The sequence below is a fragment of the Hyla sarda genome, chromosome 3, assembly GCF_029499605.1.
Source record: "Hyla sarda isolate aHylSar1 chromosome 3, aHylSar1.hap1, whole genome shotgun sequence".
Lineage (NCBI taxonomy): Eukaryota > Metazoa > Chordata > Amphibia > Anura > Hylidae > Hyla > Hyla sarda.
In genome coordinates, this window is record NC_079191.1 from 332,633,467 (window position 1) to 332,921,824 (window position 288,358).

At 43.6% G+C, this 288,358-nt stretch overlaps 3 protein-coding genes and 1 long non-coding RNA gene across 5 annotated transcripts; 1 reads left to right on the plus strand and 3 right to left on the minus strand.

The window, feature by feature from the left end:
- Window positions 1-11,345: 11,345 nt before the first annotated feature.
- Window positions 11,346-134,693, plus strand: SHPRH (SNF2 histone linker PHD RING helicase). The gene is made up of 30 exons (XM_056567320.1): window positions 11,346-11,527; window positions 20,159-20,783; window positions 28,160-28,289; window positions 32,069-32,287; window positions 36,117-36,195; window positions 40,941-41,091; window positions 42,028-42,109; window positions 42,825-43,087; window positions 43,353-43,973; window positions 46,073-46,324; window positions 57,596-57,674; window positions 58,309-58,472; window positions 59,412-59,668; window positions 61,429-61,550; window positions 75,262-75,350; window positions 85,306-85,398; window positions 89,781-89,888; window positions 91,732-91,874; window positions 92,007-92,180; window positions 93,463-93,525; window positions 96,428-96,653; window positions 97,122-97,265; window positions 97,390-97,491; window positions 99,682-99,753; window positions 111,661-111,849; window positions 115,835-115,927; window positions 121,328-121,414; window positions 125,041-125,219; window positions 125,689-125,769; window positions 132,968-134,693. Exons 2-30 carry the CDS (start codon window positions 20,178-20,180, stop codon window positions 133,059-133,061), a joined length of 4,962 nt encoding a protein of 1,653 aa, XP_056423295.1. The 5' UTR covers window positions 11,346-11,527; window positions 20,159-20,177; the 3' UTR covers window positions 133,062-134,693.
- On the minus strand, window positions 28,438-37,273 carry LOC130362583 (uncharacterized). The gene is made up of 3 exons (XR_008891479.1): window positions 37,154-37,273; window positions 32,063-32,106; window positions 28,438-28,468 (listed from the first exon to the last, which is right to left on the minus strand). It is a non-coding gene; the product is annotated as an uncharacterized LOC130362583 (long non-coding RNA).
- A 32,146-nt stretch (window positions 134,694-166,839) lies between the features above and the next one.
- LOC130360798 (sulfotransferase 6B1-like) lies at window positions 166,840-189,298 on the minus strand. The gene is made up of 7 exons (XM_056563362.1): window positions 189,079-189,298; window positions 185,182-185,291; window positions 178,061-178,150; window positions 174,158-174,284; window positions 172,393-172,487; window positions 169,864-170,020; window positions 166,840-167,389 (listed from the first exon to the last, which is right to left on the minus strand). The coding sequence occupies exons 1-7, from the start codon at window positions 189,272-189,274 to the stop codon at window positions 167,259-167,261; spliced, it is 906 nt and encodes a 301-aa protein (XP_056419337.1). The 5' UTR covers window positions 189,275-189,298; the 3' UTR covers window positions 166,840-167,258.
- A 14,005-nt stretch (window positions 189,299-203,303) lies between these two features.
- Window positions 203,304-253,425, minus strand: LOC130360799 (sulfotransferase 6B1-like). 2 transcript variants are annotated; one of them, XM_056563363.1, is made up of 7 exons: window positions 253,218-253,425; window positions 224,169-224,278; window positions 216,737-216,826; window positions 209,622-209,748; window positions 207,035-207,129; window positions 204,220-204,376; window positions 203,304-203,482 (listed from the first exon to the last, which is right to left on the minus strand). In XM_056563363.1, the coding sequence occupies exons 1-7, from the start codon at window positions 253,414-253,416 to the stop codon at window positions 203,352-203,354; spliced, it is 909 nt and encodes a 302-aa protein (XP_056419338.1). In that variant the 5' UTR covers window positions 253,417-253,425; the 3' UTR covers window positions 203,304-203,351. The 2 variants fall into 2 exon arrangements, with proteins under 2 accessions (XP_056419338.1, XP_056419339.1); XM_056563364.1 differs by lacking the exon at window positions 216,737-216,826.
- Between the last annotated feature and the right edge of the window lie 34,933 nt (window positions 253,426-288,358).

Here is a 288,358-nt window from a genome sequence, read left to right on the forward strand (position 1 = left end):
CATGTCACACAGTCAGAGGCTATATGCACAGCAGAGGTGAGTTATCATGTTAGGGTCCCATCCGATATGAGGCCACCTCCGCGTGGTGGATGGGGGGGACACATTTTGATCAAAAAGTGCGCTAAGAGCCTCCATTTTTTGACCTAGAGTGCTGTTGCAACTTTCTTGTTTGTACATTTTGTATTTGCCACAGCAGCGGGCACCTGTGTATTAGGTTGTTGTGCTGGCTATTTTTCCTTTTGTTTTTACTTTGTAAGTTGGGGTGTGTGGCACCCTCTTTAGCCGTGCACCCCCCCCCCCCCCCCCTCTCAGACTGGAGGTGGTTTAGTCAATGGTTGATCCAACATGTCACACAGTCAGAGGCTATATGCACAGCAGAGGTGAGTTATCATGTTAGGGTCCCATCCGATATGAGGCCACCTCCGCGTGGTGGATGGGGGGACACATTTTGATCAAAAAGTGAACCTGTGAATTAGGTTGTTGTGCTGGCTATTTTAGATTTGTAAAGTACTTATCAGCTGCTTTATGCTCCAGAGGAAGTTCTTTTCAAATTTCTTTTCTGTCTGACCACAGTGCTCTCTGCTGACACCTCTGTCTGTCTCAGGAACGGTCCAGAGAAGGAGAGGTTTGCTATGGGGATTTGCTCCTGCTCTGGACAGTTCCTGAGATAGATAGAGGTGTCAGCAGAGAGCACTGTTGTCACGATGCCGGCTGGCAGGTAGTGGATCCTCTGTGCCAGAGAGGGATTGGCGTGGACCGTGCTAGTGGACCGGTTCTAAGCCACTACTGGTTTTCACCAGAGCCCGCCGCAAAGCGGGATGGTCTTGCTGCGGCGGTAGTGACCAGGTCGTATCCACTAGCAACGGCTTACCTCTCTGGCTGCTGAAGATGCTGAAGATAGGCGCGGTACAAGGGAGTAGGCAGAAGCAAGGTCGGACGTAGCAGAAGGTCGGGGGCAGGCGGCAAGGATCGTAGTCAGGGGCAACGGCAGGAGGTCAGGAACACGGACTAGGAACAGACAAGGGAACGCTTTCACTAGGCACTAAGGCAACAAGATCCGGCAAGGGAGTGAAGGGGAAGTGAGGAGATATAGGGAAGTGCACAGGTGTAAACACTAATTGGAACCACTGCGCCAATCAGCGGCGCAGTGGCCCTTTAAATCACAGAGACCCGGCGCGCGCGCGCCCTAGGGAGCGGGGCCGCGCGCGCCGGGACAGAACAGACGGAGAGCGAGTCAGGTACGGGGACCGGGGTGCGCATCGCGAGCGGGCGCTACCCGCATCGCGAATCGCACCCCGGCTGAAGGCGGGACCGCAGCGCACCCGGTCAGTGGATCTGACCGGGGCGCTGCAACAACGAAGATGAGGCGAGCGCTCCGGGGAGGAACGGGGACCCGGAGCGCTCGGCGTAACAACTGTGTTCAGATAGAAAATAAATTTTAAAAGAAAAAAACTTCCTGTGGAGCATCCAGCAGCTGATAAGTACCGGAATGATTAAGATTTTTAAATAGAAGTAATTTACAAATCTGTTTAACTTTCTGGCACCAGTTGATTTAAAAAAAAAAAATAATAGTTTTTCACAGGAGTACCCCTTTAAGTACTCTTCTTGTCCTGTGAGAGGAGAGAGTGAGGGCAGAGGTTCATGCATGGCATGTGATGGCAAACTCCATCGCTACATAGTTGAACGCCCCATCTTCTCTAATGGATGGAATTGCAGTGAGCAGCTTACCAGAGGGGTATAAATGGATTTAAAAAAATGGTCTGAAAAGGCTGATAATACCTCAGACATAATTCTTCAGTAATACAATGTTTTTTTGTTTTTCTCTGACAGGTACTCTTTCATGCCAGTTTCCCTGGTCTTCTCAGGAGATTAGGAAGTTCCAATATCCCTGGTGGTTTAGGATAGTGAAGGTGTTAATGGTAACATCTTTAGGTCCAGAGTAGCTAGGGTCCACACTAACACCTCTATTGGTTTAGGGTAATTGCAAGTTTAGGAAGCTGAACACTGATGTCGTTCAGCCTCCTGTTCCTTCACAATATAACTGCACAGTTCTCTCCATGATGGGCAGAAGACTTAGTGAGCGCTGTGTCTGATAATGCAGGGCAAAGCAAAAAGGGGTTATTTATCAAAACTTGTGCAGAGGGAAAATGGACCAGTTGCCCATAGCAACCATAGCAGGGATGAGGAAGTAAAAACACACTGGAGCAAAATCCCAATATGGGCTGAAAGGGTAACAGATAAAAAATAGCAAACAAGAAAGGAGAAGGAATATTTAATTTTTTCATGTTCTCTCTTATTCTGCTTGAATCAATGTCATTTTGTGTTTCTTAGATTGTGTTCACACTAACGTCAGTTTAAAGCCCCTATTGGAAGTTCCGTAAGAATAGTACAGTTTCACAACTTTATCCATGACCTGTTTGGTGAGCTCCTTGGTCTTCATGCTGCTGTTTGTGCATCTCTAACAAACTCTTGGGTCTTTGCAGAACATGTGTATTTGTTCTTAGATTAAATAGCAGACTGGTGGATCCCATTTACTAATTGTGACATGTGAAGGCCATTGCTCCCACTAGATCTTTGTTAGGGGTTTCACAGTAAAGGTGGGGGGGGGGGGGTAAATAAATTTGCACTTGACACTTTTCAAATTTCAAGTTGTAAATAATTTAAAAATCCATGTAATATTTCCCCCAACTTCCAAATAATGGACTATTTTGTGTTGGTCCATTACATAAAATTGCAAAGAAATAAATTTGAATCTGTGGTTATACCATGACAACATTTAGAAAAGTTTAAAGGAGTACTGCAGCCGAAGACAACTTAGCCTTTATCCGCAGGATCTCGCGTATAGGGGCCCAGAACTGCTGCGGCCGACACGCCCTCTCCATGTATCTCTATGAGAGAGAGGCGGAGATTCAGCGTTCCTGCATCCTCGTCTCTTCCATAGAGCTGAATGGAGGGTGTGTGTCTGTCGACCTCTTTTAACGAGGTCGATGACACAAGTGTTAGTCGTGCAGAGGCGCAGAAGATCCGGGTCCCCAAACTGGAGATCGTGTGGGGTTCCAGCAGTCGGACACGCCCCGATCAGACACTTATCCCCTATCAGCAGGATAGGGGATAAGTTGTCTTCGGCTACAGTACTCCTTTAAGGCTAAGTTTACACTGCAGAATCTCCGGACAGAATTTCCGCTGGAGATCTCACGAACGGCGCTTGGACCACACGGACAGAATTGCCATAGAAGGCTATGCAATTCTAAGCTGATCTTTTGGCAGATCAGTTCAGCAATGCATTGCTTTCTATGGGGAAGTCAATGAAGGTCACACAGTCCTAGTGCCACCCGTGGGATCTCCCGTGGAAATTCCATTCGGAGATTCTGCAGTGTGAACTCGGCTTAAGAGGATGAATACTTGCATCTGACAAGCAGTCCCGGATAGGTTCACAAAGCTGAAACTAGAAAAGTTGTGACTTACAGACATACTGGGGAGATTGTTGAAAAATTAAAGCTATGCTATCAATGGATTTTATAAGCAACTGAGACAATCTTTCTTTTAGCAGCATCTTTCTATCAGCAGCCAGAGACCCGTCGGTAATGGCAGACATCAGTGAATGTGCTGATGTTCACCATTAACCCTTTAAAGAGTACCTGTCACCAAACGAAACTTTTAATATATTGTTCCTTATATAATTATGAGACACTTTGATATTTACTTGGTTACAATTCTCAACCTTTATGTTTTTAATGTGATTGAAAAAACGGCCACTAGGTGGCTCTGTTCTGTTCCCTGCATAAGTCAAACAGTTAGTTTAGGGCATGGTGAGGCACAGCTCTCGCAGGCTTCAGTGATGTTGCGCCTGCTGGGGAATGCCCACTTTCTCCTGCCAGGAGCTCACACGATGTGAGAAAGGGGAAAGCTATGAAACAGAGCTTTTTAAAGCTCGGAAATGTTTTATTAGGGTAGGAGGAGTGTTACAAGTCATCATTAGGGAATATAATCTGAGTTCGTTTAGAAAATTTGGTTTGATGACAGGTACTCTTTATGGATTCTGTTTTTTTTTTCCTTAATTTTTCACTTTTGTTCTTTCCATCTCACCTTCTAAAAATCATTACACTTTCATTTGCGCTACCGCTAATAAGATCAATCATTTCACCACAAACTCCACAGCAAAAAATATATATATATTTGTGAGACACAACTGAAAAAAACAACAACTCCAGTTTGTAAATTTTGGGGGCTTCCGCTTCGATGCAGTGCCCTTTTCGGTAAAAATGACATGTTCTCTTTATTCTGTAGGTCCATGTGGTTACATCAATACCTAAACTATATTTTACGTTAATGCCATTGTTTGTGCGGTTTAATCATCATTTTATTATTATAGTTTGAGCATTTATGCACACGGCAATACACATGTTTATCTTTGTTTACATTTTTTTTTTTTATAGGAAAAGGGGGATGATTCAAACTTTTATTAGAGAAGGGGTTGAATCACAACTTTTATTTTTTTAAATTTTTTACACAATTTTTTAGTCCCCATAGGGCAGTGATGGCGAATCTTTTTGAGCCCGAGTGCCCAAACCGTAATGCACGCCAACTTTTTCCCCTCAAAGTGCCAGCACAGCAATATAATCAGAATACTGAGGTTTAAGTTTAGAAAAAACTACTCATACAGTTGCCATAACTAATTATCATCTTTTGTTGTGTGTGTTTGAGGGGTGCTGTGTGTGTGAGGTGCTGTGTGTGTCTGAAGGGTGCTGTGTGTCTAAAGGTGCTGTGTGTGGGGGGGTGCGGTGTGTGTGTGTTTGAGGGGTGCTGTGTGTGGGGGTGATGTGTGTGTGTTTGAGGGATGCTGTGTGTTTGTCTGTGGGGTACTGTGTGTGTTTGAGGCGTGCTGTGTGTGTGGGGTGCTATGGGTGCTGTGTGGGGATCTGCTGTGTTTATGTGGGTGTGTGGGGGATGGGGTGTTGTGTGGGGTAGGTGCTGTGTGTGTGGGGGTAGAGGTGCTGTGTGTGTGTGTGGGGGGGGGGGGGTTAGGTGTGCTGCAGATTATTTATTTTTAATACATTTAGAAATGCTCATTTATTTATTTTTAACAGTTACCCCCCCCCCCTCTCTTCTTTTTACCTTTGGAGAAGGAGGGGGGAGGACACAGTCAGCCCTGGCGGTCCGGTGGTAAGTATGGTTTCTTCCACACTTTTCAGATCCCTCCTCCTGCCTTTCCGGTAGTAAGCAGAGTATGCTATGTTTCCGATTCCATTTCCAGTCTTCTGGGTAGCATAGCGGAAGTCCGGCGTCGCCGAAGCACATCTAAAGGCATCCATGGCGAACTATGGGCGCGTGGCAACAGAGGGGGCTCGGCGTGCCACCTGTGGCACGCCTGCTATAGGTTCCCCATCACTGCCATAGGGGATAATTACATGAAATCATTAGATTGCATACACTGAACAATGCTATGCCATAGCATAGCATTGGTCAGTCTTATCAATGCTCCATTGCTCCAGCCTGCCATGGCTGACTGAGCATTGGAGAACCGATTGGACGGCAAGGAGGCAGGTAAGGGCCCTCCTGACCGCCACTCAGCTGATCAGGACACCGCGGTCAGTGATGTCCAGCATTAGCCATGGGTGCAGTCGGTGATGTCCAGCATTAGCCAGGAGAGCGGACGCAGGGCGTACATGTACTCCCTGCATCCTTAAGAGGTTAACCCCTTAGATGCTGTGATTAATACAGATCATGGCATCTGTGGCACTTGTAATGGCTGATCGAATCGTCTGCAGCACAGGGTCGAATCGCTCTGCGGAGATCAAATCAGCCAAGATTGTGGATGGAGGTCTCCTCACCTGCCTCCACTGCTCTCCTGGGGTCTTCTTCTCTGGTTGATCAGAGAAGTTCATCGTTGATTATACTGCCTATGCATAGCACTGAACAGTATTAGGTATCTAATGAAAATGTATAAAATGTATAATATAATGTAAATAAACCGTACTGTGAACGGCGTAGATGTAAAAAAAAAAAGTCCCAAATTTTGGTCACATCACATGAAAAAAAAAAATGTATATATATATATATATATATATATATATATATATATATATATATAATCAAATAGTCACATACAGTGGTCCCTTAAGCTGCTGGGAGCTGTAAATCACTATGTAGATGACAGGAGCTTCTTCAGGGTCCTGTACAGTACACAGTGTCCGAAAGTAAGTAAGTAAGTAACATGGAGCCGCCCTGACCTGGTGTCCAAAGGAGAAGCTAACCCTGGCACAGGTAAATAGTACAGAACATGTAATACTTTAGGGGGTGCTACCAGACAGCCGGCCAGTGCATGTACTTCAGTAATACAAAGGTTTTACTAGTAAAATGCTCATTCTGATTGGTCAGTTCTTCCAGCCATTGAAAAGTTTCACAGATCTGGACTGTCCGTACATTGTATGTTGAGTCTGGTTTCAAGTTACAATGGTCCAGAAAAGATCATTGTATGTTGAAACTATTGTATGTTGAGGCCATTGTAAGTTAAGGGATCACTGTATATGCAAAAGGGGTACCAAAACAAACTACAGATCACGGCACAAAAAAATAGCCCTCATACATTCCCGTATACTGAAAAATGAAAAAGTGGTCAAAATAGAGTGATTTTAAACGTACTTACTGTATTTATCGGCGTATAACACGCAGTTTTTAGGCTAAATTTTTTGCCTAAAGTCTATGAGCGTGTTATACGCCGATAAGCCGCTGCAGTTCAATGATTTAAAGCGGGTGCTTTAAATCAACGAACTGCAGCGGCTTTGCAGGTGCAGAGACAGCCAGCGCTGCCGGCTTCTCTACCCCTGCCTGCCCTGGGGTCTAGAGCCTTGCTGCCGGCCCTTCTCTCCCCCTGGCTATCGGCGCTGCTGCCTGTTCTCTCCCCCTGACTATCGGTGCCGGCGCCCCATTGTCGGCGCCGATAGCCAGGGGGAGAGAAGCGGCGCCGGCAATGGGGCAGCGTCGCCGACAGACAGGGGGAGAGAAGGGGCAGCGGCACCCATTGCTGGCGCCACTGCCCCGTTGCCTCCCCCCATCCCCGGTTGCATAATTACCTGTTGCCGGGGTCGGGTCTGCGCTGCTTCAGGCCTCCGGTGTGCGTCCCCTGCGTCGTTGCTATGCGCTGCACGGCGCGGCGCATGACGTCAGTGCGCCGCGCCGTGCAGTGCATAGCAACGACGCAGGGAATGCACACCAGAGGCCTGAAGCAGCGCGGACAAGACCCCGGCAACAGGTAATTATGCAACCGGGGATGGGGGGAGGCAACGGGGCAGCGGCGCCGGCAATGGGTGCCGCTGCCCCCTCTCTCCCCCTGGCTGTCGGCGCCGCTGCTCATTCTCTCCCCCTGACTATCGGTGCCGGTGCCCCATTGTCGGCAGCGATAGCCAGGGGGAGAGAAGCGGCGCCGGCAATGGGGCAGCGCGCCGACAGACAGGGGGAGAGAAGGGGCAGCGGCACCCATTGCCGGCACCGCTGCCCCGTTGCCTCCCCCCATCCCCGGTTGCATAATTACCTGTTGCCGGGGTCGGGTCTGCGCTGCTTCAGGCCTCCGGTGTGCATCCCCTGCGTCGTTGCTATGCGCTGCACGGCGCGGCGCATGACGTCAGTGCGCCGCGCCGTGCAGTGCATAGCAACGACGCAGGGGACGCACACCAGAGGCCTGAAGCAGCGTGGACCCGACCCCGGCAACAGGTAATTATGCAACCGGGGATGGGGGGAGGCAACGGGGCAGCGGTGCCGGCAATGGGTGCCGCTGCCCCTTCTCTCCCCCTGTCTGTCGGCGCGCTGCCCCATTGCCGGCGCCGCTTCTCTCCCCCTGGCTATCGCCGCCGACAATGGGGCGCCGGCACCAATAGTCAGGGGGAGAGAACGGGCAGCGGCGCAGATAGCCAGCGGGAGAGAAGCGGCGGCAGCAGGGCTCTAGACCCCAGGAAAGGCAGGGGGAGAGAAGCGGGCAGCGACGGCCTCTCTCCCCCTGCCTTTCCTGGGGGTGTATCGGGGTATACACGCGCACACACACGCACCCTCATTTTACCATGGATATTTTGGTAAAAAACTTTTTTTTACCCAAATATCCTCGGTAAAATGAGGGTGCGTGTTATAGGCCGGTGCGTGGTATACCCCGATAAATACGGTACTTTGTGAAAAAAGTTTTTTTTAAAGCAGTACAGTAATAAAAATGTATGTAACCATGGGTATCAAGTTAATCATATTGACCAACAGAATACAGAAAACATGTATTTTTTATCGGAAAATGTACAGCATGAAAATGAAACCCTACGAAATGTGCAAAATGTTGGTTTTCTTTAAAATTTTTTGGGGTTTGCCATACATTTTATGGTCAAATGAATGATGTCATTACAAAATGCACAAAATGCAAAGGCAACAGCACCAGTCTGGAGGCTTCGATCAGTGAAAATAGAGCTGAAGTTTAAAAAGGCTCACATGGAGCCGAAATGTCGCTTCTTGTAACCAATAAACTTCAGCTCTATTTTTAATGACCGGAGCCTCCAGACTGGTGCTGTGGCCTTTGCATTTTCTATGGTTGTTTGCTGGATTGGCAGTCCAGGTTACCACAGGCATATTGGATGGGTCCAGTGCTGTTCTCCCCCTACCTCTCATTACAAAGTGCAATTGGTCACACACAAAAACAAGCCCTTATATGGGTCTGTGAAGGGATAACCAAAACGGTTATGGCTCTTATAAGGCGAGGAGGAAAAAAACGAAAACTAAAAAAATAAAAAAGGGCTGTGTCCTTAACCCTTTAAGGACATAGCGTTTTTCCGTTTTTGCACTTTCTTTTTTTCCTCCTTACTTTTTAAAAATCATAACCCTTTCAATTTTCCATCTAAAAATCCATGCTATGGATTATTTTTTGTGCCACTAATTCTACTTTGCAGTGACATTAGTCATTTTAACCAAAAATGTAACGGCAAAACGAAAACAAAAATCAGTGTGCAACAAATTGAAGAGAAAAATCCATTTTGTAACTTTTGGGGGCTTCTGTTTCTACGCAGTGCATTATTCTGTAAAAATGACACCCTATCTTTATTCTGTAGGTCCATACGATTAAAATGATACCCTACTTATATAGGTTTGATTTTGTCGTACATCTGGAAAAAATCATAACTACATGCAGGAAAATGTATATGTTTAAAATTGTCATCTTCTGACCCCTATAACTTTTTATCGGTACCATTTTTGTTTAGATTTTTTTTATGGGAAAAGGGGGTGATTCTGACTTTTATTAGGGAAGGGGTTAAATCAAATTTATTAACACTTTATTTTCAAATTTTTTTGCAATGTTATAGCCCCCAAAGGGGGCTATAACATTGCACACACTGATTTCCTACACTGATCACTGCCAGGTTATAGCCTGGCACTGATCAGTGTTATCGCCGCTCGACTGCTCCTGTCTGGAACTCAGGCACAGAGCAGTCATTCGGCGATCGGACAGCGAGGAGGCAGGTAGGGATCTTCCTGCTGTCCTGCATGCTGTTCGGGACGCCGAGATTTCACTGTGGCAATCTCGATCAGCACCACTGAGCTAACCGGCAATGTTTACTTTGATTGCCACATCTGAAGGGTTAATACCTGGCATCTGTGATGTCTGGTATTAGCCGTGGGTCCTGGCTGTTGATGGCCGCTGGGACCAATGTGATATGACACGGGGTCAGCGCGTGACCCCGCGTTATATGGCGGGAGCATATGCATAGACACAGCGATGAAAGTTGATTGCCGCGTCTAAAATGCAAAAAAATGGTTCCCGGCAGCTCGGTCGGGTTGATCGGTATCACCGCGGTTTTACCGATCAGCTGAGGACACACGAGGAGGGTCCCTAGCTTTCTCCTCAGCATCCGATTGGCAATTGATTGCTCCATGCCTGAGATCCAGGCTGGAGCAATCGATCGCCGATAACACTGATCAATGCTATGCTATGGCATATATATATAATGGCAAAATATATATAAACATATGTGGTACCGCCATGTGCATAAATGTCCGAACTATTAGAATATACGGTTAGCTAAACCGCACGGTCGATGGTGTACAAGCAAAAAAAAAAACAAAGTCCAAAATTGTGTATTTTTGGTCACTTCATATACCATAAAAATATTAATAAAAATATTAATAAAAAGGGATCAAAAAGTACCATCAAAACAAAAATGGTACCGATAAAAACTACCGACAATGGCACAAAAAATGAGCCCTCATACTGCCCCGAATGCGGAAAAATTAAAACGTTATAGAGGTCAGAAAAGGACAATTTTAAACATACTAATTTTGGTGCATGTAGTTATAATTTTTTTTAAAGTAGTAAAATAAATAAAACCTACAAAATCTGGGTATCCCTGCAACCGTATGGACCTACAGATTAAAGATAAGGTGTCATTTTTACCGAACAGTGCACTGCGTAGAAACGGAAGCCCTAAAAAGTAGCAAAATGGCGTATTTTTTTATTTCACCCCACAATTTTTTTTTTGTTTCACTGCAGATTATGTTATAAAATAAGTAATGTCAATACAAAGTACAATTGGTGACACAAAAAAAACAAGCCCTTATATGGGTCTGTAGGTGCAGAATTGAACTGAATCTAATGATTTTTAGAAGATGAGGAGGAAAAAAACGAAAGTGCAAAAACTAAAATGGTATTGAGTCCTTAAAGGGGTACTCCCCTGCAAAACATTTTTTTTAATCAACTGGTGACAGAAAGTTATACCGATTTGTAAATAACTTCTATTAAAAAAATCTTAATCCTTCCTTTACTTATCAGCTGTTGTATGCTCCACATGAAGTTCTTTTCTTTTTGAATTTCCTTTCTGTCTGACCACAGGGCTCGCTGCTGACACCTCTGCCCATTTTAGGAACCGTCCAGAACAGGATAGGTTTGCTATGGGGATTTGCTCCTACTCTGGTCAGTTCCTAAAATGGACAGAGGTGTCAACACCGAGCACTGTGGTCAGACAGAAAGGAAATTCAAAAAGAAAAGAACTTCCTGTAGAGCATACAGCAGCTGATAAGTAAAGGAAGGATTAAGATTTGTAACGAAAGTAATTTACAAATATGTTTAACTTTCTCGCACCAGTTGATTAAAAAAATTAAAATTAAATAAAAAAAAAGATGTTTTCCAGGGGTGAACTTCTTTACGGTGAAAATGGGCTGTAATCTTACATAACGTCAGCACTATTTACTACTTTCCTGCACCACAACAAAAGCCAGTCACATGGCTAGTCACATGCGCATGACGTCAGACACACAGCCCGCCTATCACGAGGCTTCTTTCACAGACGTCAGGCACGTCAGTCAGAGCCGCAGTGTTATTGCCTGTTGTACATGCAGAGCGCTGATTGGGCAGCACGTTAGGGGCGGGGCTGAGCGTCCTCGCTGCTTCCGGTTTGTAGTGATGTATAGCGTGGACATGGACGAGCGGTGCGGCTGCAGCTGATGGTTACACAATGGCTGTGTGGTACTGGGGAGCGTGCGCACTGTAGGCTTCTAGTTTATCCGGGTAAGTTCTCTCCTATTTATAAGGTGTCTGTGGACTGCAGCCCTATATGGCGCTGCATTCTAAGATGCCCATACATCTGTGTTTCCCAACCAGTGTGCCTTCAGCTGTTGCAAAACCACAACTCACAGCATGCCCAGACAGCCGAAGGCTGTCTGGGCATGCTGTGAGTTGTAGTTTTGCAACAGCTGAAGGCACACTGGTTATGAAACTCTGCCATACAGTATAACTTCACTGAGTGACTTTTCAGACTGACCTGCATTGTTTATATGCGATGACAATCTGTCAAAATGCCAACATATACCGATGTGTACCTGCGCCGGCTCTGTGGAGTTCAGTGGAAGGAATGTAATCTAAGGGTATGTTCACACAGCGCGGTTCCCCTCCAATTTTGGCTAAAACTACAAAGGGGCGACAATTCCTAAATTTATTGCAGGATAATTTTATGGGCCAGTTTGTGGAGGACCCAACAAGAAGTGATGCCTTGTTGGATCTGATCATTTCCAACAACGCAGAGCTGGTTGGTAATGTAACTGTGCGGGAAAACCTTGGTAATAGCGACCACAATATAGTTACTTTTGACTTAAAATGTAGAAAACAAAGACAGGCGGGGAAGGCAAAAACATATAACTTTAAAAAGGCAAATTTCCCTGGGCTGAGGGCTGCACTACAGGACATAGACTGGGGGGAGGTGTTCTCAAATACTGATACAGAAGGTAAATGGGACATCTTTAAATTAACTCTAAATAACTATACAGCTAAATATATACCAAAGGGGAACAAATATAAACGATTGAAACTAAATCCTACATGGCTGACACATGATGTTAAAAGAGCTATAAACAGCAAAAAAATAGCCTTCAAAAAATACAAATCTGATGGGTCAGCGATAACATTTAAACAGTACAAGGAGCTTAATAAAATCTGTAAAAATGTAATAAAAACAGCAAAAATTCAAAATGAGAGACAGGTGGCCAAAGAAAGCAAAACTAATCCTAAATATTTTTTTAGATATATAAATGCAAAAAAACCAAGGACAGAGCATGTGGGACCCCTTAATAATGATAATGGGGAGGTTGTCACAGGCGATCAAGAGAAGGCGGAGCTACTGAATGGGTTCTTTAGTTCTGTATACACTATGGAAGAAGGAGCTGACATTGGCCAGGTCAGTGCTGGTAACACATCATGTAATGTACTGAACTGGCTCAATGTAGAGATGGTACAAGGTAAGTTAAGTGATATAAATGTAAGCAAATCCCCAGGACCGGATGGACTACACCCAAGAGTTCTTAGAGAGGTAAGTTCAGTAATATCTGTACCCCTGTTCATGATATTTAGAGATTCTCTGGTGTCTGGTATTGTGCCAAGGGACTGGCGCAAGGCGAATGTGGTGCCAATCTTCAAAAAGGGCTCTAGGTCTTCCCCAGGAAACTATAGACCGGTAAGTTTAACGTGCATTGTGGGTAAATTGTTTGAAGGACTTATAAGGGATTACATACAGGAATACATAGGGGATAATTGTATTATAAGTGATAGCCAGCATGGGTTTACTAAGGATAGAAGTTGTCAAACCAATCTAATTTGCTTTTATGAAGAGGTGAGTAGAAGCCTTGACAGAGGAATGGCTGTGGATATAGTGTTTCTGGATTTTGCTAAAGCATTTGATACTGTCCCTCATAGACGTCTGACAGGTAAGTTAAGGTCTTTGGGTTTGGAAATTTTAGTTTGTAACTGGATTGAACACTGGCTCATGGATCGTACCCAGAGAGTGGTGGTCAATGATTCGTACTCTGATTGGTCCCCGGTTATTAGTGGTGTACCCCAAGGTTCAGTACTGGGACCGCTGTTGTTTAATTTATTTATCAATGATATAGAGGATGGTATTAACAGCTCTGTTTCTATCTTTGCAGATGACACCAAGCTTTGTAGCACAGTACAGTCTATAGAGGATGTGCATAAGTTACAAGATGACTTGGATAGACTAAGTGTCTGGGCATCCACTTGGCAAATGAGGTTCAATGTGGATAAATGTAAAGTTATGCATCTGGGTACTAATAACCTGCATGCATCGTATGTCTTAGGGGGGATTAAACTGGCAGAGTCACTGGTAGAGAAGGATCTGGGTGTACTTGTAGATCACAGACTACAGAATAGCATGCAATGTCAGGCTGCTGCTTCCAAAGCCGGCAGGATATTGTCATGTATCAAAAGAGGCATGGACTCAAGGGACAGGGACATAATACTCCCCCTTTATAAAGCATTGGTACGGCCTCACCTGGAATATGCTGTTCAGTTTTGGTCACCTGTCCATAAAAGGGACACTGCGGAGTTGGAAAGGGTGCAGAGACGCGCGACTAAACTAATATGGGGCATGGAACATCTTAGCTATGAGGAGCGATTAAAGGAGTTACAATTGTTTAGTCTTGAGAAGAGACGTTTAAGGGGGGATATGATAAACGTATATAAGTATATTAATGGCCCATACAAAAAATATAGAGAAAAACTGTTCCAGGTTAAACCCCCCCAAAGGACGAGGGGGCACTCCCTCCGTCTGGAGAAAAAAAAGTTTAGTCTCAAGGGGCGACACGCCTTCTTTACCATGAGGACTGTGAATTTATGGAACGGTCTACCTCAGGAACTGGTCACAGCAGGAACAATTAACAGCTTTAAAACAGGATTAGATACATTCCTGGAACAAAATAAGATTAATGCTTATGAAGAAATATAAAATCTCATCCCTTCCCCAATGTCGCGCCACACCCCTACCCCTTGGTTCCCTGGTTGAACTTGATGGACATGTGTCTTTTTTCGACCGTACTGGCTATGTAACTATGTAACTATGCTATGAATTGCGGAATTTGCAGAAAATTTTGATGGAATTTCTGTGTTGTCTAAGCACAGAATTCCACCGAAATTCAAGCCCCATTGACTTCAGTGGGATTCGGCCGCTAAATATAAGACTGGTCTTGTATTTTTGCAGAAAGCGGACTTTCCACATGACTAGAGAATCCGATTTTAAATCAATGGGCAGTATATTTTGGCTGAATTTCCATTGGAATTCTAACGTGAAATTCCACTTGAGTATTCCGCCCTGTAAACATACCCTCCATAAGGGGAGAATTATCGAAACCTGTGGAGGCAGGTGGTGCAGTTGCTCATAGCAACCAGTCAGTTTGCTTCTTACATTTTTATTTAAAAGCCTCTTTTAAAGGAAAGCGGTCATCCTGTTCATCCACACTAAACCCAATACACTGTTTCAGGGTTGTGGAGTCGGAGTCGGCAAACAATGCTCCGACTCCGACTAAATTTAGATTGGTATAATAACAATATAAAAATAAAAAAAATTACCAATTCTCAAACAGTTATAATTAATGACTTCTCTACTGTAAGAATAAAGACCAATGCAGGCAGTGCCTCACGTAACCGAAAAACGAACACATTAAGTGACCGTGAAGAAGCATGCTTTTCATGTGCTGTACTATATGGCACGCAACGCACAATTAGGAGCGGCAATATTTATACTTTCCATAGTGTTGTGTCCTGCTGTTACAGGGAACCCATGGATAACCTAGCCTCTCACTGATAAGGGGTTAAGTAAATGTTTTTTGCAGGACTAGAGACACTTGTATAAGTGAAGGGAATGGAGGGTCAATAGTTCAAGACTGAAACTGTAAACCATTGGAAAAACTGCTGCCATTCAGCTAAGGCTATAAAAACTTGTAAACTTGATTGTTAGCTTAAAGGGGTACTTTGCCCCTAGACATCTTATCCCCTATCCAAAGGATAGGGGATAAGATGTCAGATCGCTGGGGTCCCGCTGCTGGGAACCCCCGGGATCTCCTCTGCGGCACCGCACTATCATTACTGCATGGAGAGAGTTCGTTCTGCACGTAATGACGGGCAATACAGGCGCCGGAGAATCGTTATGTCATGGCTCCGCCCCTCGTGATGTCACGGCCTGCCCCCTCAATACAAGTCTATGGGAGGGGGTGTGGCGGTCGTCATGCCCCCTGCCATAGACTTGCATTAAGGGGGTGGGTCATGATGTCACGCTTCTCTGTCCCCTGTATCACCCGTCATTACGCATAGAGCGAACGCGCTCTGTGTAGTAATCAAAGCGAGGTGCCGCAGCGGTGATCCCGGGGGTTCCCAGCAGCGGGACCCCGGCGATCTGACATCTTATCCCCTATCCTTTGGATAGGGGATAAGATGTCTAGGGGCGGAGTACCCCTTTAAACATGACTATGGGATTCTACTAGGGAAATCATCTTTTATAATAAATGCCCCTTCCTAGATCCTCCCACTGCCCTATCTTCAGCACCAGATCAGCACACAAACTGTTCAATACAGTAGACTGTTGGCTTCCCAGCCAGTAGTCCTGTGGTAATGACATGTATGTTGCCTTTCTTTCCTTCAAAGGAATGTATAAAATACATTCGCATATTGATACAGAGCAGTCGGAAGTACAAAAAAAGAACATTTATCTACCGACTCCACAGCCCTGCATCGGTTTATGGTGCCGGTGAACAGTAGAACGTTACGGGGTCTCTAACTAATATACATACCTGCAGTCCGGCACCCGGTCCCTCTGAAGATCGTCTTTTCCATGCTGAATTGCGTGCTGGAGGCGGGCCTGCTGGCTGTTTTTGAATATTCATGGGAAATGGTCATGTGAGCGCTCACGTGACCAGTGCCTATGCACATTCAAATCCAGCCAGCAGGCCCGCCTCCAGCACGCAATTCAGCACTGGAAGAAGCCGATCTTCAGAGGGACCGGGCGCCGGACTGCAGGTATGTATATCCGTCAGAAACCCTGCACTATAAACTGGTGTATTGGGTTTACTGTGGGTGAATGGGTGACTGTTTTTCCTTTAAAAATGAAAGAAGCAATCTGGTTGCTATAGGCAATTGCACCACTCTTCCTCTACACAGATATTGATGATTCTCCAGTATAGTTACTATGCTTGGCCTATACATGAATTGGTCTGCGGACAGTGGTCAGTTTTAAGGGATTTAATGCATTATTTGCCCAGCGCTGCACGGAAATGCTCTGTACTTCTCTATCCCCCTGCCTAACACAAAACCAATTAGTGAAATGTTTCCCAACCAGGGTGCCTCAAGCTTATGGAAAACAACAACTCCCTGCATGCCCGATCAGCTGGAGGCACCCAGGTTGGGAAACAATGCATTAGCGGGTTAAGCGGGGAGAGAGAATCCAGAGCGTTTCTCCCTGTTCCGTTGCATGCAATGATGCTTGACAGTCTTTGCAACCCCCTCACCCCACTAGTTTCCAGGAACGTCTCTGTTCTCCTGCACCAAGCATAGACCAGAGAAGAGGGGACACCAGATCACTGCATGGAATAAGGGTGAATATGTATTTTTGAGCATTATGGGGAGATTTATCAAACCTATGCAGAGCCCAAAGTTGCCCATAGCAATCAGATTCTTTTTCTTTCTCAGAGGCCTTTAAAAAAATAAATAAATTATTGGTTGAAATGGACAACTGGTCAACTTATCTTCTGCACAGGGTTCAATAAATCTTTCCCCAGCTATCATGCCTTTGGCTCTCATATCATGAATCTAGAAGCCAACAAAAAAAGTTAGGAGCCAGGATGGCGCACACATCTTGATATCTCTGTGTCATAATCATTAGTGTCCGTCCCCTCCTCCATCCCTCCCCTGCCACAGCCAATCAGCAGACTTGGTGGTCATGCTCAGTACAGAGCGTAACTGCCGAGTCTGCCGATTGTCTGTGGTGGTCATCTGATGTCCGCTCCTCATGCATATAGCTGGGGCCAGAGGCAGAATGAGGGATCAGCGCAGGAATGGCGGCGGAGGTAGGTGAAACAGTATTTTTTTATTTTTTTTTTAACAGATGGCTATCCTATATTGGAAAGAGCTGACAAAAACCTATGCGCCACAAAGAAATTCTTACCCACCATAGCGACCTGGCGCCTTGGATTTGTCAAGCCTTAATTTTGAGGAAAAAAATGTTGCTGAAGAAATGCTTCAAACTGGGGCTAGACTTCCGAGTGTTGTGTGAGGCATGCTGACTGCAAAAGATAACAGGAAGGGTGGAGCAGTTGTCCATAGCAACCAATCAGAAAAAAAAATAATTAAAGGCAGGGAGGGGGTTAGGGATAGATGAGTAATAGGCAGGGACAGAAAAAAGAAAAAAAGTGATGGAGGGAGCTACCCTTTAACGACGCAGGACGTAAATGTACGTCCTGGTGATGTGGTACTTGACGCACCGGGACGTACATTTACATCCTGAGCATAACCGCGGGCATCGGAGCGATGCCGGCATCATGCGCGGCAGGTCCCAGCTGTGGATCGCAGCCAGGGACCCGCCGGTAATGGCAGACACCCGCGATCCCGCGGATGTCCGCCATTAACCCCTCAGATGCCATGATCAATACAGATCACGGCATCTGCAGCATCGCGGTCACTTAACAGGATGATCGGATCGCCCGCAGCGCTGCCTCGGCGATCCGATCATCCTGCACGGCAGACGGAGGTCCCCTCACTTGGCTCCGCTGCCTTCCGGGAGTCTTCTGCTCTGATCTGCCTTCCCGCAGACCAGAGCAGAAGATGACCGATAATGCTGATCAGTGCTGTGTCCTATACATAGCACTGAGCAGTATTAGCAATCAAATGGTTGTTATAAATAGTGCCCTATGGGGACTAGAAGAGTGTAAAAATAAAAGTAAAAAAAAAAATGTGAAAAACCCCCTCCCCCAATAAAAACGTAAATTGTCCCATTTTCCCTATTTTACCCCCAAAAAGTGTTTACATTTTTTTTTATTTTATATACATATTTGGTATCGCCACGTGCGTAAATATCCGAACTAATAAAATGTAAATGATCCCGTACGGTGAAGGGCGTGAACGTAAAAAAAAGTCCAAAATAGCAGCTTTTTTATAACATTTTATTCAAGAAAAAATTAATAAAAAATGTAATAAGTTTTGTATAAGCAAATATGGTATTAAAAAATACAGATCACGGCGCAAAAAAATGAGCCCTCATACCGCCGCTTATACGGAAAAATGAAAACGTTATAGGCCTTCATAATAGGGGGATTTTAAACGTACTAATTTGGTTAAAAAGTTTGAAATTTTTTTTTTTCTTGCGCAACAGTAATAGAAAAGTGTATAATCATGGGTATCATTTTAATCGTATTGACCCAGAGAATAAAAAAAACTTGTATTTTTTTACCATAAATTGTACGGCGTGAAAACAAAACCTTCCAAAATTTGCTAAATTGCGGTTTTCTTTTTAATTTTCCCACACAAATAGTATTTTTTGGGTTGCGCCATACATTTTATGGTGAAGTGAGTGATGGCATTACAACAGACAACTGGTCGCGCAAAAAACAAGCCCTCATACTAGTCTGTTGATGAAAATATAAAAGAGTTATGATTTTTTGAAGTGGAGGACAAAAAAACGTAAAAATTAAATTGTCTTAGTCCTTAAGGGGTTAAAGAAGCCTTCCCAGCTGAAATTATTGAAGGTGTATACTCTAGTTAGGCCAATAATCACTGATCAGCACTTTCTACACAGTAGATGGGACTGGAAGCAGTGTGCCACTCTTTCTGTAGCAGTGGTGCAGCGTTACTGCTGCTAAGCTACCATTTACTTTCATGCCCAGTGCAAAAGGTCATCGGTCATTTCAGCCCGGAAAACCAACTTGAGCCTGCATTCACACCTCGTTTTTTTACATACGGGTGCCGGATCCGGCTGGGGGAGAGGAAATCGGGCGCTCCCATACCCCAGTCGGATCAGCCCGTGACTCCATTTACTTTTAATGAGCCGACCGGAGTCAAACAGTGACTGGTCGGCTAAGTTTTGACCCGTATCCGGTTTTGGACCAACCTAAAATTTTAGTATACTACGGTTTTAGGTCTTGTCAGGAAACCGCATACGGGTCAAAACTGAGCCGACCGGAGTCACCGTTTGACTCCGGTCGGCTCATTAAAGTAAATGGAGTCACGGGCTGATCCGGCTGGGGTAGGGGAATGCCTGTTTTTCCCCTCCCCCAGTCGGATCCAGCACCCGTATGTGTAAAAAAAAAAAAAAAATAATAATAAATAAAAAAAAAAAGTGTGCATGCAGCCTTACTCTGCACAAAAATAAATGTTTTCAAATCAACAGGTGCCAGTTGGTTAAACAGATATGTAAATTTAACTTAAAAATGTTTATCCTTTCTGTACTTATCAGCTGCTGTATGCTCCAAAAGGAAGTTGTGTCGTTCTTCCTAATCTGACCACAGTGCACTTTCCTGCCACCTTTGGTTCTGTTAGGACCTGTCCACAGCAGGAGACATTTGCTTCTAATCTGTACAGTTCCAGACAGACAGAGGTGACAACAGAGAGAGAGCGAGCACTGTGGTCAGACTGGAAAGAACTACACAACTTCCTCTGGAGCATACAGCAACTGATAAGTACAGAAAGGGTTAAGATTTTAAATAGAAGTAATTTACAAATCTGTATAACTTTCTGTCACTATTTGATTTAAAAACTTTTTTTTCGCTCTGGAGTACCCCTTTCTTCTTGGGTCAGATATGGTTGTTAACAATGAATTTATCTTTATAAATTCTGTTGTGCCTATGTAACATTATTTGCTTCTCTTTGTAGTTCCAAGTGTAAACACAAGATGGCAGGTCGCAGGAAACGTGCGCCTCCAGTCAAACTGGATGATGGAGCAAAGAAACAACTGTCTTGGAACATGCATGAAGACAGGAGGAATGACGTAACACTAGAGGAGGATGGGGGACCTGCTGCACTAGGCACATCTTTTTCTTTAATAAATGATAGTACTGAGACATTGTTATCCACATGTGAGACAGAAGGCCCAAGTACACAACCACAAAAAGAAGAGAGTAAAGACATCAAGGCCCCATTTTCTGTTGATCTTAATCTGATAGTTTTGCCTGGTCCTCATGATGATGGCTTCTGGAGAGCTTTGCTCGGTATATTCAGTCTTCATGTTTCATCTGGAAAATATAGTGCTGCAGATTTTCATGAGTGTAGTTTTACATTGACTAGTTCTTCTTCCTTACCCGCTCAGCTTTTGCTTTGTGTGCGTGAATCAGATGTAGATGATGAAGGGTCTAACCAAGACTCCAGCAAAATGTGTGCAGAACAATTTCTTGAAGTTGAAACTTCACTTGATGGTCACATGATGGGAGACCTGATGTGGTTGCAGAAGAAGAAGCTTATTGCACTTCATCAAAGGACAACCCAACATAATGAGCTTGAGGTAATCGAATATTTGGTTGTCTTAGAGCAGCCAAGTTATGTTGCAAGCTGGTTCCTCCAGAAATACAATACTGTAGGTATTAGATTAGATGAGGCTTTCAACTACATTGTGCGCAGAAATTAAAGGCTGGTATGGTGCCAACAATAAAAAAAAAAAGAGAGAAAAAAAGTTGGGTGAAACCAAACCTCAATGATTGCTCCTTTACACCATCCACAGAGGAGGTGATCCTGCTCTTCTTTCAACACAAAAATTGCCCATAGATAGGGGAAGGGTCCTACAATATTACCCTTATTGTCCCCTATCCACTTAAACATAACTTTTATTGTTTGCTAAAATTACGTAATATGGATACAAAAAAGTTTAAAATTGCAGCACCAGTGTTTATATAGAACCAATGAATCCAGTGGAAGGAGCTCTAGACAAATAGAACCCAAAGAATATAGTCATAAGGCACAAAATGGATTTGAATATATGCAAACCCTAAGAGATTGCGATGCAGATATGCCTAGATACTTCTAGATGTACAGTTATTGATCAACTACTTAATGGTTATGAATGCATCCTAATGTGCACTTATGAATATGCACTAGTGCTTAATTGCCAAATAGTCCACACTGATAGAGTTTGCCAAACGTCCATGTATAGTTATAAATGTACACTAGTGTCCACAGATGTGACTATCGGTGCTATTAGAATGTCAGTTTGTATCATCTTATAGAGATTAAGTAGTGTATATAACCAGTAATGCTCGTGCATCTGCCGAATGCACGGCCACTGTATCTCCACTAAAAATTGAAATAAACACTGGGCTGCTAACTAAAACCTTAAAGGCCGTTACTTCCTACATGTTTCGCCACTGCAATGGATTTATCAAGGAAGAATATTAGCAGCCTGCTCTTCTTTGTCTCTATCACACCTTCAGAAGCAACACATGGACTGGAGTAAAATAAATAAATGTTTACACTAAATAAATCCGCTTTAGGATTAAACATGTCAGTTGTTGAGGTGGATTTTGCCATTTAAGTCAATGGAACTTTTAAAATCTACATAAAAAATGACATCAAAAACATACAATTTTTTTTTCTTACCTAAAAATAAATTGCTTTAAACTATGTAAACATACCTTTTACAATATCTTTTACCCAATCTCTCTCACTTTCTTGATAACTTCACTTTCTCTTTCCTCTCCATAGTCTTTTATAAGCATGTAATCTTATCCATCTCAGGACTGATTTTAACATGTGACTGAGTTTGGTGGTTTGGGGAAGAAAAGCAGCCTGTTAAGTGGAGAAAGGTATTTTGCTCTGATAAGATTAGTAACCATATACAAATAAAAACTATGGCTGATGGAGTGCTAGGCAAAAGAAGAAAAATCTCTTCTTTACAGAAAGGCAACAGCCACTCGCATCCATTCTGATGACCTGTGATTCAGGCAGTGTGGAAGTGATGACAGGTTCTCTCTTTAAAATGTATAGATTTCCTGTTTTAAAGGAGTTATCCAGTATGAAAATAAAAAAAAATTATTTAAAATAAAAAAAAAACATCCCCTAGCTGCAGGATACAGCGTTCCTGTATCTCCAGCTCTCCCATAGAGATGACACTTGTGGATATGTAATACAATTTTTTTTTAACCCCTTAAGGACCGGGGTTTTTTCCGTTTTTGCACTTTCGTTTTTTGCCCCTTGCCTTTAAAAAAATCTTCACTCTTTCAATTTTGCACCTAAAAATCCATATGATTGCTTATTTTTTGCGCCACGATTTCTACTTTGTAATGACGTCAGTCATTTTGCCCAAAAATCTACGGTGAAACGGAAAAAAAAATCATTGTGAGACAAAATTGAAGAGAAAAACGCCGTTTTGTAACTTTTGGGGGCTTCCGTTTCTACGTAGTACATTTTTTCGGTAAAAATGACACCTGATATTTATTCTGTAGGTCCATACGATTAAAATGATACCCTACTTATATAGGTTTGATTTTGTCGGACTGCTGGAAAAAATCATAACTCAGGGATGTGGAATTCCTATCGCCCGACGCCCGGGACTAGCAGTTTTGGGCACCGGGCAGGTGAATTTGTCCGGCCCTTAGCCCGGGCTAGCAGGGCCGGACCTGACAAGTGCGGTGGCGATCTGCAGTCTGTATGGAGCGGGCTCCCTACTCCTGCCTGCTCCATACTCTGTAGCCTGTGTCCTCCGAAGCAGAGCAGGGGAGATGAGAAGCTGTGTATTTGTCTTCTCTCCCCTGCTCTGCAAACGTGCGGGGGGAGATGAGGGGGCGTGGCTTCTTGCTCCCCGTGCAGACCTGCGTCCTCTGCCTTGGCTGTCCGGGCATGCTGGGAGTTGTAGTTTTGCAACATATGGAGGGCCACAGTTTGAAGACCGCTGCATTAACCCCTTCCATGTTAAAGTTCAAATCACCCCCTTTTCCTATATAAAAACATGTAAACATAACAAAAATAAACATATTTGATATCGCTTCGTGCGTAATTGTACAATCTATTAAAATATAACATTATGTATCCCGTACGGTAAATGTAAAAAAATACCAAACCACAGATTTGCAATTTTTATAATATCCCAGAAAAAAAAGTTAAAAAGCGATTAAAAAGTCAGATCAATACCAAAATGGTACCGATACAAAAAACAGATTATAGCGTAAATACAGCCTGGTATGCGGAAAAAAAAATAAAGCTACAGGGGTTAAAAAATGGCAATTAAAAAAATTAGAGAGAGTTCAGAATTAGTAAAACATGACGTAAACGATACAAATCTGGTATCGCTGTAATCAGGCGCCTAAAGTATGAAACTAACATGTTACCTCAACCACAAGGTAAATGGCGCAGAAAAGAAAAACACCAAATCTGCTAAATTATCTTTTACTATTTCAATTTCACTTCCCTTTAATATATACCGTATTTATCGGCGTATAACACGCACTTTTTAGGCTAAAATTTTTAGCCTAAAGTCTATGTGCGTGTTATACGCCGATACACCCCCAGGAAAGGCAGAGGGAGAGAGGCCGTCGCTGCCCGCTTCTCTCCCCCTGCCTTTCCTGGGGTCTAGAGCGCTGCTGCCGGCCCTTCTCTCCCCCTGGCTATCGGCGCCGCTGCCCGTTCTGTCCCCCTGACTATCTGTGCCGGCGCCCCATTGCCGGCGCCGATAGCCAGGGGGAGAGAAAGGGCAGTGGCACCCATTGCCGGCGCCGCTGCCCCGTTGCCTCCCCCCATCCCCGGTGGCATAATTACCTGGGTCGGGTCCGCACTGCTGCAGGCCTCCGGCGTGCGTCCCTGGCGTCGTTGCTATGCGCGGCGCCGCACCGTGCAGGGGGAGAGAAGGGCCAGGGGGAGAGAAGGTCCGGCAGCAGGGCTCTAGACCCCAGGAAAGGCAGGGGGAGAGAAGCGGGCAGCGACGGCCTCTCTCCCCCTGCCTTTCCTGGGGGTGTATCGAGGGTATACACGTGCACACACGCACCCTCATTTTACCATGGATATTTGGGTAAAAAACTTTTTTTACCCAAATATCCTTGGTAAAATGAGGGTGCATGTTATAGGCCGGTGCGTGGTATACCCCGATAAATACGGTGTATATATATAATTTTTTTTTTTTTTTTGGTTCAGAGAATATGTTATTGAAAAATTTAAAGGTGTCATTATAGTAGGCAGTTGTGGCTATTATAGGGTAAGGAGGAAAAAATTAGAGCGTAAAAGCGAATATTGGCCGGGACAAGTGGATCGTCATGAGGGACAAGTAGATTTTGCTCCATTTTAGTCCCGTGGACAAGTAGTTTTTTATAAAATTTCCACACCCCTGTAACTTCATGCAGGAAAATTAATACGTTTAAAATTGTCATCTTCTGACACCTATAACTTTTTTATTTTTCCGTGTATGGGGCGGTATGAGGGCTCATTTTTTGCGCCGTGATCTGAAGTTTTTAACGGTACCATTTTTGCATTGATAGGACTTATTAATCAATATATAAAAAGTGACCAAAAATGCACTATTTTGGACTTTGGAATTTTTTTGCGCGTACGCCATTGACCGTGCGGTTTAATTAACGATATATTTTTATACTGTGGTTTTTCATTTAATTTTTATTTTTTTATGGGAAAAGGGGGGGGGGGTGATTCAAACTTTTATTAGGGAAGGGGTTAAATGATCTTTATTCCCTTTTTTTTTTTTTTTTTTTTTTTTTTTTTTTTTGCAGTGTTATAGCTCCCATAGGTATAACCTTACATACACTGATCTTTTACATTGATCACTGGTTTCTCATAGGAAACCAGTGATCGATGATTCTGCCGCTTGACTGCTCATGCCTGGATCTCAGGCACTGAGCAGTCATTCAGTGATCGGACAGCGAGGAGGCAGGTAGGGACCCTCCGGCTGTCCTGTAAGCTGTTTGGGATGCCGCGATTTCGCCGCGGCTATCCCCAACAGCCCACTGAGCTAACCGGCACTTTTTACTTTCACTTTTAGCTGCGTGGCTCAACTTTGAGCGCGCAGCTAAAGGGTTAGCTTTGAGCGCGCGGCACCGCGATCAGTGCCGCACGCTATTAGCGGCGGGTCCCGGCTTCACTATGACGCCGGGCCCGCCGTGATATGATGCGGAGTCATCGTGGGACCCCGCGTTATATCACGGGAGCGGGACCAAGGACGTACTCATACGTCCTTGGTCCTTTAAGAGGTTAATATATAATGGATTACTCCTTTAAAGAGGACATGTGTCCTACCAAAAAAATGAGATACTTCCATTAAATAGCCCTGATGACATATGTGTCCTGATTACAAATCTTTCTACAGTTTCTTAATATGCACTTCCATTCCTGAAATATGATGGTTTATCGTTCGACAATTCAGGGAGTCACCAGGTGTGAGCTTAACGGGGTATTCCGGGCAAAAACATCTTATCCCCTATCAAAAGGATAGGGGATAAGATGTCTGATCGCGCGGGCCTGCCGCTGGGACCCCCCGCGTTCTTCCTGCAGCAGCCCGCATTCTATGCGTAGCTGCGTCTGCATTTTTGGAAACCGCCGGGCTTCCGAGACGGGGAAGTGACATCACGCGACGCCCCCTCCATTAATTTCCATGGGAGGGGGCGTAAGGGCCACAATGCCCCCTCCAATAGACATGAATGGAGGGGGCTTGGAGTGACGTCATGTCCCCGTCTCGGAAGCCTGGCGGGTTCCGAAACTGCAGACAGCTACGCATAGAATGCGGGCTGCTGCAGGGAGATCACAGGGGGGTCCCAGCGGCAGCCCCCCCGCGATCAGACATCTTATCTCCTATTCTTTCGATAGGGGATAAGATGTTTTTGCCCAGAATACCCCTTTAATTTAAAAAATGTGGAGTTAATATCCGGTAATGACACACAATCACTCCATGCTCTACGTGCCATTCAGACGTGCTGGTAGAAAACACAGTACAAGCACATATATCAAGCTTTGTAATATATGTTATCAGAGGACGATTCTTTTTTTCTCCCCTTATCAGTCTCCCCCAACAGCTCATCATTCACTCTGAAAAAAAACTCAAGCCTGTTTTACCTTCACAAAATGGACCAGCTCACTGGGAGATGTTACATTCTGCCCATTCAAGTCTATTAAGAAGGGAAAGGGAGTAGATGGGGAAGTGGCTGGAGAGAGCCAGAAACAAATAGACTACCAAGGGACCAATCAAGTTAATTGTGTTAGGGCATGGTCACACGGGCAGGATCTACTGTGAGTTATTTGCTGTGAGTTTGAAACACAGCTGATTTTTTGCAGCCGATTACATTGTATTCAATGTATTCTGCTACAAATTTTCCTGCACAGTGCCTTTGTCTCAGTGGGGAAACTTGGAGTAGATCCCGCCTGTGTGAACAAGACCTTAGATCTCTCTCCAGCTGTTAATTTACATCTTAAACTGTTAAAGAGGTACTCCGGTGAAAAACTTTTTTTTTAAATCAACTGGGGCCAGAAAGTTAAACAGATTTGTAAATTACTTTTTAAAAAAAATCTTAATCCTTCCTGTACTTATTAGCTGCTGAATACTACAGCGGAAATTCTTTTCTTTTTGAAACACAGAACTGTCTGCTGACATCACGAGCACAGTGCTCTCTGCTGACCTCTCTGTCCATTTTATGAACTGTCCAGAACAGCATATGTTTGCTATGGGGATTTCCTTTTACCCTGGACAGTTCCTAAAAATGGACAGAGATGTCAGCAGAGAGCACTGTGTTTCAAACGGAAAAGAATTTCCACAGTAGTATTCAGCAGCTAATAAGTAAGATTTTTTTAATAGAAGTAATTTGAATATCTGTAACTTTCTGGCACCAGTTGATTTAAAAAAAAAAAAAAAAGGTTTTCACCAGAGTACCCTTTTAAGGACTCCAGTATAATGTCCTCCATGCTGCTGCTGCTTTAAAGGGGTACTCCGGTGCTTACACATCTTATCCCCTATCCAAAGGATAGGGGATAAGATGCCTGATCGCGGGAGTCTAGCAGCTGGGGACGCCTGTGATCATGCACACGGCACCCCGTTTGTAGTCAGTCCCCGGAGCGTGTTTGCTCCGGGACTGATTACGGTCGACTGTAGGGCCGGCGGCGTGTGACGTCACGGGAGGGGGCTATCATGCCCCCTCCCGTAGGCTTGCATTGAGGGGCGGAGCGTGACGTCACACGCCGCTGGCCCTGCGGTCGACCGTAATCTGTCCCGGAGCGAACATGCTCCGGGTCTGATTACAAACGGGGTGCCGCGTGCATGATCACGAGCGTCCCCAGCTGTGGGACTCCCACGATCAGGCATCTTATCCCCTATCCTTTGGATAGGGGATAAGATGTGTAAGCACTGGAGTACCCCTTTAAACATATAAGGAGCAAAATCCTGTCTTCTGTGTGTGCAGTGTATAGCAGATGACCTAGAGGCTCAGTGACCTCTGAAAATTAGAGAAATGGCCAAGAATAGTGCTGCTTCTCATGGCCAAAAAAGGCAGCTTATCCTTACCTGAAATAACAGATATGAATTCAGTACAGTTTTGTTGTAGCATTTTTTTTTCTGTGCAGTTTCCTACACAACTATGTTAAAATAGTGGTGAACATTAATAACTACATTCACTTTTATAAAATCTTCCTTGTGTTATTTCTACATGATACCTACACTACTAAAATACCCTCAGCTCTTTGCACTCCTTTTTTAGTAGCTTTGTCTGGTTGTCCCCAGATAAACCTCTTTTTTATATTACTAGTTTTGCTATTTTTTTTCCCACTTGTGTCTAATACTTTAGCTATTGTCTAAAGCTGCTCAGTCATGCTTTCTGTAAAAAAAAAATAATAAAAAAAAAAAAGTCTCTGTTCTATTTTTTTTGTAGAGGTATCTACTTTTTTTTTATCTACTTTTTTTTATAGGTTGGGATCTATTTGTTAGAAGCCTGTTTATCCAAACCAGAATTTCTCAGTGAAGGACACAGAAGAATGAAGAAATCTTGTCTTATTTTTCAAAAGCTGATGGAAAAGTTCTATAACTTCACAATACCAGGTATTATACATATTATAATAATTAAAAAAATTGCAATGATTACAAACATGAAATAGTGAATGCTTTAATGTCAAGAAAATGTCACCGCTTCAATGCAAATATTTTTATTCCTTATTTACTAACCATTATGGAGCATCTTTTCTAAGAGCGCTGTACTGCATCGTTCCTCCTTATTCCTGCTGAAAATATATGAAATTGATGTCTGTTACCATGATTCATGTCAAAAGGTTGTGTCCCTAGACAGCTTATTAATATTGACAGAGATTTGACCGTGTCTGGGCTAGATAATGCCCAGATGTCAATTTATTCATGATTTTCTTGGAGGAATAATAGAGGAACAACACAATTCTGAGTTTCAAGAAGACATGCTCTGGAATTGTTATACTATGGCTGATGCATGTATTAAAAAGAAATATGACATGTCAGTAAAAAGTACAGGGGTACTTTAAAGTAATGTCTAATAAAGTCAAACCCTATTTATTAAGGCTGGCCCATGGATTAACTGTTCTTTATTAGGAAAGATACCAGCAATACTGAATTGCTGCCCAAAAAATGGTCTGCATGGAAAACAGTCACTTAAAGGGGTTATCCAGCATAAGGTGATTTTAGTATGTACCTGACAGACAGTAATGGACATGCTTAGGAAGAATCTGCGCTTGTCTTGGGCTAAATGGCTATGCTGTGAGATTACCAGAACACTGTGGCTAGCTTTCTGTGAACTTGTATTTCCTGTTTTCAGTTTTCTTGTTTGCCTACAAATCTCATGATACTATTTTCCTCCTTCCCACACATCAGCTACCCCACCCATTGAAACATAAATGAGCTGCAGACCTGTGGTTTTCAATCAGGGTGCCTACAGCTGTTGCATTAGTTGCAGATTGCTCTCTCCACACATTGAAGCAGACAGGCTCCCTGTCATCAGCTGACTAGTGAGTCAGGTCTCGACCGCATTGCAAGCTGGGAAAAATCTGAGACAGCAGTCATTTTGTATGCTGTTAAAAATAAATATTGGGGGGAAAATCACATAAGAATTGTGAGAAAACCGTCACACACAGGTAAAGACACTATATTATGAACTACACTAACTTTACAGCCCCTGTAGCATAGTCAAATAAAAAAAATTCCCGGAATACCCCTTTAACGTAGAAAAATCATATTTTAGCCTTCAGGCTAGGGTTACGTGTATCATATACACTGCGTATTTGACACTGCAGGAAATTCACCGGTTGTCAGTCACGCTAACTCACTTGGCCCAGGGAACTATGCTGTTTACGTAATTCTGGAAGTTACATAAAATGTAGCTGGGCCTTTTTACACCTTTTCTAACAAGAATTTGCCAATGGAAAACTCCATTGAATTGCTGCCCAAAAATGGTCTGCATGGAAAACAGTCACTTAACGTAGAAAAATCATATTTTAGCCTTCATGCTAGGGTTACGTGTAGCATATACACTGCGTATTTGACACTGCAGGAAATTCACCTGGTGTCAGTCACGCTAACTCAGTTGGCCCAGGGAACTATGCTGTTTACGTAATTCTGGAAGTTACATAAAATGTAGCTCAAGGGGGCTATAACATTTTATACCATTTTTCTCAGTTGGGCCTTTTTACACCTTTCTAACAAGAATTTGCCAATGGGAAACTCCAGTGTATGCCTGTAATAGATTCCACTTTATAGGTTTACAGTGGCATCTGTTGCTCATAGGTTTGCATGTAAAAAAAAAACATAAAAAACCCTATGCGTTACAGGCTTGACATTTATAACTTTATCTTTATTGTTTGCAAAGATACACTGCTCAAAAAAATTAAGGGAACACTAAGATAACACATCCTAGATCTGAATGAATGAACTGTTCATTTGAAACACTTTCGTCTTTACATAGTTGAATGTGCTGACAACGAAATCACTAAAAATGTATCATTGGAAATCAAATTTATCAACCCATGGAGGTCTGAATATGGAGTCACACTCAAAATCAAAGTAAAAAAAACACACTACAGGCTGATCCAACTTTGATTTAATGTCCTTTTAAAACAAGTAAAAAATGAGGCTCTGTAGTGTGTGTGTGTGGCTTCCACGTGCCCGTATGACCTCCTTACAACATCTGGGCATGCTCCTGATGAGGTGGCGGATGGTCTCCTGAGGGATATCCTCCCAGACCTGGATTGAAGCATCTGCCAACTCCTGGACAGTCTGTGGTGCAACATGGCGTCGGTGGATGGAGCGAGACATGATGTCCCAGATGTGCTCAGTCGGATTCAGGTCTGGGGAACAGGAGGGCCAGTCTATAGCATCAATGCCTTCCTCTTGCAGAAGCTGCTGACACACTCCAGCCACATGAGGTCTAGCATTGTCTTGCATTAGGAGGAACCCAGGGCCAACCGCACCAGCATATGGTCTCACAAGGGGTCTGAGGATCTCATCTCTGTACCTAATAGAAGTCAAACTACTTCCGGCAAGCACATGGAGGGCTGTGCAGCCACCAAAGAAAAGCCCACCACACCATTACTGACCCACCACCAAACCGGCCATGCTGGAGGATGTTGCAGGCAGCAGAACATTCTCCATGGCATCTCCAGACTCTGTCACATGCTCAGTGTGAACCTGTTTTCATCTGTGAAGAGCTCAGGGCGCCAGTGGCGAATTTGCCAATCTTAGTGTTCTTTGGCAAATGCCAAACCTCCTGCATGGTGTTGGGCTATAAGCACAACCCCCACCTGTGGATGTCTGGCACACATCCCTCCCTCATGGAGTCTGTTTCTGACCGTTTGAGTGGACACATGCACATTTATGGCCTGCTGGAGGTCATTTTGCAGGGCTCCTTGCACAAAGGCAGAGGTAGCAGTCCTGCTGCTGGGTTGTTGCCCTCCTACAACCTCCTCCACTTCTCCTGATGTACTGGCCTGTCTCCTGGTAGCGCCTCCATGCTCTGGACACTAAACTTACAGACACAGCAAACCTTCTTGCCACAGCTCGCGTTGATGTGCCATCTTGCATGAGCTGCACTACCTGAGCCACTTGTGTGGGTTAGACACCCGTTTCATGCTACCACTAGAGTGAAAGCACTGCCAGCATTCAAAAGTCACCAAAACATCAGCCAGGAAGCATAGGAACTGAGAAATGGTCTGTGGTCACCACCTGCAGAACCATGCCTTTTATTGAGGGTGTCTTGCTAATGGCCTATAATTTCCACCCGTTGTCTGTTCCATTTGCACAACAGCATGTGAAATTGTCAATCAGTGTTGCTTCCTGAGTGGACAGTGTGATTTCACAGAAGTGTAATTGACTTTGTTACATTGTGTTGTTCAAGGGTTCCCTTTTATGTTTTTGAGCAGTGTATTTAGCAAAAAGACATCTTTACAGTGTTGACCCCCCCCCCCCCCCCCTCCCCGGTCCCATCTTATTGTCTATGACTCTCTTCCTTGCAGTTCAGCCTCCTGTATGCTTCTGATCAGTTACCATCTTGCATTTTTGATTTTACTCTGTGCTCTACCACTCCCATCATGCCTTAGCATCGTGTGGGCAGCCAGAGCCCGCTCTATCTCTGCTTGTTGGGAGGACAGTGTGATCCCCTCTTTATTTTCCTTAATAAGCTAAGCAATCATAAATACAGGACATACTGGTGCTTGTATGACTGGCACATAGATCTCAATAGACTAAAATATGGAAATCTGTAATTGAGCACAATGGAAGTTTTGGTTTTGCTTTTATGTTTGTTTGTTTTTAAATAACTTTTTTTTATTGCCTTAGTATTTAAAGTGTGTGTTACCTACTTGCAGATATATCGGATGATGATGAGGAAGAGTCAGACCAAGATCTGGAGAGACAAAATATTGAAGAACTTTATGAGTATGTCAGACAGACTCATCAACAAGAAGAAAAAGTTCTGCAAGAAGATGTGCAGCATCCAGCCCTAATACCCGTCCTAAGACCATACCAGAATGAAGCCGTCAATTGGATGCTGCAGAGAGAGAACTTCAACAATGTGCCTTCTAGTGGTAGATACTTTTGCCATATTCTGCAAAGCATCCTTCTGTTTGATACTTTGTACATTTTCTCTTTATAATTTATTTTACGTAAATTTTTTTCCCAATCTACCCCGTAAAGATGGGTCATGTGCAGGGAAAGATAAAGTCTTCCCTTTATCTCACTTACAGAAACATAAAGACCTCTGAAAAGGCTCCCAATGTAAAACAGTGTTATCTGTCACCCATAGACAGACTGGGATCTGTTTATTGGATACATTGTGAGCTTATCAATGCATGTCTACTGAGCAGTGGTCCCTCAAGTTACAATATTAATGACCAGTAGGACCATTGTATGTTGAGACCATAACTCTATGGAAACCTGGTAAATGGTTTTGAAGCCCCAACATGTCCTCCATAAATAGTGAGGAATAAGGAAAAATAAGTAGCTAACTAATACATATAAAGCAAGCCCTTACATATAAATGTAAGAAAAATCTGCTAGAAGATATAAATCACAGGCTATGTATAGGTCAGGAGCTTCTTCAGGGTCCTGTACAGTACACGCAGTGTCCCAAAAAAGTTAAATGGCGCTGCCCCCACCTGGTGTCCAAAGGAGCAGCTAACCCTGGCATGGGTAAAGAGTAGTACATAACATGTGGTACCTCCCTGTATTGTAGGAAGGTGACAGTCAGTCAGTGCATGCACTTCAGTAATACAGTACCTGGTGATTTATCTATGATATGCCCATACTGATTGGTCTCTTCTTCCAGCGGTTTTTCAAATCTGGACTTTTTGTACCATTGTATGTTAAGTATGGTTTAAAGTTACAATGGTGCAGAAAAGACTATTGAATTTTGAAAATATTTGTAACCTGAAGCCTTTGTAGCTTATAGGTGACAGATGCCACTTTTGGACATCTGTTTAATGCATCCAACACCCATAGGCTCAGGGATGTGGAATTCCTATCACCCGATGCCCGGGACATGCAGTTCCGGGCGCCGGGCAGGTGAATTTTTCAGGCCCTTAGTCCTGCTTTGCCCAGAGAGTTGTATGGAGTAGGCTCAGGATCGTGCCTGCTCTGTACTCTGCAGCCCCCAGCTGTTCCCAGTAGCTGGGGGGCTGCCGCTAATAGCCAGCATGCGGTGATCGCCGTGGCTGGCTATTAACCCTTTAGATTGCCGTTGACAGCGGTGTCTAAAGGGACATGTGAATGCTCCCTGGTGGACTAGTGGGGTGGATCGCCATCCCCTAGGGGGGTGATCCACTCGAGAGGTAGCCGGAGGGCTGACTTGTTCCCTGGTGTCCTGTGGCTCTGTCATTGATAGAGCTTGGCTGAACTCTATTGATCTATAGAAGCAATCTAATGATTCCTTCTAAAAGTCCCCTAAGGGTAATAAAGTGTAAAAAAAAATAAAAAAAATTTTTTTTTTATAAAAGTACAAAAGACACACATTAACCCCTTCCATATTAAAAGTTCAAATCACCCCCTTTTCCTATATAAAAACATGTAAACATAATAAAAATAAACATTTTGGTATTGATGCGTGCGTAATTGTATGAACTATTAAAATATAAGTTTATGTATCCCGTACAGTAAATGATGTAAATGTAAAAAAAAAAAAAACACAGAATTGCAATTTTTATTATATCCCAGAAAAAAATGTAAAGACAATTAAAAAGTTAGATCAATACCAAAATGGTACCGATATAAAAAACAGATTATGGCGCAAAAATGAGCCCTCATACAGCCTTGCATGCAAAGAAAAAAAAAAGCTACAGGGGTCAGAAAATGGCAATTAAAAAAATTTTCTAAAAAGCTTAGAATTTTTTTAAAATTAGTAAAACATGACAAACTATACAAATCTGGTATTGCTGTAATCACGCCGGCCTAAAGTATCAAAATAGCATGTTAGCTCGACCTCATTTTTTCTTTGTTTCGGAGCATATGTTATGGAACAATTAAAAGGTATTATTATAGTAGTTAGTTATGGCTATTATAGGCCGAGGAGGAAAAACTAGAGTGTAAAAGCGAAAATTGGCCGGGACAAGTGGATCATCATGAGGAACAAGTAGATTTTGCTACATTTTAGTCCCATGGACAAGTAGTTTTTATTAAATTTCCACACCCCTAAGGCTGTAAGGATATCCATTATTCAGGTCATGAGAAAGCATTTAACAGCTCATATATAATCAACATATTCCATAAAGTATGAAGATGTATTAGTCACTTTTATGGGTTTGCTGTAGGGACTATTAAACCTGCTTCAATAAAGAGGACTTCTAATGATAACCAACCTGTTTCTGGACCTACCTTTTCATGCTACATCTATGGGCCTGACATTTGGCTGTCATGTGCATCCAAAGGGTCCTATGTATGACCCAGGAGATTGAGTTGCCTATTTGGAGTTTAAAGGGGTTATCCACCATAAGGTAATTTTTAGTACGTACCTGGCAGACAGTAATGGACATGCTTAGGAAGGATCTGCGCTTGTCTTGGCTAAATGGCTATGTCATGAGATTACCATAACACTGGCTAGCTTTTTGTGAACTGGGATTTCCTGTTTGAGTTTTCTTCTTTGCCTACAAATCTAATAATTCCATTTTCCTCCCTCCCACACATCAGCCACCCCACCCAATGAAACATAAATGAGCTGCATCCATTTAAAAGACCTGTGGTTTTCAATCAGGGTGCCTACAGCTGTTGCATTAGTTGCAGATTGATCTCTCTCCCACCAAGCGATCCCTCCACCCATTGAAGCAGACAGGCTCCCTGTCATCAGCTGACTAGTGAGTCAGGTCTCTGCCGCATTGCAACCTGGGAAAAATCTGAGACAACAGTCATTTTGTATGCTGTTAAAAATAAATATTGGGGGGAAAATCACATAAGAATTGTGAGAAAACCGTCACACACAGGTACAGACCCTTTATTATGAACTACACTAACTTTACAGCCCCTGTAGCATAGTCAAATAAAAAAAATAAAAAATCCTGGAATACCCCTTTAATACCATACAGTGGCGTCCATCACTTTTAGGCTAATATACATATTTTTTGGATCCCCTCTATGGATATACCATAGTCTACTGTGCTATTCTATACATCATTGCTATGCTGTGGTCTACCGACCAGACAGAGGCCAAAGAGACACCCTTTTTCCTGTATGACTGGCACATATGCTAATATACTAAAACACAGAAATCTATAATTAAAGGAAATCTGTCATCAGTGTCACCTTCACTAACCTGTAGTGCAGGTGACACTGATAACGATACTTATCTGGTCTCATTGCATGCTCCGGATCTTTGGCTATCCTCTTCGTCATCTTCCACTCTGGATCCGACTTGGAGCATGAATGGAGCTTCGTGGGGTCACCGCTGCTGTTTGCTAGCAGAGGGACCCAGCAGAGAAGCCAATTCAGGCCCGGAGCGGAAGATATCGATGAGGATAGCCGAAGATCTAGAGCACGGAATCGGTACAGATAAGTATTGGTGGCATCAGTGGTTAGTGCAGGTGAAACTGATGACAGATTTACTTAAATCCCATGGGAGAGTGTGGTTGGAGTTTTGTCTTGTGGCCTCTTAAGTATTGGAGCCCTATGGAGACGTTTTGCAAATACGTCAGGACTTGTATGTCTGAAAAGATCCTGAGGAAAAATGCAGTGTAAAGCTATTCGTATAATTGTAAATTACCTCTATTCAGTAGATGTATGCGGGATGACATTAGAAATCAGTGCAAGGACAAGAATGTCCAATGAGTTATGCCATTTACAACAAGAATTGTATTTCTCTATTAATGAGTGCCTTTTTATTTGCATTTTAGTGCATTATGTGAATCACCAATTTATTTTCTCTTTGTGTAGAAAGTGCACTGCATCCATTATGGAGAGAAGTCACAACAATAGATGCTAGAAAAATCTTCTTTAACCCCTTTTCTGGAAGGTAAAACTACTGTTATGTACTCTTAATGTCAAAAATTATTTAGATTAGCTTTTGTGAAATGACCTACATGTCCAGTATACCTTTGGATAGGGTATGGAAAGCCAATAATAATTTTAATATATATTTTAGCAGACACTGTTGACAGCAGAATCTGGAAACCGACTTATTTGCAGCAGTGGCAAATATACCTGTACAATGGTCCCTCAAGTTACAATATTAATTTGTTCTAGGACAACCATTGTATGTTGAGACCATAACTATGGAAATAATTGTTTTTAAAGAAAAATAAGTAGATAACTAATATAGATAAAGCAAGTCCTTACATATAAATGCTGCTGGGAGCTGTAAATCATTGTCTATGTAGAGGACAGGAGCTTCTTCAGGGCTCTGTACTGTACACGCAATGTCCTAAAACAGTAAAATGGAGCCTTCTCATCTGGTGTCCAAAGGAGCAGCTAACTGTGGCATAGGTAAAGAGTAGTACAGAACATGTAATACCTCCCTGTACTGTAGGGAGGTGCTACCAGACAGCCAGTCAGTGCATGCACTTCAGTAATATATGTGGTTTTACCAGTGAGTGCCCATTCTGATTGGTCAGTTCCAGCCATTGACACGTTTCGCAGATCTGGACTGTCCGTTGCGTTGTATGTTGAGTCTGGTTTCAAGTTACAATGATCTTTTCTGGACCATTGTATGTTGAAACTATTGTATGTTGAGGCCATTGTAAGTTGAGGAATCACTGTACTGTATATAGTTTCTGCTATTATAATGGCCTACTAAAAGAGCAAAGTGTTTGGGTGGTTAGTATAACTTATTATTAGTTCACTTTGCAAAGTTGAGCAAGGCTGGATTGACACTATGTTAACCTTTTTATAGCTGCAGTGACTTTTCGTTTGTGCATTTTTTTCCCTCTTTGCCTTCTTATATTCATAAGTTGTATAATTTTCCACCTACTCACCCATATGGGGGCTTGTTTTTTTCGCCGTCAATTGTACTTTTTTAATGACGTCATTTATTTTACCACAAATTGGCGAATTTCTATGCAGTGCACTTCTCAATGAAAATGACCTATTATGTTTATTTTGAAGGTCAATGGGGGAGATTTATCAAAACCTGTGGACAGGCAAAGTTGCCCAGTTGCCCATAGCAACCAATCAGCTCACTTCTTTCATTCTTAACAAGGCCTGTGAAAAATGAAAGAAGTAATCTGATTGGTTGCTATGGGCAACTGGGCAACTTTTCCTGTCCACAGGTTTTGATAAATCTCCCCCAATATGATTACGATACCCAATTTATATAGTAAAACAATTGTATGCTTAAAATTATCCTTTTCTGACCCCTAAAACACTTTTATTTTGTGGGGGGCTGTATGAGGTCTCATTTTTTGTGCCTTGATCTGTAGTTTTTATTGGTATTGCTATCATTTTTGGTTTGATGGAACTTTGTAATCACTTTTTTTTTTTTCTGGTATATGAAGTGATCAAAAATCACCAGTTCTGTATTGTATTTCATATATTTTATTTTAAGTTTACCCAATTTACCATGCAGTCTCATTATTTTAACCCCTTAACGACCACGGCCGTAAATGTACGTCCTGGTTTGGCGGGACTTCCCACACCAGGACGTACATATATGTCATGTGTGTGACCGCGAGCATCGGAACGGTGCTCGCGTCATACACAGCAGGTTCCGGCTGCTAGTAGCAGCCAGGGACCTGCCCGTAATGGCTGACATCCGCGATCACGCGGATGTCTGCCATTAACCCCTCAGATGCCATGATCAATACAGATCGCGGCATCTGCGGCAGTGCGGTACTTTGAATGGCTGTCTCCCGGGGTCTTCTGCTCTGGTCTGCAATCAAGCAGACCAGAGCAGAAGATGACCGATAATACTGATCAGTGCTGTGTCCTATACATAGCACTGAACAGGATTAGCAATCAAAGGATTGCTATAGATAGTCCCCTATGGGGACATAAAAAGTGTAAAATAAAAGTTGAAAAATGTACCATTTTACCCCCAAAAAGCGTTTATTTTTTATTTTTATATAAACATATTTGGTATCGCCACGTGTGTAAATGTCCGTACTATCAAAATATAATGTTAATTATCCCATACAGTGAATGGCGTAAACGTAAAACATTAAAGTCCAAAAATGAAGCTTTTTTTTTGTCACATTTTATAAAAAAAAAAAAATTTATAACAAATTATCTAAAAGTTTTATATATGCAAATGTGGTATCAATAAAAAGTACAGATGACGGTGCAAAAAATTAGCCCTCATACTGCCCTATATACGGAAAAATGAAAAAGTTATAGGTGGTCAAAATAGGGTGATTTTAGATTACTGATTTTATACAAAAAGTTTTAGATTTTTTTTAAGCGGTACAAAAATATAAAAGTATCTAGCCATGGGTATCATTTTAATCGTATTGACCCACAGAATAAAGAACACATGTAATTTTTACCGTAAAATGTATAGTGTGAAAACAAAACCCTCCAAAATGCGCAAAATTGTGGTTTTCATTAAAATTTCCTCCCTAAATTTTTTTTTGGGGGTTCGCCGTACATTTTATGGTAAAATGAGAGGTTTCATTACAGAGTACAATTGATCACGCAAAAAACAAGCCCTTATATGGGTCTGTAGATGGAAATATAAAGGAGTTATGGATTTTAGAAGGCGAGGAGGAAAAAACGAAAACACAAAAATAAAATTGGCCTGGTCCTTAAGGGGTTAATAGTTATTGGCGCTCCACTTATACAGGCTTCTGAGACTGCCTGCATACTTGTGTATGCCTTGTGCTTACCTATTTTAGCTGATGTGGCATTCTTAACTTTTCAGTCATACTGATTTATATTTCCCCAATAAAATCATTTTGTAATGCTGTTGTTTACATTTCCCATGAAGCCTCTGCTTTGCAGAGAGAGGTGGTAACACTGCAGTTTCCCCACCTGTTGACCTATCACCTGGCTACATACCAGCAGCCTGAACTGCTGAGGATCATAAGTGGGCTGGGATCAGTTCACATCATGTGTAACTTTGATGCATTTCCATGTGTTCATTTGAGAAATATTGCAATGAAGATCAAGTGATTTGACCTAAAATCACACTTAAGGTGTTTTATGAAGTTTTTAAGTTCTCAAGCTGTGATAACATGTTGATTTTCTACTGCATTTTTCCACACATATTTAAAACATTTGGCTTTATTTTATGTTGTGAACACGGCCTCAGTGGAAGTCTATTACTATACATCCTGATCCCACAGAGATGGCAGCAGCATACAGATAGAGCTAAAAGGGGCACAGATTGCTTCCTAAAACACACAAAGCCATGTAATTTTCTGGTGGTCTGAATGGTGGTCACATGACCCAGGTATAGACGTATAACATGTATGGGACATATCCATCAGCGTTTGCTGGATAGAATAGTATGAGACATATCCATCAGCATTTGCTGGATAGAATAGTGCAGAGCACAGTGGTATTCCATCCAGCTGGATCCTGTAAAATATACCATGCAGCAAAACTTTTTTTTTGCCTTACTTTTTTACAGTATGATAGCTGAACTGTTGACAATGATAATGGTTTCCAATGGCAACACAGTGTAGTTCTTACCAGCTTTAATCCAGTATTAGTGCAGGATAAGTAATATAATGTAATGCAATGTATGTTCCTAAAGGGATATTCCAGTATACAAACCTTAAAGGGGTAGTCCAGTGGTGAAAAACGTATCCCCTATCCTAAGGATGGGGATAAGTTTGAGATCGCGGGGGGTCCGACCGCTGGGGCCCCCTGCGATCTCTCTGTACGGGGCCCCGGCTCTCGGCCCAGATAGCGGGTGTCGACCCCCGCACGAAGCGGCGGCCGACACGCCCCCTCAATACATCTCAATGGCAGAGCCGGAGATTGCCGAAGGCAGCGTTTCGGCTCTGCCATAGAGTTGTATTGAGGGGGCGTGTCGGCCGCCGCCTCGTGCGGAGGTCAACACGCCCCCTTCCCGCTGGCTGTTGGGGCTCCGTACAGGAGATCGCGGGGGGCCCCAGCGGTCGGACCCCCCGCGATCTGCAACTTATCCCATATCCTTAGGATAGGGGATAAGTTGCTCACCACTGAGTCACCACTGGATATCTCGTTTAAGGGTAAGTTCACACGCACGCAGATTTGATGCGCAGGATTTGATGCACAGGATTTTCTGCTGCAGATTACAATATAAACTCAGTGACTGAGCATAGATTCTAATCGTCAGTTAAAAATCCTGCGCATCAAATCTGCGCAGGATCCTGTATGTGTGAACGTACCCTAAAGGGGTACTCCTGTGGAAAACTATTTTGTTTTCTAAATCGACTGGTTCCAATAGGTTAAACAGATTTGTAAATCCCTTCAAGATAAAAATCTGAATCCTTTCAGTACTTACCAGCTGCTTTATGCTTTAGAGAAACTTGTATAGTTCTTTTCTGTCTGACCACAATGCTCTCTGCTGACACCTCTGTCCATGTCAGGAACTGTCCAGAGCAGGAACAAATCCTTTTTCCGTCTCTTTTTCTGTGTTTTCATGAATGCATTGCAAAGATATCTATATCTGAATTAGTTGCCCTGCATAAAGTAAACCAATATTGTACTGTAATTTTCCCTCCAACACATCCTGCTGTAACACAACACAATAATATTTTATTGTAGAAAGATAAGAGTTTTCCAGAAAGCAATTACTCATGCAGAGTCTGCTCTTTGTGCTTTTCTTTTCTCCTCCAGTATAATCCGTGAACGTCCCGCTGCTGCCCATGAGCGGCCTGGAGGTATTCTTGCAGATGAAATGGGTCTGGGGAAGACAGTGGAAGTTTTGAGCTTGATCCTTTGTCATCCTAGAAAAGATTTTAAAGCGGACTTGCTGACGTTACCTGAGGTAATACGCATTCCGGGTCTCACAGATGACAGCCAGTTCAAATGGAAGCCACAAGCTCTTGGTGTTTTGGGATTAGTGATAAATTGTGATTTGCAACAACCAAAGACACCATTATTTGAGGCTTTAGGACCTTACTGTGGTGTCCGTTTTCATGTTTTCTTTTCACAATTTGGTAAAAAATATATTCTTGGACAGACTTTTTTAGTTTTCTTTTAAATTTTTTTTCCCTGTATTTTATACAGAAATTGTTTTTAATGTTTATTAGTGGTTCACTCCCTACCACTTTTGTTTTTACACAGGGCAGGAAATATTTTCACATAGACCTGGTTATTTACTTCATAACATTATCTAGTGACAACTATCTTATCCCCATCCACTGAATAGGTGTTAAGTATCTGATCGCTAGTGCCCTGGCCGCTGGGACCCTCCCGCCACAAACTCTAGAATGGGACCCCGGCTCCTAGAGAGGACCCCTGCTTTTTAGAGATTGTGCTATATATGGCCCACGCTCTATTCACGTTCTATGGGAGCGCCAGAGATGTCTGAGTGCTTTACTTGGGTTGTCCAGGCATGCTGGGAGTTGTAGTTTTGCAGCAGCTGGAGCAATCCTGGTTGGGAAACGGTGCTACAGACTAGTATAAGAAAAGACACTTTCTTCTGACTTTTTTGCCATTTGTTGCACTGCAGAATAAAAATTTATGGAAAAAGATCTGGAGTTATGTTGCATGATTTCACTACAGTATACTGAACACACCTGCAGAACATGGTAATACATCAAATGATGTTGACCTATTTGAATGCAGAACGTATTGTATAAATCAGATGTTCCCACTTTCCATAGTAATATTATATAATCAGGTTTTATGAATATTACTAAAAGTTTTTATTTTTGGCGAACATACTTAATGAATTAAACTAAAATTAGTTTTATTCTAGGGGAAAACCGTAAACTATTTCATCCCACCACCACCCACGGAAAAGAAAGACAGCGTAGTGGACAACAGGAAGACGTATCCCAGTAAGTGTTTTACCTATTTCTGTATTAAAGAGTGAATATCATTAGAAGTAATGTTCTGTTGCGCTGTGCAGCAGACTGCTCTAAGCAGCTCCCCTGCCACTTCACCTGTCTTTCCCCTCCTCCTGAAGGCAGCATGAGGCTTTAGGACTCTTTCCGTTTCTTTAGCAACCCTTCATTAGAACTGTTGGCTAAATTGTCAAGGTCTTGCATCAGATCTGCGCCTTGAATTTGAAGCATTTTATATTATTTTATTTTTATTTATTTGTTTTTATTTGAAATGCTAAAATGGGAATCCTTAAGTATGCAATTCTAAGTTGTATTCTTCCCTAAAGTGGTACTTCAAGCTATTTTTTTTTTTCGTGTAAAAGAATAGGCCAGGGAAAAGTTTATAGAACAGTCAAATATAGTCTCATACAAGTTCTGTAAGCTTACTGCGATGGTATGGGCACTTACTATGATGTATTGTAGCTTGAATGAAGACGCTTTCATCACACCATGCACTCTGCTAGCAGAGGTAATTTTGGCATGTGACCTGTACCATTTGCGTTAGTACAGGGGGCCTGGCTTTCATACTAGGTTGCCTACGCGTCATATTCCCACCCAGTCCTCAGCTTTCGTGATGCTTTGTTGCATTGCTAAAAGTGCTTGCAGCTACATCTTGTGTACCTCCTACCCAAAAGACAAATCCTGAATTGTTTTTATTTTCACTTTACAGGTGTACGGGTCATGGTTTTAGCCGCAATTAAGGAAATGAGTACGGGCAAAGGTGTGTCCACAATCGGCATCCTTAAATATGTGAGCTCCATCTATAGATACAATATGCAGAGCAACCATCGACTGCTCAAAAAGACCTTGGTTAAGCTGCTTTCCAAAAAGATAGTGGAACAGGTTAAAGGTCGGGGACTCCAAGGATCCTTTAAACTGGGGGTGAATTATAAAGAACAGATGACTCGAGATAAACCTTCAGTCCAAAAATTGGTAAGCTGTCATGGACTTGTATTTATGCTTTTGTGATGACTTCTATTTGAAAGGTTACAAGACATTTTCTTGATGTGAAGCACCTTTGCCGCTTTTTTGAATGCAGAAAGCTCAACATATATTTATGTTCTGACACACACTTGTCATAAGATGATGCCTTAATATATGTGTTTTTATCTCTTATATTCGTTAATCCCCTGATAGGACAAGAAGAAAGTGTTTACCACAAAATATTTCTCATCATACATTCTACGTTTTTTTGCAGAACACACGATCTTCCAACAGGCTGCAAAGTAGTAGGAATAAACTCAGGGAAAACGGTGAAGTCCCTTCTAAGACCGATGCTGATCTAAATGTCTTGTCAAAGGATCATGACTACTGTGCACTGAACAAAACAAGTACTCCAGAAAAACCGCTACAAGGTTGTACTACAGATAGTGGAACTCCAAAGCGATTGGACACCTTGCATCCTGTGACAGATGAGCAGTCTACCACTGCTAGCAACAGCTCTTGTGTTGAATCTACTGATTTAGTAACAAATCAAGATGACATGGAACTCATCTATCAGGAAATGGACTGCCATGACAGTCCTGTCTTCCCTATTAATACCTCTGATTACCGTTTTGAATGTATTTGTGGTAGTCTCAGGTGTCCTGACCTCAAGGACCGAGTACAATGCATGCAGTGCCATCTGTGGCAACACGCGGAGTGTGTAAACTATAAAAGGGAAAGCATCAACACCACACCTTTCTATTGTCCACACTGTCTAGTTGCAATGGACCCTGTTCCAACAGGAGCAACATTGATCATTTCTCCCAGTTCCATCTGTCATCAATGGGTTGATGAAATTAACCGCCATGTTCAATCGTCCTCCCTTCATGTCATGGTAAGGATGCTGGCCCAGGTTTATCAATCTATCGGAGTTAAAAATGTGTCTGATCACCTATCACAACTCATGTTTCATTTTACCAGAGCAATTTAAGAGATGGAAGATGATCTGTGATTGGTGTCTATCAGTCTAAGACAAAAATCAGACACAGATTGATAAATATGTGCCATTATTTGTTTGATCGTGTAAAATAGTAATAAGGGAGCCAAGCACATAGCCATCCATTATACCTGTTATGACAGCAATAAATCAACATATTTACTACATTGACTATGGGGAGGGTGAGAAAAGTAGAAAAGAGCACAGAAATGTCTATGAATAGTTGTATGTTAAGACTTGTTTACATGTGGTGATCTTTGTAGCTGGTGTAGAGAAGTTTCCTTCTCCCTGAATAAGGAGCATTGTTGCTTCTTGCAGCCCGTAGTCAACTTTAAAACTTGAAAAAGAATTACAGTCAAGATGAAAGAGTTTACATCAGGTTCAGAGACAGTGTCACTTGGCCATCCTGTAAGCACACAGGAGGCAGAATTGTACAGTTTATACACACAGTTGGATGGGGAACTTGGAGAAAAAAGAGCCATATTGTGGAGGAGAGGTGAGGGGTCTTATGTGAACGTGTTTGGGAGGTAAGGGGTATGCTGTGGACATAGACGACAGATGAGTGATATGATGTGGATGTGCTGGAGAGGTGAGGGGTATGAAGTTGACATGGATGAGTTATGAGTGGTGTGCTGTAGACATGGAGGACAGGTGATTGGTCTTATGTGGAAGAGAGGTGATGGGTATGATGTGAACATGTTGGGGAGGTAAGGGGTATGCTGTGGACATAGACGACAGATGAGTGATATGATGTGGATGTGCTGGAGAGGTGAGGGGTATGAAGTTGACATGGATGAGTTATGAGTGGTGTACTGTAGACATGGAGGACAGGTGAGTGGTATTATGTGGAAGAGAGGTGATGGGTATGATGTGAACATGTTGGGGAGGTAAGGGGTATGCTGTGGACATAGACGACAGATGAGTGATATGATGTGGATGTGCTGGAGAGGTGAGGGGTATGGTGTGGAGGAGAGGTAAGGGGTATGAAGGAAGTGTGAAGGAGAAGAGAAGGTTATACTGTGGATATGGAGTAGAGGCTGTAACCCTTAGCTATGTAACTGCCTACATTTCTGTGTTGCCTCTATCATTAGATCACTTCATCCATTTATGGTGGTAGAGCAGTGTTGATGTCTGTATAACCTTCTATACTGCAGAAGTGACATAGAAAAGAGTTCTGCACATTTGCTGAATGATAACACGAAGCAATACAGAAAAGAATCCCGCACTCGTTTTCACCATTCTCTCTCCTCCACAGCAGCATGATTTTCTGGATAACCAAAATTGTTGGATAATTGCTTGCTGGTTGGGAAGAGAATACTGAATGAAACTGTTCCCAGCTCATTAATAGTGATCACCATGGTGCTGCTCAGCTTATAGCCGCATGTAGAGATGAGCGAACTTACAGTAAATTCGATTCGTCACAAACTTCTCGGCTCGGCAGTGGATGACTTATCCTGCACAAATTAGTTCAGCTTTCAGGTGGTCCCGTGGGCTGGAAAAGGTGGATACAGTCCTAGGAGACTCTTTCCTAGGACTGTATCCACCTTTTCCAGCCACCAAAGCACCTGAAAACTGAACTAATTTATGCAGGATAAATCATCAACAGCCGAGAAGTTTGTGACGAATCGAATTTACTGTAAGTTCGCTCATCCCTAGCCGCATGGTGTTTGATTCAGAAATGTTGCTGATTTTTGCGCTTTAGAAAACCCTTTTTCCATTGACAGCAAACTGCCCAAAAAAAAAGAATAAACTTGTTACTACTTTGCGGTTATGCACTGAACCTTCCATTATAATCAGTGGAAGCTTTAGGACTTCCATCCCCCTCCAAGCTGCCCATGGCTCACACCTGCACACAGGCACTGCCTTTGCCCTTGTGCTCATCCCCTAAGGTTATAGTCCTGGCGATGGAACTAGTGCAGATTGCATCCACTAGTTATGTAGTTCATAGCATTTATTGATATTTTGCATAATCTGATAAAAACTTTGCTTACTTTTAGGTATATCAAGGTGTTAAGAAACATGGCTTCCTACAACCTCAGATGTTAGCAGAGCAAAATGTAGTCATAACCACATACGATGTTTTGAGAACAGAGTTAAATTATGTGGACATTCCTCACAGCAATAGCAAAGATGGACGCCGATTTCGGAACCAAAAGCGCTACATGGCAATACCAAGCCCACTTGTTGCTGTGGAGTGGTGGCGGATTTGTTTAGATGAAGCACAAATGGTGGAATGCACAACAGCAAAGGTAAATTGTCTATGCAGCAATGTGACAAGGTGGAAATAGATACAGTGAATATTGAAAGTGAAAAAGATTAAAATGAGTTGTCACATAAGGATATCCTTGTCCATATGACCTTTTAGGAGCCTGTAATGCCTCTGTAAGCCAAAACAGAGCTCTGGCGGATCTGGTCTGTTCTGGCATTACATAGATGGCCATTTATTTAGATGCATGTGTTTAAAAAAAGGCTGTCCAGAAAAAGTTTCCCTCTATGGATACGTATTGTTGTGGATTCAAGAATCCTAGCCAATCACTGGCTGAGACAGGATGACCCCAACACCCCGTCTCTGCTGACGTTCACTTCCTGGTGCTGGGGTAGGCAGAAGATGTTTCTGTTCAACCAATCATTGGCCGTTGCAGTGTCCCGCAGTGATTGGCTGAGCGACATTGCGACATGTTGACCACAGCATAGAAAAGAGAATTGGGGTGGAGACTGGGAGCTGCGATTACTTAGGCTGTGGGGGAGGTAATTATAGGGTTCTTTTCTTTTTAATTCTATTCAGACAGCCTGGGCACATTTCTGTAAATTAATTTTTTTTAACATTGTCACGCACCTATTAATTCTAAAAGGTCAGCGCAAGACATTCCTGGCAGGCCTTGTGCTGTTACACTCTCCACCCTAATGTATAGCGGTACACATAGTGAGTTCACAGCAAGTTTTACACCGCAGATTTAGCTGCTGAATTGCAACAAATTTATGGGTTGACACTTTGAACTTTTGACAAGTCATAGGTACATATCATAAGCTTCTATTAGTCAGGTTTTCAATGCTGAGATCCCCACCAATCAGGAGAATGAGCTGGGATAAGGGTACTTTACTCTCAGCGATCTTTGTCTTGTTGTTCCATAATAACGAGCATCCCCGCTTGTTCTCCTGATCAATAGGGTTCTCAGCACTGAAACCCTGATCAGAAAAACTTTTGACATGTAGTTGTAGACTGTGGGTAGGACCAGGACTTGCCATATTAAACAGAAGCAAATCCAATTCTCTTCTGCATTTCAAAACCGCATGTGCTGGCCGCTGACGCTAGTGTAGCAGCAAGAAGTGACCTATATTTGCTAAAATCTTCTGATCACATGCTGCATTTATCTTGTCATCAATTTTTACAAGATATAGCATAGATAATTATGAATATAGTGGGTCTTTGTTTGAATGAAGAGCATAAAATTTAACACGTAGAAAGATTTGACAAATGAAATTGCAGCATAAAGTTAAAATGATTCTGTCTGCAGTTTTTAGCAGCAAATACAGCTGACACCCTTGGATAGCTGTTAAGGTGTAAAGGAAAACTGTACCTTTCCTGGAGCAAATAGTTCTTAGTTGCATAGTTCATAAGATTGAAAAAAGAGCAGAGTCCATCAAGTTCAACCTATATCCTTACTGTGTTTATCCAGAGGAAGGCAAAAATCCCTTATAAGGTTAACACCAGTTGCTCTGTACCAGGGGAAGGGGGGGGGGATTCATTATTTTTGATCTCCAAAATGTCAGAATAAATCCTTGGATCAACGTTCTGTCCCTATAAATGTAGTCCCCTAGACGATCTTGGGATAGGTCTATGTACTGCCCCCTAATATATGTATCCATAGTTATTAGGCCCCTTTAGTTTTCTTTTTTTTCCAAGCTTAATATCCTTGGTTTTTAAAATCTTTCTGGGTATTTCCCAAACTTGTAAAATCACCTTTTTATTTCTCAGACTGGGCTGAGCTGCTCAAGTGCCACAGCCTGGCATGTTTACTTGCTTCCCCTTATTTCCCAGCCCCGACTTAATTGTAAGATGAACCCTTTACATAAATGAAGAGGGGTCAGATAAGGGCAGGCAAGGAGGTGACACTTGACTGACAAATGAAAAGGAATATTTGGGAAACACCATCACCTCCAGAGAAAAAACACAATCACCTCCAGAGAAAAAGGAACAGTTTACTTTCTCGGTCACTCTTCATTGGGGGACACTGATACTGATGGGTATATGCTCTTGCCACTAGGAGGCACTGACAGTAGGAAAAAAAAGTCAGCTCCTCCCTGGCACCTGCCCACTGGAAGTGAGGTAATCAGTTTTAGCTAGTGTCAGAAGGAGGCAAGACACATGTCTGGGAGCTCTCCCAGACCTGGTCTATTATTTTATTATTTTCTGTTTAAGTATGTCTAGTTAGGTTCTTTTTTCCTTTTATTTTTCTAGGTTGGGTGACAGGAGCATGGCGCAACCTGATCTCCCACATGCGACAAAGGGGCACGGAACATAAGAGTATGGGTCGTTAACCCCTTATCGCCAAAGGCCGGACCCCTCATGGCCACTGGCGCCATCCTGGAAGGGACAGTCCGGTGGACCTGCTGCCCCCTCACCCTACTTCGGGTCCCACATGGATTGCTGCCGTTCACACAGCCCTGGCCACGTTTTCCTCACTATCGGCCGAAGACTCTATGCTGCTGCCCCAGTTTGTCTTCTGGGGCAGCGGGTCTCCGGTCCCACACGGCTGTCCGCTTCCCCAGTGGGGGCGTAGCCAGACCGCTTACTACTTTTATTGTGCAGCCAGGTGCAGTGTCCTTGCTGCATTTTTTATTAGGCTGACCGAAGACCTACAGCTGCAGGCAGCGAGTCTTCGGTCCCACGCGCCTGACTGCTACCTCAGTGTGGGCATACCAGCCCGCTTACTTCTATCTGCTGTGGCCAGGCGCAGTGTCCTGGCCATGTTCTTTATTAGGCTCACCTTTGACCTACAGCTGCAGGCAGTGGGTCTCCAGTCCCACGTGGCCTACTGCTTCCTCAGTGGGGGCACAACACCAGCCCGCTTACTGCGCGACTGGGCGCTTCCCCGGTTGGGGAGAAACCGGCCACGTCATTCAGCCAGTTCCCCATCCCTGTTCCTGTAACGACCACAGATCATGCGGCCGGGTGACTGAGGGGGCGGCTGTATCTTGCTACAAGTGGCTTCCCCCTGCTCCTTACAGTATGAGGCCGTCTCCGGGGGTGTTCCTCCAGCATGCCCTCCCTTCTCGGCGGGCTGCGCTACCTGTCAAAGTTGGAAAAAAAAATCACTGCTGTTCACTCAGACCATTTGGTGATGTTTGACGCCTTCTTGTGGCCATAAATTGTATTGCAAGCTTGATTTTTCATTGCTTCTTGTGAGTTCCCCTTGTGGCAACCAATCACTATTACAACCTTGGTCTGTCACATATGTTTTATCAGCTTAATATCTGCAAGGTCGCTTTTCTAGGGATGGTATCGGGGGTCTCTTTATTTCATTCAGTCACCCTGTTCGGTGGCCTGCTAGAGACTAATTACATTGTCAGTTGCGGTATGCCTCTGGCGTATATCTTTTCTGCAAGGTTCTCACTCTGTCAGGAAACGTATGCGCACCTACGTGGTGGGTTTTTGCCAAGGATTTCTGTCGGGGATATATTCAGTGACTGTTCTCCCCTACCATGCCATGCCATACCCGTCATGCCCACTGCCGAATTCCAGTCCTTCCCTACAGAGACAAGACACTGGTCGGGTGCCCTTGCAAGATTTTATTTATTTTTTTGCACTCCTTGCGGACGCTAAGGACGTCAGGTCTGCCGGTCAACAATCAAGGGGGTGTTCTGGCATGTCATACAATATGATTCCCTCCTCCACAGGTTGCCGCATCCGTGGTTAGTGCTCCAGCTCCTCACGTTCAGTGTGAGGTCTACGTGGAAGTGTCCATGTTGGCATGGATTGGTCCTGATGTCGATATACCGGACAGTAGTCTCGCCTGTCACTCATCTCTCAGCTGCCGCCTCCACGGATGGCACTCTGGTACCCCAATGCTTTTACAAGGTGTCCGACAGAGTGACCCGTTGTCTACTATGGACTCATATCAGTAAGCCAGACAGTGTTCTGTTTTGGTTTCATCCACCGCCTGTCACTCATCACACAGCTGATGTATCTGCGGCTGGAATTCCGGTACCCAGCTGCTGTGCGAGGTGTCCGAAGGAGTGACCCGTTGTATACTATGGACCCATACCAGTAAGCCAGGCAGTGGTCTCCTCCGCCACCTCTCACTCATCACACAGCTGATGTATCTGCGGCCGGAGTTCCTGTACCCCACTACTGTGCGAGGTGTGCGAAGAAGTGTTCCAGCATGTCCTATGGACCCTAGATGGGGTAACGGGGATACCTTCCATGGCTCCTCAGCCTCCCCCGATCTCCCTAGGTGGCTGGGATACTAACCATGGCTCCTAGGCCTCCCCTCCCTCCCACATGCGACAGTGGGGCATAGTGATCGCCTATCTGGCTGTCCCCTCTTAGCCAGTGGTTGGAAGTGTACTTGTTCAGCCAGACTGTTGTCTGCATGGTCTCCATCACTGTCTGCCCACCAACTCAGGGCTGCCGTGGGCATGGTCATGTTTATAGTACCTCACCGCTGGTGTAAGGACTCTGGATGAGGGTCCCTGCAGGCACTCGGGACTGAAGCCAGTCAGCCAGACTTTCGTCTGCAGGGTCTCTCCAGGTCTCCCGTTCGGTCACACTCCAATACCCCACTTTCTGTGGGGGGTTCGATGGAGTGACCCTGAGCATTCAGGACTCCTATACCAGTCAGCCAGACGGTTGTCTGCACGATCTACTACACGGTCTACTACTACGTCAAGTCAACTACCATACACTTCTCACACCGTGGACGGACGTTCAGGTAACCCACTACCAAGGTGTAGTTACGAGTGTGTTTCCCCATGTTGCTCCATGGGCCTATACAATGCACCATATACTGGTTCGCAGGGTTCCCTCCTTTACCAAGTCCCTCTCTACATGCCTGCCACTCTCGGCTGAAGGTTGGTAACCCACTTTCTGTGTGTGGTTCTGAATGCGGGACCTGGTGTGGCCATGGTCCCTTTGCCAGATAGCCAGACTGTGTCTGTATGGTTTTCTAATCAACCAAGTCACCTCCCCCATTCCTGATGCTCCTGTGGCTACAGTCCAGTGAATCATTTTTCAGGGGAAGTTCCAAAGAGAGTGTCTCGGTGGTTTCATTGGATCTTTTCTACCTGCCTATCAGACTGTATCTGCATGTTTCCTTTCCCACATCCTTTGCCTCTTGTGTCTGCAACAGCAGTCCTGGTGTGTGGCACTATTAGGAGATGGGGTGTGTGCATTGCCTGCAGGTTCCATTGACTTTCACTGAAACAGCAGCACTCTCTATTCCCCTTTCTAAGGGTGTAACGTTTGTCTTCCAGGGGCATGGTTGTGACACACCTTTGGGTGCTGAGCCTATCTTCCATGCTGCCGGACTTTTGGATGTCTGCGGTTCCTTGCGCGTCTGCAGTCTTGGTACCCCACTTCTATCGTGTGGTAGCCATATCGGTGTCCCTACATATACTAGGCCTTCCCTTTTTTATTTTTTTTGTTGGGTTGTGCCTCTGGTCTTCCTGTGATCACAGGTCTATGGCGGTTGAGCTCCTCTGTTCTGGCATGATGGGGCAACGCAGTCGGTTCAGCACCCACGATGTATCCAGGTGTCTGTCCTGCGTTCGCGGGGTGGTTCAGGCGCAGGCACGGTTGCCTTAGAAAATGACCAGGATGGCTCTGTTGTTGCCCTTCTGGTCCAGGGTTTCACCACATTGGGGTGTTCCTCTCAATGCTTTGGTTGCTGTGTGTGTGTGTGCTTCTTACTTCCATTCGTAGTCACATCTCTGTTTCTTTTGCCCAGCATCAGTGTCCAGATTTCCGATCTCTCTGGGTACACGAATTAGCTCCTCCATTCCGCGATATGTTGTTGCAGGGTTTCTGGGGGCTACGTTCACCCAGTACTTTACCCCCTGCCTTCGGGCGGCATTTCCCTGCTCCTATATTGCCTGGCTCACTTTGACCATCCCCTTTCCTCAGGGGGTACGGGGATCAGGGAGCTTGGCATGGTCTGTGCTTGAGTTTCATTGTGACCACCCCTTGTTTTCCCTTCCTCTATATAGGTGGGATACCTAGCTGGTCCCTGTTTTTTTTGCTGAGAGCAAGAGCAAAGTTACAAAATTGTTTTTTTTTTTTTTCCCCTTCAATTTTGTTGCACAATGATTTTTTTGGGGGGGTTTCGCCGTAGATTTTTTTGTAAAATGAATGTCATTAAGCCATCATATGGATTTTAAGGTGCAAAATTCAAAGGGTTATGATTTCTTAAATGAAAGGAGGAAAAAAGGAAAGTGCAAAAAAACAGAAAAACGCTCTGTCCTTAAATGGGCACTGTCAGATACAAAAACTTTTGATATGTTGTAAACCAATAGGTTTTGCAATTGCTTTTATTAGAGAATTTTCAGTATTTCATACTGAAAAAGCCAGTCAAACAACTGCCCCCCTTGCTTGCTTGGACACATACTAGTCCTGCTGTGTCCATGCATCATCACCGATGTCATGGACCCACTTCCTTGATTTGACAGCTGTGAGTGCAGGGTTGACAGCTGGAAGAAAAATCCGCCCACTGTCAGCTTGTGTCCTGCTACTGTCAGTGAGGACAAGCTGGGAGTTGTAGTTTTGCTAATGCTAGGGGGAAGTGAGCAGACAGCATACTAAGGGAGGGGGCGGAGACCTGCACAGTGAGGCCACGCCCCCTCCCTTTGAGAGGAATTCTGACTAGTGAGCTAAATTAAAAGTGTAATAAAAAAAAAAAATTAAGGTGATAGACACATAAAAATTAAATGTACATGGTCAGGATTGGGTACCGAGAAAAAAAAAAGTTTTTTTGTTGGATCTGGCGGGTACACATTAAAGGGTTAAAGATATGTGACCTGCAAAACATTTTCCCGATGGCTTTTAAATTTGGATTTTGGTGGTTAAAATAATGTAAATTCGATTTTTTTATTTAACCCCCTTGAGGACGCGGCTCATTTTCACCTTAAGGACGCATCCCTTTTTTGCAAAAATCTGACCACTGTCACTTTAAGCATTAATAACTCTGGGGTGCTTTTACTTTTCATTCTGATTCCAAGATTGTTTGTTTGTTTTTTCGTAACATATTCTACTTTATGTTAGTGGTAAATTTTCAGCGATACTTGCATAATTTCTTGGTTAAAAATCCCAAAATTTGATGAAAAATTTGGAAATTTAGCATTTTTTTTTTTTTTACTTTGAAACTCTCTGCTTGTAAGGAAAATATCATCCCAAATAAATTATATATTGATTGACTTGTTTTTACTTTTGGAAGACATCAAAGGACTTCACAGTTCAGCAGCAATTTTCCAAGTTTTCACAAAACTTTCAAAATCAGAATTTTTCAGGGACCAGTTCAGTTTTGAAGTGGATTTGAGGGGCCTTCGTATTAGAAATACCCCAAAAATGACCCCTTTATAAAAACTGCACCCCTCAAAAGTATTCAAAATAACATTCAGTAAGTGTGTTAACCTTCAGAAAGTGAAGGAGAAAATTCAAAATCTTCATTTTTTACACTCGCATGTTCTTGTAGACCCAGTTTGTGAATTTTTACAAGGGGTAAAAGGAGAGAAATCACCCCAAAATTTGTAACCCAATTTCTCTCGGGTAAGGAAATATCTCATGTGTATGTCAAGTGCTCTGTGGGTGCACTAGAGGGCTCAGAAGGGAAGGAGCGACAGTGGGATTTTGGAGAGTGAGTTTTTCTGAACTGCTTTTTGGGAGGCATGTCACATTTAGGAAGCACCTATGGTGCTAGAACAGCAAAAGAAACACATAGCACACAATTTTGGAAACTAAACCCCTCAAGGAACGTAACAAGGGGTGTAGTGAACCTTAACACCCCACACTTTTCGTTAAAGTTGGATGTGTAAATGAATCTTAATTTTTTTTCACTAAAATGCAGTTTTTCCCCAAATTTTACATTTTTACAAGGGGTGATAAGAGAAAATGTCCCCCAAAAATTTTAACCCCATCTCTTCTGAGTATGGAAATACCCCATGTGTGGACGTCAAGTGCACTGCGGGTGCACTACAATGCTCAGAAGAGAAGGAGTCACATTTGGCTTTTGGAAAGCAAGTTTTGCTGAAATGGTTTTTGGAAGCCCCTATGGTGCCAGAACAGCAAAAAAATAAATAAACAAACTAGGGATGTCCCGATACCAGTATCGGTATCGGGACCGATACCGGACATTTGCACGAGTACTTGTACTCGTGCAAATGTTACCGATACTACTGCCGATACCTGCAGTTATAGCGGCGGCGGTGTGGCAGCTGTCCTGTGTTCAGGGAAGCAGCTCCGGCAGCCGCGTGTGTCGGCAGTGGGGAGGACAGCAGCTTCAGTGCACAGCATTACCGAGCCCCAGCTGATCAGCGAGGGGGCGGAATGTCCGTGCAACGTCGGCGGCGCACAAGTCCCTGCGGCTGCCTATCACTGGGAGGAAGCTAAAGTCACTTCCTCCCAGTTCTCTAGCGCGTCCGCGCAGGAAGGAGCAGATCAGGTGGGTCTGCTTGAAATGAATGTCCATATGTATATAAAAAGGGGAGTGTTATAATAGGAGGGATATGAGAAATGGATAAGGGGGAAATGGGCATATAAGGGGGGAATGGACTAATGAGGGGGGAAATGGGCATATAAGGGGGGGGGAATGGGCATATGAGGGGGTAAATGAGCATATGAGGGGGGAATGGGCTCATGAAGATAATGGCTATATTAATTTCACATAGCCATTCCTTTTATTTAATATGCATATTCCCCCTTTATATGCCCATTCCATCCTCATTTAATAGGTGTTATTTATTTCATTGCTTTAATTGATATCGGTAATTGGTATCGGTGAGTACTTATAAAAAAGTATCGGTACTCGTACTCTGTCTTAAAAAAAATGGTATCGGGACATCCCTAAAACAAACCACATGGCATACTATTTTGGAAACTACACCCCTCAAGGAACATAACAAGGGGTACAGTGAGCAATAACATCCCACAGGTGTTTGACGACTTTTCCTTAAAGTCGGATGTGTAAATGAAATTTTTTTTTTCATTAAAATGCTGGTTTTACCCCAAATTTTACATTTTTACAAGGGGTAATAGGAGAAAATGCCCCCCAGAATTTGTAACCCCATTTCTTTTGAGTATGGAAATACCCCATGTGTGGATGTAAAGTGCTCTGCTGGTGCATTACAATGCTCAGAAGAGAAGGAGTGCCATTGAGCTTTTGGAGAGAGAGTTTGGTTGGAATGGAAGTTGGGGGCCATGTGCATTTACAAAGCCCACCGTTGTGCCAGAACAGTGGACCCCCCCCCCCCCCACATGTGACCCCATTATGCCCCATTTTGGAAACTACACCCCTCACAGAATTGAATAAGGGGTGCAGTGAGCATTTACAACCTACTGGCGTTTGACAGATTTCATTTTCACGGACCACTGTTCCAAAAATCTGTCAGAGACCTGTGGGGCGTAAATGCTCACTGTTCACCTAATTACATTACTTTAGGGGAGTACTTTCCAAAATGGGGTCGCATGTGGGCGGGTCCATTGTTCTGGCACTATGGGGGCTTTGTAAACACACGTGGCCTTCAATTCCGGAAAAATTTTCTCTTCAAAAGCCCAGCATTTTAGTAAAAAAAATTTTTTTTTTTTTTCGTTTTATGTCAGAACTGCTGTAAAATCAGCCACCCCTGTGTAAATCACCAATTTAGGCCTCAAATGTACATGGTGTGCTCTCACTCCTGAGCCTTGTGCGCCTGCAGAGCATTTTACGCTCACATATGGGGTATTTCCGTACTCAGGAGAAATGTTACAAATTTTGGGGGTATTTCTTTCCTTTTACCTCTTAATAATTAATAAAAAGTATGGGGCTACACCAGCATGTTAGTGTAAAAAAATTAAAAATTTTACACTGACAGGCTGGTGTAGACCCCAACTTTTCCTTTTCATAAGGGGTAAAAGGAGAAAAAGACCCCCAAATTTGTAACGTAATTGCTCCAGAGTACGGAAATACTCCATATTTGGCCCTAAACTATTTCCTTGAAATACGTCAGGGCTCCGAACTGAGAGAGCGCCGTGCACATTTGAGGACTAAACTAGGGATTGCATAGGGGTGGACATAAGGGTAGTCTATGCCAGTAATTCCCAAACAGGGTGCCTCCAGCTGTTGCTAAACTCCTAGCATGCCTGGACAGTCAGAGGCTGTCCGGAAATGCTGGGAGTTGTTGTTTTGCAACAGCTGGAGGGTCCGTTTTGGAAACACTGCCGTACGATACCTTTTTATTTTTATTGGGGGGGGGGGGGGACGACAATGTAAAGGGGTGTATATGTAGTGCTTTACCCTTTATTTTGTGTTAGTGCAGTGTTTTTTGGGTACATTCGCAAACTGCTGTGTGGGCATACTGGGAGTTGAAGTTTTGCAAGATCTAGAGGGCCACAGTTTAGAGACCACTGCACAGTGATCTCCAAAGTGTACCCCTCTAAATCTTGCAAAACTACAAATCCCAGCATGCCCAAACGGCTGTCTGGGCATGCTGGGAGTTGAAGTTTTGCATGCAACATCTGGAGGGCTACAGTTTAGAGACCACTGTATAGTCGTCTCCAAACTGTAGCCCTCCAGATGTTGCTAGGCAACTACTCACCGGCTACCATAGACTGTGCCAGGGAGCCGCACGTCATCGCCGCCGATCCAGGTAAGGGACCTCCATCACACTACAGTCACACTACAGTTCACCCGTTCTGCCCGGATTACCGAACTTTAACCCCTCCGCCCCCAATCTGCTATTGATCGGTTGTTTCTGACCGACCAATAGGACGGGTGGCACCCCTGCCACCTCAATCCTATCCCTTCAGGGGGACCAGGGGGGGTCTTGGACACCCCTGATCCCCCTTTATTTTCCAGGTCACCGGAGACCCGTATGACCTAGAAATGTCTGCATTGACTGGCAATCGCCGACATGTGCCGGGATCCCTGCTGAATGATTTCAGCAGGCATCCTGGTCCGGTCCCCGACCGGCTAGCGGCGGGACCTTAATTCTCACGGGTGTACCCATATGCCCTATGTCCTTAAGGACTCAGGATGCAGGGCGTATGCATGATAGTGTAATTTATCTCCTGCACCAGTGCTCTGGTCCACCCTGCTGCCTATGTTTTCTCCTGTTGACATTGCAATAGGTTCGGAACCTCCTCAGGAAAGGTTGGACAGCACATCAATAGGGTAACTAAACAGAGGGACTGGATTGGGCAAGAAAACTCATGGAGGAAGTGAATGTATTACATTATTTTGCAGCCTAGTAAACAACAATTTGTCTTTTAATTAAACAGTAATACTCATTTAATAGACTGTGCTTTTCTGTGTCTTTTTTTTTTTCATTTACAGGCCGCTGAAATGGCTCTGCGGTTAACAGGGGTGAATCGGTGGTGTGTGAGTGGAACCCCAGTACAGAGGGGCTTGGAAGGTACCTTTGCTATTCTCAGTCTAAATATATTCGATACTCTGGTCAAAGCAGCATTCTTAAAATCAAATTCATAGAACATACATAAAACCATTAAAGAAGCACAGGCTATAGGCTATTGTTACACGGAATCTCTCATTCTTATCAAGATGCAGCAAGTGATAGATCGGCCACATAAAGCTTCATCCCGTGTCCTTATGAGGGATTTCTCCCTGTCAGCTTTTACACTCAGAAGAGGGGTGTCAGGCTACATCTCATAGGACACTAGAAAACCTGAACACAGAAGTGACAGACAGTGTGATTGGGAGTTGTATATCTTTGCAGCTAAACATTCTGTGGACCTACTATATCATAGATTTCTGGTCCCATAGATAATTCAGAAATGAGCACTTCAGTGGCACTCTTCATGGGGGTACATACAGATGGGAAGCTTAGCTGCCAGGAAGGATTTGATGGGTTTGAAGGATTGCTTTATTATACTTCTTGACACCATACACAGGTTATTTATCTCACTGGACAACCTCTTTATTATGGTGACTTAAAATCAGCCCACATTTTTCTCTAAAATGTGGCTGGAAATAAAATCTAAAGTCTTAAGTCAAATGCATGTACTTATCCATTGTGTTTTGCTATGCAGATTTATTTGGACTAGTGCTCTTCCTTGGAGTGGACCCATACTGGGTAAAACACTGGTGGGACCAGCTTCTCTACAGACCATATTGCAGGAGGAATCCTCTTCCGCTATATTGTCTTATTGCCAAAATTATGTGGAGATCTGCCAAAAAAGACGTAATCGATCAGGTAAATTTTGGTTGCCTTATTACAACATGACCTCAATATTACATCACATAACAAGTAAAAAGAAATATATATGATTTATTTTTTATCTAAGTGTTTTCCGAGCGCGGCCCTCAAGTGCCCCCAACAGGTGATGTTTTCAGGATTTCCTTAGACTTTCACAGCTAATATAATTATTGTCAGTGAATCAGATATCGCTACAATTATATCACTTGTGAAATACTAAGGAACTCCTAAAAACATGACTTATTGGGGGGGACTTGAGGACCGTGCTTGGGAAACACTGGTCTGATGTCCTTTTTGACCTTCAATCTGTCTGTCTTAAAGGATTACTCTGCTCCCCAGCGTCCAGAACATTGAGTTCCTGAACGCTGTGTGCGGGCTTCAGTGTTAACGTCGGCCCCCTCGTGACGTCACGGCCTGCCCCCTCAATGAAAGTCTATGGGAAGGGGGTACGACGGCAGTCGCGCCCCCTTCCCATAGACTTTCATTGGGGGCGGGCGTGAACACAGAAGCCCGCACACAGCGTTCGGGAACTCCATGTTCCGGACGCTGGGGAGCGGAGTAAAGCTTTAATCCTCCAATGCTGTGTGCACTGGAAGTCTGTTTCTGAACTCATTTCAATGAGATTGACATTGGGCATTTTATAGGGAACCATAGAGAAGCTGACTTCTGGTCTACAGAGCAGACCTTGTGTGATTCAGAGGTTCTATTGCTATCTGTGTTTTGACCATTCTATTGCTTATGTAATCCTACTTACAAACTGGTCAAGGAGGGGGAGTCAGGACAAAAAAAATTGTAGGTTTCTTTTTTGAATTTTTAAATGTTTAAAACATTTTTTTTTTCTTATGTCTACAGTTTTCACCAACTTAATGTGAAAAAGTAGTATGTTCATAGATAGTAGGATAAAGTGTGGTTTTAAATTGATTTGTTTGTTTGCAGATTCAAATCCCAGAACAGACAGAAGATGTTCATTGGCTTCACTTCTCACCAGTGGAGAGACACTTCTATCATAGGCAGCATGAAGTTTGCTGTCAAGATGCTCTAGCAAAGCTTCGAAAGATCTCAGATTGGTCTCTCAAACTTAGTAGCTTAGACAGACGGACTGTATCTTCCATCCTATATCCCCTGCTAAGACTAAGACAGGCTTGTTGTCACCCGCAGGCTGTACGCGGGGAATTCTTACCATTGCAGAAGAGGTAAAATAAATACCCCTACTCTTTTTAACCAACATGAAGGTCTGAAACTTGAAGGCCTTTTAAACTAAATGGCTTACTGATATGTGGTGTTTCTCCTCCTACTCTACCTTTCTGCTATTCACTGCAGTTTGTTGCCGTAGAGCCACTTTACACATTAGAGAGAGGTTGTCCGAACTGGCCTACTACCTATTGTGTATGGGGGCCTCAGAGTGGAGAAGAAATGTTAGACTTCAAATGCCTAACCCATTGTTTTTTCTCTGAGAGATAAGCAGTCAACTCTTCCTTCATCACTTTGTAGTTACTGGCCATCTAGTGTGTATTTGAGTTTAACTGTCCTAATAATATGCTGCCCCTAAATTGCTTATTCAGATATTCAAATATTCAGATGACAGATCCACTTTGAAGGGAACGTGTCATCAGATTTTTCCATATATAACTGTTGGAAACAGGTTATATAGGGAATATCCCTGTGTCTTCAGGGCCATCAGGGGAAATGAAGAAAATAAGTTTTAAAGGGGTACTCCAGTGGAATTTTTTTTAAAGTCAACTGGTACCAGAAAATTAAACAAATTTGTAAATTACTTCTATTTAAAAATCTTAATCCTTCCAGTACTTATCAGCTGCTGTATGCTCCACAGGAAGTATTTTTTTTTCTTTTTTGAATTTCTTTTCTGTCTTACCACAGTGCTCTCTGCTGATACTTCTGTCCATGTCAGGAACTGTCCAGAGCAGGATAGGTTTGCTATGGGGATTTGCTGCTGCTCTGGACAGTTCCTGACAAGGACAGAGGTTTCTGCAGAGAGCACTGTGGACAGACAGAAAGGAAATTCAAAAAGAAAATCACTTCCTGTTGAGCATACAGGAGTTGATAAGTCCTGGAAGGATTAAGATTTTTAAATAGAAGTGTTTACAAATCTGTTTAACTTTCTGGCACCAGTTGATTAAAAAAAAAATCTGTTCTGTGCCGTATGTATATTGGGTCGAAGTAGTCCCAGGGAAGTTCTTCTTCCAGAGGTAGTCCATGTGCTCCAGACTGTATTCCAGCCTACGCAGTATGATTGACAGACTGGGCACCTCAGACGTCACCGGTCTGCTCCCTCTGAGATAGTGCTGCTTCTGGGCATGGCATTGATTTTGCATAGGGACTACTTGGACCTGATTAGCATACGTGCACGTCAACCTTAAAACGTATTTCCTTCATGATTGTTGCTGGCCTTGAAGACAAGAGGACGTGGTGAGCAAGCTGATTTTACCACACACACCTGTTACCGTCAATTCTATAGGGTCAAATGTGATGACAGGTTCCCTTTAATGTGAAATCAATACAAAAAAATTTAAGGATTTGTAGATCTCTTTATTAATACCTGTAGAGTAAGACCCCCTCCTACATTTCAAGCAGTATTAGCATTTCATAATTATAAAGCAATTTTGTGATCAGTTTGGGTCCAATTTTGGGGGCCCTCACCAATCCAAAAAATTCTGAATCACTCATCCTGTCTTTTCCCACTGATCCTGACAGTAAAGGGCCCTTTCACTGTTTGTCCTGCAGAACAGCATTCTGCCAATTTACTGCAGAAGAAGTTCAAGTGAATAGGGCTGGGTGTCCAGGAGCATTGCTGTTGAGGACAAAACAGTGACTGGTCCGGTGAGGTAAGGCCCCCACTGACCCTAGTGATATGCCAGTATTTTATTAGATAGAAATACTGCAGCACTTTTTACATTTAAGTTTCTCTTTTTTGAATATTCTATTTTCCTTACAGCACAATGACAATGGAAGAACTGCTGACTTCTCTTCAGAAAAAATGTCGGACTGAGTGTGAAGAGGCTCATCGCCAGCTTGTCTGTGCTTTCAATGGTTTGGCTGGAATCCACATCATTAAAGGTGATATATTGGAAAAAAACTTGTACAGAGCAATTTTCTTGTTGAGGACATATGGGATAAACAACGCCTGTAACGTGCATATACATTTTTAGAAATGTATAATGTGCAGCTTCAATAGAATATTTGGTAGAGATAGGGAAAAAAAAAAGTAAACAAGGCTCTATGTAAGTAGATATATCTACTTTGTAAGTTCATCTTGGGTATTCACCTTAGATCTTATGTCAACCTTCAAGAGTCACCTAAGGCAGTGTTTCCCAACCCAGTCCTCAAGGCACACCAACATTCCAGGTTTTTTCAGTTACTCCATTGGAATAGAACAGGGAAAAATTAAAATCCTGGACTGTTGGTGTGCCTTGAGGACTGGGTTGGGAAACACTGACCTAAGGCATACTATCATACTAGCCTTCCAAAACCAGTATGAGTGTACATAAGTTTTTAGGCTTCATTGAATGAACAAAGTTTAGTTTAGCAACATCTCCAGAGAGTACACCTTTTTAGATGTATTTATTCTTTATTCCTAAGACATTGTGGCTGTATAATGCAGCCATTGTTAAGCATGTTACATATTTTTATCTATTGTCCACTGGTAATTGTGTGATATTGGGATCCAGAGGTATATGGCTGGGATATGTTTGTTTTCATATTTATTCTATACAGCAATTTTTATAAAGTCACATGTGTATAGCAGGGTTTCTAAAATGCATTCAGGAATGCAAATATTTTATAATTTTTTTTTTCATGAAAATATAGCAGTGGGCACCTTGATTAGTAACTGCAACTAAATAAACTGTTCTAAACTAACTCAGGCTATGGTCCCTAACTACTCCTAACACTCCTCCCACCCTTAAAACAAAATTTCAGACCTTTAAAAAGCTCTGTATCATACCTTTTTTCTTGCTCCTATAGTGCAATCTCCCAGCAGGAGAAAGTGGGCGTTTCCCAGCAGGCATGACGTCACTGAAGCCTGCTGGGGGACCACTTACATCGTTGCACTGCTGTGATGAATAGAAGACCTCAAGCTCTGTGCAGCAGCTTTCAGTCTGTGTATCTTTCAGTGAGGCTCTGTGCAGCTTTCAGTCGGTGCAGCTGCTTTCAGTGAGGGCTCTGTGCAGCTGTCAATCAAGCTTAGTGCAGAGAAACACTTCTTGAGTTTGGACTCCTGCCATTACAAGCAGGAGACAAAAATCTGAGATTTTGGCCAGACGGAATGTGTTCAGGCCAAGAAGGGAGACCTCTGGTGGCCAGAAGTATACATCAGAAAAACTAACATAAAATGTTTTTTTAATGGAAGCCAATTACAAAAGTTACCTATTTGGCATCAAATATTAAAAAATCTTGTTTAATGACAGTGCCCATTTAAGTATTAAATCCTACAAATGTTCTGCACTAAAGGAGGTCATACACAGGAGCTGCTAGCAAATTCTTGTTCAACTGACTGCGATCTTTTTTTCTTTTTTTATTCGTTTTATTAAAAGGAAACAACCATCGGCAGTGCAAGCAATACAGTGACATAAGTATCTGTATACATAGCAATACAAAACAATATTAGAGTAGTGGGTGATACAAATAACTATGATACAAGAATAATCACAGTGGTAGGCTAGCAGAAGCCAATATCAATATGGATATAACATACAGAGAAAAGCAACAAAATGGGAAAGAAAGAGGGGGGGGGGGCGTGGTTTGGCCACCGTACAGTATGGCCGCGTGAACAGATAGCTCCTGCACAAGCACCACTAAAAGCCCTGTTTAATCTGCCACCAGTGACTAGGCTTCTCCGTTAGCCTGGGCAACGATCATGGTCCTCTGCCCGCTGGCTCAAACAAAGATTGTGCCGCTGCGCGCGCTTACCTGGCCTCTCCTACTCCAAGGTCCTCAGGGAGAGCGGGATCACAGGTCATGAATGATACACCACAGCAGCTAGCTACCGGACTGGGATGCCCGAAACTAAACCACCGGCTGTCCTTTTGAAGTGCCTAAGCATTGGAACTCCCCTGATGAACTGCACCCATCGCTGCCTGGTGAGTTCACCCCCACCACGGGCTGCTGCCATATTCCTGAGGCTCTGCAGGCCTCAGAGTCAGCAAGATCTCCCTCTGACTGTTCTCCCCAGGTCAGCCCCCTTAAGCAGCATCCAAGACTCCATGCCCCAGGGGACAGGGATGATGCAGCAGACCTAAATGACACCCTTTCAGTGCTGGACTCAGACTTTTTTAACACCTACCCGACCTCCGATACTGTGGTGTCCACTAGTATGCTTAAAGATATGCTGCTAATGTTTTGCAGCACTTTACAGAAGGACTTCTGCCAACTAATGCTGCCCTTGAAGTCGTCTGTCCATATACTAGAGCAAAAAATGTCCTTTACAGAGTCCAGGATGGCGACCTTTGCCGACACCCAATATGCTAGCTGATGCACATGACAAATTAGAAGAGAAGGTGGCGACCCTTCAAGCTAAGCTCACTGGCTCTGAAGACAGAAATTGCTTCAATAATGTGAAGTTTTGGGGGATTCCTGGGATTCGGTGACAGGCTCCCAACTTTTGCACTAGGTGAAAGATCTAACCCAGTCACTGCTGCCTGACTTGGAGCCATATGACTATAGCATAGATTAGGCTCACAGGGTCCCAAAGCCTTGTTCCCTATCTGATGACCTGCCCAGAGATGTCCTAGCAAGATTCACCTTTTTTCAGACTAAGGACAAATTTCTGTAGTAACACAAAACCTACTTGGGGAATAAATCCCCTCAGGATGAACCCGGACTAGAAATCCCCCATAAAATATAGCTTTTATTTATGCTCATTAAAATAGCGTCCAAACTAGTATATTGCACATTTATTGCATCTGAATGGCAGTGGTGTTTAAAATTATCAGCACTGTATCCAGTTAATTCCTATAGTATCATGAAAATGTCTGTCATGCAGACTGTTAGTTTGTCATTACTATCTAGTGTACCCCGGTGCCGTGCTGCAGCTTGGGCACTCGGTGTACTAACTAGGAAAGGTCTCTGGTACAGTCTGTTGTTAAAACATTAATCCTCTCTTCTAAACGTTTTCGCCATTCTGAATGTGCCTCATTTCTTTGAGAAAGCCATTCAGAATGGCGAAAACGTTTAGAAGAGAGGATTAATGTTTTAACAACAGACTGTACCAGAGACCTTTCCTAGTTAGTACACCGAGTGCCCAAGCTGCAGCACGGCACCGGGGTACACTAGACAGTAATGACAAACTAACAGTCTGCATGACAGACATTTTCATGATACTATAGGAATTAACTGGATACAGTGCTGATAATTTTAAACACCACTGCCATTTAGATGCAATAAATGTGCAATATACTAGTTTGGACGCTATTTTAATGAGCATAAATAAAAGCTATATTTTATGGGGGATTTCTAGCCCGGGTTCATCCTGAGGGGATTTATTCCCCAAGTAGGTTTTGTGTTACTTAAATTGGCCCAGAAACCCCTAGGGGACTTATCTTGGGGCATAAATTTCTGTAGTAATCCAGAAAGCATACAGCACTTCCAGCCCCCTATGAAGAGGTTAAAATGTATACAGACTTGTCAGCAGCCACTCTTCAGGCCAGAAGAAACTTTGGGTCCCTCACTGGATTACTACGAGATCTGGAAATGCCATACTGCCGGGAATTCCCGACTAAGATTTTTGTTGTGAGCAAGGGAAAGCCTCATGCTTTCTCATCTGTGGAATAGGGCATTGATGTTCTCCATTCTTGGGGACTCCTTGAAGATGAGGCTCCAGATAGACTCCACCCTCCCAGACATGAGGGCACTGCAGACCGACCTCGAGACTCCAGACCTCCATATGATTGATGTCCAGGATACCAGTTGGTGCTTTGCAGTATAACCTGTTTACCTTGTTTATGTCTTCTTCACCCCATGCTTACATGAGTGGTTGGCTCCTTGACTTTCCTGAGTCTGCCACCAAGTTGCTCTTCCCTAACCTTTTTCTTTTCTCCACTATATTGTTCTTATTGATTTTTTATTTTTGTGTATTTGTTGTCTGAGCATTGTGACATCCCTGTCTGGTGCCCTTAGGCATCAGTCAGGTTTTTAACTTCCTGGGTACAGTACTTACCATATCGCTGCCCATGTCAATACCCATGATATCTAATATCATGGGTATTGACATACTGTCGCTTAACGTCAATGGTCTCAACAGCCCCTACAAGACAGTTTCAGTGGAGTGAGTTGGAAAAGCGTAAGGCTACCTTAGCCTGCATACAGGAAACCCACCTGTCCTCCTCAAATACCCCCCAATTGCGCCACAGAAAATATCTGCATATTTTCCACTCTACCTACAAAACAAGGAAACATGGAGTCCTGATCGCAGTGAGCAATGATGTCGCCTTTCAAGTCAACAAACAAATTTTAGACCCTTCTAGCAGATATATCATCTTGATCTGCTCGATTGATGGGATTGACTACACTGTAGTGAATCTATATGCTCCTAATGTCCGTCAAAGTAGATTTATTAAGAAAGTCTTCAAATTAATTGACCTGCATAGGAAAGGCGAGAACATTTTCTGCGGAGACTTTAACTCTGTTGCCAATCCACTTCTTGATTTATCGTATCAGTCAGCCAGGAGACCGTTCTCTCTCAATGATTTACTATGTGACCATTACCTCTATGACATCTGGCGACTGCAAAATGCTACTGAGAGGGACTATTCCTCGCTGTCACATCTGTCGCGTGCTCAGTGCAAACCTGCTTTCATCTGTGAAGAGCACAGGGCGCCAGTGGTGAATTTGCCATTCTTGGTGTTCTCTGGCAAATGCCAAACGTGCTGCACAGTGTTGGGCTGTAAGCACAACCCCCACCTGTGGATGTCGGGCCCTCATACCACACTCATGATTCTGACCGTTTTAGTGGACACATGCACATTTGTGGCCTGCTGGAGGTCATTTTGCAGGGCTCTGGCAGTGCTCCTCCTGCTTCTCCTTGCACAAAGGCGGAGGTAGCGGTCCTGCTGCTGGGTTGTTGCCCTCCTACGGCCTCCTCCACGTCTCCTGATGTACTGGCCTGTCTCCTGGTAGTGCCACCATGCTCTGGACACTACGCTGACAGACACAGCAAACCTTCGGGAAGCCCAAATTCTGTCTGGAGCATGAGAGATTTTTTACTACATTGTTTGTATATGATTACTTCAAAGTCAGCATGCCACCATACATCCAGAACTTTGCATCCACAGGGCCCAAGAGGTGTGTAAGGGTCAGGTTATGCAACAGAGGAAGGTCAGTGGGAGTATCGCCATAGGAGTACACCTGCTTAGTAGCTCTCCAGACCTGTAGGGCCAGCTTATGGAGAGGGAGAAGAACTCCATCTCTGGGGGAGAACCCTCTAGCAAGGTACACAACGAAGAAACAATAATGAAGCAGGCTGAAGTCTGTTTTGCTCCTGGCACTGGATCCGGCAGCACCCAATGTCTAATGTACTGAAGCTGTCCTGTCAAATAATACAAGTGTATATTGGCAGGATAAATCGCCACGATTGGGTCAGGCGCTGCTCCAGGCATCCAAACAGCGGGGTGGCTTGGCTGCTTCTAACATGTACGATTACTTTTTAGCATCTCAATTGGTGTATGCTGCCTGGTGGATCGACCTGGATCTGGTGAATGCATCTCTACTGCCCTTGCGGGAGCTCTCATGGGTTTGTTTGAAACCTTCACTAATATCCTATACAGATACACTTCTAATTCTAGGTTGTTGGCCCCTATTAAAACTGTGAGGTGTGGTCGGTGATCTCCAGAATCTTTCCGTTGCAGGTAATGTCTCCTAGAGCACCTCTGTGGGGGAACCCTCATTTTGAGCACCTGCAGGAGTTGGAGGCTGCCGGTTTCTGGAGTGATCATGGAGTCAAATTCGCCATGCATTTGTTTGGGGAATTTCCTTCTTTACCCTCTTTCTCAGAGTTACGAGACCACGTTAATCTCCCTCGAGGTGCTCAGTTTCGGTACTTCCAGCTGAGACATATGGTAGTGGCACAGTTTGGCTCTCTTGATGTGACCCCAGCTTTCTCGGATGTGGAGCTACTTCTGGGTACCCCTGACCTTTCCAATCCTCTGACTCAGGCATATGCATTGCTTCAATCTGTGGGCCCTGATCGGTTTGAGTTGGCTTTTGTAAAGTGGGTGGCTGATATTCCTGATCTGTCAGAGGACCAGTGGAGATAAGTTACTAAAGCCTATAACCCTACAGTGATCAGTGCTCCAGTCAAGCTGTTCTGTATTGGGGTTTCTTCTTCCGATTCTTGTTTTAGGTGTCACCTGGAGGTGGGCTCTCTTATACACGCTATGTGGAGTTGCCCTTGAGGTGATGCAATTCTTGACAGATCACTTAGTTTCCCTTTGTGTTTTCCCCTGTTGTATGTCTGTTAGGTGTTATTAATGATCTAGCCTTGGGCTCCCATAGGCTTCCATAGGCTCCCATAAGGTTCTGATTGTGGCTTGGAGGGATACACTCTCCTCCTCCCATCGAGCGGTGGTTCAATCTGGTTAATAAATATACACAACGATGTATAGGACTCTTTATATTAGTCGTAAATGCCACAAAAAATATGATAAAGTCTGTATGCCCTGGTTACTGATAGGTGAATCAGTGGGGCCCCCACAATGAGTGAGTGATCCTGGGTAGTGTGCTTGTTTCTTCCTAAGTCTGTGAGGTGGGGGGTTGCTCCGGGAGTATATGTGTGTGTGTCCGATTTGTTTGTGTGTATGTCCTTTGTCTTGATGGTCGTTCGGGCGCAAATCTCCTTTACTTTTTATTCCTGAGCTGCTTCAGCATGTACAGAAGCTTGTTCAAGGATGTATAAGCACTTGAATAATATAATGAGTCTGATTAGGTAAATGCGGCCAACTACCGCTAGGGACAAAGATCCCCAGATTCTGAATTTCTCACGAGCATAAGAGAGGAGTGGCAAGACATTGGAGTCCAGATCCTGTAACAATTTTATCAATAAAGATACCTAAGTACTTAAACAAGGACACCATTGGGATACCGCACATGACATGGGGCCAAGGCCCACCTAAGAGAGGCATAATGGCAGACCAAAGTTATGCATTAGCTGCATGACACAAGGGAGAGTAGACATAGGCTTGGACATGAAAAATACCATGTAATCTGCGTAAAGGCCTATCCTTTCCTCCCCTACCCCTGCAGACATTCCAAGGTATCGTGAGCTGACTGTGATATTCTAGGAATCGTTTATTAACATGCCACTGATGGTCGGATATGTGTGGCGCGAGGTACGCGATGCCCCACCGCCATGCCCACCCCCTGTATGTCAGTGCTGGGACCACTGTGTGATTGACACACAGGTCCCAGCACATGCGCCCTTCAGCTAATTTAACATGCGCGCTGCTGCATGTCATCTAGCAAGCGCTCGCTACTGCTGCCGTCTTCCTCCGCACTAATGACACGCAGTGGCGCGCACGTTAGATTAGCTGAAGGGTGCATGTGCTGGGACCTGTGTGTCAATCACACAGCAGTCCCAGCGCTGAGATACAGGGGGCTGTGTGCAGGTTATTGCACCCAGATTTCATAACAGTTGCGCTTTCAAGGCAACAATTTAGTGCCACATATAGGGTATTTCCGTACTTGGGAGAAATTGCCTAACAAATTTTGGGGGTCTTTTTCTCCTTTTACCCCTTATGAAAAGGTAAAGTTGGGGTCTACACTTACATGTTATTGTAAAAAAAAAAATTTTTTTTACATTAACATGCTGGTGTTGTCCCATACTTTTCATTTTCACGAGAGGTAAAAGGAAAAAAAAGACCCCCAAAATTTGTAACACCGTTTCTCCTGAGTACGAAAATACCCCATTTGTGGACGTAAAATGCTCTGCGGGTACACAACAGGGCTCAGGAGTTGAGAGCGCACTATGTACCGTATTTATCGGGGTATACCACGCACCGGCCTATAACACGCACCCTCATTTTAAAGTTTTTTTTACCCAAATATCCATGGTAAAATGAGGGTGCGTGTGTGCGCGTGTATACCCCGATACGCCCCCAGGAAAGGCAGGGGGAGAGAGGCCGTCGCTGCCCGCTTCTCTCCCCCTGCCTTTCCTGGGGTCTAGAGCCCTGCTGCCGGCCCTTCTCTCCCCCTGGCTATCCTGGGGGTGTATCGGGGTATACACGCGCACACACGCACCCTCATTTTACCATGGATATTTGGGTAAAAAAAACTTTAAAATGAGGGTGCGTGTTATAGGCCGGTGCGTGGTATACCCCGATAAATACGGTACATAGTGCGCTCTCAACTCCTGAGCCCTGTTGTGTACCCGCAGAGCATTTTACGTCCACAAATGGGGTATTTTCGTACTCAGGAGAAACAGTGTTACAAATTTTGGGGGTCTTTTTTTTTCCTTTTACCTCTCGTGAAAATGAAAAGCAATGGGTGCCGCTGTCCCCTTCTCTTCCCCTGGCTGTCGTTGCTATGCGCTGCACGGCGCGGCGCATGACGTCAGTGCGCCGCGCCGTGCATAGCAACGACGCAGGGGACGCACGCCGGAGGCCTGCAGCAGCGCGGACCCGACCCCGGCAACAGGTAATTATGCCACCGGGGATGGGGGGAGGCAACGGGGCAGCGGCTCCGGCAATGGGTGCCGCTGCCCGTTCTCTCCCCCTGGCTGTCCGCGCAGCTTCTCTCCCCCTGGCTATCGGCGCCGGCAATTGGGCGCCGGTACCGATAGTCAGGGGTACAGAACGGGCAGCGGCGCCGATAGCCAGGGGGAGAGAAGGGCCGGCAGCAGGGCTCTAGACCCCAGGAAAGGCAGGGGGAGAGAAGCGGGCAGCAACAGCCTCTCTCCCCCTGCCTTTCCTGGGGGTGTATCGGCGTATAACACGCACATAGACTTTAGGCTAAAAATTTTAGCCTAAAAAGTGCGTGTTATACGCCGATAAATACGGTAAATTTGAGGCCTAAATTGGTGATTTGCACAGGGGTGGCTGATTTTACAGCGGTTCTGACGTAAACGCCAAAAAATAAATACCCACATTTATTTTTGTTAAAGTTGGATGGGAAAATGAAGAAAAAAAATATTTTTTTTCACTAAAATGCTGGTATTACCCTAAATTTTTAATTTTCACAAGGGAAAATAGGGGGGGGAAACATAAGTAAGAACATACCCCATATGTGGATGTAATGTGCTCTGCTGGTGAACTACAATGCTCAGAAGAGAAGGAGCACCATTGGGCTTTTGGAGAGAGAATTTGTCCGGAATTGAAGGCCATGTGTGTTTACAAAGCCACCATAGTGCCATAAAATTTTGGAAACTACATCCCTCATGGAACGTAATAAGGGGTGCAGTGAGCATTTACACCCCACAGGTTTAGGAACAGTGGTCTGTGAAAATGAAAAATTTTATTTTTCATTGGCACAGCCTACTGTTCCAAAGATCTGTCAAACGCAAGTGGGGTGTAAATGCTCACTGCACCCCTTATTAAATTCTGTGAAGGGTGTAGTTTCCAAAATGGGGTCACGTGGGGGGGTCCACTGTTCTGGCACCATGGGAGCTTTGTAAATGCACATGTGCCCCTGACTTCCATTCCAAACAAATTCTCTCTCCAAAAGCTCAGTGGCGCTGCTTCTCTTCTGAGCATTGTAGTTCACCTGCAGAGCACTTTACATCCACACATGGGGTATTTCCATACTCAGAAGAGATGGGGTTACAAATTTTGGGGGGCATTTTCTCCTATTACTCCTTGTAAAATCTGACTTTAACGAAAGGTCGTCAAACACCTGTGGGGTGTTAAGGCTCACTGTACCCCTTATTACGTTCCTTGAGAGGTGTAGTTTTCAAAGTAGTATGCCATGTGTTTTTTTTTTTTTTTTTTGCCTGTTCTGGCACCATAGGGGCTTCATATGACATGACCCTCAAAAACCATTTCAGCAAAATTCACTCTCCAAAATCCCTTTGTCATTCCTTCCTTTCTGAGCATTCTAGTGCACCCGCAGAGCACTTTACATCTACATATGAGGTATTTCCTTACTCGAGAGAAATTGGGTTACAAATTTTGAGGGGGATTCCTCTCCTTTTTACCTCTTGTAAAAATTCAAGAATTACAAGGACTTGCGAGTGTAAAAAATGAAGATTTTGAATTTTCTCCTTTACTTTGCTGCTCTTCCTGTGAAAGACCTAAAGGGTTAACAAACTTTCTGAATGTCATTTTGAATGCTTTGAGGGGTGCAGTTTCTATAATGGGATCATTTATGGGGTCTTTCTCACAGAAAAGTCCCTCAAATCCCATTCAAACTTAAAGGGTACCTCTCATCAAAAAAAACTTTTGATATATTATAGATTAATGTATGCAGAATAACTTCACAATTGCATGCTATTTAATTTTCCACTTTGAAGAAATGACCACTAGGGGTCTCCCTACCAGTCCTGGCAACAAGCATTTCAGACTCATGCTGGAGTCCTAAACACTACAAGCTGCCAGTCTGCTTTGTTCACAAAGGAGAACACTCAGAGCTGCCAGCTTGCTTTGTTCACAGCCTGTTTGGCTGTGAACAAAGCAGGCTGACAGCTCTGAGTGTTTAGGACTCCAGCATGAGTCAGAAATGCTTGCTGACAGGACTGATCGGGAAAAATACAATAGAAAGAAGCATATTTTTCATTAACATGCTATTGGAAAGTTATTCAACATTCATTAATCTAAAATATATCAAAAGTTTATTTGATGAGAGGTACCCTTTAACTGGTCCCTGAAAAATTCAGATTTTGAAAATTACTGCTATACTTTGAAGCCCTCTTTTATTTTTTATTTTTTTTAATTTATATAGCACCTACAGATTCTGCAGCGCTTACAATTATGGGGTACAAACAAAGACAAGTATCAGACATATTACACAATAACTATTCAAACAAGAGGTGTGGGGATATGTTGAGGCCAATTAAAGACTGTTATAGGCCTGTCTGAAGGGATGTGTTTTTAGGCCACATTTGAAACTATGGATGTTGTTGTTGAGTCTGAGGGATTGAGGGATAGCATTCCAGAGAACCGGTGCAGCACGAGTGAAGTCTTGGAGACGGGAGGGAGAAGTTTGGATTATAGAAGATGTTAGTGTGAGATCATTAGCAGATCGGAGAGAACGTGTAGGATGGTAGACAGAGATGAGAGAGGAGATGTAGGGAGGTGCAGCATTGTGGAGAGCTTTGTGTGTGAGACTGAGGATTTTGTACTGTATTCTGGACTGAATTGGTAACAAGGGTAGTGACTGGCACAGGGAGGAGGCGTCTCTGTAGCGGCTGGAGAGGAAGATTAGTCTGGCTGCGGCATTAAGGATGGACTGGAGAGGAGAGAGTTTGGAGAAAGGAAGGCCTATTAGTAAAGAGTTACAGTAGTCGAGGCGGGAGGTAATTAAAGCAATAAGGAGAGTTTTAGCAGTTTCAGTAGTGAGAAACGGGCAGATTCTGGAAATGTTTTTGAGATGCAGGTGACAAGAATGTGAAAGAGACTGAATATGGGGAGTGAAAGACAGATCAGAGTCAAGTATAACTCCAAGACAGCGAGCCTGCTGCCCGGGAGTTATGGTAGTCCCACATACCGAGATGGAAATGTCAGGGTTAGATACAGTATCAGTTGATGGGGAAAAAACAAGAAGTTCTGTTTTAGAAAGATTTAGTTTCAGATATAAAGAGGACATGATGTCTGAGACAGCAGAGAGACAGTCACTGGTATTCTGTAGGAGTGCAGGGGTGATGTTGGAGGAAGAGTTATAGAGTTGGGTGTCATCAGCATAGAGGTGGTACTGGAAACCAAATCTACTGATTGTTATTCCAAATGGGGATGTGTAGAGTGGAAAAGAGTAGAGGACCCAGGACCGATCCCTGGGCAACCCCGACAGCAAGGGGAAGAGGAGAAGAAGTAGAGCCAGAAAACGAGACGCTAAAGAAGCGGCCAGAGAGATAGGAGGAAAACCAGGCGAGAACAGAGTCCTTGAGACCGATGGAGCAGAGACTATTGAGGAGGAGTTGGTGATTCACAGTGTCAAAAGCCGCAGACAGGTCCAAGAGAATCAGTAAAGAGAAATTGCCATTTGATTTGGCCGTCAGAAGATCGTTAGTGACTTTGGGTAGGGCCGTTTCTGTGGAGTGAAGGGAGCGGAAATCAGACTGTAAGGGGTCAAGGAGAGCGTTCTCGGAGAGATCTCGGATAAGGCGGTAGTAGACCAAGCATTCAAGGAGTTTGGAGATAAAAGGGAGATTTGAGACGGGTCGATAGTTGGCTGCACAGGATGGGGCCAGAGATGGTTTTTTCAATAGTGGGGTTATGATAGAGTGTTTGAAGGAGGAGGGAAAGACCCCAGAAGAGAGGGAGAGGTTAAAGATTTTAGTTAGGTGACAGCTGATAGCAGGAGAGAGAGACTGGATGAGGTGTAAAGGCATGGGGTCACTAGAGCAGGTAGTGGGGCGCGCGGAGGAGAGGAGCCTGGAAACCTCATCCTCCGTTACAGGCTTAAAAACTGAGAGTGATGAAGAGGAGATGTGGCTGGGAATTGGATCAGAACTTTTAGGGGACTGGGAGAGGATTTCATCACTAATGTCATCGATTTTAGTTTTGAAGTATTTGGCCAGGTCTTCAGCACAGAGATCAGTGATTGGGGTCTGTACTTTAGGCCGAAGGAGAGGGTTGAACTTTTTTAAAATGGCGTTTTGGGTTGTTGGACAGAGAGGAGATGAGGGAGGTAAAATATGTTTGTTTGGCGCGATGAAGAGCGAAGTAATAGGATTTAAGCATGAATTTATAGTGCAGATAGTCTGAAGAAGTCTTAGTTTTCCTCCACAGATGTTCAGCACATCTAGAGCATCGCCTGAGAAAGCAGGTTGTTAGCGTGTGCCAGGCGTGTGCTAATATCTTCCAAAAATAAAAACATGTCAACTTTATGATGCCAACATAAAGTAGACATATTGGGCCTCATTTACTAAGAGTATCGGGTTTTTACTAGTGAGAAAAGTAGTTTCAGACTTGCAGGATTCCTCTCTATTTACTATTGGGAACAGTCGGGAACATTTTCTGACCAGCTTTTTCTAGGTGGAAATTTCCAGCCATTTATCCACAGGATTTTCTGTGAATTCAATAGCAAATCGGTCGGGTTGTAAACCACGCCTCTTTTCGGGCTGACCACGTGCGACAGACCACGCCGCTTTTTTCGGCTTTTCACAGTGCAATGTCGGGTTTGTCGGATTTTCCAGGCACACACTGGTGCAGACATGTCTCAGACACTCTGTGCCAAAATAACCAGACAAAAAGTGGTCGGTTTCAGCTTAGGAAATGAGGCCCATTGTATTTGTGAATCTATATATAGTTTATTTGGAATGTCCATTTTCCTTACAAGCAGAAAGTTTCTAAGTTCGAAAAATGCTACATTTTCTAAATTTTCATAACATTTTGGGATTTTTCACCAAGAAAGGATGCAAGTGACAACGAAAATTTACCAGTATGTTAAAGTAGAATATCTCCCGAAAAAACATTCTCTGAATCAGAATAAAAGGTAAAAGCATCCCAGAGTTATTAATGCAGTGAGAGTGGCCAGAATTTCACCTTAAGGTGAAAATGGGCTGAGTCCCTAAGGGGTTAAAGAAGGATTCAGTCAGAAAACATCTAGAATAGTACTATAATCATGCAGGACCATTTTGTGCCAGGAACTAATAACTGAAGTAAAATATGCTATATTAATTCTTTTGCAGGTGAGTACCCTATGGCTGCCGAATTGTATAGGGAAGTTTTAAGGTCATCAGAAGAACACAAAGAAAAACTAAAGACTGACTCTTTACAAGTAAGTATGCCAAAAATTGTATAAACTGGAAAGTGATATATTTCAAAATAAACTTGTTGTATTGCCAGGTTGGTCCCCTTTGCCCCTTTCAATTAATAGATGGGGTACTAGCTTTCTTGTTGTATCTAAAATTTTAACTCTAAACATTCTGAAAGCTCATTTTGCAGTTTCTTTATTGTGATATAATCAATATACTATCCCATTCTGTTGTAACTTTTTTGCAAGATGCATTGTTGCCTAATGAATCATATTATTTAATATCTGAACAAAGACATCAAGGTCACAAAGTTAGGTTGTCCAACCTCATGGCATTTGCGGCAGTGGCTGAAAGCATGTAAATCACTGCTTCCAAATTTCGGCTCATCCTTGAGTGTCTTGGTAGTTGTTGGAACCTGTATTTTCAGTGATATATTTAAAATCTGTTCTTAGCTTTCCATTAGTGATTTCAGTATTTTTGATGTCAACAACAGGGCAATCTTTTTGTCAAATGTGGCAAACTGCAACAGAAACATGACAGACCCATTTATAAGTCAGTAGGCTTTGTCCTTTTTAAAACTGATTTAGCTTAGCAGTCATGGTTTCATTTGTGACTACATATTGTTAACTTTTGCATTGTCCACAGGGCGTATTTTAAGAGTAAATTAGAAGTAAGACATCCATTTCTTTCCTCTAGATGTGAGTCCTTCCTCTGAGGCCCCCACCTAACTTTAGATGGGGGGGCTGGCGAAGGTGGTCGTGATGCAAAAGCAGCCGAGTCAATTATTTTATGTAAATTGTGTAACTCCCATTAAAGGGGTAGAGGATAAGTGCCTGAGTGCTGGGACCCCACACTATCTTCTGAATGGGACCCCGGCTTGAGTGGAACACGTGCTGCAGATGGTACTCATTCATTTCTATGGGAGTGCGAAAGAGACCTGAGAGCTGGGTATCTTTGGGGCTCCCATAGAAATTAATGGAGTGCATGCAGTCTGCAGCATGTGCTGCTCTCTGAGACACCAGGTTCCCCTTCAGGAAGTTGTGAGTGGGTCAGTGTCCCAGAAATCGGACCCCCCATGACCAGACACTCATCCTCTGTCCTGTGGATAGGGGATACATTGTCTTTCACTAGACGACCCCTTTTAACTTTAATGGGAGTTTCAGAAACTGCATATCCCTGTGAGCTATTCTGTTTACATAACTGCACGTTTTGGGAACAGCGTAGCCTGTGGAGCAGTGTCATTCATTCAACTCCCATTTAAGGTAATGGGAGTTGCGTAAACTGCATAAGACAGCCAGCTTGTCTTTTTTCAGATTCCTAAACCTCTCCAGTGGCCACAAAGGGCTCATAGGGTGCCAGGAAGCCTTATTTAACTGAGATGGTAACACCCCTTTAACTTTTATTATTGTGAATAGAATCCTTAATAAGACACCAAACAAACCATTGCAGGTGTAGGTAATGGCAGAGACCTATTTTATATCACTGTTACACTCTACCACCTTAACACCAGCGGGACACCCACCATAATAAGGGCAATCTATCAACCAATGCATTTTCCTGGTACTATCCCACATGTTATCAGGGAGTAATAACATACAGTAAACGGGTAACCTATAACAATTAAAAAGCAATAAAACAGTAAGGTTAACAGTCCCAAAATGTATTGGGTCATACTCCGGCTGCTGCTACAGGGTCCAGGGTACACAATACAAACACCCAATCTATGTCCTATACTTGATGACTGCACCAAACAGTGCATTACAGTGGGAAATTGTTTCTCTAAATAAATGGAGCACACTCTATGGGCTCCTAAACATTGCCAAGTGCTGAGCTTTACAATGTTCTGATGCCAATATGGGGTACAAATCTGTTTGCATGAACGTTCAAGGTCCCACAGGTTGGACCCCCACCAATCAGCCTGTTAGACCTTATCCCAGTGTTTCCCAACCAGGGTGCCTCCAGCTGTGGCCAAACTACAACTCCCAGCAGCCAAAGGCTGTCCGGACCTGCTGGGCGTTGTAGTTTGGCCACAGCTGGAGGCACCCTGGTTGGGAAACACTGCCCTATCCTGTGGACAGGGATAACTACTCGAAATAGGAATACTCCATACCCCAAGTCATTAAGTACAAACATTAGTGTATCAGCTTTAATACTAAGGAACATGTATAGTATATAGTATCTAGCCATGTTTTTCCTCTTGCATGCTTTTGCATCTCAGAGTTATAGTGGCTATATATATATATATATATATATATATATATATATATATATATATAACAAAAACAAGACAACTTTCTTCTAGAAACAGTGCCACACTTGTCCTCAGTTTGTGTGTGGTATTGCACCTTTGTTCTGTTGAAATAAATAGAGTAGAGTTGTAACACCACACACAACCCGAGGACAGGTCTTGCACTGTTTTTGGCAGAAAGCAGCTATGTTTTTCTAATTCTGATTAACCCTTTGAAAGTCATCTGTCTTGTTTTCTTTCCATTAATAGCACAACATTTTGACACCTTATTTGAGGCTCCAGATGAAATTTTAACAACACCTCTTCTCATTATTTTTGCTTTAAGTCATATCTTGAAGTGTTATGATTTAAGTGAAAATGTTCTTGTTAAATAATTAAATATGAGCCATCTGACGCTGTATAACATTGCTGACTTTAATTAAATTTTTTATTTTAGTTGCATTTCTCGCTTTATTTTGCACTTTAAAAATATATCTCAAAATAGGTTTTGTCAAAATTAAAGGCTGAAGCATATATTATCTATGCATTGGATAATGCTAGATTAGTGAGGGTCCCCCTGGATTACCAAAAAGGGATATGCTGGACCCCCATTCCACCCAGCTACAAAACCACAGCTTGGAGAAGTGACACTTTATTCAAAATCTATGGCTCTGATGCAAACAGCATATCACAGCACTCGGTTATTTCAGTCAGGGCCAATAGTTTTAATGGAGTAGTAGGGGGCATACTCCACTGCTACTTCATTTAATGTCCTACCTTCGCATAGCTATGGGAAATAAGGAATCAGCATCCCCTGTTCTGCCAGTTAGTGGGTGTCTCAGCAGTCAGACCACCATTGATCTAGCATTTATCATCTATGTTAAGGTAAGGGTTAAATGCTTCAACCCAGAATACTCTTTTAGGGTATGGTCACGCATAGCGCATCCACAGTGTACATCGCGTTTGCTCCCCCTGCTACCTGAGCTAGGATGAGAACATCTACGATGTCTGTGAGTACACTGCGCATGCGCGCTGCAACTCGCAGATCCCGGTGTGTCTGCTTGTAGCGGCTGCTGGCTGCTACGAGCCTGAAAAGCAGGAGGCACATACGCTGCAGATGTGCTACATGTGAACATATCATAAAGGAGAAGTTTAAGAAGAGCTCACACTTTCTTCAAAGTCATATCCTTGTTGTAGAGGAAAAATATTTTAAAGGTTGATCAGCTATACAAGGCTGAAGATGGGTTAAGCCCTTAACCCCTTAAGGACTCAGCCCATTTGGACCTTAAGGACTCAGACAATTTTATTTTTACGCTTTCGTTTTTTCCTCCCCTTCAAAAAATCATAACTCTTATATTTTCATCCACAGACTAGTATGAGGGCTTGTTTTTTGCGCGACCAGTTGTCCGTTGTAATGCCATCACTCACTTTACCATAAAATGTATGGCGCAACCAAAAAAAAATACTATTTGTGTCGGGAAATTAAAAAGAAAACCGCAATTTTGCAAATTTTGGAAGGTTTTGTTTTCACGCCGTACAATTGGTGTAAAAATGACATGTGTTTTTTATTCTCTGGGTCAATACGATTAAAATGATACCCATGATTATACACTTTTCTATTACTGTTGCGCTTAAAAAAATCGCAAACTTTTTAACCAAATTAGTACTTTTAAAATCCCCCTATTTTGAAGACCTATAACTTTTTCATTTTTCCGTATAAGCGGTGGTATGAGGGCTAATTTTTTGCGCCGTGATCTGTACTTTTTATTAATACCATATTTCCTTATACAAAACTTTTATTAATTTTTTTATAAAAAAAATTTGGAATAAAATGTTATAAAAAAGCAGCTATTTTTGATTATTTTTTTTTTTTTTTTTTACGTTCACGCCGTTCACCGTACGGGATCATTTACACTTTTTGATAGTAAAATAGGGAAAATGGGACAATTTACGTTTTTATTGGGGGAGGGGGTTTTTCACATTTTTTTTTACTTTTTATTTTTACACTCTTTTATAGTGACAATAGGGGACTATTTATAGCAATCACTCGATTGCTAATCCTGTTCAGTGCTATGTATAGGACATAGCACTGAACAGGCTTATCGGTCATCTTCTGCTCTGGTCTGCGGGAAGGCAGATCAGAGCAGAAGACTCCCGGAAGACAGCGGAGGCAGGTGAGGGGACCTCCGTCTGCCATGCAGGATGATCGGATCGCCGCGGCAGCGCTGCGGGCGATCCAATCATCCTGTTAAGTAATCGCGATGCTGCAGATGCCGTGATCTGTATTGATTACGGCATCTGAGGGGTTAATGGCAGACATCCGCGGGATCGCGGGTGTCCGCCATTACCGGCGGGTCCCTGGCTGCGATCCACAGCCGGGACCTGCCGTGCATGATGCAGGCATCGCTCTGCTGCCCGCGGTTATGCTCAGGACGTAAATGTACGTCCTGGTGCGTTAAGTACCACATCACCAGGACGTACATTTACGTCCTGCGTCATTAAGGGGTTAAAGGGGTACTCTGCCCCTAGACCTTTTATCCCTGATCCAAAGGATAGGGAATTAGATGTCTCCATTGCAGGTGTCCGCAGCTGGGACTCCCCTCGCGATTTCCCTACAGCACCCAGCATTAGTTTATAATGCTGGCTGCGGTGCTGGAGGCTCGTGATGGCACTGCCGTGCCTGTGTGACGTCATGCCACGCCCCCTCTATGGGAGGGGCGTGGTAGCTGTCACTCCCCCCTCCGATAGACTTGCATTGAGAGGGGTGAGTGAAATCACGAGGGGTGTGTGGCCGCGATGTCACGAGCCTCGGCGACGCATCCCTAGAGATCCGCTCAGTGAACTGCATGACTGGGGTACCACAGCGGAGATCGTGGGGGTCCCAGCGGTTAGGGGATAAGATGTCTAGGGGCGGAGTACCCCTTTAAGGACCAAGCCCACTTTGGCCTTGAAGGAGTAACATTTTCAAATCAACTGGCGGCAGAAAGTTAAACAGATTTGTAAATTACTTAATCCAAGGAGAATGAAGACAAATCGGCACTCACCATTCTTCTCTTTAAAATTCCTTCTTTATTGCAAAATACTGACAACATATAGGTGGGAGAGGGATGAATGTGGGGGGTACACAAACAGGTGACAGATTCTGTTTCACTCGGCTAGCAAGCTTCCTCCGGAGGAGAATCTGTCGCCTGTTTGTGTACCCCCCCACGTTCATCCCTCTCCCACCTATATGTTGTGAGTATTTTGCAACAAAGAAGGAATTTTGAAGAGAAGAATGGTGAGTGCCGATTTGTCTTCATTCTCCTTGGATTAAGAAGTTTGGATTTCTTGTTGTTCCTAGCGAATCAGAGCACAGCCATATCTCTACATTTTTCTCATATATGACATACCATACCCCTAGTCCCAACAAGTGTACCCTAGCAGTGCCGGACATTGTCGCCTTTCTGTTGTGTGAGATTTGTAAATTACATCTAATAAAAAATCTTAACCCTTCCAATACTTATGAGCCGCTGTATGCACCACAGGAAGTTGTGTAGTTCTTTCCAGTCTGACCACAGTGCTCTCTGCTGACACCTCTGTCCATGTCAGGAACTGTTCGGAGCAGGAGAGGTTTTCTATGGGTATTTGCTCCTACTCTGGTTAGAACCTGATACAGACAGAGGTGTCAGCAGAGAGCACTGTGGTCAGGCAGAAAAGAACAACTCAACTTCCAGCTGATGAGTACTGAAAGGATTAAGATTTTTTAACAGAAATAAATTAACAAATCCTTTTTAACTTTCCCGAGCCAGTTCATATGAAAAAAAAAAAATGTTTTCCACCGAAGGATCGGCCAATTTTCGATTTTGAACATTGTTTTTTTTTTTTCCTCCCCCCCTTCTAAAAATCATACCGCTTTCAATTTTGCACCTACAGTCCAATATAAGGGCTTGTTTTTTGCTTCACCAATTGTACTTTGTAAGTGCATCAATAATTTCATAGCAAAATCTGCAAAACAAAAAAAAAATTTGTGGGGGGAAATTTAAAAAAAAACCACACCATTTTGTAACTTTTGGGGGCTTCCGTTTTCGGTAGGGGTTGGGGGGGGGGGGGGGTGTTCCCAGCGGTTGGACCCCCCCCCGCAATCTATAACTTATCCCCTAACTCCTTTAAAAAATATTATAGCTACATGCACCAAAATTGGTATGCTTAAAATGTCCTCTTCTGACCCCTATAACTTTTTTTTATTTTTCCATAGTTAGTAAATAAATATGTACATAAGTAACAGTTGCCCAGAACTTTATGGGTCGTAATATATTCAAAGGATGCCTTGATTTACCTTTCAAAGCACAGTGTGCTTGAAAGGGGAACTATGGTACATAAGTTGTTATCCCCTATCCACAGGATAAGGGAAAAGTGTCTGATCACGTGGGGGGGGGGGGGGGTCCGACCGCATGAAACAGTGGCCAACACGCCCATCCATGTATCTCTAAGGGAAAGCCGAACACTGGCTCACTGTCCTTTACATATACTATTCATCACCTGGTGGTGTTTTTAGCAAATATATTAAGTCCAGATCAAGGAGATAACTCCCGGTATATGCTGTTGTAGAGATGGACAGTTTTGTTATTGCCACCAGCCCAGCAGGAGGTGGAGGGATGTGACCACTGGATCCTGTTGTAGAGGAAGATAAACTCAGCAGATGCAGAGTGTTGTGTGTGTGTGTGTGTGGCACGGCATGCGGCAACAACATCATATGCAGATTAGCTTGCTTTGTCCAGTGTTATTTATTCCTTCTATTTTGATGTGACAGCTTCTTACAGAAAGGATTTTTCTGTGAAACAGTATGTTTGGCTCATAAAGCTATCGCACTTCCCTAGGGGGACCAAATCCCCCATCATTTTCCCAGTGGAAAGCACTGAGAAGCTCTGTACTCCCATTATTATTAAGCATAAAGTCATTACAATTTACAATAAAGTAGAGACCTTCACATTATCTCTACACATTTATTACAATCTATGTTTGTGTAAATGTATAGTGTGCAATACACATAATAGCAAGACTACTGAATATATAAGCGGTGGTTTATCCTGACTGGCATTTTATATGCTGGTCTAAAGGAAAAGTGCACTGGAGCAAGATGTACTGAATTTATTAAGAGGTGCCAGCAAAAATACATTTATTACATCTTTGCTGTTCTTTTGCCACACTTTAAAATCTACTCCAGCTACAAGCTGAGTAGATTTTTACCACACCAATGAGCCAACCGGAGTCGACTCCGGTCGGCTAATTTTTTCCCCGTATACGGTTCTCTAACCGGACCTAAAACCTGGTAGACCAAGGTCTTAGGTCCGGGAGAAAACCGTATACGGGGCAAAAATGAGCCGACCAGAGTCAGCGTTTGACTCCGGTTGGCTCATTGAAATGCATTACATAGGGGCTGGATACGGCTGGGATACGGGAGCGCCCGTTTTTTGCTCCCCCCAGCCGTATATGGTCCCGTATTGCTTAAAATGGAGTGTGAACCCAGCCTAACCAGTTTACTAAATTCTCTGATGTTCTGAAATAGAATGTGCCCTCAAAAATTCTATAGCTTATATGAGGGTAGAAAAAAGGAAGGTAAGCAGATACGGCGCTCTGTAGTGCTAGATTTTTAAGGAAGACTATATATGTTTCATATCATTTGCGGTGCTCACTTCGGTTGACCATGCACAGTGAGCCCGATCTCATTTAATGAAGAAGAAGCAATGTCAGGGTTACCCTGTTCAGGAATCCTGATGTAAAAAAAATGACTTGTAGCTTTTAGCAATTCCAGAATTGTTCATCAAAAACCTCCAGAAAAGTTAAAGGGGTATTCCAGGCCAAAACTTTTTTTTATATATCAACTGGCTCCGTAAAGTTAAACAGATTTGTAAATTACTTCTATTAAAAAATCTTAATCCATCCAATAGTTATTAGCTTCTGGAGTTGAGTTGTTGTTTTCTGTCGAACTGCTCTCTGATGACTCACGTCCCGGGAGCTGTGCAGTTCCTATGAGGATATTCTCCCATCATGCACAGCTCCCGGGACATGACATCATCATTGAGCAGTTAGACAGAAAACTTCAGAAGCTAGTAACTATTGGAAGGATTAAGATTTTTTAATAGAAGTAATTTACAAATCTGTTTAACTTTCCGGAGCCAGTTGATATATATATAAAAAAAGGTTTTGCCTGGAATACCCCTTTAATCAAATGCAGAAGTTTGTGCAAATAAACTTAGGTTTTTATTTCAGGTACAACATGCAATACAGGACAACACGTTTTGAAAGGAGCTGCCCTTTCTTCATCGGGTTCGGGTACCTGAACTGAAGGTAACCGGACCTGATGAAGAAAGGGCAGCTCCTTAGGTTTTTATTGTAGGTACAGAATGCAATACAGGACAACGTGATTCTAAGTTTATTTGCACCAACTTCTGCCTTTGATTAACTTTTCTGGAGGTTAAGCGCTACAAGTTTTTTTTTTTGCATCGGGATTCCTGAACAGGGTAACCCTGACATTGCTGCTTTTTCTCAAAAATTCTATAAAATATGAAGAACTTGTGCTCTAACAAATTCATGAGGCAGTCCTACATCCACTTTACTTACTTTACAGTCTTGTTATTATGTGTATTGCACACTATCTGTGACACGTTACATTTACATTTAGACAAACAAATGGACATTGTAATAAATGTGTGGAGATATTGTGAAGGTCTCTAGTTTATTGCAAATTGTAATGTCTGTATGCTTAATAATAATACTAACAATAACAACCATCTATATCTTTATATATAATTTTTTTTTTTTTTTATAAAAAAAAGGACTACCAGTACTGCTTTCTTTCCCCTTAAAGGTGTACTCCGCCCCTAGACATCTTATCCCCTATCCAAAGGATAGAGGATAAGATGTCTGATCACGGGGGTCTCGCCGCTGGGGACCTCCTCGATCTCTCCTGCAGCACCCCGCTTCTCAGCTGCACAGAGGAAAGATCACTCTGTGGCTGATGACTGGTGATGCAGGGGACGGAGAATCGTGATGTCAAGGCTCCACCCCCTCGTGATGTCACGCCCTGACCCCTCAATAAAAGTCTATGGGAGGGGGCGTGTCAGCCACCACGCACCCTCCCATAGAATAGTATTGAGGGGGCGAAGCTGTGACATCACGATTCTCCGTTCCCCAGCATCACCAGTCATCAGCCACAGAGCGATCTTCGCTCTGTGCAGCTGAGAAACGGGGTGCTGCAGGAGACTCCCACAATCAGACATCTTATCCCCTATCCCTATCCTTTGAACTGCAAGGAATTCTTGCAGTTTTTTCCAGTTTGACACAGTGATCCATGCTGCCACTTTTTTGTCTGGGTTGAGAACTGTCTAGAGCACAAGCAGCCAGACACTTGCAGCAAGCCTGTCCTACTCGGGACAGTTCCTGACACTCATAGAGGTGGCAACAGGGAGCAATGTGTGAGTAACTACACAACTTCCTCTGGACTGGAGCATAAAACAGCAGATACGTACTGGAAGGATTATTTTTTTTTTTTTTTTAAATAGATATAATTTGCAAATCTGTCTGACTTTCTGGCACCACTTGATTTGAGAACATATATTTTTTTCTGCAGTACTTCTTTAACCCTATTCTCTTGAATGTGTCTTAGGAGCAGTTCAGACATGGTCACACAGTTGGGTACTACAGTAAAAAACTATTTCATACAAGTATGAAGAATAGTTAATATTATCCAATGTCTGTTTTCTTTTATCTAGAGACTACACTCCACACACAACCTGCTTGAGTTACTCTCTGCAAAGCATCCTGGGATCCCACCAACCTTGCGCGATGACAAGCTGGAAGAAGAGGTCTTATTTTTTTATAATTATTTTATATTATAATTCCAAAGAATATACTTTCTGTTCTCTTTATTTTAATACCAATTCTGATGAGTTGGTTTTATGTAGTCTTTATAATGAAGAAACCATTTATATATTTTTAGTAGTGCTTAGTTTCCTAATGCAATGAGGTTCCAACACCAGCTAGATAAAACCACACAATTCATAAAAAAGAAAAGGCTCTTTGATCACCTTGACGTGTCACTATTTTACGCTTTCACTGTGAAAGGATCCGATACATTTTGTAAAGGAACCTGTCACCGCACTTATGCTGCTCTGAGGTCAACACATGGTTGTGACAGACTCAATGATTTCAGCAGCATATCTGAATATGCTCTTATTTTGTTAAAGGTTATGTTCACGTTGCCGCTTGTAATCAGTTAGTTATATTATTAAGTGTATTTTTCTTTTAATTTCTTGGGCACAATATAAAAATCTCAGCATCACATTCATGAAGCCATTTGTAACATTGAGAAAGAGGCTGTTTTAGGCCTCCAAAACGCGTCTGTCTGTGTTTGGCATCCCAATAAATTGAACTTCTTACATCACGAATTGTGATTTACTGGACGGACTGCGCCAAGACCCTTTGGACTTTGCATTTTACCATCACATTCTTGGCATTGGCATCAGGTTTTATACAGACAAATATGCTGACTACACACAGTGCATTTTATTTGTGGACTTTCTTTATGAAATGCAGCATATATGGTTGTTGCAGTGCATTGTGTGGTTAGAATTGTGAAGGTGAAGGCTCCTTATGCTGCTAATTGAAAGCATTCTACCTGTTACTCTGCATAGGTAGAATACTGACAGTCGTTGAGGTGAGTCCACATCTCAGGAATAATGCACTAAACCCCAGGGCCTAAGCCCAGGGTAAAGAAACCCCTATTGCTTACCCCTAAAAAGTAACTTTTTTATTGAGTACTAATAAAATGTCCTAAAAATAACGCATTTATAACATTAAGGTCAAGAGAATAGTCTCCACTATTTCTCCAAAAATAGCCCTGCAGTGGCTAATTATATAGAGGGTAACACACTGGTACCACTTAACCCCTTAAGGACGCAGGACGTAAATGTACGTCCTGGTGAGGTGGTACTTAACGCACCAGGACGTACATTTACGTCCTAAGCATAACCGCGGGCATCGGAGCGATGCCCGTGTCATGCGCGGCTGATCCCGGCTGCTGATCGCAGCCAGGGACCCGCCGGCAATGGCCGACGCCCGCGATCTCGCGGGCGTCCGCCATTAACCCCTCAGGTGCCGGGATCAATACAGATCCCGGCATCTGCGGGAGTTCGCGATTTAAATGAACGATCGGATCGCCCGCAGCGCTGCTGCGGGGATCCGATCATTCATAGCGCCGCACGGAGGTCCCCTCACCTTCCTCCGTGCGGCTCCCGGCGTCTCCTGCTCTGGTCTGTGATCGAGCAGACCAGAGCAGGAGATGACCGATAATACTGATCTGTTCTATGTCCTATACATAGAACAGATCAGTATTAGCAATCATGGTATTGCTATGAATAGTCCCCTATGGGGACTATTCAAGTGTAAAAAAAAATGTAAAAAAATGTAAAAGTAAAAGTAAAAAAAAAGTGAAAAATCCCCTCCCCCAATAAAAAAGTAAAACGTCCGTTTTTTCCTATTTTACCCCCAAAAAGCGTAAAAAACATTTTTTATAGACATATTTGGTATCGCCGCGTGCGTAAATGTCCGAACTATTAAAATAAAATGTTAATGATCCCGTACGGTGAACGGCGTGAACGAAAAAAAATAAAAAAAGTCCAAAATTCCTACTTTTTTAATACATTTTATTAAAAAAAAATTATAAAAAGTGTATTAAAAGTTTTTTATATGCAAATGTGGTATCAAAAAAAAGTACAGAGCATGGCGCAAAAAATGAGCCCCCATACCGCCACTTATACGGAAAAATAAAAAAGTTAGAGGTCATCAAAATAAAGGGATTATAAACGTACTAATTTGGTTAAAAAGTTTGTGATTTTTTTTAAGCGCAACAATAATATAAAAGTAAGTAATAATGGGTATCATTTTAATCGTATTGACCCTAAGAATAAAGAACACACGTCATTTTTACCATAAATTATACGGCGTGAAAACAAAACCTTCCAAAATTAGCAAAATTGCGTTTTTCATTTTAATTTCCCCACAAAAATAGTGTTTTTTGGTTGCGCCATACATTTTATGATATAATGAGTGATGTCATTACAAAGGACAACTGGTCACGCAAAAAACAAGCCCTCATACTAGTCTGTGGATGAAAATATAAAAGAGTTATGATTTTTAGAAGGCGAGGAGGAAAAAATGAAAACGTAAAAATTAAATTGTCTGAGTCCTTAAGGCCAAAATGGGCTGAGTCCTTAAGGGGTTAAAGGGGTATTCCAGGCCAAAACTTTTTTTTATATATCAACTGGCTCTGGAAAGTTGAACAGATTTGTAAATTACTTCTATTAAAAAAATCTTAATCCTTCCAATAGTTATTAGCTTCTGAAGTTGAGTTGTTGTTTTCTGTCTAACTGCTCTCTGATGACTCACGTCTCGGGAGCTGTGCAGTTCCTATGGGGATATTCTCCCATCATGCACAGCTCCCGGGACGTGACGTCATCATTGAGCAGTTAGACAGAAAACTTCAGAAGCTAATAACTATTGGAAGGATTAAGATTTTTTAATAGAAGTAATTTACAAATCTGTTTAACTTTCCGGAGCCAGTTGAGATATATATAAAAAGGGTTTTGCTTGGAATACCCCTTTAAAAACAAAACACTATTGCCGCCTCTACATGTTTCGCCATTGCCGCCATTCCCTCTTGAGAAAGCCGCGGGAGCGGCGAAACATGTAGAGGCGGCAATAGTGTTTTGTTTTTAAGTGGTACCAGTGTGTTACCCTCTATATAATTAGCCACTGCAGTGCTATTTTTGGAGAAATAGTGGAGACTATTCTCTTGACCTTAATGTTTAAAACTGATACCAGGTGTACCTAGTATTTATAAGCGTTATTTTTGGGACATTTTATTAGTACTCAATAAAAGTTACTTTTTAGGGGTAAGCAATAGGGGTTTCTTTACCCCGGTCTTAGGCCCTGGGGTTAAGTGCATTATTGGTTATTGACCTCTTACTACCCCAAGGGTAGTTTTGTTTAATCACATCTCAGGAATAGATTGGTTTCCTGCCTCACATTAAGCTGAGGGTTTAAAGGGAATGTGTCATTAGAAAATGACACATTGATTAAACCAATATTTTATGTTAAACTAATTTTTTTTAACAATCTTTTTGTTCATTTTTACTATCTGGGTTTTAAAACAATCAGGTAATTTAGCACTTTCTATTCTGGCAGCCAGACCTAATAATAAATTGGCACTTCCTGGTCCATAGAGTAAACTTTTCAGCGGTGTTCACAGACACCAGTATATAAAGGATAGAATCCACCATTCACAATGGTTGGTCACAAATCCCCACTTCCACGTTCCTTCACAATGACCCCTCCACAGGTCTCAATACATGCCTAGAACTCCTTCCAATAGAAGTCAATTAGTTTTTTCCAGTCTATTGTTTCATATGTCCATGTTGCTGCAATAAAGCACATTTCTAAATGCTGTTGACTGAGCAGAAGTTTTGGAAATGTCTTCATGATAGTGTATAAAATATAAAATTTTACAATCGGAATATAGAAACAGCTTAAAAAAAGAAAATGTTTATTTGGCTTTAATCTATAAAAAAAAAAAAAAAAAAAAAAAAATATCTAATTGCTATATAACCGTTTAACAAAACAGCATATTCACCAATAATAGACACTGGGGAGAATTTATCATTTGTTTACACTGTTTTATTTTTTTGCTAGAAACGCTAATTTTTCTGCAATGTATTTCGACTAGTTCAAGAAAAAAATCTGGAATGTTGTGTAGCCAGGGATTTATCACCTGACGTTTTAATTTTAGCACATTTTTGACCAACACCTAATATACAAATATACACCAGCCCAGACATGACTTAGCTCTTTGGTGTGTGTAGAAAAGACCCAGATTTTTGCGCAATGGGATAAAAATTTACAATATTTTGCGCAATGAATAAACCATAGAAAGTGGTGTACGGACGTGAAATTTCAGGAAATGTGTCCATGCACAAAATTTGTTTGTGACCATTTAATATCTATCTGGCATATGTACACATTAGTTTCCACAGAAAATAAAGATGTATAAAAATTGTTCACCTACACCAACAATGATACATTTCCCCCACAATGCTGACATTAGGAAATATCACATGTCCCCTGTATTCAAACAATAAGCAAAGTTCACACTTCCATGGCATTTATTAATATTTTTTTTTTTTTCTTGTAGATAAAAGAACTTAAAGAACATTACATGATCAAATCGAATGCAGAGGTGTCTGAGGCTCACCAAAACCTGCAACCAGTCCTGCAAAATTTACGTGAACTGCAAAGAAAGGTACTTTTTATTAAATACAGGACATAGCGGCCAAAACAAGTAAGGCTGGGTTCACACCACGTTTTGTTAAATACGGCTCCCGTATACGGTTGGGAGGAGGGGGACGGGGCTTAATCGCGGCGCCCACACTCAGCTGTATTCGGGAACCGTATTTAATGTATGTCTATGAGCCGACCGGAGTGAACCGCAGCCTCCGGTCGGCTTCGTTTTCGGCCGTATGCGGCTTCCCGACCGCAGGCAAAAACGTGGTCGACCACGTTTTTGCCTGCGGTCGGGAAACCGCATACGGCCGAAAACGAAGCCGACTGGAGGCTGCGGTTCACTCCGGTCGGCTCATAGACATACATTAAATACGGTTCCCGAATACGGCTGAGTGCGGGCGCCGCGATTAAGCCCCGCCCCCCCTCCTCCCAACCGTATACGGGAGCCGTATTTAACAAAACGTGGTGTGAACCCAGCCTAACTTATACTGTTTCCTGACCATCTTTGGTAATTTTTTTTGACTGACAACTATTTATCAAAAAATGTTCTATGTTATTTAGCCAGTAGTTTGCCATAGCCTGATATTTATGGTATGGTCATCGGTTTTGTTTGTTTTGTTTTTTTTTGCTTTTAGAACTTTAGTCAGGTTATCTATTATTTGGACAGATATGAAGATCAAGAGCTTGACTCATTAGCTTAGATAATGTGTCTCTACTTCCCTCCTCTGCTTACCTAACTACTTCTCCTTTTGATACATTTCCATTATCTTTTCTTGCTCTTTTTATTTCCACTCCTCTTTCAAGCATGCTCTGGTTACTCTGGATGTCTAGGGGTACTCCACCCCTAGACATCTTATCCCCTATCCAAAGGATAGGGGATAAGATGTCTGATCACAGGGGTCCCGTTGCTGGGGACCTTTGCGATCTTGGCTGCGCCACCACAGACATCCGATGCACGGAGCAAACTTTGCTCCTTGCTGGATGACTGTCGATGCAGGGCGGAGGCTCGTGACGTCACTGTCACGCCCCTGCTTGTGACATCACGGTCACGTTGTGACATCATGAGTGGGACTCAGTCGTGACATCACGAGCCTCCGGCGCTGCACCCGACGCTCTAGAGCGTCTGGTGCAGTGCCGGAGGCTCGTGCTGTCACGGCCGCGCCCCGCTCGTGACTTCACTATGTGGCCGTGATGTCAGCAGGGAGGGAGATCACGGGGGGTCCCTAGCGGCTGGACCCTCGCGATCAGACATCTTATCCCCCTATCCTTTTGGATAGGGAATAAGATGTCTAGGGGCAGAGTACCCCTTTAAATCTTCTACACATAGGGAGACAATTATCATTAAAGTGTACCCTACTCTTTTTTTAACAGTCTTTTTTCCTTCTAACTTTTTGCTTAGCAGCGTGTAATTTATCATCTGTGTCTACCTTAGATAATGAATTCCCCGCGGCTGTGGGGTTTGTTTGTTTTGCGCAGGGTAGAGAGGTTTTGTACGTGTGCTTTTGGTATGCGTACTTTTGCGCCTAGAATTCGGGGTTAGCGCAATATTTTGCAACTTATTACAAATGTTGCATATGATAAATAAGGGTGCAGAGCTGTCTAAATCAGAAAACGGTGTACTGCTACGCAAAACGCTAGGAAACTTCTATTCAAATAGTCGCATATAAGTCGCTAAATTTACATAACTGCAACATTCAAGCACCAAAGATAGACGGAAAAAACGTCTATATTGAATGATAAATGTCCCCCATAGTCCTGTACTTTTTGACAAAGCTTATTATGCGGAAGAGTTACTTCTTACCCACTATCCTTTTACCTGCTTTTTCATAGGATAATCCTAATAAACCGTGATTCCTTTGCAGGTTAACTTCTCCTCTCCTTGGTGGATTGATGTGATTCAGCATGCTATCCAGACTGCCAGTGATGAGGATCTTGTTCAACGTGTGCAAAATGAAATCACTGTTAACTATAAACAGCAAGGGAACACGTTATCAATGGCAGATAAGTAAGTAACCTGCTCCTGTATGAAGATTTCTTTATATTTCATAAATGATCTGCTTTCTTATCCGGCTAGAAATCTCTAACTTTTTCTCCAAACTATCCATATTGTACTTAATAAGATGTTATTGCACCATAGATTCCGAGACTGCAGAGGGCTTCAGTACATTGTTACTTCTCAAATGGAAGAAGTGAGAAAGTGTCAGAAGCAAGTCAGAGAGGCAGTGAAGAACCTGGAGGGTCCCCCGTCTCAAGAGGTTATCCAGACTGCATCAGTTTGCCACCTTAGAGTTGGCCGGCTGCCACTCCATATGTATGTACTGGGTATTGTATACAGTACATGTACCACTATTGCGTTGTCTTGTCTTTTACATTTAAGTGGTACTAGAGGACTTCATAAAACTGAGGTTTTTCTAATATCCCTTGTTTATTAGTTTATTTATTATCTTATAGCCTAAAGTACAGCATGTATTGCAACCCAGAGCTGTATTCATATGGCAGGTTCGGACAACTTTTGTCTAAAGATCTGCAGAACTATAAATGCAGCTCTGAAATGAGTTGTCTAAATATGCCATTACATAAATATGCCCAGGCTGCCTAATAAAAGAAAAAATGTTTGTACCTTCTCATTCCCACGCCACCCACATTATCACAGCACCCAGTGTCCTCTGTGCTCCACTTCCTGGTGCTGTGATTGGCACCATACCTTGCCACTCAGCCAAACACCATCTGAGGCAGGACACTGCTGGCAATGAGGGGAATTATCAAACAATTTTTCCATCTAAATTTGTCGCAGGAAAAGTCGTAGGCTGGTTCAGTGCGACTTTTCCGGCTACTTTTGATTTAGGCTGCTTAATTTTTATGACCACGAAATGATCAGATTTGAATCACTTTGTGCAATGGTCACAAATTTATTATGTGCACGGATCAGATATAGAAGAAATCACAAGACATGTCAACCCTGCCCTATATCACTCCATGCGACAATTGTATTAAGGGCCGTGAGACGTGTAATAAAATCATCGCATGGCCCGCCACTGCTGTGCGAAATTTAACCAGAGCCGTTCAGTGGGGATTCATCAACGTCCATGCACCATTTGATAAATTTATGTCCATGCACCATTTGATAAATTTGGCACACGGATGGCACTTTCCCACCAAATGTTTTTGCTCTAAAGTGAGCAAAAAGAAAGTTCACATTTGATAAATGCCCCTCAATGTCTCGTGCTGACCCCAGCATCAGGAAGTGGAGCGCAGTGGAGACCAGGCGCTGTGAAAGCAGAAGTTTTGTAGATGTATTTGCAAGGTTAGATGACATTGTACGTAGTTTTTGTGTGTGTTTTAAGTTAGGCAGTTGTAGTTTCTTTTTGTTACACTTTAGGTAAAAAAAGACAAACCACATGATCATCCATTGTTCTTACACCACTTATATGTTGTACTATTAGATCAGTGTTACTGTTAGTGTGTGCCAATGTTGGTGACCCACTTCTAGACCAGATTTATTCTTGGCTCACCTGTCCTATGTCTGTTGTCTGCAGATTGATACAAGTACTGTACTTCTAACAGCGGGCCTCTGATGTTTCCTCTCTTCACAGCTGTGTCTTTTGTAAAGCTGATGAATTATTCACGGAGTATGAGTCAAAACTCTTCTTTCATACGTAAGTAGCTACCTCACTACAAAGATTGTTGTCTTGTGGCCATCAGACAAGACTGTTGAGTAGCTTAGTAAAGCAAATGAGTTTAGTTGTTTATAGTTATAATATTCTTTTATCGTTTTGTTATGATGCAGCTGCAAGTGCAAGTATATGATTCATATGTTAATAATACGGCATCATTTAACAACACAAAGGAAGCTTTTAAAAGCTTTTTCTTGCAACATGAGAACTTCCTCTCTTTTTTTTACTGTTTCTGGTGAAAAACAGGTCAAGTATGTGAGGAACCAAAAGTTCATGGTTGAGCCAAATTTCCCTTTGCGCCAGTTCTGTATGTCAATCCTGACTTTGTAAATAATGTTTTATTAAATGTTATAAATTTCACTGAGACAAGCTGACATACGTTCTCTGTAGATAGTCTAGTGGTGTCCAATGTAATTGTCATAATTCCTTTAAAGAACAATTGATTGATTTGATCTTTATTATTGACGTGCATTTAGTTGTGGTGCTTGTGAAGTAGAGATGTTTTTTTTTTTAATCAAAATATCAAAAACTTTTACATCAATTCCCAACATCTATAGTTTAACACTTGATCTAAAAACACACTGACAGCCCGATCACATTCCTTAATCGGTCTCCCCTTCATTCAGCAGTATCTTCATTCATTCATATGAGCCTTGTACATACCTAGGTACTGGTTTGTCCATGCAGCATGTATGTGTACTGCCCTGTTTGATATAAGAAGGTGGCACCAGAGTACAAATCAAGTTATTATGCCTTTTTGTTTTCCTGTTTTCTTATAGATATGTAAGCTTTAATTTATCATGTCCCTAGCCACTTTTTCTGATGCTTATTTTCTGGGACACTGCTATCAAGCTGTGCAATGTGAAACATTTACCTAAGTACCACTAGCAAATTTCAAGCCAAAATATTTGAACTTCATTCCCTCACGTTCCAAACTGCTTACATTGTTGTTAGGGCAATAAGACACATTGATGCACAGTGATTAGAATCCAGCTCACCAACAGGGTCGTGCATGCATGGAAGACATGTGGACTACACGTATGGATGGGAATGGAGCAATGATGAAATCCAGCACCGCAGTCACGGATAAGAATGCTGTTTATTAAACCATCAGAACAGGCACTGTTCATAGATCACATGGACCAGAGAGTGACGCATTTCAGCGGACTTAGCCGCCTTAGTCGTAAGACACATGGTACCTTTTTATATATCTGTTTGTGCTTCCATAACCTAGACAAATACTTTTACTCTGTGGTGCCATTCTCCTAAAGTGCTGAGGGCTGGAATGACTCCTTGTTCCCCCTCCCATCCCTTTCCCTGATTGACTTTCAGGGCCCAGCTTCTACTGCCGAGCTCTCTTTCCAAATCCTGTTCCTGCTCTGTGCATACAAATTGTATGCAGGTGTGAGATTTGTCAGATACAGGACTTGGCTTCTAGCTGACTGTCAATCAGAGATGGGAGAGAAGGGACAGAAATGGGAATGGGAGTTACAACCCTCAGCACGTCAGGAGCTTGGGAATATCTTTTTTGTCACTTGGCACCAGAGAATAACATTTTATGGAAGCAAAGACAGATATATGAAAGGTACCCGGTGTCTTCTTGCCCTAACAGCTATATAAGGCTGCTTTCACACTATAAAGTTCTTCCGTTTAAAGATCGTTATGAAATTCCGTTATAAAGTCTTTTATAACGGATCCTTAAACTTCCGTTAATAAATCCCATTAAAGTCTATGGGATTTTTTAATCTTTCGTTTGTACCTTTTTTGTTCCGTTAAACTAACGTCCGTTAGTTATAACGGAAGAATAGAACGGACATGCAGTATTTTTTTTCCATTTATAATTAACGGATCATTGAACGTCCGTTAATTATTAACATTGAAGCCTATGGCGTAACGGACGCTACAAAATACACCCGTTATTGTCCGTTAATTTAGCGTCCGTTAGTGCTACTGAGCATGCTCAGTAGAGACTTCACACTCCTGAAGTCACATGGGAAAGTTGAGTAGTGCTCACACCCGCTGTCACACCCCTCTACTTCCTGGTCAGACAGCAGGAGGCAGCAGTAGGAGTCTGTTCTGGGTATCCGTATTCATCCGCCGCATCCGCCTGATAGCACTTCAACAGCGCTCTATTAACAGCCCAAGAACCAGAGCAGTGCACCCTCCTGCACCCCCCCCCCCCTTCCAGGAGGCAGAGTAGTGCACCCTCCTGCACCCCCCCTTCAGGAGGCAGAGTAGTGCACCCTTTACCCCCCCCCCCCCTCCAGGAGGCAGAGTAGTGCACCCTTTACCCCCCCCCCCCCTCCAGGAGGCAGAGTAGTGCACCCTCCTGCACCCCACCCCCCCTCCAGGAGGCAGAGTAGTGCACCTTCCTGCACCCCCCTCCAGGAGGCAGAGTAGTGCACCCTCCTGCACCCCCGCTCCCCCCCCCCTCCAGGAGGCAGAGTGGTGCACCCTCCTGCATTCCCCCCCCCCCCCCTCCTGCAACCGATAGTACTCTCCCTCTCAATGCTGAAATGCAGACTGCGGCAGGATCGCATTGAAGCAAAATCTGCAGCAAAAATATGCATGTGTGAAGGTACCCACGTACGCAGATTTGATGCTCAGGATTTTCTGCTGCAGATTTCAATGTAAACACACAGCTTCTAATTGGCAGTTAGAAATGATGCGCATCAAATCTGCGCAGGATCCTGTATGTGTGAGCGTACCCTAAATGGGTTTTCCCATTTATACAACTTATCCACACGGTTGCCCAATTCATTCTCTATGGAGCCGCAGCCCTTTTAAGTGTGCCATGAACTTCCAGTCTACTTTAGATGCTTATTAAGTCTCATTATTGACCAATTCTAGCCTATGAGTTACTTACATCTCTTTCAACTCTCAGAGTGAAAGGACAAACTGCTATTTTTGAAGAAATGATTGAAGAAGAAAATGGGTTGGTGGATGATCGTCTGCCTAAAACTAGCCGAGGCCTGTGGGCAGCCAGTGAGTTGGAACGCTCTTTGAAAGCAGTACTGTCATTTGCTAGAAGTCACCGCATGGACCCCTGGCTTCTTGAAGAAGGCACGTGCTTTATGGAGCTATTTGAGGCATGGAAAAAAGAATATAAGGTGAGTTTCCTACAATCCTTTAGCTGTTTTAACAACAAACCTTGAAAAAGAGGTAGACCTATGACTTAAGGAATTTCCCAGTCTCATGCAAGGATGGCATTTTGCTAGGAACCTGACAACTCCAATTACATGAATAGAGATGAGCACCTGTTCTGTGGGTGGCCAGGAAATACTGTGCAGAGAGAGACTGCGTAGGGCTGCAGCACTAAATTGGTGCTGTGACCCCTATGTTCTGTGCATCAGTGGGGGGTTTAGAAGTCTGATCAGGGGCACAACCAGAGATTCCCCCTTCATTAGCAATATGAATCATTCAAATGTTTTAGTTTATTTGCATAAATTGACTTAACCCATGAGTGCTTCTTCTTAACCTATTATAATAAAAATTTTATTTTTATTGGGTTTATTAGTTGCTTTAACCAACCTGACCTTTTTATATTGTTTTTTTTTTCCCTCAAATTGTATCTTTAGTTACTTCATGAATACTGGATGGTCCTACGTAATCATGTGTCTGCTATAGATGAGCTGTCAATGGCAACTCAGCGTCTCAGAGTCAGACTTCCTGATGAACCCAAGCCTAACCCTCCTGTTCTTCACATCATTGAACCACACGAGGTTTGTCCCCACATGCGGAACAGTAGATTCCAAGAAGATCAGTGTATCTCTCATTCTATCTGCCTGAGGATGTATCATTTTTTCTTCAAGGTGCTTTAAAGGTTTTATCATTTTGTCTCTGCAGGTTGAGCAGAATCGCGTCAAGCTGCTTAATGACAAAGCTGTTGGCAAGTCACAGTTACAGAAAAAACTGGGTCAGCTCCTTTACCTTACAAATTTAGAGAAGGTATTTTTGACTAGCGCAACTACCTAGCATATTCAAGCAAGAATTATGTAAAAGCATAATAATACAGTATCCTTAATGACATGACATTAATGACACAAGAAGTTATCTCTAAATTGAAATGTGTCCCCTATTTACAGGATAAGAAAGATAAGTAACGGACTGACTGCTAAGGGTTCGACTGCTGAGACCCCTCCAATTACATAAAGAAAAGACAATTGTCCCCAAACTAATTAAGGGGATATTCAATGAAAAAACATGTTTTTTCATATCAACTGGCCCTAAAAATTTAAAAAGATTTGTAAATTACTTCTATTAAAACATCTCAATCCTACTGGTACATATCAGCTGCTGAAGTCGAGTTGTTGTTTTCTGTTTGACAACAGTGCTCTCTGCTGACACCTCTGTCTGTCTCAGGAACTGTCCAGAGTAGCAGCAAATCCCCATAGCAACCCTCTCCTGCTCTGGACAGTTCTTGAGACAGATAGAGGTGTCAGCAGAGAGCACTGTTGTCAGACAGAAAAAGAACAACTCAACTTTAGCAGCTGATAGGTACTGGAAGGATTAAGATTTTTTAATAGAAGTAATTTACAAATCTGTTTAACTTTCTGGCACCAGTTGATTTAAAAAAAAAAAAAAAGTTTTCCACGGGAGTACCCCTTTAAAGTTATCCACTACCTACAGGTCAGGGAATAAGTAACTGATAACGGGCATCTTTAACTGCTGACATCTGCTTTGTTTGGAAGGCTCATAGCCTGTGAGTGGAGCAGTGGCTTGGCATGTGTACTTCTGCCTTAAAGGGGTATTCCATGAAAAAACTTTTTTTTTCATGGAATACCCCTTTAAGGCAGAAGTACACATGCCCAGCTCCATTCACAGGCTATGAGCCTTCCAAACAAAGCAGATGTCAGCAGTTAAAGATGCCCGTTATCAGTTACTTATTCCCTGACCTGTAGGTAGTGGATAACTTTAAAGGGGTACTCCCGTGGAAAACTTTTTTTTTTTTTTTTTTTAAATCAACTGGTGCCAGAAAGTTAAACAGATTTGTAAATTACTTCTATTAAAAAATCTTAATCCTTCCAGTGCTTTTTAGGGACTATATACTACAGAAGAAATGCTTTTCTTTTTGGATTTCTCTGATGTCATGACCACAGTGCTCTCTGCTGACCTCTGCTGTCCATTGTAGGAACTATCCAGAGCAGGAGAAAATCCCCATAGCAAACATATGCTGCTCTGGACAGTTCCTAAAATGGACAGCAGAGGTCAGCAGAGAGCACTGTGGTCGTGACATCAGAGAAATCCAAAAAGAAAAGCATTTCCTTTGTAGTATACAGCCCATAAAATGTATTGGAAGGATTAAGCTTTTTTAATAGAAGTAATTTACAAATCTGTTTAACTTTTTGACACCAGTTGATTTAAAAATTAGGGATTACCCTTTTAAGGTAAATCTGGTCATGGACTTATTAGACTCCAATAATAAGCACCACTTCACTTTGCGTTTATGGAAACTTTATTGTGTTGAATGTGTTTATTTATATACTTGACCTGTAGCCCAAGTTTCTACTCTTTTCCAAGCATAACATATAGCCAAAGAAAATAGAGCCATTTATCATGTGTATATAGAATAAAGTTTATTATTGTAAACAGTCCATTAAAAGTACAAAGCATAAAGAGGAGGAGAATTACCACCTGGGGGGGGGGGGGGGGCAGCTAAGGTGACATCCCTTGTCTTATGTAAAAACATTTACGCTACTCAGAAGTGACCACAAAAACATAAGCAGCATTTTACACGTTATAATGCATCCTAAGGTGCTAACATACATACACAAACAACACATCCAAAGAGCATACTTGGTGTCATTTGGTTGCAGGACACTGAGGTGGCATCACCTTAATGCTGTGTTTTGACACAAACCTTTGTCGATGGGTGTTATCCTCCCAGTAGGATATGATATAAATACCCAAATTAATCAGTAGGAATCACATAAAAAATGCATTCAAATCGCCTGTGGAGCAGTGTATAGTGCCCAAGCTCGTTGCACTTCCACAACTTAGGGGTAGATTCAAACCCACAAGCCTTTTGCAAACATTCCTGCAGTTTTTCCTGTATACAAAAGAGCCAAGCCAGCAACATTATTATAACCTTCTGTTGGAGACATTAAAAACAAGCTGAAGTATTTGTTTCTATTCTAGTCTCAGGATAACACCAGTGGAGGAGTGAATCCAGAGCCTTGTCCAATATGTGCAAGAAATCTGGGGAAGCAGGTAACTTCTGACATGGTTTGCTTCTTTTATCTTTACAAGTGGGGCGTGAAATTATATCAAATATGTATTCTTATATGTTATGCTAATCTTATCATTGTACTTCTTTTTATTGTTCATATTAATTACTTTGTGTTGTGTTGAGTTAGAATTTGAATAATTATTTAACCCTTTAATGACTGTGGATGTTTTTTTTTACGGCGGCTCAGCAGTCATTGCATATAGAGCGGGGTCAGCTGTATATTACAGCCAACACCTTCCCACAACTGCCACATCGGACCTTGGTCCCATCCTGGCAGTTTAGCCTTCTGCATGCAGCGAGCAGATGGCAGTTAATGCAAGCAGAAACTGAACTGACAGGTGCCGCATCGGTCAGGGGCCTGAGTGCAGCCCTCCGTGTCTGCCATAGTAAATCTGCTAATAAAGTCTGCCTCAGGCTGGTTCTAGTAGCAGAGAACAGATTAAAGTGATACTGTTTTGGATGCGTTCCAAGTGACTGCTCTAGGTTGATGTACTGCTCCAAATTAGATAAGATACGTGCAGCTAGAGAAAAAACTCACGCTGACACATGTTAGGTCAAAATGGTTCTTTCTGAGTTATTGTATAGTGTACACACAAGATATATCCTTCAGTATGGCGGAGCACATTGTATAAGCATTCTAATTGGTTAGCAGACTACTTCACATAAGCATTTTCATCATATTTTTCTGCGCAAAGCATGATGGGCACACAGGGCATAATACAGGATGTAACCTCCATTTTAGAAGAATGATCTTCATTTTACATCTGTTAACCATAACCGTCCCCCCTTGGAGATCAATATTCATTCCCTATTCCTAACAAATCATCCAGTATACCCTTCGTAATCCTCTTCTCCTGTGGTGGCAACGGCACATTCCTTATGTATGTTCCCCTGGTCACAGGGTTTTGGTATACCAAGGGATTTATCTGTCCCTACCTATTGTGTGAGGAACTGTAAGTAGGGTCTGACTGTCCATTCAACTCTGGATAGCCGGTCTCATGTGCCTCGGTGTCATCATACATCAGCATGATGGGAGCTGGTGTGATGAAGAGTCTCTCACATAGTTTCTGTGCACATGGAATAATACAACAAGTGAACAAGGCAACTACAAATCTTACAATCAATATCCCAATGCCTAATTGCATAAGCCATTGTTTCCAACCTTTAGCCCAACCAAACCACTCATCCCAAGGGTCTGTTATCCCAGAATATATTTTTAATTCTGCTGATAAGTTCTCTAACCCCTTGATGGCAGCAGTGACTTTCACATTTGGCCCTGTGTTATCAGGGATGTATGTACAGCAGGAGTCTCCAAACATTTTACATACTTCTCCCATCTCCGCAAGCAACATGTCTTGCGCCATTCTGTTCTGGAAAGTCATTATGCTAGTGGGTGCTAGTTGTTCAGCAAGACCCTTCAGACCATCCCTGGTATAGTTTACAAAAATTTGTTGTTTATAGTACAGGTAGTTAATCCAATCTACATTCTTGTTGGCTGTTATAATGGGGAAAAAATAGACTCAAACCCTGCTCTGGTCTCTTGCTTTGAATTCATCTGCCCCCCCCCCCCCTGGAACTCCTATAGCATCTATGTACACGTGAATCAAAAAAGAACCACCAGGGGCTGCTGACCTTTTGGATCGAGCATTTATGATGGATTGACAGGGTCTTTGGGAGAGATTATATGAAAAAGGCATGACAGCATTAGTTAGGGCACATTGTCCTGTCCAGCTAGACTCCAGCTTGATTCTTAACTTGAAATCCCCACAGACAAAATAGACATCTCCAATATATTGTGTATGGTTAACAAGCAGGTCAGTGTAATTACCCCCTGTTAAGTTCTTAGCACTGGGGGGAATGACCCTGAATTTCCCGTGTTAGTGACGCAAGTGTAGATCCCCAGATAAACTGTTATGCTCTTGTCTGGAATCCATGCCTTAGTCACTATAGGATACTTTTGCTTCCAGTGTTCACAGTCTGAATTATTGGTAGTTTGGTTCTTGTACAAGGATAAGAAGCAAGCAATTTCCTTCCCAGGAATTTCTAGGGGTACGGTCCCTAGATGCAGTCGGGCAGAGGCACAGGCTATGCAGTCAGTCTTGTTTTGGGACAGAGGAGTGTATTTGACATATTTCCACCATAAATTATGATCTACATTCCCGGTTTCTACTGTCATAATCTCTTCCAAAGTGTAAGGTTGTCTGTGAACTATGCCGTGAATACCAGTGTCTACTTGGGGTTGATTTGTCAGGGATGGTGCAGATGTGGGCTTAGTATTAATGTCCTTCAACTCAATCTATGAGAGGGGATATGTAGGTCCACCCCTAGGATAATGGCCAAATACATATACTCCCAGGTCACCCTTTTGTGGATTTTCAAGGATCCATGGGCCTACAGGCGACCCTCTGTCTATCTTTGCCAAATCAGCCCTTCAACCCAGAGTCATGTCCCTTGTTAGTGGTGAGGGTCATCCTTACTTTCAGGCTCTTTCCTTGCGAGTCCTTCTTTCCCATAGCCTCTCTAGGCTTGTATCCCTAATCAGCTCCTGTGTTCCATGCTGCCAGGGACCAAGACTCACACCATTTATGGCGTGAGTTAGTGACACACATTATATGTAGCAGCACACTTAGGACAGGTCATGACCTGACAAACTTCAAAATCCCAAGTGGCTCTGGTGGAGGGGGGGGGGGGGGGGAGGATATTTACCCAGAACACATAGGGTTGGGACTGTACTATGGCTACCAGCTGTAACCCCAGTAACCACACAAATAACATGGTGAATTTATTGTCCTGGAACCAGGCTACTCTTGAACATCTTGCAATGAGATGCGTGGATCCTGGTGGGCTTCCCTTTTAGCTTGACTGAGGTGGGCGTGGTTAACAGAACCTGGTACGGACCATCATATCTGGTTTCAAGAGTGTTCCTGATGTGTTTCTTTGTCAAGACCCAGTCGCCAGGCTTGAGGGAATGTGAGCCTTCGATGAGATCAGGATCTGGAAGGGAAGCAAAATCTCAACTATGTATGTTAGGCAGTGGTTTGTTCATTTCAGCAACATATTTGGCCATTGACTCATATTTCAACTGCAATTGTTGTGGATAATAGACCCCTAGTCTAGGACTGGACCCAAACAATATCTCATATGGAGTTAACTTGTGTGGGGACTTTGGGGTGTGCCTTACACTAAACAGGGCTATTGGTAAACTCTGCACCCAATTCATGCCTGTCTCTCTTGTCATTTTAAGCAGTTTTGATTTTAGAATTCCATTTAGTCTTTCCACCTTGCCACTGATCTGAGGTCTGTAGGGTGTATGGGAGGCTAAGCGAGACCCTGATATTTTCCATACTTCTTCGGTAAGATTGACTGTAAATGCTGGCCCTTGATCGTGTTCAATGACCTCTGGTACCCCATATTTGCAGATCACTTCTTGAAATAACTTTTTGGCGGTAGTTGTTGCTGTTTGATTTTTGACCGGGTATGCTTCTGACCAGCTGGAGAACAAGTCAACTACAACCAGGACATATTGCATTCCTTGGCAGATGGGCATCTGGATGTGGTCAATTTGTATCCTTTGGAAGGGGTACAATGGTTTGGATAGGCACTTGGTGGGAGTTGGCTCAGTCCTTTCTGGGTTGCATTCTGCACAGATGAGACAGGCTTGACAGTACTTGACCAGAACTGGTGTGATTCCACAATTTGCATATCAGATCCTTCATGATGGTTTTGGAGTATTGAGTGGGTCCATGAGCCAGGGCTGCAATTAGTGCTGGGCGGTATACCGGTTCATACCGAATACCGGTATGTTTTTTCTGTAAGATATGAATTTTTCCTATACCGCAATAACGGTCGGGCCCCTCCCCCCCCCCCCTCCCCCCTTCGAATGAATGAATTATCAGCTGCTGCGCTGTCCCCCACATCAGGGAACTACCCGCAGGCGCTGCTCTCATCATCCTCCTGTGAGATGCCGGTTCTTCAAATGAATGAGTTGCGGGCCGCGGTGCTGAAAATGATTAAAGGTCATCTGTACTGATTAATTTTTACATATTTCTGTGCCCTGGCTGCAGAAATAAACAAAATAAACTTGACTCACCTTCCTATGTTAATAAAAATAAATTACTCCCTTTCCTATGTTCCTCCCCGTTGCTCCGGTATCGGCCTCACGATCCTCCGCTGTTATCCTCATGCTGCTTCCTGGGGACAGGAAGGTCACAGAGTCGTCAGCGTATCACCGCCTGCAGCGATGTCCCTCCTCGGCCGGTGATAGGCTGAGTGCACTGTTATGTAAGGAGCTGGCCGGCTATACCAGTGCAACAGGGGAATGTAGGAAGGTGAGTCAAAGTTTATTTTGTTTATTTTTGCAGCCCGGGCACAGGAATATGTGAAAATTCATCAGTACAGATGTCCTTTAATAATTTCCAGAGCCGCGGCCCGCAACTTATTCATTTAAAGCGCCGGCGGCTCACAGGAGGGACGGGGAGAGCAGAGCATATGATTAGTTCCCCGATGTGGGGGATAGCGCAGCGCTGCGGCTGATAATTCATTGTGGTGGGGGGGGGGAATAGAGTTGCAGAGCAGCACCCGCGGGTCACATATGATTAGTTCCCCAGCATGGGGGGGGGGGGGGGAGAATACCGTGGAACCACCATTACTTCTTCTGCAATAGGTCCCATGAGACTTTCTGTGGATTCTCTTGTTGGTTTCCCATCAAGCAGCCATCAGTCTCTTCCTTTCCTTTCCCTCCCACTTCTTTCTCTCCCACTGCTGCCTTTGCTGCTTGATCCGCCAGTGCATTTCCTCTCGCCTCAGTGGTGTTTGCTGTAGTTTGGGCCTTGACCTTGATCACCACCACCCGTTTTGGCGGTACTACCGCTGACATTAATTCCGCTACCGTTTGCGCATGTTTTATAGGAGTTCCAGCCACAGTGACGTAATCCCTGGCCTTCCAAATGACTCGAAAATCATGAACCAATCCGAAGGCATACATTGAGTCTGTGTTTATGTTGGCGGTAGCATCCTGCGCCATTTTGCAAGCTTTTGTCAAAGCCTGTAATTCAGCTTCTTGGGCAGACTGATCTGGCCGTAACTGTTCCATGTTTAACACTTGGTGCTCAGACGTTACTGCAAAGCCAGAATGATACCTGCCCTTGTCATCAGCAAACCGGGAGCCATCCACGAACAGCTCTTGGTCTGGGTTGTCAAAGGGTGTATCTTGCATGGTAGGAGGTGGTCCGACTTCAGCGTCCATCAATGTGAGGCAGTTATGTGGTTCCCCACCATAAAGGGATTCTGTGGAAGCCCAAAGGTCTTGTTTTTGAAGTTTTTCTTCTGCTGTGAGGTCAATTTTGTCTTCTCTGTTCTCCTACTCATACTTCTCCTCCCCCCCCCCCCCCCCCCTTGGGAGAGGAAGAAGTGCAGCGGAGTTGAGAATGTGACATCGTTGAATGTTGATGTTTTCTGGGAGCAGTAAGCTGCACTGGAGCCGTAGGTGACAGGCAGCAGTGAGGTGCCATGGTTGAGTCTGTTGGAGAATGGCTTAGATGTCATGAGGTGCCAGAACTGTAAGAGGGAATCCAAGCACTATGTCAGAGGTTGCACCCTAGCAGGAACTAGCTGCGTGTACAGCTCTAACACAGGAGGGGGCCGCTCGGGCTACAGGTTCCAGACGTTTGGAGTTGTATCCCAAAGGCTGAGGACCCCAGTGACATGGCCTTGTCTTTCCATGACATAGAGCCTGAAGGGGAGGGCATAATTTGGAATACCCAGTGCAGGTGCAGAGGAGATGGAGGCCTTGAGTGAGTGGAAGGAGCGAACAGCATCTGCAGTAAGGAAGAAGGGTGTTCGAGGATACCTGGGAGTGCAGTCATACAGGGGTTGCATGAGTAGTGAGGCATCCTGTATCCATGGGCAACAATAAGAAACGAGGCCCAAGTCAGTTTGAAGCTGGTGTGGAGTGTCTGGTACCTGGAAATCCGAGATGGCCTCACGCCTTTGGTCCGTAATGTGTTTGGCTCCTTAGCTGATGCAGTGGCCTAGGAAAACCACTTTAGGACGACAAAGTTGGGTTTTCTGCTGCGGTACCCTGCAACCCGGAATCCGCCAGGAAAGTCAAGAGTTAAGTGGTGGTGTCGAGACAGACTGCCTGGTCAGGAGCACAAAGTAACAGGTCATCCACATATTGTAGGACCTCCACTTCTCGTTTTGGGCTTGCCAAGGTTGGAGTACAGAGGCCATTGCCTTGCTGAAGGATGAAGGGCTATTTTGGTCCCTTGTGTGACTGCATTGCCAGGGACGTAGACCATCAACAAATTAGCGGGCTAATAACTTCATGTAAGTAGGTTTGTGTAATGAGAATCCATGTCTTTATAATACTGTTGAAGTCTATGAGCAAATTTCTCGACTGTCTCTGCCTTTTCTTGACTCACATTCTGTAAGGACGTGGTTTGTTCAGCCAAGCGCTTCCTAGCCCAGTCCCCCAGTTCTCTGACAAATTCACCACCTGATTCAATGGTCCTGGTGTCATATCCTCCATAAAGTTCAGTGACTTGATCTAGGATTATGTCAGAGTAGTTTCCGACGTTAGCCTGTACCTTACTTTTCATATCAGACCAGGTGCATCCATTTGTCTGATAGGCTTGAGATACTTTACGATATAAATGCATGGGGTGTGTTTCAGGGTCAGGCAGGGAGCTCACTATGGTGAACAACTGTGATTGGGTAAAAGACACATACTGAGGGGGACCAGTGGTATGCCCTGTTGGAGCTGGGGTGGAGGTGAAATTGGAATTAGCTAACTTATCCATTTCTTGTTTCCGGTTCCACATTTACTGATTAATGTCAGCCTCTAGATTGGTGATGTTTTCTGCCAAGATGCTAGTTGGGACATATTGTGCTCCAGTTGTTTCTGTTTGGGATACTTGGGGACTCCCCAGGGCATCCTGATGTGGCAGTATTGGTGCTACATGGGCACACCTGGGTATTGACGGAGCTACAGACACTGGGGTTGGTAAGGTAAAAGTTCCGTCAGGATTTATTACAGGGTAGAGAGAGGTCGGATTGATGGAGGGGGTTGGCCCAAGGGATATTAAAGGACCAGCCTGGGGCATTGGCTGCAGTAAAGATGGCGTCGCAGCAGGGACAGGGGCGGGACTGTTTACAGTGTAGTAGTGTGGGCGTGAAGCTCTACAGAAAAAACAGGTGTCTCGGAAGGATGGGCTCTGTTGGTCACAAAAATTACGTACCCACCCCTCCTCTTTCTTTCTGGCGCCATTATAGGGCGGTAGCTGCCCATGCCCCGAATCTATCTTATGGAAATAATGTTTACATTTTTCATCATAAATTTGCTGAACTCTGCCACATCACTAAATTGAGTGTTCCTCCCTTAGTTATTTCAAAACCCTTTCACATGTCTTTTTCCATGCTTGTTTGCCACATACTGCGCGGAAGTGCAATATCCCTTTGGCTCATTTAACTTATTGCCCATTATTCGTACTGGTTGGAGACTTCTCTCTCAGCTCCCTGTGTGTATTTTAACTGATTTTGCCTTGAGACAGACACCTTTGGCTGTCTCTCTAGCTCTTGTCTTCTCCCCCCTTCTGTCCTTTAAATCAGACACCTGGCTGACTTCAATACAGGAATATAAGAAGTGCCTCACACCACGGAAGTTTAAATAGTAAGAGTAAGATTTACTGACAAAATTCACAGAACATCAACCTGCTCACAGACTGGGGTTCTTATATTCACCCCTCGAAGGTGCCCTCTGTGACCGTGCCTCCCACACCAGATATCAGGAGAGAGGGAGGAAGGCGCCTCATGTGCGGGGTCAGTAGATCTTGTTGGTGGGGGTAGGGGACGGTAATTCCCAAGCCGCTTACCAAAGTTGGTTGTGCGCCCACACACAACAAGGTAAAGTGCAGAAGAAGTAAAGAAGAAGGTCCACTGCAGCCCTCCTGGGTGAGAGTAAAATCAAAACCGAAAGACCAGGGAGTCAGGAGTTTGTCTGGCGCAGAGAGGAACCATCAGGCAGCCAAATAAAATCAATGGATTTATTACGCGTTTCGCTGCGCATGCGCAGCTTCATCAGGCAAATGTATTTATTTATTTTTCGGGGGGGTTGGGTGTTTGCTGCACATTTTATAATATAATGAAGGGTGGCTTTAGAAAGTACAATTGGTCTTGCAAATACAAGCCCTCTTTTGGCTCTATATGTGGAAAGATAAGTTATGGCTCTTAGAGATTTTTGCCATGTTTGTAACTTCTCATCTTCTGGCAGGGAAAGGAGTTAAACAAGGTATGGAATGAATAAGTATACAAAGCAGTTTGGCACTGCGAGGATGTTTGGGGGCGGCTGGTGGAGATGGGTGTATTCTGCTGATGCGGGCGTGTGGTGGTGCTCTGGTTAACACAGCAATACAATCTTCTTAACCAAGTAAAGGTATAGAAAAAACCCGCGACTCACCAGATTCACATCTTCCGACTTCTTTATTTAGAGAAATACTCCCGTGAATTTATAGGGAGGGGACAGAGGGGATACCAACAGGCGACAAGCCAGCTGGATGAAGCACTGTTCAGTGCGAAACAGAGCTTGTTGCCTCTTGGTATCCCCCCCTGTAAATGTCCCCTCCCTATGAATTCATGTGAGTATTTCTCTAAATAAAGAAGTCGGAAGATGTGAATCTGGTGAGTTGCCGTTTTTTTCTATACCTTTTCTTGGTTAACCCCTTAAGGACACAGGACGTAAATGTACGTCCTGGTGAGGTGGTACTTAACGCACCAGGACGTACATTTACGTCCTGTGCATAACCGCGGGCATCGGAGCGATGCCCGTGTCATGCGCGGCTGATCCCGGCTGCTGTTCGCGATCTCGTGGGCGTCCGCCATTAACCCCTCAGGTGCCGGGATCAATACAGATCCCGGCATCTGTGGCAGTGCGCGATTTGAATAAATGATCGGATCGCCCGCAGCGCTGCTGCGGGGATCCGATCATTCATAACGCCGCACGGAGGTCCCCTCTCCTTCCTCCGTCCGGCTCCCGGCGTCTCCTGCTCTGGTCTGTGATCGAGCAGACCAGAGCAGAAGATCGCCGATAACACTGATCTGTTCTATGTCCTATACATAGAACAGATCAGTATTAGCAATCATGGTATTGCTATGAATAGTCCCCTATGGGGACTATTCAAGTGTAAGAAAAAATTTAAAAGTAAAAGTAAAAAAAAAGTGAAAAATCCCCTCCCCCAATAAAAAAGTAAAACGTCCGTTTTTTCCTATTTTACCCCCAAAAAGCGTAAAAAACATTTTTTATAGACATTTTTGGTATCGCTGCGTGCGTAAATGTCCGAACTATTAAAATAAAATGTTAATGATCCCGTACAGTGAACGGCGTGAACGAAAAAAAAAAAAAAAGTCCAAAATTCCTACTTTTTTTTAATACATTTTATTTAAAAAAAAATGATAAAAAATGTATTAAAAGTTTTTTTATATGCAAATGTGGTATCAAAAAAAAATACAGATCATGGCGCAAAAAATGAGCCCCCATACCGCCGCTAATACGGAAAAATAAAAGTTAGAGGTCATCAAAATAAAGGGATTATAAACGTACTAATTTGGTTAAAAAGTTTGTGATTTTTTTTTAAGCGCAACAGTAATATAAAAGTAGGTAATAATGGGTATCATTTTAATCGTATTGACCCTCAGAATAAAGAACACACATCATTTTTACCATAAATTGTACGGCGTGAAAACGAAACCTTCCAAAATTAGCAAAATTGCATTTTTCGTTTTAATTTCCCCACAAAAATAGTGTTTTTTGGTTGCGCCATACATTTTATGATATAATGAGTGATGTCATTACAAAGGACAACTGGTCGCGCAAAAAACAAGCCCTCATACTAGTCTGTGGATGAAAATATAAAAGAGTTATGATTTTTAGAAGGCGAGGAGGAAAAAATGAAAACGTAAAATTAAATTGTCTGAGTCCTTAAGGCCAAAATGGGCTGAGTCCTTAAGGGGTTAAGAACAAGGTATGGAATGTACTTCAAACATGCATGTGAACCTGTGCTAACAGTTGGTGTAATCACTTAATATATAAGCAAGTTAACCAATTATTTAAGCCATATCTTTTATCAGAATGATGCTGTTTATGAGCAGGAGGCATTCTGATAATAAAGGGGATGGTTTAAAAGGGCAACAATCGGATTCATTTCCACACCTGCTGCTTTATTAGATTTGCTACTTCTCCTCAAAGGGAACCTGTCATCACTGTCATGCTGCATGAACCATCAGACCCTGGGGTGGCCCCTAATGGCTTTCACTGGTCTCAATTGAGAGAGATCTCTTTATACCCAAACTATGAGATCTGTCAATAAAGGCTGGTGGAGTGGGGAGAAGCTGCCGTGGACAAACCTGGTTGAGACAGCTAGAAAGTGATGAAATGTTCACTCAAACAGAGCAATTTTAGTAATTGATGTTTATTTTTTGGAATCCTTTACAATGTAAATCATAACTAAACTTTTTTTTGCCATTACTGTATAAGCAGAATCAGGTTCTATTCCCATTACATTTGACCCCTACATTTAGCCTGTATAACTTGTAGATAGCTGGTGCATTGTTAACTTGTCCATTGTCAGACAGAAACCAAAAGAGTGTCTTTTCAGTATCCATTTGGCAAACATACATCAATATACTAAATACCGTATTTTTCACCGTATAAGACGCACTTTTTCTTCCCCAAAACTGGGGGGAAAATGTCAGTGCGAATACACCCCTATCACGGCGGTCCCTGCGGCCATCAACGGCCGGGACCCGCGGCTAATACAGGACATCACCGATCGCGGTGATGCCTTGTATTAACCCTTCAGACGCGGCGATCAAAGCTGACCGCCGCGTCTGAAGGGAAAGTGACACTAACCTGGCTTTTCAGTCGGGCTGTTCGGGACCGCCGCGATTTTACCGCGGCGGTCCCGAACAGCCCGACTGAATAGCCGGGTTAGTGCTTACAGGACACCGGGAGGGACCTTACTTGCCTCCTCGGTGTTTTCTCCGTTCAGGGATCCCCTGTATGGCCAGCGCTCTCCTTTCTCGTCGTCGCGTACGTGCGTCGGCGTGCGTAACGACGTGATGGCGGCGACGGAGAGCAAGGATACCCGGCCGACAGCAGAGACGTTCCGGAGAGACAGCGATGGAGCGACATCCAGGGCAGCGGTGACGGGTCCGGAGCGGCGGGGACGCGTGAGTATTACCTCCTATGCAGTGGTCTTCAATCTGCGGACCTCCAGATGTTGCAAAACTACAACTCCCAGTATGCCACGGACAGCCAACGGCTGTCCGGGCATGCTGGGAGTTGTAGTTTTGCAACATCTGGAGGTCTGCAGGTTGAAGACCACTATTGGGTTCAAAATCTTTATTTTTTTAGATTTTGCACCTATAAATTGGGTGCGTCTTATACGCCGGTGCGTCCTATAGGACGAAAAATACGGTACTTCTCTAAATCCTTAAAAAAAAAATGAGTCCATTAAACAAATAACATATTCTCCTAGGTGAAGGATGCCAACATCTAACATCCAGTACAGGTATCTATATTCTATTCTTAAGAAGTAGAAAATATTTAAGTTTAAGCAGCTACGAACTTGGCTAGAAAAAGTGCATGTCCATAGGATCTGCCCCAATCTCCAACTTTAACTAGGAAAAATAAAAGGTCAGCAGCACTTAAAAATAATGACAAAACATATTTGTTTTATCCACCCATATGTTCACATGAAAGTTTCCTTCTATCCCATTTATACTATTTCTGCATTCTGTTTTTATTGTTAGCTAAATGTAAGATTAGGAAGTCTGCAATGGCAAAAATGTACAAAGATTATAGAAAGAACCTTCTCTGTTCTCTGTTTTTCTAGTGGGCAGTCCTGACTTGCGGCCATTGCTTCTGCAATGAATGTGTAGCAATTATCATCGACCAGTATAGTGTTGGGACCAGAAGAAGTGCTATTAAATGTGCCATATGTAGACAGACCACATCGCACAAAGAGATCTCATATGTTTTCACAAGTGAGGCTGCCAGTGAAGAGAAGGACATCCCAGTAAAGGTAATATAAGTAAGGTCTTTCATGGGATTATTCTGTAATATTTTTTTTGCCGTGGATCAATTCATATTTTCCATTAGTAGGGAGAATGTGGAGTATGCATGATATAAATAACTTTTGTAGATTACATTTACTTAGTCCACACTACACTCTATCCTGTAGTTCAGTATTTGTCCACCCAGGGTGCCTCCAGCTGTTCGGGCATGCTAGGAGTTGTAGTTTTAACAGCTGGAGGTACATTGGTTGGACAAACACTGCTGCAGCGCATTACTGCTAAATCTATAACCTGTAGACAGCTTTTTGCAGTGACTGGTAGCATGGAAACATTATGCTGTACTGCCGTGCTTCTGCATGGGCATACCTGCCAACCTGTATTGTTATTTTAGCCATAGCCATATAGTCTTAATCTATTATGTGGTGTCACAATGCACGGCATTTAAATAATTGGCTGTTCTGAAAGGTATATAAAATTTAGAATCCCCTCTTCTTCATTTACCCATACCCCTTCCCTTCTCCTCTTTGGTTGAAAATGAGGGGCATATGTCTTTTTTCAACCATACTAACTATGTAAAGTTGTACGGTATACTGCAGTATTATCTTGTGCTTCAATATATCTTAAAAGTTGCTGTTAAACCAAATCCAACAACATGTATTTATTAATGTAAATGCCAGTTGTATGTATGTAGAAGGAGGTTGTTTTCAAGTAATTTATATTACATTTTAACTCTATATCCTGAATGTAATAGCAGCACAGCACTAACCCCTATAGCTTTTGCTTACGCTTCTTTAGAAGCAATTGCTATAGCTACAGTTTTTTTTGTTAGTTACCCAGGTTTTAATATACAGTAGGACTTTATAATAATTTACAGAGAACCTGGGAAACCATCAATAGCTGTAGCTATGGCAACTAGAGTAGGTGTCTGGAATAGTGCAGAGCTTTCTGCTTTAGTGCACTACTATAGAAAGGAGATGGCGGTGCTCTAGTAAAATAAAAATGTTTAACCTGCAAAGTAATCCTGTCCAGGTGTTTAAATAGTTCTAGTGAGGGAGCTCCCTTTTTTAACATTCTAGAATATTAAAGGGATTGTCCATTTATTTTTTTCTTACAAGTATCACCAGCCTGCCTAATAAAATACGAAAAATTTAAGTAAAAAAAAAACTAAGAATAACTCCCCTTCCTCTGCTCCCTTGTAGCCTCCAGTATCTGCGGCCCGTGACTCTGCTTTTCCCCAGAGCTGTGGAAACCGACAGTGCCACTCACCAATCACTGGCTGAGGTGGTACACCGCTGCGGCCAGTGATTGGTGGAGCAGCGATGTGACATCATGTCTACAGCTCCTACTGGCTCCGGAAAGCAGACTGTCAGCAGAGATGGGCTACCTTGATACCCGGGGCTTGGAGAGAGAGAGAGGAGGAGGAAGGTGAGTTAAAGTTTTTGTTATTTTATTAGGCAGCCTGGGGAAAATAGAAAAATAAGAACTCTCACCAGATAACCCCTTTAATGATTGTTATACTGAAAGAGTACAAACTATTAGTTGCAGCATTGTAATATATTTTTTTTAAGCCTTCAAGAAAAGTTCCTCCTTCAGTCACCCCCGCCACATTATATTTTCTACTACTGACTTGCTGTTTGAAATTTACATAGATACCAGCTTATGATCCTTTACTTCTTACGTAGTTACATAGTTAGTACTGTTGAAAAAACACCTATGTCCATTAGGTTCAACCAAGGAGGTGAAGGGGTAAAGGTAAGGGTTAAAGTTATTGATGTGGATCTAGTAAGCAACACTTCTCTTGTAAATCACCTTATGATTATTAAACAAAAAAAAAGTCTGATGTCTCTTCAAGACATGTCAAAAGTTTTGCTCTGTCCCAGTCTGGGTGCTGAGACCCCTGTTGATCACTAGAATTAAAGTAAAGAAGCACGCAGCTAAGCACTTCTCTTGACGTTTCACTGCTGGAGACTGAATCTATAGAAATTCTGTGGAACTAATGACCTGCAGTGGGGAGAAAGACAGAGAGGAGCACTTAGCTGAGTGCTTCTCCTAGTTATTTCTAGCGATTGGTGGAAGTCCCTGACTGATCACAACATTTTACATGTCTCTATGGCATATTCAACCTTCGGCACTGCAGATGTTTTGGACTACATCTCCCATAATACTTTTGCAGCATTTTGGCTGTAAGAGCATCATGGGAGATGTAGTCCAAAACATCTGCAGTGCCAAAGGTTGCCTATGCCTACTCTATGGCATGTCAGAAGTTATTTTTGGTCAGAGTTTTTGTTCTTGTGATAGGTCAAGGTCTGAACACACAGACCCCTGGCTGATTACAAGACCATGCAGGTAACGCACTATGCTCTCGGCTTTGAGTCTGTCCTGGTCACGTGACACAAAGTCAGGAGAGAACGTCTTCTCCTAGACGTAGCATGTCTCCTAGATCATTGTCATGATCGGTCGGGGTCTGAACACAGAAAACTATTAAGATGTCCCTGCGTCAGTATTTTTAAATGACAATGCACAACATATACACTTACACTTTTGTCAATGAAAAAAAAATCACATTTAAAATTCATTCAGTTTAAACGTGCTCCTAATTTCAGTCTTGAATCATTTGAGCTTCTCCCTCCAAGTGATATATGCTCTTTGTGAATTCTTTGAATCCAGAATGCTGCTGCCATCCCTGTCTCTAATGTACCAGCACAGCCTAATTCCTTTACATTTTTACCTTCTGCAGACACTGACAGGTCGTTTGTGAGCGTCCTTATTATGGATCGACCGATTATCGGTTTGGCCGATATTATCGGCCGATATTCACGATCTCGGGGCGGTGCGGTGGGGGGTGCGGCGCGGCCGTGGGGGAGGGGGCAGTGGCGGTGATAGGACTCAGGAGGACCCTCGGAAAGGCAGGGGGAGAGAAGCGGGTGGCGGCTTCGGTCTCTGGCACCGCAGAAGCCGCTGCAGTTCATTGATTTAAAGCGCGGGGGGGGGAGAATAAATAGCCGATAAGGCTATCGGACTTAACCTCCACAGATTATCGGTATCGGCTGTAAAAAAACGATATCATTCGAACCCTAGTCCTTATCTGCATATTGGACAAGAGGAGTGTTTGATTCCCTTTTCCCTTGTAGACTCTGCAGTGTCTTAACAGTTTACCCATGCTACACTCTCTGCTGCAGCCTATGTGATCTCCCTCTCTCCCTATGCTCTGAGACTATTCTGCTTAGTGCAACAACGTCTTTTCCTGCTGGTATTTTGCACTCACTGTACACAGATGCACTAAACAAAAGGATGGGTAGTGCAGAAAGTGAAGCAGATTGTTGATATCAGTACTAAGCTGAGTATTGTTAGCAACTCTGTAAGAAGCAGCACCACTGCCAGCCATTTAAAGACGCTGCGTAGACTCTACAACAAAATAAAAAAAAACGTTTTCATTTAGAATGCTGCTTAATGTTGTATTCACTGCGAAGGTGTACATAGCCTTTAAATTATTATAATGGGGGTAATTATTCATTCAGCTCTGCTCTGGTGCAGTAAATGATACCCCCCCCCCCCCAATAAGTTGGGATTTAACATACAGTGAAATGTTTTTTAGCTAGTTCTGCTGGTTTCTATATAGCTATATGTGATACATATGTTGCATTATGTGGAGATCAGTGGCTCTTGGTAGCAATAGATTAGTGTGGTCAAATCCCATGTGATTATAGTAATGTCATGTGTAGATAGAGTACGTATGTATTTTATATACACTGTTTATGCATATAGCTTGAAACTGCTTTAACACAACCACTGAACTATATATACATAAAAATTTATCTTTTAAAAGGGTGGTCCTCTAAAAGAATATGTCCAATATGCTTAAGATATTAGAACAAAAAATCTGTCACAAGAAATAAATGTAATGTACATGAAGTAGGGGTCTTTTGGAGTACTTTCTTTTTAATCTAAATAAATATGCCCTTGTAACAAATTTCATTGCATGTGTTTTTTAAGGGGAGCCATTCCACAAAAGTTGAGGCAGTTGTCAGAACTCTTATGAAAATCCAGTCTTTGGATCCAGGTGCAAAATCTCTGGTCTTCTCAACAGTAAGTGCCTGTAATGAATTTAAACGGATTGTCTGATGACACACAAAGCTGCTACACTCTTCAGTGGTCACAAAAGTGGAGCTTCTCTTGTAGGCTGTGATATTCCTGCACATGCAGAGATCTTTCTTCATTTCCATGTTTGTTAAGGTCTATTCACACAGCAGGATTTCTGCTTGTGGAATTTCGCCTCAAATTAAAGGACAACTTCAGCCCCGCATTAGCGCTCAGTGTCGACACTGAGCATTAGCGCTCAGTGTCGACCTGAGAGGTCGTACGTCATACTGCGTTCGGCACGCCCCCTGCACGGGAGAGCCGTGGCCCTGTGCAGGAGATCGCGGGGGTCCAAGCAGTCGGACCCCCCGCAATCAGACAGGGGATAAGTGTTTTTTGGCTGCAGATTTCCTCATGCACTCATGCAAGCGGAAAATCAGAAGTGTGAATGGGAGTGCGGAATCCCATAGAAGTTTATGGGCTTTAATTTGAGGTGGAATTCCGCAAGCGGAAATTCTGCATGTGAATAGACCCTTAGGCTAGGTTCACACTACGGAATTTCTGCCTGCAATTCCGCATTGAAATTGTGGGCAGAAATTCTGCTTACTAAAATGTACGGTATGGTGAATGGGTTTCCGTTCACAAATTCACACTTGGGAATTTGTGAAGCAGAATTTGTGAATGGAAAATCTACTTGAAAATTTCCACCTAAAGAATGGCATTGCTCATTCTTCAGGCTGAAATACTCGCGGACAACATTGCAGTCTAATGGAGACTGCAGTGTCCACGCGGTCCTAACGCCGACTGATTCAGTCGGCCCTGGCCGCACTTATAATTTCCGGACAGAAATTTTCTGTCCCAGAGATTCTGCAGTGTGAACCTAGCCTTTAGTGTCTGGATTATTTCATTGTCTAAGCCAGTGTCCTTCTCTGTTTTGGATAGAAGGAGCTACCTTAGCCCCATTTAAGTTGAAGAGAACCTCTCCTTATGAAAGACAATACCACAAAATAACCTTTCTCGAGCATTTCATTGGGGGGGACACAGGACCATGGGTACATGCTGCTTGCCTCTAGGAGGCTGACACTAGGCAAAAAACAAAAGAAAGTTGGCTCCTCCCGGCAGGATATAACCACCTCCTGACTCTGAGCAACTCAGTTTTAGCTTAGTGTCAGCAGGAGGCAGACCCAGGTCTGGAGCTCTCCAGACCTGGTGTTATTTCTTTAGTTTTTTTCCCTAGTTTTAGTTTCTAGTTAGATTTTCTCTCCCTTTTTTGTTTTCTCTAGCGTGGGCCGACAGGAGCATGGTGCTGCCTGATCCCCCACCTGCGAGTTAGGGGCATGGTGTATTGTTGAATGGGCCGCTGACCCCTCCTTACCATCAACCAGCGCCTGGTGGTGTACCCTAGGTCCAGGTCCCCCATTTGCCCCTGTTTGCCAGCTGGGTCTGGCTTAAAGGGGTAGTCCAGTGGTGATTCAGTGGTGAGCAACTTATCCCCTATCCTAAGGAACGGTTTTCGGGGTTCTTCTCAAATCTCTTCTTAATGCCCAAGAAAGATGGCACAGTTCGTCCCATTCTCGATTTGAAACTCTTGAACCATCATGTGTGGCTTCGGCATTTCCGGATGGAATCCCTATGGTCAGCAGTCACCTTCATGGATCCAAGGGAGTTCCTCTCCTCCATGGACATACGGGATGCCTACCTACACATCCCTATCTTTCTGGCCCACCAACGTTTTGTCAGGTTCGCTGTCCCTGCGGGTCATTTTCAATTTGTAGCTCAGCCCTGCGGGCTGGTGACCGCTCCTCGGGTCTTCACAAAGACACTGGTGGCGGTGGTGGCTCTCCTCCACTCTCAGGGTGCCTCAGTTCTCCCCTTTCTGGATGACCCACTCATCAAGGCGCCCTCTCTGGAACAGAATCTGGTCAACATCACGCTACAGACACTCTCCAGTTTTGCATACATAAGAAGACAAAAAGGTACCCACACTCTCCATGAGGAATCAGCAGACCAACTTCTATGGCATCTCTGATAGACCCGACTTCAGGCTGACAGCAGGGCGCTCAGAGTGGAGTCGACTGCCGGCAAAGTTTTGCACAGATCATGCTTTTTCTGGCCTTGTTTCGGTTGGATCATTAACTACGCGAAATCCAACCTTTCTCTGTCCCAATTCCTGGTGTTTCTCGGGATCCGCTTCGACACGGCGGCACCTCGCCTCTCTCTTCCGGAGAACAAGCTCCTGGAGCTCTTGTCGGGGATTTGCTTACTTCGACGGCTGGGTGTGATTCTTGTCCGCACCTGCATGTCAGTTCTGGGCAAGATGATGGCCTCCATGGAAGCGGTCCCTTGCCTGATTTCGGTACCGTCCTCTCCAGTGGGCCATCCTATCTCAGTGGGACAAATCTCCCTTGTCTCTCCACCGCAGGATCTGGCTCCCTCCTCTGGTGGCTTTGGTCCCCTCTCCTCCGGGAGGGTCGCTTCTTCTTGCCCCTCCATTGGCATGTCCTGACCGTGGACCCGAGTCTCCTCGGCTGGGGAGGTGTCTTTTAGGACCAAACGGTCCAGGGCCATTGGACTCCGTCAGAGTACGGTCTCCCCATCAAAGTCCTGGAGCTCCGGGCAATCTTCCTGTGCCTTCTTCACTGGAGTCGCATGCTTCGGGGCCTTCCAGTCTGGGTGCAGATGGACAACACCACCGCTGTGGCATACATCAATCGCCAGGGCGGCACCCGAAGCTCGGCAGCCAAGAGGGACCTTCCAGTCCGGGTGCAGATGGACAACGCCACCACTGTGGCATACATCAAACGCCGGGGCGGCACCTGAAGCTCGGCAGCCATGTGATCCTCTTCTGGGTGGAACTTCAGGTTCCAGCAATATCGGCAGTGCACATTTCTGCTCATCCCCTTCTCATCCACAGGAGTGCCAGTTTCGCAAGCTGGACTTGGTTCGGGCGGTTCGGACCTATTTGTCAGTCACTTCCTCCTTCTGGCGGTGTGACTTCCTGTTTGTTCTCCCCAATGGGCAGTGCAAGGGACTTCGGGCCTCCAAGGCTATTATCTCCTGCTGGATACGCTCTGCCATTTCGGAGGCGTATCGCTGCAATGGTCAGGTGCACCCCTTTCGAGTGACTGCTCCCTCCACCCGCGCGGTATGGGCTTCCTGGGTGGTCAGCCACGGGGCTTCAGCTCTACAGGTTTGCAAGGCGGCAACTTGGTTATCTCTGCATACTTTTGCCAAGTTTACCTCGTTCATACTTTTGCGTCCTCCGACGCAGGTCTGGGCCGCAAGGTCTTACAGGTGGCAGTTCTCACGTTCTTTTCACAGTTCTTTTCTGGCTGGGATGTGGTCTTCCCTCCCCAGGGACTGCTTTAGGATGTCCCATGGTCCTGTGTCCAATGAAGTGCTCGAGAAAAGTAGATTTTTGGACTTACCGTAAAATCTCTCTCTGAGCTTCTATTGGGGGACACAGCACCCACTCATTGGTTTGTTTGTGACCAGACAGTTTCCGCCCTGTGGTGTGGGGGAGTTTTTTTTTTTTTTTTTTTGTGGTTGGTTCCCTCGTTGTCTGGGTTTGTGTTCGGAGTGTTCTCTCTTGGTCGGTGCTCCTTTTGATTTGGTACAAAAAACTGTGTTGCTCAGAGTCAGGAGGCGGGTATATCCTGCCGGGAGGAGCCGACTTTCTTTTGTTTTGTGCCTAGTGTCAGCCTCCTAGCGGCAAGCAGCATATACCCATGGTCCTGTGTCCCCCAATAGAAGCTCTGAGAAAGAGATTTTACGATAGAGATCATATAATACCCACAGAACCAAGAAAAACGTTGCTTTCTGCACTTTCTTTAAGCGTTAATGGAGTAATTTGACTAGTTTGTTTATGGCATTGTTCTTGTGTAGTTCTTGTAATTCTTTTTGTTTTTTACTGTTATCTGTTTCCATCTTAATGTCCCTTTGTTTCTCATTGAATTTAGTGGAAAACACCTAACAGTTCACATGTAGTTTAAGGCATTTAAAACATAAATATTTTTCTATTGTTAATAAGGATATGGGGGACATTTCTCATTGTTTGCTTTGGTAAGCTAGCTCTGAGGTAATTATTATTATACAGTGGTCCCTCAACATACGATGGTAATTCGTTCCAAACGAGCCATCGTTTTTCGAATCCATCGTATGTTGAGGGATCCGTGCAATGTAAAGTATAGGAAGCTGTACTCACCTGTCCCCGCCGCTCGAGATGGTGTCCCCGCCGCTCCCGATGGTGATCCCGGGCCTCCGCTGGGCTCTCCGCTGTCTTCTCCGGTCCTCTTCTGTCTTCCGCAAGGCCTTACTGGGCCTGCGTAGCGACGTCATTACGCTGCTGCGTACGCCATTCCTATTGGATGGCGTGCGAAGCAGCGTATTGACGTCATCGGAGAGGGCCGAGAAGACGCCAGAAGACCAGCGCTGGACCTGGAGGGCACCCCGGAGCATCGTGGAGGGGTAAGTAATACTTACCGCACCACACGGGGAACATTAAGCTGCTATCCGGCAGCAGCTTAAGCATTTGGCGCTGCCGGATAGCACTTAATGCGATGGCCCCGACATAAAAAAGCATTGTATGTCGATGCTGACATCGACATGCGATGGCCTCTGAGAGGCCATCGTATGTCGATTTCATCATATGTCGGGGCCATTGTAGGTCGGGGGGGGGTCACTGTATATTTTTTTGCTTTAGTTCTGCTTATGTGCTACATATTTATCATATTTTACTATCACAGGGAGTTGATTTAATTTGGAGCACATAAGCAAAACAAAAAAGTCACAGCTGAGACTTTTGTGTGACTTTTTTTGGGAGTTTTGTACTCCAGGTCAGACCTGGAGTAGACTTGTGACTTTTTGTAAGGGATTTGCAACTTTTTTTTTGCCTACGTGCAACTTTCGCACATCATAAATACTTGACCACTGCAAAGTGAAAACTGAAATTTGCTTAGGTAAATTTGCTTACTCACAGAAGTTGCACAAAAAGTGCTTAGGCGCATGTGAGACTTTTTGTGCGAATTTTGTAAGCAAAAAAAGTTCTAAATACCTTGATAAATGTCCCCCATGCTTCCTCTCCTACACTCACAATATACATAGACAACCTGCCAAAAAAAGGTTGCAGATGTATACTGCAGCATACTGCCGGAGGGTCCATAAAGTTTATTGGATTGACACAGTTAACTGGAGGTCAAGGTGAGACCATCTTCCAAACATATATGTTAGTTTTGCCGGACTCAATAGCGTGGTCGACAACTGTTTTGTTAGGGGCATTGTGGTATGTATGTATGCACTATAAGTGGATAATGTCAGTCTATAGCAGAAAGTATATTGTGTGCTTCCTTTGTTCTCTTTCTGTGTCTCTTACTTTAGTTGTCCCAGATATAATTTATAATTTCTTTCCAGTGGCAAGATGTATTGGATATTATAGCAAAAGCTCTGCAAGACAATGGGCTGGTGTTCTCGCAGATCAATGGGATACAGAAGTTTCAGGTATAAAAAAAAAAAAAAAAAAAGATAACTGCATTGCAGTGAGATGTGGACAGGGATTTAACACCTTAACGCAGAATGACGGGTATACCCGTCGGCTGCTAAAGTGCGTTCGCGCAGAGCAACGGGTATACCCGTCGTTCACATATTTGCAGCTGCTGCTGCATCCCGGGGGCTGAACTTTTCACCTCTGGTGGTCTCCGGCAGGTGAGAAGTTCTGCTTAACCCCCGTCGCGCTGAACCCGCATTTATACGGCAGATAACGAGATACCTTCGCGCATTCCGCCCTATAAAGGCAGCATTCATTAAGTGCGCGCTCCCACTGCGCTGATCGGGTTAATTAGCTAAAGTCCCAGGAAACCACTCCTGCCCGACACCCCGGGACTCCATTTGATTAACCCGATCAGCGATCGGGTGTGCAGGGGCGGGGGGGGGGGGGGTGTGGCGGGTGCGCGGAGGTCCGGCAGCGGTGATGGCGGGGGTAAGTGCCCCCGCCATCGCCGCTGTAGGACCTCCGCCCACGTGTGGAAGTCCGGGGTGAGGGGGAATAAGAAGTCATTGCTTAGGGAATGCAGCCTTACCCGGTGGCAGATCCTGCAGGCTGCGGAGGGATCTGACTGGCCGGTGAGTGATGCTCCAGATGTTGCAAAACTACAACTCCCGGCATGCCCAGACAGGCATTGGCTGTCTGGGCATGCAGGGAGTTGTAGTTTAGCAACATCTGGAGGACCACTGTTTGGAGACCAATGTATAGTGGTCGCCAAACTGTGATCCTTCAGATGTTGCAAAACTACAACTCCCAGCATGCTCAGACAGCCAATGCCTGTCTGGGCATGCCGGGAGTTGTAGTTTTGCAAGATCTGGAGTTGTAGTTTTGCAAGATCTGGGCATGCTGGGAGTTGTAGTTGTGTGCCTCCAGCTGTTGCAAAACTGCAACTCCCAGTATGCCCAGACAGCCAATTGCTGTCTGGGCATGCTGGGATTTGTAGTTTTGCAACATTTAAAGGGCTACAGTTTGGAGATCCGTGTGCAATAGTCGCTAAACTGTAGCCCTCCAGATGTTGCAAAACTGCAAATCCCAGGATGCTCAAACAGCTGTCTCTGCATGCTGGGAGTTGTAGTTGCATAACTACATCTCCCAGCATGCCCTTCGGCAATCAGTACATGCTGTGAGTTGTAGTTTTGCAACAGCTGGAGGCACCCTGGTTGGAAAATACTGAATTAGGTAACAGAAGCTAACTGAAGGTTTTCCAACCAGTGTGCCTCCAGCTGTTACAAAAGTAGTTTTGAAACAGCTGGAGGTTTTACCACTAACATAAAGTAGAATATGTCACGAAAAAACAATCTCGGAATCAGAATGAAAGGTAAAAGCATCCCAGAGTTATCAATGCTTAAAGTGACAGTGGTCAGATTTGCTTAATGCGTTCTTAAGGTGAAAATGAGCTGTGTCCGTAAGGGGTTAAAGAAGCAGTCTGTTTTTTGTTTTTTTTGTTTTTTTGCTTATATCATTCACACTCTTCATCACTAGTCATACAGCGACATTCGTTCAATTCCATTGAAGCTGCATTTATGTGTTTTTCTCCGGTTTAGTCATGTGATCACCATACCGACTCTTCAAATCTTCCATTACCTAATGGTTACAACAAGTTGTAAGACTCCTGTGGACAAGATGGCATCATCCCTTACCAGTTCTTCTCCTAGCCCTCAGACCCCTCATCACCCCTCCCAGCTTCATTGGAGCAGTATATATAGTAGTTTTATTGCACAGATATGTCATAATACACACTTATTAACTTATTATTGGTCCCAAAATCTGAGGCACTTATTTCTGAGACTTAAAATATTTAATATATTTCAACAAAAATCAGTTCCTGATATATAGCAGTTTTACACCTCTCCTGAGACTATGTTCACACACTGTTTTTTTGCAGCTTTTTTTCTGTTTTTGCTCTGATTTTACCCCAATTCAGGGCAGAAATGGAGATTGCATTGCAATGGTGCAAACAAAAAATAGCTGTAAGTGCAACTAAACTGAATATGTCCCTACGCCAATAAAAAATGAAATCCCCCTCTTTCCCCATTAAACTAGGAAGAAAACGGGACAGAGCAATGCAGTATTCTCAAAAAGCCAGGTGGGAAATCTTTAACCCCTTAACGACGCCGGACGTAAATGTACGTCCTGGTGAGCTGGTACTTAATAACAGCGCTCTGATGCTCGGGTCATGCGCGGCAGGTCCTGGCTGCTGATAGCAGCCAAGGACCCGCCAGTAATGGTGGGCATCCGCGATCGCGCGGATGTCCGCCATTAACCCTCTCAGATGCCGTAATCGATACAGATCACGGCATCTGCAGCATCGCGGTCACTAAAATGGATGATCGAATCGCCCGCAGCGCATCCGATCATCCAGAACAGCAGACGGAGGTCCCCTCACCTGCCTCTGCTGCCTTCCACAGGTCTTCTTCTCTGGTCTGTGATCGAGCAGACCAGAGCAGAAGATGACCGATAATACTCATCAGTGCTATGACCTGTGCATAGCACTGAACAGTATTAGCAATCGAATGATTAGAGTGTAAAAAAAAAAGTAAAAAAAATTTGAAAAAAAACCCTCCCCAATAAAAAGTAAATTGTCCCATTTTCCCTATTTCACCCCCAAAAAAGTGTAAACAAAAATATATTTTATATACATATTTGGTATCGCTACGTGCGTAAATATTCAAACTATTAAAAAAAATGTTAATGATACCGTACGGTGAACTTAAAAAAAAAAAGTCCAAAATAGCTGCTTTTTTTTAAATAAAATTTAATTCCAAAATAAAATTAATAAAAAATTTATTAAAAGTTTTATATAAGCAAATATGGTATCAATAAAAATTACAGATCAAGGCGCAAAAAATAAGCCCTCATACCACCGCTTATATGGAAAAATGAAAAAGTTATAGGTCTTCAAAATAGGGGGATTTTAAACAAACTAATTTGGTTAAAAAGTTTGCGATTTTTTTTTTTTTAAGCCCAACAGTAATAGAAAAGTATGTTATCATGGGTATCATTTTAATCGTATTGATCCAAAGAATAAAGAACACATGTCATTTTTACCGTACATTGTACGGCATGAAAACTAAACCTTCCAAAATTTTTCTTTTTAATATCCCAACACAAATAGTATTTTTTGGTTGCGCCATACATTTATGGTAAAGTGAGTAATGGCATTACAACGGACAACTGGTCGCGCAAAAAACAAGCCCTCAAACTAGTCTGTGGATGAAATTATAAAAGAGTTATGATTTTTTGAGGAAAAAACGGAAACGTAAAAATAAAATTGTCTAAGTCCTTAAGGCCCAAATGGGCTGAGTCCTTAAGGGGTTAATAATTAAAAAAAAAATCAAAAGGTATAATAATCTACAAGAAAAAGTGGCTTCTTCGAGAGGGTTATTTCTATTTTAATGCAACTTGTTAAAAGGTTAACATTTAAAGTGAATCATCAAAAACAGCTGAAATAGATATAAAACCACTGCAAACTTTCTATCCAAGAGCAGCACTATTTAGAACACATTACGTTGTGTGTTCTATCCCTACAATATTAGCATATGCTGCTTCATTATTAACTGAATTTTTATTTCTTCCTATGCAGGAAAATCTTTCAGCATTTAAATATGATCCCAAGATCAACATTTTACTTCTTCCATTACACACTGGCTCCAATGGGCTAAATATTATTGAGGCTACCCATGTGTTGTTGGTAGAGCCTATTTTGAACCCAGCACATGAACTTCAAGCAATAGGTCGTGTGCACAGAATTGGCCAAAAAAAGTAAGTTTTAGGGCTTTTATTCTGCATGTATAGAAGATTCCAAGTGCCTCCTGTTTATTAATGTAGTTCTCATTTCATGTTTTGTACATTAAGATGGTTCTCTAAATCCGAAAACATCAATGAATCTGTCATGTGTTGGGCATTGTCGCTTACTTCCACATGGTAAATACGACAGCACCGCACAGCTACTTTTGGCACATGACTGCAATCACATGATGCCTCTGTTCAGCAGGTGCAATAGCGCCCCCTAAAGTACAGTACAATTATAGTTCAAAGATTATTTATTACCTGTCTCTTGGGAAAAAAATTATGATCTTTGGGGGTTCCTTTGGTGAGATCCCCACTAATCTGTAAGTGTTTTCAGTGTAAACTTTTCATCAGGGAGTCTCTGCACTTTTATTTCTTTTAAGTATTACTTTTCAATAGGGATCATGTGATTTCTCACAAGATTGTATTCCTTTATTTTTAGGGCTACAATCGTTCATCGATTTCTGATTAAAGCAACAATAGAAGAAAGAATGCAAGCAATGTTAAAGACAGTGGACAGGAGGTATGTGTGTTTATTGTTGTCTGTTTAAAAAAAAATAAAAAATGTATGCACTTTATTATATTGTGTGGCTGGAACCAGTATTAAAAAAAAATAAAATAAAAAAAAACACCTTTACTTAACCGTAAACTCTCTCCTACCCTAGTTTCTCACACAGGAAGTGCCGTAATGTCATGTACATTGTACAAATGCAGCTGCAGCCAATCACGGTTTCAGAATTCACAGGCTGTATAAAGAGGCCATTGAGGCCAGTGATTTGCAGTGCCACATGTATGATATACATGGTGTTATCAGGACACTTCTGGCATGTGAAACACTAGAGTGACTCTGCAACAGTGAGTTAAGAGGTGAGTAATGTGTTGTTTTGTTGTGTTTTGATTTGATTGATTTATGCTGGTCCCAGATTATAGATATTTATTTTTTAAACATTGGAAAACCTGTTTAGTTATTTCTGGCTACTGACTACTGCAGTGTACTTTAAAGGACAAGTATCATGAACAAAAACGTAACCCCTATCCAGAACACTAGGGCCCCACCCCCCGCAATCATGTTTGGAGCCCTGGTTCTTTAGAACAGGGGCGCGTAACGACCCCGCCCCCTCCATAAAGCTCTATGGGAGAGCCGACGATTGCTGAACGGCTCTCCCATAGAGCTATATGGAAGGGGGTGGCGTGGCGTGACTACAAAATCACAAAAGGATGTACAAAAAAAATGATAATTAGACTTAATGTTGCATACTTTCCTGAGATAAAGCAGTCAGCACACACATATCTTCTAATGGACTGCTGTGGTATAGGTGTGCACCTGCCCTAAGGCTATGTTCACATCTCGTAATGTCTGCAAAGGCAAAAATCTCTGCGGACATTCCGGACACTGCAGGTGACGGCATAATATGCCGGCACTAGGACCGCACAGGAATGCGCTGTCTCATAGACGGCTAGGCATTTCGTATGGAGTCCACAGGAAGAATGAACAGAACTGAATTTCCGTGCCAGAAACATCTGTCGTGGAAATTCTGCCGTGTGCACAGCAGAATCCCATTGAATACAATTGGACCCCGGACGTGTGAACATAGCCTCAGATGGAAAAGAAATCCTCTGGAGATTTTAATTTCTTTATTACCTACAGTAGTGATTTCATAAGGGATATAAATGAAGTATTTTTCTTCTTCGAGGTGTCCTGTATTACTGCATACTTATAACATTGAGAGAGGAATTTACTAACAGCAGCACTTTATACACCGGTCTCAATCCAAACTACTCTGGAGTAAAATGTGCAGAATTGACTAAGGCTAGGTTTACATCCAGTATTTTGGGACTCATTTTGATCCCTATTTTGACCCCTATTTTGACACAGAAAAAGATGCAAGTTATTCCATTATAGTTTTTCCCTCTGTGTCTGTTTAACTTTTTGTTTTGATAAAAAAAAAAAAAATATATATATATATATATATATATATATATATATATATATATATAAAACATACTGACCAAAATTAGTGAATATTTGAATATTTCTCGGTCGCTCTTCAAGGGGGACACCTTTCTGATGGGTATATGCTCTTACCACTAGGAGGCGCTGACACTAGGAAAAAAAATTCAGCTCCTGCCTGGCAGGATATACCCGCCCACCTGCAGTGAGGTAATCAGTTTTAGCTAGTGCCAGCAGGAGGCAAGACACAGGTCTGGGAGTTCCCCAGAACTTGTGTTTTTTTATTATTTTCTAGTAAGGGCTGTTTAGTTAGATTCTTTACTCCTTTTTGTTTCCCTTTTTCAGGTTGGGGTTCAGGAGCATGGCGGTACCTGGTCCCCCATATACGGCAAAGGGGCATTGGGACATTAATGAATGCACCGTTAACGCCTTCCCATCAACGGCCAGCGCCTGGGGTTGCACTATCATCCCTGCTCGTCCTGTCTGTGGCAGCATGACGTGATGCAGGTGACTAAAAAGCTGGCTGAAGAAGCTCTTCGCGTTCCTGGCAGACACCCAGGTCTCTTTTGAGGTTCCTCATCTGTCATGTCTGCTGGCCACCCATCGTGGAGTGTTCTTGGCATGTCATACTCTTGATTCCCTTCTGAACAGGCTACTGCATATAGTGCTCCGGATCTTCTCATCCAGCGCTAGGTCTCAAGGGGAATATTCCTGCGTGAGCATAATTTGCACCTGATATCACTATGCCAATCAGTGGTCTCGTCTGTCACTCATCTCACGGCTGCCGCGTCCGTGGCTGGCACTCCAGTACCCCACTGCTGGTGCGAGGTGTCTGAAGGAATGCTCCGTTGTCTACTATGGACTCATACCAGTCAGCCAGACAGTGATCTGCATGGTTTCTTCTGCTGCCTCTCACACATCACATGGTTGACGTATCTGCGGCTGGAGTCTGGTACCTCACTACTGTGTGAGGTGTCCGATGGAGTGTCCCGTTGTCTACTATGGACCCATACCAGTAAGCCAGACAGTTTCCTACACTGCCTGTCATACATCAAACGACTGATGTATCTGCGGCTGGAGTTCCGGTACTTAACTACTTTGTGCGGTGCCGATGAAATGACTTGTCTTCTATGGACCCATACCAGTAAGCCACACAACAGTCTGCATGGTTTACTACACTGCCTGTCACAAGTCTCACGGCTGTTGTATCTGCGGCTGCAGTTCCGGTACCTCAACGCTGTGTGGGGTGCCCAACTGCATGACTCGCTGTCCATTATGGATCCATACTGGTAAGCCAGATAGTTGTCTGCATGTTTTCTTTTGCCGCCTGTCACACGTCGCACGACTGAGGGTTGTAGTTCTGGTACCCCACTGCTGTGCGTGGTATACGTAGAACTGACCCAGCGTGTCCCATGGACACTATACGGGATGTCAAGGATGCATTCCACGGCTCCTCTGCCTCCCTCTATCCCCTAGGGGGTGAGGTTTCTCTGCCTCCCTGTCCTCCCACCTATGACAAAGGGGCACAGTTATCGCCTGTCTACCTGTTCCCTTTTCGCCACCACCTGGAGGTGTTTTTGTTCAGCCAGACTGTTGTCTACACTGTTTCCACCTCCACTGGTCTCTGACCTCTGGGCTGCCGCGGACATGGGCATGTTTCCCGTACCTCACTGCTGGGTGAGGGATCTGACATAGGGTCCCTACAGGTATACGGGATTGATACCAGTCGGGCAATCCTTCGTCTGTTGGGTTTTCTACACTACCAGGTTGCCCATTGGATGGGCCGTACTCTAGTACCCCACTTTCTATGGGAGGTTGAATGGAGTGACCCTGGGTGCTCACGACTCCTATACCTGCCGGCCAGAAAGTTTTCCGCATGGCTTACTACTAGTCAGGTCAACTGCCATACACTTTCACCCCGTGAACGGTAGTTCAGGTTACCCACTGCCATGGTGTAGTTTCAAGTGAGTCACACCATGTTGCCTCATGGGCCTTATCCAATGCACCAGGTCCCCCTCTGCATGCCTGCTACTCTACAGGCTGGTATCTCACTTCACTGTGTGTTTCGGTATGTGGGACCCAGCATGGCCACGGTCCCTTTACTACGTAGCCAGACTGTGTCTGCATGGTGTTCTTATCCACCTGGTCACCTCCCCTGTTTCTGCCGATACTGCGGCTGCAGTCCGATGTTTCTCTTTCCAGGTACAGTTCTGCAGAATGTGTACCTGTGGGTTTTTGGGACCTTTTCTACCTGTAAGTCACACTGTGTCTGCATTTTTCCTGCTCCACATTCATTCTTCATCTCCTGAGTCTGCGTCTGCAGCCTTGGTGTCTGGTACCATTAGGAGATTGGTTGTGGGCTTTTCTTCTGCAGGTCCCAGGGACTTTCTCCGCAACATCAGCATCACTCTGTTCTCCTTTCTTAGGTTGCACTGTTGGTCTGCTAGAGGCATACCTCCCTTCCTGCTGGTCCCTTGGATGTCTGCAGTTTCTTTTGTGTCTGCAGTTTTGGTACCTCACTTCTATTGTGGGGTACCCATGTCTGTGTTCCTACATATGCTAAGGCCGCTCTGTAGGTGTAGAGCCTACCTTTCCTTTTGTTCAGTGGGGTGAGCCTCGGGGCTTCCGGTGATTTTGTTTCCGCAGTTCTGCAGCGGTTGAGCACATCTGGCATGGGGCCTGCTGGGGCGACAGTCAGTTCAGCCCCTCCCTATACCTCCCGGTGTTTTTTTCTGGGGTTTCTGTCCGGGTGGCTCAGGCACCTACTCGTCACTATCTAGAATGGCTCTCAACAAGTCTTGTATTTTTGCCCAGCTCCAGTGTACTCCGATCCCTCTTGGGACACAAGGTGACTCCTCCAGACAGCGATGGTTGCCGCTGGGGCCTGGGGGCTCCGTCCACCCTATACTTGTCCTGGGGCTGTGGGGCAGCAATTCCCTGCTCCTACTGCGCCTGGCGCACTTTGCCTATCCCCTTTCCAGGGGGTACGGGGATCTGGGTGCTTGGCATGGGTCTGTACTTGTGTTTTCATCTCGACTACCCTTGTTTTTCCCTCCTCTGGAGGGACTATTTGGTTGTGTTTTTTTCTGCTGCCTAGATGATGCACTCTCAATGCTCCCACCTTTTAGTTGAAGCATCAGGCGGGGCCCTTTGCTTTTTTTTGCTGAGAGCATTCAACAGTGCTTTTTACTGTCTAGGCTTGTGTGCTTACTATCCACTATTGCAGCCTGACTCTCTTTCAGTTTTGTTTTTTTGGTGATCTACTGCTGCTCACGCAACCTTGGCTCTCTCCTCTGTTGGAAGAGTTTGTACAATCTCCCTGGAAGGGTCTTTTCTTCCTTCTCTTTTGTCTGTGTCAGTTGTACTGCACTGACACCAAAGCCTTGGTTCTCTTTTGTTTCCCCCGCTGCTCCTGTTCTGGTGGGATGTTTCTTTTGAAGTGCTCTGGTCCGCTTGGACCTCTGGGGTCTATGACTGGTCGGTCTCCTTAGCTTGGACTCTGTCCTAGGATGCTGTGGCGTACCTTCTTTTCAGGCGGCCCTTACGGTTCCTTGGGCCTTGGTGATGGTTCAGGTCTGGGGCATGTGTAGTGATCCGGCCAAGACTCCTCCGCGATCGAGTTAGTCGGGGCGGTCTTTCTGTTCTGCACTCCTTCACTTCTTCATGTTTTTACATGGAAGTTTGTCACCCGGAGAGTTTTTCGGACGCCTGTTTTCCCAACTCTTCAGGGGTCAGTCTTCCAGATGAATCTATGTCTCCATTTAACTTGTCGGTCTCTCTGGTATCTGGGATGCCCCCCTTTCAGGGTGTTTGCCGCTCCTTTCTTCCTTCGGGGTCCATGTCCTCCCGAGTCGGAGGGCGTTCAGGTCATTCGCATGACACCAGTACCGCTATTGTATCCTTCTGGGTGCTCATGACAGACCCCTGGGACAGGGTTTTTTGTTCAAGTCTTGGTTCTCATGCACCAGCCCTCTCCAGAGCAGAATTCCGTCTTTCTTTTTTTCCTGTGGTTTCTTGCCTCTCTATGACCCGAGTGTCTTAGGTCTCTACAGAGGATGGCCCCTTCCTTTAATGTCCTAGTCCATCTCTTTGGACGGGAGCTCAATTCCTGGGCCTAGTGTGTCTCCGACTTGGGGACTCGTCCGCAGACCTTATGGACACGTGAGTTCAGTCTTGGGACTGTCTCCTTTTCTCTGGTGGTTGTTTTTTCCCATCCTAGGGGACTGCTTTGGTATGTCCCATCAGTAAGGTGTCCGCCAAGATTTTTTTTGTGCTCACCGTAAAATCTCTTTCTTGTAGTCTTCATTGGGGGACACCGCACCCACCCATTTCTTCATCTTTTTTCCGGACAATTTTTTCTGGTTATTGGGTTGTTATCCGGGATTCCTTTCAAGGGTCCTTCGGACATATTTTTTTTTGTCGGCTTCTCCTACTGCTTTGTGACAAAACTGATTACCTCACTGCAGGTGGGCGGGTATATCGTGCCAGGGAAGAGCCGACTTTTTTTCCTATTGTCAGCGCCTCCTAGTGGCAAGGGCATATACCCCTCAGAAAGGTGTCCCCCAATGAAGACTACGAGAAAGAGATTTTACGGTGAGCACAAAAAATCTCCTTTTTGTAACCCCGGCAAAGAGGTGCATGCCTCGTAAAAAATGTTGTGCACCATAACGCGCCTGTATGCTAGAAAAGCAAATCAATTCTTGCCATAAGCAGGCAGAGATTTGCATTAAAATCGAGTTGTGGTTAATCTGTAGGTCTTCAAGGGGTTAAACCATATGCTGCCCACTTTTCTCATGATTTTTAAAAACAGACAAGAGACATGCAACCCTGAAGTCTGAGCATCAGCTATTGTAAAGATCCTGTCTTGATTTACTATAGTTTTGACTGATGTTAACTTTCACATCAGCCTCCTCCTCATCACAGACAGAACATGAGTTTTAGACCTAGTGGCCAAAATGAAATATAGATAGTAAAATGGAAACTTAAAAATAATTACCAAATCATTCCTAGAAAAATATCTTAAACCTAAAAAATGTATTTAAACAATTCCCTTTAACCTCTTAGGGACGCAGGGCATACCTGTACGCCCAGCGCACGCTCCCCTTCTATGACACGGGCTCAGGAGCTGAGCCCGCGTCTAATGCCGGACATCACTGATCGCGATGTGCCCGGCATTAAGCCCCTAGATGAATAAAAATAATTCCCGGCAGCTCAGCGGAGCTGATCAGGACCACCGTGGTGTCCCAATTAGCTGAAAGGATGGCCGGAGGGCCCTTACCTGCCTCCTCTCTGTCCGATCAGTGCTCTGATGTTCCAGGAAGCCTCAGCAGCCTGGAGAAATTGAGCACAGGTAACACTGATGGCATAGCATTGAACAGTGTATGCAATCCAAGGATTGCATGTAATAGCCCCCATGGGGACAAAAAAATTGTGTAAAAAAAAAAAAAAAGCTATAATAATAAAATAAAGTTAATAAACGGAAAATTAACCCCTTCCCTAATAAAAGTTTGAATCACCGCCTTTTCACATAAAAAAAGAAAAAAATGCTATATATATATATATATATATATATATATATATATATATATATATAGCAAGCATAGGGCAGCACTCCACTGTAACAGTGCGATGTGTGTGCACGCAGTATAACGGCCAGGACTCAAGTACCACGTAACACCACGTATCATTTTAACAGTGTTTACACTTTATTACTATGAAACCTCAGGACCATTTAACAGATGTGTTACTCGCATATTTGTTTGATTTTCAGTCATACAAGTACATCTATGAAACAGTCTGAAGCCTCCGTCCTGACTGTAGCTGACCTTGCTGACCTGTTTGCAGAAGAGAGAGAACTCGAATAACTCGGAAAAATTGATCTGCCGCCAAGAGACATTCCCTGAACATAGCGCCTATAGTATGCACTTATAGGACCACCAGGGACTATGGGTATAAGACAAAGTGTTGTAACTATATTCTCTGCAGAAGTCCGTTATGTTTGTATTGGTGAAACGTTCTTAAAACACTATTCATCTGTTAGCAATATTTTCTATTCCATGGACTTATTTGTAAGTCTGCATTGGAAATTTTAGGGAAAGACTTGCTTTTTATGTAAAGTTAAAGGGCCATGGCTCTTTATGAAATTTTCCATGCCCTTTTTAACAAAGCCTAAAGGTGCAACCAAGAAAGAGATGAATTGATTGTAACAAAGTGATATTAGATCAACAATGACATTTCTGAAATATTTTATTGATTTATATAACTGCTATACATGTGGTTTGTTTTATGATTTTGTCCAATGCCACAGTTAACAGTTTTTAAAGCTTATTTTTAAGTACCGCTAATATTGAATTTACTTGAAAGCAAAAATTGTCGCTTGTTTCAAACAACTTCCATCCATTTTATGAGATACCACTGCGTATCTCACTTCCTGCAAACTGCTGTCCACTGCCTGTTTGAGGAATTCCACCCTTAGCAGGAGAGAGACCAGGACGGTCTAAATAGTGGAGGCTTCCTGCTGTGCTAAACACAGTGCATGTGTTCTTGCTTGCCTTGTCTGAAAGGTAAAACAAGGCTTCCCTCTTATCTCTTACTACCCATGTAGTTCTGGGCATTGTCACACAGTGCTGCCTCCTGAATGTTATTCCTCTGACAGCATGTCATCATTATTTTTAGCAGCAATCACCCTCTACCCTTGCTGTGATCCTAATGGATCTGTTACAGTTTATCCTTTTGCTCGTATAGCGCAATGCAAACCCAGTACATCAGTATCCACCTTCTCCCTGCCAAATGCACTTTCTCCAGCACACTGGCATTGACTGGCTGCAGGGTCTCATGCACAATGTAGTGACGTCACCAGGGCATCTCCGCTGGGGACCTTGAAGCAGCAGTAGCACTTATTGAGAGGCGAGTAGAGGGATAAGTATGTTTTGTTTTTTAATTCCCACCCATCCAAAGATTTTATTATTACAAAAGGAAAACATGTTACTTCCTGTTTTCTTTCTGGTGGCCTTATTCTCTAGTCCAGGGATTCTCAAACAGGGAGCCTCCAGCTGTTGCAAAACTGCAACTCCCAGCATGCCTGTAGTGTATGCAGTTTAATGATTGCATGTAATAGTCCCCTATGGAGACAAAAAAAAGCAGTAGTTAATAAATGTGATTTAACCCCTTCCCTAATAAAAGTTTGAATCAATCCTATTTTCCCGTAAAAAAAAAAAAATTGTAAACAAAAATAAACATATGTGGTATTGCCGCATGCATAAATGTCCGAACTATAAAAATATATTGGTAATTAAACCACATGGCCAACATATACGTAACGTCTACGTAAAAAATTACCAAAGTCCAGAATTGCATATTTTGGTCACTTTGTATAAAAAGCAATCAAAAATTCCCATCAAAACAAAAATGAGCCCTCATATAGCTCCGTATATGGAAAAATAAAAAGTTATAGGGGTCAGAAGAGGACACTTAAAGGAGTACTCTGATGCAAAAAAATTATTATTTTTTTTTTTAAATCAACTGATGCCAGAAAGTTAAACAGATTTTTAAATTACTTCTATTGAAAAAGGTTTAATCCTTCCAGTATTTATTAGCGACTGTATACTACAGAGGAAATTCTTTTCTTTTTGGATTTCTTTCCTGTTATGACCGCAGTGCTCTCTGCTGATACCTCTGTCCATTTTGGGAACTGTCCAGAGAAGCATATGTTTGCTATGTGGATTTTCTCCTGCAGGTGTCCTCCAGGTGTCAGCAGAGAGCACAGGGGTCTTGACAGAAAAGAAATCTAAAAAGAAAAGAATTTACTCTCTAGTATACAGTCGCTAATAAATACTGGAAGGATTAAACCTTTTTCAATAGAAGTAATTTAAAAATCTGTTTAACTTTCTGGCATCAGTTGATTTAAAAAAAATAATAATAATTTTTTGCACCGGAGTACTCCTTTAAGTGTCCTCTTCTGACCCCTATAACTTTTTGGCATCAGTTGATTAAAAAAATAATAATAATAAAGTTTTACACCAGAGTACCCCTGTAACCCCTTAAGGACCCAGCAAATTTTCACTGTAGGACCCGGCCATTTTTTTGCACATCTGACCACTGTCACTTTAAACATTAATAACTCTGGAATGCTTTTACTTTTCATTCTGATTCCGAGATTGTTTTTTCGTGACATATTCTACTTTATGTTAGTGGTAAAATTTTGTCGATACTTGCATCATTTCTTGCATTTTTTTTTACTTTGAAGCTCTCTGCTTATAAGGAAAATGAACATCCCACATAAATTATATTTTGATTCACATGTACAATATGTCTACTTTATGATTGCATCATAAAGTTGACATGTTTTTACTTTTGGAAGACATCAGAGGACTTCAAAGTTCAGCAGCAATTTTCCAATTTTTCACAAAATTTTCAAAATCGAAAATTTTCAGGGACCAGTTCAGTTTTGAAGTGGATTTGAAGGGCCTTCTTATTGGAAATACCCCACAAATGACCCCATTATAAAAACTGCACCCTCAAAGTATTCAAAATGACATTCAAAAGGTTTGTTAACCCTTTAGGTGTTTCACAGGAATAGCAGCAAATAGAAGGAGAAAATTCAAAATCTTCATTTTTTACACTGGCATGTTCTTGTAGACCCAGTTTTTGAATTTTTACAAGGGGTGAAAGGAGAGAAATCTTCCTAAAATGTGTAACCCAATTTCTCTCGAGTAAGGAGTAAGGAAATGCCAATACCCGCCAATACTGAGCCCTCAAGTGTTCGGCGGGTGCACTAGAGGGCTCAGAAGGGAAGGAGCGACAGTGGCATTTTGGAGAGTGAGTTGTCCGGAAATGGTTTTTGGGGGACATGTTGCATTTAGGAAGCCCCTATGGTGCCAGAACAGCAAAAAAAAAAAAAACACATGGCATACTATTTTGGAAACTACACCCCTCAAGACATGTAACAAGGGGTCCAGTGAGCCTTAACACCCCACAGGTGTTTCACAACATTTTGTTAAAGTTGGATGTGTAAGTGATGTGTTGTTTTTTTTTTTTTTTTCCACTAAAATGCTAGTTTTCCCCCAAATTTTAAATTATTACAAGGGATAATAGGACAAAATGCCCCCCAAAATTTCTAACCCCATCTCTTCTGAGCATGGAAATACCCCATATGTGGACGTCAAGTGCTCTGCTCAGAAGAGGAGTCACATTTGGCTCAGAAGAGGAGTCACATTTGGCTTTTGAAAAGCGAATTTTGCTGAAATGGTTTTTGGGGCGCATGTTGCATTTAGGAAGCCCCTATGCTGCCAGAACAGCAAAGAAAAACACATGGCATACTGTTTTGTAAACTACACCTCTCAAAGAACGTAACCAGGGGTATAGTGAGCCTTAACACCCCACAGGTGTTTGACGACTTTTTGTTAAATTTGAATGTGTAAATGAAAAAATACATATTTTCACTAAAATGCAGGTTTTTCCCCAAATTTTTCATTTTTACAAGGGGTAATAGGAGAAAGTGACCCCCAAAATTTGTAACCCCATTTGTTCTGAGTATGGAAATACCCAATGTGTGGACGTCAAATGCCCTGCTGGCGCACTACAATGCTCAGAAGAGGAGAGGAGTACCATTGAGCTTTTGGAGACAGAATTTGGTTGGAATAGAAGTCGGGGGCCATGTGCGTTTACTGACCCCCCCCCCACATGTGACCCCATTTTGGAAACTACACCCCTCACAGAATTTAATAAGGGGTGCAGTGAGTATTTACACCCCACTGGAATTTGACAGATCTTTGGAACAGTGGGCTGTGCAAATGAAAAATTAAATTTTTCATTTTCACGGACCACTGTTTCAAAAATCTGTCAGACACCTGTGGGGTGTAAATGCTCACTGTACCCCTTATTACATTACGTGAGGGGTATAGTTTCCAAAATGGGGTCACATGTGGGAGGAGGCCCATTGTTCTGGCACTATGGGGGCGTTGTAAACACACGTGGCCTTCAATTCCAGACAACTTTTCTCTTCAAAATCCCAATGGTGCTCCTTCTCTTCTGAGCATTGTAGTGCGCCAGCAGAGCACTTTACATCCACATATGGGGTATGTTCTTACTCAAAAGAAATGGGGTTACAAATTTTGAGGGGCTTTTTTCCTATTTTCCCTTGTGAAAATGAAAAATTTAGGGTAACACCAGCATTTTTGTGAAAAACATTTTTTTTTTTAATTTTTCCATCCAACTTTGAAGAATTTTCATTAAACACCTGTGGGGTCTTAAGGCTCACTATACCCCTTGTTACGTTCCGTGAGGGGTGTCGTTTTAAAAATGGGGTCACATGTGGGTATTTATTTTTTTGCGTTTATGTCAGAACCGCTGTAAAATCATCCACCCCTGTGCAAATCACCAATTTAGGCTTCAAATGTACATAGGGCTCTCTCACTCCTGAGCCTTGTTGTGCACCCGCAGAGCATTTTACGCCCATATATGGGGTATTTCCGTACTCAGGAGAAATTGCGTTACAAATTATGGGGGTCTTTTTTTTTTCCTTTTAACACTTGTGAAAATAAAAAGTATGGGGCAACACCAGAATGTTAGTATAAAAAAATTAAAAATTTTACACTAACAGGCTGGTGTAGCCCCCAACTTTTCCTTTTCATAAGGGGTAAAAGGAGAAAAAGCCCCCAAAATTTGTAGTGCAATTTCTCCTGAGTAAGGAAATACCCCATATGTGGCCCTAAACTGTTTCCTTGAAATATGACAAGGCTCCGAAGTGAGAGAGCGTCATGCGCATTTGAGGACTAAATTAGGGATTGCATAGGGGTGGACATAGGGGTTTTCTACGCAAGTGATTCCCAAACAGGGTGCCTCCAGCTGTTGCTAAACTCCCAGCATGCCTGGACAGTCAGTGGCTGTCCGGAAATGCTGGGAGTTGTTGTTTTGCAACAGCTGGAGGCTCCGTTTTGGAAACACTGCCGTACAATACGTTTTTAATTTTTATTGGGGGGGGACAGTGTAAGGGGGTGTATATGTAGTGTTTTCCCCTTCAAGATGTGTTAGTGTAGCGTTTTTAGGGTACGTTCGCACTGGCAGAGGTTTACGGTGAGCTTCCCGCTATAAATTTGCGCCGCAGCTCATACTTGAAGCGGGAAACTTACTGTAAACCTGCCCGTGTGAATGTACCCTGTACATTCACATGGGTGGGGCAAACCTCCAGCTGTTTCAAAACTACAACTCCCAGCATGTACTGACAGACCGTGCATGCTGGGAGTTGTAGTTTTGCAACAGCTGGTGGCACACTGGTTGGAAAACCTTCAGTTAGGTTCTGTTACCTAACTCAGTATTTTCCGACCAGTGTGCCTATAGCTGTTGCAAAAATAAAACTCCCAGCATGTACTGATCGCCAAAGGGCATGCTGGGAGATGTAGTTTTGCAACAGCTGGTGGCACACTGGTTGGAAAACCTTCAGTTAGGTTTTGTTACCTAACTCAGTATTTTCCGACCAGTGTGCCTATAGCTGTTGCAAAAATATAACTCCCAGCATGTACTGATCGCCGAAGGGCATGCTGGGAGATGTAGTTATGCCACAGCTGGAGGTGCGCAACTACAACTCCCAGCATGCCGAGACAGCTGTTTGCTGTTTGGGCATGCTGGGATTTGCAGTTTTGCAACATCTGGAGGGCTACAGTTAGAGACCACTACACAGTGATCTCCAAACTGTGGACCTCCAGACGTTGCAAAACTACAAATCCCAGCATGCCTAGACAGCAAACTGCTTTGTGGGCATGCTGGTAGTTGTAGTTTTGCAACATCTGGAGGACTACAGTGTAGAGACCACTGTATAGTGGTCTCAGACTGTAGCCCTCTAGATGTTGCTAGTCAACTTACCGACTTCCGTCGGTTTCAGGGAGCCAGCCGCACGACATGCCGATCGCGTCCCGCAGTCTCAGGATGGGTAAGTGGATCTTCGGCGCCCGGTCCCCTTTGGTTCCCCGTTCTGCCCCGCCTATTGTGGGTGGCAGTACGGGGAAAACAAAAGTTAACGCCCCCGATCTGCTATTGGTCATCGCTTTTGACGACCAATAGCAGGGATAGGAGGGGTGGCACCCCTGCCACCTCACTCCTATCCCTTCAGGGGTATCGTAGGTGCCATGGACAACCGCGATCCCCCTTATATTCCGGGTCACCATAGACCCGTATGACCCGGAATAGGCGCAAATCGCAAGTGTGAATTCCCTTGCAATTTGCATCGATTTCCAACATGGGGGGGGTCTGATGACCCCCCTGGGCATTTGCGCGGGGTGCCTGCTGATCGATATACAGGTACGCCCTGAGTCCTTAAAGGGGTACTCCGGTGGTCAACGTGTTTTTCCGTTTTTGACTTACCCTATTTGTTTTGTTTTAATTTCTATTCTTGTTGTTTAGCCTACTCTATTTCCGTACTTTGTTGTCTTTTTATGCCCCACTTTGTTTTCCTATCTTTGCTTCTATTTCCTGTTTCTTGCTGTGCTGAAAACTACAAATCCCAGCATGCCCAATGCCTTGCTGGTTTGGGGCAGCTCCTTTTTTTTGTTTTTGTTTGTTTGTTCTGCCCTTTACCCACCCTACTATTTTCCCGGGTCAGCCCCCTTATACACAGCACACTAATATAATCAGCCCTGGTTGGGATACACTGTCATACACCGGCATGCTGCCTCTGTAGTCTCCTGGAGGTTGTAGTTCACCACACCTCTGTAGGGCATACACCAGTGTTTCCCAACCAGGGTGCCTCCAGCTGTTGCAAAACTACAACTCCCAGCCTTTGGGCAATCCTAGGAGTTGTAGTTTTGCAACAGCTGGAGGCACACTGTTGGGAAACACTGGTGTAACATGATGTGTATGCTGAATAGGCTAGAACAGGGTTTCCCAACCAGTGTGCCTCCAGCTGTTGCAAATCTACAACTCCCAGCATGCCCAAAGTCTGTCAGGGCATGCTGGGAGTTGTAGTTTTGCAGCAGCTGGAGGCACACTGGTTTGTAAACGCTAGCATACACACACACAACAGGGACTACAACTCCCAGCATGTGTCATTCAGGAGTCCCCCCCCCCCCTCTCCCTTCACATATAGGGGGAGATTTATCAAAACCTGTGCAGAGGAAAACTTGCCCAGTTGCCCATAGTAACCAATCAGCTTGCTTCTTTAATTTTTATGAAGGCCTGTGAAAAATGAAAGAAACAATCTGATTGGTTGCTATGGGCAACTGGGCAAGTTTTCCTCTGGTATCGATATAAACACGTATACGGACCTTAGGTGTGCACATATAGGGTGGCTTCCCAATGTCTATCTCAGGGCCCCATCACCTGAGAATATTCAACCGCAAACTTCATAAAGAAAGACATATAACCGGGAATTGCACTTAAAAGTTCCTTTTTATCTCAAATTTTCATTTGTTACAAAAAATGCAGTGAAAATTAAGAACATATTCACCCAGTGCATAAAAAACTGTTCAGAGATCCTTCATACGCTGTCTTCAGAACTTTCCATCTGGGGCTTGCTGTCTGTAGGACGGTATGTTCCTGGCCGTATGGTTCTTGCTTCTTTCATTTTTATGAAGGCCTGTGAAAAATGAAAGAAGCGATCTGATTGGTTGCTATGGGCAACTGGACAAGTTTTCCTCTGCACAGGTTTTGATAAATCTCCCCCATAGAGATCATTCCCAGTATGAGATTTATTCCCCTGCAGTCCATACATCCCCAGCCCGTGCACCTTCTCATCCTCCCCTTCAGATAACACTTATCTTCTCTGTGAGGTCCTTCTCCTGTGCAGACCTGCGTCCTTAGAATACAGAGCGGGGGGAGGGGAGGTGAGGAGCTGTGTACTCAGCTGGATGAGATGAGGGGGTGTGGCTTATTTCTCATGCATACAGAGGAAAAAAAAAAAAGCTGTGACATCTTGTCCACAACAGACTCAGAACTGTGGGCAACAGTAAAAGAAAACCCTCTGAACTACAGAACTTCCTGCCCAACAAACAGGTAAGAAAAACACCTACATGCTGCCAAAACATATAACACATGTATATTGCAAAAAAACAAAACTTACAAAGAAGATGCCATATAGTCATAAAAAATTAACCACCGGAGTACCCCTTTAAGACCCAGGTACAGAAGGCATATCCTTACGCCCTAAGTCCTTTACGGGTTAAACATATAAATTTTCCTACAAAAAGTTATAATTTTTTAAAAGAAATAAAACGAAATAAAACCTATATAAGTTGGGTATCATTGTAACCAAATGGACCTACAGAATATAGATAAGGTGTCATTTTTACTGAAAATTGCACTGCATAGAATCAGAAGCCCCCAAAAGTTACAACATAGAGTTTGTTTGTTTGTTTTTATTTTGCCCCACAAACATTTTTGGGGGATTTCTCCGTAGATTTTGTTGGAAAATTATTGATGTCATTACAAAGTACAATTAGTGGTGCAAAAAAACAAGCCATCATACAAGTGAGGTGAGTTGAGGTAAAAACAACTAAAAGGCAAAAATGAAAAAAACCTGTGTCCTTAAGGGGTTAAGACATATATTATCAGGGGTAGATGCTGACATTAATTACAATTCCAATAAATTCAGTGAGAGGAACATCAGCTCCATTCATAGTTGAGGAAATCTGCTGCTGAAGCCCAAGGGACACATTGCTTCAGGAATCCGGGTTTGGGTGGTTGTGTGAGCTCTTTGACCCCATTCATAACATTATCTGCCATGGTTCTGTGACACATTAAAAATATAGCAAAAGGTGCACATACCCTATGGTATGAATGCTTTGTTAATATTTTTCCTTGAAGAATAGCTTTATATGTAATATTTTTATAACCGGCCTTATTCCTAGGTTTTTATAGCTGTTCAGTTCCATGCGTGACCACAGTACTTACAAATGCTCCCCAGTAAACGGTGGCACCCTGCATATGTTAGGTAAAGGGAAGTCATTGAACATTTTCCAAATTTTGTTCCATTTTATTAGGGTAAAATCCACCCAGGTAGCTTTGCGTCCACCAATATATTACCTCTATAGTGTTGGTTGTACATGTTTATTTCCAATTCTCTTGTCTTTATACCCGCACGATTTTAATATTTCTTCAAATGTTATTGAAGGTGGAAAAGAGCAATCCACCATGTTTAAAGGGGTACTCCGCTGCTCAGCGTTTGGAACAAACTGTCCCGAACGCTGAAGCTGGCGCCGGGAGCTTGGACGTCATAGCCCTGCCCCCTCAATGCAAGTCTATGGGAGGGGGCGTGACGGTTGTCACGCCCCCTCCCATAGACTTGCGTTGAGGGGGCGGGGCGTGACAGCAAGAGGTGGCAAGGCTATGATGTCACGAGCTCTCGGCGCCGGCTCCAGTGTTCGGAATGGTTTGTACCAAATGCTGAGCAGCGGAGTACCCCTTTAATATCTGATTTGTAAGCTCTTGGATTGTACCAGTTGTTTGAAGTTAGCGCACAGCCTGTTTTAAGAATATCTGTGTATAGTTTGAACTTGTATTATGTCACAGTATATAATATAAATGGGCAATAATTACTTAAATCATGTTCTTAGTCATTTTTTTTTATATGTGGTGCCGCTTTGTTAAAGTATGCTTGGGTTAACCCCGAGATAAAAAATGCTGGAGAGAAAATCAAACTGCACACTAGGGGGCGCTAATACCTTACATATGCAGTCTGACATTGTTGTATTACATCACTGATATGTCATTTTGCACCTCACCATGCTACATTTATCAAATGGGAAGTATGGAGATTTTTATACATGCATTTTAAACAGCACAGTAAAGCATACATGGTGGTTACATCCTTCCCACCTGTATCGGTATCCAAGTACGAGTCCAAACACTGTTTCACATGATAACAAGGGAATCTATTTTATTGATTTATGTGAAGATACACTGCCTGATGTACAGCTCAGCACCACCAGTTTGACTTTTTCAGCTGCTAACAAAGACATTTTAAGGACTCTACAAACCGCAACTAGCAAAACCAAAAGTACGTTGGGAGCATCTCTTCCTCCGCAATGTGCACAGTTTGTACCTTAAGGATAAGCATTGAAAGGTCACTGACACTCCTAGGTGCTATTGGCTGCAGGAAGAATCTGCCTATGGCCTAGAAACAGGAGCAAAAGAAGACTGTGCCTGTGTGTAGCTAAGAAGAGACTTATGTTGTTGGGGGTCTTTCCTTCAAGGAGCATACTACATTCAGAGGGGTCCTACCTACAGTGGGGTTCTATGTATGGGGCTAAAACTACCTTAAGGAGCAGACTACCTACAAGGGATCCTATCTGCAGGGGAAAGAGGAGAGTCCTACATATAGGTGGCAAATTGCATGCTGGCGAAACTATCTACAGGAGACACCAGCATAGTGGGGTAATCTGTCTACTGGGGGGTGCCAGTTTACTAAAGGAAACTGCATACTGGGGACACCTACATATAAGGGGCACCTATCTAATAAGGAAAGGTACTTTTTCTTTTTTTTTTTTTAGCACCTATATAGCTACTTTATTGTGTGTGACACCAAACAGCAAAATTATTACTGTTTGGGACCCTATAGGTAAGGAAAAGAGAAGTTGGTTGCAGGAAAAGTGCTGACCCTAATATGGAGAAGAGAAAGTGAACAATTCTGATCAGAGAAGATGTCACCTATAAGGCACTGGATATTGTGGCATGGTAATCTCATGGGTATTGTGTGTAGTTACTTTTTTTTTTTATCCATGAGTCATCTCTTGTCCATGACTCATGGGCAAGCCTGATGCTGCTGCAGGACTGGTTAGTATGCCAGTAGGTATGGGGACACCTAGTGGTGGGATTTTCAGGAGCCGTTTTCTTTATTAAATATTCATTTAATTTGTAAACAACCATAATGCAAAAGGCCTTTAATTTTCATCAGTAACAACATATTAAAAATTTTGGGATCTGACAGTGCCCATTTAAGTACATGGTGTTGGGAAAGAAATCTTCAGCGTATGCAGTTTTATTATAGAACTACTGTACATGGTTTAGATTCTTCAGGATAACACCGTTATCATATTTTGGGGTTTTCACTGTGACCCTATCAAAATAATTGGTGACCCCCATTATTAGGGATGTCCCAATACCGATACTAGTATCGGTATTGGGGCCGATACTCGGCATTTGCATGGTATCGGGGACTCGTTTAATGTCCCCGATACCTGCTGCTGTGCGGCCGCTGTCCCATTCTCCCGATCGCAACATTGCGTCTTATGGAGGAGCATGCAACATACACGTCACTCCTCCTCCCCTGCGCCCAGCGTAACGCTACGGAGGAAGCAGAGTGACGTGTATGTCACATGCTCCTCCGTAGGACGCAATGATGCGATCGGGAGAACGGGACAGAGGAGCAGCAACACCCAAGGACAGCCGCAGGTGAGTGCTGTCTATATAAGGGGGGGGGGCTGTCTATAAGGGGGCTGGCCTGCTCCCTACAAGGGGGGGGGGTACCTGCTCCCTGTCTACAAGGAAGGGGCCCACTGTCTACACGGGAGGGGGGGCCTGCTGTCTCTAAGGGGGACTAGAGGGAGCACTGTCTACAAGGGGGGGGGCTGTTGTCTCCAAGTGGAACAAGAGGGGGTGCTGCGGTCTACAGGGGTGGGGCTGTGGTCTACATAGGGGCTGCTACTAATGTCTGCAACTATCTATACTATAAAAGAAAAAGGGTTGCAGACCTCAATGTATATACTTACTATATGTGGAATGGATCACTGGGTTTTTAATAAAAGTATATAGTGGTTAAAATGGGATATATGTGTAATGGAATAGAATGTGCAGACTAGTTGTATAGATAACTAAAAAATGTTTATTGATTAATTAGGTACATAAATGGTCTCAGCAGGGCCCTTGCTAGAGACCAGTATTAAAAAACTAAATAATATTAAAACAATGATGTAAGATAAAAATAAAATAATAGTTTATAGCAGCCACCTCTGTATAACTTGGATTATATTTGGTCAAATCCAGCCGTTTCTGTTATCTGATTTGTATTATCGGCAGTCTTAGAATAACAGTAGCAATTAGAATAACAGTAGCAATAGGTGTTGTAATCCAGCAAATATGTTTTAAAACAAGCCAGCAATCCAGTCCGCTGCTTACAGCAAACTCCCGCCAAATTCAAAGTACACAGACTATATAAATGTCCACAGAACATGGGGTACATCAGCTATTGAAAAAGGGGTCTCCCCAAAACGCGTCTAGCCCTGTACCTACTTCACACAGACCACCTCTGCAACTATTACCCACTACCAACATTGGCAACAGCTGGAACCCCCCATTGCCGGGACCACTGTTCAGGACGTGCGCACGCTGCTGCGCATACAAGCATCACCTCCATCCACTCACCAACCTGCCTGTTTGCCGTGATTCCATCCGTAAGACTGAGCAATCATCTGTGCCCCACTGGAGGAGGTTCCGGACACACCACGCAGACACCTCTATTGTGCCGGCTACCCAGCTGAGCCAGCCTGCAACGAGGAGCCCAGCACACCAGGGGGCTACCATCCCGACCCAAACGGAGCGGTGAGGGGTGCAGTAGCACCAACAATCATTACTTGCTACAGTATCTCTGGATCCATACTTGTTACAATATTTGCTGGATTACAACACCTATTGCTACTGTTATTCTAATTGCTACTGTTATTCTAAGACTGCTGATAATACAAATCAGATAACAGAAACGGCTGGATTTGACCAAATATAATCCAAGTTATACAGAGGTGGCTGCTATAAACTATTATTTTATTTTATCTTACATCATTGTTTTAATATTTTTTTGTTTTTTAATAATGGTCTCTAGCAAGGGCCCTGCTGAGACCATTTATGTAACTAATCAAGAAACATTTTTGGGTTATTATACAACTAGTCTGCACATTCTATTCCATTACACATATATCCCATTTTAACCACTATATACTTTTATTAAAAACCTAGTGATCCATTCAACATATAGTAAGTATATACCTTGAGGTCTGCAACCCATTTTCTTTTATTGTATTCACTTTTTACGCGTGGGGTTATGTGTAACGCAGAAACCTCGGCATATACTTCATTCAAAATATTAGTGTGAGCCCCCCAACTCCTCTTTTTATTAACTATCTATACTACCTACAAATGGATACTCCCTACTATTATAGGCAATCTTACAGCAGAGTCACCTGCACTACCTTCAATTTTTATGTAGATAGTGCAGGTGACCCGGTTTCTACCGCTGCTCACCATGTGAATGTCAGCCCAATTGCTCCAGAGACATCGTTCTCGCCGCCAATGCAAATTCCCTGTTCTGTCCAATGGAGAAGAGAGAAATCTTGGCTCATACTACAGCAGCCGCCTCCATTGTACACAACAAGGACCCACATATCAGCACGGTAAGCAGCTCCAGAAACCGGATCACCCTGGTTTCAGATTCCCTTTAAAATAAAAGTACTCGTACTTGGTATCGGCGAGTGCTAGAATTAAAGTATCGGTACTCGTACTCGGTCTTAAAAAAATGGTATCGGGACATCCCTACTCGTTATATTACGATGCACTGGGGAATTAAAGGAGTAGTCCAGATTATTGAAATTTATCCTTTTGGCCCTAGAATAAATTTTTTGCAATTTTTTATAATAAATCAACTGTGATATTTGGCTACTAGACTGAATAACATGGGATACAGAAGTCTCTTTTATTGTCCCAATGGTAAGATGCTTAAAGAAAGTTTCTGGACATATTAAATTATAAATGCGTCTTACTGACACACATATAGTTAAATGTGGCGCTAAGCTTTAAAGTTTGACAGATCGATGATCCATTGGCTCTTTGCCATGTCAATTAGTTTTGTGGCCTCCCCAGGCAGCCACAAGAGGCCGAAAAACCCTTTCAGTGGAAAGTCAGAGGCCATGCTATGTACTGCGTGGGAGTCGGCTTTTCTTTTTTTTTCTTTTTTTATCTTGGCAAGGTGGCTGCTACTAAATAAAAGGACTACTTTTACTTAAAAGGGGGGCTACTACTAAAAAGTGCTGCTGCTAACTAAAAGGGAGGGCTGGTACTATATAAGGGGGAACTGGAATTATATACAGGGAGCTACTACTACATAAAGGGGGCTACTAGTGCCTAAAAGGGAGCTGCTGTTACAGGGGGCTGCTAGGACATAGAGTACTATCTTCAGAGGGCTGCTACCATCTAAAAGGGGGATGCTATTACCTACAGAAGAGCTGCTACAACATACAGGGGGCTACTCCTGCAGGGGGTCTACCTACTACTTAAAACGAGGGCTACTACTACCTTAAGTGGGGTTTCAACTATATACAGGGAGCTACTTCTACATACATTGGGGCTGCAGTTACCGAAAAAGGGGACTGCTACTATCTACAGCAGTGTTTCCCAACCTTTTTCGGGTCGGGGCACACAACTTTTTTTCCATGGGGCATCGCTGCCAAGGTTATCGAGCAAAAATAAAAGGGAAAAAAACGCACTGCACTATATCTATCTATCTATTTATCAGTGGGTATGTAGTTTAAAGTGCTGCTTTATACAGCAACTCACCAATGACGTTTTCTCTAATTTGCATTGTTTCCTTCTCTTCTCCATCTTGTCCGCGCCATCATCGCAATATCTTCCACACACAATTCTTCACCGTTAAACCTGCAAAACAAACCTATTAGGCTTAGCACTTTTTTTTTACATGAGTGACAGAGGGGTGTAGAGGAGTGTACATGGGTGACAGAGGGGTGTAGAGGAGTGTACATGGGTGACAGATGGGTGTAGAGGAGTGTACATGGGTGACGGGTGTAGAGGAGTGTACATGGGGACAGAGGGGTGTAGAGGAGTGTACATGGGTGACAGAGGGGTGTAGAGGAGTGTACATGGGTGACAGAGGGGTGTAGAGGAGTGTACATGGGTGGCAGAGGGGTGTAGAGGAGTGAACATGGGTGAAAGGTGTGTAGAGGAGTTTACATGGGTGACAGAGGGGTGTGGAGGAGTGTACATGGGTGACAGAGGGGTGTGGAGGAGTGTACATGGGTGACAGAGGGGTGTGGAGGAGTGTGCATGGGTGACAGAGGGGTGTAGAGGAGTGTACATGGGTTGGGTGACAGATGGATATAAATAGGTGACAGGAGTGTACATGGGTGACAGATGGGTGTAGGGGAGTGTTTATGGATGACAGAGGGGTGTAGAGGAGTGTACATGGGTGATAGATGGGTGTACATGGTTGACAGAGGGGTGTAGAGGAGTGTACAGAGAGGTGTAGGGAGTTGTACAAGGGTGACAGATGGGTGTAGAAGAGTGAACATGGGTGATGGGGGCATAGGGGGGGACAGGGGTAAATAGGGGGTGGACATGGGTGACAAAGATGTGGTCAGAGGGGTGGACAACAGAGGGTGAACCGGGGTGACAGAGGGTTGGATGGGGGGTGGACATGGATGACAGGAGGGTGGACATGGGAGACAGGGGGTCAGAGGGGTGGACAAGGGTGACAAGGGGCAAAAGAGGGAGAGGAGTGACAGAGGGGTGGACTGGGGTGACAAAGGGACAGATGGGTGAACAGGAGGGTGGACACGGGTGACTGGGTAGACTGGGGGGTAAACATGATGGACAGGGGAGTGGACAAGGCGGACATGGATGATAGGAGGGTGGACATGTGTGAGGGGGGGTGGACATGGGTGACAGGGATGACAGGAGGGTGAACATGGGTGACAGGGGGGGAAAGGGATGACAGGAGGGTGAACATGGGTGACAGAAGGGTGGACAGGGGTGTGAACATGGGTGACAGGAGGGTGAACATGGGTGACAGGAGGGTGGACGGGAGTGACAGGGATGAAAGGGGGTGGACATGGGTGCTGGGAGGGTGGACAGGGGTGACGGGAGGGTGGACAGGGGTGTGAACATTGTGGGACAGGAGGGTGAACATGGGTGACAGGAGGTAGACATGGGTGTGAACATGGGGGACAAGAGGGTGAAAATGGGTGACATGGGGATGGACATGGGTGACGGGAGGGTGACAGGGATGACAGGAGGATGAACATGGGTGACATGAATGACAGGGGGGTGAACATGGGTGACGGGGTGGACATGGGTGACAGGAGGGTGAACAGGGGTGACGGGGGGTGGACAAGGGTGACAGGAGAGGGTGGGTGGACATGGGTGACAGGAAGGGGGTGGACATGAATGACGGGGGTGAACATGGGTGACAGGGGGGTGGACATGGGTGACAGGAGGGTGAACAGGGGTAACGGGGGGGGTGGACATGGGTGACAGGAAGGGGGTGGACATGGGTGACAGGGATGACAGGGGTGGTGGACATGAGTGATGGGGGGGTAGAGGGTAGACATGGGTGAAGGTGGTGGGGGGGTTTGGATAGGGTTGAGAAGGGGGAAACAGAGGGGTGGAAAGGGTATGGTACCTTAAGCAAGCCGGCCCGCGCAGCTTGCAGGTCCACGGCAGGCACAGGCGCAGATGAAGCTCGTTCCGCCCCAGGGCACCATTTTAGGCTCTTTGCACCGCTAGGTAGAGGGGGAAGGGGACGCAGTGGGACACAGGGGGGAGTGGAACGCTGGGTGCAGGGGGACGCTGTGTGCGCAGTGCGCATGCAAACTTCCCTTCTCCCCCCTGCGCCGCCAGTCATAAGCACGCAGGCCGGGGCAGGATATTTGAAAAAAAGAAATAAATAACAGCAAAATCCAGCGGCACCGCGGTTGGGAATCACTGATCTCGAGGTACAGGAGGACCCATCTACAGGAAGTTACTACTACTAAAGGGGCTGATACTATCTACAGGGGAAACTATCTTTTATTTCTAGGGGCCAACTATGTACAAGAGGACCTATCTAGTACTTCTAGGAGCCGACTTACTAAGGGATAAGGGGCTTATCTAAATTGGGCAACTATTTACATGGGGGCCTACCTACAGGGGGAAATACCTAAAGGGACCTGTCTACTTACTGAAGCAACCTAACTACTTAATGGGGGAACTGCTTCCCAACCCATTAATCTCCCCACTCTACTGTGTGGGACACTATGGGAGTTATTATTACTGTTTTGTGCACTATAGGAGCTGTGCCTAAAATGTTTGACAGGTTCTGTGGAGATGAGTTGAGGCTGGTCTCAGCTGGATGGAGAAGCACTGCTCCTGCACTTGCGTTAGACAGTAAACACTACAGGACCTAAATATACATCCATGTTTTAGGTACCAAGTGTCAGAACGTACATGTACATCCATTGTCTTTAAGGAGTTAAACAGCATTCGTGAGAACAACAGACCATTTAGCCATGGCTACAGCAGCAGGAGAGTGCTGCCTCCTTGATGTAGAATATGTCCCCATACACTCAAAGTAGATATAGGATCACATTAATTTTGTTTCTGGTGAGCCACTTCCCATGATAAGGAATCTTATTCTGAATATGATCCACCAAATCTATGTAACCCGTGTGGAGTTGACTGCATTATCTGAAATGTCCAGTAGATGGTGGATGGAGACCACAAATGAACTAGTATGCTGTTAATAAAGACTGGAGCTGTGAGCACATGATTAGCAGCCTTTTCATGAGAGATGATGCTGATTGTTGGAGACTTCGGTCACATGATTGCGACATCACACAGGTCCTGTGCCCTGAGGATTTGCTGAGATAACCACAAGCTTAGCCAGAGAAAAGACATGCTTCTTGCTGTGAGAGACCACCACAGAGACAGCACCTAGCTGAGAGAACTGGCTTCACACAGGAACACACCAGCTGAGAGAGAGACCTGCTTGCAGAGACAAGCACGGAGTCCAGACGTCTGGTGAATAAAGTGAGAGGAGACTGCTGCTGGACTGACCTAGTTAATGGTGTTGTGAGGGTAAGCCTAAAGCCTCTTCCCTGTTCCACTACAGGGCATCTGTCTCCTTACTCAAAGTAAAGACTCTGAGGTCTAGTGGCAGATACTACACAGCGCAGGCTGCTTCAGTGATGCTGAAGGGATAAGGGCCCCAACATTCCTATGTGCACAAACGGCCATTGGGGTGTGGGCCACGGGTGTGCTAGTGGGTGGGTGAGGAAAATCCACTTTGCATTCCTATCTGTGTTACACTATTGTATTATCCTATTTATGTTTGTTCATTTGCTAACTTAATATATAAAGTTAGTTCACATTAGGCTGTGTCAGTCTCATTGTACAAAGTATGTTCCCAGTGGGATCCCACATCCCTACCCGCAGATGCTCCACTGGGAGGAGGCACTGCCGCAGACATGTACCCCAGCTCCCAGATAGTGGAGGCTCAGGATCCGCGAGACACTAGGGGGTGCTCCAAAAAACCCGCTAAAAATGGAGGCACTACATAGATCGTAAATAGGGGTACAGCCAGTGAGAATAAGTTAAGTCCCCGGGCCATTCACTCCTTTGCAACAGAGTGGGCCCAGCAATGGAATGTACCATTACAGCAAGCAGTAGTATTATGTCAAGTACCACCCTGCTATGAGATGAGACATGTCATCTTGTGTATGGAAATCCGACTGGGAATAGAAATGGCGACTGTCAGGGATATCCTGCAAGATCCTGATGGCCAAATGTACATGTTAATATATTGTCATACAGATCTCAGAGACCATGAGAGGCCTATCAACATTCATTTGTATGGAGCCACAGATGTAGGATGTTCCTTAGTGTAGCCCCTCCCTGATAAGAAAGACAGGGTCTCACCACAACAACCCTTTGGGTTAGGACCAAAAGACTTTGATGTAGAAAATCCCCTGACTCCCATCTCTGAAAAGGCCAGAGCCATTCCTAAACATGCTACCTGCCCTACTAGAGGACAGGGGATGATTACTCCTAAAACAGAGTCTTCCGCATCTCCAACATTACAGAAACAAGACAACCCTGTATTTAGTAGCACGTCTACAGGAAGTAGTGATGTATCTGACATGCTACAAAAGCTCTCAGAGGCCATAGTGACAGCAAACCACACCCATAGTTACCGAAAACTTAAAGGTGTTTTTCCAGGGAACCAGCCTGTCCCTCCTGGAGAAGAGCCTTTCAAGGTCTGGACAGATAATGCTATGCAATTGTTGGAGGAATGGTCTTGTACTGATACCATAAAGAAACAGCGGTTGGTGGAGAGTCTTCGTTTTCCAGCTACAGACATGATAAAACTATGCAAGGGAGTGAATGGGCAAGTTTATGGAAAATCAGAAGATTTGGATGATCTGTTGGTTAAGTTCCTAATGACTAAGCAGAAGGAACAGGAAAAAGCCATGGACTGTATCAACCATTTGTCAAGTCTCTGCCTGAAGAGGATCAGAAGAATGGGTGGACTCTCATACATGGGGTGAAAGATTGGCGCAAAAATTGGTGTCGGAGCTTTCCTGTGATGGTACAGAAATTAACCCCCACCGGATTGATCATCATCAGAAGATTGGTGTGATACACCTATTAGATCAAGTTTCGTCTATCATGTCCGTGAGTGCAGAACAGAAGGATCATGTGAAAGCACTGGAAGATTTTCATTTGGAAGATTCTCCTCTACCACAACAGTAGAAAGACAACCTTCGTTCTAAACTAGCGACTCGAGAGGGAGTTTTATCCAGAGCAGAAATGGACTTGGGGTGTTCTAAGAGTGCCACCCATGCTATAAGACTTTCTGATCCTAGACCTTTCAGAGGTCAAGAAGAATACCCCCCTTGAGATGTACAAGATGTCCGGGACATACTCCAACAGATGGAAGGAGCTGGCATCATCACAGAGTCCAGGAGTCCCTATGCTTCACCCATCATAGTAGTGAGGAAAAAGAATGGTGCAGTTCGGCTATGCATAGACTATCGTACTCTGAACAAGAGGACTGTGCCTGATCAGTAAACCTTGCCCGGATAGAGGATCTGCTGAATGCCCTATGTGGCAGCCAGTGGTTCAGTGTGCTTGACTTGAGATCTGGGTATTATCAAGTACCCAAGAAGAAGGAGGATCAGGAGAAGACTGCTTTCATCTGTCCCTTGGGGTTCTTCCAGTTTGCCAGAATGCCACAAGGAGTCACAGGTGCTCCTGCTACCTTTCAGAGGTTGAGGGAGAAAACTGTGGGGGATATGAATCCAAAAGAGTGTCTAGTGTATCTTGGTGACCTAATTGTGTTTGGGAAGAACCAGAGGAGCACGAATAAAGGTTGTTGAAGGTGTTGGATTGACTTCAAGCAGAAACCCTGAAGCTATCAGTGGACAAATGCCGGTTTGCCCAGAACTTACGTAGGACAGATAGTCTCTGCTGAAGGAGTAGCCACAGACCCAGTTAAGATTGAGGCAGTGTTGAATTGGCCAAGACCCAATAACATCAGCGAATTGCAGTCCTTCCTTGGTTTCTGTGGTTACTATTGAAGGTTCCTGAAAAACTACTCAAAGATTGTTCGAGAGTTACATGACCTGCTGAAGATTACCATAGACAAGCACTGAGTCCAGACGTCTGGTGAATACAGTGAGATGAGACTGCTGCTGGACTGATCTAGTTAATGGTGTTGTGAGGGTAAGCCTAAAGCCTCTTCCCTAGTCCACTACAGGGCATCTGTCTCCTTACTCAAAGTAAAGACTCTGAGGTTCAGTGGCGGATATTACACAGTGCAGGCTGCTTCAGTGATGCTGCAGAGCAGGACTTATAAGGGCCCCAACACTCCTAAATCCACATTGCATTCCTATCTGTGTTACAATATTGTATTATCCTATGTAAGTTTGTTCATTTGCTACTTATTATATAAAGTTAGTTTACATTAGGCTGTGTCAGTCTCATTGTACCAAGTATGTTCCCAGGGGGACCCCACATCCCTACCCCGGATGCTCCACTGGGTGGAGGCACTGCCGTAGACATGTACCCCAGCTCCCAGATAGCGGATGCTTATGATCCGCCTGTCGGCCGTAGTGAGGTGGCTAGGGTAAAGGACCCCAGAGACACTAGGGGGTGCTCCCAAAAACCTGCTAGACCTACAAAGAATATTGCAAGATTTATCAAGATATTTTAGTAAGGTCATAATTTAAAAACACATTGCCATAAAGAGGATACACATCAGCAAAAGTGTGCTCACACATACACCCACATCCCTTTGGCTCCACCTAGCGACCGACAACCCACTCTCCTCCTTCTGACTGCAGTGCACACAAGGATTAGGAAGAGAAAAAGCTTTACCTCCTCCTTTAGGGTATTTGGCATCTGGACCCACCAGGGCCACCAACCTTGTATGATTTTTTTTTTTTTAAATGCTAATGGGGGACATTGTGTGTATGAATGGGGGTCATGTTGATAAGGGGGCTGGATGGGGGACATGCTATGGAATGGTCTGGTGTGGATGTATGGGAAACATGCTGATGAGGGGGCTGGTGTGGATGTATGGGAAACATGCTGATGAGGGGGCTGGTGTGGATGTATAGGAAACATGCTGATGGGGGGGCTGGTGTGGATAAATAGGGAACATGCTGATCGGGAGGCTGGTGTGGATGGATGGGGGACATTCTGTTTGGGGCTGGTGTGGATTGATGGGGGACATGCTGATTGGGGCCTGGTGTGGATTGATGGGGGGGACATGCTGTTTGGGGGCTGGTGTGGATGGATGGGGGACATGCTGAATGAAGGCTGGTGTGGATGATGGGGGACATGCTGATAAGGAGGCTGATGTGGATGGATGGGGGACATGCTGATTGGGGGCTAGTGTGAATTGATAGGGGACATGCTGATTGGGGGCTGGTGTGGATATATGGAGGACATGCTGATTGGGGGCTGGTGAGGATTGATGGGGACATGCTGATTGCGGGCTGGTGTGGATCGATAGGGTACATGCTGATTGGGGGGACTGGTGTGAATGGATGTCATTTGGACTGGATTAAGAAAGGTCACTAATATAATAGTGTATTCTCCTGACTATGTTCCGTCAGTGCTGCAGTCACTCATGTCATTGTCATGCGAGGCTGGGAGAAGGGGATTTGGAGTAGAGGCCATCAAGGGCCTGAAAAATGAGGTTGTCTGTGGTTGGAGGAAAAGTCGGCCTTGGGGGCCCAGGGCAATTTTTTACACGAGGTCTTTGTGGTTTTCCAGCTTTACCCCTGTATGCAATGGCAGGAGTGGATAGTACTTGACATCTAGGTTGATTCGTGGTTCATGGGTTGACAGGGAGGCGGACCTGAATGAATGTTATACTCTGCCTCCATCATATTTGAGATGTGGAATGTGACGACGATGAATGATGCTCTTATAAGAGATGGGATTTTTTCCTGTGCTGTCTTGATGAAAGGAGATTACAGGAGAGCCCACTAAAAGGCAGATAAATTGTCAGGTATGGCTAATTAATTTACATATTTTTTTATTGAATGTATTTTTATTTACTTATGATTATTATTAATTTCTTTGTTAATGCTTTGCTCCTCAAGAGTTGTGAAATTAAGGACAAGAGCCTGTTTAAGTTCAATGTGATTTGAGACGAAGAAGTAAAAAAAGAATAAATTGAAATATTTATTTATTTTTTACTTATTAATTATATATATATATATATATATACATATATATATATATATATATATATATATATATATATATTGTCATGTGTTTACTAACATAATATTTCTAATATTTTTTTCATCCCATCTCTCTTTCTTTCTAATTTAGGCTGTGTATCTCCTGGTGGATATCATTACGTTCTCCATCCACCCAGTTTCTTAACGGACCAGAGTGGTTTAGTCCTTTTAGTGTTTGATATGACTTGTATTTTACTTCCAATATTGCCATACATTTAAATTGGAGAACCGGTAATACCAGAAGATTACTGAGGTGCTTAACAAAGTAGTGGAGCAGAGGTGGTTATGAACTTCACTTTTGTTAGAGGATTAACATCTAAGTTATGTGCATTATTTTTAAAGCTCAAATTGCTATACATTCCTCAAAAATTCTTTAACTTCTTAACGACACAGGATGTATATTCACGTCCTGTGCCGGCTCCCGCGATATAACGTGGGGTCACATGGCCGGGACCCGCGGCTAATACCGGACATCACCCATCACGGTGATGCCCGGTATTAACCCTTCAGATGTGGCGAACAAAGTTGACCGCCGCTTCTGAAGTGAATCCGAAAGCGTCCCGGCAGCTTAGTGACATCGCGGCATCCCGAACAGCTTGCAGGACACCAGGAGGATCCCTAACTGCCTCCTGCGTGTCTGATCGCCAAATGACTGCTCCGTACCTGATATCCAAGCAGGAGCAGTCAAGCGGCAATAACACTGATCAATGCCATGTTAATGCATGGCATTGAACAGTGTAAGAGATCAGTGTATGCAATGTTATAGTCCCCTATGGGGGCTATAAGTCTGCTTTCACACTATAAAAACACTTCCATTATGAACGCCCGTTAGGAAATCGGCAGTTATACGGCCGGTACAAAATCACTATAGGCTGTTAGAAAATCCCATTATAGTCCATGGGATTTTTCTAATAGCCGTTTTAACCCGTTATCGCCCGTTATTAATAACGGACGTTATTTTGTGATGGGCGATAGTAACGGGAGAATTAGTGCATGCACTATTCATAATGGGATTTTCTAGCGGCCGTTAGTGATTTTGTACCGGCCGTATAACTGACGATTTCCTAACGGGCGTTCATAACAGAAGTGTTTTTATAGTGTGAAAGCACCCTAACATTGCAAAAAAAAAAAAGTGTTAATAAATGTGATTTAACCCTTTCCCTAATAAAAGTAAGAATCACCCCCTTTTCCCATAAAAAAAAAACTATGTAAATAAAAAGAAATATAAACATATGTGATACAGCCGCATGCATAAATGTCCAAACTATAAAAATATATTGTTAATTAAACCGCACGGTCAATGGCGTACACGTAAAAAAATTCTAAATTCCCAAATAGTGTATTTTTGTTCACTTTTTATACCATTAAAAATGAATAAAGAGCATTCAAAAAGGCCAATCAAAACAAAAATGGTACTGATAAAAACTTCAGATCACAGCGCAAAAAATGAGTCCTCATACATCCCCATATGCAGGAAAATAAAAAAGTTATAGGGGTCAGAAGAGGACATTTTTAAACCTATAAATTTTCCTGCATGTAGTTATGATTTTTTCCCCAGAAATACACCAAAATAAAACCTATATAAGTAGGGTATCATTTTAGAATAATGATAAGGTGTCATTAAAGTACGCAAAAAATGTACTGCGTAGAAACAAAAGCCCCCAAAAGTTACAAAATTAAGTTTTTTCTTCAATTTTGACACACTATGAATTTTTTCCGTTTCGCGGTGGATTTTTGGGTAAACTGACTAATGTCTCTGCAAAGTAGTATTGGTGGTGCAAAAAATAAGCCATAATATGGATTTTTAGGTGGTAAATCGAAAAACGCTAAATCCTTAAAGGGGTACTCCGGTGGTTAATTTTTTGACGATATGGCATCTTCTTTGTAAGTTTTGTTTTTTTGCAATATACATGTGTTATATGTTTTGGCAGCATGTGTGTGTTTTTCTTACCTGTTTGTTGGGCAGGAAGTTCTGTAGTTCAGAGGGTTTTCTTTTACTGTTGTCCACAGTTCTGAGTCTGTTGTGGACAAGATGTCACAGCTTTTTTTTTATCTGTCTGCATGAGAGGAATAAGCCACGCCCCCTCATCTCATCCAGCTCACACAGCTCCTCCCCTCCCCCTGCTCTGTATTCTAAGGACGCAGGTCTGCACAGGAGAAAGACCTCACAGAGAAGATAAGTGTTATCTGAAGGGGAGGATGAGAAGGTGCACGGGCTGGGGATGTATGGACTGCAGGGGAATAAATCTCATACTGGGAATGATCTCTATATGTGAAGGGGGTGACGCCTGAATGACACATGCTGGGAGTTGTAGTCCCTGTTGTGTGTGTGTGTATGCAAGTGTTTACAAACCAGCATGCCTCCAGCTGTTGCAAAACTACAACTCCCAGCATGCCCTGACAGACTTTGGGCTTGCTAGGAGTTGTAGATTTGCAACAGCTGGAGGCACACTGGTTAGGAAACACTGTTCTAGCCTATTCAGCATACACATCATGTTACACCAGTGTTTCCCAACCAGTGTGCCTCCAGCTGTTGCAAAACTATAACTCCTAGCATGCCCAAAGGCTGTCAGGGCATGCTGGGAGTTGTAGTTTTGCAACACCTGGAGGCACCCTGGTTGGAAAACACTGGTGTATGCCCTACAGAGGTGTGGGGAACTACAAGCCCCAGGAGACTACAGAGGCAGCATGCTGATGTTATATCACAGACTGAAGACTCCTGAATGACACATGCTGGGAGTTGTAGTCCCTTTTGTGTGTGTGTATGACAGTGTATCCCAACCAAGGCTGATTATATTAGTGTGCTGTGTATAAGGGGTCCGACCTGAGAAAATAGTAGGATGGGTAAAGGGCGGAACAAAAAAAAAAAAAAGGAGCCGCCCCAAACCAGGAAGGCATGCTGGGATTTGTAGTTTTCAGCACAGCAAGAAACAGGAAATAGAAGCAAAGATAGGAAAACAAAGTGGGGGATAAAAAGACAACAAAGAACGGAAATAGAGTCGCCTAAACAACAAGAATAGAAATGAAACAAAACAAATAGGGTAAGTCACAAACGGAAACACACGTTGACCACCGGAGTACCCCTTTAAGGGGTTAAAGACTAGCCAAAAAGATTGGGACCAATTCATTTTAAAGAATGATTGTCTGTCTATTCTTTGTTGGTTCCAATAATTAATTTAGTCCAGCAAAAGAAAATCCCAGTATTATATTGTCTATAGATTGCCTTTGAAACAAATGTTTTTCATACAGAGAAACATCCTTCAGGAATAAAATGTGGATGTTTTAACATTGTCCTTGAAACTGCTTCATTTAAACATCATTATGGTGAATATATTATAAGTAATACAAAAATTGCCTTGCATAAGTATCCCCCCCTTCTTGGACTTTTCTACATTATGTTATGGCATAACCATAAATTTAAATTTATTTGCAATGTTAGGTAATTGACCAACACTAAAAAAACATTATTTGGAAGTTGAGGTAAATTTTACATGGATTTCAAAATTATTTAAAAATAAAAATATGAAACCCCTAACAAATATTTGGTGCAACCAGTTACCTTGATAATTCCCATTTTCAAGCCACATAATTAGTAAATAAGGACCACCTATCTGAAATTTAATGTCAAGACAAATACACTTTGTTAACATTATTGAATAAACAGCAGCATGAAGACCAAGGAGCTCACCAAATAGGTTAGGGGGAAGTACAAAGTGGGCTTATGTTATTCCCTCATCACAAAATATCAAAAAAGAAAGAATATGCAAAATGGCAAACCTACCGAAACAAGGCCTGGTCCATCCAAACTGACAAGCTGGGCAAGGAGAGAGTTGATCAGAGAAGCAACCAGGAGGCGCATGGCAACTTTACAGGAGCTGCAAAGATCAACAGCTGAGATGGGAGAATCTGTTTACAGGAGAACTATTAGTTGTGTACTCAACAAATCTGCCCTTTCTGGAAGAGTACCAAGAAGAAAGCTGTTGTTAAAGGGGGTCACAAAAAAATTCCATTAGGAGTTTGCCACAAGCCATGTGGGAGACACAGCAAATGTGGAAGAATGTGCTCTGGTCAGAGGAGACCAAAATGTAACTTTTTGTGCAAAATGCTGTGTGCGGCGGTAATCCTAAACTGCACATCCCCCTGAGCACACCAGCAGCCTATAGTGAAACATGGTGGTGATAGCATTGTGCTGTGCAGGGGCAAGGAAATTGGTCAGAATTGATGAAACTGTCAATTCTTGAAGAAATTCTGATACAGTCTGCAAAAGACTTGAGATTGGGACAGAGGTTCATCTTTCAGCAGGACAATTGGGGAGATTCATCAAAACCTGAATAGAGGAAGTGGGGTGCAGCTGCACAACACAACCAATCAGATTGCTTCTTTCATTTTTCAGAGGCCTTAAAAATAAGAGAAGCAATCTGATTGGTTGCTAAAGGCAACAACACCACTATTTCTTTACACAGGTTCTTCTCCCAATGACCCTAAAAATACAGCCAGAGCTACTATGGAATGGTTTGGATCAAAGCATGTGCATGTCCTAAAATGGCCTTGTCAAAGCCCAGACCTGAATCCAATAGAGAATCTATGGTACGTACGAATTTAAAATGTCTGTTTACAGATCGTCTTCATGCGAGTTAACTGAGCTTCAGTTTTTTTTTTTTGCCAAGAATGATTTATGACACAAGATGTGTGCTAAGCTTTTAATCTCATCTTTTCCAATGTAACAGTCTATGTTCATTGTTTTTGTCCTGTAAACCATCTCTTATATCTTACTCTGATGCCACAATTGATTTTATCTACTGTATACTACAAACTTTTAAAGATTTTAGGTTACACCCATGATCAACCTGCCCATACACTTTAGATAACTGTTGGCTGAACACTCATTCAGCTTCCAGCTATGTCGCATGACTGCCTACACACATGTACATGTGTTTTCAATAGATGTAAGCTGCTGCCATTGGAGAAAGGATCATGAACAAAAGGATCAGGCAATTGAAATCCAGCTGCTTGTTCTTTATCTCTCCTGACATCTGCTTATCAGTCAGTTGTACTTGACCTAGAGATGGAAAGGGGCTTTAAAAGGGGACATTTTTTTTGTTTATTTCTTTTGAGGATAACAACACCTTTAGCAAAAACATACACACAGTAGAACAATGAAGATAAGTATGTAAACCTTTATTAACCCCTTCCTGTTGTAGAACGTATGCATACGTCCCAGTTGCTGACATGTTGGTGCAAATGGCGTATGCATCCGTCCTAGCAATCTCCTACAAAGCACGATACTCTGCAAGAGATCTACTCCGTTACCTGGCTACCTACCTTCCTGCCATTTTACTGTACAGGACACCAAGGAGGGCATTGTTACATTTTGTGGGGCTATAACTAGGAAGATTGTGTAGAGGAGGGGAGGGAAAAATGCAGAGTCTAACATGTTTGTCCTGGAGATGTTAAGAGATCGACATGGCGGTCTGATCCAGACGGAGAAGAAAAGGAAAGAGGATGCAGCTGATTAAAAAAGACATAATCATGAGTCCATAGATGTAACTATAAAGCAATTATATGGTATACAGATCCTGTGTACAGCTAATATCTACCACCATATCGTCCTGTATATAATCACTTATATGGTATACAGATCTCTGTACAGCTGGTATCTACCACTATATGGGCACTGTATATAATAACTTATATAGTATACAGATCCTGTATAGTATACTGGTCTGTATAGTGTGGTTTTATTTAGTACAGTATGGCGGTATTATCCAGTTATTGTGTGAAGGTATATAGTTACTCCTTGTATACTGGTATTATTGGTCATGGAAAATTATTTTACCTAACTTAAAGTGTTTCTTTACCCGACTCGGGTAGATCGGAAATAACAGGCGCACACGGTCGCAATGTGTCTGCGACAGGTCGCAGATACATTGCGACAGGCGCAGAAACAGAAAACCCGAGAAAACAAGTCGGGTTGATAATAGTGAATGAGGGCCATTGAGATATATATATATATATATATATATATATATATATATATAGATTTAGTTTATTTTGTGTGTAGGGCTGGTGGAGGGATTTGGTCTGGGGGCCCTGAGTGTTGTCAGTCCACCCCTGCATGTTAGTCTGTGTTATATCAGCTGCCTGGTCACATGGCATTATGACCCCCCCCCCCCCCCCTTCGGTGCAGCCATCTAAGAAACTTGTATGGTTGTATACTTTGCACATCGCATAGGTCATATTTATTGTTTTGGCTAAAAATACTGACCAGCATGCTATGTGTGAACTCGGCCTTAGTGTTATTAGATAGGATCTTATGTAAGAATGTTGTATCGTCCCATAATAGTGAATGAACTCTTTGTAACCACTCTGGTGCTTTATAGATTAGATTACAATAGCTAAGCAGTAAACCTGTTTCTAGCTATACCTACAGATAATATGGAGCTCATGTAAGTGCACGTTCTGTTCTCCCATGAAGAGTTAACGTGACTCGATTAGCTTCTGGACAGAAGTGTTGAGTTACTTTAGGGCTCATCCCTGCCTTGCGTGAGAAGCAAATTGCGTGAGAAGCAAAGTAGACCTTCAACCTTTTACTCTCTCATACGACTGGAAGTGAGTCAGCAAGTAAATGTAATTCAGTGAAGGTTTTAGGTTACACCAGTGCCAGCCCATTCCAGAGAAAACTTACTACGAAGCACATTCACCTCCAACATACTTCATATAGTGAATAATATCCAAACACACCAAGTAATATCTATACCTGAAATCTCTATATTCTAGCCTGTGCTATAGAGTAAAGCATATTAAGAGCATACTGTAGTGCAGTGCTGTAATTGTATAAAGGGGCCCCTTTTAGTGTGCGTGCCATGAATTTTAAGTGTATTTTTTTTTTTTAACCATATTTTCTTTTACATTTCTACTATGCCTTTTTTTCAAATCCTATAAAAAAGCCTAGCGGAAGAATGCTAGAAAAACGTGGTGCAGTGGGGAAAAACCTCACAGCTAGCTGTTGCGTGCTCCTCACAGACCTGGTCTTTAACCCCTTAAGGACTCAGCCCATTTTGGCCTTAAGGACTCAGACAATTAAATTTTTACGTTTTTATTTTTTCCTCCTCGCCTTCTAAAAATCATAACTCTTTTATATTTTCATCCACAGACTAGTATGAGGGCTTGTTTTTTGCGCGACCAGTTGTCCTTTGTAATGACATCACTCATTATATCATAAAATGTATGGCGCAACCAAAAAAACACTATTTTTGTGGGGAAATTAAAACGAAAAACGCAATTTTGCTAATTTTGGAAGGTTTTGTTTTCACGCCGTACAATTTCTAGTAAAAATGACATGTGTTCTTTATTCTGAGGGTCAATACGATTAAAATGATACCCATTATTATATACTTTTATATTATTGTTGCGCTTAAAAAAAATCACAAACTTTTTAACCAAATTAGTACGTTTATAATCCCTTTATTTTGATGACCTATAACTTTTTTATTTTTCCGTATAAGCGGCGGTATGGGGGCTCATTTTTTGCGCCATGATCTGTACTTTTTTTTGATACCACATTTGCATATAAAAAACTTTTAATACATTTTTTATAATTTTTTTTTAATAAAATGTATTAAAAAAGTAGGAATTTTGGACTTTTTTAATTTTTTTTCGTTCACGCCGTTCACCGTACGGGATCATTAACATTTTATTTTAATAGTTCGGACATTTACGCACGCGGCGATTCCAAATATGTCTATAAAAAATGTTTTTTACGCTTTTTGGGGGTAAAATAGGAAAAAACGGATGTTTTACTTTTTTATTGGGGGAGGGGATTTTTCACTTTTTTTTTACTTTTACTTTTACATTTTTTTTTATTTTTTTTTACACTTGAATAGTCCCCATAGGGGACTATTCATAGCAATACCATGATTGCTAATACTGATCTGTTCTATGTATAGGACATAGAACAGATCAGTATTATCGGTCATCTTCTGCTCTGGTTTGCTCGATCACAGACCAGAGCAGGAGACGCCGGGAGCCGCACGGAGGAAGGTGATGGGACCTCCGTGCGGCGTTATGAATGATCGGATCCCCGCAGCAGCGCTGCGGGCGATCCGATCGTTCATTTTAATCGCGAACTGCCGCAGATGCCGGGATCTGTATTGATCCCGGCACCTGAGGGGTTAATGGCGGACGCCCGCGAGATCGCGGGCGTCGGCCATTGCCGGCGGGTCCCTGGCTGCGATCAGCAGCCGGGATCAGCCGCGCATGACACGGGCATCGCTCCGATGCCCGCGGTTATGCTTAGGACGTAAATGTACGTCCTGGTGCGTTAAGTACCACCTCACCAGGACGTACATTTACGTCCTGCGTCCTTAAGGGGTTAAAGGAGTAATCCGCCCCTAGACATCTTATTCCCTATCCAAAGGAAACAGGATAAGATGTCTGATCGTGGGGGTCCCACCACTGGGGACCCCTGTGATCTCTGCTGCACCACCCCAGACATCCGGTGCATGGAGCGAGCTTCGCTTCGTGCCGGATGACTGGTGATGCAGGGTGGAGGCTTGTGACATCACGGTCACACCCCGCTCGTGACGTCACGGCCATGCCCCCTGAATGCAAGTCTATGGGAGGGGGCGTGACGGTCTTCACGCCCCCTCCCGTAGACTTGCATTGAGGGAGGCGTGGCAGTGACGTCACAAGCCTCTGTCACTGCAGCCGACACTGTAAACGAATGCCTGGTGCAGCAGGGAGATCGCGGGGGTCCCCAGCGGCGGGACCCCCATAATCAGACATCTTATCCCCTATCCTTTGAATAGGGGTTAAGATGTCTAGGGGTGGAGTACCTCTTTAAGTCCTAAAATGTAAAACCAAAGAACAATTGGCAGCAGCTAATTTATTTCCCCACTGTAACACACATACAGGAGCCTTTCTAAAGCTAAGAATCAAGAAAAAAAAGTGAAAAATAGGAAAGTTGACAATATTCCACTCTCCCAGTTTCCCTTTAGTTTTCTTGCATCTTGTTTGGGTAAGACGAGCTTCCAGCCAAGAGGATAGCAGCACAGTCAGGACCTATCCAGACTGTCTTGTGCTTTTTGGTTTGTGAGTGGTACAAGAATGCAACTCATCAAGTGTGAGTAGGAGGATTTAAAACTATTGATTGTTGATATTGGTAGTGGGTACAGATTCTGCTCCCTAAAAACTTTGTGTTTTTTCTATTCATATTTTAAAGCTGATAAACAAACATCCTTTCAATGGGGGGAAAAAATGTAGCTGATTTGCTTAAAGGGGTACTCCGCCCCTAGACATCTTATCCCCTATGCAAAGGATAGGGGGATGAGATGTCTGATCGCGGGGGTCTCGCAGCTGGGAACCCCCATGATCTCTCCTGCAGCACCCACTGTCATCTTGTGCACGCAGCGAGCTTCACTTTGTGCCTGATGACTGGCAGTGCAGGGCGCGGAGGATTGTGACGTCACAGCCTCACCCCCTCGTGATATCATGCCCTGCCCCCTCAATGCAAGTCTATGGGAGTGAGTGTGATGGCTGCCATGCCCCCTCCAATAGACTTGCATTTGGATAGGGGATAAGATGTCTAGGGGCAGAATACCCCTTTAATCCAGGACTAGACTGGGACTGAAATTCATTCCCAATAGTACACATTGGGAATGACAGTACACATTGGGACCCCCTTTAGCAGCCCCCTGATTAATACAGACCACATACTACTTAATAAATACAAGCCACACAATACGTCCACCAAATAAAGGTATAGATAGACCCCCTTTGATAAGACAAAGAACAACTATCCAGTTGTATCTATTGGGAAAAAAAGGAAAGATAATCCATGTTTATTATAGATGGCAACTGCCCGTCACAGCCCCTCCCATAGACTTGCATTGAGAAAGTTAAACAGATTTGTAAATTACTTCTATTTAAAAAAAAAACGTAATCCTTCCAGTACTTATCAGCTGCTGTTTACTACTGAGGAAATTGAGTTCTTCTTTTCTGTCTGACCACAGTGCTCTCTGCAGGAAGATGGCGATGTAGGCTGTTAGGTATGGTCAGAAATGGTGACATTACTCAGGGGGCTGAGCTGGAGCTAAGACAATGCCTAGCCACACCTCTAATACAGAAGATGATAGCACATTGCTTTCGGAGAAAGGGAGGAGCTGGGGAGCTGGAGACAACACCACATTAAAAATGAAAGTGTGGTGGTTTTGGGAGTAGGGTATATTTGTGTTGACCCTTAATTGCCGTGACACCAGGGTGTGGTTTCCTCTATGTAATACTCCTACCGCCAATCGTCCCTCAAACGGCAGGGAGAAATAACGGAATGTCCACATCAGATTTTATGAAGTAAACTTGAAGTAACTTCACTGTATATTTTAAGCAATGGCATGGACCATAACAGTCTTTGAGAGAGAGAACCGTGGTACAGGTACCTCACAGGGGTGCTGGGATTCTGGGATCAATGAGCTTTGATGCTAGCCACTGTGATACTATTTTTAGGAGATTTGATTTTCTAGTAGTCACACAGAACTCAGTAGTTTGAGCTTGGATAACTCACGGTTTTGTGGCTGCTAGGTATTAGGCTTCAGGCCTAGCTTGAATTGATGATGAAGATATAAGATTAGTGCTTCTTGATAGTCCGGAACTAAGAGGGAGAATTTTGTGGCAGCAGCCCTTTATATATTAAGGAGGTGGGACAAAGATCATTGGTCAGCAGAACCTGTCAGTCCTGACCCAGAGAACTCTGGGTATCACATGACCCAAAGGTCCTTAAACCATAATACAATTTAATTAAAGGCACGTGACTCTAAGTTCCTTTACAGAGGTATTCCTATAGAACATATTAAATATATATATTTATACATTAAATACCATTTATATGAGGCAACTAGGGGTTAGCCCTACAGGAGAGCCCTATTGACATGGAGGGACACTGGCTGAGGGGACTTTAGACAAAGGGACAGGACCAAGTCCTGTACCGGGACACCACAAAAGAACTACACAATTTCATGTCAGGGGAAACTATTTAGATGGGGAAACAATTCAGTTGTGCTAACAGGTTCAAGTTTTTTTTGCAGTTTTTGACATCAAAGCCAGGAAAGGGATCATAAATGGAGAACAATTATGAGGGTTTGTTTTTACATTCAAGTTTTTTAATCCAAAGACAAAGCACTAAGCAAAATCCCATGCAGCTTTCATATGTTCATATAGACTTGCAGCTAACATCTGATATTCTTGACAAATATGTTTTACTGAAAATTGGTGATCAGGAGAATGAGCAAGGATAAGTGAGCATTACTCCCCAGCCGCTTCATGCTGTCTATTGGAGAAACCAAAACAAAGATCGCTGAGAGTCGGGGAATAATGCTCACTGCCATGTGCTTGTCCAGCTTGTTTTTTTTTGATAAGTGAGGGTCTCAGCACTGACACTGTCCGATCAAAACTCTGTGACATGTCAAATGTTTTAAGGTAGTACCATATACATGACACTAGATAACAAGATTGATAAAAGACAGTATAAATGACCCAAATAAAAAACATTTACTGCATTACATTACAGTTTCACCATTTACAGTGGACATTATACTTCAGTAATTCGCCAAGTTTGGTTCCTCCTAAACACTCTTCAAATTTTGCATCTACTTCTTGGCTTTGAGCTTCTGAAAAGTAGTTTTTCCAGTCTCCAACATCCCCTAAAAAAAGTAATAAATTGAATTTAATTGAAATATAGGATCTGAACGGAAATTGCTGTGGATCCATGAAACTTGTAGAACGTTTGTGGGTGTCAGAATTATTTATAGGAAGGCAAAACGGCACCATATGTGTCTGACATGTCAAGTAATGTCTCACCTGGGCTCTTATTGCAGAATTCCAGATAGTCAATCCAGGCACAACAACAATATAACTACCCAGTTATTTATATAGAACATGACAGTTGCCATTTTAATAACTTCATTTAACAAGGATTGGCTCAACATTGGTGTTAAATGTGAACACCCTATAAGATAATAATGTGAAAATTCTTGTAAAAGATGAAGCAAGGCTAATATGACCTGGATGACTTCTGACAGCTCCAGAACAGCAAGAAGCCAAGTAAATGAACCCTATGCCACAAAAAACTGAATTATTCACTACTCATTTTACCAGTAAGTTAAGACAGTGGGAATTTGGGCACTTTGGGGGAGATTTATCAAAACCTGTGTAGAAAAAAAGTTGACCAGTTGCCCATAGCAACCAATCAGATCGCTTCTTTCATTTTTCAGAGGCCCTTTCGAAAATGAAAGAAGTAATCCGATTGGTTGCTATGGGCAACTGGTCAACTTTTCCTCTACACAGGTTTTGATAAATCTCCCCCTTTATGCTTATCCACTGGATTCACAATCTACTTGCCCAATATTCCATCACTGACCGGACACTTTTATTCTGCGCCTGCAGTGAGCAGCGCGGGGGAACTTTGCTGTCATTTATTTTAGTAGCAAGTACTTGATTTACAAATGTTAAAGGGGATATCTGACTATTTTAAATTGATGCCGTCAATATCAGATTGGAGGGGGCAGCACAAAGCTAATCGGGCAGAAGCCTATAGCATTTCTTACTTTCTATTCCTTGAGCAGTTTCTCAGTACTATTATTTGCAGAATGCATTACTTTCTTGCTTACAGCTTTTCATCACAGCCCTCAAACCTGCCTACTCCTCTGCTGCAACACTCCTGCAGCAACTTTTGACATGGAACTAGCAGGAGTGTTGCAGCTCCTGAATTCATTTCCTGTCTGCTCCTTTGCTTGTGGCATTGTTCAGAACAAGGCAGCAGGCTGTAAACACACCTTGTTGTCCCTAAATGTACCAATAAATATATATATGTATATGTGTATATGACAGATAGCTCTTGATGTAGACTGTAGGGGCTGGTAACAGCTGGTGACATCACTTAGGGGGTAGGGCTTGAACTCAAAGAAAAGATATGGCCAAGCCTCCTGAGACAGCAGAGTCACTAGGGAATATATGTTATCTTATTTGTTGAGCCGTAATTAATAACCTAGAAACATATACCGTATTTTTATATAAGACGCACTTTTTGTTCCCCAAAACTGGGGGGAAAAGTTGGTGAGTCTTATACGGCGAATACACACCTATCGCGGTGGTCCCTGCGGCCATCAACGGTTGGGACCCTCGGCTAATTCAGGACATCACCGATCGCGGTGATGCACTGTATTAACCCTTCAGACGCGGCGATCAAAGCTGACCGCCGCGTCTGAAGCGAAAATAACACTAACCCGGCTGTTCAGTCGGGCTGTTCGGGACAGCATTGTGAAATTGCTGCGTCCCAAACAGCTTACAGGACACCGGGAGAGACCTTACCTGCCTCCTCTGTGTCTGCTCCGCGCCGGGATCCCCTGCATGGCCGGCGCTCTCCTTTGATGTCATCACGTCGTCGCGCACGCTGTCCCCCGGTGTGCGTAGCGACGGGATGATGGCGACGGAGAGCGTGGATCCCGGGGAAGACGACGTCCGGAGTGCCGGGGACACCACGAGGACGTGGCAACAGCGATGGAGCAACATCCAGGGCAGCGGTGATGGGTCCGGAGCGGCGGGGACACGTGAGTACTACCTCCTATCCAGTGGTCTTCAACCTGCGGACCTCCAGATGTTGCAAAACTACAACTCCCAGCATGCCCGGACAGCCAACGGCTGTCCGGGCATGCTGGGAGTTGTAGTTTTGCAACATCTGAAGGTCCGCAGGTTGAAGATCACTGTTGGGTGCAGAATCTTTTTTTTTCTAGATTTTGCACCTTTAAAATAGGGTGCGTCTTATATCCCGGTGCGTCCTATAGGGCGAAAAATACGGTACATATTTTTTAAACTATATTATATCTCAGTGGAACCTCCACTTTATTGTGTAAAGCCACAATATGGCACCTTTAAAAAACTATGGCCATAGCTGTACCTTCATATGTCTCCACTTCATTTAAAAGATTTTTAGAAGTCCTGTGCATAAGGCATATTGTACCTTTTCATGTCATTTTAGAGCATGTGATATACTATTAACAGAACATATCATTTCTGTAATTTATCAATTTTACTAAATTATCTTTTGACAATGTAATGATTATTGCTAAATGAAATTCAAATCTTGTTCTTAGATACAAATAATGGTTGCAATTCTTACCTTTTCTAAAAATAACCTTTCCGAAAACACCATGAGTTTTCCCAGAATTCTCTTTCATAGACTTAAATGTTCCCTTTTCAGCAATTTGCTTCACTTGCTCTTCAGTAATTGAAATTCCATAGAATTTACAGATCTTCTTAATTGATCCTTCCAGGTCCTATGAAGACAGTAGAAGAGATCACTACTAGTCAGTGTTATTCTGTTCTCTTTTCATTTTTGGAAGGCAAATCATCAGCTGGCAACCTAGTTAAAGGGGTTTTTCATGGATATTCTTTCTTAAGCGTTAGAGCTAGAGATGAGCGAATTTACAGTAAATTCGATTTGTCACGAACTTCTCGGCTCGGCAGTTGATGACTTATCCTGCATAAATTAGTTCAGCCTTCCGGTGCTCCGGTGGGCTGGAAAAGGTGGATACAGTCCTAGGAAAGAGTCTCCCAGGACTGTATCCACCTTTTCTAGCCCACGGGAGCACCTGAAAGCTGAACTAATTTACGCAGGATAAGTCATCAACTGCCGAGCCGAGAAGTTCGTGACGAATCAAATTTCCTGTTAATTCGCTCATCTCTAGTTAGAGCCCATGATGCCAAGTTATAATACAGTTTAATATGCTTCTATTACCACTGTGTATAGCTTTGTCCTGTTTCATGCACAGGACCTACACCCGGACATGGATACTGTTACGCACAGTATCCTACGCATATTTGATGCACACAATTTCAATCTGCAGATTTGAAGCTGTATTCAGTTATTTAGTTTACATTGAATTTTGTAGCATAAAATCTGTAGCTTCAAATCCTGTGCATCAAATATGCGCAGCATACTGTACGTGTGAATACACCCTAAGGGTAGGGTCACACGTAACAGATCCGCAGCATATTTTACACTGCGGATCCGCCGATGACCTGCAGCTGTTTCCCCCGTGTCCTGCAATGCGCCGCTATGAGCACCCACACGGGCCTGCGAGTTGCTGCACATACTCGCAGTATACTCACAAACATTGCGGAGCGGCCACGATGTCTGTGCATGCGCACTGTGACTTGCAAGTCCCTGTGCGAACCGTTCACACGTGTATATTTTCTGTTGAAGATTTGCAGTAGCAGATTTTGCTACCCATTGAATTCAATGGGTGGCAAAATCTGCAGCAGCAAAAATATGCACGTGTAAATGTACCCTTAACAAATGTATACAAAAGTAACAGATAAACTAGAGCAGCTGACAACTAAGGAAGTCAAGGTTAACTCATAATGACACAAAAACCCAATGTGAATATCTTTAGGACTGATACTTGTGCTTTTTAATTAATAGTTACCCCAAAATAGTGTCAATGAAAATTTGCTGTTTTGGCTGGATGTCTACGGTATGATGGCATTCCAGCTCTCAGCTGATAGATGATGACAGTTTTGGATTTTTTAAGCCCGGCCCTATTTTTTTGGAATGGATAAGCTGGTGTCAGAACTTTCTGGTCGCGGCTTAGTTCTCTCCCCAGTCCCCACCATAGAGAAAACCTTACCATTTGGCTGTGATTAATGCTTCTGTGTATGGTGGGGTCAGGAGAGATATGATTTAGCAGATAGTATCTAAAAATGTATGGCCACCTTTAAGGAAGAGTTGTGATCCATGACTGCAGCTTGAATACAGTTCCTACAGAAAATCTAAGGTAATCTGAAATCCACCACTTCTCATCAGGCTGCTGTACTACTACTCCCTACTGCAAACCCAATTCCAGGAAGTCAGTGCATAGAGAATACAGATAACATGATATTTACTATATGAATTTCAATGCTGGTTAAGTACATAAAATGCTACTTTATATCTATTCTGTCATAAATTGCCATAAACAGCAAGAATAAAGATATGCACGGAGTATCTGGTGACCTGGCAGCCATAATAACAGATCAATGAAGACAGAAGGATGTTCATAACAATGGAAAAGCTGAACCTTACCAGCAAGAAATAAACTGTTGTGGTCATGGAAAACCACTGTGATAAGGCAAAGTCAAGACTGGACAAGCAGTGGTGGGCAACACGGGAAGCAATAAAATGCAATTCTGTAGGCAGTGGCAAGGTCACATAATCTCAGTCATTGAGAGGAGCATTGTCACTAGATACAAGCACATTAGCAAACCTAGTATGATAAAATGTCCAGAATTATGGACAGATGGGAATAATAACTTAAGGCAGGGTCATAGCAATAATAGAAAAATTATTAGAAAAAGCTCCTCACTGGAATTAGAAATCCTCTTTTGCTACCATGATGAAATTAAGTAGAATTGGTGCTTTCATTGGCGCAAAATTTGGAATGGAAATACAAATTCTCATTGACTTGCAATTTTACTCATGTCGATTATTTCAATGGAATTCAGAGGAAATTAGCAAGGAAATTACACTGTGTGAACATACTCATGTTAATCACATTAAAATCAATGAGAATCTGACTCAAGGATGAATTTAAAGCAGAATACATGGCAAATTCAGTGCAGATTTAACCTAAAATTCCTTAATGTGAACAAGCCCTAAAAGTTTACTTACTTCTTTCATATCTTCAAATGTGACCAACAAAATTGTGTCTTCATCAAGATGTTTGTTCCAGACAACTGCATGATCAAAGTATGATCCCCAGACAACTAAAATGACAAAACAAAGTATATGGTCTGGCACTGAAAAAGTCTCTTACTAGAAATGTCTAGACTTGTGAACTAACAAATGAGTAAAACTTTGTAAAAGTTAATACCTTATGCTTTTTTCTTGGTATTGTTTAATCTAGGGCTAGTGCAGGGATAGTATAGGAACAGGTAGCTTAGTTTTCTTGTTAGTTTAGGCCAAGGTAAGCAAGAGGGGGGAAAATAAAAAAATATATATATTTCTAGTGTTGTCTTCATTTGTCTATTATCCATTTGAATAATCTACCATTCTTTGATCTCCAGTTCCAATCCTCTAATGGTACGTTGCCATTTTATTCTTGTAGCTTCTGATATTGATACAAGCTTGTATAATATTACTTGTGACTACTTGCTGGTCATCACATCTTGCAGTTAAATCATGAGACTCTGGATTTGGGTCTGTTCCCTCATCCATTGGCTACAATTTATGGAAAGACTTAAACAGAAGAAAATAAACATCTATCCCACCACAATAAATTCCTGAGAGTCTAGGCCTTGTGGATTTATTATGTTTTCTCAGATGGCAGATTTTTTTTACTCTCAGTATAAGGGGGTGTTAGAGACCATCTGACCCGCTTCTCTATTTGATCCTCCAGAATAGCTTCCATGTGACATAAGTTAGCTGTTATGTTCTGCGTTCCGGCCATACACGCTGGCCGTGAGCGCATTGTCCCCTTACATTCTGCTGTCGACGGGTCTGGGACTCTCATCGCAGGATGTGCCCGCATGCGAACCCCAGTCCGACACTCTCCGGGTGTTTCTCCTGCCTCTGCCTCTCTGCTCCAGCATATGTGTCCCCGTCCCCTAGGGCGCGCATGTGCGCCGGAGGTTTAAGATTTAAAGGGCCAGTATGCTCATTAGTGTAATCCTCCTGTGGCTCATTTATAAATTCCTCCACCCTCCGTTCCCTGCCGGATCTTTGTTGCCTTGTGCCTTTGAGAAAACATTCCTCTGTATTGCCTTGCCGTGTATCAGATCTCTTGCTCTTGCGACTTGACCTTGCTCCTCTGCCGCCTGCCTACTGAACTCCTGCTTCGATTTGACTTCGCTACTGTGCCGCCTGCCGTGACCTTCTGCTATCCAGACTACGAGTTGCCTTATCCCTCCTGTGCCTCGCATCTCCTCAGCCTCCTGTGTGGTCGAGCCATGCCAGGGGTAGCGACCTGGGTGCTGCCTGCAGCAGCAAGTCAAGGCTCTAGTGAAATCCAGCTGCACCTTAGACTCCACTCCCTGGTACAGTCCGAGTCATCTGCCACACAGGTCCAGTAGATTCACATCCACCGGAGTTCCTGTCTTCAGAAACGTGAGTGTTACATTAGCCATAGTGCTTTTTTTTCCCTCCTCAATGGTATTCTTCTTTCCCAGTTATTGCCTGGCATGGCTGGGCCAACCACTCAAGATATGCCATGTAGAGGCGTCTTCTATACTTTCTTGCATTGGAATAACCTTCCTTTCTGTTATTCTCCTGTCTCTAATATGATACACTGTTCTATACTGTATATTTCTTTGATAGTCCTTGTTTTGTTCCTTATTTGTTGACTAATATGTTACCCTAGTAACCTCTGTTTTTGTTTAAAAATTACACCGTATCAATATTATTGATTAAAAAAAAATTCAGGCTTCTAATACAGTACCTTTTCCAGCCATAAAGTCTGGGAAAAAATCATCCCAGCTGTTGTAGGTGGGGAGCATTGGGTTGTTATTGTAGAAGTGAAAAAGTGACACGGCCGTATCTTTTGGATTTCGAAACGTGACCAGCAACTGTAATACAGAGCAGTAAAGAAAACATGAATAAATGTGATGATCATTTTTTTTGTTGGACATAAAACATTGAATTGAACGCAGCAGAAAGTTTACTGGGTGGACTGAGTCTGTTGTTTTCTAGAAAAGTTTTTCTTCAAAGCCACATATGGTTTATTAAAATATGTTCTGACACCTAACTACACAGATAAGTGTCTTAGGTGAGACAGACATTTGCAGATTTTCCTTCGGACCAATTGAAGTCAATGGTAGCAAAATCTGCTGGGGATATTCCGCAGCAGATACGCTGAGAAAATTTTGTAGGTAATCTGCCCGTGTGAACGAACCCCAAGTCTGCCCGAAAAGACAAGAGGTGATAAAATGTAATGCCTTGCAGTAAAACTGCTGCCAATAAATCACTAGAATACTACCCACTTTTACAAATTAGTGGGTTCTAATGTATACAATAAAGAAAAAGAGTTTTAAAAAGGGGGTCCCTAGTATAAAAAGTTAGATTTACTTTAATTTTGATGACTCAAAAATGCAGTCGTCTATGCTTTGGACTGCATGTCCCCTAACAAGTGTAAAATTAAGACTTATCCTAAAAGTAAGACTAATTCTATACTATGCAAAACCATATTGAGTGCCTAAACAATGATATAGTACTCCTCATATTGATAGTACATAAATGCAATTCAACTAAAAAAGATAAAATAAAATAAATAAGTAAAGAATAGAATTGCTGCCCTACAGTATATGCTGTCAGCTGCAGAATTGCTGCTCTACTATACAGTATAGCTATCAGCCATAGGATTGCTGCTTCAGACTATGTTCACATGGCGGAATTTCTGCAATTCTGCACAAATTCGGTTCAGCAAAGCTTGCCAAACTATTTTGCAGAATTCCAGATGAATTGTGGCGGAATTTCTGTGTTCACTATGGAATGCTTAAGCCAGTACATGTTCGGGCCTGTCTGGAGTTTGCTAGAGAGCATTTGGATGATCCAGAAGAGGATTGGGAGAATGTCATGTGGTCAGATGAAACTAAAGTAGAACTTTTTGGTAAAAACTCAACTCGTCGTGTTTGGAGGAGAAAGAATGCTGAGTTGCATCCAAAGAACACCATATCTACTGTGAAGCATGGTGGTGGGAACATCATGCTTTGGGGCAGTTTTTCAGCAATGGGACCAGGACAACTGACCCATGTAAAGGAAAGAATGAATGGGGCCATGTATCGTGAGATTTTGAGTGAAAACCTCCTTCCATCAACAAGGGCATTGAAGATAAAACGTGGCTGGGTCTTTCAGCATGACAATGATCCCAAACACACTGCACAGGCAACGAAGGAGTGGCTTTGTAAGAAGCATTTCAGGGTCCTGGAGTGGCCTAGCCAGTCTCCAGATCTCAACCCCATAGAAAACCTTTGGAGGGAGTTGAAAGTCTGTGTTGCCCAGCGCAACCACAAGACATCAATGCTCTAGAGGAGATGTGCATGGAGGAATGGGCCAAAATACCAGCAACAATGTGTGAAAACCTTGTTCAGACAAATGTTTGACCTCTGTCATTGCCAACAAAAGGTATATAACAAAGTATTCAGATGAACTTTTGTTATTGACCAAATACTTATTTTCCACCATAATTTGCAAATAAATTCTTAAAAAATCAGACAATGTGATTTTATGGATTATTTTTTTTAAAGTGGGAGAGCTTGCACAATTGGTGGCTGACTAAATACTCCCCCCCACCCCCCCCCCCCCCCCCACCCCCACTGTATTTTGGCTTCGTTAGCCATCTTGTCTCATTTACTATGAGATTCGGCCAAACCTTAGATTGTTTTGGAACTTTCTCATTATCAGCCAACTTATATAGGTTTGATTTTGTTGTTCTTGTGAAAAAAAATCATAACTACATGCAAGAAAATACGCAAAAAATTCTCATATTCTGACCCCTATAAAACTTTTTTATTTTTCTGCGTACGGGCCGGTATGAGGGCTAATTTTTTGCGCCATTTTCTGAAGTTTTTATCAGTAGCATAAAAGTTTTTGTATTGATTGGACTTTTTGATTGCTTTTTATTAATCTTTTCATGATGTAAAAAGTGACCAAAAATACGTTATTTTGGACTTTTGAATTTTTTTGCCCGTACGCTATTGACCGTGCAGTTTAATTAATGATATATTTTTATAGTTCGGACATTTCCACATGCGGCAATACCACATATGTTTATTTTTATTTTCACAGTTTTTTTTTATGGGAAAAGGGGGATGATTCAAACTTCTATTAGGGAAGGGGTTAAATGACCTTTATTAACTTTTTTTCACTTTTTTTTTTTTTTGCAGTGTTATAGCTCCCATAGGGGGCTATAACACTGCACACTCTGATCTTCTACACTGATCCCTGTAAAGCCATAGCTTTGCATGGATCAGCGTTGTAGGGGGTTGATTGCTCAAGCCTGTAGCTCAGGCTTGGAGCAATCAAATGCCGATCGGATGCGACGGAGCAAGGTATGGGGACCTCCGCTCGCGTCCTAGTTGATCGGGACATTGTGATTTTATCGCGATAGTCCCGATCAGCCCGACTGAGCTGCCAGGAACATTTTACTTTCGTTTTAGATGCGGCGATATGTGCCGCGTGCTATTAGCCCAGGGTCCCGACTATCAATAGAAGCTAGGACCGACCTGGTGTGATGCAGGGTCACGGCGTGACCCCGTTTTAAATACCGGGACCGGGCCCAGGGCGTACAGGTATGCCGTGTGTCCTTAAGAGGTTAATATATCTTAAAGCTGATCTTTGAATGAAGCAGTTTACACTTCATATAGAGATTACTTGTGGAAGGCAAAATGGAGTCTTACATGTTGGACTTAGCCCCATACGTCCGACAATACAATTAATGCCTGTCTCCTCTGCTGTTAGAGAAAGCATGTACACATGGAAGGACAAGCATATAGATAATGCCTAGCATCCTATAGCAATAATACTGTCAGTCTCCAGATAAGGGAAACGCCTCCTATTCTAGAAAGAAGTGCAAAAAGACTGACCAGCAGAAAAGTGCAAGAAATTCAAATAATGCCTTTGCAAAAAAAATTGTTAAAACAATTACCAATCCAAAGACAATGAAGCCCTGTAGGGTTTCTCAATTTTTCATGATATCTCAGTTACACTTTAGAGATTTACTGTCATTAAAAACTACTTTTGATGTGTGGATCAGTGAAAAGTTGTTGATCGCATTGGGCGGGTGTGACACTTCAATATCTGAGCACCTAAGGCATTGCTGTCATGCAGGATATTTAATATTGTGAACATATAAATTAGAGTATTTTTCTCTCTACAGAAGGTGGTGTTTCTGTTACAGTAAAATTCTCTTTGTGCAGTTTTGATGCGGAAGTGCTCCAGATTTTCTGCAGGAGGACATTGTATCTGTTCTGTGTGAATATACCCTAAAGTGTTATCCTGTTTATTGCGGTTTGTGAAAGGTGAAAAGCTTTGTAAACCAAACTATATTTACTCTGTATAATTTCCTCTAGACATTTACTGGATACATGTGAACTAGTTTCTATGTTTTAGTCAACTGCGCCCATCATTATAAATACTTATACATTATCATCAAGTATCACTTGATGTTTGTTTGCTGCAAATGTCTCAAAGAACAAGATATGACCACGAAAAAAAAAAAATGCACCTTTGGTATCACTTACATATGCCTTATGTGTAAATAATTTAGCAACTTTACAAACATATCCATATTAAAAAAAAAACATGTCTATACACATAATTATACAGAATCAGAAACTAAGCTCACCTTTACTTTCTTGTCAAAAAATGGTTGAGGTATGTTGTCATAATGCAAGTGCGTTCCTAATACCCTTGGTGAAGGTTGGGCTTTTAGCTTCTGAAAAATAAATTATTTAAATTGACTACTTTGGTACACTTAAAAGAAGCCTGAAAAATGAAGCAGATAATGTAGTACACTTAAAGGACAACTGTAGTGGTACGCTTTTCTATATGTCCGTGCACGGGCCTCAAAAATAAACAAAATAAAGTCATACATACCTTCCTACGAGCCCCCGTTGGTCCCGCACAGGCCTCACGGTCCGGCAGTGCGGACGTCATTCCACTTCCTGGGGACAGGGATGCCACAGAGCAGTCGGTGTATCACCGGCCATAGCGATGTTCCGCCCTGGCCTGTGATAGGCTGAGGTCACTGTCATGTAAGGAGCTCTGGCCGGCTTCTTACATGACAGTGGGCTCAGCCTTTCACAGGCCCGGGGCGGGACATCGCTATGGCCGGTGATACACCGACGGCTCTGCGGCATCCCTGTCCCCAGGAAGTGGAATGACGTCAGCACTGCCGGACCGTGAGGCCTGTGATTGGTTGCTATGGACAAGTAGTCAACTCTGGACAGATTTTGATAAATCTCCCCCCATTTTATTTATTTTAGCACAAAGCAAGGTTTTCCCCCCCCTCTTCATCTCCACTACTTGCTTTTTAGCAGACAGCAACCCCTTAGCTCATACTAATAAGCAGTTTCTCCTTTCCCTTCAGCTACTCCCGAGTACCCGCTTTGGCCCCTGACTCCTGGCTGTGTTCGACCAAGTCCCTGTTATTTTTGTATTTTTATTATTTCAATAAAGGTGTGATTTAAGCTGCACTATAATCCTCATCTGGTTTTGTGTTTTTTATTGACATTTTGCAAAGGCATCCTAGGTTTGTCATCTTTCTTGCAAAAAAAAAATACTGGCCATGATAATTTGCATAATGCATTATATATGCGTAACATTACAGGATGCACATATTTGGGTGGACAAAATAACGCCTGTGCCGGTAAAATACCGGCCAGGTGGCAACCCTAATCTACCCATACCAAATATTACCCCCAGGATGATCATGTAAGATCAGAAGCCTTAACAATTACCACGTGTGATGCAGACCCTTTTAATCATGTGGCTCACCTAGAGCCTCCTATGCCTCAACCAGCAGCCGCTTCTGCTCCTGCTCCGATACTTATTTCTGCTGCTACAGAAACCATTGCCACCCATGGGTATATTGGATTTTCCCAGATTTCTATGGGCAATCCTAATCAATGTAGAGGCTTCCTGAACCAAGTGGCCTTTCCTAAAGGAAAGTAGCCTTTCCTAAAGATAGAAGTCTGACTACTGACCATGACCTGCCACTGACAGCTGGACACGGATGTGTGGTAGCTTGGGGGGTGTAGGGTATGGGGAGTGTAGCTGTGCAGGTAATAAAGGGTATTTGTTAACCCTTGCTATTCGTAACGCCAGGGTGAGGGCTCCTCAATAAAGCTTTTCCTACCGCCACCCTTCCCAGGAACGATAGGGAGGTAGATGATACTGAGTTTAAGTAGATAGTAATAATGGATTGTCCACAACCGGAAAGCTTCTGTAAACAGCGTTAACTTTACTGAAGATTTTCTGTATACTTCAACAACATAACAGTCTCTCATCAATACAGCTTCCTTTTGGAGATTGACAATGGTTGGGACTTTAGCTTTTGCGCTGCTCCACTGGATTTAGAGAATTAGTTGCGGTCCAGAAGTCAGGCTAGTATTAGCAGGAATTAGTATAAGACTCACGATTTTTGGTTCTGCTGAGGCCTTAGGTTTTGAGGCCAGTGTCGTTGAAAGTTGCGTAGCACACCGTCCTGCTAGTCCGGCATCCATGAGAGCAGCAAACCAAGATAGCCATAATTGGACGCAGCTCCCTTTTATGGGCAGGGGCTTGACTAAAGCTAATTAGTCCATACGGATGTCAATCACCATTACAGAGAATGCTGGGTAACACATGACCCAAGGACCTCCTAAGGTCCTGCAACATACCATAGAGGTTACTAACTTGGTCACATGACCGAAGGTCCTGCGACGCTGAACAAGGTAAGTACTATACATTCTTATAGAATTACTAATATATACATTTATTTATATACAAGTTAAACTTAAGGAGAGGCGACTAGGGGCTGTCCCACCTCAGGAACCCTACCTGAACGTAGTTACTCTTACTTTGGGGACCTCTACACTAGGTACTGGATGCAATACGGTACTGGGACACCACAGATGTGGAATGCAAGCACGCAGGGAATGCAGTTGTTGTTTGATAGCTATTGAGATGAGAGATGAGAGAATTTTAGAAAAATTCGATACAGCCAATTCGCTGAATTTACGGAAAAAAATGTGGTTCGGTCCTGATTTTTTTTGCGGAAAATCACTATTAAAAACTGCTATTTCTGGCCTACAGAGAGGCTCAATAGGGGTGTGTAGAACACTTTGCCTTGTTCTAACACTCATAGGGAGTGTGCTGTGTTAGTGAAATAACACTGTTATTCAGTATAACATGCAGATTACAGGCGTCACTATTAGAAGGAGGTAGGCATCAGTATGAGGAGACCATATAGTGGCTGAATGACACAGCATGGAGTTGGCGGCAGCATGAGGAGACCATATAGTGGCTGAATGACACAGCCTGGAGGTGTTGGCAGCATGAGACAACAATATAGTGGCTGAATGACACAGCCTGGAGTTGGCGCAGATGAGGAGACCATATAGTGGCTGAATGGCACAGCCTGTAGTTGGTGGCAACACGAGTAGAACATATAATGGCTGAATGACACAGCATCAAGGTAGCGGCAGCATGAAGGGACCAAATAGTGGCTGAATGGCACAGCCTGGAGTTGGCGGCAGCATGAATAGAACATATAGTGGCTGAATGACCCAGCCTGGAGTTGGCGGCAGCATTAGGAGAACATATAGTGGCTGAATGACACAGCGTGGAGGTGGGGGCAGCATGAGGAGACCATATAGTGGCTAAATGACACAGCTTGGAGGTGGCGGAAGCATGAGTAGACTATATGATGGCAGAATTAGACAGCCCGGAGGTGGCAGCAGCAGCATCAGGAGTCCTGAAAGTGACCCAGTGACAGAGTGGTGCGGTGGGTGGCAATACCAGTGCCCGGTGACGAAGGTGGGTGAAAAAAAGAAAGATGCGGAGGAATGTTTGTAACTGGGGAGCAGCGCCTTAAATCTGTTTGGCCCTATCCATATCTGTGAAGTGTTGGTGTGGCACCATGGTCAATCTACTCTGATGCATCAGGCATTGGTGGTTGGAAATCTTGGCTGATCCATGGGTGATTCATCTTCACAAAGGTCAGTCTCTCCACATTTTTCGTGGTCAGACGAGTTTTCGTTGGGGTGACTATGACCCCCGGTGCACTAAACACCCGCTCTGATGGCACACTACTGGCCGGGCAGGACAGCTTTTCCAGGGCAAACTCTTCTAGTTGCGGACACAAATCAAGTTTGGCTGCCCAGAAGTCCAGCGGATCTTCAAAGTGTGTTGGCATGGTATGCCACCACCTTCTAGTTCAGGTCCTGCTCCAGGTCTACCTGCTGCTGATGAGTTGCTTCACTATGCTTGGTGAAGAAAGGTACTCATCAGCGACTGTAGACTCAGGCTGCTTCTGATGGAGCTGGTACTGCTCCTGCCACCCCACCCCTCCCCAGCAGCCATTGCAGTGGAAGGTGAGCGCAGGGGGCTCCCGAGTCAGACCTGCATGAGGATGGACGATGGCGCCGATAGGCATCAGCCAACTGACTGTGTAGGATGTCTCTGTAGTAGGTCAGTAGGCCCCCATTTTTGTGGTGGTAGCGAGGGTCTAATAAGGTGGAGAGCCAGAAGTCATCCCGTTGCCAAATGGTGACAAGGGAGCATGCATTGTGCCATTTGTGCAAGCGACTTGGAGGGACTCCCTACCTCCATCTCCACTGTATACTGCCACGGTGTGTCTGGGTCCTCTGTCTCGCCTTCCTCATAACCCTCTAGCTCCTCTTGATGCTCCTGCTCCTCCTCTCCTGTCAGATGACTAGAAAAACCGCCCATTTCGCGAAACCTAAACTGTACTCCCCTGTGCCCCTCCCCCTCCTCCAGTTCAGCCCCCACAGGGCTCATGTGGCCGTGAGATGTAGGCGCCATGTCTCCAGTCCCCTGACCAGCCATCGTTTCCAACACGTGTTGTAGGAAATGAAGCAGTGGAATGACGTCATTCATCCCATAATCCTGGAGACTGACTAATAATGTGGCTTCCTCAAAGGGCCTGAGCAAACGGCAGATGTCACGTATGCGCTGCCCCTGGTTGACATTGATGTTACACAGGGGAGTACCCCTATCTGCTGGGATCATCAAGAAATAGGTGATGGCTTTTCTCTGTTCATATAGTCCGTCCAACATATGCAGGGTGGAATTCCAACATGTGGCAGCGTCGCAAATCAGACTATGTTGGGGGATACCGTTCTGATGCTGCAGATCAAGGAGGGTGTGCTTTGCGGTGTATAAGTGGCTTAAGTGCATGCGAAGATAATCTTCCCATTGTTAGGATGTCTTGCAAATATATATGTTGATGCAGGGCTGTGGTGCCAATATTGGGACCCTGGCCACGCTTCACCCTCTGCCGACATATCTTGCATGTGGCTATGTTAACCTCCTCTGGATGCTTGATAAAAACCACCACACTGCCGAGTAGCTGATTTTCCCATCAACAGTCCGCACTAATTGACTGCTACTGGAGCCGTCTCCAGGAACCCCTGTTCCACTACCTCCTGGGAAGGTAGGCTGCCGCGAAGCAGGTGGTCTCCCCAGGGCACATTTGGCTCCAGAATTTCCACTTCTGCCACCATGCTGATTGCCAACCATGCTACCACCTTGCTGGCTCAATTGCTGCCTCACAGGCAACCTGCAACCCTCTTCTCCTGATGAAGCCCCTTCTGAACCCGTCTCCCAATTGCGATCAGCTTCATCATCATCAACAAGTGTCTGCACGTCACTGATGTCCTCCTCAGGTTCCTCAACAGTGTCTGTTTCAGGACCCTGAATGCTGGCAACACCACCTCCCATGTCACTCTCCTCATCACTACTTGCCCGCCTAGCGGAGGAAGCGGCGAATGTCTCCTTCACTTCATGGCTGGGCAGTAGCTGCTGACTTTCCTCTATTAGATCGTCCTCACTGAATAGTGGAGCTGAACCCACAGCATAAGATACTTCTTTAGGGGAGGGAACAGCATAGGACAGAGGCAATGGAAGGACAGTAACTGCTCCCGATCCATGCCAACTGAGGGTTGTGTCTGAGGAACCCACCGACTGTTGACTGGGGTTGTCAGATGTCACTTGTGGTGAAGTGGCTGACCGTGTCAACCAATCAATGACGGCAGATGGGTTGCTGGTCGAGACACGACCGCTAGCTGATACTGGGAGCTCAGGCCTCTCGCTGTGACTCCTGCTGCCACTCGCCCCTAGTCTGCTGCCTGATGAATTTAGGCCTCTGACACTCCTCTGTGCACGTCCTGGCACTTCCCTGCCTGAAATACTTAGTGTGTATATGAGGGGAGTACAATATTCTTCACTACGCTTAGAACAGCAGCAGGTAAGTACTTTTGGCTGTCCTTTCACAGTATCTAGGCCCTTGACAGATTAACAGGTACGAAATAGTACACTACTTAGATATAGGTATGTGGTATGCACTTATAAGGGCAGAAAAATGTGCTACAGTACACTTAAAGAAGTAGTGGAGTAATACACTGGCCGGTGATTGCTTTTGCCTGGCCTGTCACAGTATCTAGGCCCTTGACCGATTAATAGGTACAAAGTAGTACACTTCATTTAAAACTAAATTCAAACGAGAAATTCAAGAAATAATGAAGCACTCACACCGGTCATATAGCTTCAAAAGATGTATTTATCCCATACTGGACATCACAGGACACGATAAGGAGGTGTGGACATTAGGCAGAGGTGAACAAACATACGGAGGAGCGACAATTGTTTCACGCTTGGTTAGCGCTTCCTCTGGCCCACGCTAACATTCAACTGGCCCACGATGAACAATCCACTTTCCAGGAAACAGCTCATCTATGAATGCTCGGACCTGGCATGTTCCCTGAGTTTTTCCAGCAAGATGGTGCACCACCACATTATCGGTGTCAGGTCCGAGCATTCCTAGATGAACAGTTTCCTGGAAAGTGAATTGGTCGTCGTGGGCCAGTTGAATGGCCCCCAAGGTATCCCGATCTGACCCCCTTAGACTTTTATTTTTGGGGTCATCTGAAGGCAGTTGTCTATGCTGTGAAGATACGAGATGGGCAGCACCTGAAACTATGGATACTGGAAGCCTGTGCTAGCATTTCTTCTGCAGTGTTGCTATCAGTGTGTGAAGAGTGGGAGAAGAGGGTTACATTGACAATCCAACACAATGGGCAGCACATTGAACACATTTTACAAGTTGTAAGAAACTTGTAAATAACTAATGAAAGAATAAAATTATGTTAAAACCAAGCACATCATTGTTTTTCTTGTGAAATTCCCAATAAGTTTGATGTGTCACATGACCCTCTTTCTATTGAAAAAACAAAAGTTGGATTCAAAATGGCTGACTTCAAAATGGCCGCCATGGTCACCTCCCATCTTGAAAAGTTTCCCGCCTCACATATACTAATGTGCCACAAACAGGAAGTTAATATCACCAACCATTCCCATTTTATTAAGGTGTATCCATATAAATGGCCCACTCTGTACTAGACACTGGTATTGTTATATCCTGAAGATTTTCTGCACACAAACCTGTTTTACTATCAATGCATTGGGGGAAAGAGGAACCATTTCACTGTTTGCCACAGGCAGCAGAAAAGCTAGAATTGACCCTGAATATACCCCTAAAACTGCTTTAGAAGTGGACACTGAACATATTAATATACTTAAGATAGGAACATGTAAAAATGCTTATCTGTTTCTTCATTGTGGAGTTGCTTTAGGGGATGATGTCCTAGGCATTGTCTGGATAACATTTTTCTACTTTATGTGTTACAAATGTTCACAGCCCCTTTAAATTGACATGTACTCTTTCTACAAAATATTTTCACATACCTCAAATTTATCAGGCGCTTTAAATTCAATCAGTGGAATAATGGCAGATGGTTCCTTTTTGTAAGCTGCATAAACAATGCCGTGTAAGAGTAGCATAGTCCAATTGGATCCTATAAATAGGGATTATTATTATTATTTCAGACATTCTTACATTTTACTTAGGTATGCATTTTTGTGCGGGACACATATGTAATCTGTGGTGTCTTGTGGCTTCTGACTGCTTTGGGCATCCTTGCAGCACAAGTGTTGGGCCCACTAGCAGGGGGAAGACTAGCAGAGAGCCCAGAGGTCACTCGGGGGTCAGCTGGTCACTCCTGGGTAACAATCACATGGCAGGAAAGGTACAGGGCAACACCATCCCGTACCGGACCACCTGATCGTGGTATTCACTATGTTTTGCACTCTATTGAGAAATTAATATGTGGTGGCCCAGTGTGGGATGGTGTTGCCCTGTACCTTTCCTGCCATGTGATTGTTACCCAGGAGGTACCAGTGACCAGCTGACCCCCAGAGTGAGCTATGGGCTCTCGGCTAATCTCCCCCCATATAAGCCCTGGGTGAAGCTAGCTTCTCTCTTGCTTCCTGCTGAGGTCCAGTCATGACGTACCTAGTGTGTGTGTCCCGAGTAATGGAGGCCTCAAGTCAAGTCCTGCAGCCACAAGTCAAGTGCAAGTAAGAGAAAGTCACCATCCTGTCAGTCACAAGTCAGTCAAGTCATCTGTCTACCCAGCGTGGCCTGCACTAAATTCTCCAGTCCAACTACAAGTCACAGCAAACCTGCGTGGTCTCTGTGTCACTGGTCACCTCCTTGGGCCCGCACTGTATTGCATAGACTGTAACAACTGTCTACCCTCAGTAAAGCTACCGTTGCCCTAGCCCAGTATCCAGCTGTATACCTTTGAGTGGTTAAGGATAAACCATGCCCTGGCGCCATTAACACAAGGGGTTAAGGCCATTTGCCCTAGGGTAATTACATCTCCCCTGCACCTCAAACCCAGCCATACCACAAATACATTTTTTATAATTATCTTAATGTTGTTATTCTGATGTATGTTAAATGTGTTACTGTACCCTAAAGAGAGGAGCTGTGTAAACCCCATGTGACCCTGCCTGCCAATGGGAACCCCTAAATTCTTCCCCATATAGTGTAGTGGAGGAGGAGCTGCCCCAGTTGAGTCAAAGTTCAGGCTAGTTACTGCTGAGCCACAGTGTGGTTAAGGTGTGTTGTGTGGAAGCCTCAAGGGAAGGCCAGATCAAATGTATTCAATCCGGTCATTCTGCAAGGATCACCCGCACAGTGGAAGTTCATGCCCTTGACAGAACCCTACCTACCAGGATCAATCTTCTCGTTCGTCACGTCAGTATCAATTCATTTGGTGAAAGCACCACAAGTCCCAGCAAGGCAAAAGAGTTCCCAATGGGTTACGCTGCATCCTCTCACTATGAACCAGACTGTGTGTGTAATACCATCTGCACCTATAACCTGATGTCGGTGTGTTCCTTTACTCCCCGTGTCTCCAACCTCGGACCGTGTGTAGGTTAAAGGTCCCCTGGCATCACGAAGGGATAAGGTATTTTTCTACACCATCTGTGGTACCACAAATCTACCACAATGTTCTCCTGAGAGTCCCAGTGCCACCTAATCGAAAATGCTGCACTGCCCCATTAGTGACTACCACATTGTCCCAATAGAGACAACCTACATTTTTTGCCTTTGAGGAACAGGGCCATATTTACCGCCCATTACCGCCCATGCTGCACGCAGAATGAATATACCCTATTCTGAAACTCACAGCTGTTCAGATCGTGTAGCATTAACCAAAAGTGGAAATAAGTTAGTATTTTTCCAGACCACAGCATGGCAGCCGTAGCTACATGAAACATATTTAGCATTATTTGGGCTGCCTCCCTTAAATGGGTACTCCGCCCCTAGGCATCATATCCCCTATCCTAAAGATAGGATTTAAGTCTGATCGCATGGGTCCGGCCTCTAGGACCCCCCACAATCTCTTTGCAGCACCCGCTTGGTGCAGTTGGCCATGGTCGTGACTAGAGATGAGCGAACTTACAGTAAATTCGATTCGTCACGAACTTCTCGGCTCGGCAGTTGATGACTTTTCCTGCGTAAATTAGTGCAGCCTTCAGGTGCTCTGGTGGGCTGGAAAAGGTGGATACAGTCCTAGGAAAGAGTCTCCTAGGACTGTATCCACCTTTTCCAGCCCACGGGAGCACCTGCAAGCTGAACTAATTTATGCAGGAAAAGTCATCAACTGCCGAGCCGAAAAGTTCGTGACGAATCGAATTTACTGTAAGTTCGCTCATCTCTAGTCGTGACGTCATGCCATGTCCACACGTGATGTCTTGCTACACCCCCTCCATTCATGTCTATTGAAGGGGGCGTGGCATGACATCACACCACAGCTGCCCACACCAAGCATTCTGAACATAATCCAAGCCCCCTTGTCAAGTGAACAGCCACAAATGTGTTTGTTTTTTTTCTAACCCCTTGCCGCAGATGACAGGTATACCCGTCGCTGCGGCATTGGAGGGTTATGAAGCAAGCTCAGGAGCAGCCAGGACCAGTGGCTAATGCCGGACATCGCCGTTTTGGCAGATGTCCTGCATTAACTCTTTAGACGCGGCGATCAAAGTTGATCGCAGCGTCTAAAAGTGAAAGTAAAAGCATTCCGGCAGCTCAGCTAGGACCCAGCAGGAGGGTGTCTTAACTGCCTCTTGTGCGTTCAAACGGCGATTGATTGCTGCAAGCCTGAAATCCAGGCTTGAGCAATCAACCGCCGATAACACCGATCAATGCAAAGCTATGGCTTTGCAGTGATCTGTGTAAAAGATCAGTGTGTGCAGTGTTATAGCCCCCTATGGGAGCTATAACACTGCAAAAAAAAGTGAACAAAAAAAGTTAATAAAGATCATTTAACCCCTTCCCTAATAAAAGTTTGAATCACCACTCTTTCCCCCCCCCAAAAAAACTGTGTAAATAAAAATAAACATATGGTATCGCCACGTGCAGAAATGTCCGAACTATAAAAATGTATCGTTAATTAAACTGCACGGTCAATGGTGTACGCGCAAGAAAATTCCAAAGTCCAAAATAGTGTGTTTTTGGTCAAATTCTCTAACATATAAAAAGCGATCAAAACAAAAATGGTACCGATAAAAACTTCAGATCACGGTGCAAAAAATGAGTTCTCATACCGGCCCGTACATGGAACAATAAAAAAAGTTATAGGGGTCAGAAGAGGACATTTTTAAACGTATAAATTTTCCTGCATGTAGTTATGATTTTTTCCGAAGTAATAAAAAAATCAAATCTATATAAGTAGGGTATCAATTTAATTGTATGAACCTACAGAATAAAGATAAGGTGTCATTTTTAATGAAAAATTTACTGCGTAGAAACAGAAGCCCCCATAATTTACAAAATTGCGTTTTTTCTTCCATTTTGTCACACATTGATTTTTTCCCCCTGTTTCGCCGTAGATTTTTGGGTAAAATGACTGACGTCATTACAATGTAGAATTGGGGGTGCAAAAAATAAGCCCTCATATGGATTTTTAGGTGCAAAATTTAAAGGGTTATGATTTTTAAAAGGTAAGGAGGAAAAAAAACGAAAAGTGCAAAAACAGAAAAACGCTATGTCCTTAAGGGGTTAAGAAAAAGGTGCCACATTGTGCCAAGATGTTTTAGAGTTTGTTGCAATTTACCCCAAATTCACAAAAATCAAGTTTGATACATTTTCATGGACTATAAAAAAAAGTTTACAAGCTTATACAAATATCCGACTCAGCCCCCCAGTACTATAACTTCTGTTGTAGATTCATAAATAATATTATTTGTTATCATTATGATTGATCTCATTAAACTCTTTATAGCACGTACCACATTTAGGATAGGCTACCATCATCAAATCCTCTTCACGTGCTTCAAACGTCTCAATAGTTTGAAAGGTTTCAATATCACATGTTGATGTGGGATACATCACTCCATTGTATGTGAAGATCAGCTCATCTTTTGGCGTGTTCTTGGCTGCGTCAAACGCTTTTTTCAGTTCTTCAGTAAATTTTAAATTCTCCATTGTTATGTGAACTAGGACTGCACACACTACTGAGAACAGTCTGCTTGGTTTACCTATTATACTTATGTTTACAGGCAAAGGCGGTCATCCAAAGAGGGCAGGCATATGGGAGGCAGTACTTGTGTTATTGCAGCTTTTAACCTCTTACACTCTGAAAAACTATGGAAGCAATATATATAGCTAATGCAGCCAGGACTGGATTAATTTTACCATTTGAGCCCAAAATGTTCAGTATGCTATCCCACAGATGGGCATCACTATTAGTAGGGGGTCAGGGAAAGGGGGGGCTTCATAGAAGAATATCAGAGTACAAGGCATGATCAAGGTTAATTTAGAGAATAAAATACTTGTAATAGGAAACAATTAAAAGCATTCATAGAACATTGGTCAATTTAATTTTTTACTTTGCAGTGATAAGATGCGAATCAAATGCGAATGATGGACAAAAAGTCGCAACCCTCTCAAAAAACCTGCAGATATATGGGGTGTCCCAGTACTGGACCTTGTCCGGTTCCTGTCTTAAGTCCCCTCAGGAAGAGTTCCTGCAGTCCATAGGGCTCTCCAGCAGAGCTTCCCCCCCCCTCCCCTTGCTCATCAGTTACTTCATATATAGATGCATTGTAAATGTATTGTGTATATTGTTCATTATGTATCAAGGATGTACATATGTATAACATGTATATGTATAATGTGCCCAAAAGTGTGCAGGACATTGTTCCTGAAATTGTGCTTTGCCGGGACGCATGAAAAAGTAAGGGGGGAGGTGAAGAACACTGCAGTGCGGCCATGTGTAAAATCAGGAATGAAGCCCTGCTACATGCTCTGCTGCAGACTGTACCTGAAAGGGTTAAGGCAGAACCCGAGAAGCGGACCAAAATGTCCCACAATGGTCTGTGTCCCGCCCCTGGGCGTGGACATCATGTAGCTGTTCCTATGCCGAAGTGGAACTGTTATCTTCTGCTGGTGTTTGCCGAGGGACAGGAAGTCAGAGCTCCACCGATGACATCCTTCCGGCTTGCAGCCATTTTGTTGAAGCCTCATATAAAAGAAGCTACGCGGCCAGACCTCTACAGTCCGGAGATGATAGCGAGGTGTACGGAGATGGCGGAGCCCACCGCAACATGTGAGGAGAGCAGCGGAAAGTTGCCTCGGCCGCAGCACAATTTTCCAAGAACTTGCTGACCGCTTGCAGCAATTGTCCCATGGGGCCGAGGAGGCCTGCAACCTGGCCCCGGTTCCAGAGGACAACGAGTGGCCAGCCACCCCGAGACAGGAATCACCACAGACTTCAGGACCTGCATCGCTGGTGAGACTGTCTACTCACCACAGATTCTGGAGATCCTGTGCGGAGATCGCAACCGAGGAGTCGGATGTAAGTACGCTGGCTGAAGCCACTTTTTCTACTCCTTCATCCTCCTCCAGCCCTGACACGGAACCCCTAGCACAGAAGTCTGCACTTGTTAGCGCACGCCCACAGTCACCCCCCCCCCATTCCACAGTGGGTGTTCGGCGACGAGCCTGCGCTTATACAGTACATGTGGGATCATGTCCTTCCCCTGCCAGGGAAGTCCCATCCACCGGTCCCCACAGTACAAGCTGAGAGAGCCCACAGAGAGGCTGAAATAGCCAGCATCATAGAAAAATTGAATGTGCCCAGGCCTACTCCCTCAGATGAGATGAGGCCTAATCAGCAGGCACCAACATATGTGCCTAGCCCTCTTCCGAAGCCAGAGGTGTGGCCTAATCAGCAGGCACCAACTGATGTGCCGCGGCCTACTCCACCTAAGGAGGTGAGGCCGAACCAACCAGCACCAACTGTACTACTTTGCAACATATAACGAGGAGCACGAGGCCACTGTTACTACAGTAATACAAAAAATACACTGCGTAGAAACCGAAGCCCCCAAAAGTAACAAAATGGCAATTTTTCTTCAATTTGGTCGCACAATGATTCGTTTTTTTTTCATTTCGCCGTAGATTTTTAAGTAAAATTACTGATGTCATTACAAAGTAGAATTGGTGGTGCAAAAAAAAAAAGTAATCATATGGATTTTTAGGTGCAAAATTGAAAGGTTATGATTTTTAAAATGTAAGGAGGAAAAAACTAAAGTGCAAAAACTGAAAAATGTTTGGTCCTTAAGGGGTTAGAGACCATGGGGAGAGATTTATCAAGACTTTTGCAGAGGAAGAATGGTGCAGTTGCCCATAGCAACCAATCAAAATGCTTCTTTCATTTTTCAGGAGCCTTTTTAAAAATGAAAAAAAAAAGCAATCTGGTTGCTATGGGCAACTGCACCACCTTTTCTTTGCACAAGTTTTGATAAATCTCCCCCATGTGGTGTTTTGTGCTGAACTGTGGGCATTAACATGTGCAGAGAGATTTATCAAAACTTGTGCAGAAGAAAAGATGACCAGTTGTCCATAGTAATCGGATCGCATCTTTTATTGTCCAGAGGCCTTTTGAAAATGAAAGAAGCGATCTGACTGGTTGCTATGGACAACTGGTAAATTTTTCCTTTGCACAGGTTTTGATAAATCTCCCCCATGGTGCCTAATCAGACACAGCCTGTATCTCCAACAGCTAATGTGTTATAGATTTGTTTAATGTTCGTAGGGTTCAATACAATGCAAGACTATACTAGCACAGTCTCTGTAAAGACTTTCTATGGTACATTGACGGTTGGTGTGTCTAGTTGTGTAATGGCACCAAAACCTGAGGAGGTCAGGTGGAGGCAGGCCAACCAAAGAATGCAATACTACAAAAAAAAATCCTACATACCTCAAGTTGCCAAACAGGAATACCAGAAGTGAAAATAACAAGGATAAATCACCCATTGTTTGCATTACTTCTGTGTCAGGCTCATGTTACTCTGTTCTGGAGGTGGAGGGGGCCTCTGAATTAGAGGAAGCCCGGTCGATAGGGTTTGAATCCTTGCTGGGGGAGATGCTGGCTGAGGTTCAGAAATGTAACAAATCTATTACTGATCTGACATTGCAGGTTGGATGATTTAACTAAAGGGGGATCGAAAAAAGAGTTCCTGAGATGGAGGAAAAAATATGCAGCCAAAGACCATGTACATATTAAGCCCTTAAAGGGGTACTCTGCCCCCAGACATCTTATCCCTTATCGAAAGGATAGGGGATAAGATGTCAGATCGCGGGGGTCCCGCCGCTGGGGACCCCCGGGATCTTGGCTGCAGCACCCACCTGTTGCAGCTTCTGGCAGCACTGGAGGCTCTCATCCGAACGCCTCACGACCCCGATGACGGGAGATGGTGACGTCACGACTCCGCCCCGTGTGACGTGGCTGCCATGCCCCCTCCCATAGACTTGCATTGAGGGGCGGGGCATGACGTCACACGGGGGCGGAGTAGTGACATCACGACCTCACGTCACCGTGGTCGGGAGCCGAAGCCTCCAGCATTTCCGGAAGCTGCAACAGGTGGGTGCTGCAGCCGAGATCCCGGGGGTCCCCAGCAGTGGGACCTCCGCAATCTGACATCGTATCCCCTATCCTTTCGTGCTGTAATGTGCTGTTTGTAGCAGTATCATTTTAGTATTGATCAGACTTTTTGATTGCCCTTTAATTATTTTCTGGGGTATGATTTGATAAAAAAAAATAACACAATTATGGGTTTGGTATTTTTTTACGTTTACGACAGTCACCATACGGGATGTTTTATTTTAACAGTTTGGACAGTTATGCATGTAACAAAACCAAATAAGTTTATAGTTTACAGTCATGGCTTTAAATGTTGGCACCCCTGAAATTTTTCTAGAAAATGAAGTATTTCTCACAGAAAAGGATTGCAGTAACACTTGTTTTGCTATACACACGTTTATTCCCTTTGTGTGTATTGGAACTAAACCAAGAAAGGGAGGAAAAAAAGCAAATTGGACATAATGTCACACCAAACTACAAAAAATGGGCTGGACCAAATTATTGTCACCCTTTAAAAATTGTGGATGAATAACATTGTTTCAAGCATGTGATGCTCCTTTAAACTCACCAGGGGCAAGTAAAAGGTGTGAGAAATTTAAAAATTACACCTGAAAACAGATAAAAAGTTCACTTAGTCTTTGCATTGTGTGTCTGTGTGTGCCACACTAAGCATGGACAACAGAAAGAGGAGAAGAGAACTGTCTGAGGACTTTAGAACCAAAATGGTGGAAAAATATCAACAATCTTAAGATTACAAATCCATCTCCAGAGATGTAGATTTGCCTTTGTCCACAGTACGCAACATTATCAAGAAGTTTGCAACCCATGGCACTGTATCTAATCTCCCTGGGCATGGACGGAAGAGAAAAATTGATTGGAGGTGTCAATGCAGGATAGTCCAGATGGTGGATAAGCAGCCCCAAACAAGTTCCTAAGATATTCAAGCTGTCCTGCAGGCTCAGGGAGGATCAGTGTCAGCGCAAACTATCCGTCAACATTTAAATGAAATGAAATGCTATGGCAGGAGACCCAGGAGGACCCCCCTGCTGACTCAGAGGCATAAAAAAGCAAGACTACATTTTGCCAAAATGAACTTGAGTAAGCCAAAACGTCTTGTGGACAGATGAGACCAAGAGAGAGCGTTTTGGTAAAGCACATCATTCTACTTTATACCGAAAACAGAATGAGGCCTACAAAGAAAAGAACACAGTACCTACAGTGAAATACGGTGGAGGTTTAATGATGATTTGAGGTTGTTCTGCTGCCTCTGGCACTGGGCGCCTTGAATGTGCGAAGGCATCATGAAATCTGAGGATTACCAACGGATTTTGGAGCACACCGTACAGCCCAGTGTCAGAAAGCTGCGTGTGAGTCTGAGATCTTTGGTCTTCAATTACCCCAAACATACGTCAAAAAGCACCCAGAAATGGATGGCAACAAAGCACTGGAGAGTTCTGAAGTGGCAGCAATGAGTCCAGATCTAAATCCCATTGAACACCTGTGGAGATATCTTAAAATTGCTGTTGGGACAAGACGCCCTTCCAATAAGAGAGACCTGGAGCAGTTAGCAAAGGTAGAGTGGTCTAACATTTCGGCTGAGAGGTGTAAGAAGCTTATTGATGGTTATAGGAAGCGACTGATTTCAGTTATTTTTTCAAAGGGTGTGCAACCAAATATTAAGTTAAGGGTGCCAATAATTTTGTCCAATGTGACATTATGTCCAATGTGCTTTTTTTTTCCTCCCTTTTTTGGTTTAGTTCCAAAGCACACAAAGGGGAAAAAACATGTGTATAGCAAAACATGTGTTACTGCAATCCTTTTCTGTGAGACATACTTCATGTTCTTGAAAAATTTCAGGGGTGCCAACATTTACGGCCATGACTGTGTATATGTGTGTGTATATGTGTGTGTGTATATATATAATTTTTTTTTTTATATATATATATATATATATATATATATATATATATATATATATATAGAAAATGGAAGAAGGGGGGTGATTAAAACTTTTGATATGGAAGGGGTTAATGTATGCGGGTTAAACACACACACACACACACACACATTATATTAGAGATGAGCGAATTTACAGTACATGCGATTCGTCACAAACTTCTCGGCTCGGCAGTTGATGGCTTATCCTGCATAAATGAGTTCAGCTTTCAGGTGCTCCCGTGGGCTGGAAAAGGTGGATACAGTCCTAGGAGACTCTTTCCTAGGACTGTATCCACCTTTTCCAGCCCACCAGAGCACCTGAAAGCTGAACTCATTTATGCAGGATAAGTCATCAACTGCCGAGCCGAGAAGTTCGTGACGAATCGAATTTACTGTAAATTCGCTCATCTCTAATATATATAAATTGTTGGTTTCCTTAGGAGACTTTTAGGAGGAATCATTAGATTCCTCATACAGATCAATGCAGTTCCATAGAACTCCATTGATCTGTGTGATCTGGTTACCTCAACAGTGGATTTAATAGTTCTCTGGTGGTATAATGGTGTGGATCACCCCATCCACCCTCCGGCATCGCGAAGGGGCCAGACACCCCACTATACCACCAGGGACCTTTTAAATGTCCCTTTAGAACACCGTTGTCAGCTTTGACAGTGACAATTCAATTGGTTAATTGCCGACCACAGCGATCGCCGCATGCTGGCTATTAGCGGCGAGGATATACGCTATTGGGTGTTAAGAGGTTAAACATAAGCTTCAGGATTTAGAAGATAGATCTAGGAGGTGAAATAGTAGGTTTTTGGGTGTAATGTCCATTTATCTGTATTTTGCATTTTTCTGCTTTGGGTTCTCTTCAGACATTATGTTTTTGTCTGAACAGTTTCTGTGTTAATTCTCCCTGGTTTGGGAAGAGTTAACCTTCCAGCCCTTCAGCACTGGGAGGATATATAAAGCCTCTTCAGGTGTTTGTAAATATTGTTACTCTGACAATGTTTGCATTATGTTCACTGTCTGTCTAAGCACATGTATCCTGAGTTTTCACCGTGGTTATCTGTCCTGTCTGATTTTTGCCTGCGTTGTTTTAGTACCTTTGTCGGGTTTTAGCATTCTTGTATTGTTTGTTCTGCATATGCTTTGTTTTCCCTGAGACTATATTCACACTGTATGTTTTGTCAGTCCTGTTTTGACCCATTTTTGATCCTGGATCTCCCAGGCCAGAATCCTGTTCTGAGCCTTGAGCTAATCTGTCTATCTAGGAGTGAGTTAGTCTTGTGTCTGTACTTGTGTTTCTTGTATCTTTGATGTTTGTTTCCTCCTAGACTAGTATCCTGTTCACACTGTGGAGCGTGCCCGCTAGCTAGGCGGTGAGTTTCCGGCAGCAGGGCGGCATCTTCATTGGCAGCAGTGAGATCGCCGTAAAGCGATCTCACTGCTGCCTCTGGGAGTTTCAAAACTGCAACTCCCAGCATGCCCAGACAGCCTTTGGCTTTCTGGTCATGCTAGGAGTTGTAGTTTTGCAACATCTGGAGGTCCACAGTTTGGAGACCACTGTATAATGGTCTCCAATCTGTGCTCTTCCAGATGTTGCAAAACTACAAATCTCAGCATGCTCAGTCTGTCCAGGCATGCTGGGAGTTGTAGTTCTCTAACATCTGGAAGAGCACAGATTGGAGACCATTATACAGTGGTCTCCAAACTGTGGACCTCCATATGTTGCAAAACTACAACTCCCAGCATGCCCAGACTTCCCAAGCATGCTGGAAGTTGTAGTTCGGCAACATCTGATCCTTCAGATATTGCCGAACTACAACTTCCAGCATTCCTGGGCAGTCTGGGCATCCTGGGAGTTGTAGTTTTGCAACAACTGGAGGCACGCTAGTTGGGAAGCATTGTCCGTTTCCTACCTCAGTGCCTCCAGCTGTTGCAATTGTTGCAAAACTATAACTCCCAGCATGCACTGACAGACCATGCATGCTGGGAGTTGTAGTTTTGCAACAGCTGGAGGCACACTGGTTTGGAAACACTAAGTTTGGTTGCAAAACACTTGAAAGTTTATTACTTAACTTAGTGTTTCCAAACCAGTGTGCCTCCAGCTGTTGCAAAACTACAACTCCCAGCATGCACGGACAGCCAAAGGGCATGCTTGGAGTTTGCAACAGCTGGATGTTTGCCCCCTCCCCCAATGTGAATGTACAGGGTACACTCACATGGGCGGAGGTTTACAGTGAGTGCTGCAAGTTTGAGATGGCGCAAATTTTGCGCTGCAGCTCAAACTCCCAGCGGCAAACTTGCTGTGAACCTCTGCCCATGTGACTGTACCCTAAAAACACTACACTACACTAACACTAACCAAAAATAAAAAGTAAAAAACACTACACATACACATACCCCTACACAGCCCTCCTCCCCCCAAAAAATGAAAAACGTCTGGTACGCTACTGTTTCCAAAACGGAGCCTCCAGCTGTTGCAAAATAATAACTCCCAGTATTGCCGGACAGCCATTGACTGTCCAGGCATGCTGGGAGTTTTGCAACAGCTGGAGGCACCCTGTTTGGGAATCACTGGCATAGAATAACCCTATGTCCACCCCTATGCAAATCCTTAATTTAGGCCTCAAATGCGCATGGCGCTCTCTCACTTTGGAGCCCTGTCATATTTCAGAGCAACAGTTTAGGGTCACATATGGGGTATCGCCGTAATCGGGAGAAATTGCCTTACACATTTTGGGGGGCTTTTTCTTCTTTAACCCCTTATGAAAAGGTGAAGTTGGGGTCTACACCAGCATGTTAGTGTAAAAAAATAAATTTTTTACACTGACATGCTGGTGTTGCCCTATACTTTTCATTTTCACAAGAGGTAAAAGGGAAAAAAGACCCTTTAAATTTGTAATGCAATTTCTCCCGAGTACGGAGATACCCCATATGGGGGCGCAAAGTGCTCTGGGGGCGCACAACAAGGCCCAGAAGGGAGAGTGCACCATGTACATTTGAGGTGATTTGCACAGGGGTGGCTGATTGCTACAGCAGTTCTGACAAACGCAAAACAATAAATATCCATATGTGACCCCATTTTGGAAACTACACCCCTCACGGAATTTAATAAGGGGTACAGTGAGCATTTACACCCCACTGGTGTATGACAGATTTTTAGAACAGTGGTCTGTGAAAATGAAAAATAAAATTTTTCATTTGCACAGTCCACTGTTTCAAATATCTGTCAAACGCCAGTGGGGTGTAAATGCTCACTGCACCCCTTATTAAATTCCATGAGGGGTGTAGTTTCCAAAATGGGGTCACATGTGGGGGGGTCCACTGTTCTGGCACCATAGGGGCTTCCTAAATGGGACATGCCCCCCAAAAACCCTTTCAGAAAAACTCACTCTCCAAAATCCCATTGTCGCTCCTTCCCTTCTGAGCCCTCTACTGCGCCCGCCGAACACTTAACATACGCATATGAGGTATTTCCTTACTCGAGAGAAATTGGGTTACAAATTTTAGGGTGATTTCTCTCCTTTTACCCCTTGTAAAAATTCAAAAATTGGGTCTACAAGAACATGCGAGTGTAAAAAATTAAGATTTAGAATTTTCTCCTTCATTTTGCTGCTATTCCTGTGAAACACCTAAAGGGTTAAAACACTTACTGAATGTCATTTTGAATACTTTGGTGGGTGCAATTTTTATAATGGGGTCATTTATGGGGAATTTCTAATATGAAGACCCTTAAAATCCACTTCCAAGCTGAACTGGGCCCTGAAAAAGTACAATTTTGAAAATCTTGAGAAAAATTGGAAAATTGCTGCGGAACTTTGAAGCCCTCTGATGTCCTCCAAAAGTAAAAACTTGTCAATTTTTTTATGCAAACATAAAGTAGACATATTGTATATGTGAATCAATATGTAATTTATTTTGAATATCCATTTTCCTTTCAAGCAGAGAGTTTCAAAGTTAGAAAAATGCTAAATTTTCAAAATTTTCATGACATTTTTAGATTTTTTACCAAGAAAGGATGCGAATATCAGTGAAATTTTACCAATAACATAAAGTAGAATATGTCACGAAAAAACAATCTCGGAATCAGAATAAGTAAAAGCATTCCAGAGTTATTAATGTTTAAAGTGACAGTGGTCAGATTTTCAAAAAATGCCCAGGTCCTGAAGGTGAAAATGGGCTGGGTAATGAAGGGGTTAACTTTACATGATCATGCAGATAAATCAATTCAGATGCATAGTGCTATAATGACTCTTTGTATTTCCACATTTCTAATTATTAGTGAACCACAGTACATTCAATAGTTAACAAGGTGTCATAGTGCACTATTTTATTACGGCCGCCATCAGAGCCATACATACCATGCCGCAAACAGCATTAAGAAACTTTGAAGCATCATAACACTGCAAAATGGATTCCTGATAAACGGGCAGTGGGAAACGCATTTAATCTGAATTGAAGTTTATACCTGGATGGATAATAGCTGGCACGTTGAAACTTAACACAAAACAAGTCCAGGAGTACAGGTTTACTTTTAATCTAACCATATGGATAATGGATATACGTCTACACTTTCTTTTTGATTAACAAATAAAGAGTGGTCTATCAAGCCGGGTCAAAACCGAGATAGCAGCGAAATACAAAATCAATATGCAGAGAATAGTCAGATAGAAAGCCAGAAACAAGACAGAAACCAAGATCACAGGCAAGAAGCACAAGTCAGACTAAGCTTACATAGTTCACAGCAGGAAGGCGTGGACAGGCTGTTAACACCCCATAAAACATGGACAGCATGGAGCCAGGTGGGGAGCCTCCCGCTGTTCGGGACACAGCGATTTCACGGCAGCGGTCCCGAACAGCTCCACTGAGCTACCTGGCAGCATATTCTCCCATTTTAGCCGCCAAGATCCCCTTTGAATAGGGATTAGATGTTTTTCGGCAGAGTACCTCTTTAAAAGCCCAGGGGGTTTTCTCTAGCATGGCAAAAGTCCAGGTAAGTCCAGTCCATGTCCTTTGATTATCACCCACTGGCTCACTTATGTCCGACTTTCCATATACCACTAGATAAAGCAGACATGGACTGGACTTACCTGGGCACTTGCCATGCTAAGGAAAGCTCCCTGGGACTTCAGCCTCTTGGCATTTTAGCGAAAAATGCTTACTGTATATCTCGGTGCTAGAAAGAACTATGCGTGTTACCAAGGTATGAATGGAAACCCAATGTTTAGCCTTATCCAGTCATGGGCTTATTTATACCCTGTTTTCCTGCTGACAGGTCCACGATAATGAGGGACCAAACTGCCTACAAATCACTAGTCAAAAGGGTCTCACTTTAAATGATCCGGGCAGAGCCACATGGTGCGGCTGGCCACTTGTTGCCGAAACATGTGCATGGTGGGCATGGATTTAAAGTAGCTTGTTATGGCCACATCATTTTTGTAAGTAAAATCCAGTTCAACAAACAAAATCCCATAGACATTAAAGGGCTACTCCAGTGGAAAACAAATGTTTTCAAATCAACTGGTGTCAGAAAGTTAAACAGATTGGTAAATTACTTCTATTTTAAAATCTTAATTCGTCCAATACTTATCAGCTGCTGTATGCTCCAGAGGAATTTGTGTAGTTATTTACAGTCTGCCCACACTGCTCTCTGCTGACACCTCTGTCAGTGTCAGGAACTTTCCAGAGCAGAAGAGGTTTGCTATGGGGATTTGTTCCTGCTCTGGACAGTTCCTGACACTGACAGAGGTGGCAGCAGGGAGCACTGTGGTCAGACTGGATAGAACTACTCAACTTCCTCTGGAGCATACAGCAGCTGATAAGTATTGGACAAATTAAGATTTTTAAATAGAAACAAATTACAAATCTGTATAAATCTCTGGCACCAGTTGGTTTGAAAAACATTTTTTTTCCCACTGAAGTACTCCTTTAGCACTTAAATAAACCTTTAGCAGTTTGGCAGGCAGCAGTTTATTTTATGTAACAAAACCCATGTGAAAAGTCCATTACTCCCCTGCTCTCTGTGATCTTTGGCATGCTGTTCAGTGCTATCTATGAGGCAACATGACAAAAATCACTGAGAGCTGGTGAGTAATTCTTGCTGCCACGTGTATGTCCTGCTTGTTCTACTGATTGGTGAGGGTTCAGTCAAGCTTTTGACATGCCTCTGTAATATGTCAAAAGTGTTTTTAAAGGATAGGTACACTTTTAGGTTTTACCATAAACCCCACACTGGATAACCTGTTAAGGACCCAGGGCGTACCTGTACGTCCTGAGTGCGCTCCCGATAGCGGGTCGGGCCTGGCCTCTAACAACGGCCGGAACCCGTGGCTAATTGATCGTGGTGCTGCGCGCTATTAACCCTTTAGACGCGGCATTCAAAGTTGAACGCCGCGTCTAAAATGAAAGTGAAACCATGCCGGTTAGCTCAGGGAGCTGTTCGGGATCGCCGCGGCTAAATCGCGGCATCCCGAACAGCTTACATGACAGCTGGAGGATCCCTACCTGCCTCCACGCTATCCAATTGCCGAATAACTGCTCAGTGCCTGAGATCCAGGCATGAGCAGTCAAGCGGCAGAATCATCGATCACTGGTTTCTTATGAGAAACCCAATGATCAATGTAAAAGATCAGTGTGTGCAGTGTTATAGCCCCCTATGGGACCTATAACACTGCAAAAAAAGTGAATAAAGATCATTTAACCCCTCCCCTAATAAAAGTTTGAATCACCCCCCTTTTCCTATAAAAAAAAGTGTAAATAAAAATAAACATATATGGTATCGCCGCATGCGGAAATGTCCGAATTATAAAAATATATCATTAATTAAACCGCTCGGTCAATGGCGTACGCGCAAAAAAATTTCAAAGTCCAAAATAGTGCATTTTTGGTCACTTTTTATATCATGAAAAAATGAATAAAAAGCAACCAATAAGTCCTCTCAATGCAAGATCACGACACAAAAATGAGCCCCCATGCCGCCCCATATGCAGAAAAATAAAAAAGTTATAGGGGTCAGAAGATGACAATTTTAAACGTATACATTTTCCTGCATGTAGTTTTGATTTTTTCCAGAAGTACGACAAAATCCAACCTATATAAGTAGGGCATAATTTTAATCGTATGGACCTACAGAATAAAGATAAGGTGTTATTTCTACTGAAAAATGTACTGTGTAGAAGCGGAAGCCCCCAAAAGTTACAAAATGGCGTTTTTTTTTAAAATTTTGTCTCACAATGTTTTTTTTTCCATTTTGCCGTTGATTTTTGGGTAAAATGACTGACATCGTTACAAAGTAGAATTGGTGGCGCAAAAAATAAGCCATCATATGGATTTTTAGGTGAAAAATTGAAAGGGTTATGATTTTTTAACCCCTTAACGACGCAGGACGTATATTTACTTCCTGCGCCGGCTCCCGTGATATGAAGCGGGATCGTGCCGCGATCCCGCATCATATCGCGTCGGTCCCGGCGCTCATCAACGGCCGGACCCGCGGCTAATACCACACATCGCCGATCGCGGCGATGTGCGGTATTAACCCTTTAGAAGCGGCGGTCAAAGCGGACCGCCGCTTCTAAAGTGAAAGTGACCCGGCTGCTCAGTCGGGCTGTTTGGGACCGCCGCGGTGAAATCGCGGCATCCCGAACAGCTGACCGGACACCGGGAGGGCCCTTACCTGCCTCCTCGGTGTCCGATCGGCGAATGACTGCTACGTGCCTGAGATCCAGGCAGGAGCAGTCAAGTGCCGATAACACTGATCACAGGCGTGTTAATACACGCCTGTGATCTGTATAAAAGATCAGTGTGTGCAGTGTTATAGGTCCCTATGGGACCTATAACACTGCAAAAAAAATGTTAAAGGTCATTTAACCCCTTCCCTAATAAAAGTTTGAATCACCCCCCTTTTCCCATAAAAAAATAAAACAGTGTAAAAAAATAAATAAATAAATAAACATATGTGGTATCGCCGCGTGCGTAAATGTCCGAACTATAAAAATATATCATTAATTAAACCGTACGGTCAATGGCGTACGCGCAAAAAAATCCAAAGTCCAAAAAAGCGTATTTTGGTCACTTTTTGTACCTTTAAAAAATGAATAAAAAGTGATCAAAAAGTCCGATCAAAACAAAAATCATAAAATCGATAAAAACTTCAGATCACGGCGCAAAATATGAGTCCTCATACCGCCCTGTACGTGGAAAAATAAAAAAGTTATAGGGGTCAGAAGATGACATTTTTAAACGTATACATTTTCCTGCATGTAGTTATGATTTTTTCCAGAAGTGCAACAAAATCAAACCTATATAAGTAGGGTATCATTTTTACCGTATGGACCTACAGAATAATTATAAGGTGTAATTTTTACCGAAATATGCACTGCGTAGAAACGGAAGCCCCCAAAAGTTACAAAATGGCTTTTTTTCGATTTTGTCGCACAATGATTATTTTTTCCGTTTTGCCGTGCATTTTTGGGTAAAATGACTAATGTCACTGCAAAGTAGAATTGGCGACGCCAAAAAAAGCCATAAAATTGATTTTTAGGTGGAAAATTGAAAGGGTTATGATTTTTAAAAGGTAAGGAGGAAAAACGAAAGTGCAAAAACGGAAAAACCCTGAGTCCTTAAGGGGATAACATGATTGATAAAAGTACAAATGACCCAAATAGAAAACATTTACTGCATTACAATACAGTTTCACCATGTACAGTGGACATTATACTTCAGTAATTCTCCAAGCTTGGTTCCTCCTAAACACTCTTCAAATTTTGCATCTACTTCTTGGCTTTGAGCTTCTGAGAAGTAGTTTTTCCAGTCTCCAACGTCCCCTAAAAAAAATTAAACAGATGAACATTGAAATATACTGGGCTATACTGACGGGGGTCCCTGTTCCTAGCTGAGCTGACCTTTGCTCAGCTAGGAGCTGCTAATTATCAGCTTCTGAAGTTGAGTTGTTGTTTTCTGTCTGACAACAGTAATCTCTCTGCTGACATCTCTGCTTGTCTCAGGAACTGCACAGAGTAGAAGAGGTTTGTTATGGGGGTTTGCTTCTACTCTGGACAGTTCCCGAGACAGGTGTCATCAGAGAGCACTTAGACAGAAAAGAACAACTCAACTTCAGCAGCTCATAAGTACTGAAAGGATTAAGATTTTTTAATAGAAGTAATTTACAAATTTGTTTAACTTTCTGGAGCCAGTTGATATATAAATTTTTCCTGGATAACCCCTTTAATGAGGCCCATTCTACCTCAGTTTAACCTCCACGTTGTTGTGGAAAGCCCATATTGTACCTCCATATGTTCATTTTTATTTAGAAGATTTAAAAAAAAATATATGATGCTCTTAAATCATGTGCATGAGGCCTAGATCTTACACTGATCATGGTGTACTATTGTATGTACTATTATGTAACAATAACAAAGCATATCTTTTATGTTACCTATTTGATATATCAGAACATTAATATTACCAAACTATGTCTCTTTGGTGTTTGACAATGTAACAATGATTGCTAAATGCAATTCAAGTCTTGTTATGGGATACAAATAGTGGTTGTAATTCTTACCTTTTCTAAAAACAACCTGTCCTAAAGAACCATGAGTTTTCTCGGAATTCTCTTTCATAGACTTAAATGTTCCTTTTTCAGCGATTTGCTTCACTTGCTCTTCAGTAATAGAAATTCCAAAGAATTTACAGATCTTCTCAACTGATCCTTTCAAGTCCTATGAAGAGATCTGAGTCACCACTAGAAATAAACCAGTGTTTTTCTGTTCTTCATTAATTTTGGGAGACAACTCCTCAGCTGTGAACCTAGTAAATCTATTCATCCATTGTCAATATGTGCAAAGATGAAGAATCATTCTGAATAAATTAAAGGGAATCTGTCCACTAAATTTGTGGCTAGAAGCTGCAGATACCATTGGCTATCTGTTAGGGTATTAAAGTAAACTTGTCCTGGAGGTAATTATGGTTGGAAAACTAAAATTGCCTTTTAATTTTTCAGTCCAGTGTCAGCCTCCTTTTCCAGCCCTCCTTTTTTGATTGACATATTGGGCCCTATATATCAGTCAAGCAGCAGCTGGGATGTGAGGGAATGTGAGGAAGCATGCCAGGCTGTGGCACTTGAGCAGCTTGGCTGAGCCTCCTTGACTCTTGGCTGAGAAATAAAAAAGGCAATTTTATAAGTTTGCCAACAAACATTGTGTCCAGGAAAGGTACAGTTTGATTATATTCTCTAAAAACTTATATTCTCTAAATCTTATGGTGACTTCTTAGCACTTATACCTGATAGTGTATATCTACACTAAATGTTTCCATATCCCCCAAAGTGGCCCAGGATTTGTTAAACTCGAAAAAAAAATTGTTTTGATTGTCTTAATCGCCTGGAATTAATATGCAGCATGGCATTCTGAGGTTTAATAGATTCAGTCCTAGGAGACCTCTGAGTACCATAGCGGACTTTTCCTGGCAATTGGAAAACTTGTAATTATTTTAAAGGGGTTCTCTGGTGCTTACACATCTTATCCCCTATTCAAAGGATAGGGGATAAGATGCCTGATCGCGGGGGTGCCGCCGCTGGGGACGCCCGTGATCATGCACGCAGCACCCCGTTTGTAATCAGTCCCCGGAGAGTGTTCACTCCGGGTCTGATTACGGGCGACCACTGGGCCGGCGGCGTGTGACGTCACGCCTCTGCCCCCGTGTGATGTCACGCTCTGCCCCTCAATGCAAGTCTATGGGAGGGGACGTGATAGCTATCACGTCCCCTCCCGTAGGCTTGCATTGAGGGGCAGAGCGTGACCTCACACGGGGGCGGTCCGATGGTCGCCTGTAAGCAGACCCGACGCTTCGGGGACTGATTACAAACGGGGTGCCGTGTGCATGATTACGGGCGTCCCCAGCGGCAGGACTAAAGGATAGGGGATAAGATATGTAAGCACTGGAGAACCCCTTTTAAGTTTTCAGGGGAGGTGCATGGCCACTATCTGAGACACATTAATCTTTTTTGTGGCCTTAATGCTGGTCTCATGACCCAGCTTCAGTACTAAAACATATGGATGCAGCTGAGCTGGGATGTAACAGATGAATTGGACATATAAATCTGAGCCTTGAGACCAAATTGTGTAGTCCCATCCATGACCTTGAGGCACATTTACAAGATACCTATGACTACAGTGGAGCTGTGTTTTTAAATACTTTTTGTTCCTCACTTTATACTAAATTGTTCACATTAAAAGTTACGTTTTTATTATTTGTGTGACACATGCAACATAGAGGTCTCTTTTAACATTTCAGGGTTATTCTGTTGTACACGGGATGTAACAGATGGCACTATAGGAATAGCAGCACTGCATGGTAAATATTCAGTGTGCATGGATGCTTACATGTAAAATACAGCTGGCATCATGTTACAATGCTGATAATTTTGATCCCCTTATTAGGTCCCTTTGGTAAGTCCAGGGCCAGTTTTAGGCTTAGTGTGGCCCTAGGCAAAATCAAAAGAGGGTCCCCAAAAGTCATAATAGTGCACTAACCAGATTTGCACATTTTTGGTCACTTCAAATACCATAAAAAATATCTAAAAAGCAATAGAAAAAATAGAAAAAAAAAAAATTATACCAGAGTTGCTGTTTTTCATTCTCCTCTAAAAAAAATGTATACATTTGACTAAAGTCAGCCGAGCTTGTTATCTTCGGGAGCTCCAGCTGACTGTCTAGGTTGTATGGCAGCCTCCTGGCTCTTAATCAACAGATGATGTCTGAAGAAATGGTTGGGCTTGTTGGATTTTTAAAACCCGACCCTATTGTTCTGGGATGGATATGCTGGCACCAGAGCTGTCTGACTGTGGCTTATAAGTAAAGATTTTCCCATCATACTATACTAATTTGTTGCTGATAAAATAAAGTAAAATGGTACCTAATATGTATTGTGTTATAAAGTGCAGTAAACAGCAAGATTGAGATATTTATGGGGTGTCCGGTGACCTTGCAGCCATAATAACAGACAAGTGAAGTCAGGAGGTTGCCCTTGCCTATAGCTGATCCTTAATGCCAAGAGATAAACGGTTGTGGTCATTGACAACCATTGTGATAATGACAATGCCAAGACTATCCAAGCAATGAGTGGCAGCATGAGAAGCAATAAAGTACAGTCTGTAAACAGTGGCAAGGTAACATAATCCCAGTCAATAACAGGAGCACTATATACAAATTAGCAAGTGAAAGGATATAAAATGCCCAGAATCAAGGACAGATAGGAACAATGACTCAAGTAGGTATTACCAAGCAAGGAGGAATGGGTAAGTAATTTGTATGTTGTTATAAATCTATAGAGACAAATTCATGATTATTAATTGTTCAGCAGAGTAAAAGTTTACTTACTTCTTTCATATCTTCAAATGTCTTCAACAAAACTGTGTCTTTATCAATATGTTTGTTCCAGACAACTGCATGATCAAAGTATGATCCCCAGATAACTAAAATGATAAAACCAAGTATAAGGTCCCTTAATAGAAATATGTAGACTTGTGAGCCAACAAATCATGGAAACTTGGTAAAAGTTAATGCCTTCTTCTTTGCATAGTTTAGTCTAGGGAGAGTGAAGGGATTTTACAGGGAAAGATAGCTTAGCTTTTTTGTCAGTTAAGGCCTGGATTGGCAAGAAGGGAAAAATTTTTTCTAGTGCTGTCTTGTTAGTTGACTCCTTTTGTATATTAACCATTTGAATGATCATACTATGATCTTTAATTCCTGTCATCTAAGTGAGTTAGTAAAGAAAAGTAGGTAGACGATCCAGCAATTCCGTATAAAATAGTAGACTTTATTCCAAACGATAAAACATGTAAAACAACACTTCACCTAGTCGGCAACACACCCACAATGGACGCATTTCGAAAGCATGCACGTTCTTGATCTCCACAACTTCACAGTGCACAGGTGTTGCAATGATCAAGAACGCACATGCGTTCGAAACGAGTCCATTGTGGGGGATTTGCAAACTAGGTGAAGTGGTGGTCTATATGTTTTATCGTTTGGAATAAAGTCTACAATTTTGTACAGAATTGCTGGATCGTCTACCTACTTTTCTTTACTCATTCGTATGAAGCGTGGCCAAGCTTGGATCCATGCAAGACCAAAGGGAGGTGAGCTGAAAATAATTTGCATTATCTAAGTGAGTTACCATTTTATTCTCATAGCTTTTAATAATGATACTTGATGCTTTTGATAAATTTGTGTGTGACTACTTGCTGGTCACCACATCCTGCCCTTGAATTAAGAAACTCTGGATTTGGGTCAATTCTCTTATCTATTTAGCTATTGGCTACAATCTACAGAAGGACTCATGGGAGACTCATGCTCAGGGCTGTATTAACCCAATGAGCTTAAGGGGCTGCAGACCTCGAACCTTTTCTTTTCGAAGGGCCTTCCAACGTCAGATGGATTCATTTTTTTTAAACATCTGCCAGCCTGTGTTGCTGGTCCTCTTGGAACATCTGCTACCAGTAGCCAATGCTCATAGATAGGCAGAGGGCACATGATTGTACTGTACAATCATGGGCCCTTTGCCACTTTAAGAGCAACGTCTGCTAGAAGACTCAGTAACATACTTATGGAGGGGCAGCCGGGGTACCAGCCTCCGTGACTCAGCTCCCCGCTCTTCCTTTTAGCCCTCCTGCCCCCGCTGGCAGTGACACACAGCAATATCTGATCCTCCTCCTCAGACTTTTGTGCTTCTTGAGGACTGCAGCCCCTGGAGGACACCATGCTGACCCCTGGAGATCCCCAGCCTGGACGGGCACAGCATGTCTGGCCTCAACAGCCCTGAGCATGGCACCATCTTTGGGATGGTCCACCGAGGTGTGTGTGTCACCAAAGCGCAGTGTATGGTGGTCGGGATACAGAGTGTAAGGCACAGACTATACTGCTTGAAGGAAAACTGACAGATGTATCAATCCCCCAAACCTGAATATACAGGTGGTTAGGTCCCTTTCACACTACATAATTACTCCGTTTTCGAAGTTCCGTCAGAAAATCTGCAGTAAAAAGGCAGTTACAAAATCCTATACAGCGGTTAGAAAATCCCATGATAGTCTATGGGATTTTTCTAACAGCCGTTTTAACCCTTTATAGCCAGTTATTAATAACGGTCGTTATTTTGTGACAGAAGATAGTAATGGGAGAAATAGTTCATGAACTATTACTCCCGTTACAATCTTCCGTCACAAAATAACGGCTGTTATTAATAACGGGTTAAAACGGCTATTAGAAAAATCCCATAGACTATAATGGGATTTTCGAACGGCCGAATAGGATTTTGTAACTGCCGTTTTACTGCCGATTTTCTGACAGAACTTCAAAAACGGAGTAATTATGTAGTGTGAAATGGGCTTTAGTGAGGGGGATCCTGAGTAAATCAATGTATTCCTTACCCTTATATGTTGTTTTCCAGAGATTTAGTACAATATTGCAATATGCAAATGAACTGTTAAACTGCACTGAAAGTAAGTTTGAAGACTAAAGATATACAGAGAATTGACAAGCGCACTCACCCAGTCAGCAGCTTCAATCACATTAGCTTTATTGTCAGCTGCTGATGGGGTGAGTGCGCTTGTCAATTCTCTGTATATCTTTATATGCTGAAGCATCTGCTGTTCATACAAGCTAGCACCACCACCTATTTCACAGGACGGACGCACTGCTAACAAGTGTCCCACAGGATTATACACACAGACATTACACCACCAGCTGTGCCAGGAGAAGGAGAATAATATTGATGAGTGTGGCAGCACGAACAGGACCCAAGGGAACAACATCAGAGATAATGTAGTAGTCAACAATTAAGTAACAAAACAAGGGTCAATAATAAAATATGTAGTGCAGAACAGTTTATAGTGTAATATCTGTTTTAGCTTAAAAATGACACAGCAGTCTAAATAATTATTCAATAAACTGACTTCTAATACAGTACCTTTTCCAGCCATGAAGTCTGGGAAAAAATCATCCCAGCTGTTGTAGGTGGGGAGCACTGGGTTGTTCTTGTAGAAGTTAAAAAGTGACACGGCCGTATCTTTTGGATTCCGAAAGGACACCAGCATCTGTAATGCAAAGCAGTAAGGAAAACATGAATAAATGTAATACGATTTTTGTTTTTGGACATAAGACATAGGAATGCAGGCAGCAGATAGTTCACTGGGTCGTCAAAGTAAAGGTGAATTCACACATGGCTGATGCTGATACTGCAGATTTCACACGTAAAGTCTGCGGTACGTTATGGAACAGCACGTGGATGAGATCTTCCAAGTGATATGCTGCACAATCGTTCCATACAGAACCTGACCTGGGACGTTCATTTAAAAATTTGTGACAATTTCTGCTGCAGATTTTCATAGATTTCATCACTTGTAAGGGAGTGAAATCCATGCTTAAAGGGGTTCTCCACTGCCTTAACCTACTTTTGGCAGTTAGTTAGTTCTGTGGCTATATGTTATTATGGCTTCTTTTCATGTTGCTAACGGTTCTGTATGTGGTGTTTTACTTACCTTTTTTCCAGACCCGGAAGCTGGTTTCTTCATTTGCTTCCTGCCTAGCCTCGACCACTTTTTTTCTTTTCTTCCGCCGCCATCTTCCCACCGGGACGTCACCGTGGAGGGTGGTGTGTTGGAGGCCGGCCTGCCCCTCACTCCGTACGTGCCCGCGCGACGGAATCCTCTGTCGTCATCAGCGCGCACCCTCCTTACTTTCTGCTTCTTCTAAGCTGAATGCGGATTGGGCTGCTTTCGGCGAACTGGATGTCGTGATGGGCGCATGCGCAGTTGGTCCTCGCTCCGGAGGATCATCTGCGCATGTGCCATAGTGATGTCAGCATCGGGCCTGACGCGCTGGAGGATTGTTAACCCTAACCTGGCCAGAGGTGAGTCCCCGGAGTGCTGGACAGCTCCTGAAGGTTTGCTATGGCAGTGTTTCCCAACCAGGTTGCCTCCAGCGGTTGCGAAACTACAACTCCCAGCAAGCCCAGACATTTTTTTTTTTACATTTACTAAAAGGGGTATTCCAGGAAATAAATATATATATATATATAAATATATATATATATATATATATATATATATATATATATATATATATATATAATATATATAGACAAAGAATAAGTCAGCCAGCACTTTAGTTGATACCAAACTATTATATGGACCTGGCCTACAGGTGCACGCTACTAGGCTAAATATACAGCAACAGAAGAATGCAGCAGCACACTGCCAGCACAAGGATATAGGTGAAACATGAATATGCAGTTAAAACATGGAGAGCTATACAGCTATGGTGTAATAGATGCAAATGTGAAACTATGAAATAGCTTGGACCGTCCCACCGCGATAAGGTGGCCTCATGGGACGGACCCTACACTGTGAATATGCGTCTGTGTGAACAGTTCAGTAAGCATGGCAGGATCTGGAACATCCAAGACACCTTATATACACACCTGATAGAGGTGGGTGGGGTGCAAGGCCAACATGGAGGTAGCCACTCCCCCATGTGTGCAATACAGACAAAGAATAAGTCAGCCAGCACTGCATATTCATGTTTCACCTATATCCTTGTGCTGGCAGTGTGCTGCTGCATTCTTCTGTTGCTGTATATCTAGCCTAGTAGCGTGCACCTATAGGCCAGGTCCATATAATAGTTTGGTATTAACTAAAGTGCTGGCTGAGTTATTCTTTGTCTGTATTGCACATACGGGGGAGTGGCTACCTCCATGTTGGCCTTGCACCCCACCCACCTCTATCAGGTGTGTATATAAGGTGTCTTGGATGTTCCAGATCCTGCCATGCTTACTGAACTGTTCACACAGAGACATATTCACAGTGTAGGGTCCGTCCCATGAGGCCACCTTATCGCGGTGGGACGGTCCAAGCTATTTGACCGCCGGCGGGGACAAATTTGCGAGCTAAGTGCCTCACTATTTCATAGTTTCACATTTGCATCTATTACACCATAGCTGTATAGCTCTCCATGTTTTAACTGCGTATTCATGTTTCATCTATATCTTTGTGCTGGCAGTGTGCTGCTGCATTCTTCTGTTGAGATATATATATATATATATATATATATATATATATATATATATATATATATATATATATTCAACTGGCTCCAGAAAGTTAAACAGATTTGTAAATTACTTCTATTAAAAAATCTTAATCCTTTCAGTACTTATGAGCTTCTGAAGTTAAGGTTGTTCTTTTCTGTCTAAGATTTTTTTATAGAAGTAATTAACCCTTCCAGTACTTAGCAGCTGTGGTATGCTCCACAGGAGGTTCTTTTCTTTTTAACCCCTTAAGGACCAAGCGTTTTTCAGTTTTTGCATTCTTGTTTTTTCCTCCTTACCTTTTAAAAATCATAACCCTTTAAATTTTCCACCTAAAATCCATATTATGGCTTATTTTTTGCACCACCAATTCTACTTTGCAGTGAAATTAGTCATTTTACCCCAAAAATCCACAGCGAAACGGAAAAAAAAATTATTGTGTGACGAAATTGAAGAAAAAACGCCATTTTGTAATTTTTGGGGGCTTCAGTTTCTACGCAGTAAATTTTTTGGTAAAAATGACACCTTGTCATTATTGTGTAGGTCCATACTGTAAAATGATAACCTACTTATATAGGTTTGATTATGTCGTACTTCTGGATAAAATCATGAACTCCTAACTACATGCCGGAAAATTTATACGTTTAAAAATGTCATCTTCTGACCCCTATAATTTTTTTTATTTTTCTGCATATGGGGATGTATGAGGGCTGATTTTTTGCACCATGATCTGAAGTTTTGAAATTTTTGTTTTGATCATTTTTTTTTCTCGCTTTTTATTTTTTTTGTGGTATAAAAAGTGACCAGAAATACGCTATTTAGGATTTTTTTTGTGTACGCCATTGACCGTGTGGTTTAATTAATGATATATTTTTATAGTTTGGACATTTATGCACGTGGCGATACCACATATGTTTATATTTATTTTTATTTACATTTTTTTTTTTTATGGGAAAAGGGGGGTGATTCTGACTTATTAGGGAAGGGGTTAAATCACATTTATTAACACTTTTCTTCACTTTTTTTTTTTTGCAATGTTATAGCCCCCATTGGGGAGTATAACATTGCATACACTGATCTCTTACACTATTCACTGCCATGCATTAGCATGGCATGATCAGTGTTATCGGTGCTTGACTGCTCCTGCCTGGATCTCGGGCACGGAGCAGTAATTTGGCGGTCAGACACGCAGGAGGCAGGTTGTGATCTTCCTGGTGTCCTGCAAGCTATTCGGGATGCTGTGATTTCACTGTAGCAGTCCCGAACAGCCCGACTGAGCTGTCTGGATGCTTTCAGTTCCACTTCAGACGTGGCGGTCAACTTTAATCTCCACGTCTGAAGGGTTAATACCTGGCATCATAGTGATCAGTGATGTCCGGTATTAGCCGCAGGTCTGCCTGACCCTGCCTTATATTGCGGGAGCTGGCGCAGGACGTAATTATATGTCCTGCATCGTTAAGGAGTTAAATGTATTTTCTGTCTGCTCACAGTACTCTCTGCTGACACCTCTGTCTGTCTCAGGAACTGTCAAGAGCAGAGCAAATCCTCATAGCAAACCTATCCTGCTCTTGACAGTTCTTGAGACAGACAGGGGTGTCAACAGAGAGCACTGTGGTCAGACAAAAATGTATTTAAAAAGAAAAGAACTACCTCTGTAGTATACAGCAGCTGATAAGTAATGGAAGGATTAAGATTTTTAAATAGAAATAACTTACAAATCTGTAGAACTTTCTGGCACCAGTTGATCTAAAAAAATTGTTTTTCACTGGAGTACCCCTTGTGCAGCAAGTGATTGCTGTGTATATTAGTACTCCTGGCCTCAGAAATTCTGTTGTATTTAACTTTTTGTTGAGGTTTTGCAGAAGTTACTGAACCAAACAGTTGAAAAGTTTATTCCTCTTCAGTCTGTACAAGGATATAGAAATTGTCCAAAAAGTCAAACAGCAGTTGAAGGGGTACTCCAGTGGAATCAACTGGTGTCATAAAGTTAAACAGATTTGTAAATTACTTCACCCTTCCAGTACTTATCATCTGCTGTATACTACAGAGGAAGTTCTTTACTTTATGAATTTCCTTTCTGTCTGACCACAGTGCTCTCTGCTGACACCTCTGTCCATTTTAGGAACTGTCCAGAATAGGAGCAAATCCCCATAGCAAACCTATCCTGCTCCAGACAGTTCCTAAAATGTAGCAAGAAATTCAGAAAAATTATGGAGCACTCATCCCGATCATTAAACTTCAACAGATGCGTTTATTTCATGCTTGACATCACACGATACAGTACGGAGCAGGACATACAGGTGCGGACACGAGGCAGAGGCTCCTGTACGCACCAGTATGTCCTGCTCCGTACTGTATTGTGTCATGTCAAGCATGAAATAAACGCATCTGTTGAAGTTTAATGACCGGGGTGAGTGCTCCATAATTTTTCTGAATTTCTTGCCGGAAATGTATTGCTACGTAAACTGTGCCTGCACTTTGTAACAATATAGAGTTCCTAAAATGTACAGAGGTGTCAGCAGAGAGCACTGTGGTCAGGCAGAAAGGAACTTCAAAAAGAAAAAAACTTCCTGTGGAGCATACAGCAGCTGATAAGTACTGGAAGGATTGAGATTTTTAACCTCTTAAGGGCACAGGGCGTACCTTTACGCCCTGCGCCTGGTATTTAAAACTGGGTCACGGCGTGACCCGCATCATACCGGGTCGGTCCGGACGGCTTATGATAGCCGGGACCCTGGGCTGATCGTTGTGCCGTGCGCTATTAACCCTTTAAACGCGGCGATCAAATTTGATCGCCGCATCTAAAACGAAAATAAAAGCTTCCCGACAGCTCAGTCGGGCTGATTGGGACTATCGCAATGAAATCAAGATGTCCTGATCAGCTAGGACGTGAGCTGAGGTACCCTAACCTGTCTCTGTCGCGTCCGATCCGCGTTTGATTGCTCCAAGCCTGAGCTACAGGCTTGAGCAATCAACCCCCTATAGCACCGATCCATGCAAAGCTCAGCGTGTGCAGTGTTATAGCCCCCTATGGGAGCTATAACACTGTGAAAAAACAAGGTTAATAAAGGTCATTTAACCCCTTCCCTAGTAAAAGTTTCAATCACCCCCTTTTTCCCATAAAAAAAACTGTGTAAATAAAAATAAACATATGTGGTATGCCATTCCAAAGTTCAAAATAGCGTATTTTGGTCACTTTTTATATCATGAAAAAAATGAATAAAAAGCGATCAAAAAGTCCAATCAATACAAAAATACCGATAAAAACTTCAGAACACGGCGCAAAAAATGAGTCCTCATACTGACCCGTATGCGGAAAAATTAAACGTTATAGGGGTCAGAAGGTGAGAATTTTTAACATATACATTTTCCTGCATGTAGTTATGATTTTTTTCAGAAGTACGACAAAATCAAACCTATATAAGTAGGGTATTATTTTAACCGTATGGACCTACAGAATAAAGATAAGGTGTCATTTTTACCAAAAAATGCAGGAAAGCCCCCAAAATTTACAAAATTACATTTTTTCTTCAATTTTGTCGCACAATGAATTTCTTTTCCGTTTTGCCGTGGATTTTTTGGTAAAATGATTAATGTCACTGCAAAGTAGAATTGGTGGTGCAAAAAATAAGCCATCATATGGAATTTTATGTGCAAAATTGAAAGCGTTATGATTTTTAGAAGGTGATGAGGAAAAAATGTAAATGCAAAAATGGAAAAATGCTGAGTCCTTATGTGGTGTCCCAGTACAGGTACATTGTGTCAAGGTATTGTAGGCCCTGTCAGATTTAGACCTCCAGTGTCCTGGGGGCTCCCCTGCAGGGACTCAACCATTTCTAATGTGTATTTGCACTGTTATAACTTAATAATCTGTTATTAGGTATCTGTAGCTTTAAGCATGTTACCTAGCAACCTCATGCTCAGTCAGGGTATGTGAGAGTGGAGGACTGAGGGCTAGACTAAACTTTTGTGTAAGGTATTATGTTATTACTTGTATGTAACTTTATTTCTTAATCCTAAAGGGGATACAGACAACTCTATGATCCACAGCTGCCTGGCCAATGGGCTTTAGTTTAGCCTTCCCTCATAAGGGGTGGCATTTCCTGTGTAGTTCAGTTTAGGAGCGGAGTTCTGGAGAGTTCAGGGGTCTGCACAGTTCAGAGGTGGAGCTCAGAAGGGTTCAAAGTTCAAGTGTGGAGAGAAGCTGAGTGAAGTGGAGTGCAGGAGTTCAGGAGAGAAGTTGAGTTCAGAGTGAAGAATCATCAACTCATTTCAGTCAGAGTACAGAGTGGAGAAATATCAAGCCTTTACTTCAGCCTTGATTGGAGAATTCCTAAAGGACAATTCATTATCTTCCGGCAAAAAGCCACAAATCTACCGACACTTGAGTAAGTGACTTTAATATCAAGCCTAATATAGCACAGAGCTAAAACTGCGGGCCTCACCCGTGGCCACCACACTTAAGGGGTTAAATAGAAATAATTTACAAATCTGTTTAACTTTCTGGCACCAGTTGATTTAAAAAAATAAAAATTCCAGAGAGTGCCTTTTTTACCACTTTTAATGTTAACAGTTCAAAAATACCATTCAACCCAAATTATTTTAAGCACAGAAACTATTGTAAAAAAACTGGATAAAAAACACCATGCTTAGAGCAGGCTGTGTTTTTTAAAAACTGCTGCAAACCCAAACAATGAACAAGTGAAGTAGAATATTTGAATTCAAGCTAACATATGGATGCACTGGATGCTGATTTTTCAGCAAAAAAACAATGCAAGTTTTTTTTTTATAGGAGCCATCATGTTTGACACCTGCCTCAAGGTGTTTTTATTTATTTATTTTTAAATTAATTCCTTGGTCTTCCATATTTTTTTTATAATTGGTTTTAGACCGGGTTCACACTTGGGAAACTATTTGCATCACTTACATATGCCTTATGCATACATCATATTGCAACTTTGCACAAGCCTAGCCAACAAATTACTAAACACACATACCTTAACCTTCTTATCAAAAAATGGTTGAGGTATGTTGCCATAATGCATGTGCGTTCCTAACACTCTTGGTGAAGGTTCGGCTTTTAGTCTCTGAAAAAGAAATCATTTTAATGTTTAATGTACAGTATAAAAATGGACAGTGGTACATTTAAAACATAACTGGCAAATTAAAGGGGTAGCCTATAATTACATTATTTTTAGAAACTAGCCAGAGAAGGGATTAAAAAGTACCCACTCTTACCTTCCTAGCTCCCGCTTCAGTGCTGGCAAAACAAAATTCCACTCCCTGCTGTCTGGCTCTTCCAGTTTGGGGGACGTGATGTCATATGTCTGCTCAGCCAATCAGCGGTAGGACATAGCTGAGGTCGCTAATTGACCGGGCATGTGATTTCACATCACCAGTGCAGAAGCTGAAATACGTACCCCAGCACTATAAGGTTAATAACTAAATATATTTATTAGGAAAGCTAAAATTTCACATAATGGAAGATAAGTGTTAGGCTAAATTAGCAGTATTTGTGGGAGGGGCCACTCATTTACACCGCACTCACAGGCAGCAGTTGACGTCATCCTCAATTATGTCTAATGTGTCACTGGTTTGTTAGGCTTTCACACCTGTTGTGGGAAGGGCCTCTGTTCCCACTTAAAGGGGTACTCCCACCCTAGACATCTTATCCCCTATCCAAAGGATAGGGGATAAGATGTCTGATCGCGGGGGTCCCGCCGCTGGGGACCCCCGCATTATTGCATGCGGCACCCACCTGGTTTTTCACCGGAACCGCTGGAGGGTCTGAGTCGCGACTCCGGGAACGGAAGTCTGTGACGTCAGGACTCCGCCCTTGTGTGACGTCACGCCCGTCCCCTCAGACAGAGTGTTGGACATGCCCTGTCTCTGAGAGTATGTCATCCCCCTTTCAGAGCTTGGATAAGTTATCATTTCATTATACTGTGTATGCGGAAAAAAACTCATATTTTACTACAATTACATCATTACCTTGCTATCACCTTTCCATTTATACATCACTACACCAGGCATATGTTACTTTACCAACTTTACAATTCTGTTGGATACACTTTGCATATAGCACCATGCCTAGTACATGTCATCGTGCTGTTACATGCGTCACCAGGATATTACATGCGCTATCATGCTGTTACATGCGTCACTATGCTAATACATGTGTCATTGTGCATTATATGCAATGCTATGCTATTACATGTGACACTGTGCATTACATGCATCACTATGTTATTACATGCGTCACTATGTTATTACATGTGTCACTATGCTACTACATACTTCACTGTGCATTATATGCTTCACTATGGTATTACATGTGTCACTGTGCATTATATGCGTCAATATGGTATTACATGTGTCACTGTGCATTATATGCGTCACTATTGTATTACATGTGTCACTGTGCATTATATGCATCACTATGGTATTACATGTGTCACTATTCTGTTACATGCATCACTATGGTATTACATGTGTCACTGTGCATTATATGCGTCACTATGGTATTACATGTGTCACTGTGCATTATATGCGTCACTATGGTATTACATGTGTCACTGTGCATTATATGCGTCACTATGGTATTACATGTGTCACTGTGCATTATATGCATCACTATGGTATTACATGTGTCACTATTCTGTTACATGCATCACTATGCTATTAAATGCGTCACTGTGGTACATCATGTGTCAATGTGCATTACATGCGTCACGGTGCTATTACATGTGTCAAGGTGCTATATCGTGTCACGGTGCTATATTATGTGTCATTATGCTATTATAGGCGCCACCATGCCAACTCATGCGTTGCCATGTCGTTCATGCATTACTATGCCATTTCAAGGTTTCCCTGCCTTGTTTTCATGACTTTGACTGGTATGCATCACTATACCATTTTTAAGTTGCCATGCTACATATACATTCTATAAAATATTAAATACCACAGTTCTAGTTTATTGCAAAAATATCTCCCTTGTGTCATATTAATTACAAAAAGATTTGTGTTACGTTATAGTTATACATTATCATGCATGCATGGTTTGCATTCTTCACCTTGTTTTTCTTGCATTTTTCATGTAGTGCCATATTTTTATATGGTACGTTTTCATACATTGCCATGCCCTTCATATGTTGCCATGCCCTTCATCTGTTGCCATGCCCTTCATACGTTGCCATGCCTTTCATACGTTGCTATGCCTTTTTCATATCTTGGCATGTTTTTTGTGCATTACCATGTCTTTTCATACCTTGCCAACTCCAGATATACGAGACTGCATCGCTTATAGATCACTGTGTCATGAATATGTTGTAATACCCTGGACACTTTAGGTAGTATAAGTCACAATAGCATGTATTCAGGCTTGGTATGTCATGTCGTGAGTTCCTTGCATATGTTATTAAGATTGTATTATAGACATATGTTTTATTGGTTTATATTTTGAGTCTTTCTGTATCATGGATTTATGCGTATGTTTCCACAAGTGTCGTACAGATGTTTGTGGGCATTCGTGCACATGTTTTATTTCATGACTGGTGTATATTCCAGGCATCTTTCACTATAGCATTTCCACCACATATACTTACTATTATTACATTACTACAGCTAGTTTTCATGTACTTGTTACTATAGCATATGCATTTTGCCATATCACATATTCGCTAGGTATGCAGCATCTAAACATATATACTTTGTGCTAACATACATATATTATACGTACGTCACTAACTAGCCACACTAATAGAGGTCGGTTACAGTTTTATACTTCTTCTTGTTATACATATGCACAAAGAGTCTAGTGGGCATACATGCTGCATATCGATGTTGTTGTTGACAATGCTAACCTGTATGTATTGCTAAGTTTCACATGTTTCGAGTGTGCTAAGTAATGGGCTGTCACTTCCACTTTGATAATGCTTCCTCGTTTATTCAGTGCTGGTTGTTTTCTTAGATGGCTATGATTCTAGTTGCATTGCGTTTGCTATCTTTAGGGTCAGTCATGTTTCAGGTTGCCCCTATAGTGTCTCCTACAAGCGTCCTAAAACCCAACCTTAGTACATGAGAAAATTGTCAGTCTGTCCCAACATTCAGGCTGTCACTACATTCGGTACCATTATTTTGTTAATTCGTTTTGGTGTTTGCCTGTTACAATAAATTTGCTGTCATGTTTTCAGCTAGGTATATCAACTAGGTCTAGTACATCTTAAGGCTATAATATTTGTATCACTGTTTCTCATGTACACAGGCCATTATGTTAGCTTCATTTTAACGGTTCTCATGTTCTTGGAACAGTCAAGCCTAGACTATCACGATAGCATTGTCTGTTCAGGTATCTTGGTCTAAGTTCAAGCTGTCATGGTTGTTTCACTATTATGCTGTGTGCTTAGGATGCATGTTACTGCGCTACTCATAATTCATCACCACCAATTCACACGTAAACTGTGCAGGTACCTGTGTATGAGTGCAGGTATGTGGGTATTTGCGGTACTTTTCAGGTTTGATACACTCAGGCCTTGCTCGTTTCCTAAGCTCTCTTTATAGTATCATTACTGTTTAGCATATGTTAACTTATACACATAGGTTTACCATGTTTTTTAGCAGTTGTTTTAGCATTTCTGTTGTGTTTATGTTTTCAGGTCGATTATGTTTAGGCTGTTGAATATGGTGGTTGGTCCGCTATTCAGGCCTGTTGTCTTTAGGCTGTCATAATGGCTTTTGGTCAGGTCTTGTCTTCACTTGACTAGATTGTCAGGGAAGTCTTTGCTGTTACGTGTCTCATTTGTTCCGGTCTGTTTCACCTGCAGGCACAATGTTTACGTAAAGACTGGTAATGTTCACAGGCACATTGGTTTTCCAAAGAGCTGTTATGTCTTCAGGCATGATGGTCACGCTATGTCCTGTCACCACTACAGGCACGATGGTTAAGTAATGTTCTGTCTCAACTACAGGCATGATGGTTACTCAATGTCGTGTCACGACTACATGCATGATGTTTGCGCATTGTCCAGTTACGACTACAGGAATAATGGTAAGTAATGCCCTGTCACAACTACAGGCACGATGGTAAGTAATGCCCTGTCACAACTACAGGCACGATGGTAAGTAATGCCCTGTCATGACTACAGGCACGGTAGTTATGCAATGTCCTGTCACGACTGCAGACATGATGGTTACGCTATGTAATGTCTCAGGCACCATGGTACGCAATGTACTGTCACAGGCACCATGGTAAGTAATGCCCTGCCACGACTACAGGAACGATGATTACGCATTGTCATGTCGCGACTATAGACACAATGGTTACGTTAAGATTTTCACTTCCACATGCTCGAAGGTTATGCAAAGATATGTCATGTATACAGTTACCATTGGTCATGTTGAGTTTGGTTAAGTATACAGGTAGTCAGGCTACATTGCTTCAGAGTCTGATTCACAGAGCGTTCATCGAGTAATGTGAGTATTACTTTCTTCCAGGGAATACTGAGATTAATTGGGAGTGTATCTGTTTAACACAAATTCATTCTGTCATTGTTGCCAGGATTTTACCGTATGTTCATTTAAGCTTTCATTTCACTTACCCACTCTGTTATATGTTGCCACTTTTCCGTCCAGATTTCAGGCTATTTGAGGTGTAACATGCATTCACTTTAGAGAAGGTATTTGGATTATCCTGGTTCAACATAATGTCATAAGAAGCAGGTATGGGTAAGTAAATAGCTTGTCCTTTGTGAGGGTTACCACATGTGTACTTCATACACAATATAAACCGTGGTCACTGCTTTCCGTGGTCATGTTGTTACAATTAGCATATTGTACTATATCACTGTCCACGTATGGTAGTCTTCAGTTGTCATATGATTACTCAATAATCCTCATGGTACAGATATTACATTTTTTGTCTATCTTTTATTTTTGCCCCCTTTATGGGCGTACTTTCATTCGGCGGCTAGGGCACAATTCAAGCCACTTATTGTATATATAAGGTAAGTCTTACTCAGTCATCATGCTTGGTCTACCTCAGGTCACGATTTATGCTGCATTGTAGTATAGGGGTAGTTAGGCTCGAGGCTTTCTGATAGTTGCCCTAACCACAAAGTTACTTTAAGAAAAAGAGCTCCAGAACAGTCTACTATATCCAGCACAGCATAAATTGATATATTCGGAAAGATGTTAACATTGTTATGATAGTGATGTTTGCCAATATATTTAACCTAACAATGTACTTGTGTAAGTGTTATATATTGCATCAGGCAATTCTACCTTCTTTTGGCTTGTGCAAGGATTTTTGTCTACATTAGACGAATGTGCATTTTGTGCCTCCCACCCTGCTACACCATTCTCACCCCATTTCCATGTCACTGGCAAGGGACCTAAGGAAGTCTTCATGCTGCATGGCCAGTCACACAATGAGTTAGGGTTAAAATGTCTTAATCTCCAGCTGGGATTTGGATATTTCAACCCTACCTACTGGTGTCACTAGCCAAGGATGCCCCCCTCCCCCCTTCCCCCAAAAAAACAAAAAACATTGTATCAGTCACCCCAGCGACAGCACACATTAAATCCACTGTCAGAGTTTAATCACAGGATTTCTCCAACATACACATCAAAAGGAAACAGGAAATTTAATGTGAACAAAGCCCAATCTGTACCAGAAGGCATCACCCTGTGGATTCTGATGACAGACGTGTATCAGGGAACTGCTTTAAATACAGTCCTGTGTAAACAAAGGGAAACTGTGAAGGAGGCCCATCCACAACTAACAACACAAGGTAAAGCAATGTGGGAAGAAATAAAGACTAGGGTTACAGTCAGACAGAGAACTAGTCATCAAATTTCTTCGCAATTTAGGGCATGTGTGAAAGTTTAGGCACACTAAAAGGGGTTGTACAGCGGCATACAAAAAAAACTTGCTCACATACAGTGCAACTTGTTGCTAGTGGTCCTTTTAATCCCCATTTTTGCAGCCTGTGGGTCCATTGCGACATACCAGTTTTGTTGCTATGATCTGGCTTAACGGGGAACTCTGGTGGAAACAAGTGGAAAACAAATGTTTTCAAATCAACTGGTGCCAGAAAGTTAAACAGATTTGTAAATTATTTCTATTTCAAAATATGAAGTATTCCAGTACTTATCAGCTGCTGTGTACTACAGAGAAAATTGTGAAGTTCTTTCCAGTCTGACCACAGTGCTCTCTGCTGACACCTCTGTCCGTGTCAGGAACTGTCCAGATTAGAAGCATATCCCCATAGAAAACCTCTCCTGCTCTGTACAGTTCCTGACACGGACAGAGGTGTCAGCAGAGAGCACTGTTGTCAGACTGGAAAAAACTTCCCAAATTTCTCTGTAGTATATCTGTAGTATACAGCAGCTGCTAAGTACTGGAAGGGTTAAGATTTTTAAATAAGTAATTTACAAATCTGTTTAACTTTCTGACACCAGTTGATTTAAAAACATTTATTTTCCACCTGAGTTCCCCTTTAATTCCTGGTTATTGCAAGATGGTGCTGGCCCAATAAATTACACATAATCCCTATGGTGCCCTCTGTGGTTCCAAAATCCCTCCCACCGCTCTGAACCAGCTCCTACTATGCCTGGACAGTCAGCGATGGCATTTTCAATCACAGGATTTTTTGTTTTTATCTACCCTACTAGTGCTGTCACAAGGGGAGGGAGGGAACGGATATAGGGAAGCAAAGCTGAACAGGTGGGCCAGAGCTTTGGGCTTGCTCCCGAGGCTAAATTTTGCGAGCCAGCCCTTGATAATAAATCCCTTAACTATCACAAGTCACAACAACAATAAGATAAAGGCAAGCAGCAGGTAGTGTTGAGCAGCATAGGCCATATTCGAATTTACGATATTTCGCGAATACATGGACGAATATTCGTTATATATTTGCTAAATTCACATATTCGTAATATTTGCGTAATATTTTCGCATATGTGAAAATTTGCATATGCTAAAATTAGCATAAACGAAAATTTGCATATGCGAAAATTAGCATATGCAAATTTTTCCATATGCGAAAATTTGTACGCCAGTCTCACACAGTAGTATTAGAGCCTTCTTACACCACACAAGCTGGAAGCAGAGAGGGGTGATCACTGTGATGTGTACTGTCAAAAAAAAAAAAAAAAAAATTCGTAATTACGAATATATACTGCTATATTCGCAAATTCGTGAATATGCGATATTCGCGAATAAAATTTGCATTGCGACTATTCGCGAGCAACACTAGCAGCAGGGAATGTTATAGGGAGACTCTTTACAGCTTATACTAAAATTAGTAGCATCTTTACTTCAATCAAAAGTAATACTCAGTAGCTTAATTTAACCCCATATGGTAAAAGGTATTCTGTGTATTAATCTATACATTTTAAATTGACATGTACTCTCTCAAAGTATGCACATACCTCAAACTTATTGGGCGCTTTAAACTCAATCATTGGAATGACCTTGGCTGGTTCCTTTTTGTAAGCTGCATCAAGAATGCCATTTAGGAGTAACATAGTCCAGTTGGTTCCTAAGAATAATGTGACAGTTATTTGGTACATTATCTTTACACAAATATTCCAAGCAGCCAAGACATTTCACACATTCCTATACTTTACTTAGGTCTCTTCCACATGACATTATGGATCTCCACTGCTGGTATACATTTTTTTGTGTGACAAAAAAAATGCAATCTACCACAATGTCCTCATAAGAGAAAGTCACTGCCCCACCTGACTGTGCCCCTCCTATGGATGTTTTTGTTATTTGGAACCCAGCATACAACAGCATCGTCATCACCCGAGCTCATCAGACCATCAGCCCTACTCCTGCTACGTTTCACAGGTTTTCTTCCCCTACCTCGGCTACGCTCTTCTTCGCTAACACTTCCACTACCCGCCTGCTCTGAACATGTCAGCTTATGCCCAGGTAGTTCCCACACCCTGTCCAACACCAGATCATCATTAACGTCAAGCTCCTCATCCTCTATGCCACTCCTCTTTGCATGGACTTCTTGGATACCTTCCTCCTCAGCATAGCCATCTTGACGCATTAGTTTCCCCACCATGCCTACCACAACTAGTCCTGCTTGTACTGGGCTTTACCACTGATTCATAGTTACATAGTAAGTATGGTTGAAAAAAAAACATACGTCCTTCAAGTTCAACTAAGGAACTGAAGGGAAAGGGTAAGGTTGGATGAAGGGGAAGGGATGTGATTTTATATTTCTGCATAATCATTAATGTTGTTTTGTTCTAGAAATGTATCTAACCCTGTTTTGAAGATTTAAATTGTTACTGTTGTAACCAGTTCCTGAGGTAGACTGTTCCATAAATTCACAGTTCTTATGGTAAAGAAGGCGTGTCGCCCCTAGAGATTAAACCTTTTTTCTCCAGACAGAGTGTGCTCCCTTGTCCTTTGAGGGGGTTTAACCTGGAACAGTTTTTCCCTATATTTTTTTTGTATGGGTCATTTATATACTTATATACGTTGATCATATCCCCCCATTAAGCATCTCTTCTCAAAAATAAACAAATGTAATTCTTTTAATCTTTCCTCATAGCTAAGATGTTCCATGCCCCTTATTAGTTTAGTCGTGCATCTCTGCACTCTTTCCAGCTCCACAACATCCCTTTTATGAACTGGTGCCATAAACTGAACAGCATATTCCAGGTGAGGCCGTACCAATGCTTTACAAAGGGGGAGTATTATGTCTCTGTCCCTCTGGTCCATGCCTCTTCTGATACATAACAATATCCCGCTGGCCTTAGAAGCAGCAGCCTGACATTGCATGCTATTCTGTAGTCTATGATCTACAAGTACACCCAGATCCTTCTCTACCAGTGATTTTCGTAGTTTAACCCCCAGATTTTTAGTACCCAGATGCATAACTTTACATTTATCCACATTGAACCTCATTTGCCAAGTGGATGCCCAGTCTATCCACGTCATCTTGTAACTTATGCACATACTCTATAGACTGTACCATGCTACAAAGCTTGGTCTCATCTGCAAAGATAGAAACAGAGCTGTTAATTCCATCATCTATATCATTAATAAATAAATTAAACAAGAGCAGGCCCAGTACTGAAGCTTGGGGTACACCACTAATAACCGGGGACCAATCAGAGTAGGAATCATGAACCACCACTCTCTGGGTACGATCCTGAAATGGTACTCCACTGGCCAGCGTTCGGACTTGCATTGAGGGGACGCAGCGCGAGCACAGCATTCGGAACTAAATGTTCCGGATGCTGGCCAGTGGAGTACCCCTTTTAAGACAGTTTTCAATTCAGTTAAAAACTAAAATTTCCAAACCCAAAGACCTTAACTTATCTATCAGACATCTATGAGGGACAGTATCAAATGCTTTTGTAAAAATAAAAAATAAACACTATATCCACAGCCATCCCTCTGTCAAGGCGTCTGCTCACATGTTCATAAAAGCAAATTAGATTAGTTTGACAACTTCTATCCTTAGTAAACCCATGCTGGCTATCACTTATAATACTATTATCCCCTATGTATTCCTGTATGTAATCCCTCATGAGTCCTTCAAACAATTTTCCAACAATGCACGTTAAGCTTACCAGTCTGTAATTACCTGGGGAAGACCTAGAGCCCTTTTTTTGAAGATATGCACCACATTCGCCAGTCCCTCAGCACAATACCAGACATCAGAGAATCTCTAAATATCATGAAAAAGGGTACAGGAATGACTGAACTCGTGGGTGTAATCCATCCAGTACTGGAGATTTGCCTACATTTACTTTACTTAATTTGCCATGGACTATATCTACATAAAGTTTCGGGTAGAATTAAGTCACTCTCTAAAGGACTGTTGGTGCTGAAGTAGGAATCCCAATCCTTAATAGCATATAAAGACAAATTGGTACGAGCAGACGTGGGCAGGGCACTTGGACGATCTACACAAACACAATTGGGACCCCCAAAAAATGGTATATTTCTTTTGTCTGCATTGTATTCAATGCAACAGTATGTTAAAAGGGGACTATACTTATCATCCAAGATCAGGTCAAGCCATTCCAATCAAGTTTTTTTTTTTTTTACTTGTGACTCAAGTTACATGGTATACCTCCTCAAATGTCCATGCGGTTTAGCGTATGTGGGCAAGACCACTCAAAAGATACGTGATTGTATCTCTCAACATAAATCTACCATTAGACGGAAGAATTTACTTTACCTATCCCTCACCATTTTGACACACACAATCACACACCAGCCCAGCTCAGATTCCAAGTACTGGAACAGGTTCCCCACAGTAGGAGAGGGGAAACAAGGGGAAACAACTTAAACTACGTGAAGCATTTTGGATTCACAAGAGGCAAATGCTTGAACTGCATACAATGAACAGAGAATATGATATCACTAACATGTAATGTACTTATGTGTGTAAATTACAACATACTGATATGTCTCTATCTTTCCATTTTATAGATCCGCTAATGAGGATGGATCTGGACCAATGCTGCGGGGGTTAATTCATCTCAGACATCCTGTTTCCTGTATTTCCTCTACTTTTTCCCTCATTATTTATTATACCTATTCTACCATCCATCTCTACCTTCCATTCACTTTATGCCATTTTTTCTCTCTTCTTTCCCCTTTTTCAATTTTTTTCATTTTTCATTCCATCATACGTCCCCCTCTTCTCTCAGTCTCTATTCCTCTATTCTATGTTCCTTATTTACCAGCCTCTCCTTTCACTTACTTCGTTCCATTCTTTTTCTTCATCCAATCCGCTTTGCTCCCTTCATACTCTATACATGACATGCTGGCTTCAGTGGAACGCATGGTGCATTCCACCAACATACATTATACCCGGACGTCCGGTTTTCTGCACAGCGGACCGGAGAGCATAGCATTATATACAGTGGAACGCATGATGCGTTCCACAAGCACATCACAAGACACCCGAACTTCTGGTTTTTCGCATAGCGGAACGGACAATTCAGTACATCATACACCAATACTATACATTACTACCACAATCCTTTCCCCCCTGTGCTATCTATATCTTGCTTCTATCTGTATTCATTTAAAGGGGTACTCCACCCCTAGACATCTTATCCCCTATCCAAAGGATAGGGGATAAGATGTCAGATCGCTGCGGTCCCGCTGCTGGGAAATATTGATAAATTAACTTGAAATGTAGTCGTGCCCTGCTTTATTGCAGAGGCATAGTGTTAAAGGAGCTAGGTCAGTATTTTATGCTATTCGGGAAAGATGCATATTACCGAATATTGCATCTAAATTGACTCAGAGGAAAATCTCTGCCCTGTAACCCATATTCGGGGGAATTAATATTAATTCAGGTAATTGGGAGGACTATACTACCAAATATCTAAGATTGGTTATATTGTCAGAGCAAAGATCTGGTATAAATAATTGTCTTTAGATTGCATAAACCTCCCAAGTTGTATTGTATGACCAGTTAGTCATCTGCCCTCTAGTGTTGTCAAGGTGATAGGGTAATTAGTGTTTGGTAGAGAGCCATCTTGTGGCCAAATCTGAGTATTGCATACATATATATTATATGGTATATGGTGGATTATTTCAACTGTATTAATATTGTGTAATATAATAAATCCTTTATATTTTATCTAATTGTTAATAGTGGGTTTTATTATTGCACAACATAAATTACCTACAAATGTACTCTTTTTGATGTGGGTTTTTTTTTTGTCACCTCATAGGATCAACCCTTTTGATATTTTTATTTGATCTTTCTTTTTTTGTATAAAGCACTTTTCTTTATACCCTGATACTTTGTATATACACCCTGTTCCAAATTATTATGAAAATAATAGATTTCTCGTTTACCTAAATAATTGATGTAAATAACAGTCAGCATAATTCTCATGTTATCAACTATTAAGAGTACAATTTAAATTTTAGTGAACAAACCTCCTAATGATAACAGTATTTTTTTAACCTCTTAAGGACCCAGGGCGTATGGATACGCCCTCACACCCTGGGCCTTAAGGACCCAGGGCGTATCCATACGCCCTGGCGTTTTCCGGTCTCTGCCGCTCGCCGAGCAGAGATCGGAACTGGATGCCTGCTGAAATCCTTCAGCAGGCATCCAGGGCAAACGCCGAGGGGGGCCATGTAGGCCCCCCATGTTGGCGATCGCCGCAAATCGCAAGGGAAATCGCCCTTGCGATCTGCGGCGATACCGGGCTGATCGGGTCTCTGGGACCCGACTGCCCGGTAATTTCGCATGATCCCGGCTGTCACAGACAGCCAGGACCATGCTAAAGAATAGGAGCGAGGTGGCAAGCCGGCCACCTCCTCCTATTCCCTGCGATCTGTCGGTTAGTTAACCGACCAATCGCAGGAGGGGGGGCGGTTACTTCCTCCCGTCCTGCCCGGCCCCTGAAAGGACTGGAGGAAGACCGGAGGACGCGGCGGGGGACGGGGGAGTGCTGGTGACTAGCCCCGGTACTTACCTCGTCCCTGAAGACCCGGATCCCGGCGAGGAAGATGGCGGCGGCGGCGACAGGTGAGTTGATCTTCAGCCGCGGTCGGGCCCTTTACAGCAATGCACGTCGCCGTAAAGCGACATGCATTGCTGTATTGGGACCCTGTAAACTACAACTCCCAGCATGCCCAGACAGCCCTTGGCGTCTGGGCATGCTGGGAGTTGTAGTTTTGCAACATCTGGAGGTCCACAGTTTGGAGACCACTGTGCCCTTCCAGATGTTGCAAAACTACACATCCTCAGCATGCCCTTACTGTCCAGGCATGCTGGGAGTTGTAGTTCTGTAACATCTGGCCCTTCAGATGTTGCATAACTACAACTCCCAGCATGCCTGGACAGTTTTGGCATACTGGGAGTTGTAGTTTTGCAACATCTGGAAGGGCACAGATTGAGAACCACTGTATTAGTGGTCTGCAAACTGTAGTCCTCCAGATGTTACAAAACTACAACTCCAAGCATGCTGGGAGTTGTAGTTCGGCAACATCTGGCTCTAAAGATGTTGCCAACTACTACTCCCAGCATGCTTGAGAATGCTGAGAGTTGTGGTTTTGCAACAACTGGTGGCACATTGGTTGGGAAACATTGTCTGTTTCCTAACTCAGTGTTTCCCAACCCGTGTGCCTCCAGCTGTTGCAAAACTATAACTACCAGCATGCACTGATAGACTGTGCATGCTGGGAGTTGTAGTTTTGCAACAGCTGGAGGTCCCCCCCCCCCCCCCCTGTGAATGTACAGGGTACATTCACATGAGCAGGGGCTTACAGTGAGTATCGGGCTGCAAGTTTGCGATGCAGCAAATTTTGCGCGGCAGCTCAAACTCGCTGTAACCCCCCCGCCCATGTGACTGTACCCTAAAAACACTACACTACACTAACACAAAATAAAATAAAAAGTAAAAACCACTACATATACACATACCCCTACACAGCCCCCCTCCCCAATAAAAATGAAAAACATCTGGTACGCCACTGTTTCCAAAATGGAGTCTCCAGCTGTTGCAAAACAACAGCTCCCAGTATTGCTGGACAGCCGTTGACTGTCCAAGCATGCTGGGAGTTTTGCAACAGCTGGAGGCACCCTGTTTGGGAATCACTGGCGTAGAATACCCCTATGTCCACCCCTATGCAAATCCCTAATTCTGGCCTCAAATGCACATGGCGCTCTCACTTTGGAGCCCTGTCGTATTTCAGGGCAACAGTATAGGGTCACATATGGGGTATCGCCCTACTCGGGAGAAATTGCCTAACAAATTTTGGGGGGCTTTTTCTCCTTTCACCCCTTATGAAAATGTGAAGTTGGGATCTACACCAGCATGTTAGTGTAAAAAAATAAATTTTTTACACTAACCTGCTGGTGTTGCCCTATACTTTTCATTTTGACAAGAGGTAAAAGGGAAAAAAGCCCCCAAACTTTGTAATGCAATTTCTCCTGACTACGGAGATACCCCATATATAGTTACATAGTTACATAGTTAGTACGGTCGAAAAAAGACATATGTCCATCAAGTTCAACCAGGGAATTAAGGGGTAGGGGTGTGGCGCGATATTGGGGAAGGGATGCGATTTTATATTTCTTCATAAGCATTAATGTTATTTTGTTCCAGGAATGTATCTAATCCTGTTTTAAAGCTGTTAATTGTTCCTGCTGTGACCAGTTCCTGAGGTAGACCGTTCCATAAATTCACAGTCCTCACGGTAAAGAAGGCGTGTCGCCCCTTGAGACTAAACTTTTTTTTCTCCAGACGGAGGGAGTGCCCCCTCGTCCTTTGGGGGGGTTTAACCTGGAACAGTTTTTCTCCATATTTTTTGTATGGGCCATTAATATACTTATATACGTTTATCATATCCCCCCTTAAACGTCTCTTCTCAAGACTAAACAATTGTAACTCCTTTAATCGCTCCTCATAGCTAAGATGTTCCATGCCCCATATTAGTTTAGTCGCGCGTCTCTGCACCCTTTCCAACTCTGCAGTGTCCCTTTTATGGACAGGTGACCAAAACTGAACAGCATATTCCAGGTGAGGCCGTACCAATGCTTTATAAAGGGGGAGTATTATGTCCCTGTCCCTTGAGTCCATGCCTCTTTTGATACATGACAATATCCTGCCGGCTTTGGAAGCAGCAGCCTGACATTGCATGCTATTCTGTAGTCTGTGATCTACAAGTACACCCAGATCATTCTCGACCAGTGACTCTGCCAGTTTAATCCCCCCTAAGACATACGATGCATGCAGGTTATTAGTACCCAGATGCATAACTTTACATTTATCCACATTGAACCTCATTTGCCAAGTGGATGCCCAGACACTTAGTCTATCCAAGTCATCTTGTAACTTATACACATCCTCTATAGACTGTACCGTGCTACAAAGCTTGGTGTCATCTGCAAAGATAGAAACAGAGCTGTTAATACCATCCTCTATATCATTGATAAATAAATTAAACAACAGCGGTCCCAGTACTGAACCTTGGGGTACACCACTAATAACCGGGGACCAATCAGAGTACGAATCATTGACCACCACTCTCTGGGTACGATCCATGAGCCAGTGTTCAATCCAGTTACAAACTAAAATTTCCAAACCCAAAGACCTTAACTTACCTGTCAGACGTCTATGAGGGACAGTATCAAATGCTTTAGCAAAATCCAGAAACACTATATCCACAGCCATTCCTCTGTCAAGGCTTCTACTCACCTCTTCATAAAAGCAAATTAGATTGGTTTGACAACTTCTATCCTTAGTAAACCCATGCTGGCTATCACTTATAATACAATTATCTCCTATGTATTCCTGTATGTAATCCCTTATAAGTCCTTCAAACAATTTACCCACAATGCACGTTAAACTTACCGGTCTATAGTTTCCTGGGGAAGACCTAGAGCCCTTTTTGAAGATTGGCACCACATTCGCCTTGCGCCAGTCCCTTGGCACAATACTAGACACCAGAGAATCTCTAAATATCATGAACAGGGGTACAGATATTACTGAACTTACCTCTCTAAGAACTCTTGGGTGCAATCCATCCGGTCCTGGGGATTTGCTTACATTTATATCACTTAACTTACCTTGTACCATCTCTACATTAAGCCAGTTCAGTACATTATATGATGTGTTACCAGCACTAACCTGGCCAATGTCAGCTCCTTCTTCCATAGTGTATACAGAACTAAAGAACCCATTCAGTAGCTCCGCCTTCTCTTGATCGCCTGTGACAACCTCCCCATTATCATTATTAAGGGGTCCTACATGCTCTGTCCTTGGTTTTTTTGCATTTATATATCTAAAAAAATATTTAGGATTAGTTTTGCTTTCTTTGGCCACCTGTCTCTCATTTTGAATTTTTGCTGTTTTTATCACATTTTTACAGATTTAATTAAGCTCCTTGTACTGTTTAAATGTTATAGCTGACCCATCAGATTTGTATTTTTTGAAGGCTATTTTTTTGTTGTTTATTGCTCTTTTAACATCATGTGTCAGCCATGTAGGATTTAGTTTCAATCGTTTATATTTGTTCCCCTTTGGTATATATTTAGCTGTATAGTTATTTAGAGTTGATTTAAAGATGTCCCATTTACCTTCTGTATCAGTATTTGAGAACACCTCCCCCCAGTCTATGTCCTGTAGTGCAGCCCTCAGCCCAGGGAAATTTGCCTTTTTAAAGTTATATGTTTTTGCCTTCCCCGTCTGTCTTTGTTTTCTACATTTTAAGTCAAAAGTAACTATATTGTGGTCGCTATTACCAAGGTTTTCCCGCACAGTTACATTACCAACCAGCTCTGCGTTGTTGGAAATTATCAGATCCAACAAGGCATCACTTCTTGTTGGGTCCTCCACAAACTGGCCCATAAAATTATCCTGCAATAAATTTAGGAATTGTCGCCCCTTTGTAGTTTTAGCCAACCCCGGACCCCAATCTACCCCGGACCCCAATCTATATGTGGGCGCAAAGTGCTCTGGGGGCGCACAACAAGGCCCAGAAGGGAGAGTGCGCCATGTACATTTGAGGTGATTTGCACAGGGGTGGCTGATTGTTACAGCGGTTTTGACAAACGCAAAAAAAACTAAACCCCACATGTGACCCCATTTCGGAAACTACACCCCTCACGGAATGTAATGAGGAGTGCAGTGAGAATTTACCCCCACCGGTGTCTGACAGATCTTTGGAACAGTGGGCTGTGCAAATTAAAAATTTTGTACAGCCCACTGTTCCAAAGATCTGACAGACACCAGTGGGGGTAAATGCTCACTGTACCCCTTGTTACGTTCCTCAAGGGGTCTAGTTTCCAAAATGGTATGCCATGTGGGGGTTATTTTGCTGTCCTGGCACCATAGGGGCTTCCTAAATGCGACATGCCCCCCGAGCAAAATTTGCTCTAAAAAAGCCAAATATGACTCCTTCTCTTCTGAGCATTGTAGTTCGCTCGTAGTGCACTTCAGGTCAACTTATGGCGTACCTCCATACTCAGAAGAGATGGGGTTTCAAATTTTTGGGGGTATTTTTTGCTATTAACCCTTGCAAAAATGTGAAATTTGGGGGGAAACACCCATTTTAATGAAATTTTTTATTTTTTTTGTTACGTATGCAAAAGTCGTGAAACCCGTGTGGGGTATTAAGGCTCACTTTATTCCTTGTTACGTTCCTCAAGGGGTCTAGTTTCCAAAATGGTATGCTATGTGGGTATTTTTTGCTGTCCTGGCACCATAGGGGCTTTCTAAATGCGACATGCCCCCGAGCAAAATTTGCTCTCAAAAAGCCAAATATGACTCCTTCTCTTCTGAGCATTGTAGTTCGCTCGTAGTGCACTTCAGGTCAACTTATGGGGTGCCTCCATACTCACAAGAGGTGGGGTTACAAATTTTGGGGGGTATTTTCTGCTATTAACCCTTGCAAAAATGTGAAATTTGGGGGAAATCACACATTTTAGTGAAATTTTATTTTATTTTTTTACATATGCAAAAGTCGTGAAACACATGTGGGGTATTAAGGCTCACTTTATTCCTTGTAACGTTCCTCAAGGGGTCTTGTTTCCAAAATGGTATGCCATGTGGGTATTTTTTGCTGTCCTGGCACCATAGGGGCTTCCTAAATGCAACATGCCCCCCAAAAACCATTTCAGAAAAACGTACTCTCCAAAATCCCCTTGTCACTCCTTCGGTTCTGAGCCCTCTACTGCGCCCGCCGAACACTTTACATAGACATATGAGGTATGTGCTTACTCGAGAGAAATTGGGCTACAAATATAAGTATACATTTTCTCCTTTTACCCCTCGTAAAAATTCAAAAATTGGGTCTACAAGAACATGCGAGTGTAAAAAATGAAGATTGTGAATTTTCTCCTTCACTTTCCTGCTATTCCTGTGAAACACCTAAAGGGTTAAAAGGCTGACCGAATATCATTTTGTATACTTTGGGGGGTGCAGTTTTTATAATGGGGTCATTTGTGGGGTATTTCTAAGATAAAGACCCTTCAAATCCACTTCAAACCTGAACTGGTCCCTGAAAAATAGTGAGTTTGGAAATTTTGTGAAAAATTGGAAAATTGCTGCTGAACTTTGAAGCTCTCTGGTGTCTTCCAAAAGTAAAAACTTGTCAATTTTATGATGCAAACATAAAGTAGACATATTGTATATGTGAAAAAAAAATTAAAATATTTTGAATATCCATTTTCCTTACAAATAGAGAGCTTCAAAGTTAGAAAAATGCAAAATTTTCTAATTTTTCATAAAATTTTCAAATTTTTCACCAAGAAAGGATGCAAGTTACAAATTTTTTTTACCACTATGTTAAAGTAGAATATGTCACGAAAAAACAATCTCGGGATCAGATTGATAACTAAAAGCATTCCAGAGTTATTAATGTTTAAAGTGACAGTGGTCAGATGTTCAAAAAATGGCCGGGTCCTAAGGTGTAAAATGGCTGGGTCCTTAAGAGGTTAAACAAAACTGACAATGCACTCTTCCGAATTATTACGCACAGTAAGTTTCAAAACGCTTCATAGGGTTGTAAAGAACTGAAAATTGTCATTTGTTGTGTTTGCAGCATATTTACTAAAATCAAAAGCTATTTCAATCAAACGTTTAACAACATTTTAACTTTTTAAACATTTTAACAGGTCACGTTACATTTTAACATAGGACCCCTTATTTGATAGGAGCTTCACAAGTCTTGCATCCATTGAACTTGTGAGTTTTTGGATAGTTTCTACTTGAATTTGCTTGCAAGATGTCAGAATAGCCTCCCAGAGCTGCTGTTTGGATGTAAACTGCCTCCCATCCTCAGATCATTTGCTTGAGGATACTCCAAAGGTTTCTCAATAGGACTGAGTTCATGGGAGGATGGAGGCCAAACCATGACTTTCTCTCCTTTTATCCCCATAGCAGCCATTGATGCAGATGTATTCTTTTCAGCATGAGATGCTGCATTGTCATGCATGACAATACCATTCTTCTGTACCAGGGAAGAAAGTGGTCAGTCAGGAACTCCACATACTTTGCAGAGATCATCTTTACACCTTGGGGGACCCTAAAGGGGCTGACCAGCTCTCTTCTTATGATTCCAGCCCAAAACATGACTCCACCACCGTCTTGCTGATGTTGCAGCCTTTTCGGAACAGGGTGGCCGTCCACCAACCATCCACTACTCCATCCATCTGCACCATCCAGGGTTGCACGGCACTCATCAGTGAACATGACTGTTTGAAAATTAGTCTTCATCTATTTCTCTGCCCAATGCAGCCATTGCTGCTTATGAGCATTGGTTAGTGGTGGCCAAATATAAGGTTTATGCACAATTGCAAGACTCTGGAGGACTCTACACCTTGATGTCCATGGGACTCTAGAGGCCCCAGCAGCTTCAAATATCTGTTTGCTGCTTTGTAATGGTATTTTTGCAGCTGCTCTCTTAATCCGATGCATGGATCTGGCAGAAATCTTCCGCAATTTGCCTTTATCTGCAAGAACCCGTCTGTGCTCTGAATCATCCAAAAATCTCTTAATGGCGCGATGATCATGCTTAAGTTTTTGTGAAATATCTAATGTTTTCATACCTCGTCCAAGGCATTGAACTGTTTCACTCTTTTTCGCAGCAGAGAGATCCTTTTTCTTTCCCATTTTGCTTGAAAATGGTGCTCTGCTTAACCTTTTAAGGGTGCCGGGCGTATGCATACGCCCTGCATCCCGAATCCTTAAGGACGTGGGGCATATGCATACGCCCGTGGAAATTCCGGCCCTCGCCGCTAGCCGGTTGTGGACCTAACCGGCCTGCTGAAGTCATTCAGCAGGCATCCCGGCACATCACCCAGGGGGGTCTAGAGACCCCCCCCCCCCCCCATGTCGGCGATCGCAGAAAATCGCATGTCAAATCAGACATGCGATTTTCTGTTATTCCGGGCTGATCGGATCTCTGGTGACCCGATCACCCGGAAAATAGGGATGATCGGAGCTGTCAGCCCTGATCAACCTGAGGGATAGGATCGAGGTTGCAGTGCTACGATCTCCTGCTATCCCCTGCCATTGGTCAGAACTGATTCTGACCAATGGCAGGGCAGGACAGTGGGTTGCCATGGCAACCCCCCATTCTGCCCACCCCTGGATGTCGAGGGGAACATGAGGAGAAGATGGAGGCCGGTACCTGGAGGAGTAGATGCCTTTGGACCCCCGATCGTCGCTGGAGACTGCTGGATCCTGGCTCAGGTAGGGAAACTACGGTGGGGGAAATGAGAGTGAAAGTAAAGTGATCTTTACTGTGGCAACCACTAGGAAGGCCAAACTACATATCCCAGCATGCCCAGACAGCCAAAGGCTGTCCAGGCATGCTGGGAGTTGTAGTTTTGCAACATCTGGAGGGTCACAGTTTGGAGACCACTGTTACAGTGGTGCCCAAACGGTAGCCCTCCAGATGTTGCCAAACTACAACTCTCAGCATGCCTAGACTGCCCAGGCATGCTGTAAGTTGTAGTTCTGTAACATCTGTCCCTTCAGATTTTGCAATTTTCATGAAATTTTTGAAAATTGCTGCTCTACTTTGAAGCCCTCTAATTTTTTCAAAAAGCAAAATTATGTCCATTTTATGATGCCAACATAAAGTGGCCATATTGTACTTGTGAATAAAAATAAAATTTAGAGAGCTTCAAAGTTAGAAAAATGCAAAATTTTAAAAATTTTCATGACATTTTGGGACTTTTCACCAAAAAAGGATGCAAGTAACGCTGAAAATTTACCACCAAAATAAAGCAGAATATTTCACGAAAAAACGATCTCAGAATCAGATCAGATCAGGTCAGAATTGCAAAAAAGGGCTCAGTCCTTAAGGTGAAAAAGGTCTGTGTCCTTAAGGGGTTAATAATGTGGAACACCCACCTTTAGTAGTTTTCCTTAAATTGGGCTCACCTGGCAATCTAATTATCACAGGTGTCTGAGATTGTTTTCAGTGATCAAAAGAGCCCTGAGACACAATGCCATCCATAAACTGAAAAACTAAATATTTAATCTTTGTGACACTTAAATATAACTTGTATAATAATTTGGAACAGGGTGTAAATGAAAAAGCTGACCCCCCCCCCTCCCCCCTCAGATTTGTATTTTTTAAATGCAATTTTTCTGTTGTTTATTGCTCTTTTAAACATCAGTTGTCAGCCATGTAAGATTGTGTTTTAATCGTTTATTCTTGTTCCCTTTAGAAAAAAATCTAGCTGTATAATTATTCAGTGTTGATTAAAAAATTTCCCATTTATTGTCTGTACCAGTATTTGAGAACACCTCCTCCCAGTCTGTCCTGAAGTGCAGCTCTTAGCCCAGGGAAATTTTGCCTTTTTAAAATTATGTTTTTGCTCTCCCAACCTGTCTTTGTTTTCTACACTTTAAAGGGGTACTCCTGTGGAAAACTTATTTTTTTTATTTTATTTTTTTAAATCAACTGGTGCCAGAAAGTTAAACAGATTTATAAATTACTTCTTTTAACCTCCTGAGCGGTATTCCCGAGCGTGACTCGGGGTTAATTTTCCCTGCTAGGATCGGTAACCCCGAGTCACACTCGGGGTAGAATTACAGAGTTCCCGGCCGGGCTGCACGATATATCGCAAAAGCAATGCGATATAGCGATGCGGCCCCCGGGAAAACTTGCGATTATCTGCTCTGGTCGGCTCCCGTTGCGGGGGCCGGCCAGAGCAGGTAAAGAAAAATACTAAAAGTCAGTGTTTCCCTACCAGGGGGCCTCCAGCTGTTGCAAAACTACAACTCTCAGCATGCCCGAACAGCCAAAGGCTGTCCGGGCATGCTGGGAGTAGTAGTTTCACAACAGCTGGAGGTACCCTGTCAGAAAAACACTGAGCTAAATGTAAAAGGAAAAAGTAGTAAAATAAAAAAACCTTTTGCTCACCTAGTCCCGGTCCCTGAAGATGTCGTTCCCCTCCGTGCGCTCTGGTCCCTGCTCTATTCATCTTACAGGACCTTTCACTTTTCAGCCAATCACAGGCCGCAGTGGTGTAAAGCCTGTGATTGGCTGAAGGGGAAAGGGCTTGTTCTGCAGCAAATACACTAGGTTTGAAATCTGCCCGGCAAACCCAGCGTATGCTGCTGCAGGACAAGGTGACAAGGGGGGGGGGGAAGAATGTGACAAAGGGGGGAATGTTACAGAGGGGGGGGGGGGGATGTGACAGGGGGAAATGTGACAAGGGGGGGGGGAAATGTGACAAGGGGGGAATGTGACAGGGGAGGGGGAATGTGACATGAAGGGGGGATGTGACAAGGGGGGGATTTGACAGGGGGAGGGGAATGTAACATGAGGGGGGGGGAATGTGACAAGGGGGGGAATGTGACAAGGGGGGGGGGGAAGAATGTGACAAGGAGGGGGGAGAATGTGACGGGGGGATGTGACAAGGGAGAGGGGAATGTGATGGGGGAGATGTGAGATTCAGTGCAAAAAATTGTACCGCTTTTGGTACAAATTTCAAGAAAGAATAATTTCAGTACTTTTTAGGGGCTGTATACTACAGAGGAAATGCTTTTCTTTTTGGATTTCTCTTCTGTCACGACCACAATGCTCTCTGCTGACCTCTGCTGTCCATTTTAGGAACTGTCCAGAGCAGCATATGTTTGCTATGTGGATTTTCTCCTGCTCTGGACAGTTCCTAAAATGGACAGCAGAGGTAAGCAGAGAGAACTGTGGTCTTGACAGAAGAGAAATCTAAAATCAGTTTAACTTTCTGGCACCAGTTGATTTAAAAAAAAAAAGTTTTCCACGGGAGTACCTCTTTAAGCCAAAAGTATCTATATTGTGGTCGCTATTACCAAGGTTTTCATGGACAGTTACATTCCCAACTGGCTCTGCATTGTTAGAAATGACCAGATCCAACAGAGCATCACTTCTTGTTGGGTCCTCCATAAACTGGTCCGGGCCAAAAAGTTATCCAGCAATACATTTAGGAATTGTCTCCCCTTTACAGTTTTAGCTAAACCCTGACCCCAATCTATATCTGGATAGTTAAAATCTCCCATTATTACCACTGTGCCTGCCTGGGCAGCCCTCTCTATCTCTTCAGTGGTGTTTGGGGGGTCTATAGATTACACCAAAAATTATCTTTTAAGTGTTTCCTTCCTTTTGTAATTCTACCAACAGGGATTCCACAGCCTCAGAATCATCACACACTATGGCATCGTTCACACTGACTTTCATACTGCTGTTCATACATAAATACTCCACCACCTTTCCTGTTTACCCTGTCCTTGCAAAACAGTGTAAAACCCCCGCAGATTGACAGCCCAGTCATGCGAGGAGTCCAGTCATGTCTCGGTGACCCCAACTATATCCATGTGTTCCTCCAGTATTCAGGCCTCAAGCTCCCCCATTTTATTTGCTAGACTTCTGGCATTTGTGAACATACACTTTACATTTCCATCTAGTTTTACACACTCAATCTCATTAGTGGAATTTTTTTTAATTATTGGAGCTAATGGGATTTTTTGAGTTATTGGTGCTAATTGGATTTGAGTTATTGTGGCTACATTTATTTTGGCTACATTCATTTTTTCACCACTGGTTTGTAACACGTGAATCTCCTTATCCACTGCTCTTATCTTCCCCTCACAGGTCTCCTCCACCCACCATTATGTACTGACCCCTCTCTAACCTATCTGCTGCTCTGTCTGCTTGATTTGCTTTACCTAGTTTAAATACTCTGCCACCCTTTCTTGGATTCTCTCCCCAGCACGGCGGACCCCCTTCTATTCAGGTGCAAATTATCTGTAGGATAAAAGTTTGTACCCCATTGAAAAGTCAGCCCAGTGCTCTAAGTACCCAAACTCTTCCCCCTTACACCACGACTTAAGCCATGCATTTAACTCCCTAAGCTTTCGCTGTCTTTCCTGCGATGCGCATGGCACAGGCAATATTCCAGAGAATACAACCTTAGAGGTCTTTCCCTTCAGCTTGGCACCTAGTTCTTTATAATTATTCTTTAAGGAATTCCACCTACCATGTAAACTGTCATTGGTTAACACATGGACCCAGACAGCTGGGTCATCCCCAGCACCCCCTCCCCCAAGTAATTTGTCCACCTTTTCCACCACATGCCGAACGCTGGCAGCAAAGGAGACAGCAAACCAATCGGTTGAGGCGGTCTTGGCGACAAATTATTTTATCCGTCTCCCTGATTATACAATCCCCTACAACCACTAACAGTCTTGGCCTACCTGCGTTACCATCTCCTGCACTACTAGTTGTTAGGCTGTTGGGAAAACCAGTATCCACTAGGGTTGCCATCTCTGATAATGAGGCCCTCGCATCATCACCACAATTGGCAATATTGCTTAGGAGCTCAGAAGCAGATGTGGCCTTCCTTTTCCTTACTATATTAACCTAGTTCCCTCCTTGGACCTCCTGGCTAATTTCTCAAACCTCCATATCTACCCCACTAACTGCTTGCTCTGTAAGCAGTTTGCTCTTTTCAAGATTGTCAATCGCCCTCATTGTTGCATTTTGCTCCTCTAGACGTTGCTAGACTCTGGAGGACTCTATACCTTGATGTCCATGGGACTCTAGAGGCACCAGCAGCTTCAAATATCTGTTTCCTGCTATGTAATGGTATTTTAGCACCTGCTCTCTTGTTCCGATGCATGGACCTGGAAGAATTCTTCCTCCTGATCAAGGTACATGCGCTGTATGGCGTGCATACTATCTGTCAATACCGGCACACAGTTCACCAACATAATGCGCCTGCGCACAACCCTGAAAACCGGGCATGCGCCTGTGTGCATATAAGTTCTCACTATGTCCACAGTGCATGCCTCCACCAACGGAGAGCAGTAATATGGATCCATATACCTTATATCCCTCTAATAAACCATTGTAACACCACCTAGTGTCAAACTGTTATCATTATTTGCCCATAATATTACAACATATTTGTCAAGAAGAAAATAAATAATGAAATTGTCACGATTCGGCTGGCTGGAGGTGGATCCTCTGTGCCAGAGAGGGATTGGCGTGGACCGTGTTGGTGGACCGGTTCTAAGTTGCTACTGGTATTCACCAGAGCCCGCCGCAAAGCGGGATGGTCTTGCAGCGGCGGTAGCAACCAGGTCGTATCCACCAGCAACGGCTCAACCTCTCTGACTGCTGAAGATAAGCGCGGTACAAGGGAGTAGACAAGAGCAAGGTCGGACGTAGCAGAAGGTCAGGGCAGGCAGCAAGGATCGTAGTCAGGGGCAACGGCAGGAGGTCTGGAACACAGGCTAGGAACACACAAGGGAACGCTTTCACTGGCACAATGGCAACAAGATCCGGTGAGGGAGTGCAGGGGAAGTGAGGTATAAGTAGGGAGTGCACAGGTGATAACACTGATTAGGCCTGCTGCGCCAATCAGTGGCGCAGTGGCCCTATAAATTGCAGAGACCCAGCGCGTGCGCGCCCTAAGGAGCGGGGCCGCGTGCGCCGGGACAACACAGACGGGGAACGGGTCAGGTACGGGAGCCGGGATGCGCATCGCGAGCGGGCGCCTCCCGCATCGCGAATCGCATCCAGGCTGGGAGTGATATTGCAGCGCACCCGGTCAGCAGGTCTGACCGGGGCGCTGCGAATGAGAGGATGCTGCGAGCGCTCCGGGTAGGAGCGGGGACCCGGAGCGCTCGGCGTAACAGTACCCCCACCCCCCTTGGGTCTCCCCCTCTTCTTGGGGCCTGAGAACCTGAGGATAAGACTTTTGTCTAGGATGTTGTCCTCAGGTTCCCAGGATCTCTCCTCTGGGCCACAGTTTTCCCAATCCACTAAAAAAAATCTTTTACCTCTGACAGTCTTGGAGGCCAGAATCTCCTTCACGGAGAAGACGTCAGATGAACCGGAAACAGGAGTGGGAGAAACAACTTTGGGAGAGAAGCGGTTAATGATGAGTGGTTTAAGGAGAGAGACATGGAAGGCATTGGGAATACGGAGAGAAGGAGGAAGAAGGAGTTTGTAAGAGACAGGATTAATCTGGTACAAGATTTTGAAAGGACCAAGATAGCGTGGTCCCAGTTTGTAACTAGGGACACGAAAGCGGACATATTTAGCGGAGAGCCATACCTTGTCTCCGGGAGCAAAAATGGGGGGAGTTCTTCTTTTTTTTATCAGCAAATCTTTTCATCCGGGATGAAGCCTGTAAAAGAGAATTTTGGGTTTCTTTCCATATGGTGGAAAGATCACGAGTCACTTCATCCACAGCGGGCAAACCAGAGGGCAAGGGAGTAGGGAGGGGAGGAATAGGGTGACGGCCGTACACCACGAAAAATGGGGATTTAGCAGAAGATTCGGAGACTCTGAAGTTGTATGAGAATTCGGCCCATGGTAGAAGATCTGCCCAGTCATCCTGGCGGGAGGAAACAAAATGCCGTAAATAGTCACCCAGGACCTGATTAATTTTTTCTACTTGCCCATTGGATTGGGGATGATAAGAAGAAGGGAAGTTTAATTTGATCTTGAGCTGTTTACAGAGGGCCCTCCAGAATTTAGACATGAATTGGACGCCTCTATCCGAGACGATATGTGTGGGCAAACCGTGAAGGCGAAAAATGTGTACAAAAAATTGCTTTGCCAACTGAGGCGCTGAAGGAAGACCAGGAAGAGGAATAAAATGTGCCATCTTGGAAAGTCGATCAACGACCACCCAAACAACTGTGTTGCCACGGGATGAGGGCAAGTCCGTAATAAAGTCCATACCAATCTGTGACCAAGGCTGTTCAGGAACAGGCAGAGGATGAAGAAGACCAGCAGGCTTCTGGCGAGGAGTCTTATCCCGGGCACAGACAGTACAGGCCCGCACGAAATCAACAACATCAGTCTCCAGAGTCGGCCACCAATAAAATCGAGAGATGAGTTGCAAGGATTTTTTGATGCCCGCATGGCCTGCGAGGTGGGAGGAGTGTCCCCATTTGAGAATCCCGAGACGCTGGCGTGGAGAAACGAAGGTCTTCCCTGGAGGAGTTTGCCTGATGGAAGCTGGAGAAGTGGAGATCAGACAGTCCGGAGGAATGATGTGTTGCGGAGAGACCTCTACTTCAGAGGCATCAGAAGAACGAGAGAGGGCATCGGCCCTAATGTTCTTGTCAGCAGGGCGAAAATGGATTTCAAAGTTAAAACGGGCAAAGAACAACGACCACCTAGCCTGGCGAGGGTTCAGTCGTTGGGCAGACTGGAGATAGGAGAGATTCTTGTGATCAGTGTATATGATAACTGGAAATTTTGATCCCTCCAGCAGGTGCCTCCATTCCTCAAGCGCCAATTTAATGGCCAGTAGTTCTCGATCACCAATGGAGTAGTTTCTCTCCGCCGGAGAGAAGGTCCTAGAAAAAAACCCACAAGTAACAGCATGCCCGGAAGAATTTTTTTGTAGGACAGCTCCAGCTCCCACAGAGGAGGCATCTACCTCCAATAGAAAGGGTTTAGATGGGTCAGTTCTGGAGAGCACGGGAGCAGAAGAAAAGGCAGACTTGAGATGTTTAAATGCGTCATCCGCTTGGGGAGACCAGGACTTAGGATTGGCATTTTTCTTGGTTAAAGCCACGATAGGGGCCACAATAGTGGAGAAGTGTGGAATGAATTGTCTGTAATAATTGGCGAACCCCAAAAAACGTTGGATAGCATGGAGTCTGGAGGGGCGTGGCCAATCTAAGACGGCAGAAAGTTTATCAGGGTTCATTTGTAGTCCCTGGCCAGAGACCAAGTATCCTAGGAAAGGAAGAGATTGACATTCAAAGAGACATTTCTCCATTTTGGCATAAAGTTGATTGTCCCGAAGTCTCTGAAGAACCATGCGGACATGCTGGCGGTGTTCTTCTAAGTTGGCAGAAAAAATCAGAATATCGTCCAGATAAACCACAACACAGGAATATAGGAGATCACGAAAAATTTTATTAACAAAGTCTTGGAAGACGGCAGGGGCGTTGCACAGGCCAAAGGGCATGACCAGATACTCAAAGTGTCCATCTCTGGTGTTAAATGCAGTCTTCCATTCGTCCCCCTCCCTGATGAGAATGAGATTATAAGCACCTCTTAAGTCCAGTTTGGTAAAGATGTGGGCGCCTTGTAGGCGATCAAAGAGTTCCGAGATAAGAGGTAAGGGGTAGCGTTTTTTTACCGTGATTTTATTAAGTCCGCGGTAATCAATGCAAGGGCGTAGGGAGCCATCTTTTTTGGACACAAAAAAAAATCCAGCTCCGGCAGGAGAGGAGGACTTGCGGATAAACCCCTTTTTTAAATTCTCCTGGATGTACTCTGACATGGCTAGAGTCTCTGGAGCAGACAGAGGATAGATTCTGCCCCGGGGTGGAGTAGTACCCGGGAGGAGGTCAATAGGACAGACATAAGGCCTGTGAGGAGGTAAAGTCTCTGCTTGCTTTTTGCAAAAAACATGAGCATAGTCCATATAAGCCTTAGGAAGACCGGATACCGGGGGAACCACAGGGTCACGACAGGGAGTACTGGGAACTGGTTTAAGACAGTCCCTGTGACAAGAAGTACCCCAGTTCTTGATTTCTCCTGTGGACCAATCAAGGGTTGGGGAATGGCATTGAAGCCACGGTAATCCAAGAAGAATTTCTGAAGTGCAGTTGGAGAGGACCAAAAATTCAATTTTTTCGTGATGGGGTCCGATGCACATTAGGAGAGGTTCCGTGCGGTAACGCACGGTACAGTCCAATCTTTCATTGTTAACAGAATTGATGTAGAGGGGTCTGGCGAGACTGGTCACCGGGATGTTGAACCTGTTGATGAGAGAGGCCAAAATAAAATTTCCTGCAGATCCGGAATCCAAGAAGGCCATAGCAGAGGAGAAGGTAGAAGAAGATATCCGCACAGGCACAGTAAGGCATGGAGAAGCAGAGTTCACATCAAGAGCTGTCTCATCTTTGTGCGGAGTCAGCGTACGTCTTTCCAGGCGGGGAGGACGGATAGGACAATCCTTCAATAAATGTTCGGTACCTGCACAGTACAGGCAAAGATTCTCCATGCGGCGTCATGTCCTCTCTTGAGGTGTCAAGCGAGACCGGTCAACTTGCATAGCCTCCACGGCGGGAGGCACAGGAACGGATTACAGAGGACCAGAGGAGAGAGGAGCCGGGGAGAAAAACCGCCTCGTGCGAACAAAGTCCATATCCTGGCGGAGCTCCTGACGCCTTTCGGAAAAACGCATGTCATTGCGGGTGGCAAGATGAATAAGTTCATGCAGGTTAGCAGGAATTTCTCGTGTGGCCAGCACATCTTTAATGTTACTGGATAGGCCTTTTTTAAAGGTCGCGCAGAGGGCCTCGTTATTCCAGGATAATTCGGAGGCAAGAGTACGGAATTGGATGGCGTACTCGCCAACAGAAGAATTACCCTGGACCAGGTTCAGCAGGGCAGTCTCAGCAGAAGAGGCTCGGGCAGGTTCCTCAAAGACACTTCGAATCTCCGTGAAGGAGTGTACAGAGGCAGTGACAGGGTCATTGCGGTCCCAGAGCGGTGTGGCCCATGACAGAGCTTTCCCAGACAGAAGGCTGACTACGAAAGCCACCTTAGACCTTTCAGTAGGAAACTGGTCCAACATCATCTCCAAATGCAGGGAACATTGCGAAAGAAAGCCACGGCAAAACTTAGAGTCCCCATCAAATTTATCCGGCAAGGATAATCGAAGGCTGGAAGCGGCCACTCGCTGCGGAGGAGGTGCAGGAGCTGGCGGAGGAGAAGATTGCTGGAGCTGTGGTAATAGCTGCTGTAGCATCACGGTCAGTTGAGACAGCTGGTGGCCTTGTTGCGCTATCTGTTGCGACTGCTGGGCGACCACCGTGGTGAGGTCGGCGACAACTGGCAGCGGGACTTCAGCGGGATCCATGGCCGGATCTACTGTCACGATTCGGCTGGCTGGAGGTGGATCCTCTGTGCCAGAGAGGGATTGGCGTGGACCGTGTTGGTGGACCGGTTCTAAGTTGCTACTGGTATTCACCAGAGCCCGCCGCAAAGCGGGATGGTCTTGCAGCGGCGGTAGCAACCAGGTCGTATTCACCAGCAACGGCTCAACCTCTCTGACTGCTGAAGATAAGCGCGGTACAAGGGAGTAGACAAGAGCAAGGTCGGACGTAGCAGAAGTTCAGGGCAGGCACCAAGGATCGTAGTCAGGGGCAACGGCAGGAGGTCTGGAACACAGGCTAGGAACACACAAGGGAACGCTTTCACTGGCACAATGGCAACAAGATCCGGCGAGGGAGTGCAGGGGAAGTGAGGTATAAGTAGGGAGTGCACAGGTGAACATACTGATTAAGCCTGCTGCGCCAATCAGTGGCGCAGTGGCCCTTTAAATTGCAGAGACCCGGCGCGCGCGCGCCCTAAGGAGCGGGGTCGCGCGCGCCGGGACAAGACAGACTGGGAACGGGTCAGGTACGGGAGCGGGGATGCGCATCACGAGCGGGCGCCTCCCGCATCGCGAATCGCACCCCGGCTGGGAGTGATATTGCAGCGCACCCGGTCAGCAGGTCTGACCGGGGCGCTGCGAATGAGAGGATGCTGCGAGCGCTCCGGGGAGGAGCGGGGACCCGGAACGCTCGGCGTAACAGAAATACAGTATTACAAAAAAAAAAATGTGTAGAATAAAAAAATAGATCTGTAGTACATGATACTTGCAAATCATTATTGAATAGAGGATTTCATATCAAAATATCACCATCTACAGCAGAATTTTTGGACCTTCGGATCACACAGGAAGAGGGACGTTTGGTTACGAATCTGTTTAGAAACTGTAGTGACTACAAAGATTTCAAACAACAAGCACGTGATCTAACTATACGTTTCTGGGAACGTGGTTACCGGAGAAGACTATTGCGAGAGGGCTTTTGAGAGGGCAGGTAAAGCAGATCAACAAGAATTACTAATGCCATCAAATAAGAAGGATGAGCAAGTGAGATTTATACCAGTTTACAATAACGTAGTATATGTAGTAATTTGAGAGATCTCTTGCAACGTCACCGAAGTATTTTGCTGACGGTAAGGTTCGAAGTGTTATTCCTGCTAAACCATTGATGATGTCACGTCGACGCCGAACCTAAGGGACTTACTCTCATTTTCAGAGACCATTCATGAGTGTTGGAATGGGTCACAAATTCATGGGATCTTTTCCCTGTGGTTGCTCTTAAATTTGTCAGTATATGGAACCAATGGTTGGTTTTACAAATCCAAGAAAAGGGAAGAGTTTCATGATCAAGAAATACATAAACTGCAAAACAGGTGTGGTCTATGCAATGAAATGTTCCTGCAATAAACTTTCTTCAGGACAAACTAGCCAATAATTGAGAGAGCGCATACAGAAGTATCTCTCGATTATTTCATTATCCAGACGTGATATGGGCCTACAGAGAAATCTTCAATAGCGGAACATTTTTTTGAAGGTCCGTTCTGTTAACTTAACCCCTTAAGGACCAATACAAATAAACCTGTACGCCCCTGAAAGACCAGGCATGTTTTTTCAAATCGGGGATGTCTGTCTTTATTAGAGAATAACTCTGGTAACGTTTCGCCAATCACGATAATTCTGACATTGTTTTTTTGTCACAACTTGTCCTTCATGTACATAGTAAAAGTAAGCCGATATCATTTGTATTTTTTTTTTACAATGCAAAAAATCATGAAATTTTTTAAAAAATTTCGATTTTTTTTGCTATTTTAACACTAATAGGTTGCATATATATATACATACTGACCAAATAGTTTATGAAACTTATACTTTCAGATGTCTACTTTATTTTGACGTCATTTTTTTTGTTTTTAATTAACATTTTAAATTAGTTAGAAATCTAACAATTTAACTTGAAATTTTAAAAATTTTGAAAATTTTAAAAGTACATCTTTTTTTGTGTGCTATGCAAGGTTTGCAGAAATTAAAAGGTAGTAGAACATAGGAACACCCCCCCCAAATGACCCTATTTTAAAAACTAGACCCCTCAAGGTATTCGCTGTACAGTGTACAGTGAGTATTTTAACACCATATTTTTTTGACAGGAATTATTACAAAGTCAGTGTTAAAAATTCGAAATTTGCAATTTTTCACAAATGCATCATTTGGGGGGCATATTTTTTGTACATCACTTCTGATATTGAAAGAAATGCACCCTATATTTTATTTAGCTGCTTGTCCCATGTTCGGAAATACCCCCGCTTTGGCCATATATGGTTCCTTGGCCGCGTGGTAGGACACCGAAGGAGAGGAGCGCCATTTGGCTTTCAGGGCAGAACAGTACCCCCACCCCATAAGTGACCCCATTTATATACCGCACCCCTACAAGTTATTGGCTGCACCAGGGACCATTCTGATTGGTCCTTGGTCGGCTGGCAGTATAACGCGTCTGTCTGTGACAGTTAAGGCTCCTGATGGATATATCCGCCATGTTGTGGGAATAAGCAACCGCTCATGGCGAATATATCCATCACTGCTGCGGCTGGGTAGCTCAGTGTGTCCGCTCATGACTGCTGGCGGGAAATCCGCCGCTATGAGTGGACACACAAAGCTACCCAGCCGCAGCAGGGAGCTCATTACCGTGACTGCTGCATAATGTGTAGGATCACATGGTGGACATCCGCAGCATATTACATGCTGCGGATGTCCGCCAATGCGATCCTACACATTATGCATTTTTTTTATAATTAAATCAATTTAATAAATGTATTTTTAATATATATATATATATATATATATATATATATATATATATATATATATATATATATATATATATATAATTTTTTTTTACACTTATTACATTTTTATTTATTTTTACACTTTTATTTTATTTATTTATTTTTACACTTTTTAATGCTTTGGAATACTTAGTATTCCAAAGCATTATAGTTATATGCTGCCTGCCAGTTTTCACTAGCAGGCAGCATATTAGGACGAGCCTCTGGCATGTCCTTTCAGGCGATACCCAGGGCAGACCTAGGGGTCTTTGTAGGACCCCCGGCTGCCCAGGTATGCAGCAGCACCCCGCGATGCTCCGGGGTGCTGCAGGAGAGACAGAGGGAGCTCCCTCCCTCTGTCAGAACTCCTTACAGCGCGCGGTCACTTCCGACTGCGGCTGTAAGGGTTAAAACTGCCGGGACCGAAGTTTACTTCGGTCCTGGCAGTGCAGCAGGGTCCCGGCTGTGTGATACAGCCGAGTCCCTGCCGCGATCTCGTGGGTGCACTGGGCAGCACCCACGAGAATAATGGACGAGTATAGACGTCCAGGTGCGGGATCGGCCGCCAACCTGGACGTCTATACTCGTCGGTGGTCGTTATCGGGTTAAAGGGGTATTCCAGGCCAAAACTTTTTTTTTATATCAACTGGCTCCGGAAAGTTAAACAGACTTGTAAATTACTTCTATTAAAAAAATCTCAATCCTTCCAATAGTTATTAGCTTCTGAAGTTGAGTTGTTGTTTTCTGTCTAACTGCTCTCTGATGACTCACGTCCCGGGAGCTGTGCAGTTCCTATGTGGATATTCTCCCATCATGCACAGCTCCCGGGATGTGACATCACCATTGAGCAGTTAGACAGAAAACTTCAAAAGCTAATAACTATTGGAAGAATTAAGATTTTTTTAATAGAAGTAATTTACAAATCTGTTTAACTTTCCGGAGCCAGTTGATATATATAAAAAAAGGTTTCGCCTGGAATACCCCTTTAAGAGGATTCAAAGCCGTGGGACTGGAAAGAATTACAGATAGATTGCCTCAAGCGGAATCAAGGTGGATATATATGTTAGAAACTGAAGCACCTCAAGGATTGAATGAAGAACTTTTTTTTTACTGGATTTCTGGGGTATTCTTCATAAAATTCAGTGACTCCTGCTTTGGTGGGCTAACAATTATCCTTTTAAGACCTGTGGAATGTTAGGCTGACCCCTAGATAGGTGGTTCAATTAGCCCTTGTTTTTCCTTCTTTTTTTTTCCCTTTTTTCTCCTTTTTCTTCTTTCTTCTCTTTTTTTCTTCATCTTTGTCTTCTTTTCCCCCCACTTTTCTCTTCTTCTTCCTTTTGTCTACACATTACTGTGGTACGTGGTGAGGTGTTAGTATGAATGGTGAGTGGAACAGGTGAGTAGTGTGTTGTAGTTTTCAGTTGTGGGTCACAATTCACTTTTTTTTGGAAACCTTATTATTTACTTCACAGCAATAAAGTACTTATAATTCTCCTACTATTTTTGTGCACAACTCAAATTGAGATGTTGAGGGGGGTGTATGATATGTGGGGGTCATCTTGGTCTATCGATTTCTCAATGTCTTTGGTAAGTATATAGATATGATCAAATTGATTTAGAATTTTTATATAAACATGTATACACTAATGGTAGGGACATTGGGCCACCACTGGCGGTGTTTGTGTATATTTACCCCCCACATGCATTTAGTTACCCCATTTCTAGTTCTCTTTAACTGTGATTATTTGACATTAGAGGTGTATTATTATCCCTCATATATAATGAGTTACACCAAGCCCATTTTTTTCTAATTGTGATTATTTAATATCCTATGTATATTGTCTGTGCTTATATGCATTTTAGCTAACGATGATACTGATGTAAAAACTGACTTCATTTCGGCTGCATTGACTGGGAACCAGCTACCGGGCCTAGCTAAAAAGGAGCCTGGGTTTGCGGTGACAAACTGTTGGGGCTACAGGTTCGTCTGCTCAACCATCAGATTGATAAAGTAGTCACTGAAAAAAATTCCATTTTAGTGAACCCAACGATGTTAATCTTGATTCCTGAGTCGCCAACAAACTCAGAAATCACGTACTCGTGGTTCGCTAAGTCCAGACAAGTTCACCGGTACCAGTAAATTTGGCTGGGTGGTTTGACTAGTATGAGCGCCAGGGGGACTCAAACTAGCATGGGGCACGGGGTCAGGAGCAAAGGAGGTTTGCGGCCTCCTCCGTCTTTTGTGTCTCCGCCGCCTTGGTGACTCATCCTCAGAAGATGATGAGGAGGACGCGGAAGAAATAAGGAAGGTGGAGGTCTTCCTCGTTCTCTGTGGCGCTTTCAGTGTCGGAGGCAAGTATGGTATATGCCTCCTCTGCCGAAAAGTTCCTGTGGGCCATTTCCCTTCTCTAATTGGGGGTGAAGTGTATGTATGTGTGGGGGAAAACTTTATTGGTGTGTGTGTGCTGCGTGTGGTTTGGTGTGGTGTGATGTGATAAAATAAAAAAAATAAAAAAGACTTTTAGCGCAAAAAGCCCTGGGCCAAAAAGCAAAGCGTTTACTTTATTGGTGGTCTGCACACTGATTAGCGATTGGCGGCAGGGGGTGCAGAAGTCAGTGGGGGGTCCGGCCACTCAGCCCAGAATAGTGGCTGGTGGCACGTACACAGACCCCCACACAAAAAACCTGAAAAATAAAATAAAAAAAATGCTACAACCCGAAAAAAGGCACCGCCTGAACCCAAAAAAACGCTGATCAGTGATAAATCCCTGACAGCGGTGGGGCAGGCCACACACCGTTACGATCTGTCCGTACAGCACATATGACCCCAATGATCCGGAATCGCCGCATAACGCTGGTTTGTATTTACCAGCAATATGCAGTGATCGGCGATGTGCCTGGATGCCTTCTGGGAGTACAGGTATGCCCTGAGTATTTAAAGGGGTATTCCAGGCCAAAACTTTTTTTTATATGTCAGCTGGCTCCGGAAAGTTAAACAGATTTGTAAATTACTTGTATTAAAAAATCTTAATCCTTCCAATAGTTATTAGCTTCTGAAGTTGAGTTGTTGTTTTCTGTCTAACTGCTCTCTGATGACTCACGTCCCGGGAGCTGTGCAGTTCCTATGGGGATATTCTCCCATCATGCACAGCTCCCGGGACGTGAGATCATCACTGAGCAGTTAGACAGAAAACTTCAGAAGCTAATAACTATTGGAAGGATTAAGATGTTTTAATAGAAGTAATTTACAAATCTGTTAAACTTTCCGGAGCCAGTTGAGATAGATATATAGAGAGAGATAGATAAATAAAAGATTTTGCCTGAAATACCCCTTAAAGCATCCCCAAGAGGTTGAGTGCAAATAGTGTTTAAATCACAAAGCAAATATCTTTTAGATGTGCCAAAGTTTGGCGCAATTTAAAGGGGTACTTCACTAAGTCACTGCATGCACAGGAAGAGACGGGGTCCTGTTCTGCAGGGGTCCCAGAGGTTGACAATCCCCCTTCCCCGCAATCAGACACTTATCCCCTATCCAATGGTAGTAAAGTACCCCTTTAAGCCAAAATCACATGGACTATGGAAAAGATATACAGATGGCCTATATATATATATATATGTATATGTATATGTATATATATATATATATATATATATATATATATATATATATATATATAAAATATACACACACACACAATATACAGACCTCCAGTAATTCACTTCTGTTGTAGATTAATAAATAATATTCTATTTGTTATCATTATGATTGATCTTATTAAACTCTTTATAGCACGTACCACATTTAGGATAGGCTACCATCATCAAATCCTCTTCACGTGCTTCAAACGTCTCAATAGTTTGAAATGTTTCAGTATCACATATTGCTGTGGGATACATCACTCCATTGTATGTGAAGAGCAGCTCATCTTTTGGCGTGTTCTTGAATGCGTCAAACGCTTTTTTCATATCTTCAAGAAATGTTAAATTCTTCTCCATTGTGATGTGAACTAGGACTGCACACACTACTGAGAACAGTCTGCTTGGTTTACCTATTATACTTATGTTTACAGGCAAAGGCGGTCATCCAAAGAGGGCAGGCATGAGGGAGGCAGTACTTGTGTTATTGTAGCTCTTAACCTCTTACACTCTGATGGGCAATGAAATCAATATATATCTAATGGAACTACCAGTTATACTTCGGCCTACATGGGCACCATACATTGGATCCTTCATAGAAGAATATTACAGTATAAGGCATAATCACAGCAATTTTACAGCACAAAACTTTGTGTTTTGAAATCCCAAAAGGAGAAACAAGCACTTGGGGCACTCAAGTTTCTTTGTTGGGATTTCATTTGTCTAGGCATTGCTACTCTTTCTACTTGCTAAGCACTATTTTTGAGAAGAGTCTTGGCAGCTGTGGAAAATGGAATTTGGAGGGGTTATTCATAGGATGTATGCACGGTCGCACAGGCAGGGAAGGGGTTACGCATATGGATGAGAGGGGCAGAGCACCTGCCCGGCCGAAGATTACACCAGAGTGCCCGCCCACGCCCCAAGGACCTAATTTGCATACCCCGAAAACGAGCAATAACGGCGGAACGGCGTGGCGGTTCCAGATGCCGTAAGTATCATTTTGCTCAGTATTACCTGCACTACAAGCTTGTATGACAGGTTAGTGCGAGTGATACTGATGACAGATTTGATTTAAACATTTTCACAATGCTGAATCTTAGATATTTATGTCATAACATTTTTAAAAGAAACTGTAGCGTGAATGGCCTTTTTATCCCGAGTCAAGAAATGTTTATGTTATAATGGGGCCCACACATTACTATTTAGAGTGTGGCCAAAGGACTAATATTTCTCCTTGAGGGTGCATCATCAAGAGTGGATCACACAGGCCTTGCATTTAAAACAAAAGTCTTTCCATGCTGGTAATATACACACATATATATATATTGCAAGTTAATATGAAGCGATATAAGTTTTAAAAAGGGAGTTTTCAAGGCATATAAAGTATACTTATCTGCCCCTAGGCTAAGTTTCTACTTGTTTTTTTGGGGGGGAAAAACGTCAAGAAAAACGCCAACTCTGCTGCATGGCGTTTTTCCGGCCAAAAAACGCTGTGGCCAGATGTTAGCTGTAAATCAATGAGAAATCTCTAAATTCTTTTTCCACTTGGCGTTTTTTGCTATCTTTTTTGCGTTTTTTCACTTTTTTAGGGGCGTTTTTCAGCTCCTTGGTGGTTTTTCAAAATCGCAGCATGTTGGGCCACTGGAGTTTTTTTTTTCCTGAAATCATGGTGTTTTTCTCCCATAGAAGTCTATGGGAGTATGAAAACGCCAAGAAAAACGCAATGTGGGTTTTAACTTTTGCATTTTTTCAGGTGGTTTTTATTCTCTTTTGGACTTTAGCTATCCAAAAAAGTGATGGAGATACCTTTTTTAATACAATTTCGTAGGGTACCTGTCACGATGCCGGCTGGCAGGAGGTGGATCCTCTGTGCCAGAGAGGGATTGGCGTGGACCGTGCTAGTGGACCGGTTCTAAGTCACTACTGGTTTTCACCAGAGCCCGCCGCAAAGCGGGATGGACTTGCTGCGGCGGTAGTGACCAGGTCGTATCCACTAGCAACGGCTCAACCTCTCTGGCTGCTGAAGATAGGCGCGGTACAAGGGAGTAGACAGAAGCAAGGTCGGACGTAGCAGAAGGTCGGGGGCAGGCGGCAAGGTTCGTAGTCAGGGTGGATAGCAGTAGTACTGGTACACAGGCTTTGGACACACAAAACGCTTTCACTGGCACAAGGCAACAAGATCCGGCAAGGAAGTGCATGGGAGGAGGTCAGATAAAGGCAGGGAGCAGATGGAAGCCAATTAAGCTAATTGGGCCAGGCACCAATCATTGGTGCACTGGCCCTTTAAGTCTCAGGGAGCTGGCGCGCGCGCGCCCTAGAGAGCGGAGCCGCGCGCGCCAGCACATGACAGCAGGGGACGGGAACGGGTAAGTGACCTGGGATGCGATTCGCGAGCGGGCGCGTCCCGCTGTGCGAATCGCATCCCCGACGGCCATGACAGTGCAGCGCTCCCGGTCAGCGGGACCGACCGGGGCGCTGCGGAGAGAGAGACGCCGTACGCGCTCCGGGGAGGAGCGGGGACCCGGAGCGCTAGGCGTAACAGTACCGTTAAAAAAAAAAAAATAATAATAAAGATACAGTAGTGATGGAAAAAATTGTATTTAACGAAATGTATCTTTTTTTATAACAACATTTTTATAAATTTTTAAACACGGATCAATTTATGTGTGTGGGCAGGGCACTAAAAATATCGCCGACAATAATAAAAATGTAGTATGTGTGTGTTTTTCACTTTTTATTTTTTAGGTGGTACTACTACTCCCAGCATGGAACACACTGTTCCATGATGGAAACAGTAGAACCTGTACTAATTGACAGATCACCCCGGGTCCGTTGCGGGCGGCCGCTCTTCTATGGTCCCCTGCACTGCCGTATACATACACATATTCATATTTCCTGCAGAGAGCTGTGATTGGCCAGATGGTTCCAGCCAATCACAACTCTCTGTGGGAAATATGAATAGGTGTATATCTACGTCAATGCAGTGGACCATAGAAGACCGGCCAGCTGCATCTATACACTATACACGAGGATCACAGCGGGTGTCAGGAGTGACATCCGCTGTGATCTTTCCTTAACTGCAGGTACTACAGCTCCCAACATGGAACAGAGTGTGCTCCATCTTTGGAGTAGTAGTACCTGCAGTTAAGGAAAGATCACATGCGATCGTCCTTTCTATTGCAGACATGCGGAGCGGCTCTATGCAGCACTCGCATCTCTGCTCTGAACTCCGGCCAGTGATGTGAATAGAACATCATTCATTCATATTTCCCGCTGAGAGCTGTGATTGGCTGCAACCATCCGGGCAATCCCCACTCTGAGCGGAAAATATAAATGAGTGATGTTCTATTCACATCACCGGTCGGAGTACAAAGCAGAGATGTGAGCGCTGTATAGAGCCGCTCCGCATCTCTGCTATATTATGGATGATTGCATCGGACAATATGTCTATTAGTACAGGTACTATTACTCCCATCATGGAACAGTCTGTTCCACACTGGGAGTAGTAGTATTACCTAAAAAATTTCCAAAAAAAGAGAAAAAAAAGTGAAACACACACGCACTTTATTAAAAAATAATGGTATAAAAAATATAAATTTTGTTAAATAAATTTTTTTCGTTAAAAAAAAAAAAAAAAAAACGCCAAAGGGGACAAAAATGCAATTTTCAAACAAATGAAAAAACGCCAGAAACAACACCAGAAAAAACGCCAGACGCAGAAAATTGCACTGGCATTCTTTTAGGTGTTTTTTCTTGCGTTTTTTCCAAACAAAAAAAATGCAGGACAAAAAAACAAGTAGAAACTTACCCTAAGGCTAAGTTTCTACCGTATATACTCGAGTATAAGCCGAGTTTATAAGCACAATTTTTCGTGCTGAAAACACCCCCCTCGGCTTATACTCGAGTGAACTCTCCACCCGCAGTGGTCTTCAACCTGCGGACCTCCAGAGGTTTCAAAACTACAACTCCCAGCAAGCCCGGGCAGCCATCGGCGGTCCGGGCTTGCTGGGAGTTGTAGTTTTAAAACCTCCGGAGGTCCGCAGGTTGAAGACCACTGCGGCCTTCCACATCATCCAGCCCCCTCTCACCCCCTTTAGTTCTGTACTGTACTCACCTCCGCTCGGCGCTGGTCCGGTGCCGCAGGACTGTCCGGAGAGGAGGTGGTCCGGTGGGATAGTGGTTCCGGGCTGCTATCTTCACCGGGGAGGCCTCTTCTAAGCGCTTCGGGCCCGGCCCCAGAATAGTCACGTTGCCTTGACAACGACGCAGAGGTACGTTCATTGCCAACATACTTCTGCGTCATTGTCAAGGCAACGCCTCTATTCCGGGCCGGAAGCGCGGAGAAGAGGCGCCCCCAGTGAAGATAGCAGCCCGGAACCACTATCCCACCGGACGACCTCCTCACCGGACAGTCCTGCAGGACCGGACCAGCGCCGAGCGAAGGGGAGTACTGTACAGAACTAAAGGGGGGCGAGAGGGGGCTGGATGATGTCGAAGGCCGCAGTGGTCTTCAACCTGCGGACCTCCGGAGGTTTCAAAACTACAACTCCCAGCAAGCCCGGACAGCCGATGGCTGCCCGGGCTTGCTGGGAGTTGTAGTTTTGAAACCTCTGGAGGTCCGCAGGTTGAAGACCACTGCGGGCGGATGATGACAAGAGGATGATGAAGGGGGGGTGTGGGATGATGAAGGGGGGGATGTGGGATGATGAAGGGGGGGGTGTGGGATGATGAAGGGGGGTGTGGGATGATGAAGGGGGGTGTGTGGGATGATGAAGGGGGTGGGGATGATGACAAGGGGATGATGAAGGGGGGTGGGGATGATGAAGGGGGGGTGTGGGATGATGATGAAGGGGGGTGGGGATGATGACAAGGGGATGATGAAGGGGGTGTGTGGGATGATGACAGGTGATGATGATGAGGGTCTGGATGATGATGAGGGTCTGGATGATGATGACAGGCGGTGATGATGATGAGGATGTTAATGACGGGGGTCTGGATGATGACAGGGGGGGATGATGTATTTCCCACCCTAGGCTTATACTCGAATCAATAACTTTTCCTGGGATTTTGGGTTGAAATTAGGGGTCTCAGCTTATACTCGGGTCGGCTTATACTCGAGTATATACGGTACTTGTTTTTTTTGTCCTGCATTTTTTTTCAACCCAAAAAATGCATGAAAAAATGCCAGTGCAATTTCCTGCGTCTGGTGTTTTTTCTGGCGTTTTTTCATTTGTGTGGAAATTGCACCTTGGCAGTTTTCTTTGGTACCCAAAATTTGTTGGGTACCAAAAAAAAAGGATGCAGTAGTGATGAAAAAAAATGTATTTAACGAAATGTATATATTTTATTACAAAATTGTAATTATTTTTTAATAAAGTGTGTGTCACTTTTTTCCCCTCTATTTTTTAAATTTTTTAGGTAGTACTATTACTCCCAGCATGGAACAGACTGTTCCATGATGGGAGTAGTAGTACCTGTACTAATAGACATATCGCTCCGGGTGTCTGTCGTGACACCCAATGCGATCGTCCACAATATAGCAGAGATGCGGAGCGGCTCTATACAGCTCTTTCATCTCTGCTCTGTACTCCGGCCAGGGATGTGAATAGAACATCCCTCATTCATATTTTACGTCGAGAGTGGTGATTGGCCAGATGGTTGCAGCCAATCACCGCTCTCTGAGGGAAATATGAATGAGTGAGTGGCCGGCCGGAGTACAGTGCAGAGATGCGAACGCAGGAGAAAGCCGCTCAATCTCTGCAATAGGCAGGACGATCGCAGCAGGTGTCAGTAGCGATACCCACTGTGATCTGTTCTTACCTGCAGGTACTACTACTCCCAACATGGAGCACACTCTGCTCCACGCTGGGAGCTGTACTAACTGCATTACTAGACAGATCGCAGCGAGTGTAACTTCTAACACCTGTTGTGATCTGTCTATTAATGCAGGTACTACAGCTCCCAGCATGGAGCAGAGTGTGCTCCATGTTGGGAGTAGTAGTACCTGCAGTTAAGGAAAGATCACAGTGGATGTCACTCCTTACATCCGCTGTGATCCTCCTGTATAATGTAAAGATGTTTGTGGCCACTGACTTATATATACACATATTCCTATTTCCCACAGAGAGCTGTGATTGGCTGGGACCATCTAGCCAATCACAGCTCTCTGTGGGAAATATGAATAGGTGTATATATACGGCAGTACAGGGGACCATAGAAGAGCGGCTGGCCGCATCTATAAATTATACAGGAGGATTGCAACCGGCGATCTGTTAATTAGTACAGGTACTACTACTCCCATCATGAAACAGTGTGTTCCATGCTGGGAGTAGTAGTACTACCTAAAAAAATTAAGAAAAAATGTTAAACACACACACACACTACATTTTTATTATAGTGAGCTACATTTTTAGGTCCCTGCCCGCACACTTAAATTGATCCCTGTTTTAAAAATTTATAAAAATGTTGTTATAAAAAAGATACATTTCGTTAGATACAACCTTTTCCTTCACTACTGTATATTTTTTATTTTTGAATGGTACCCTACAAAATTTTATCAAAAAAGGTATCTCCATTACTTTTTTGGATCGCTAAAGTCCAAAAAAGAATAAAAACCGCTGGCAAAAATGCCAAAGTTAAAACCCACATATCGTTTTTCTTGGCGTTTTTTCACTCCCATAGACTTCTATGGGAGAAAAACGCCACGATTTTGACAAAAAAAAATCGCCAGTGGCTCATCATGCTGCGATTTTGGAAAACCGCCAAAGAGCTGTAAAACACCAAAAAAAGTGAAAAAAAGCCAAAAGGAAAAAAAAAAAAGCCAAAGTGAAAAGTGGAATAAGAATTTTGCGATTTCTCATTGATTTCCAGCTAACATCTGGCCGCAGCGTTTTTTGGCCGAAAAAATGCCATGCGGCAGAATTGGCGTTTTTCTTGGCATTTTTCCCAAAAAAAAAAAAAGTAGAAACTTAGCCTAGTCCTGACCTAATAAATCTAACCCTACTTAATGTAACCCTTGCCCTCGCTGAAATATTAGTTTGGACAGGGGGAGGGATGCAAGCAGAGGTTCTACAACAGTTAACCCCTTAAGGACGAACCCATTTTTTTTAATTTGACATGTATCTCTTTAAATGGTGATAACTTTAGAACGCTTTTTCTGATCGGAGCGATTCTGAGATAGATTTTTTGTGATATGTACTTTATATAAGTGGTGCATTTTTGTTGACACATGCAGCATTTTTTGTGAAAAACTGGAAAATTTCTGGCGACAGCGTGGGCCCCCCGCGCCATAGTGGGTCGGGCCCTGCCTCTAACAATGCCCTGGACCTGTGGCTAATAGCTTGCAGCAATGATCGCGGTGCCTCCGCGCGCTATTAACCCTTTAGACACGGCATTCAAAGTTGAACGCCACGTCTAAAGTGAAAGTAAATCACTGCCGGTTAGCTCAGGGGGCTGTTTGGGATGTCTGCGGCGAAATCACGGCATCCCGAATAGCTCTGGGACATGAGGAGGGTCTCCTACCTTGCCTCCTGGTGTCTGATAGTGAAATGACTGCTCAGTGCCTGAGATCCAGGCATGAGCAGTCAAGCAACAGAATCATTGATCAATGTTTTCCTATGAGAAACCATTGATCAATGTAAAAGATCAGTGTTTGCAGTGTTATAGCCCCCAATGGGAGCTATAACATAGCAAAAAAAGTGAAAAAAAAAAGGGAATAAAGATCATTTAACCCCTCCCCTAATAAAAGTTTGAATCACCCCCCTTTTCCCATTTAAAAAAAAAACTGTGTAAATAAACATATGTGGTATCGCTGCGTGCGAAAATGTCCGAATTATAAAAATATATCATTAATTAAACCGTATGGTCAATGGCGTACGCGCAAAAAAATTCCAAAGCCCAAAATAGTGTATTTTTGGTCCCTTTTTATATCATGAAAAAATGAATAAAAAGCAATCAATAAGTCCAATCAATACAAAAATGCTACCACTAAAAACTTCAGATCACGGCGCAAAAAAATGAGCCCTCATACTGCCCCAAATGTGGAAAAATAAAAAGTTATAGGGGTCAGAAGATGACAATTTTAAACTTATTAATTTTCCTGCATGTAGTTATGATTTTTTTTCAGAAGTACTACAAAATCAAACCTATAAAAGTAGGGTATAATTTTAATCGTATGGACCTACAGAATAAAGAAAGTGTGTCATTTTTACCGAAAAATGTACGGCGTACAAAATTTACAAAATGGCATTTTTTTCAATTTTGTCTCACAATGATTTTTTTTAAATTTTGCCGTAGATTTTTGGGTAAAATGACTGATGTCATTGCCAAGTAGAATTGGTGGCGCAAAAAAATAAGCCGTCATATGGATTTTTAGGTGCAAAATTGAAAGAGTTATGATTTTTTTTAAAGATAAGGAGGAAAAAATGAAAGTGCAAAAACAGAAACACCCCTGGTCCTTAAGGGGTTAATGGTGTACACTGTGTGGTGAAAGTGATATTATATTTATTCTGTGGGTCAGTACGATTATGGCGATACCCATTTTATATAGCTTTCTATGTTCTTTTTACTTTTCTGAGCAAAATTCTTTTTCTGCCATTCATTTTCCAACAGCCGTAACTTTTTTATTTTTTCTCCGACGCCATTGAGTAAAGGCTTTTTTATTTGCGGAATGAGCTGTACTTTTTATTGGTATCATTTTTGCAATATGTGCTACCATTTTGATCTTTTTTTTTTTATTCTGCTATTTCTACCAAAATTGGCAAATTTTGCCCTTTTTTTTTTTACGACGCTTACCGTGGATAATTTACATTATAGTTTTATAGTACACATCATTACGGATGTGGCTATACCTATTATGTATATGATTTGTGTTTTTGATCTTTCTTGGTGATAATACAGGGCTTTTATTGGGAAAGGGGCATTTTTTAAATATATTTTTTTCCACCTGATACTTTTATTTAAGAACTTTTTATAAACTTTTTTTTTACACTTTTTACAGGTTATAATATGCTGCAATACATTTGTACTGCAGCACAGTATGACCCGAGCAGCTGCACACAGTACAGCCTGTGCGATCCAGCCTGTGGCTGGATCTCACAGGCTTCCATAGCAGGCAGACAGGAGGTCATGATCTGACCTCCTGCTGCCATAGCAACCAACACCAACCCGCAATCGTATCTCGGCGCTGCCGTTGGTGAACAGGGGGAGCGCGCTAGATTGATCACAGCATCTATGAGGTTAATGGACCGGCGCGATTGCCCCCCCGGCTACTGCAGATATGATTGACAGCTGGGACCCGCCGCCGATCTCCTGCACTGCCGTATGCATACATCCCAGCGCGTGAACGTGTCGGGTGCTGGGATGTATGCATATGTCTTATAGCGGGAAGGGGTTAAACAATAAATCAGTAAAACTCACGTGTAAACAATATCTCATACTCCTTATTCCAACACGTTTCTCCCATGTTTTTTAATGGGTTCTTCAGTGATGGAGGAGAAATTCAAACATATACAAAGATGCACAGACATAGAAAAAATATGATGAGACAGTATGCTTGAGGTAGAAGCTATGTAAACAACAATAATATACAATATAAAGGATAATATAGAAGAATAAGTACAGAAGCGGGGTTAGTCACATTGATGAAAAGCAACACAAAGTCCCAGTATGCTGTACCATTATAAGTGTTTCTATCCCTTATTAAGATATTGTAGGATATTATAGGGATGATCGCTTAACCTGGGAGATATGTTATAATATCAAAGACTTAGATGGATTGCTTATTATGAAATGACAAGTCCCATTCCAATCACAAATGATGTGACCCCCAGGAGGTGCAACCGGCCGCAAAGTATACATGTAGGGGAGAAAGATGAACTCCCAAAATGGGTGTGATAACAAGAACATCATAAATGTGATCTTATGACAAGGAAGGACAATATCCCAAATGTGAAGCAATGTACACAGATAGTACAGCCGAGCTGGTGTTCCAAGAGAACACTAAGACACGGCCGGCAGTCAATTTATGCTGGGGTTATACACATATTTGTATGTATTTAATGTAATTCATGTCTCTGTAAATATTTTGTAATATTCTTTTGGATAAAGTGTATATTTTAATGCATCTTCAGTGAAACTCACTCTTACAAACAAGGGATCCTTGGACTTTTAGTTGGAGGGAGGTAACTGCAACAGGAAATAGACATTTCACAAAAAGATCAGCAGCATTATGGTGGACTCACAACACAGCTATTTAGCACCAAGACAAGCAGGGGTCCTTTCTAAGCATGTCCATTACTGTCTGGCAGGTAAGTCCTAAAATCACCTTATGGTGGATAACCCCTTTAAAGGTGTGCCTCTATGTAGAGTTTATGGTATTCTCTATGATACCATAGATTCATAAACAGAGATGACCTTTTAAAAAAAACTCTTCATAGAGTCTATACGAGGGTCAGGGCGACGAATAGAGAAGTGCAAGAAAGAACACAGGGCCACTGCATATTAGGTGCATTGTGTAGTGCATAGATCAAAGGGATCTTAGAGAAATATTTGTACTTTCTGAGGGGTGATTCAGACCTTTCTACAGTTTTAACTGGATATCCTAGGGTTACCTTTAGATGTGGGAAAAACTTCTGGACATTCTGGTCAGACGCCACTTCTCAGATCGGGATTCAGTAGTTGTGGCATCTGGAAATCTTCAGTGGTTGGCTCAAATCCATGCAGACAGTGCACCTCCTGTAAATTCCTGATGACCTTTGGATGGTCATACTTACCATATTAGAGAATTTATCAACTGTCAAACAACCGGAGTGGTTTATGTGGTTTTTGCCCTAAATTGTATTGTATAAACACATCAGCCGACACCCAGGTGAGTAGACATGTTCTCACTGTTCAAAGTGGAGAAATTAGGACACTTTCCTTCTGGGTCATCGCAAAGGTGTCTTTGGGTGATGGTATAGTACAAGAGAAAAGATTAGGCTCCCCTTGCATCATACTTTTATTTCATTTTCTTCTTGCTCCCAGCACATGCCTCTTTGTCATTGAACTATGATAGACATTTGTAACTGGAAAGACGTACAGCCTAGAACTGTGAATTATATAATACCCAGTAATCATTGTACGTGTATGACTACATTTAACATCTTTGTCAGTGGCTTTCCATTTTCAGTCCAAAAAATGTATACATTTTTTCATAAAATATAACTGGTCTATTTAATAATCTCATATTTTCCTAGGCCCATGCAGGTATTTTTACAACTCTGGTTTTTACTTAAGATCTCAGAGGTTTTCTAAATACTGTTTTTCTTATCCCCCTGTCCACATTTCTATATGTACTGTATGCACAGGACTATAAAAAGAAACCTTTCAATACGAGCCATCTGATTTTGTGCAGCCCCGAGTATGTAAGCCCAAAGTCCAATGACATGTGTGTGTGTATATATATGTAATAAATGGCCGTGTCCTGGATTTAGACAGGCGCACTATATAGAACTGGGACTCTATACTCTTAGGGCCTATCCACACTATGGAAATTCTGAATGAATTTCCTCCTTGAACTTCAGATTTCCAGAGATAATTCTGTTTGGCCCTATTCATGATCTCTGATATTTGTGTGATAAGTAAAGGGGTAGGAACAATAAACACAGGTATCAACACATTAGTTATAGATCTCTTGTTTATAATCCATGGTGCTCTGGACCACCACACCAGAGCCTTTGTCAGCAGGTTTAATGATTATTGACTGGTTAACCTTAAGCTTCTGAAGAACCTGTTGTTGGTCACAAGACAATTTGAATCTGCCCCTGTCTGTACTCTGGTTCTCATCGCTCATGGCCACTGGGACAAATAATCCTACAGTCATTCTCCTTCCAATCCTGGACTGTATATCACAGATTTGATATACAGGGTATTCCAATCAAATGTTTGGAATGTCTTAAAGCCATTTATGAGAGATTACAGGAATATATTGGAGGTAATAATAAAACTTGCTGGCAATCACCTATAATACTAAGGACAGAAGTTGTCAAACCAATGTAATTTGTTTTTATGAAGAGGTAAGAAGTCTGGTCAGTAGACTTACATGTGTCCTCACCTAAGTGACTTCTTCTGAGACTATGGCATCTTTAGAGCCCAGTTTCTCACAACCTCTGAAGACGTCACTTACGTGACAAAACATGTTAGGGGGATTTGTTAAAGGGGTTCTCTGGTGCTTAGACATCTTATTCCCTATCCAAAGGATAGGGGATAAGATGCCTGATCGCGGGAGTCCCGCCGCTGGGGACCCCGTTTGTAATCAGTCCCCGGAGCGTGTTCACTCCTGGTCTGATTACCGACGACCACAAGGCCGGCGGTGTGTGACTTCCCGCCTCCGCCCCCCTGTGACGTCACGCTCCGCCCCTCAATGCAAGCCTACGGGAGGGGGCGTGACAGCTATCACGCCCCTTCCCGTCGGCTTGCATTGAGCGGTGGAGCATGAGTGGCCTTGTGGTCGTCGGTAATCAGACCCAGAGCGAACACGCTCCGGGGACTGATTACAAACAGGGTGCCGCATGCAAGATCACGGGGGTCCCCAGCGGCGGGACTCCCGCGGTCAGGCATCTTATCCCCTATCCTTTAAGTGTTTTAGCTGCAGCACCATACAGCACTTACTTTCTGGGCACATTCTGAAGGTTTGCTCAGGTTACTGTGAAACATCTAGTGCACTTATAGGGTAACTCATTACTGTAAATATACAATAGTGTAGTAGTCCTGGATTTTTAACCTTTCCTTTCTTTGGCTCTAATATCTTAATTGACAAAATAAAAGTTATGTTTTACATCCACCCCTTATTTGGGACTTTTGATTTAAGTTTTTAGATCTGTAGATCCTAGACTATAGATCAATATGCAATGTTAAGAAGCTACTTTTTATGCTAGCAGTATATATTCACGTATCATAAGAGGCATGGATGCGTAGGACAGGGTCATAAAATGACCACTTTAGAAAGCATTGGTACAGCCTTACCTGGAATATGCTGTTTAGTTTTCGGCTTCAGTTTTTTGAGAAAGGGTGTCCTGGAGCTGGAAAAGTTTTAAAGGCACGCAACTAAACTAATAACGGGCATTGGACATCTTGGTTATGAGGAAAGACTAAAAGAATTGAACTTGTTTAGTCTTGAGAATACACAATTAAGGGGATATGATCAACTTATTTAAAGAGTACCTGTCCTTAAAAGGGTACTCCCCTGGCCAGCATTCGGAACATTTAGTTTCAAACGCTTTGTGTGCGCTGTGGGGGTCGGCCATGCCCCCTCAATGCAAGTCTATGGGAGGGGGCGTGACAGATGTTGGAGCTAAATGTTCTGAACGCAGGCCAGTGGAGTACCCCTTTAAGTTCCTATTTACTTAACTACATGGACATAGTTCTCTACCTAATGACAATATCCCTCTTGCTTTTGTTTTTTTTTAAATCTTTTGTTTTTTTGCTGTGTACTGTATGGTAGCTCTGTCCAGAAGGAGGGAAGTGCCTCAGCAGACGTGAGTCATCTAAAGCCCTGCCGGGAAGAACTTCTGCCCTTGATGAGTGCGCATAGATGAGACCACGTGGTAGGCTGCTCCTCAATCCCCTCCTCTCTGTTTTGCACTGCACGTGCTATGCAGACAGGAGGAAAATTGGAGCAGGGACCTGCCGTGATGTGCTGCAAACAAATATTTCTTACAAAATGGTGGGCTCACAGGAGACAGGGGCCATAGAGAAGATGCATGCCGCACAGCTTGCATAACGCTCGCTCGCTCCTGTATGATTGAAAGGTTGAGAGCGAGTGCTGTGCAAAAGATTATGCCCCACCTGTTTATTTCCTGCTTTTGGTCTTGGCCAGGACTGCAGGAGACCAAACCCCAGCGGCCGAGAGACTGGACTGCGGCAAGACCTGAGAGGAAGCCCCTTGGTTGCCAGGATTTAAGGTTCAAAACAAAAAGTTTATTTTTGACTAACGAAATGAATTAGAAAGTTTAATGAAATTAGGTGAACTGTACCATAGCCAACCATTTGCTTATTTACAGTGCCCATTTAAGTATGTAAATAGGCCATACAAAGAATATGGGTAAAAACAGTTCCAGGTAAACCCCTCTCAAAAGATTGGGCCTGGGGGGAAAAAAGTCTCCAGAGGGAACAAGCCTTCTTTCACGTTAGAACTGTGAATTTACGGGACAGTCTATGTGAGGAACTGCTTACATAAAAAAATTTAGAGGGCTTAAAACAGACTTAAATACATTTCTTAGAACCAAATAACATTTAATGCATATGTAGAAATATAGTATCACATTCCTTCCTTTGTAATCTGCCCATACCCCTTCCCTTCATCCATTTCCTCTCCTCCCTAGTTGAACCAAATGGGCATGTGTCTTTTTCAACGGCACCGAGTAACTATGTATTACATTTAACTATTTATGAATTATCTGCTGTTATCTGTTTTTATATGCCTCCTTTCCCCTCATATTACTTTTTTACATGTACTAATAAGTTTTTTATACTTGCTGCATAGATGTGTGTATCACCCAGAATGCAACATCCTATCTGTACACAGTTTGTAATATTATTATTTCTTTAATATTGCTTTTTAATGTGTAATTTTGATAATTTTTTTCTTTTTGTCTTAATGTTCCTATGGCCTGAAGAAGGATGTAAGTAGCGCGAATCTTCGCTCTCTCGTGACAAACATTTTCTGGCACAGTATTGTAACCTTGGTACATGTATAATAAAATAAAAAGAACAGGTAAAAAGTCAAAGACTGCGAGATGTTTATCGTCTTTCTTCTGCTATACTTGGCCTGAGGTGACCCACAAGTAATCTGTCACCTGAAAGAATTAACTCTAAAGTTGTGTGGCCTGAACTATGTTGCTCTCTTTTTGTAAAAAGATATCTAGTCCATTTTGCTAGTACTGTTTTACAGTGGCGATTTTTGGCGCACAAGCCTTTACTTTTGTGATGGAGGTGGTGGGGGGGGGGGGGGATCATTTAAATTTACACCTCCTGCAGAAAAGGTAGAATCGGCCCTGTAGAGAGGGTACAGCTGTACCTCGACCAAGTGGACCCAATTGTCCTACCTCATAGGCACACAACCGAACAATAAATGGCATGGTTATTGGATACTAGTACAGACTCTATAATCATAATAATATTGTAATGTTATCATTAAAAGAAACAGGTAATTCTAATGAAAATTATGCATACTTTAAGTATAGCTATGTTTTATACACTGTGGTTAAAGGAGAACTTCTGCATAAATTAACTTATCTCCTATCAAAAGAATAGGGGATAAACAGCTGATTGTGGGGGGTACGATCGCTGGGACCCCCCTGCGATCTCCGGGACAGGACCTGGCACTCAGTGAGAAGCACATGCTGCAGACAGCACACACTTCATTCATTTCTATGGAAGCGCCCAAAAGACCCGAATACAGCACTCTCATCACTCCCATAGAAATGAATGGAGCACATGCCATCTACCAGAAGACAACACGAGCTCCTAACTGAGAGAGTCAGGTTACTGTCCTGGAGACCATGGATAGGGGATAAGTCCTGTGAATAGGTGATAAGTTAACTTTTGCTGCAGTTCTCCTTTAACACTGTTCACATTTTATCACAACCAGTACAACTACTGGGAGAATTGCTTCATCCAGTAAATTGCATATCAGTTGCAATATATCTGAAACGACGTCCAGTATGTTATGTAACAAAAAATCCTAGCCTGATGTAGATGGAGTAGAGAGTGCCTACATAATATGGATCTACATGGGTCAGTGTTCCTCAGCAAATAATTGATATGTGTGTGTGTGTGTATACATATATATATTTTATGATAACTCGCTCTTGCAGATAGGTGCGGTTGCAGTATAGAGGCAAGGAAACTTTTACTTTTCAAATCAAAGTTCAGTGTTTTATTCACACTTGGCAAACAGCAAACAGTCTTTAACCTTCCTGGCGGTATGATTCTGTCTGGAAATTTGTACCAAAAGCGGTATAATTATTTGCATTGAATTTCACATCTCCCCCCGCCCATTTCACATCTCCCCCGTCACATTCCCCCTCCCTTGCCACATTCTCCCCCCTCCTAGTCACATTCTTCCCCCCTTGTCACATTCCCCCCTTGTTACATTCTCCCCCCTTCATGTTACATTCACCTCCCCCCTGTCACATCCCCCCCTTGTCACATCCCCCCCCCTTCATTTCACATTCCCCTTCCCCCCTGTCACATCCCCCCCTGTCACATCCCCCGTCACATCCCCCCCCTTGTCACATTCCCCCCTCTGTAACATCCCCCCCTTGTCACATTCCCCCCTCTGTCACATTCCCCCCTCTGTCACATTCCCCCCCTTGTCACATTCCCCCCCTTGTCACATTCCCCTCCCTGTCACATTCCCTCCCTGTCACATTCCCCCCCTGTCACATTCCCCCCCTTGTCACATTCCCCCCCCCCCTGTCACATTCCCCCCCCTTGTCAAATTCCCCCCTTTGTCACATTCTTCCCCCCCCCCCCCCTTCTCACCTTGTCCTGCAGCAGCATACGCTGGGTTTGCCGGGCAGATTTCAAACCTAGTGTATTTGCTGTAGAACAAGTCCTTTCCCCTTCAGCCAATCACAGGCTTTACACCACTGCGGCCTGTGATTGGCTGAAAAGGGAAAGGTCCTGTAAGATGAATAGGGAAGAGAGCAGGGACCAGAGCGGAGGGGAACGACATCTTCAGGGACCGGGATTAGGTAAGCAAAAGTTTTTTTTTATTTTACTCCTTTTTCCTTTTACACTTAGCTCAGTGTTTTTCTAACAGGGTGCCTCCAGCTGATGTGAAACTACTACTCCCAGCATGCCCGGACAGCCTTTGGCTATTCGGGCATACTGAGAGTTGTAGTTTTGCAACAGGTGGAGGACCCCTGGTAGGGAAACACTGACTTTTAATATTTTTCTTTACCTGCTCTTTACCTGCTCCCGCCATGGGAGCCGACCAGAGCAGATAATCGCATGTTTTCCCGGGGGGCCGCATCGCTATATCGCATTGCTTTTGCGATATATCGTGCAGCCCGGCCGGCAACTCTGCAATTCTACCCCGAGCGTGACTCGGGGTTTCTGATCCTGGCAGGGAAAATTAACCCCGAGTCACGCTCGGGATTACCGCTCAGGAAGTTAAATGCAGAACAAAGGAAGACTTAACAAAACTCCACCTGAGTCCTTGCCATGCGGCATTAAGCAAGTCTTTTCCAAGCCTCAAGATAGTCTGCTGACCAGCTTCCAAACTCTCAGGGAAGAACTCCACACTCAACTCTCTCAGGCAGTGTGAGCTGCAACTAGCAAATCACCCTCAGCTGGTGAGGCAGCCTAGCTTTAAGACAAACAAAAGACGGCCTGGATTGTGGGGAATGGCCCCCACCCAACACTTGATCATTCCCAGTAAGAGCCATCCCGGATTGGCCTTCTATCCAGATTACAGCCACATTGTCAGTCTGCATCGCAGCACAGACACTGAATAATACCGGCTCTGACTTCACCATAAGCTGTTCAGCATGGACGCTAAGGTACTTCCGGGATCCATCTGTGGACGGATCCCGGAAGTACCTTAGCGTCCATGCTGAACAGCTTATGAATTCCATGGCGATCTATGGCGAGTGTCCCGCCACCCCCCATCCTCCGCCCACCTCATAACGGATTATGCTTCATGCACCTGAGATATTATTATGGTATGCACTATACTTATGTTTATAATGTATGAACTGACGATCGGAGAATATGCTGATTGCCTATTGTATGTGTTTATAACACTAACTTATGTTGCACACTCTGAATGTTTTTTATAATGCACTTTTGTACAATGTTTATATTAAATAGTTTAATTGATTATTGGGTCCTGCGAATATATGATGCTTGCACACACATATTTTTGCCACAAGGGGGAGTTTTGTAAGGACAGTCAGCCTTTGAAGTTTATTGCAGTAGTGGTGGTGGAGGTAGAAGCACTGGCCGAACAGACCATCAGTGGGACTGGGAGGGTGGGGGGACGACTGGATATTTAAAGTGAGTGTTATAGCCTGGGGGGTGTAGGGTATGGGGAGTGTAGCTGTGCAGTAATTAAAGGGTGCTTGTTAACCATTGCTATTCGTGACACAAGGGTGAGGGCTCCTCAATAATGCTTTTCCTACCACCACCCTTTCCAAGAGCGATAGGGAGGTAGATAATAAGAATAGATTGTCCACACCCGGAGAGTTTTCTGAAACAGTATTAACTTTTACTGAAGGTTTTCTGCAAGCTTCAATAACATAACAGTCTCTCAGCATAACAACGGCTTTCCTTGGAGATTGACAAAGGTTGGGACTTAAGCATTTAGAGTCTTTTAGTACTGTGCAATATTCCACTGGCTTTAGGGTTTTAGTTGCGGTCCAGTAGTCTCGCTAGCATTAGCGGGACGGTTTTGGTTCAGTTGAGGCCGGCAGGTTTTTGAGGCTTAGCGTGTCTTTGAAAGTTGCGTAGCACCGTCCTGTTAGTCCGGCATCCATGAGAGCAGCAACCCAAGTAAGCGATAATTGGACCCAGCTCCCTTATATGGGCAGGGGCTGAACTAATGCTAATTGGTCCATACTGATGTCAATCACAATTACAAAGATTTGTGGGTAACACGTGACCCAAGGACCTCCAAAGGTCCTCCAACATACCATAGAGGTTATTAGCATGGTCACATGACCGAAGGCCCTGCGGCGCTGAACAAGGTAAGTACTATACATTACTATAAAATATATATAATTATTAAATATATACATATATATTATTATTAGAGATTGACTTGAGGAGAGGAGACTAGGGGCTGTCCCATCCGAAGAACCCTACCTGAACGCAGTTACTCTGACTTTGGGGACCTCTACACTAGGTACGGTATGCAATACTGTACCGAGACACCACAAACCCCCTTACTTAAGATAAGTTGGCCTCGACGTCAGTCCCCTACGACAGAGGGACGAAGTGAAGGTCGGGTACAACACTAGAAAGCTACTTAACATTTTCTTTGATGTACATACCTTGATTTGGGTAAACTCACAAACAGGATTGGTTCATGAATTTAGTAACAGGATGATATTATTCACATGAGATACATCCTACTTAACATTTTTTTCTAAGCTCACTAGACAATTTAAATCTCACTATACATTTTTGCCATGTTAGCTACCTGTTTAGTACACTGAGGGTATATTGGCTTGCCTGAGGCTTTCTACCAATAAGGCTGGCTACTAGGGTCCATTGGCTACACGCTCTTATCCCTAGAACACAACAGATAAACCTTAACTAGGTTATCTTTAATTACGTGTATTACTTTTAGCTTGCAAAAGTACCTACTGGCCAGGCAGAACATCTCACACACATATAAGAGAAGAAATAATTAGTGTACATAAGAGTGGCAGAAATTGGAAAGTGACATTAGCTACAATTCCCAAGACATTTACTTTAATGTGAGACATTTTTGTTTGTTTGTTTTTGGGTGTGTCAGGATCCGGACTGGTATGCAGGATGGACACAGGAGTGGATCCCCTGTGTCAGTGAGGCGATGGCGTGGGCCGTACCAGGGGAACGGAATCTAAGAGGTTACTGGTATTCACCAGAGCCCGCCACAAAGCGGGATGGACTTGCTGTGGCAGGTAACCCCCAGGTCGTTCCACCCGATAGCGACTCAACCTCCCTGACAGCTGAGACTGGCGGGGTACACAAGGACAAGGCAAGGCGAGGTCAGATGTAGCAGAAGGTCAAGGCAGGCAGCAACGGTTCTTAGTCAGGGGCAAAGGGTCTGGATACACAGGCAAAGGGACACAAGAAACGCTTTCTCTGGCACTAGGCAACAAGATCCGGCGAGGACAGGTAGGGGAAGTGGTATTATATGGTGTAGGAAGGGATTAGCACTGATTGGGCCAGGCACCAATTAGTGGTGCACTGGCCCTTTAAATTTCAGAGAGTCGGCGCGCGCGCCCTAGAGAGCGGGGCCGCGCGTGCCGGGACAGGACAGCAGGAGGACAGGGCAGATGAGAGGCTTGGGATGCGACCCACAGCGGGTCTGACCGGGGCACTGCACGCAGAAGAACGCCGCGAGCGCTCCGGGGAGGAGCAGGGACCCGGAGCGCTCGGCGTAACAGTACCCCCCCCTTTGGTCTCCCCCTCCTTTTGGAGCCCAGGAATCTGTGGACAAGCTCTTTGTCCAGAATGTTGGCCTCAGGTTCCCAGGACCTCTCTTCTGGACCACAATTCTCCCAATCGATTAAAAAAAAATCTTTTACCTCGGACGATCTTGGAGGCGAGGATCTCTTTGACAGAGAAGACATCAGAGGAGCCAGAAACAGGAGCAGGAACAGTGACCTTGGGAGAATAACGGTTAAGTATAAGAGGTTTCAGAAGAGAAACATGGAAAGAGTTGGGAATACGAAGAGAAGAAGGAAGATGGAGCTTGTAGGAGACAGAATTGATTTGATTTTAAATGGTCCGAGGTACCGTGGTCCAAGCTTGTAGCTAGGGACACGGAAACGGTTGTATTTGGCAGAGAGCCACACTTTGTCACCGGGGGCAAAGACAGGAGGAATTCTTCTCTTTTTATCAGCATGTCTCTTCATGCGAGATGAGGCCAGTAAGAGCGACTTTTGAGTTTCCTTCCAGATAGAGGCGAAGTCTTGTGTCAAATCATCTACGGCAGGAACTCCAGATGAAGTGGGAATGGGGAGGGGGGGAAGCGGGTGACGGCCGTACACCACAAAAAATGGAGATTTGGGGGAAGACTCAGAATTTTTGAAATTGTACGAGAATTCAGCCCAGGGCAGAAGGTCCACCCAGTCATCTTGACGGGCGGGGACAAAATGACGTAAGTAGTCACCGAGAATTTGACTAACTCTTTCCACTTGACCGTTGGATTGAGGGTGGTAAGCAGAAGAGAAATTTAATTAGATTTTTTATTGACTACATAGGGCTCTCCAGAACTTGGAAACAAATTGCACACCTCTGTCAGAGACGATGTGCGTGGGAAGCCCATGGAGGCGAAAAATATGAAGAAAAAATTGTTTTGAGGCGCAGTAGGCAGACCAGGCAGAGGGACAAAATAAGCCATTTTAGAAAAGCGATCAACGACCACCCAAATTACTGTATTGCCGTGAGAAAGTGGTAGGTCAGTAATGAAGTCCATGGCTATATGGGACCATGGCTGTTCAGGCACGGGCAGAGGAAGAAGAAGACCTGCAGGTTTCTGGCGTGGGGTTCTGTCACGGGCGCAAACCGTACAAGCCCGAACGAAATCAGACACGTCTTTTTTCAAGGAAGACCACCAATAGTGTCTGGAAATTAACTGCGCAGACTTCTTGACACCAGCATGTCCGGCCAAATGAGATGAGTGACCCCATTTAAGGATTTTGAGCCGAAGGCGTGGTGGTACGTAGGTCTTTCCAGGAGGAATTTGCACAAGGGTGGTTGGAGCAGAGGAGATAAGGCACTCAGGAGGGATAATGTGTAGAGGACGAGTTTCAGATTCGGAGACATGGGTGGAACGTGATAGAGCATCAGCCCTGACATTTTTGTCGGCAGGACGAAAATGTATTTCAAAATTGAAGCGAGCAAAAAATAACGACCATCTAGCTTGGCGCGGATTCAAACGCTGTGCAGATTGAACATAGGATAAGTTTTTATAGTCCGTATAGATAATAATGGGGTGAACGGATCCTTCCAAGAGATGCCTCCACTCCTCAAGTGCCAACTTGATGGCCAGGAGTTCTCGGTCGCCAATCGAGTAATTTTTCTCTGCAGGAGAAAAGGTTTTGGAGAAAAAACGCAGGTGAGGGTCTTTCCTGATGTTTTCTTTTGAATTAAAATAGCACCAGCTCCTACAGATGAGGCATCAACTTTGAGGATAATGGAGGCGACCGACATGGAGGCGGTGTTCCTCTAGGTTGGAGGAAAATATGAGGATATCATCAAGATAGACTACCACACAGGAATACAGCATGTCCCGAAAAATCTCGTTGACAAAGTCCTGAAAGACTGCAGGAGCGTTGCAAAGACCAAAGGGCATGACAAGATACTCAAAGGGACAATCTCTAGTATTAAATGCGGTTTTCCATTCGTCACCTTATCTAATACAGATGAGATTATAGGCACACCTAAGATTGACTTTGGTAAAAATCTTTGCTCCTCATGGACGGTCAAATAGTTCAGAGATGAGAGGCAAAGGATAACGATTCTTTACAGTAATTTTGTTAAGACCGCGGTAATCAATGCAAGGACGTAGAGAACCATCCTTTTTGGCGACAAAAAAGAAACCTGCTCCTGCAGGAGATGAAGGTTTTCTGATAAAACCCTTCTCAAGGTTTTCTCGTATATACTCAGACATCGCCTGTGTTTCTGGAGCGGAAAGAGGGAAAATTCTGCCACGGGGTGGAGTAGTACCAGGAAGCAAGTCAATAGGACAGTCAAAAGGTCTGTGAGGTGGTAAGAATTCGGCTTGCTTTTTACTGAACACATCGGAGAAATCCTGGTAGGCATTAGGTAAGCCTGGCAGAGGTGTAGAGATGTAAACTTGACAGATGGGTAGAAACTTCAGACAACGCTTGAGACAGGAAGAACCCCAACTCTTAATGTCCCCAGAGGACCAGTCTATGGTAGGTGTGTGGCGTTGCAGCCATGGCAGGCCAAGTAAGACTTCCGAGGTACAATTAGGAAGTACAAAAAATTCTATGTCCTCGGGATGAAGGTCACCAACACCCATGCGCAGGGGTTGAGTGCGATAGCGCACGGTACAGTCCAGGTTTTGACCTTTAACGGAGGAAATATAGAATGGTTTGAGGAGGCGGGTCACCGGAATGTTGAACTTATTGATCAACAAGGCTTTAATGAAGTTTCCCGTAGAACCAGAGTCCAGAAAGGCTTCAGCAGAGAAGGAAGACTTAGTGGGCAAGGAAATCCGTACTGGTATAATCAGACGTGGAGAGGAAGAACTCACACCTAGTAACGCCTCTCCCACGTTCACTAGGTGCGTGCGTTTCCCTGACATGGAGGATGAAGAGGACAGTCCTTTAAGAAATGTTCGGAGCTCGCACAGTACAGGCATAAGTTCTCGTTCCTATGGCGAGTTCTCTCTTGTTGGGTCAGGCGTGACCGATCCACTTGCATGGCCTCCTCGGCGGAAGGCACAGGAACTGGTTGCAATGGATGCCCTAAGTTACGCCTGGTGTGAACAAGATACTTTTCCTGGCGAAGCTCCTGGCGTCTTTCAAAGTAGCGCATATCAATGCGGGTAGCCAAGTGGATGAGTTCGGTCAGGGAGGAGGATATCTCTCGTGTGGCCAGACAATCCTTGATGTGGCTGGATAAACCTTTCTTCAAGGTCGAGCAGAGAGCCTCATTATTCCAGGCCAACTCCGAGGCCAATGTGCAGAACTGTACGGCATATTCACCCACTGTAGAGTCTCCTTGGACGAGGTTAAGTAAGGCAGTTTCAGCGGAAGATGCACGGGCAGGTTCCTCAAAGACACTGCGTACTTCGTTGAACAAGGACTGAATGGTAGCAGTGGCAGGATCGTTGCGGTCCCAAAGCGGTGTGGCCCAGGACAAGGCCTTCCCGGAAAGCAGACTGAGCACGAATGCCACCTTAGACCGTTCTGTGGGACTCTGGGTCAGGAAGCCACGGCACAACTTAGAATCGCTGTCAAACTTGTCTGGTAGAGACAGGCGGACTCTGGACATGGCAGCGGCAGCTCGCTGTGGAGGAGATGCTGGAGCTGGCGGTGGAAATGGTTTCTGCTGTGGAGGCAGAAGCTGCTGAAGCATGGCAGTACATTGAGACAGCTGTTGTCCTTGTTGGGAGATCTGCTGGGATTATTGGGCAACCACGGAGGTGAGGTCAGCGAGACTTGGCCGCGGCACCTCAGCGGGATCTACTGTCAGGATCCGGACTGGTATGCAGGAAGGGCACAGGAGTGGATCCCCTGTGTCAGTGAGGCGATGGCGTGGGCCGTACAAGGGGAATGGAATCCAAGAGGGTAATGGTATTCACCAGAGCCTGCCGGAAAGCGGGATGGACTTGCTGCGGCAGGTAACCCCCAGTTCGTTCCACCCGATAGCGACTCAACCTCACTGACAGCTGAGACAGGCGCGGTACACAAGGACAAGGCAAGGCGAGGTCAGACGTAGCAGAAGACCAAGGCAGGCAGCAACGGTTTGTAGTCAGGGGCAACGGCAAAGGGTCTGGATACACAGGCAAAGGGACACAAGAAACGCTTTCTCTGGCACGCTTTCCTTGGTTACGCATCAGGTGGAGGCATCAGGAGCAGGCCATTTCGGCCTCAGCTGGAAGGAGTCCGCTTCCCAATCATCAGAGGGAAAATACTTGAAGGGCAACTGGGTTGGAGCGGCTGGCCTGGTGACTGCGGCCACCCACTCTCCTCGCAGGCCTCGGACGGGGGTGTACTCCACTATCTCACCCACCTCCAGGGAATGGAACTTTTTGTGAAGATATGGCCTCTGTACAGCTTGCCGATTTACGAGGATGGTATAGCCGGTGTAGCAATCAATGAGGGTACCATAACCTCTGACCTTGTCAAACTTGGCCACTGTTGCTCTGGGACATTCCAAGGGCTTCTCCCCGTCTCGGGGATGATCCCACTTGCGAATGAAGAGTGCCTCCATCTCTTTGGTGTTTTCTTGGTAGCGGATCCTTTCCTCAAGAGGCAGATGTACATGCTTGGGGGCATGAAGTTCTCAGTGTCGGGCCTTTAGTTTGTCCATCAAGTCGGCTATTTCGGCCTCCTGACGGGCCCTTTCTTGCTGTGCCTTAGGAACCGATGGAAGGGGCTTCCCAGGCAGGGGTTGAAGCACATCATGCATGTCTTGAATGAAGTCGGGTTCATCCCCAAAGACCCATTGGGGACAATTTTGGTGAGCATGGTCGTGCATTCTGCAGGGCGGACAGGGGTATCTCTGGCTCAGGGCTGGTGGAGGAAGAGAAAGCTGCCTCTGATGGGGTACTTACAGAGGATTCCTCCGTTGGGATCTCAGCCCACGAACCCCAAATCCGGTGATGAGGGGACAGTCTCACCGGCGGAGGCGTTCCAGATGTCCCCGCAGTGTCCCCTCAAGGGATATCCTGCAAGTCGTTGTCATCATTGGGCAGTGGGGGAAGATTGCAGGCCCCCTCTTCATCCAATGACAACCGCTGCAAACGGTCGGCAAGATCGTGGAACAGTTGGGCTGTACCTTCCGGCTCTCCTTTGTGCAGATTGAAGAGGTTGCTGTGCAGGGTTCCCTTTATACTGGGCTTCGCCAAAACGGCTGCCGGCCAGAAGAATGTCATCGGTGCAGCCCCGACTTCCTGTCCCCCCAGAAACAACAACTGTGATTTTAAGTTCCCTTTCGGCTGTGATGCGCTCGTGGCGGCAGCGGGTTAACTCTTGCATTGCTGACCGGACCAGAGAATCGTAGCATACATTCATTCCTTACTTTACACTTTCCTGCGGCAATAACATTTTCGCCTCCCCCCTTACTTTTCGCGTGTGCTCTCTGCACGCGGCACCATACGCAATCTTCCATACAATTATATGGTGCTCCGTAACACATTGGTACAGTCCTTAATACAGGGGGAGAACACTTTACTTGGTGGCAACAGCTGGAGGCACACACCCGTATCCTATTTGTAAGATGCCAAAAAGCTATGTGATAGCCTGGGGGATGTAGGGTATGGGGAGTGTAGCTGTGCATTAATTAAAGGGTGCTTGTTAACCCTTGCTATTCGTGATGCCAGGGTGTGGGCTCCTCAATAATGCTTTTCCTACCGCCACCCTTCCCAAGAGCGATAGGGAGGTAGATAATAAGAATAGATTGTCCACAACCGGAGAGTTTTCTGAAACAGTATTAACTTTTACTGAAGGTTTTCTGCAAGCTTCAATAACATAACAGTCTCTCAGCATAACAACGGCTTTCCTTGGAGATTGACAAAGGTTGGGACTTTAGCATTTAGAGTCTTTTAGTACTATGCGCTATTCCACTGGATTTAGGGATTTAGTTGCGGTCCAGTAGTCACGCCAGCATTAGCGGGGATTTAGATGTGAACTCACGATTTTTTGGTTCAGCTGAGGCCGGCAGGTTTTTGAGGCCTTGCGTAGCACCATCCTGTTAGTCCAACATCCACGAGAGCAGCAACCCAACGCAGCTCCCTTATATGGGCAGGGGCTGGACTAATGCTAATTGGTCCATACTGATGTCAATCACCATTACAAAGATTTGTGGGTAACACGTGACCAAAGGACCTCCAAAGATCCTCCAACATACCATAGAGGTTATTCGCATGGTCACATGACCGAAGGTCCTGCGACGCTGAACAAGGTAAGTACTATACATTACTATAAAATATATAGAATTATTAAATATATACATATATATCATTATTAGAGATAGACTTGAGAAGAGGCGACTAGGGGCTATCCCACCTGAGGAACCCTACCTGAATGCAGTTACTCTGACTTTGGGGACCTCTACACTAGGTACGGTATGCAATACTGTACCGGGACACCACAAACCCCCTTACTTAAGATAAGTTGGCCTCGACGTCAGTCCCCTAAGACAGAGGGACGAAGTGAAGGTCGGGTACAACACTAGAAAGCTACTTAACATTTTCTTTGATGTACATACCTTGATTTGGGTAAACTCACAAACAGGATTGGTTAGCCATTGATCAGATTTTAGAAGTTCATGCTGAGAGGATGGACAATGAGAAGATTGATGATGATGTCGTTTTGGACAGGACATGGGAACCAGGTGACATGTTCAGAGCAGGCGGTAGTGGCACTGTCAAAGAGGGAAAGTAGAAAGAGGTAGGGCCAAAACATATGTCAAACGTACCAGATATAGGTCTGCAGGAATGACAAGCTCTGGTGACAGCGAAGCTGCTGCATCTGTAGCCTCAAGAAAAAAACTTTAAGGAGGGGCACAGTCACTGGTGGAGTGCCTGGTATACTTCCATGTGAAATTTATTTTCTACCTTACAAGATGCAGAAAACATGGCACACTACCATCTCTGTAAATAGAAAGTCAGCCGTGACAAGGGTCCAAGTATAGGAACTAAATCTCGATGCACACTTGGCCAAGTTGTTGTTGGTGCAGGCACTACAGTAACAGTACCATCTTGTTGACTCCACAGCCTTTAAGCAACTAATGGGGTGTGGCACATATCTAGTCAACATTATTTTGCTAAAAAAAACACTGGCCCCGCTTTGCACAATCATGTGGTGGAGAGGGTGGGCCACTACATGCAGTTGTTGGTATGCAGCACACGTTAGATACTTGGAGTAGTAAAGGAACCTTTACAAGGTGACAGTAATGATGACGATGACCATGATGGCAAATCATGACCGTATGGGACAAAGGCTGAACCAGCCAGGCCCTCAGAAATGCTGGCAAGGAGGCAAATTGTATTCTTTCTTGCTTGCTCACTGACAGGTGAATTGTGCCGTTAAAGGAAAAAGATGAGTACTGGATAGCCACACTCTGAGATCCTCTATTTTAAAGGGGTACTCCGCCCCTGGCATCTTATCCCCTATCCAAAGGATAGGGGATAAAATGTGAGATCGCCGCGGTCCCGCTGCTGGGGACCCCGGGGATCGCCGCTGCGGCACCCTGCCATCATTACTGCACAGAGCGAGTTCGCTCTGTGCGTAATGACGGGCGATACAGGGGCCGGAGCAGTGTGACATCATGGCCCCGCCCCACATGACATCACGGCCCGTCCCCTTAATGCAAGTCTATGGCAGGGGGCGTGACTACCGCCACGCCCCCTCACATAGACTTGTATTGACGGGGGGCGGGCCGTGATGTCACGAGGGGCGGAGCCGTGATGTAACGATGCTCCGGCCCCTGTATTGCCCGTCATTACGTGCAGAGCGATCTCGCTCTGCACAGTAATGATAGCGGGGTGCTGCAGCAGCGATCCCCGGGGTCCCCAGCAACGGGACCCTGGCGATCTGCCATCTTATCCCCTATCCTTTGGATAGGGGATAGGACGTCTAGGGGCGGAGTACCCCTTTAAGCCAGAATGGGGGCATTTTTTTTTTATAGTTTTCAAGAAGGAGACTAAAATAGATTTTTTTTTTTTTTTTATAGGGACATGATGACAAAGTTTGTGCATCTGGTATTCTATCCTGACATAATTCCTCACCAATGAGACCACCACTTGAACAACCAGGTTGATGCATACCTAAGATGTGTTCATTCAATGACAAACACCATGAGCCCAGACCTCATGGACATCTGGGTCACCAGATTAGACCATTGGCCAGAACTTGCCAGGTTTGCCATATGTGTTGTTCATCCTCCAGTGTAGCATCGGAGAAAGTTTTTAGCAGGGCAGGGGTCATCTTCACCCCTAAGTGAACAAGATTGTCTGACAGCACCATGGAAAACTTGTTAAAAATGATCAGTGAAGAACTGAAAACTCATGTGCCTGATCCTACTTATTAGATAGTACCAGTACCACTGCCTGCTGTCCACTGGCTACTGCAACTACCACCGATCCACCACTACTTGCTGTCCCCTGGCTACTACAACTATCACTAGTCCACCCACCGCTGCCTGCAGGCTACAGCTAGCAATAGTCTATCACTGCCTTATGTCCACTGGCTACTACAACTACCACCAGTCCACCACTTCCTGCTGGCCCCTGGCTACAATTACCACCAGCCCACCACTTCCTGCTGTCCCCTGGCTACTACACCTACTACAAGTCTACCACTGCCTGCTGTCCGCTGGCCACTGCAACTACAACCAGTCCACAACAACCTGTTGTATGCTGGCTACAACTACCACCAGTCCACTGCCCTTGCTATTGATCTCCAAAAAAGGGATAATTTTTTTCATTAAAAAAATATATTCTCTTTACTATTGTAGGACACCAAGCCCGTTACAACTCCCAAAATGGAGATTTTTTTTTAAACCTTGAAAAAAGCTATTGCATCTTCCGATATCTCTGTGTGCATTTTAATACTGGCAGGCATCTGCTAACAAAAACAAATACTTTATGCAGCTTTATATTAATGTTAAAAAGCATACAAAATTCACTAGAGCAGTGCATTTTTAAACAAGCTGTTAGTTACCATGGGTTACCACATGTTGCTGTACCTTTGACATTAATTTAACCTTTTAAACCACTTTAAAAATGACAGAGCCTGGAGGTGGAATCAGTATGAGAAGACCATATAGTGACTGAATTACACAGCGTGGAGGTGTTGGCAGCATGAGGAGACCATATAATTGCTGAATGACACAGCCTGGAGCTGGCAGCAGCATGAGTAGACACTAGGGCTTCTCAATCACTAAGATTAAAAGATGAATTTTGAAATTTAAATTGAAGATTTAAGGTAGCTAGTGCTACCATAATTTTTTTTGTCCCAGGCCCAGCAGCATGGTGAGACCATATAGTGTCTGAATGGCGCAGCCTGGAGTTGGCTGAAGCTTGAGGAGACCATATAGTGTCTGAATGGCACAGCCTGGAGTTGGCTGAAGCTTGAGGAGACCATATAGTGTCTGAATGTCACAGCCTGGAGTTGGCTGAAGCATGAGGAGACCATGTAGTGTCTGAATGGGACAGCCTGGAGTTGGCTGAAGCATGAGGAGAACATATAGTGTTTGAATGGCACAGCCTGGAGTTGGCTGAAGAATGAGGAGACCATATAGTGTCTGAATGGCACAGTCTGGAGGTGGCTAAAGCATGAGGAGACCATATAGTGTCTGAATGGCACAGCCTGGAGGTGGCTGAAGCATGAGGAGACCATATAGTGACTGAATGGCACAGCCTGGAGGTGGCCGAAGCATGAGGAGACCATATAGTGGCTGAATGGCACAGCCTTGAGTGTGAAGGCGGTAGCATCAGCATGAGGAGACCATAGAGCAGCACAATGAGAGAGCCTGGAGGTGGCAGCATCAGCATGAGGAGACCTTAGAACAGCACAATTAGAGAGCCTGGAGGTGGTAGCATCAGCATGAGGAGCCCATATGGTGGCACAATGACAGAGTGTGAAGGTGGTAGCATTAGCATTAGGAGACCATAGAGCAGCAGAATGAGAGAGCCTGGAGGTGGTAGCGTTAGCATGAGGAGACCATAGAGCAGCACAATGACAGAGCCTGGAGGTGGTAGCATTAGCATGAGGAGACCATAGAGTAGCACCATGACAGAGCATGTTGGTGGCAGCAGCAGCATGAGGGCCATGCCAACTGGGGGTTGAGTCTGAGAAACCTACCGACTGTTGACTGGGGGTGTCGGATGCCATTTAGGATGAAATAAATGACCGACTGAACCAATCAATCACAGCTGCTAGGTTACTGGTCGCGACACGACTGCTAGCTAACACCGGGAGCTAAGACCTCTCGCTGTAACTACTCTGCTGTGACCTCTGCCTGATGAATTTAGGCACGTCCTGGCCTGACATACTTATTGCGTAAATGAGGGGAGTACAATACGCTTAACTATGGTTCAAACAGTATTTGTCTAGAACAGCAGCCGGTGTGTACTTTTGGCTGTCCTTTTACAGTATCCAGGCCCTTGCACTTGTGAGGGCAGAAAAATGCGCTACAGTACGCTGGTGATTACTTCTGGATGTCCTTTCATGGTATGTAGGCCCTTGACAGATTAACAGGTACAAAATATTACACCACTTAGATGTAGGTATGTGGTATGCACTTATGAGGGCAGAAAAATGCGCTACTGTACACTAAAAAGAAACACAACACCAGCAGTACACAACAATGCTGCAGCTCAGAGTCACTGGCCCTCAAATCGGGTTGTAAGTCTATGTTGCTTTCTTACCCGACTGCTTTTTTCCCCTGGTATTTATTATTCTGTCGCATCCTGTTTGTCGCACGTGGGTTTTGTTGGTTTTGGTTTCCAACTCCTCTGAGCTGTCGGGAAAAAATCCACAACAATTCAACAAATTTGAGCTGGAAACCTTAATAAATACGTGGGAAAGCTCAGAAATGTCGGGTTACGCCCCTTTTTCGGGTTTGGGAGAATCCACATCGGGTCCGTCGGGAAAAAATGTCGCATCGTGTCGCAGACTGGCGCACGATGTCTGCGACATGGCGCAGACAAAGCTGCGCCAAAAAAACCCGACAAAAGAGGTCAGGTTTAGAATAGTAAATGAGGGCCACTGTGTACTAAATCCAAAATTGCTAATAAAGACTCTCTCTCAAATACTATTAGGAATGGACTGCTGGGTATGGATTATACCTTCTACAGACTAGTATAACCAGCAGACCAGTTGTTGTGCAACAAAGATACAAATTTGCTCTAAAAAATTATTTTTCCCTCCTCTAAAAAAGTTTCTGCAGCTGAGGCAACACACAGCTCTCTGCCCCTCTCTGTAAAACAATGCTGTTCACAGTGACTGAGGGGTTAATCGCTGCAGTAAGAATTCATTTCTGTGCAAAAACGCTGTGCTCTGTGTCCTACAAAAGGTTGAGGTGACTAAGAGGTGAAACGCTGCTGCAACAAGCTTTTCTGTGTAACACACACAGCGATGTCCGTCCTATCTCTCTGCAGTGTAATGAATAAAATGAAGAGCTGGAAAATGGCTGCCGAATATATAGGGCTGTGACATCACAGGGGTGACTGGCTGCTGATAGGCTGCATCCTGCATGTGATTCAGGGTCATCCCGCCTACTTCCCTTCCCGCCTTGCCTTCCCACCTTCCCAGCGTTCCTTGCCCCATGTACTGACATGTGGTGCCACCATTTTAGATGCCCTGGAGCCTAGACCGCAGTAAATGGAGTTTAATGAAGCCATTTGCGCTATAGAATCGCGGCAATATTCGCATTCATTGCAAATCAAAATTTTCATGAAATTCGTAACGAATTTGGGTTCGTCAGCTTCGTTTCGCTCATTTCTAACTAATACTTTTGCTATACTTGCTGCATAGATGTGTGTATCACCCAGAATGCAACATCCTATCTGTATACAGTGTTTATAATATTATTCTTTCTTTAATTTTAATTTTTTCTTTTTTTCTTAAAGGGGTATTCCAGGAAAAATGTAATTTTTTTTATATCAACTGGTTACAGAAAGTTAAACAGATTTGTAAATTACTACTATTAAAAAATCTTAATCCTTCCATTAATAATCAGCTGCTGAAGTTGAGTTGTTCTTTTCTGTCTGGTAACAGTGCTCTCTGGAGACATCTCTGCTTGTCTCGGGAACTGCAGAAGAGGTTTGCTATGGGGATTTGCTTCTACTCTGGACAGTTACCGAGACAGGTGTCATCAGAGAGCACTTGGACGGAAAAGAACAACTCAACTTCAGCAGCTGATAAATACTGAAAAGATTAAGATTTTTTAATAGAAGAAATTTACAAATCTGTTTAAAAGGGTAGTCAAGTGGTGAAAAACGTATCCCCTATCCGAAGGATAGGGGATAAGTTTGAGATTGCGGGGGGTCTGACCGCTGGGGCCCCCCACGATATCCTGTACGGGGCCCCGGCTTGCTGGCCAGATAGCGCGTGTTGATAACCGCACAAACCGGCGGCTGACACCCCCCCCCCCTCAATACATCGCTATGGCAGAGCCAGAGATTGCCGAAGGCAGGGCTCCGGCTCTGCCATAGAGTTGTATTGAGGGGGCGTGTCAGCCGCCGCTTTGTGCGGTGGTCAACACGCCCCTTTCCTGGGGGCGGTCAGGGCCCCATACAGGAGATTGCGGGGGGCCCCAGCGGTCGGACCCCCCGCGATCTGAAACTTATCCCCTATCCTTAAGATAGGGGATAAGTTTTTCACCACTGGATATCTTTCTGGAGCCAGTTGATATATATTTTAAAAAATAAAGTTTTTTTCCTGGATAACCCCTTTAATGTTCATATGGCCTGAAGAATGATGTAAGTAGACCTAATCTTCGCTCTCTTGTGACAAACATTTTCTGGCACAGTATTGTAACCTTGGTACATGTACAATAAAATAATAAAAGGAACAGGTAAAAAGCCACAGACTGCGAGATGTTTATCGTCTTTCTTCTACTATACTTGGCCTGAGGTGACCCACAAGTAATCTGTCACCTGAAAGAATTAACCCTAAAGTTGTGTGGCCTGAACCTTGTTACTCTCTTTTTGTAAAGAGATATCTAGTCCACTTTGCTAGTACTGTTTTACAGTGCAGATTTTTGGCACACAAGCCTTTACTTTTGTCATGGGGGGGGGCACCATTTAAATTTACGCCTAGAATCGACCCTGTAGAGAGGGTACAGCTGTACCTCGACCAAGTGGACACAATTGTCCTAACTCATAGGCACACATCCGAACAATAAATGGCATGGTTATCGGACACTAGTACAGATTCTATAGTCATACAGGTAATTCTAATGAAAATTATGCATACTTTAAGTATAGCTATGTTTTTATACACTGTGGTTGAAGGAGAACTTCTGCAAAAATTAACTTATCTCCTATCCACAGGATAAATAGCTGATTGTGGGGGGTACGACCGCTGGGATCCCCCTGCGATCTCCGGGACAGGACCTGGCACTCAGTGAGAAGCACATGCTGCAGACAGCACACACTTCATTCATTTCTATGGAAGCGCCCAAAAGACCTGAATACAGCACTCTCATCACTCCCATAGAAATGAATGGAGCACATGCCGTCTACCAGAAGACAACACGAGCTCCTCACTGAGAGAGTCAGGTTACTGTCTTGGAGACCATGGATAGGGGATAAGTCCTGTGAATAGGTGATAAGTTAACTTTTGCTGCAGTTCTCCTTTAACACTGTTCACATTTTATCACAACCAGTACAACTACTGGGAGAATTGCTTCATCCAGTAAATTGCATATCAGTTGCAATATATCTGAAACGATGTCCAGTATGTTATGTAACAAAAAAATCCCAGCCTGATGTAATATACCAGTAATAATGCCTTGCTCTATTCTAATGGCACATGGAGTATGGAGTGCCTAAGGTTTAATAGTATGTATATACAGTGACTAAGCATGCCTCTGCAAATATTTCACATTTTATCACAACCAGTACAACTGCTGGGAGGATTGCTTCATACAGTAAATTGCATATTGTTTCAATATATGTGTAACAATGTCCAACAAGTGATATAACAAAACAAAATCCCATTCTGATGCCAGTAATAATGCCTTTCTCTGTTACAATGGCACATGCAGTAGGGAGTGCCTACATAATATGGATCTACATGGGTCAATGTTCCTCAGCAAATAATTGATATGTGTGTGTATGTATGTATGTATATATATATATATATATAATGTCTTATTCTAGGTGGAAATTGTCCCCAAGCGCAGTCACAAAAACCATCAAGAGCTACAAAGAAACTGGCTCACATGCGGACCGCCCCAGGAAAGGAGGACCAAGAGTCCCCTCTGCTGCGGAGGATAAGTTCATCCGAGTCACCAGCCTCAGAAATCGCAGGTTAACAGCAGCTCAGATTAGAGACCAGGTCAATGCCACACAGAGTTCCACACTATATGCCCCTCCTTAAAGACAAAAACTTTAAGGAGGGGCATATAGCGGAAATAGCCGACTTGATGGACAAACTAAAGGCCCGACACCGAGAACTTCATGCCCCCAAGCATGTACATCTGCCTCTTGAGGAAAGGATCCGCTAGCAAGAAAACACCAAAGAGATGGAGGCACTCTTCATTCGCAAGTGGGATCATCCCCGAGATGGGGAGAAGCCCTTGGAACGTCGCAGAGCAACAGTTGGCAAGTTCAACAAGGTCAGAGGTTATGGTACCCTCATTGATTGCCACACCGGCTATACCATCCTCATAAACCGGTGAGCTGTACAGAGGTCATATCTTCACAAAAAGTTCCATTCCCTGGAGGTGGGTGAGATAGTGGAGTACACCCCCGCCCGCGAGGAGAGTGGTCTGCCGCAGTCACCAGGCCAACCGCTCCAACCCAGTTGCCCTTTAAGTATTTTCCTTCTGATGATTGGGAAGCGGACCCCTTCCAGCTGAGGCCGAAATGGCCTGCTCCTGATGCCTCCGCCCACGTAACCAAGGAGGAGGAGTCTCTACAGCAGCAGCCACTTACTTCTGCCTTCAACAAAGTATCCTGGCCTACTCCTATCCAGGAGGTTTGGCCTCGACCGCGGGTACCAACTGAAGTACCTAGGCCTACTCCCGACGAGGAGGTGTGGTCTGCTCATCAGGTACCGACGAATGTGCTGCAGCCCACTCCCGACGAGGAGGTGGGGCCAAATCAACCAGCACCAACTGTTAACCTCAATCCTACAGTGTCACACTCTACCCTTACTAATGTGGTGTGGGA

Coding starts and splice junctions, on each gene's coding strand:
- LOC130360798 (XM_056563362.1), bottom strand. CDS start 189,274: ATGGAGAATTTAAAATTTACTGAAGAACTGAAAAAAGCGTTTGACGCA. Junction 178,151..185,181: donor AAGCGCCTGATAAATTTGAG/GTATGTGAAAAT, acceptor TTTATTTTTCAG/AAGCTAAAAGCCCAACCTTC. Junction 170,021..172,392: donor CATTTGAAGATATGAAAGAA/GTAAGTAAACTT, acceptor CTGTCTTCATAG/GACCTGGAAGGATCAATTAA.
- LOC130360799 (XM_056563363.1), bottom strand. CDS start 253,416: ATGGAGAAGAATTTAACATTTCTTGAAGATATGAAAAAAGCGTTTGAC. Junction 209,749..216,736: donor TTTTTGATAAGAAGGTTAAG/GTATGTGTGTTT, acceptor TTTGCATTACAG/ATGCTGGTGTCCTTTCGGAA. Junction 207,130..209,621: donor AGACTTCATGGCTGGAAAAG/GTACTGTATTAG, acceptor TTATCATTTTAG/TTATCTGGGGATCATACTTT.
- SHPRH (XM_056567320.1), top strand. CDS start 20,178: ATGGCAGGTCGCAGGAAACGTGCGCCTCCAGTCAAACTGGATGATGGA. Junction 59,669..61,428: donor TTCTTACCATTGCAGAAGAG/GTAAAATAAATA, acceptor TTTTCCTTACAG/CACAATGACAATGGAAGAAC. Junction 61,551..75,261: donor TGGAATCCACATCATTAAAG/GTGATATATTGG, acceptor ATTCTTTTGCAG/GTGAGTACCCTATGGCTGCC.